This window comes from Tetrao urogallus (assembly GCF_951394365.1).
Source record: "Tetrao urogallus genome assembly, chromosome: 2".
Taxonomy (NCBI): Eukaryota; Metazoa; Chordata; class Aves; order Galliformes; family Phasianidae; genus Tetrao; species Tetrao urogallus.
Window position 1 is genome coordinate 19,085,256 of NC_136814.1, and position 251,503 is coordinate 19,336,758.

At 35.6% G+C, this 251,503-nt stretch overlaps 2 protein-coding genes across 2 annotated transcripts; one reads left to right on the forward strand and one right to left on the reverse strand.

The window, feature by feature from the left end:
- Window positions 1-43,350: 43,350 nt before the first annotated feature.
- SPATA17 (spermatogenesis associated 17) lies at window positions 43,351-132,411 on the reverse strand (the record flags this gene model as incomplete). The annotated part of the gene is made up of 10 exons (XM_079549968.1): window positions 43,351-43,431; window positions 65,609-65,744; window positions 74,694-74,845; window positions 80,427-80,630; window positions 95,649-95,772; window positions 113,262-113,365; window positions 119,624-119,674; window positions 124,853-124,934; window positions 127,292-127,381; window positions 132,344-132,411. The coding sequence occupies 10 exons, from the start codon at window positions 132,409-132,411 to the stop codon at window positions 43,351-43,353; spliced, it is 1,092 nt and encodes a 363-aa protein (XP_079406094.1).
- Window positions 132,412-132,837: 426 nt separating this feature from the next.
- On the forward strand, window positions 132,838-230,026 carry GPATCH2 (G-patch domain containing 2; the record flags this gene model as incomplete). Its single annotated transcript, XM_079550820.1, has 10 exons — window positions 132,838-132,893; window positions 139,691-140,401; window positions 144,325-144,386; window positions 147,366-147,548; window positions 148,546-148,625; window positions 194,983-195,047; window positions 197,192-197,231; window positions 200,470-200,534; window positions 216,647-216,729; window positions 229,857-230,026. 10 exons carry the CDS (start codon window positions 132,838-132,840, stop codon window positions 230,024-230,026), a joined length of 1,515 nt encoding a protein of 504 aa, XP_079406946.1.
- Between the last annotated feature and the right edge of the window lie 21,477 nt (window positions 230,027-251,503).

The following is a 251,503-nucleotide window of genomic DNA, read 5'->3' on the forward strand; positions in this document are numbered from 1 at the left end:
TTCTCCCTTTCCATGGCCACATTTCCAGAGGCTATAGGAGTTAAAGCTTTTCTGACATATCTTGCTTGTAACAACTATAAAAACTATAGTAGTTTAATAACTTATTTCCTAAATATACTTAGTAAAACAAGCAGAAACATAACTGACACACAAAAAAAAATTTAGTTCACTCTTTCAAAAACCAAAATTGCTGCACTTCAACAAAATACTTGGGACTGAAGTCTTTCTACCACATTGAAAATTTGAGGTGACAGTCTTGAATTATGCTGAGCAAGGTTCATTTTCTTTAAATATGCATGGAGTAAACTGAAGCCTGGAACAGCAAATGTGTGTGGCAATGGCTTTATGCAGAGATGGATTACAAGCACTCCACACATCATCTCTTTGAGGGCTGCACATCATGGGAGTCAGAAGGATGTGTTTTTCCTCTCCACAGCACTTGCACATATTATAATGACCATGCTTAAAGTTGCTTCTCATTATAGGATCTATGCTAGATGCAGAAATTGTGGTTTCACTGGTGCAGACCCTTGGCTGCCAAACACCCAGAGAGGTAGCATTGTTGCAGTTAGGAGCTACTCCATACTGAGGAGATGGCACAGTGTCTGAAGAAGGCTTCCAGGACAGGAAACTTGTGGGCAAGAAATCCTCTTGCAGCTCAAGACAATCAATAATACCTAGCAACTGTATTTCACAGAAATTAGAAATGTGTCTTTTTCAATGCACTGGGTTAAATCTTGCCTTGGTGCAGGCTTTGTGAGTGGGACGATCTGTGCACATCAAGTGACTCACCCAAGCTAGACCCTACCGGGTCCACTTGAGTACGATCAGTACATACATTAAGCTGAAGTCTCTGCTTGGGCAAGATCTTCTGTTTTAACACTAGCACAGGGTGTGGGTCCAACATGAGGCTGGTTGGGGTAATAGTATGACCTGTCAATGCCTAGTTTCTTAGCTCACAATATTTAACCTGCATATTATGCTATAATATGATGGAAAACACAGCAATAATGGCAAGATGGCAAAGCCCCAAGATGCAGCCGATGAGGACAAGCCCAAATGCAGCAACCACAGATACAGAAACAAAGGAAGAAAACCTGCTTACCTTTAGAAGGCCTCCAGTAGGCAGAGATCTCCAACAAGCCTCAAACGAGGTCTGGGAAGGGGTGGATCCTGGCTCTACCAGGTGCATCACTCAGGTGCATTGCAATACCCTGGGTTGGCCCTGCCTTCCTACCAGGTACTCAATCACTACTTCAGGCCATAACTTAGCATTTCTGTTACACTGAAATATGCCATTTAGTTTTGAAGAAATGTTCATATAAAACTCATTATTAATTAAAATGCTTAGAAATCAATGTAGCCACAAATAATAATTAAAATATAACTTTTTCCAAGTGTAGAAAATTCCAAAATACAATAATATATCTATATGCACAGTAAGAAGTTGACTTCATGCTTAGAGCATAACTAAATCTACTCAGACAAGTTTTAGTAGTTCCCATGATAACTGTATATTATATAAGAATATGCTAAGTAAAAAAAAAAATTAATTTATATTTGAACACCTGGATTCCTAAATGCCTATTATTTTTCTGATGACACTAAGTGGGAAGGAATATTTCACAGGAAAGTAAAAGGTAGGATTGTAATTTGACTAAAACCAGTAATTTCTAATTTTTTTTTAATTTCATTTTTATGTTGGTGCACTGGTACAGAAGCAGTACACTAACACACAGTGCAACACTCTTCCTCCAAGTCAAAGCTTATACTGCAGCATGGCAAGCCCAAATAGCGTGTTCTTACAAGGAGAAAAAGTGAACTAGCTCAGATTGTACAAATTATCACGTGCAGCTCAGGATTTTACTCTAGGAGTTGACAAGACTACTGCTGCTTTAAGGAAAGATGGTCTCCAAATGGTTTATGAAGTGATAGATCATATATAAATAGGTTGTTTGCTCTCAGTACAGATGCCATCATTACTAACTACTTTCAGGCTCTTTGAGAGCTAAATAATTTCGTAATGCATCATTGAACATTTAGTTGCTTCCATAGCAGATGGTTTCAGGGGTTCATCTGCTCACAGCAATGTTTTCAACAAGCCCCCTTCACCTTCACCAAAAGGTTCAGAAGCATTAGAATATTCATTCCTCACCACAGGTGCCTTTCCTGGAGCCTCCCCATACACAGGCAGAGTGGGATGCACATGCAGAAAGACAGAGACAGCTTCTGAAACGTGTGACTTAATCTATTGTTTATAGATTACTTCTGTCAGCACGTGAGGTGAGCAGTAATGTTAGGAAACACAAAGCATCAGGTTACCTGGAGCACAGCTTTCATTTGTCAGGGACAGGCTTTTAACAGGCTTGCATTTAAACATAAAGAGTTGAATACATTTTAATAGTATTAACAACATTAAATCTGTGTACAGTAACAGTTACATTTAACTCTGTGTACACAGCTAAAATTATTAATACTATTAAAATTTTTTACTTAGATGCACATGCTGTTGAAAGATCAGTGCACAGCATAAATACCTAAGTAACAGCTGCTGATGAGAGAAATCTGATGCGGTGCAACTCTAATATGTCAAATATGTATTGCCTTGTAATTCCAACAAGCACAACAGCCAGTGAATAAGTTATAGTTATCTTTTTGTATATTGTCTGTCCTGTATTAATTCTTGTAGTAGAAATGCAGTGAAGACACTCAAGAATGAGCTTTTAACACTTTGTTGGCCTTTTTACCTTGAAGTGCGTAAAATGCAGACCAAAAATTACAGGAGGCAACAGACTTCATTTTGCAGAAAATATAGATACATTTGACTTGTTAACTAACTGTTAACTTGTGTCATTCTGTTATCCATTTCTCATGTAGCCATGTAATGAAAGCATTGCTGCAGTTTTCTTAAATCTGGTAAAAGGGATCTCAGAAAAGGAGAACGCCATTTCATAAAGACAGATCTACTGAACACAACTGGGACACATGCATCTGAGTTACCAGCTCTGTTTTTCACAGGATCTGCCTAGAGTTGCATGAACTTATTTTCTCAGAATGCATATACTCCTGCACAGATTTTTAGTTTCTTAAAGTATTTGGAAATAGAAATTCATGCAGCATTAATCAAAAGTATCTTGGAGGATCAATGAAGCCGTTTCATCTAAGGAGAAGCTAAGGGATGTGTTTTATCCAAGTAATACCAATTAATAACGATTAGTAAGTAAGAATGCATCACAGCTATGGGGTGTGATTCAGACACTGAAATAAGAGATGCTTCACCTCTTACATCAAGTTGCTTTACAAAAATATAAACACGCAGAATCTGCTGAGATATTCCATGTCTCAAAAACACGAAGTCTTTAATGTACATCTATAATCCCTAGCTTAATCACTGTGCTTCCCTTCATCAGGAAGCCTGAACCTATGTAATAGGAACTCCTTTGCCTGTCTTTAGCTAGAGAAATTGACATCTTTAAGCAATGTAATGAATGTTGCACTTGCATTAAGACAATCCCAGATATGCATACAGACTGCGAGAAGAACACATAGAGAAGGCCCCTGAGAAGGACTTAAGGGTATAGGCAAATGAAAAATTTGCACATGAGCCAGCAGCATGCTCTTGCAGGAAGGCCAACAGTATCCTGGGCTGCATCAAAAGTGGCTGGCAGCAAGGAAAGGATTGTTCCCCTCTACTTTGCCTGCGTGAACCCCACAAGAAGATGTAGAGCTGTTGGAGGAGTTCCAAAGTGGGGCCACAATGACGATCAAAGGGCTGGTGCACATCTCCCATAAAGAAAGGTTGAGGGAACCAGGCTTGTTCACTCTGGAGAAAACTCCAGGGAAACTTCACTGCAGCATTCAAGTACTTGAAGGGAGATTATAACAAGAGGGGAGAGACTGACCTTTTACATGGTTTGATAGTGATAAGACTAGGAGGAATGTCTTTAGGCTGAAAGAGGGGAGATTTAAGTTAGATGTTAGGCAGGAATTCTTTACTCAGAGAGTGGTGAGGCCCGAGCACAGCTGCTCAGAAAAGCTGTGGATGCCCCATCTCGAGGTGCTCAAGACCAAGGGATGAGGCCCTGGGCAGCCTGAGCTGCTTGGGGGCAGCCCTGCCCACAGCATGGAGTTGGGGCTGGATGATTTTTAAGGTCCCTTCCAACAAACCATTCTATGATCTTACAAATATCTGTCATCTAAAATCATGTTATGGAAGGAGAGATTTTATTTGCACTGTAGATGGTACTTCACATGTTTATTGGAAAAAAAAAAAAAAAAAAAAAAAAAAAAGTAGCTTTTCCTTAGTTAAAACAAATAGATTGCACCTGACAGAATAGGGGAAACAAATCAATAGCTTCAATCTATGGATACATGATGACTAAAATAACAGTCTCCAACATTAAAAAAAAAAATAGCAATCAGATGGAAAAATTATTATTTTTAAAATGTAAAAGTTCTTTCTGTAGTTCTTACCAGCAAAAGTTTTGTATATGCTACATGTGTATACAGCCACAAATTAATAAAAGCTGGCATTGTATATGTCCAAAAAAAGAATCGATGGGAAACTCAGTTTTATACCTGGAAGTAAGGGATTGCATTTATTCCGAGGCTGTCATTCCCATCTAAACTGTCTCCTTTGTTTTGTTATAGCATCACATTATTGCTTGAGATGGCTGTGTAACGTTGTGATGCTGCAATCTTTCTCGAGTGCGTAGCATCACTGAGTTTTATGGTACTGCTCATTTTATGAGTTTTTTTTGTTTTTTTTTTGTTTATTTTGCAGCTGCAGAACCTCAGCAGATGACAATTTTTGGTCTGTTATTGCATACTCATCACAATAGAATGTCATGTTCCTGGGGACAAAAATCTGGTAATTACCAAATAATTAGTTCTAACTACTTTTACACATTAAAAATTAGAGGGCCAGGAGGCATGATCTGATAAAACCTTTGCCCTTTACACCCTAAAAATATTATGCCAAAAATCTGTAACCAAAATACTCACAGTGCAAGGAGGAGTTGTAAACTGTCTCAAATTTTGAGGTGCGTGGTTCAGTGCATCATCCAAGTTAACTGAACTCTTCCCAAGAAAAGCAAATTCTGCAGGTAGGCTATTGCGTCTACTTCTCTTATGTGTGACTACAGCTTACCTACCTGCTACTCTAAATGCAAATTTCAGTCTTTGTTCTTGAGTCCTCAGGGGTGGCTCTCATAAATCTAGCTTGAGCCTTGTTTTAAAAAATTGAGAGTATTTCCCTACATACACAGCTTTTCTGAAGTTTTTTGAGTAATTACACTTATGGATACAAGAATAGAAGAGGAAAATACAATGAAAAAATGCAATACATTTTTAACTACAAAGAATAAAACTGAGAACGCTTCATAAAAGTATATCAAATAAAGAAGAGTCTTATATTTGATTCCAGAAACTAAAACAGCCTATATATTACAAGCAATCTGATAGTCTTTCTTTTTTCCTTTTTTTCTCCTCTTTGCCAAACAAGCATTTCTTGCCCCTTCAGATTCATCCCATAGCAAACTTCTCTTAATTAATTTCCTTGCTCCAAATTGTGGGTAATAGTTCACAGGAAGTGACATTACATCACATTCAAGGCACAGGACTGGCTAAAACCAGGGAACAAACAGCTGCAAATAATCGGAATTAAAATTGAGACTGATTACCACAAGATAGGCTCCTAGCAGAAACACACTTCACTTGGTCCTGAGTTTTTACATCAAAAGTCCAAAGAAGCTATTCTGTGAACTGCGATCTTATGAGAATAACTCCCACTGGAAAAAATTTGGCTGCTTCCAGATTGGGAAAAAATAAATTCCTTTTTTATTTGTTTGTTTCCTTTTTGCTTGTGGGCTTTTTTTTCTCTGTCTCTCTCTGTCTCTCTGTCTCTCTTTCTTTCTGTCTCTCTTTCTTTCTGTCTCTCTTTCTCTCTTTCCTTCTGTCTCTTTCCTCTCTCTCTTTCTAAAGGAACAATGTTAAAAGAACTAATGTAATTCCAGACCCTGTTCTTTATGTCTTACTGTAATAAGGACTCCTAAGTCTTTATTTTATCTTCTCGCATATTGGAAAATTGAAGCAAGATGTACAGGAAACTACAGTTAAAAAATAATAAATGCTCAGATTTTTCTGTGTCTAGAACTAACTTGACCTATGGCTCTGATATGTTATCATTGAAAATTTCTCTTGTGTTAACATGTTATCATTTTTATATGGTTATATGCCTGTAGCTAGTGAACCTTAATAGACATTCAAAGCATGGCACTGCTGGTGCTATTTTTCTTATATGTTTTCAATTGCATTTCTCAATGCAATATTGGTGCAAAACAATTGTGATCTAAAATATATTCATTGAAGAAAATTATTTCTGGTATTCATAGAGATTCTGCAGCTGCTGACTAGCTGACCCATGATTTTAAAATGTACTAATTATAGTGATTAAGTTTAAGTCAATTTAAGTATTTCATTTAGGGTCATACTGGTATCTATGTATGTTTCATCTCACCGCTGGCTAAGCTTTCTTACTTTCCTACCTAGCCATAGTATCTGTTATTCCCTTATTTTAGGCGTTCATTAAAAACTTTTCAGTAACTCCACAATACCACACATTCAAAAATGATACTGATAGAAATTATTTTCTTATGGGTTGCCTTTTAAAGGTGTTTAAAAATTAGACTGTAAGTTTATAATCAAGTAAGAATAATATGGGAAAAATAAAGTGCCCAAGTATGAAATCATAAAGGAAGAGTGCTGGAGAATGGAACAAAATAATCATTTCTTTATCTAAACTTATTAATATACACATGCATACATCATATGTATCAGTACATTTTGTATTAATTAGGCCCAAGGAATTTATACATTTTAATTATAGAAACCTTACCACAATACCCTCTGCTATGTTTAAATATGGAGCGTGATGTACATAATGGCTTCTCAGGCTTTACACCTGCTGTACTTCATTTACTTTTAGTGGATGTCCGATAAGCCTTGACTGATAGCTTTTCCCTTCTGTTGCCATCATAATCTTTCCAATGTTCCAGCACAATTTCGTAAGGAATTTGAGTCATTTTCTGCCGTGCCTCTAATGCTAGCCTTGCTTACATGTCTAACAGAACACAGGATTCTTCCTCTCTTTCTGGCCCCTGGGTCTTTCTTTAAAAGAAAAAGCTAACAAACATGCCAAGTGGTATAAAAAAGTGGGATGTCAGTGCTCTGGTGAAATACTGACATTCCATGTCTACAACCCCAATTTTTAAGGCAGTGTACAAGTTGGAAAACCACCAGTGGCAAGAACAGTTGCCATTTTGAATTTCATTCCAGCTCTCACAGTAACACTGTGGAAGAGACTATCAAGCTTTTAATTTCTACTTACAAATGCAGGTAGACAGAGGTCTAAACTGGAATGATGCAAAGTATGCCAAATCAATTACTGTATAAGTTTGGAGGGCCACACATTTTTTATTTGTACAGAGCTATGAAGATAATTCATCAGATATGTTCTTTAAAACATGTAAGTAAAGGAGGGGAAAGATAAATGATGAGTAAATTGTCACTTTTTTTATTTTCAAATTTAAAGGTTATAAGTGTACATGTTACCAAGCATGTGTTTTATGAAATAATTTCCTGACATTTTAGCGTTCATGTTCAGACTTGAGTTAATCAGTACACAGTTAACTTTTTGCTGAAAAATATAATTCATTAAATGATAGAAAGTGAAGTTTCTCCATTATTAAAGTATAAAGAAGTTTCTGATATCATTGCGTGGATGAACACTACCCACAGCCTCAAACGAACATACATTCAATTTGTTTCATGCTATCATAATGCTGAGAATATTAATCTCTTGTTTTTAACCAATTTATCTTTATGTTTTTGCTAGTAGGTGTGGGAAACTGTTTGTGCGTATTTATTTAATTCAAGTGTAAGCTTAGTTTGGCATGTGGATCTACTTTGACGCATGTATCAATGTATCAGCAATCTGAAAAACTGCCTGAATTTTCAAATGTAAATTAAAGCACTAGAACTAAAGTTATTTTAAAATGTGGTTGTAAATCTGCATAGATGACAAAAGAGGGAATATAAAAATGAAACTGAGAACATGCTGTGGTGCAATTACGAGTCTGTAGATACAGAAGTAGAGAATAATCCAATTATGTCATTAGTTGGTTGCTTATGATTAAAAGATAACAAAATAGTTCATAAAAATAATTAATACAAAGAAGAGTAAGTTTTATTATTCTTAGAGGGAATTTGCAGTGGCAATAATTTCCAATTATGTTCTTCTGTTCGGTCTGTTTAGATGCTGAGATTCTATTCTAATGGACCACAGTTTTATTCATGAGTGTACAGAAGCATATATCAACACAGTAAAAAAAAGCAATACAAAACAATCAGCTACTCTAATAATTTTATCTTGATTTCTTTATGATCTTAAATTAAATTGAGTCAATCTCATTTGCAATAAGTGAATCTATATCAAAGTTTTAATCTAAAGATTGATCCATGTGTAAAACTTAGTATCTGGATAATATCATTTAACAGGTTGCAAGGATTTATTTTCAGTAGTAATACTAAGCAGCTTTTCTGAATAATCACTAGGAAAATGTTCTGTTTATAAGATGCAAGATTACAATCTAGTGCTTGGATATTCTCTCAACATGTTATGAAAGCTAATATTCAAGAAAAAAGTTTCGCTCAGACATTTTAATATGTCCGTTCTTGTGTGATTGAAGAGGAAAACAGTACAATGTGCATTAAAAAATCTTACAAGAAAGCAGGGTACGATTAAGTACCAGATTAAGCTTCTTGGACTGACATGTTACTCAGTCTATATCACATTAATTACTTGTAAGAAGTATTATTTATCAAATCATATATTTCAGAGGTGTGCATATTAAGTTGATATTCTGTTTCAATGTAAAACTGCCTGCAGACTCTTCAGTTCACTGACAGCTTTTTAACCCAGCTCAGAACACATATAGTTTGCACTTTTTTTTCCCTGGGGAAAGCGGGAGTTTCTTTCTTTCTTTCTTTCTGGCTTATCTGTGAAAGTCATCTCACCATTAAGAAGCATCACAGTATCTGAAATTTTGCAGCAATCCTGTAAGCTCCATCTTTAATTCATACAGTTTTCCTTCCTTGTCTGCATGACTGATTATTTTCATCCTTTGGAGTTAAGAAAATTCCTAGTGTTGGCCATATAAATGATGTATTAATTCTACATTTTAAGGAAGGGCGTTCAATTCCATCTAGAAAAAAGTAACATCAGGTTGTTGTAGGGTGGAGAAGAATGGAAGGCTCTGGCTATTCAACTATTTAAACTAGTGCCCTGTGCTCATTTTGGAAAAAGGCAGGGGCTCCCTGCACCCATTTCTGCTCCAATTTAATGAAGTTGTTAAAGTAGCAAGACTGACAGGTTAATTATCCTTTATAAAAGGGGGACAAATTGAACTGTGTCTTTCCATCATTTTTTGATATATCAAGAAGCTCCTGAGGTGCTCAGATGCCACTCCGGTGAATAGAACAACTAATCCACTCTGCTATTCTTTGCTGACCCTGGTCCCCCCATCGGGGCCTTGGACTATATTGCAGTTGTTTTTTTGTTTCACATTCAACAGATTCCACTTTATTATAAATTCAGAAGGATTTTTTTCCTCCATATGTTGGCTGACAGCTCCCCTGAAATAACTGATGGCTAAATTTAAACTCTGATGAAAATTAACCCGAGTGTTAAATGCAAACAGGAGCTGCTTGGAAAGAAAAGAGTTATCATGGTAAATGCCAAACAGTGGAAAATGTGTGTAAATTAATGGAGTCTCGCTGGTGACAAGCTGTCAGATGGTTTGATGGCTCTTGCTAGTGCTTCAATCCCACTGAAGTTGGCCAGAGGGCAACATGGACAAGTCCTGCTTTTCAAAAAGACCACGGGATGCTTGACAGTAACGCTAACTAGATCATCTAAAGTTCATGGTCAAATAAGATATGTTTTTTTTCTTTTTGCAAAGCTTTGCACTAAACAGAAATCATGCACAGCTGGGCTATGAATGAGACATCAAATCGCAGCTTCATACAGCGGTCAAAACAGAATGGAGAATTTAGAGACGAAAGAGCGGTGGAAAAAGGAATTAAGTTGAAGTCAATATCAGATGTACAATAAAATTCTGGTATGCTGTATTTGTTGAGCACAAGCAATGCTTGAGAATTTCCTGGATGAAAGTTTCTTTTTTTCAATTGGTATTTTAATCTGCTTTAAAAAAAAAAAAAAGCATTTTAGTCTTTACAGAATCTTCCAGCTGCAGTACCTTTCAACTCTAAAGAAAGCTTTGATGTGTGTGGTAAGATAGACTTTATCACTCCTTACATATACATATGTATACTTCTCTATATTATTTTATTTTTCAGCATTTGCATACTGTGCATTTAAAAAAATAATTTGTTCTTTTCTGCCTTCATGACCGCAGCATTCTTGTTATTGATTTCTGTGGAAGTAGTGCCTAATTTTGATACATCTAAATGCTCCTATATAGCCTGCTGGCAGAGTTTGATTATAGATTAAACTAATTTCATGAGAATTAAGCTGAAACTGGCATAACAGATCTTTACCAACCTAAGAGATTCTGGTTCTGACAGTTTTTTTCCAAAGCTCAGAATGCACAATCTTAAAGGAGCAGTTCTAATCATGAAATCTTTTCTGTTAATTACATTCCCAGTCAAATTAACCAAACTAAATTTTCTGTAGATTGTGCATGGGGTGCAAGATACTGTGAGCAGCCACTCTTGTGGATAATTAATGATTGCCAGTATTTACACAGAACTAGTACAGCAATATGCTTTATGGAAATGACTATCCGCATTGGTTTGGATCATTTCTGTTATGCTCAGAGTCATGCTCAGAGCGACTGTTTTTAAAATCTTTGTAAATGTCATACAGTGTAAAGAGAAACTATATTTGAATAATACCTTGGAGAGGACAAAGGATGAAGTGTGTAGCACTACCCTCCATGAGCCATCCAACTCATGTGACCCCCACTGCTCCATGTCACCGCCTGTGACTGATGTCACCTGTCTGCTGATCTATTTCTCCATGGCCCTTCTCCAGGATTACAAATACTTTTGCCAGTTCAGAAAAGGCGCTGACTTTTTGAAGTTCTCCTTTTCCTTTCACGGAAAGTTGATTCCTTTATGACAATGATCTCTGCCAAAAGATCAGGCCAGATGACTACATCCAGAGTCTCTTTCTTCTATATGAAGGAACTTCAGTCTTGCCTCCTGATATACTGTGTAACAGGAGATCTGGAATTAGGAAGTCTGTATCCCTTGATACATAAAGATTTGATACTACATTTGGAACTCATAATTATTGTAGGTGAAACAAAACTAATGTCACTCGCAACTGGAGGTGCCTGATGTTCCCCATAAGTTTTCTTTCCCTGAGACTTTCCTGCACATGAGGAAGAGTAATAGCTGCATCTCGTTACAAGGTCCTTTCCAACCCAAACCATTGTATAAACCTATAATTTTCATAAACCTCCTGTGACAGTACTATGTGTTGCTGCTTTTGTCTTATATCAATCAGTTTTCAAATCTAAATTACATAGAAGGAAGTCTGATGATTACAAAAATGCTTGCCAAAAGCAAATCACTCCATATTATGTTTCCAATATTGTAACACTCTAGACAAGCTCATAACTGTGAGTTCTTTAACTGGAAATCCTTTTTTCTCTGTTCAGTACAAACTGTGTTGTGGTGTTCATTAATCTCAGCAACCCTTTTGATTGCACACTGCTGTATCAGGGTCTGGAGACAGAGGTGGTTTACAAAATAGCCCGGAGTAATCCTGATTTCCTTAGAGAGAATGGGTTTTGGGTTTTTTTTTTGCTACTTCACGTGGACTATGGGACTTGCTCTGCAAAGCCTGAAATATATGAAATTTGCCTGTGCATATAAAAGCCTTTGAACTCAGTATTTTTCATCAGCTGCATAGATATAATGGGACACAATTTGCTCTCTTGTGCTTTGACCAGTTTTTGTATACCACCAGAAAGGTTTATTTCTAAGCACTGAGTTGTGTAACAAATAGCTGAGTAACATATAATTCATTCAATCCTTACCTTCCAGTTATTATTCAAGTCTTATGACCATTGATAAGTTATGTACTTCTTTTTTGTATATAATGAAGTGCCATCACAAATAAGGACTATTGTTCGTGCATTTCTACAAACACACACATGCTTTGCAGGACAAACACAGCATGCTTAGCACCACGTTTGTCATACATTTTAAGTTATGTGGACCTTGTGTAGAGAAGAAAGTCCACAAGAAACATGATTTGAAATTAAATATCCACAGATCTGTGATTCAAGTGCAGGTCACAGCCAGCACCCTTTATTTCACACACCGTGGTGTATCTTGTTTCTTGAGATGCACATGGGTAGGTGAAATCAGAAGGTGATATGCTATGCAGTCTTGGAGGACTGGAGGAACCAACTCATGCTCAAGTGCAAACTGCAGCGAGCCAAACAGTCTGACTGTGTAGTCAAAAAAGAATACAAGAAAGAGGGAGGGAGCTTAGACAGAAAGAGCTCTGCAGCAGAGATAACCTTAAAAAGGTCTAAAATGTGGAGCCCACAGATCCAAAGCAGTAATGTGAAGCTGTTGCCACGACAGGTGTGCATCTTCAGGGTTTTGCATTGGCAGCAGGTGAATATAAATAAGGTGCCCATTCAGTGTGTAGAGGAGAAGGGGAAATTAATGAATGCTCTAACTGCTGAGCTTGGTAACAAGATGAAAACATGTTGAAGTTGACATGCCTTGTGCTGCTGCCTTTGTAAAAGCTGATGGCTAAACAGAATGCCTCTTTGATGAAGAAAAAAAAAAGCTATGTATCTTAGGGAAATTATGGTAAACATCTTGTTTATTTGCTTAATCATTAAATAGCTAATTGGCTATCAAGTGTGACTTTGGCAATCTTCCTGAACTGGGGCATTTTCAAGAGAAAATATTTTCTAACTCCGGGGTCTTTAAAAAAAAGCACGACTCCTTAGGAACTATAATCTCCAGTCCCCAGTATTATTCTACATCAAAAAACACGGGGCTGTGCAGAGATACAGCTCGTCTGTTAAATTCTCTCCAGAACAGGAGGCAGTAGAGATCTGCCAGCATGGTCCTGTGTGAGTGTTATTTGCACAGCTGGAAATGTAGAGCAGATTAGATTAAAATACTTTTAGTCCTCAGCAAGTGTCTCTTGCATAGGGTTGCGCTGTGCCATTCCTCAGCTTCACTGGGAGACAGAAGAGGAATTGCTAATACAGTTCATTTCTGCTTGGTGCTGACATGACTGTGTCTACCAGAAGGGCTCCTGCAGTGTTTACCACATCATTGATGTTCCTTCCCAAAACTACCTCTCATTTGGGAAGAGCTAAAAATGCTTGCAATGACCCAAGTCTTGTCAGATGCATCCCATGCAGCTACTCATTGAACAGTCTTCAGCAGAAATTCATAACTGATCTTTGAAAGCTGACTCAAAGATGATCATTGTTCAGATGAATATCCGACTCCCTGAGCAGGAAAATCCCTATCCTTTCCCCAGGAAGACTGGCAATTATTTCTTTTGAAAAAGAGGTCAGTAGGATGGATGGAAAATAACCCACCTAGAAGACTGTGCTTCTTCTGATATTTCCCATATCCTTTTATCAATAGGCAGGTGTATGAGCACAATGTCATATTTCTCTGTACTGACTTTTTATTGTTACAGGTGAGAGTTTTTTTAATCTTAACATAGATCATAGCAGCTGGTTTTGCTTTAGAGTTATTCCAGTATATGAAATCACATGGGTAAAAGAAGAGCCTGCTCCACAGTTCTACATAATATCAACACGGGAAGTAGTTGCAAAATGTAGATACAAACAAATGAAAGGGAAATATAACGTAGGAAGTCAAGATCTTTAGCTTGCATGAGAGCTTATAGTATTTCTGCTGTTGATAACATTGCATATATGCCAAAAAAGAAATATAAAGACCGTGAGACATATATGCACAAAGAAAGCTAGCAGTCCAAACTGCATAGGAATCAGTTTTATGCTTATCATGAAATGATGGATAATTTGTGGAGAGCTTCTGTAAGGGCGAGTAAATGATGCAACTCAAGAAATAAGAAGAAGATGTTGCAGGAATCAGGATGCTAGGTTAGAAGATACTGTCTGGGAGTTATCTTTATACAGTCAGATGTGAAAATAGGAATCATGGAAATGGCACACAATAAGTATCTCCAGGGTTTAGATACAGGCTTCTGTGTAGACTATGGTGGAGATAATGACCAAAGCATGCACCAAGACAACTGATAATGGAAAAAGGAGTGAAAAAAGGAAACCTGGGCAGAAAGTCATATGTCTGAAAAAAAAACCAAAGTTTAGGTTTTTTTTTTTTTCTGAGTAAATTTACTGTTTAATTTACATTAAACACAGTTGAAGGGAAGTAATATACTCCAATATTTTATTTTTGAAATTACATGACAGATTTATGTTTCGGTATAAAGGTTGGCAGAATATTTAGAAGGAAAAGCATGTAGAAAAAATGCTATGCTGACCCAGAACCGAAGTAAAACATCTATCAAAGTTAAAAAAGGATAAAAAGAACTCCTATGCAGTACGCTTGGGGAGGTAAGAGGAGAATGTGTCAAAGCTGATGGGCTGAAAGTCATGGCAAGAAGCCAGGCTGATGGACAATGCTGAAGAGGATCAAGTCAGAGAGATGGGATTCAGCACCTAAGAGACCAGAAAGAAACAACAGTTAGTTTAGAACAGGTGAAAGGAGGAGTCATTTTCTTGGAGAGAGTTTAGGAGAGTTGAAAAAGGGTATCAGGACAAATGAAAGATGTCAAGATGGGCACATGCAACTGATGTTCAGCTGACTCTTCATCATATATATGCCAAAGTATCAGATGAAGAAAGATGGTGAGAAGAATAGAGGCCATCAGTGAAACTGAGAGGAAGACTAAGAACTAAATAAAGCATCTCGCCACAGCAAGATTAGATGGGCAGTGAAAAGTAGAGAAACTGAGGTTTTGAATGAAAAAAGACAGCATTGGAAAAATTAGAGGGGAGTGGGAGTAGCCTTAAGTGCATGTGAGATGTAAAATATCCGAGGAAAGAGCCCTTGTGCCGCTCTGCGTGAATAGCCAAAAGGAAGGAGGGATGGAAAGATCTTGAATAACATTTTTATGGAAAAAAGAACAGGAAAAGAAACTGCAAGGAGCAGAGGAGGCACGTTGTCCATAAGATTAAGAAAATTCACAACAGAGAGATGGAAAAGTAATATAAACCCAGTGAATGGAAAACTGGCAAGATTTGTACAGTAGTTGCCAAAGAGTGAGGAAGACAGAGAGAAGAACTGACAGAGTTCCTTAGAAACAATCATCTGCACTCTCTACAAAGTGGGATGTAAAAGATTTGTCTACATATTTCTAAGCTGATGATCACAGGGTATATAGTAGCAGACTAACTGCAGATCTGTAACTGAAAGGTAGTGGAAACCAAATCTCTTAAATGATGTGTTAGTTGTGTTGCCAGAAATTAGTTCTGTTAGCAGAGCATCAGCAATCTCCCCTGAAGTCCATGAATCAACTTTGGTGATAATACTGACCTGCTTGTTTGTTTAATGGGTTGGAAATTAGTTTTCACGCTCTGTCAATATATTATTACAATTATTAACAATTTCTAGCCAGATCATCAGAGTAATTATTAAAATGGGTAAATATAGAGGTATTTTGTGTTTTGTATTTCTTTGTTTGTTTAATACAGGATAGTCGTGAAGCTCTGGTAATTAATTTCCTAAAATTTCTAAGAGGAAAAATCTATGTATTTGTAAGAAATTAGTTTTCTTCCATTTTCCAGATCCTACTTAATTCTTAGAAACAGCTATTCATGTTAACATTTTCAAATCTGCTTTTTTTCTCTCATTCTTTTGCTTAAATGATCTATTTCTACCACCAGTAAGAAGAGTGAGAGATCTGCTCCCTTGAAAGTGCCTACCTCTCCAATTAATGTATTAAAAATTCTACATTTTCTGTTTGCCTGCAGGTATGTCAGATGAAAGAAGATTTCAGACTTCCTGAGAAACAAAAACTTCTCAAAATAAAATAATAATAAAATAGTAATATAAAAACTCCCATCATCTAAGATGCCCCTGGTCTTGTTACCTTTTTAGATGTCAGAAAACATTTCCATGAAATGTGTTCTTACAAGCTAGTCTGAACTGCTCTGAAATGCTCAGTGGTTTGCGTTGAGTGACATTACTCTTCCAGACCTCTTGTAAAAGTGCTTTATTAGATGATGTTTTGACAGATTTTTACAGGTATGATTTTGTTTTCCCTTCTTTCTTACATGAATAATTGGAGAAATTGATTTAAAATCTCTCCCTCTCTTGTGTATTGAGAGGAAAAAATACTTTAAGTCTTTAACTACTCCTGAAAGGCAATTTCAAAAAAAAACTTCCAAAGCTGCTGGAGTTGGAATTACACTGTTATTAGGACTTAGCAGTCCATAGGCCAGCATTAATAGATAACCAAGCTCCTTGCTGGTTTAAAGCAGTATTAGCAGGCTTTCAAGCATCCTGAGTGTAAGGATGCTGTGCGATGCCTAATCAGTGACCAACTTTCTGATCCCCAGCGGATTAGAAATAACAACTCTGCAAAGCGTAGGAGACTGAAAGATGCAGAACTGTCCTGTAGTGCTGTATCAGTCTACAGGTAACTGACACTGTGACTTCCTCTGAATAACTCAAGCCGGTCTTCCTTCTCCATCTTTTTACCTTCCTTGCCATCTGTTCCTGCTGCTCCCGCAGCCTCCCTGCTCTCCTCCCGCCAGGGCCTGTCTAAGCAGAAGGGTATGAGAGCCTCTGATGAGGTAGGCCTCAGGCCCCTCCATCACTCCTAGCCACGAGGAGAGCACCAGCTGTCTGGCTTCATTTGCATTTTCTCTCCAAAATAATGAAATTAGCCATGAGTATCCTGAGGTGATGCGAGACGCAAATTTAGGCTCAATGTGTCAGTGTGCGCCGGGGAGGGAGAGGGAAGGTCATGGAGGCATTCGGAGGATGCTCACAGCATGGAAATTGAGGGCAAGGAAGCTTCTGTCTCCTGCAAGAGGCACAAAAGCACTGTGACTGAGGGAGATGCTCCATGTGCAGCATGCCTTTCCATCGCCCCCACCCACAAGCTCCTGTTCTTAGGTGCAATGGATATGTCTGTATTGCCATAGTAAAAACTTTATCCCAAAGAGGGATAAAATACAGCTTGGTTTATCTTCATGCCGGCCTTACTCTGAGGTCAAAATTATGGCTAGAATTTTAATTTGTAGGTTATGGATGTTTCTGATGAGGCTGCTCTTGCCTGCCACCACATGTTTGCCACCGCGCTAGCATTTTTAATTATTTTAATTAATTTGGTCATTTAGGACTTGCCACAGCTGTTGTACAGCACCACAGCTCCCTGGCTCTGCTGCTTTTTTCTGCTTGCCTGAAGTACAGAAGAAAATGTTTGTGAAGTATTCCTAAAACTATGGCTAGCAGAGATGAATGAGGAGAGCAGGCTGATATTTAAGCCCTATAAGCTCTCTCTGTGCTAGAGATGATCACGGTTTCTTCTGGTTTTGCTTTTATTCTTTGCACATACATGAATAGGATGTATTTATACAATGCACAAAGAAGCTGACTTTTCACAGTCTGCAATTTCTTTGTGTTAATTATTCTCCAGTGATAAACTCAATTAATCTTTGGATGGTCTTTAGGATACACATAGAAGATTTACAATACAGAACTAATCCTGCACCTAGATGAAGACTAAAATATTTAGAAGTATGAATTTTGAAAACAATGCATTTGAAAACAAGGTATTTTTTTTCTTCTGTGCATATTTGTTCACATATGCTTGTGAACTAGTTTATGCATGCAAGCAACTGATTCTGAGAGTATGTTACGAAATACTATCAAAAAGCATAAGTTTCCGTATTTAAAAATTAATGTTCTCACTCACAAGTGGCTCCTATTACTCACTTATTCTCCCAGAGTTAATCAGTGTCCTCAGATTTTACTATCAAATGCTCACATTAAAATTCTCATGGAAACAAAGAATTAGCTATATATCATAAACTTATCCCAAGGGCATTAGTTTATGCAATTAATACATTTAAGAATATGGTAGACTACAGGAAGTTATTATTGATTATTTCTATGCAAATTATTTGCTCTGCTACTTCTAGCTAGGTAGCTACGTGCATATAAATATAAATATAAAATAAATATATGTGTGTCCATAAAGAAACGAAGCCTCTGTTACCAGGATAGGTTTGGCACTCATTGCATGTTCAGTCCATGCAGCCTGCAAGGTTGCACATCCTCGTGTCACTGTGAAATCAGATGTATCACACAGTTTATCATCTTTCATTTTATGTACATATCAACTATATGGGTTTTCCATCCAAGCGGTTTTTACAGAGTCATGGGGTGTTGTGCTGGGCAGCTGAATTTAATTCTAAATATTTATCAAAATGTTTGAGTATAATTTGCCTCGATTTGCACTAATTACAGAATTCTTAAACCTTCAACTCTAGCTCAGTTATCCACTTGCATCTTCAAACATTTTGTACTTCACTAGCTGTTCTCTCCTACCACTGTTCACATGTGTTTAAAGAGTGAATAAAGTTAGAATAAGCCAATATTGTATTGCCATTTTAAAATCTTCCACTATTCTGAAGTGAAAACAGACGCCATAAATTGGCTTGGGAGATTTTGAAATTCGTTAGAGTTTCCAGTGGTTAAAGCCAAACTGCTTCTGCCATTTGTAGTACAGTAGTTTTTGTCATACCCTCGTAAATCTAAGAAGACAGTAGCTGGCATCTGTGACATTCCCGCATCTTATTAAGGAGAACATGGCTACCTTCTGTTGCAGCCATGAAAAGGAGTAGATTCACATGCAAATAATGACTGCCCAAACATAGGAGGCATCTCCTTAGGAGTTTCAAAGTCCTGGTTTTGTTATGTTCGAGTACAACGGCACATGCATATCTGACAATGTAGATATACCCATTTTTCTTAGTTGATTATTCCGTTGTATCTCTCAGACATTTCTATGATTGCTTACAGTTCTATATCATCTATTGTTTCCAGCAGTGAAATAACTTTTCCAACACTAAATCATGAATATATTTGGTTAGTAAAACGTGTAATGCAAATGCATGGAAAAAAAAAAAAAAACAGTCCCAAGGGCCCAAATATACCTATTTTGGGGGGAAAACTTTATATCTCATGAGTATGGGGAGCATGGAAGGTACAAAGTGTGCAGGTTCTCTGAGACAGGGCAAGTTAAGAAGTACTTTGGCATCTACATTTATTCACAGATATACTCAAGATGTCTTTTTTTTACTTACTGACCAGATAGAATTATTTAAATATATAGTAAAGAGAAAATGGGAAGTCTTTATTACAGAAATCTTTAATAATCTAAATCTCAGTAAAATTACATTACTTATATTCTTGCAATCTGGTTCTCATCTCTTCTTTCTATCACATTTTTCCAAACATACAAATGACTCAGACCCCTTAGTGCTTACTCACCACTTACAATGATGCACCTTGCCTGACAGCTCTTCATGTCAATCAAAAGTCTGGGTCAGGCACTTATCAATTGACCCTGTGTTAAAGATAGACCCTCATTTCAGCACCTGTCAATAGCATCTTTTTATGCATTTAGAGTGGAGGAGGTTGTATCAGTAGAGTGATTTGTACAAGAGCATGTGTAGAGTCAGAAGAGAAGGAAATTTTTCTTAAGTTGGTTTCTGGTTTATTTACTTATTTAAAATATATATTAAAAAAAACAACAACAACAACAACAAAAAACATTTTTTTTTTTTGTCTATAGGACAATTTTCGCTGTATTGGTATAACTGGAAAATGTGCTGATAGCGAGCAGCACAGTAAGCCCTAACAATACATACTGTTAAAATCCTTGCTAACTTCCCATTCCTTCTCTAATATACATGAACACAAATAAAATGCTGGTCTCTTGTACTGTGCTAATGTGTAAGGAGAACCTTTTGATTATTAGCTGCAGTTACCATGAGCTCCCAACCTGGGATGGTGTCTGCACTTCTCCTTCTGAGGTGTTAATCACAAATCTGCCAATCCTGTCCCACTTACAAGACAAGAAAAGAAATGTGAACATGTAAAAATTCACAGAGGGGCCCAGGAAAATTTCCCTGACACACTCCCGCTGTGACACCAAAGCAATTGAAGAAGGCCTGTCATTTGGTTGTCAACCTTTGACCTCAACCAGACATATTTTGAAATGATGTGAAAAGAATTGCTGTGCTGTACCGCTGGCTCCTTACAGCTTTGCATGTCTGTCCTTGATGTCAGTCAAAAGTAGTTAACTGGCACCCATGGAGTCTTAAAAAAAAAAAAGCTCCTTTAAAATATCAGTAATGACTTCTGTTAGCAAGACTAGCTCTTGTCAAGTAATGACTTTACGACATAAGGTATTGTTTATCTAGGCATCGTTCTCTTACTTGCATTTTAATGAGTCTAATTAATAATAAGTTAGAAGTCCTCAGCTATTTCTTCACAGCTGGACCATATGCACTAATTACACTGAGTGTGCAAACTTAGACTAATCCCTTCGTCAAAAGAAATATTTTAATTTAAAAAACCTCAATGTACTTTTTTTTCACCTGATTACTTTAAAGACGTAATCTTTCCATTCCAGCAAATTTGCACAGAATCAAAGTAAACCTGGGAGTGGAGAAATTCCATATTTTATAATTTTTTTCCTGGTAGACTTCATTCTTAAAATAATTGAGGGAAAGAGCAGAGTGGTGTCGGGTTCATTTTTGATGTGCGTTAGGTTCCATAAAGATAAGAGATAATAACTTTTAATTTGAAGGATAATCACTAGTTTCTAGGAAAAGATCCTTCCTGAATAGAAATATAAAGGGTAACTAAGCCTTGGTGCAGACAAGCAGGGGTTGTTTCTATTGTCAGAATACAACAGAATGTATAACATCAATCAAACAACTGCCTAAAAGTGATATTATTGGTTCCAGTATAACAATAATAATGTCAATATTGGATCAAGTATTACCATTTGAAATTACCAAGGGTGTTTTCCCATAAATATGCATATTTGTCAATTAATGAAATATTTGCTTTTATAGTAATTCCTTATTTTCATCTCATAAGGCAAGTCGATTGATTGATTGATTAGTGTTTGCTTCTTTTTTTTTCAACAAGAAAAAGGCCCTTCAATATTTTTACTGTTGTTTAATAGTCCGTTTAAGTACATAACTCTCCATAGATTGCAATAGGGCATTTTAGGGGCTACAGATAAGAACAATAGTTAACTTCCCACTGATTCTGTGTCTGTATTAGATAATTAAGAGCATTGATATCAAAATACAAGTGATACAGAAATTCAGTAACTAAGAAGAGGATGTTGAAAAAATTCTGATATCAAAATCCCGCTAGCAGATGTGAAAATGTTTAGTCATCAGATGTTCATACAGTTTTAAACTTCCTGAGTTCAAACTCAAATTTGTCTATCTATCTTCACATCAGAAGCAGAAGTCAAATGAGTCCCATAAAATATGGAGCTCCCCAAGTCTAGCTGACAAGATCACTATTGCTCAATTATGTTGTTTTCAAACAACAAAATCTTGACAGAATTAAAGTTTCATTCAGCTTTTTATGTTAGCCAGTTAAATATGTTAAATTCATACCCTTAAGCAATGAAAATAATTGGATTCTTGTTGTTGGATTGAGAGGTAGATTTTGGCACTTTCAATTTGTGTTCTTCCAATCAATTTCCCATTAACAGCAACCTCAACATATGATTGGCTTAATTCTTAGCAGATATGCTGTGCCTGAGCCCAGGTCCTCTACTCTTTATAAGTTACAGTGCTATATATGGTTAGCTGAAATGTCCATAAGTATCCATCATTAGCATGTGGACTTCTGTGGAAGAAATTAAATGAATAAACTAGAATGAGCAAATGTTGCTAGAGGGAGGAGAAAGTTTGATTATAAAGTAGCATTTCCATATATACACACTGTAAATATATTTTCCACAACAAAACATGATGTTAAGTAGTTAGCTCAGCCTGAGTGCATTTATAGAACTTGTGAGGCCTTTCATCAAAGGAAAAATTGACCTCAGGACACAAAATTTGGGTTACCAGACAGAGACCCAGTTTTATCCGGAAACTGACTGATGTTGAACAGAAAGCAGTTATTTGCAGAATTTCCTATGCTCACAAGCCAGTCAGGGACCACATCTCTAATATTCACATATTGATCTGAGGAATAGGAAAGGTTTATTTTATTTTATTTGTTTCTTTGTTTGTTTGTTTACTGAGAAAAGCACCAAGCTTACGCAAGTATTTTCTTATGTTAAGGTGTTTCCTCTGTGTGTCAAAGGCCAGTGGAATGAAGAGGTGAAACCAGGTGGATGTAAGTTGAGACCTTTTCCTCATCACCCACTCTGGCATTGTTTTTGCCAAAATATTTTACTATATTTTATCTAGAATCATTTTAGCTATTTCTGAGGACTTCAGGAATTCTAACATATCTTCTGGGATGCTGTTAGGATGTCTAAAAAGTTTTGCCAATAACTTTCTTTACTGATGTGCTCAGTTTACATTTTTCATTTCTTATTTTGATTCCATTAGCCCTTGCTGTACTTCACTGTACATTTCTATAATTCTTCATTCCTTCTGGCTCATCCAAGCTACATATCATTGCAAACTAGTAGCTCATTCTCCCCTATTTGTTGTTTAGCAAAGCTTTCAGTATGTATCTTTATACTTTTCAAGCATTGCTTCAATGAAGTGCTATTAACCTTTCAAGTATTGACTCTGGAAACATAATAGTTCTTTCATAATTAATTACTCCATGTGTAATAGTTTGCATGAAAAATTAATAATGATAGTTTATCTTCTTTACAGAAAAACAGTTGAATGAAATTAAGAAGATCTTTTACAAAACTATGACAAGCACTGTTGTCATTTGGAACAGAAGGAACCTTTCCAGAAATACAATTCATTGAGTTTGAGGTTTCTATTCTATGCTGTTCACTTGGAAATATGAATCTATTGATTATTTGTATAATTTGTAACATTTCCCTGGGTCTCAGCAGATGAACAGAGTTATTATTCCAGACAATCTCCCCTCAGTTAAACACTTATGGCCTAATCCTCAGTGCTTCTTTCTATGCATCAAAAGACTCTGCTTTCTTTGGACAGGAAGTTCTCATATGCACAGACTTCACCACTCCAGTGTGATTCTGGCATAGTCTCATCTGTGACCCACATCTGCAAAAGATGCCCAGCGTGAAACAGCGTCTAAGAGATTATTAGCAGAGTAGAGAGGCTTCACCAGAAGCCAAAGGAGTAGTTCTCTTGGCTCTGTGCTCTGTTTTCTGATGGCAATTGCACATTTCATAAAAGGAGTTTTCTCTTCCTCATAGGCTTATGTTCAGCTTTTTTCTTAAGCATGTGAATGTTTTGGTTTAGGTCCTGCCCATCCACAGGCATCCTTGATGTCAAGGTGAACTCTGGAGTCAGTTTGACGGCACCACTGAACCAGACTGCATTGAGGAATAAACAGAGGAAAGGCAGCAGAAAGGATCCTGAGAGGAAATCCCTTTCTTTCCTTTGCTGAAGAACAGCTACCAAGTATGGTAATTTAGGGTTTGATCCAAAGCTCGTGGAAATCAGCCTCCTTTCATTTTTGGTGGTTATTAGCTGCAGCAGCATTGCCTCTGAACACCCTGGACCTCCAGTTGTGAATCACGGCATGAAAGAAAAAGAGGATGACTATACCTAAATTACCTCCTCTATTCTTAATTTATGCTGATGCAAAAGTTTGTTCTCTTAGGACCTTCCAATTATAGACACAAAATTCTGTTTCCTTTGGAAAGCTGAGAATCTCTTCTCTCCAGAATGTTAGAGTTCCATTCTATAACCTTGATATATTGTCCATCCTAACCTTGTTATTTAATTAAATCGGGGCTCAAGAGCAGTGCATTTCTGAGGTGCTAATACTAAGTTTGTTGAAGAAGAGGACATTGGTTTGCCTTTTTAAAGGCAGAGCATTAGTGTAAGATTCACATTTTAAATATAATACTAATTATGAACACAGAAGTTACTTCTAAAAAGTCTTCTACTCTTTGCTTCTCATAAGATAGATCTAGATAATTCAAGTGCAATCACAATTTTCACAATTATTGTTAGCTATGATTAATGTATTAATCTAACCATGTGGAATTAGCATTTTAGTTTCAATATTGCATCTACTGTCATATTACCTTTCTGGCTTAGAACTTTGAAAGTTTTGGAACTGTTCTGGGGAAATGGAGTGTGATTAATTTCCTTTCATTTTCATCTTTTATTTTTTTCAGTACAACCAAAGTACTGTTCCCGGAATACACTGGGAGACTGACCTCATCTCTCAGGTCCACCTGAGATCTCTACTAAGAGCTGTAGCAAGGCATTCACATACATTCTCTCAAGTATTTTTTTCCATTTACAGCTCTTTAAGATGTCACAATATAGGTTAGCTGAAGATTACTGACAAAACTAGCATTTGCTATGGTTAGATAAGGCTGTTTTATCATACTATTATAGAATGCTTTTGGTTGGAAGAAACCTTAAAGGACTAAGTGCCAACTCCCTTGCCATCAGCAGGGGCAACTCCCACTAGACCAGATTGCTCAAAGCCTCATTCAATCTGACCTTGAACACTTCCATGGTTGGGGCACCCACAGCTTCTCTGGGCAACATGTCCCAGTGCCTCATCAGCGTCATCATGAAGAATATCTTCTTTATATCTAGTCTAAATCTACCATCTAGTTTAAAGCCATTACCCTTGATATACTTGCCCAAATTTAATTTTGTCAGGGCTTTAGCTTTCCTAACCCGACCCTTGCTGCTCAGATAATTTCTCTGTATTCCACTCAGGCTACTTGTTCTTGCTTCCACTCTCTGTAAGCCTCCTTTTTGTATATGAGATTGTCCAGGAGCTTCTTGTTCATCCATGCAGGACTCCTGATGTTTTTGCCTGACTTCCTTGTTGTTGGAACACGTTGCTCCTGAGCTTGAAGGAGGCGATCCTTGAATATTAATCAGCTTTCTTGGGCCCCTCTTCCTGCCAGGACTTTATCCCATGTTATTTTACCAAGCAGATCCCTGAACTGGCCTCTGTCTTCTCTCCTGAAGTCCAATTTACTGAGCTTGCTGTGCAACTTCCTTGCTGCCTAAGGATCTTGAACTTCACCATTTCACGGTCACTGTATCCAAGTCTGCCCTTGAGCTTCACATTCCTCTCAAGCCCCTCCTTGTTGGTGAGAATATATAGAGGCAAGTTGTTTTGTGTTTTTTTTTTAAGGGAGCTATTTGATGTTGATCAGATCTTTTAAATGATAGAAGTGTTCCCAGAGGAAATGGATTAGTAAGAAGAGGGTAGATGAGGCAGTCAAAAGCACAAACTGCAATTTACCACATGGTCTGTGTAATTTATCACACAAGCGTCTTTGACACATACGTGCTAAGTGCATATCCTGCAAGTTTGATTGTGCTGCTGTTATCTACTCACTTAAGATTTTACCCAGTCTTCTTCCAATGCTGAAAAAAATGTTAAGTAGCGGAGAGTTTGCAATTGCTTAGTCTATAGAGCACAGTGTACTTATGAAAATATTCAAAGCATCAATTCATTTAGATGCTGAAAATTAGACCCAGACTTAGACATGAAGGCACAAGAAAGAATAGCATTTTAAGAAACTGATGCAGGTTAGTTAGAAAATACTTTGTGCATCTCTACACACTCTACGTGCAGTACTGAACAGAGGTGTCTGTGCTAGTTAACACATAGAGATGTATTTTTTTGCAGTCTGCAGATAACTGCATGGATATTAATGAGATTCAGTCATTCGTGCTAGAGGCAACATTTCTCCTAGATCATCTTATTTGTTCCATATTTTTATCTCCTGCTGCATCAAAAGGGTTTAGTTTGCTGGAGTTTCTTTAAAAGTTACATTGTGAAAACAGAGCAGGCATCATGCTGTGTTCACCCGATAAAGTTTTTGCACCATCAGTAATTCCTACAAGGCTTTGTGCTTTTATGAAAACACTGAAACAGAATCAGTATTTTAATAGAATGAGCTTATTGATTAAATTGTAACACATCTATACTATCAATTCTTTTTCAGCTGTGACTATATATTCAATGTAGGTCCTTCAACAAATGAGTGTTACCAATAAGGAGTGAACAGTCACCATTTCTTAATTACATTTTAAATTAAAGACGGAAAGTGCTGTACATGTTATTAAGACAATAGTGCTAAAATAACAGAATAAATACGAGTTTAAGGGTAAATTTTTACTGGTAATATGATTTAGAAAAAGAGTCATTATATCTTGCTATCAATACCATTAGATAGCATAATATTTTCACTAAGTTTTGATGAAAGGGATATTCAAGACAGATCAAAATAACATAGCTTAAAAACACATGGTTTAAATTTCTTTAAATCCATAGTAAGCACTGTTGACAAACAGAGGATGACTCCCCAAAACAATGGCACACATTATCTCAGCTAAATGAGTGATGAAAATGTAACGAAACACTGGTTTGAGATACGTATGTAGGGAGATAAAGGCCAGCAATGACAGTTTCTGATGAAGTCACCCCTCTTACTACCCCAAATTGTTACTTAAGAAGCCTATTTGAGTTGTCAGAGGAAGCTTGTGACATTCCGCAAGTTTAATCATGTTCAATTCATTAACACAATTAGACCTGTAAACAAATTTATCGACACAGCCAGAATTACTTAGAAACAGAACAAGGTCATAGATTATGGGAACTTTTTCTCCATCTCTATAAGCCAGCCATGATTCCCTGGAAAAATACATCAGCCAGTCATTTGGGAATATATTTTTCATATATTTTCTCTAAATCAGTATTTGCATTTCAGCAGAAAGGCCTAATTGCATCCTATTATTAAAAGCATCCTGCAAACAAAGACCTTAATATGCATTACTGTCACACACTTGAGATTGATTCCTTTGCTAAATTTATTTACCAGTCTATTACCAAGATACAGCTTAGGTCCAGAGTTTGATCAAAATCAGAAATCCCTCAAAATTTCTGGAGAACTTCTCTGAGAGCTGCCATTTTGTTCTGAGCATGTGTACAGGAGTAGTAGGAGTAAATCAGTGAAGTGATTGGCAATTCAAGGAGAAATGTACAGGGGAGATCTCACAGGAGAAAATCCTTCATAGAAATCCTATTCCACATTAACCACAGCACCTCCCTTTTTGTGATCCACTTCCTACACCCGCGAGTCACTAGAAATTTCTGTAAGGTTAAATCATTCTTTGTGAAAGTGTTTTCATGCTATTGTGTTGCTCAACAACCTGACTCCACTAAAGCAGGATTGCCATCAAATACCTGTGATTGTTTTCACAGGCCCACTGCAATAAGGGAGCCAAGCAAATGGAAGGAAATGGTATGAACTGTTTTGGGCAATTTTTCCCCAGTTTGCATTGATTTCTCTACTTTCTCTCTACCTTTACCGTTAGGAGACCTAAGTAAAAGAGATAAAGGGAAAATTATATCTTTACTTTCCTCAGTGCATGAGAAACTTGTGTGAATGGTCCCCTCTAATTACAGGGGCTTAGGAAAAATCTCATTGCAAATTTGTGTAGAACCAGGAGGATCCTAAGGACAGCCAAGCAGTCCTAGTTTTGTAACTGATAGATGTTGTAAGACTAAAGGCTGCATGTATATTGGTCCTTTTCTTTTTCTTTCTTTAATTCAGTTTTATAAGCACAACTCTGTTCCCTTTGTTCACTGGACACAAAAGAGCTCCAGATAAAATAGGAAGTTTCACAGCAATTTACTTTTAATACAGAAATATTGGTCAGCTAAGAACTTGTTAAAATTCATGGCCGTTAGGAAATCTACTGAGAGTGAAGCTCAGAAACTGCTTGATCTATTTTCCAAGGAGGTTTTGTAGTTCTAGGGGCAAAGCAACAAATAAAACCAAGACACTGGAAGAGTCTACACTGTTTGTCACTAATTTACAACAGGCAATAAACGGGATCATCACTGTTCCTTTGTTAGGCTTTATGAACAGTTTGACAGGCCTGGATTCTATCTAACAGAAGGCAGTAGTCCACAGCTCCATGTCATCTGCCTCACAGATTTATTTCCTTGGAAATAAATTTGATTGGAATAGTCAGTTTCCAGTAGATCTCAACACAGATGTCTACAGAACTGCATGTGGCTTTCCATCTCTGTTGCATCCTTCATAGAATGCATAAATTCTGTGTGTGATTTCTTACCACAACTGACTAATAGTCTCTGGCACTAACACAATTTAGCATCACTTTCCAGAGTCTTTAACTCTCATTATTACCTTACAGAATGAGAAGAGTTCTAGGTACTTTTGGGTCAGGACTGGTAAGGTGTAAAAAACACCTGTCTTTAATTAGGCTAAGGTGATCTTATGAATTTTCAGGTATCTGAACATGGGTGAGAGGCAATTTGGAAAACTGACTTGTTTCCTACCTTCTTCTGAATGCATGGAAAATACCAAAATAAAATACACTTACCCTGATAACATTGCAATAGTCAAATGCATATGTAGTTTTTGCTACATTCATAGTATATTAAGTACAGAGATGTTTCTAATAATATGGTTCAACTGTTGGATCTACCCTAACTGTTCTATTAAAAACCATATATACTGTACATTCGCTATTATGCAAGCAATTCATAGAGCATCTAAAGGCCTTTAATAGCTATCATAAAAATTAATAATAAAATACGTAAAGGATAAACTATCATGAAAACGTTAGAGGAAAGTGATGACCTGTATATTTTAGATGATGTACCCTGCATGTATGTTATGGTGCTACTTCCATTCAGTTAATGTTTTGTTGAAAAGATGCACGTAAGCGTTATTTAACCTGATGCATTAGCTTTTCACATTACAGGACTAAAGTTAAATTTGATTTTGGTTCTATATCATTGTGTTTCGGAGGACCCCCCTTCTTAATTAATTTCTCAAACAGCAAAACTACAATAGAGTTTGGTATAATTAATCAGAATTAATCTTCCTACACAGAAAGAATCCAGGAAAAGTATGTTTTTGGCTATAAGAGGGACTGCAACAGAGAAGCTAAAATGTAATTCTGACCTACTGCATCTCTAATGTTATTAAGCAAATAAAGTTAATCAACTAAGTTGATGCTGAGTGTTATTCAGAAGCCAGTAATGAACTGACAATAATAGTGCATAGTTTAATGTTATGTTGGTGATGAGCTGATGGTTGGGCTAGATGATCTTAGTGGCCTTTCCAACACTAAAGATTCTATGATTCTAATAACAGATAGTCTTTTTTTATCATTAACCAAGTGACTAGGAAATGTGATTATCTGTAATAACATACACATGTGACTTCACAGCATCATGAAGAGATACCAGGCCAACTTTGGGCTATTTATGCAGCACTTATGTGTGGACTTGTTTGTCCATTCCAGGAAGCAAAGGTGTACTGCATACAATTTGACACTGGACTGAGCTGTGTCAGACGCACCTGTGTGGTGAAAACCTCTGCAGCAATTTCTTAAACAAGGTTAAATACACCGAGATAAACCAGCATAGTATCCATATGCTTAACTTATTTCTTTAAAACAAAAATGAAAAGCACAGAAAGCTGGAGAAGGTTTACATTCAGAAATAAACAACAGCTTTCAGTCTGCAACTAAGCTTTTCCCTGTCCAACACCAATACTTTCTTTGCATTAGTTTTTGACATCAGTCTTTCAGTGTATTACAGCAGTAAGTCATTGTGGATTTACTATTGCCATAGCAGAAGACTTGATGTATGAGAGACACAAGTTCTGCTCCTGGCTTCCTAAAGCCTCTACTTGCTTACAGGATAAGAAATGTATCAGTGTGGAGTTTAAATCAGCAGAGTGGCTGAGACCAACTCAAACGCACAGAAGCTGATTGATGAAGCATGATGCATCCCTTAATTAAGCAGAAGCTACTAATAAAAATGAACTTACTGGATGATTTGTGTGATTCTTGCAAGGCGGCCATATGTGCTGCACACTGGTAGTGGGAAAGGGTGGTATGCAGCTGATGATGGGAACTACAGAAGAGGAAAGTTGTTAAGAGAGGCAGTTTGGGCACTGTCACTATTTCAGGGCAGTCTGTAATTAATGTCCTTCTCACTTATCCTTGTCTCTGTGAGAAGCTGTCCTCTCCTCCCTCTCTGCATCTTTTCAGCATTAGTGCTTGCCATCACTGCTGCTCCCACACCAGTATCTAGTTTTAGTTCTTTAGCTGTGATTGCAGCATTTGGGGGAGATAAAACTCCTTGAATCTGCACATCTGTTCCCTTTTCTCTGAGCTATAAATGTGCTTGTCTCAGCAAACCTTCACATCAGCCAGAGTCCAGCTCTCCCTGTGCTCATCTCACTGCAGCGTCCTGGGTGGGGAGCTGGAGCAGGAGCATACTGTGAGAATGGGATCAGGAGGAGGCTCCTGGAAGTCACTCTCTGTGCCATGGGCAGGCGACCAGCTGCAGTTGCTTTACCTAAGCATGCAGTTCACCTCTTGAAGACCCAAATTAGTTTGAAGATGATTACACAACCTCATCAGGAGAGCAGAAGTATTACCAACTAAGTAACAGGAAATACGTTAGGATGTTATGAAAGTGTGGGAACATTCTTTTGCTTACTGTGCATCATTCTCAAGATATCCTGCTGTAAACCAATGATATGAGAACACAATGTAAAGGAAGAAGGGATGTGTGATGTTTGTATTCCCAGTGTCTCCGCTCTGTATGTCTGAGAACTGAGACATTACTTCCAGATGTGTATTCTTTCATCTGTCTGAAGAAAATTGATTTTTATCTAATTTGAGGAATATGATGTCTTCATGCAAATAAGCATTTTCTGGTTTTGGTATTTTTTTAATTCAACTTTTTCAGTCAACTTTAATTAAAATCAACCTGAATATGGCTAGGAAAGAGCTCTGTAGGAAAGGAGCATGAATTTAGCTTAAAACAACAAACCTAAACCTTAGAAAATAATCAAGCCTCTCAAAAGTAACATAACAAGAATGCTGCCCATAATGCATGTGATGTAGTCCATTTGTGCTTCTCAGCACAGTTGTAAATATGGGCTACAGTGTTCAGTTGCAGATGCCTTTTTTGAAAGAGATGAAGAGAGAAAACAAATGACTGGAAGTCAAAATGAGAAGAAAATGACAACATTTTGTTTGCTTGGTTGAACAAAAAGAAGAAAATCATACAAACAATCTTCATATTTGTAAAAGGTACCTGGTAAAAAAAGAAAGGAATAAACTTTTCTCCATGCTCTTTGACAGTAGAACAAAATAATAATAATAAAATTGCAAGCTTAAATTGAAGCAATGGTGATTCAGACTTAAACATTTGGAAAAACTTTCAAAGAACAAGGATAGTTAAACACTGGAATGGATTGCCTCGGGATGTTTTGGAATCTCCATGATTGGAGTTTTATAAGAACAGGTTAGACAAACATCTGTCAGGAATGATTTAGGTATAGTTGATCTTGCCTTGGGGTGGTGGGATGAACTAGACGACCTCTAAAGGTTCCTTTCAGCCCTCTTTCTATAAAAAAATGTGTTCAGTGATTACATATCGAATTGAGCTTGGCACCTTTTAGTAAACCTCATTGTTTCTGCTTTTCTGTTGTTCACTTTGCAGCCATGCTGCAGAATCCAAGTTTCAACAAGAATCTTAAAAAACTGTCTGATGCCAAATAGTGCTCTGGTTCTTTTACAGTGTTACATTTAATTAGGGTTCCTAATTAATCTTCTCTGTGTATTACACTATATCCAGCTATCAATGTTAATAAAATCTTTGCTTAGTTTAAAGACTCTGAAAGTTTTCATTTGGAAAGTGAGACCATCTGGCCCCTCTACCTCACCAGGATTAGATTCTGGGTAAAGTGTACTCCATCTGTTTCTGAGATTCATGTACATATTACACAGGAGTGTGTGCTGGGGCAAGGCTAAGCAGGGGTTTCATTGCCAAGATAGCTGAAATACAGTCAGATCTGTCTAGAGAATCTCTTTGATACTCTCAAGGCAAAGAGAAAAACCCTTTTCAAAATGTTCTCAGCATCTTTTCAGAGCAGGAGTGCTTATTGTTTCTCACTGTGTGAGGTGAAGTTTTCCACTGAGGTATATAGTTGAAAATTTTAATGTTTTTAAATGTCGAAATGGTAATCTGTTTCATACTGTGTTTCTCCTAAAGGATTCTTCAGCCCGCCCTGGTATTGCTGAGATGCCTCTGACAAATGTGAAATAAAGGGACTGTGACGCAGATAGTTTGTCAGTGCAGAACAGGCCCACCTATTGAAACAGTCCCTGAGTCCCCAGTACAAGCTCAGTCCTCTCTGCTTGGTTATGCATTCAAATACCCTTAGCACCTCACATATGGTGTTAGGCTCCTCTCTGACACTGTTAGACAAATTGAATGTCTTGATTTACTAAACAAAGCAGTAATTTTGACCGTCGCAATGCTTCCTCAGCTGTGATTATATGGTTACTTCTTAAAATGATCATAAAACCGGATGACTGACATTTCCAGTCTTCTTCCACCATACAGAGCAGCTTATTTGGAGTAGTCCTGTGATTGAAGCACCTGCAGTGTGGTTTGTGTTCCAGCCATAGCCCAAACATCCTTTTAGCCTCACCCTATTACTCACAGAAGATGTAAAGATGTTATGGGAAGGTGGAAGTCCAATCACCTAACTGGCAACAGATATTTGTTTCATCATTTCAGGCCCATCCCCTACATTCTACTTTTACTTGGATTGACTGATGTTAAAAATACCCTATAATTATTATACTTGTTTTATAGTATTATAAAATTACTATTTTACATAGCAATTATATACTATATATATATAGGGAATTACTATAAAATTTGAAATATGAATATGAAATTTTTGGCTCAGGTGCAGATTTCTGGGTGATGATTCAGTCAGAATGGCCTATTTTTTCATATCATTTTGATAAGCTACTTGTAGAGCTTCATAGCTATTGAATTGAAATCCCAATTCTGATTTGACCTTAAATCACAAACTAACTGACATTCAACTGGAATATCATTTTTTCCAGCATATTTTATTTAAAATTGATTGCCATAGTCAATAGACTGCATGGAAAAATGCCGCACCCTGTTTGGTTTTCATTCTTTTTGGATAATATCCATAGAGGAAAAAAATGTGCAAAAAGTCTTCAAACATCAAAACTATTTCACTAAAAATCACTACGGGTATGTAAAATTTCTTGCTCTCTTACAACGTGTCCTATATTTGTTCATGTTTTTTCAAAACAAAAACAAAAGCCCAAAACAACAGCAATAAACAAAACAAAATAAAACAAAGGGGATAGTTTCAAGAGAGAAGAGTGACAATTTTGTCTCTGGATGTAAAGAGCCATTATCTATGACTTAGCTTTCTCAGCTTACCTATTTAGAACTTCAAGTAGATAACAGTGACTTTCATTGATGCTGGCAGATTTATGGGGCCATCATTAAAAAAGAGCGAACTGGCCTTGAGCAATGTTTTCAATGGATGAGGTATGTACTTGCTTTCCATCAATATCAGACATGCATCACTACTTTTCCTGCCTACTCTTCTTCTTCTTCTTCTTTTCTTTTTTTTTAAGAAAAGATATAAATAGTGGTAAAGTGCAGAGTAACTATTTACTTGAGGATCCTGCTCTAGTTTTTGAAGGAACAGACCAATATCTGCACAAAAATTTGTTCAGTTTCACACCTTCCTCTATTTTTTTTTTTTTTATATGTTTGATGTTAGATCCCTAAATGGACATTTGGATTATTTTGCATCATCAGCACCATTTTTGTATTTTGGAAAAAATTAGCAATGATTTCCTTTGACTCATGAAAATCTGGATTATATCTGTCATATAATCCATCACTTGGTAATAAATACAAACGTTTCATTATCTGAAGGGGCATCATTAGGATTACAAGGGTGAATAAATTATTTTCAGCTTTTAATTCCACTTAGTGACATAGAATTAATTTTTTAACATTATTACATGGTTGTTTAAGTATTGTTTAAAGTTAGCTCTGTCAAACAAGTGTAGGAATAACTTGTTTTGCAGACACTGCAAACAACTTATTGAAGCTTTTATGAAGTAGAGTTATAAAACACATACCTCCTACCTCTGACAATCCAAGAGTGGTTTAAAGGAATTGAAAGCAAAAGCTTCTGAACATCCTCAGTAAACCTACGCAGCCAGTTGGGTTAGGCTCACAGCTCGGACCTTGAGTTAACTGCATAGTTCTCTTGCCTTTGCTCCACAGCTGACAACCTGCCTTGCCCTTCAGCTTGGTGCCATATCAGTCTCCTCAGTAAAAAGGAAAGCATAACTTGTGCTTTTCGTTGCTCTGGACTCTTATGTTGGTCACCTCTGATTTAAATTGCATACTGTGCAAAACTGTGTTCTGGTAGGTTAGTTTCTAACAGTTATTGGGCTGTACAACTTATGCTATTCTTCTACGAATTTTAAAGAACAAAACTGAACAGAAAGAGTTTGAGAAGAACAGAAGAGTTACATATATGAAACAAATAACTAGTGAATTGTCACCCCAATTCCAACCATCTCTAACGTTTCCTTTATTGGTGGAAGAATGTTTTTCCTCTATGAAAGTCTATTGGACACTGCACGAAAAACAGATTTTCAGACCTATATTCATGTCTTAGCAGCAACTCTTACACAGCATTTTTGGAGAAGATGACTCAGTTGTTTCTAATCCTATTCAGTTAGAATCTTTGCATAGAGAAGTGCCAAGATCCATCACTCAAGTCCTTGCTTCAAACTTATAGACAGAAATAAAACATTTAATCTTCAATATGTTTTGCTAACTCTATGTGACAATCTGAGTAACAGACGTATCAGCTAAATGTGATCATGCTGTGAAGAGCCAGTTTATCAATATATTTTCAGAAACAGCATGGTCAGATCCCTTTTATCAGTGTAAAAACTGGGGCAACCTAATAGTAATCAAGTTCAACAGAAGGTTAGTAATGACTTGTTCAAGGTGAATCTTCTCTCAACTCTCACTTCAGGCTTTCCGATGAGAGAATTATGGTATTGTCAAAACATTACCACTTCTCTAAGCTATAAACAATCTGGAATTTATGAATAATTTGGATTTGAATGAATATTAGCCAGCTTAACCTATTTCCACATAAAATTACTGAAGAAAATATCTGAGTCCTTCAAATTTTGGCTGTTCAAATGAACTTTTCATATTCACAATAGAATTTGTGATTCCTCCGAAAGAATTCTCAGCAATCGCTGGCACAGATTTTATTTTCTTCTTCTAAATAGACATCAAAATACATTCTCTGTTAAAAAAGTAATAACAAATCATTAGTAATTCTGGCTAGCTGCTGGACTGAGAAAAAACAGAAGAATGACAAAATCAAAGGAGCAAACATTAACAGCTCTCTGAAGCTGCAATTTTTCTATGTTCTTAAATTGTAAGAGCAATTTTTTTTTACCCTTGTTATGACGATCAGCTTTGTAAGAAACTATCTTTATTTTCTTTGACAAATATTTCTGTTCTTAAAAGAAGTTATGATGAAAGAGTGCATTTTTTCCTGCTTTGAACACCTTTAGCTAGAGTGGCTTTGAAAACGGTGTGCATCTGAACATCTTTACAAGTTTGCTTATATCAGTTATATGTGTGAAGAGAGAAAGCAAACACCAGTGAGAGGTGAGCATATCCTATCAGAATCTGCTGATATTTGGAGCAATCATTATCAGAGACAAACCAGAAAAAAGGAAGGAGAAAGGAAAAAAAAAGAGGGGGGGAAATAAAAAGGAGATAGAAATAGAGATACCCTAAAGATCCAGATTTTACAGGATTCACTACTAAAGATCCCTTACAATAATACTGTATGAGAAATTTGCAAAAAATTCTCAGATAAATTGTTATAGGCTCTACAGATCTTTGGACATGCCTGTCCTTGGTCATAGCTTCTAAAACCTTCCCCAAGAATGGTTAGTCTTGTGCATAACATAATGTGCCTCACTGTCTTCTTCAGGTCGAACCTGCTGGAAACCTCTCCTGGCAATGGAGATCCTCTTTTAGTTCTGAGGTGTGAGTCACCAGGTTGCTACTGAGGAGCAAATAACCTGCCACATCCAATCTCTGACAGAACTATGAACTTCTGTGTACATGCATAAGGATTATTTGTGGCACTGGGACATTCTGTGTTGGCCATACAATATACGTACATATTGTATACATATACAATACATACATATACATACGTACATATATGCATATATAATAATGAGAAGGATGTAAGAGGGATAAATACTGATTTAGTAGAAATGCCTTGTCATTTTAGCTATGATTATGCCTGAGGAAGAATCACGCAGTCCTTACTGTAAAAATATTATATTAAAAGAGACTTGCACTTTGAAAATTAAAAGGAACCAGAGCAAATATTCTTGTCTTTTAACTAGAAACATATCTTTTTGTCATAAATGGTCAGATCCCACCACTTGATTATGCACTTGTAAAATATAGTCATCAAAAACCTTTCCTGATTCTTGGTGTTCGGCAACAGCTGTGAGATATATGACCATGAATAGAAATGAATGAGAGCTAAATCATGTGTTAATCATTCCCAGAACTAGGTCAAACATAAGCTCTCTCTTGATGTTTACAGACACAGCTGCCTGTCACGGTCATCCTCTTCAACTGTCATTAGACTACAAATGACAAACTAACAAGTTGTAGGAGCTGTGGCCCCAAATATCTACGTGAAAAGTGGTCTCAGTCAGAATTTCTGCATTCTCAGGGGCAACAGCAACTTGTCAGTTCATTCTTTACTGCAGAGACATCACTTTGAGTCACTCCACTGTAGATTTAGAATGATTGACACAACCATTTTGAACAACAGGGACTGATTCACACCCTTGCCCAGAATAATTCCGCCTCTTCCATTTTCCTCTTTCACATCTGGATAAAATGTTCCCATTACTTTTAATATGTGTCACTGGATAGATTTCATAGGAAAGACTGTTTTCATGTTTCTTCCAGTTCTTACTTTATTTGCTTACTTGGCCTGGTTCTTATGTTTGTTGTGCAGTCTTTTCCCTTTTCAAGTAATTTATCTTTCCTTTAGATTTGTGTGGCAATAGCACGAAGGGTCTCTCTTTTGAATAGGGTACATGAACCCTCTTGTGAAACATGACCAATTGTGATAGTCACAACAGAACCCCCCAGAAATATGATGGGCAGAGACCCTGGCAAGTCTGTAGAGATCTGGAGTTCAGCACTGACCTCTTCCACATCCAGTTTCTATTACTGAAACAAATATGTACATCAGTAGAGAAAGATATAAATGCAGCCATTGTAAATTACTTTTGAAACAGCCTAGCAATTTGGATAGTTTAAATAATCAGCTGCGCTGAAGACTACTTGGGGATGAAATTTAACTTTTTAAAATACAGTTGTCATTAAACACTTTGATATATTCTGTGATTTAGAAATAAGCTGCCCAGTCAACCATTGGTTGCAAAATGTTCATGCCTACGTTACTGCCGTGTGTTCAGGAACTGTGAAGAAACAAGCAAGATCTTTCTGCTTGGGAAAAATGTTTAGATGTGATTCGAAATCCATACTAACTTCTTCAGAATTCTCCATTTCCTATTTTGTTAAAAGTGAAATACTGATGGCAAACCAATTCCTGCTTCATCTGTAGATGACAAAGCTTTGTGGGGAGGAAATCTATCTACTAATATAGCAGTATGTACCCCAGGAGGGAAAGAAACTTTAAGAGACACAAATTTCTTCAATATTTGAGATTTTTATTCCCAACAAATGTTTAAGTACTTTTTTTTTAATGCCATCATTAGTATAAACTATAGATATGCTATGTTGCTCTGAAAATGGAAAAATAAAGAGGATAAAATAAAAGCATGGAAAAATGCAGGAGGGTGAATGATTCCTAGCAGAAACTCAGGAATCTAATGTACCTGGCACACTGCTTTGAAAATTGGGCAAAATGAAATCAGGAAATATCTTCTGAAGTAACAAGAGACCACATCAGTCTGTTTGGCCAGGGTCTGAAACACAACTGGAGGCATAATTTTGCTCAAAACTAGTAGGCATGTGTGAGATAGTTATAGCTGCAAAAATGTAAAGTATGGACAGTCTGTTTCATATTGGTTTTGCATCCTATGCGCAGTGATTCACTTGCCTAGATTTTGGCCAAAATATCAGCAATATCAGAAAGAAAAACTGAGAGCGATCCTGCTCAAGAGAGAGAAGCTACTTTAAGAGTATATAAAAGAAAGTTTAGGACTTGTTTTCCTTATGTGCAAATGATTAAAATCTACAGTTCTTCCTTTATCTACCTCTCCACCAGAGTAGTTTAGACTATAAATCTAATGAAGTGGCAATAAACTGGAAGAACAACTGTTGTTACTAGAAAATGATATGGTGGAATCAAATGAAGCATGTGGATGAGGAATTACCACCACATCATGCCACAAATGTATGGAGAAAAAGTAAAAAGGCAACTAAACCTGTTCTCATCTTCTTTTCACAAGCAGCACGTCTTAATAACTGGCAAACACTGTCCTTTAAAGGTAGTTCTCATGATATGAGAACACACAGCCTGTAATTGCAATGCCCCTTATTTGTACAGTAACCAGTGATACATATGTAGATGGTTAGGTTCTTTTTTATGTTGTTGAACAGTCTCACCCAAAACAAAAGCAATATTAAGATTCATTAAACAGCATAAAGTAGTAAAGAGATACGAGAGTTCAGTTTGGGACAATACTAATCTAGTCTATGTGCATTATTGGCTATCACAGTACTCTCAACTTACATGTGAGAACGCTACCATGCCACACATATAACAGCACCGGTCAGTGCTGTTTTATATTTTTTTTAACCAACCATTATACACATGGAGCATCAAAGCTTTTTTCTTGAAGTGCCTTAATGGTTTATCTCAACAGATTTCCATGCTTAGGAATTTCTTAACCAAAAGATCCTCAAAGGAAGCAGTTTAATGCAAACTCTCAATATGTCACATTTTGGCAGTGATTGCTTAATGCAGCAGTGCACTAATGAATTGCTCCACTGCATCCTCTGATCATGAATATGAATCGGAGTACTATAAACTGAACTCAATGTACTGATAAGTGACTGTATCTGATTGTGCCAGCAGCCAGATGATTTTCTCATTAATGAACTGAACTATTAAAAGATGGAGGAATATGAAGCCAAGCCAGCTTTGCAATGTCTGATATTCTTTGCTGACATTTTTCCAGAGTTGTCAGAAAACTTTGTCAACTAGTAAAAGAAAGCAAATTAAAAAAAATGTATTAAGGAAGCAGTGAAGACAAATTAAGCTCCAAGGTCCAAATTCTGTTTCTGATGACAAGAGTGTGACTCCTTTATGTTTGTAGAATTTCTGCTTCAATATCCAAATTTTATAGTTAAGGAGTTCTGTATTTTCTCTGCTTTTTGGTTTCTGCTTTTCTGAATACAGGATCCTATGGCTGTCCATAAGAGTCAAAGCTTCTCATCCTCCTAACACTACTCTATGCAGCACGTATGGAATTCATTAAATTGAGGACCACTGACTTATCAAGTACATGTTGCAAACACATCTCTTGGAATGCCAGTAATCTCTGGGAAATATTTTTGAAATTTGATTTTTTTTTTTTCTCAGAGCTTTATACAGTGTTAAGCATTGGTATGTCAAACTGTGTTGTTGTTCACAAGCATCATTATTTTACTTTGCAGTTAAAATGTGGTCACAGCTCAGCTGAACACAGCCTTCACTATAAATCCAGAATGAAGGATCTAGATCACTCACAGTGCTCCTAACATCAGACCTCTTTCATACAATTTGAAGTGTGGCTTATTTTAAACAACAACTAACCAACCAAAAAATGCCCTTTTGCTTGAAAGCTTCAGTATCAAGTTTGGACCAGAAAATTGTTTACAGAGTAAATCAAAATGTAGTCAACACTACTATTGTAATTCTGCCTCTAGAGGGCATTACAAGCTAAATGTTTTCTATGAGGAGTGTTGAGAGCATTTTGGAACAGCCCAGAAGACAGCCCTTAGATTGCTTAAATTAAGAGATTTTCTGTGTTAATGACATCATTTATGTAGGACTCAAACAAAATTATTGGGCAGCAACACCAAAAGATCTTTAATCCACAGGATAACAGCAGATAGATTCTTTGAGAAGAAATGTTACCAGACATTTCAAGTATCCCAGAAAATTCTCATGACATGAGATCCTGTGAGCAACTTGTAGCAGAAAAATATTCCATTTTAATGACTTTGCCTGAATCCTTTTTATAAGTGCAGCGATCCCCACTAGTGGTTAAACCCAAAGATTATTAGCATAAATAGTTTGAATCTTCAATACGTGGAATGTAGGCCAGTGTATGTGGTACAGGAATAAATAAAATTATTGTTTGACTCTGTCAAGATCTATGACGTATTTAAGGTGAACAGGTAGCACTGAGTGTCAAAGTATTAAGTTACAATCTTTTTATGCATTAGACAAGTGGCATAGTAACAATCTGCTAGCAAGATGCTATTACAGGTTCTTCCCAGTATCTGCTGCTTCCTGAAGATATTTGATAAGCCTCTTTAGCCATACAATATGAAAATGCCCAACAGTATTTTTCTCTTCTATGCAAGTGGATTCAATCAGTGCAAATGACAACAAAACATTTGTGTTTCCACGTCTGAGAAGCAAGGATGATGCATTTCTAGCTTCATGCTGACGATGAGGCAATTAGAGTTGGTTGGTTTTTTTTTTGTATTTTTTTTCCTTCTTTCCTTCTTTTTTTTTTTTTTTTTTTTTTTTTTTTCCCTTAAGGACTTACAAATTACAGTCATCTACTTCCCTGGCATTGCAGTGATTCTTTTGATTTTTGGATACTGCTGTGAGTAGTCTGTCAATTATCATATCCCACTAGATTTCTAGGGAACTATATATCTTTCGGATTCATGAGTTCACTTCAGATTTTCAGTTCCTTTCCCTGTGCCTCTATCTATAGCCATCCTATGTTTGTAAGACTGAACTGTGAGAAGAGGTTGCAACATCCCCTATAAAACAGAAAAATTTCCTCTAAAGTACACACTATTCAGTAACAGAGGGAGGAAGTTAGGAAGGGAAGGAAGGAGGGAGAAATGCTTATCTATCAATAAAAGTGAGCAGTGTAAAGAGGCTTGTGAGAAGTACCTAGTTAATTAGAAACTAATTTTTTTTTTTTTTTTTTTTGCCTTTTGTGTTGTTTCGCTTTTTCACTTGTTTCATTGTTTGTTGAGAGGAGGCAAATATATTTATTTATGCACCTATACTTCTTGGGTTATATATATATATGCATTAGTCAGACAATTAAAATAAACACAAAGGTTTCAACCTTCATTTGTGCTGCAGACCCTTTGCTATGGAGCACTACTGCTATTCCAGTGCTCATCTGCATGGCAAGCTTTGTTTTGTCCTGGGGTCAGAGATACTGAAAGGAAGAAAGAGAAAGAAAGACTAATCTGATAAAGGCATTGCCATTTCTAATCGAACTGATGGGAAACTGTGGTATGGAGTTAAAAAGGTAACACAGGGTGAATTTCTCTGAAGTGATGAACTACCTTAAAGCTGAAGCAATCAAATAGATAGCTCTCATATCTAAAAATTACTGTAGCATCTTTATTTATCAACAGTTTTGCAAAAATGTGTCATGCTCAATCCCCTCTATAAACGACTAAAGCACTCTGAATACATTTGATGAGATTAAATCTTAATGGGGAGACTCATCCACTGCGGTGTCTCCTTCTCACTTTTCAGAATGAATTTCTCATTTCCATGTAGAACAAGAAACTTTTCAAACCTTGAAAATCACAAATTCCAAAAAGTAGCAACACTACAGCCAATACTTAAACTCATAACCTACTGCAGTGGAACTGAAAGAGCTTTCACTCTTGCGTAACTCTAGAACTTTTCCACAGTGGCAAACAGCTAAAATCTTATGGAAGTGAAATTTGTGAATCCTAGTTCAGAAAGTGCTCAGACATGTTTACATAAACCTACATCCTATAGAGTTTTCCTGAACACTTGGAGAGGACAAGAAAATAATAAAACAAAATTCAGTAATAAAAAGCCTATCACTGACTATCTGATTCAAACACTATAATCAAATACTATCTGATAAAATACTACTTGATTCAAACACATTTAAATGAACTGAAGAGAGTGTGGTAACTGAAAACTCCTGTAAAAACTCAGTTGTGCACTTTGAATTTATGATCTGGTCTTGACAAAATGCTGAACTTCTTGGAGTCTTTAGAAATTAATGAGCTTTGAAGATATTCAACTTTTTGCAGTTGAATTGCATGCTAGAAAACACAGCAGTCTAATTCCAGTTTTGAGATCACATATGTTCTTTGATAAACATCACACAAATACGTTACTATGTAAAATGCTGCTTAACACAGGACATTGACAAAGAAAATTTAGTAGATATAGAAAAAGTGATTTAATAATAAGGTATATATAGAGCTGATAGAACTTTCATTATTCAACAGTAAAGTTATATCACCCACAGAGGACTTAAAATATTTTAAAATAGCATCTTATATTTAAACAGCCTACCTAATTCCACTGTCCCTCTGAAAAGATGGATTTCAAAAAGGATGTAGATTAATAGAGAAAATGATGAAGAACAATGATGAAACGGGTATATCTGTAGTTGAAAGAAAAAAAAATAGACTTAACTTTTTTTTATTTTAACTTTTCTTAATTTTTCTCTTTTTTAGAGCTAGCTTCACTTGCAAACCCCTAATAAGCGTGTTTTGGAGTCTTTTACTTGATTTCTCTAGTTTTGTATCATAAATAATTTGCATTTAAATACAAGCATGTTCAGAAATAGTTTCTAAGTGTCACTCAATTTTCCTAAGATAATACTGACTTCTTTTTCAAAAGCTCACATGAAAAAAACCCCACCTTTGATTAATGTTGAAAGCTGTATTGCTTAAATATCAAGCAAAATCAATTAACAGTATTTGAGACATAGTATACATCACTTTACAAAAAAAGGTAATTTATGGGACATTCAGTCAACATACTGCTGTGCATTTGCTGTATTACATTTATTGATTACTTATCAAGTGTCTTACATTGCATAGTTTACAGAATGATTACACTATTTGTCCAGCTTTTGAGTAAGTTTTTCCAAACTTCTCGAAGAGAACAATCGATGGTAACACAGTTTGAAAGTCCTAAAGAAATAAGAGAGAGACAAAAAGGAATGTTAAATTTAGTTTTCATGTCTATACCTTTTACTTCTCACAGTACTTTAGAATACTAAATATTCTCTTCTACTTAAATTTCTTTACATAAATTAGAATATGAATTACAAAAAATGATTTGCATACAAAATGCACATTTTAATATAACATGTACGTTAGTTTGGAGAAGAAAACAATAATCTGTTGATACAGTTGTGAGAAAATATGTATTTAAAATATAGTTCTGTGTAACAATAGGTATTGCAAAGATTTCCAGGCTCACAAGACAGATTTTACTGTCGTTTACGACTCATGGTTTACAAAATTCTATACTCCTCTGTGGTAAGCAGGTAAGATAAAGAGAGCGGGTTATTTTTTGCCATTTTTAAACTTTCTTATCTTGTTTAAACTTAGAATACGGATATAAAATCAGCTGCCTGAGAGAGAATAAAAAAATGATGTGTATTATACAAATATTAGTGTTATCAAATTAACCAGTAAATTGACTATGGAATTGTGGCAAAGAATACAAGCAGGATGATTTTTGAGCACTTTTTTTTCCAGGAAAATTTTTCATTCTTGCACTGAATTTTATAAAATGCAAATGTTTACAAATCCACATTGAATAAGAGAAGTGAAAGTGAACCTTGCAGTAAAATAAAAACACAACTGACAAAAAAGAAAGCCAAATAAACTAGGTATTCTAAACATTATTCTGATTGAGCTACTTACTAATTAACACCTGTAGCAAGACCACACATTTAGAATCATCAAAACATTTCTAAAAAAGATATCTGAAATACTAAGAATATTATCGGCCATGGCAAATACTTGTTTGTTAAAATCTTTTTTCTTTTCAGGCAGTAACATGCCAAAGAGGAGTTATCAGCTTCCCAGGCTCTAATGGTTAACTTCTAAGAGAAAACTTTTCACTGTAAAAACAATGTTCGTGAAAAGCTTTTATAGAAATGCAATGAGTCTTCACAAACAGTCTGTGGACAAGCCAAAATGTACAGCTTCACAACACATTTTGCAATTGAAAGGTTTGGTTTTCTCTCAAAAACAAAATAATAACGTTTTCTGAAAGGTGATGTGAAGTAGAATTATAATTTCTTGGATAATTTATATTTACTTCACAGCCCACAGTTCAGTTGAATCTCCATAAGCAGGCAAAGCGACTATGACTTCTGGTAAGTTCTATGCTAACTTGGAGCACCTAAGTTTCACCTCCTGCACTTCATACTTCCACACCATGGCCACATCTTTTCTTACATCAGATAATTAAATTTATTTGGTATGATTCCTTCAACACTCTAGAGCATAAATCTTAAAGCAGAAAGGTAGATATGTACATTCAAAATGAAATACTTCCTCTGTGATATCATTTAATGAATTGCAACTCCCAGCTTCTTACCCAACAGAAACTGCCTATTAGCATATTTTCATATTTTCATACATTATAATTAAGAATGGCACAGAATTTCAATTTTCATTGTGTGTTTGGCATCACAAGCACCTTCATAATGCAGGAAAAAATTGTCCATTCAGACAATTCAGAGCAGACTAGACTATCCTTTCTTTTGAAAATGGGAAACATAGTCCTATTTACATTCAGGAGAGTTAAGCTCTGGCTTAACAATTTGGGAAGGAAAAAGAAAGCAGAGAAATTGGGGTGAGACAGGGAAACTGGTGTACACCCCCTACATCAGGATAAAATCAGGAATGGTGACTCTGAGCACTGAAGAAGTCTTCAATTGCTGGAGCAGACGGCTTTTGCTATTAGGATGCCTGGCCAAACAAAAACAATTGGCTGCCAAAATTAGCTCCTTGGGACGATTTAGGAGTCTTTGAAGTGAACAGTTTTTTGAGCTGGAACTAAGCCCAGGTCCAGCCTCAAACTCAAATCAAGATGAAAAAGAGGAAATTTTCTGTGCCACACGCCCCCTCAGTGTAAGATTACTTTGGGTTGGCAGCTGCACTGTTTATCTTGTTATTTAAAGCTATCTCACTAGATACTCACAACTGAGCATTTAAACAACTGGCTCTGATTATGACGACAGCAGTTATGGATTTTTGGGAAACATCACACAGTCTGACGGATAATGGAATCATTACTGGCCTTACAATTTGACTAATTTAAGAAGTTTATAATGAATGCTAGATGAGTGTTGCACAAAATGCACATAAAATATGAATATATTTTGAGGAAAAGACACGCAGTCATTTCTATATTTAAAGAGATAACTTTTAATCAGTTTTTAACAGTGTAAAAAAGGCTTGAAAATATCATTTAGCCTTGCAAGATCTACTTCTTCGCACTGACTTGAGCCTATCCTACTATATGATTGTAGCTGATTCCCACAGAGTACTGAATTTACAGTTACGTAAAAAACAATTTTGAATTATTTTTATTGCTTTGCAAGAACAAAAGTTGGGATTGCAGAAAAACACACTCTCCCAATATTATTTTTATCCTGTCATTGATGGTAGCAGGAATAAATTAGCTTATGAATGCAAACTCCCATGTACTGGTGAAACAGAGTTTTGCTGCTTCAAGATCTTAGAAGACAGATCTGAGTTTTCTTCATTTATTACTTTTTTTCAACAATGCATTTTTACATTGCAATATAATTCCTGGAATCGGAGATCTGTAATTTGCAAGACATGAGATCTATTTTTAAATTCCCAAGCCAAGTTAATATAACACCTCCTTTTTAAACTTGTCAAGCTTCAACTTCTTTCACGCCAGTAAATTTTAAGTGACTCAATCCAAATGGTGGAGCTTAACAAGACCTATGAATTCTTTCAATATATTTGACTACTTAACTGTCCTGCGCACTCATCAGTTCCAAACAATTAAGATAAAAAGGTGACATAAAGCCACCAAATAAAGATTTGTGTCAATTAGCACACACTGATGCCATACATTAGATCTGCCAAATCCTCACATAGTTCATCTTTGGAAAATTATTATTAAAGTAGTTTCTAAAGGAAATTCACATCTGTGTACATAGGCATACATAAATATAAAGACAGCTTACAAACAATGGGCAAACAAGCAAAAGCTTGCAGAGCTACAAGTGGATGTATGTATATCAGCTTAAAGGCCTTCAAAAATGTGTTGCCTCATATTTCTAGTGCTAAATTTGTACTAACAATGTATTTTTCCAAACAATCTTGAGTGCACTGTACAATTTCCTATAAAATAAAAATGCACTTTGGATAGAGCTAGGAAATACATTCAAGCTGGGAAATTTAATGAAGTGGAAAGTCAATCACTTCAGTCCAAAATAGGCAAACAGCAGCAGCATGTCCACTCACAGATTTAAAGGAGAGAAAGTACCATTGCAACAATTTATTCTTAGCTCCTGGATATATACTTCAGGTTACTTCCTACAGCAAATCTATCAAGTCCATAACAATTAAGAAGCTAATAAGCATATGATCAGCTTGGAACAATTCACTTACTTACACTGAACTTTGATTTCTGCTTAACAGCATTCCATAGTCTTTCTCTGCAAAGACAACAATTCATTTTGTTGTCTATTTTGCCATTTTGGGCCTCTCACTACAAGAAAGATATTGAGTTACTTGAGCACTTGCAGAGAAGAAAAACACTTTCCAGTGAAGGTACTGGAAACCTAGACCTATGAGGAGAAGGTGAAGGAACTGTGGTTGTTTAGCTTGGAGAAGAGGAGGTTCAAGGGATACCACATAGCTTTCTACATCTACTTGAAAAGAGGTGATAGAACGTGAGGCAACAGCCTTAAGTTGCAACAGGGAAGGATTAGATCTGATATTTCTAAACAGAAAGGATGGTTATGCATTGGAATGGGCTGTCCAGGGAAGTGGTAGAGTTGACATCCCTTAAAAATAGGGATATGTGGATGTAGTGTTTAGGGATGTCATTTAATGGTGGACTTCACAGAGTTAGGCGATCGTGGGACTAGATGATCTTGAAGATTTTTCCCAATGCAGACGAGTCCACGATTACATAAAAAGAGATTTTGCTACATAAATAAAGTTGTTGAATACAGTTGTATGAATGGAGATTTTCTTTCTGCGTGAGGAGAAGTAGCGTGCAAAACTATTTCAAAGATAAATCAAATATCCTCCCTAATAATCACGTACCCTCTTCCTACAGAGCTGATTCAGAGCTCCAAGTCCTCTTTTGAGCAAGTTTAAAAATGTGAAAGACACAGTATGATTGCATGATGTCAACAAGATTCCATGTGCTATGCAATTTTTAACCAATCAGTGCAAGGTTTGGATGTTAAAATCTTTTTCTTTTTTGTACTAGAATACCTGTTGCTCTTATTGAGACCTATGGCTGCAGGAAATGTCAGTTAGGAGTCAATGGCAGAAGGAATAACTGAAAAGTTGCTAGTTCTGTGTTCATGTGTACTTTGCTACTGCTTAATAAAAACAGAGAACAAATGTCACTTCTCTTTTGCTTGAAATCAGTACCTACAGAAAAACAGCATGATTTTAGAGAATGCAGTGAGAAATTCTGTATAAAAATACATGCCATAATTCCTCAGTACATGGTAAGCACACTGTGCAATCTCTCTTTTTCCACAAAGGTGAGATACATGTGCCTCATTTGAAAATCAGTCAGCACTGCCAAGAGCCACTGTACAGCCATAGTCCACAACCCCTGTCTGTTTAAAAAACTGTGGTCATATTTAAGTATTCCCTATGATCTTAATGCTTGTAATAGTAAAATTAGAGTTTTAAATTGAACAGTCATTGTAAACCTCCTGACCTATTAATCGCCACAGAGGTCTCTAACAAGAAAGAAAACCAGAAATGGCAAGTTGTTACTCAAGTAAAACGTTGATCCAGATAACTTTTATTCTTAGCAAATTTATCAATACTGGTTAACAATACTTCCAACTAGTATGGGGCCTTCTGACATGACAAAATGAGTGTAACAACCCATTCTGTCAATACAACAGAAATGTCATTTCAAGTGCTCAAAACCCACTAAGCTACCCTAAAAAAGATTGATTTATCTGCTCAAGTGTTTCTTTGGGGCAAACTTTTCTCACAACTGAAACCAATTAGTGGGCCTGGCACTTGTAGTGCAGAATGTAGGTCAGCATCAAGTAATAAAAAAGTATTGACTTTTCTCTGTCTGTAAGCAGCATGAAAGGGGTGCCATGGCCTTGTCGTATATGAAAAGAGCTCCATTAATTTCACTTATTTCAACCAGGGCTGTCAAATACTAATGCTTCTATTGCACTTTTCACACAAAGTACATTGACACCAATCCTGGCCTCAGTGAAACAAGTTTACAATATTTCAGACAGTGAAAGGTGTACTATAATTTTTAATTCCCTGTTGTACATTTAGTCTCTTTAAGCAGCATTGGTTAGAAGACCTATGGAGAGATATGAGCCAGGACATTAATAATGGCCGTACTTCTTCCCATGGGCCACAAAGCCTATTTCTTGGGCATAGTTTTAGCAGCTAATTAGCCATAAAGTTCAGGACGCAGTTGTTTGGCAGAACTCTGGTGATGTTTGTTTTGATTGTTTTTTGTGGCTTGTGGGCAGTGGGCACAGACTAACAATTCTGCTTTCCAAAAGTGAGGAATAGGTCTTCTGTGACTTAAGGCTATAAAATTGAAAAGTTAATGTGTTAACCAATTGGGTCAACTAGACCCATCAAATAACAGATAATAACAAAAGCCTGTATCATGCCGTAGGGACTGGAGCTCATTGTCAGTGCAGAGGTATTGACTTAAAGGGAAAAGCCTGCCTAATCGGAGTTCCTCACACTAAAGTGGACAAGTGACCACTGCTATGTAAAAAGGGGTAAAATTATGCCCTGACCTATTCAGCTTGTCAGCACAGTGCAGAGGGGAAAAAGCCATCATCTGCCCCTTGGACTGCCTACTGTTATAACCTATCCTAAACCTTTTTGTGTAAGTGCAATGAGAAAAGCTGCTTCCATGAAAACTTTATGAGCTTCCCCATACTGTGGATCAACACAGTGCTTTACAAACTGACCTAAGATGTTATGAATTCATTTCTCTCTAGTCTCTGCAATGTTCCTCCTAAACTGCCTGTTCTTTTTCTCCCTCCAAATGGAGTTTATGGTTCTTCTTGATAAACTTGAGGGCCCTGAGTGTGATGTCTAACTCATTCCCTAATTACCTCCTGCAAATGCAAATGACATTAACAACAATAAAACTCTTTGATTTAAAAAGACTGGGTGACTATGGAATGCAATTTTATACTTCCTTTAATGACTTTGTAAGAGCAAACCTTACCCTTTGAATCAACTTGCCATTAGATCTTAAAATAAAATGATATTGTATAGACATCATAAAAGGCAATTTAAAACCTTCTGGGTTATACTTACATCAGGGAAATTTTTTACTTGTTAGTTTAAATCTGTTATTGACATTATGATAATATGTTGTAAAAACAAATCAGGAAATTATGCTCACAGTAGGAAATCTAACAACACCATTTTAATATCCTATCTTCCAAACAGAAACAGAAAACATTAATTGCCATTTAATTTATGTAAGAAACATTTCATTATCACTACAGTTAAATTTTCATGGAGCTTTAAAACTACCACTGGCTCTTACACATTTCATCTTTTGGAATTAACACTGATAAAGCCAAATTCAAATAGGGCTTGCCAAAATGAAATGCTATGGTTCACGAATTTGAAAAAAACAGAGCTCTGACAATCACATATATTTTTGATACTTCCTGTATGATGACTCCGGTATGAACAACAGAGCAGTATATGTTCCTCTCTGACAGTCTAATATGGAAATTATAACTCTATTATTCACCTGCTCTAATATTCTGAGAAGTGCTCTACTGTGTTCACCTGTGTTTGCTTTCTTAGAAGCTAAGCTGTGCTAACTGATTTGGTTTGGAGATAACTGTCAAAAACAAGCAAAGCTCTAAAACTTCTCTGCAGGAAAGGAGTTCTAGCCTCTTTCTGCCCCTGTGTGGTTGGAAGCACCTCAGACAAAAGAACAAAAGCAGACCCCACTACCCACTTCTACAGCTGCTCAAATTAAGGCATAGAAAGTAGCGATCCTTTTGAGAATGCAATAGTCTGAGCCACTCTACAGGAAATTACAAGTATTCTGACTGAACAAGATATTTTTTCAATATCACAGAATCATAAAATGGCTTGGGTTGGAAGTGACCTCAAAGATCTTTTAGTTCCAACCACACAGCTATAGGTAGGGTTGCTAACCACAGAACTAGGTACTAGATCGAGCTACCCGGGATCCCATCCAACTTGGCCCTGAACATGCCCTTGGATGGGGCATCCACAACTTCTCTGGGCACCCTGTTCCAGGGCCCCATCTCCCTCTCAGGGAAAAATTCACCTTTGACATCTAATCTAAATCTCCCCTCCTTTAGTTCAATATTTGCATTTATTAAACATTACAACTGTCTCATACCCTACAATGCTTTCTCACAAGAAAAGGCAAATTATCTCATATTTGACAGAAGTTATGTTCAAGAAAGAATAAAGAAAAAAGAGGGAAGAATTTTGTCTAGTGAATAATTTTTCTTGTAAGCTTGCCTGTATAAAATTAACCTGCAATCTGAAAATAGCCTGTCCTTTATGTCATGTGCAATACAACCAGCAATGAAGATTTGTGGTCTGAATTTGCATTTGTTAAATATATTTAGTATCCTGCAGTCACTGTGGTTGCCCAAGGGGAAGGAATTCCCAGCTGTACCCTCTAAATTCATTCAGCCCATTTACTGATGATCTGCAAGCCAGATACTGTTTGGCTCTTCCTCCCAAACATGTACTAGCTTTGCTTTAAAAAGAGCATCCTCCTTTATAATATATATGCAGATAATTAATTTATTTATGTGCATAAAGCTAATCAAATGGGAAGGAATAGATCACCACTATGTAGACACGTTAGGCGCTTTTAGACATATTCAGAGCAAGCATCAATATTACAAGTACAGTTTGACACACAAAGTTATACTGCATGCAGTACTTTGTCAATGTTAAGGAACAGCATCACCCAAACTCTGTTTTGCCTAATGTCTGTACTTGAACCAAAACTGCCAAAGATAATATTCTATTTTTATGACCTAACGTATTTTTTTTTTTTGTATCAAGTAAATTAAATTAAGAAAGGAATGTGAATTTCTCCAGTAACTATTTCATAGTTGGATACCCTTGAACTTTACTGAATCTGGGCTTAAAAACAAATGTGCACTCGAAATAGTTTAATTTTTACTCAGAATCCCAAGAGGTGTTTATTATTTTCATGTAAATCCCTACAACTTGCAGAGTGTTTAAATGTATATAGGTATATTTTTAGGACTAGAGTAAATGTTAATTTAAGATACATAAATAATATTTTGTGGAATATAAAAAGCAGTAATGAGTAATGCATAAACCTTTTATGAAGTTACTAAATCTGAGGTGGAGCTATGCCTAACTACATTCCAATGTAGAAAAAATGTACAGGGTCTTAAAAGTGATGAAAAGTAAAGGATCCATTTTTATCACATTGTTTGTGTTTTTAAACAGGCTCCTTGTCCAGTCCATCACATACACCATCACATACCAACAGGATGTGCATTAGGAAATAATGCATTTAGAATAGGTATCTTGACTTATGCCATTTATATGCTGCTTCTTTCATTGTCTAATCTGTTAAACCATAACATTCTCTTTCCAATAGAAAATAAGCCATTGCCAAGTGCTGACTGCCAAGATAAACTCAGAACCACTTTTAACCTGCTGGACTATAGCCAGAAAATGTTTAACCTGCCAAGATCAAGTTGCATCTATCTCTAACTTGCCAAAATCATGCTTATAGGAGTTATCAAGGAAAAAAATCTGAACTGAAATTCTCATCTGAAAACATTTTCTTCTTATCAGTTTCAGTTGTACCTTTCTGAACAAAAGTTGTAGTCATTTAACATCAATCAAAAATACATTTTGATTCTATCACACTTGGCATATGCAGCAAAAATAATACTCAGCAAGACTGCATCCACTTTGATGTTGTTCTGGATAATACTTTCCAATCCTTATTACCTTTTGTGCTGAAATGATTAAACTTGTAGATGAAAGGAGAGTGGTAGATGCTGTCTGTGTCAAGTTTAGCAAGACTTTCAACACCACATTCTAGAGAATCCTTTTATCCAAGTTGGTAAATTATAGTCAAGAAGTACAGACTAACAGATGTAGTGACTGTCTGGACTATCAGCCACAAATGGTAGCAATTAATGACTGGTAGTCTAACTAGAATCTGGCTACAATTGTATTTCCTCAGGCACTGTCTTGAGACCTATCTTGTTTAATATCTTCATAAGTGACCTGGAGGTGCATCTGGAACGTACGCTCATCAAGTTCACAGACAGCAACAGACTAACGGGTGCAATCGATACACTTGAGGGTAATTATTCAGAGTGATGCAGACAGGCTAGAGGAATGGTCTGTCAAATAAAATTCAGTATGGACAAATGCACCTGGCACAGACTAACCTGAGGAACAATGTTGACAGTTTGGGAAGCAGAAGAGAATCATGGAAGCTGGGTAGACCATTCACTAAATATGAGCTAGGAATGTGCCATGCACTATTGAAAGGTAAAAACTGCCTATATCACAGGAATATAGCCAAAGAAGTAATATTCCACTTTATTTCATGCTTGTTGGACGTATGGAATAGAATATCTACTTTTTGGCTCTCCAATGCAAGACTAGTGTTAATAAGCTTAAAGTTCAGAAAAGATTCACCACACTAATGGTGTCATTTTAATGTGATGAGTTATGAATTTTATTGCTTTCAGTTGGCATTCTGAACTCGTTGGGAATAAGAAGTTAATATTCCTCCATCAGTCACAGAATAAATTTTTGTGTAGTCTTCGTACAGAAGCACACAAGCCAGTAAACAAGAAGAAATATACATTATAACTGTGAAATACTAAAAATTAACTCAAAGACTTAGAAAAAGCCTGATTTTACATTAGTTATAAGAAAAAGTCTGCTTTTAAAACTTTATAATGAACTTGCAAAAAAGAGAAACCTTAGATTTTAGACTTTCCTTACACTAGTGCTGTAGAGTAAATTCTATAATCTCCAATATAGTTTGTGAGTTGTTCCAATATCAACAAGATATTTCTGAGCCACATCAGTATCACATTTTTTTCAGGTTTTTCAGACTCACCAAATTCACATCCAGATGCAATTTTTTTAGATTATCAGCACCCACCTTGGTACTGATAATTACAAGTAGCAAATAAAAGATTAACTTATTGTTATATCACGTCCAGAATCAGAATTTTTATATGGTATGACAGTCCAGCCAAGTATGCAGTACATTTCCTTGCATCTCACTCTCCATAAATTGAGAGGATAAATTGACATAAATTGAGAGGATATCACGTATTATTAAAACAAGTGCTTAAAGCAACATTTCTCTACAGTAACACAGAAGGACAGACTGTCACTAGATCACAGACTGCTACTCAAGTGGCATTTCTTGAGACAACCTCCTCATTTGTACTTCTAATTAAATTTATCTTCAGCTCCTAATCTTCTGACTTCTCTAATTTAAAAAAATGTTGGCATCCACTGGGACCAAAGATAATTATTTCAGTTTCTGGAAAATATATTTGCAAAACTTCCATTTCTTAGGGATTTAGGAGAAATTATTTAAGTACAGGCAAAATCTTTATAAAGTGATAAGTGACAGAGAAAAGCAAATGTTTTTCACATGTTGTTCAAAACTGGTTTTCATGTTTCTGATATTCTCTATAGTATAGTATAGTACTGTTTCCTGGGTTGCAGTACTGTCTTTTTGCTGAATACTTATATTAGCTTTCTATGTTCCACAAGGAAAAACAGTTTTACAGAGATTTTAACCAACTTTGTTTTTAAGGAAAAAACATATTTAAAAAATGCATTATCTAATAAAGTTACATTTCAGATCCTATGTACAACTTAGAAGATTACTGATTGATTATAACCACCTAGTGTGAATAAGAAAGCAGTTTTATTTTTTACATTGCTTTCTTATAGACTTTGTATATAATTTTTTAAGAAAACACTTTTTTAGCTTAAACAGAAGAAATAACTGCAAACAATCTTGTCTACCATCTCTATCAAGAAAAGCATATACTGTACTAATTCTCACTTTGGTGCCATTGAAATTACTTTTACAAAAGCAAAGTCCACTCTACTACAAACCACTGCCTTCCCAGCTTATTTTCTCATGACTCTTCACAGAGCATAATTTAACCTGATCAAAAGCTACATGTGCATAGGATGTGCTAAATACCGTGCTATTTTTCACACATTTTTTTTTATTTTGAAAGCTAATAGAAATATATTCTTACATTATAGAGAAAAGTAATGAAGTATGTACCAGTACTTCAGGGATAAGGGAGTGCACAGGACTTTATGGGCCTAATTCTGAGTATATGTTTCCTTGCAAAGACTCTTTGCTTCTGGATGTCAGAATGCTTGAGCAGGTGATGTCTTCATGACTGGTGGAGCTTTGATGACATCCAGAGCTAAATGAAAGATGTGTTCCCTGTCATGTTCCATGCAGGGGAACATTTTTTGGAAGACATATAAAAGAACTTGACTTGAAGAGAATTTATGTCATGTCAGAAAGAAGAGTACAGATGAGTACAGATGTCAAAGAGGAATACTCACAGTGAGGAAGAAGTCCTCCTCCCTATCCTCACAATCTCATTCCAAAAGTGAAAGCATACAAGTAGGCAAAGGGAGTCTACAGTAAAATAAACACTTTATTCTTCCAACAAATTACTTTCCTTTGGCACACTGAGAGAAACTCATATTTTGTAAATATAAGCTACCTTCAGAAGAGACTGAAATAATGGAACAGGAATGAGGAGGGCTTTCTCACTTTGTGTGCAAATACTCTAGAGATCAGCTAAAGATAGGAAAATTAGTCATATCATACCCAGTGTTCACAAACACTCTAACTAATTAACAACATTGGAAAACAGCTCTTAGACTAATATCTTTTTTATTTCCCTGCTTGTTATTTACGTATAAAAACATATCTTTGTGTATCCTTTTTTACTTCATTTCTCAGTGTTGTTTACTGTTCCATTCCTGTTGTTTTATACAGCTCAAGGAGAAGCGTTGGCATCAATGATTATTCACTTGTGCCACAGATTTGTTTCAGCATTGACACAAAGCTAGTTCTTGTCAAATTTCAGATGATTAAGAAATTTCAGGGAGAGGAACATCTGAAATTTATAGCCAATCATTATTTCATATTCAAGTGTTTAGAAAAATGAAATTGATGATATGTATTAGCACAAATTCAATAAATAGATTGCTCACAACACTTGAACTAAGATCATGCTGTTGTGGTTCTGATATGAATACATGTTACACATAACAAATGTGACAAGTTGTACAAACATATTCTATGGTCATACAGAAGAGAAAGTTTATTTCATTTTTTTGCTGGCTAACTTCCAAAGTAAATTCTACACCCCACTGTTTGTGTTGAGGAAAGAATTTAGCCTTATACTTCAACACCTGTGCCTTTGATGCCCATGCAGAACTTACAGTGTACAGCTGAATACTATTATATCTTATAAATGATAAAGAGAAACTCAATGTTTTGTATGCTAATTTATTCATTGACAGTGTAGCAGCAATATAAGTTATACTGTAAAGTTTCCAATACTTTAAGGACTTTGGATTTGACCTGAAGTGAAAAAATACTTAAAATAGCAACACATTTTGGTCTTCCTGCCACCAAAGGCTTGGGTATCTGCAAAAACTACAAATCATGCCAAACTCTTTGAGTGATATATGGAGGATCACAATCCACAAGGAAATAAGCTAAGACCAATTCATTCATTTCATTTAGGTCCTTCAGTAGGATTTGAACCATCCAGTTCCACAAGCCATGTCTCATGAGATTGCAGTATACACCCAGCCCACTGTAATAATGATTCATATACATATATGTGTATATGCTTTATTGCTACCTTTAGCTGGATTAAAAGCAATACATCAATTTTTATATTTCTGCCTCTTTTGTTAGCTTTCTAGCACTTGATCAGCTGATAGAGGCAATAATGAAATGTTTTTTTATAAACCAGAGTTTGTAAGTCCTGTCCTAAGAATGTAATATTTCAAAAAATCGCCTAAGCTTTGGGGAAAAAACCAATTACAGAAACAGCATTAAAAATGCCAAGCACTGAGCAGAAGCAATTCTGGATCAGTTTAAAAAAGTGATTGATGAAACTCTAATCTGAGCTGAAGGAACAGTTTCACGACAAGCTGTGACCATTCCACACACTTCATTAGCTGCCATAATTAGCCTGGTGTTTCAATTTGTTAGAACTGGTGGGGACAATTTTACTGAGAATGCAAACATCAAAAAACAGGGTGCCTCAGACTTCAGAAGGGACTGATGAGAAGCTCTTCTAGTCTCTGTTAACTAAAAGATTAATTACAGCTGATGGGAGGCTGTACTCTGATTGTCACTCTGTCTATGTGCATTACTTTTAGCATTAGAAGAAAGATATGGTTGACACTGCACTGCTCAATCAAGCAGCTTCGCATTAGTGTACAAAGTCTGTTAATATGCAGTTTTTCTATTGTTTCTCTTTTGTTTTCTCATATCCAACAAGTTATACTGTAAAAGAGCAGTGCATTCAATTCCTAATGATCAGTGTTTGTCACACTGTCGTTCCTGCATAAAACTGCAAGTGAAAGATCCTAACATATCAGAAAGCTGTGGGCTGGGAATATTGTTAGTTCCTATTATCACAGCCAAAATGTAAATTCGTACTCAGAGAGACTCATTATGGAAAACAAAAGCAGTCAGATACTGCGTTCATCACAGTCTTTATCTTGTTCCATATACCATATCTACTATTATCCCTGTACATTAACTCATCAAAGCTTGTAAGGTTATTTAAATGAAAATGAAGATGGAAATGAAAAGGTTATTCTTGAATAATTATGTAACTCTCATTCTTGAATATTAACACACAGTAATACAACTGTTCATAAATAACTACTGATGTGGCTATGCATTTCAGTTTCTACATATATTTTATGCTGAGATCAACAGAGAAAAAAGTATGGGAGAGAACAGAGTTCATAATTTTGATCATGGTGAAAGATCCATTTAAGTTACATTTGTAAAGGGTATTTTGCAAACAGTTTTTCACTGGCATGAAATGAATAAATATACAGAAGTGCGCCACATCACTGCTTGAAATGGAGCAAACAAGTTCAGAGTTTATTCATGATCTAAATTTTAAAGAAGCAGTAGCTGCCTATGTTAAACCACTAGGACAACAAGCAGCCTCTGTTACTTGTAGTTTCTCATTCACTCCAACACAAGCGCACAAAACTTGCACTACAATTTTTTCCTATTCAGGAAATGCTGATTACGAAAACCTAGACTACATTTTACTGCACTGAAGTCTATTGCTCTGAGAATAATCTACACTAGCTTTCTGTCATCAGAGCAACAAACATGTAGCCTTTCACACAGGTTGGACATATATCCAGCATAATCTTTTAGAATTCGTTCAAAGCAGATATATCTGCTAATAGCGTTATAAATTACAGCTATTCAATCGTAATGTATCAGTACAATAAAATATTTCTTTCAGCCAATGTTTTCAGATGTGACATTCAGATGTGAGATCCTAACTGCATATGTTGCAGGAAGCCACCAGAACATGCTTGTTAGACTGCGATTTGTAAATCCACCAGCAACATGCAATTAAAGATGAGATTCAAAGTGTCTGTTTTTTTGTGAAGATGAGTAACAACACTGTTCTTAGAGTATTCTTCCCAACAGGAAATGATAGAATTCTTCTGCGTATCAATTATAGTCATCACTGGTTATCGCATGTAACTATAGTAAGCACTGAGAATTAGTCTTAATATCCCAGGCATTTTTTAATAGCAGCATGGGCTGTGTTAATCTTACAGAGCTGTGGAAGTCTTTATTACTACCATTTCAAGTATATTTAATCATCACAATCAAGCTAAAGTTGAGTAACCAAATAATAAGTAGCACGTTTTTGCAGATATGCTCCACCAAGGATTGCTACTGACTTCAAAATCTAGACTTTCACTTTAATATTGTGACAAATTGGTTTGGTTGAAATACATTGTTTGGTGGATGTATGAACAAATCTTAATTCCATGAATACTGAACAGCCCCTGCAAAGCCATCATCAAAAGGTAAGGCCAAACACATCCCAGTTTAGTGAGAGGACTTTCAATTCCAGTAAAATCACATCAATTCCAGTCAGTTCTAAAACTAACAACAATTAAATATTTTGTAAACAAACACTAATGTTTCCAGATCAACTTGCAGGCAGGTTGTTTTTTTTTTTTGTTTTTGAACTAAAAACTTTGCCCCAAGTTGCTATAATGTCCTCTGAGTGTGCACTGACATAATTAGGCAAGATACTCCGTTAGTGAAGTTTTTTTTTTTTTCCTCATTAAATGAGAGCTTTTAAAATGCTTAAGTAATGTATAGAATGGGAAGTTAAATATGCATATCTATCTCCCTCAGAAAATATTGGTTAAAGTTAACTTACTAAAAAGCAAGCTTTTTTTTCTATGCTACAAACATGCAAGTTGCATTATTAAATGAGGAAGGTAGGCAAAGCAAGACATTTATCATTCTACAGACAAATGACACTGAATTGCTAGTTAGACAGTATAATAAGTACCATCTAATTTTCTCTTTCGAATCAATTTATTCTTCAAAGCCTTGGATCATCATCAAGGGACTGCATTTTCCCGTTGAGAAATCACAGGACTAAAAATCAGGTTTTATAAAATATTTAACTAGTTGCCGACAAATAACTACTAGAATGGATTTGATTGGAAGAGCAGTGACAGTATCTTTTCTCATGCAAATAACCAACTGAATGGTTTGACTCATCCCAATCACTACTTTGTACTACTCCTTCAAAATCATACCCTGTAAGTCATCAGTAACATTTGCTAGAAAGCTTTTCCAGCTTTTCTTTCCAGCCTTCCAGCTACCCAGCCATTCCTTTCTATATTTTATATATATATATAATATTTTCTATATTTTAATTTGCTTCACAATTTTAGCCTTCCTTCCACTTAGTTACACAAGTTAAGAGGTGGCTGATACTTAATAATCATTTGCATTACACAATGAGTAGTGCTTTTTAAGAGCAGCACAGTAGCGGTGACCTGAAGAATTTTTCTCAAAATGAGAAAAACCACCACACAGGAACTTTTACAGTAGGAATTCCAAAAGGGATCTTTATAATAAGATGCATTTCTGTAAATATACATTGGACAAGGAATCTGGAAAAATTGTATGTTGAAAAGTTGAAATTCTGACTGTCTTTCCTACAAGATTGAACAGATGCATCTTATGAGATTTCATTCTACTCCTGTAAATCAGAGATAATGACTGCTGTTCTCACTGTTGTTTTTTACATTTCCTGGCTTTTTGCATGTTTGCTTTTCTTTATAGTACTGTCTATCCAAGATTATAGCCAAATGCTGAGCTCCAAGGTGCTCAAAGTTCTGAACATTGATGCTGTTGCGGGAATCACCCTATGTGGAGTCAAGGAGTACCTCAAGCCAATTATGAAATGAGGATACAGTAGTGCTCTGACTCACAATGATTGTTCTGAGAACAGCAGACAGAATCCAAGAGAATAACTTTTCATGAATTCTGCAGGATATATATTAGTAGGATGCATTCGAAGGATCAGATTCTTGGATTTTGATTATTCAATTTGGTTTAGACATATGGTAAGAAGCAAAGTGCTGGAAAGCGGCCTTAACTTGGAACAAGATAATCATAGAATCATAAAATCATAGATTTATAGACCTCAAAGATCATCAGCCTCCAACTGCCCTGCTGCAGGCAGGGCCACCAATATCCATATCTAATACTATCCCGGGCTGCCCAGGGACCCTCTGATCATATCTGTGGACCTCCCCTGGACCCTCTCCAACAGCTCTCTGTCTTTCTTGTATTGGGGGCCCCAGACCTGGTCTCCAGATGCGACCTCACAAGAGCAGAATAGAGAGGGACAATCACCTTCCTGTCCCTGCTGGCCACCCCTCTTCTAATGGAGCCCAGGATACCGTTTGCTTTCCTAGCTGCAAGAGCACACAGGTGGCTCATGTAAAGCTTTTCATCCACCAGGATAACTCAAGCTAAGGGTTCAGGTGAAGCATCTGAATAGATCCATGAGGTTACAGTAGCAGTAATAATTACACAGGAGCCATGTCATTGGCCAGAGACTGCTAGAGTGCAACACAGTTTTCCAACAACCCTTATCCCTGACATGGCTCATGTAGAAATCACTAGTGTAAAACGCAAACTCTTACAGATCACCTAATAATTCTCCTACAATAGAGCCAATTCTAGCTGCCACATTATGTTGGCTTTACATTGCTTAGGGAAATATCCTACCTCATGTATATTAGAAACTTCTCTTACAAAGCATACTAGTAACTATGGTGTTTAAATTTTTTTAAACATTTAATAAGGCTGATAGAACAGGTCCCTGTTCCACAAGGATACTATTCTGTGTTAGAAAATATGCTTGTGTACTTTCTTTTTTACTCTAATCAAAAAGAAAAAAATAACAAGCAAATTCCTTTCAAAATTGTTACAGTCTAAAGAAAAGTTTAAAAAACCACACATACATTATCTCAAATATAATTGCTGCCAGATTAAGTTGAGTTAAAGTGAAATTCAAATAAATTTCAGTGTAGGAAGGGATGGAAAAACACAAAGAGTGTACTTTTGCAGTATTACAAAGACAGTTTTTCTGTGAAACTACAGGACACACTGGCCTCAGAAGAATGTGAAAGGAAATGGGTTGACTTCACAGAAAAGTCACGTGTGTAGAAAAGTCTTGCTCACTTTCTAAGGGTCTGAGATTTTCAGGCCATCTCTTCCTTATGGTAGAAAGCAAGTTAGACTTTTTTCTGTGGTCTGTTACCTCTGTTGTCCCAAATAGGTCACTTCTGCCAGTTCTTGAACAAAGAGGAAGAATTTACATCTACTGTAAATCAATGAAAAACCTAGCATTATACTAATGCTCCAACATTTATTTTATAAACTTGAGCTTGAAGTGCATCTACACGTCATTATATGACTGAATGAAATACTTCTGCAACTTCACCTAATCTTAGCTGATGGCAATCACTATCCAGCAAAATTTACTGAAACTGTTGGTTGTGCTTTGTGCTTTTATCCACACTGCCTGAATTAAGCTTTTAGCCTAATTCATTTAGCTCTGCTTCTGGTGACAGAGGTGGAAGCTATACAATTTATATAACCAACAACTATGGTCTGCTCTAATGGTTACACAATACAGCGTGAAAATGTAAGTGATGTTGACTACAGCCCAGTTTCTACCACTCCAACATAACTAAAATTGTGGTGTAATACAAGTGCTGTTTTTCCTAGGCTAGGCAAGGCCATCACAATCAGAAATATTTCAGCTTGATATTTGATTAATGCTGGCAGTACTCTATGAGTGATTTCCACTCAACATCTAATTATTTAATTATTTCCCATTATTAATGGAAGGAAACAATTCAAAACAAACAGCCAGAATGACTGTTTTTGCAGGAAGCTCATAATCATCAATTCATACATGTAGAAGTCTTCCTAAAATTATATTACTCTGGCCTGTTGAACTTGAAAGGCATATTTTATCCCAATCAATGCATAAAAGTAAAATTATCCATAACTAAGGCATGTTTCTCTGCTGTACAGTTCAGCTGTAATGATCCCCACACACAGCACTTGCACATCAATTATGATAATCATAATCACGGTCGTTAAGCTGAATGTTCATTATTATCAGGATGCTGGTGACAGCAGATTCAATCATGAGGTGCAATGGGCAGGCAGTCACAGTCCCACCCAAGTTTCTGCAGACAGCGTTGTGCCACATTAAATCTATGATGTGTTCCACATCCCACTCCATTCCAAAAGCTGTAGACGGTAAAGGTCAACTTTATGTTCTGTGCAATATGCTTAGGTTCTCTAAATTAATTCCTTGCAGTACTGGATATTTTTATGCTTTGTAGATAATAAAATTCTGTTTAGGGCCAAAATGCCTCTGCAAATAATGAAACAACGATGCAGTTGTACTGTAATTCACCTCTAATAAGGCATGAGAGGAAAGAATATTTCAGCAAAGAATGTCTTCAAACATCACGTCCCGAATTTTCCAAATAACAAAACATTTAATGCTGTCATTTAAGCCAGTTTTCTAAAATGCATACACAAACCTAACTCCAATACCAATTAAAAGCTGTAAGCTATCATTTCTGCTTCAGTAAATATGAACATATGTGAGTGTTTTGACAACTGAAAGATTATAGTTAGTGTATTTGATCCCCTGACTGTCCAGCTATTTTGGGACCTATCACTGTAGATTAAACTCACAGTGACTGGTAGTATTTTTTTTTATATATTGGTATTTCTCACACATAAATCAAAAGTGTTCCAAGGTATTTAGACATATATTGTTTCAACTTAAAAAGTATGCATGCATTTTTATTTTATAGTAGTATACAACTGGATAAGAACATACTCATCCCCCACTAGAAGTACATTATTATTTACACTTCTTAGCTTTTTTGTTTTTTTATTGGAGAACAGAACTAGTTTTCCCTTAACATAGTAAGTTTTTTGAAAGCTACGTGGAAGTATTCCAGATGAAGTATTACAAGGCACTATTTTTCATTGTTGCTCATTTTGCTTCTGTAGTAATTACATAATTTGCATACTAATTCCGTAACTTGAATTAAAATGCTTATATATACGTGAAAATCTAAAGGAAATACAACCAGGACATGCACATGGACACAGAGAAAAGCTTTTTAACATATACTTTTTAAAAAGGCAGTTAGTATCAAATAATACTGCAGCAGATCACAGGGGTTATTGACCCACTAACCACAGAACTGCCTTCCTGGAAGAAATTACACCATAGTTTTTCTCATCAGCAATGATAAGTAAGATTTATCTAGGATACTACTATAAAAAGTGGAATACACATCCTGGCAGTTATCAGTTATTCAGGCTGTAATAATGCATTAACATAAATATCATCTCATGGAAACCCCCCAAAATGGCTGTATTAAACAGATGAATTGTTAAGCAAAACTCTGAAATGAAGATTAATTTTGATTTACAATTAGAGTCGGAAGGCTGTTTGTCATGTTGAGTTAATGCATACAGCTATACATCTCCAGAGATTTAGGTTGAAATATACCCAAGATCAAAAGTCAGTTTAGTGATATCAGATAAGTTCAATCATTTATATAATACAAATTATATACATATATATATATCTTATAGGATATACAATATAGCAACTTTCACATTTTTTGATACTGTCATTTCAGTCTGCTGAACTGACTAAGACTGCTGGTCTAAGAACTGCTAAGGACTGGAAGAGGGAGAATCCTTACACTGTAAGATAAGTATGACCAACAAATCTTTATACTGTTTTACATATATATATCATGCTCATGAAGTTGGACTCCAATCAAGTCCATCCTCCACTAATTGCTTTTGAAAGATAAATTAATCTTTTTACTTGAATGTTGATTTTCATGTTTTTATTTGCAATGCAGTTTAGCTATTTCTGTATAGTAAAGTATCAAAATGTTACCATGATCTTTTTTTAAAAACTTAACACTTTGAGAAAAAATATGATTAAAAATATTACTTCTCAAACTAAATTTAATTGAAACTTATTACATATATATATATATACAAGATAAGTTAGTTCCAAGGAAGTAAGTAATCACATCTTAAAAACTCTCAAAACTACTTAGGTTGAAAGTGACCTCTTCAGATCACCTATTCCATCCCCTTGCTCAAACAATACCTGCTAGAGCTGGTGGCCCAGGACTGTATCCTTTAGGGTTTTGAATATCTTCCATGAAATGAAGGAAATTTCAAAACCTCCAATGGGCAACGTTTTCTAGTGTTTGACCACCCTCACAGCACAGACTCACTAGACAGGAATTTGGTTCCATCTTCCTCATTCCTTCCCACTAGGTATTTAAGTAAGTGAGACACCCCTGATAATCTCCAAACTGAAGAGTTCCAGCTCTCTTAGACTCTTGTTGTATAAAAGATATTCCACTTCCTTTATCATCTTTGAGGTCTTACGCTAGAACTGCTCTGCCAAATCCATATCTTTCTCATACTGGGATATTATAATTTGATTATGATATCTATGAAAAAATAGTAATACAAACACAACTACAAATTCATGTTAGAACACTGTTTTGGCTCACTTACATCCTTTTTCATTAATTCTACACTATTGTAATATTATAACAGTGTATTCCTTTTTCATATAGTTTCAGAGAGTGTGCTTGGTTTTGCAGAAGTTGACACGATTAAAAAAAAATAAATCCTTTCTTAGTTTTTGTACAAACCTACTGTGAAGACTCAGAAGTTCTGAACCTTTGGTTTCCTAATGCTGCTAAGAATCTGAAAAACGCTAAGAAGAAATTGTTCTGTTTTCCTTTTTCTGTATCGTGCTTGGTGAATGATGGAACTTTGCAGACTTTTGAAATCTCATAGTGTATTAGGTTTCAACCACTGAAAATAGTTTACGTAACATTGAAAGTTCTGAGGATACTATTTCCTACAGCACAAAACTGGAAATATATGAGATGTTTCTGACTAAGAAGCCAGTTTAATGAAAACATCTTAAAAACAATTTTTCATTCACTTGTACTATTTTTTGAAGAATATATGCAACAAAATAGTTTTGGTCTATTTCTTTCCATAATTTTCTGAAGGTTTGTCTTCACATATAAGAGTAAATAAATGCAATATATCTTAAATGAGGAAAGACAGAAACAGCAAAACTTTACAAAACTGATATAATTGGATATGTACTTAAGCATGCTCCTAAATCCTCATGTAGTTGATGTGAGACGTTTTGAATTTCCTCAAATTTAACTTTCCAGAGTGTTGAGAAAGCTTGATATCACAATAGCTCAGTGTGATTTTATAACATGCTTGTTATAATAAGAAAGATTGGATTTGATTATCTCAGGATTAGGTCCCATCACATAAAATAACTTTCTAAAAAAAATCAGCCTTTCTTTAACTTTTGCAGTGACTTACCTTGCCTGCTATCCACTTTTTAGGCTGTACCTCTCGGAAATGCTTAATTCCGTAAGTTTCTTTGCCAATTTTTTCTGATGCATGAATTGACAGGTCATACTTCTCATTTTCATGATATGAAGAAAATGGCAAAAATCTGAAATTTAAGAATATTTAAGAATTACTACGTAGTACTCTGAATGCCACAGGATTTATGTAAATCAAATATCAGCAAATCAGGATATTGACATGCATTCCTAATATTTCCCACTCTACTTTCTTGATGCAGCACTTTCTCCCCTCCACAAGTAATGTGAAAAAGATTACTAAAGTATTTCTTATAACTACTTTTTAAAACCGAAATTGGAGCAAAGAGCTAAAGAGCTTCAACAGCATATGACTAGTATTACTAGATTCTTACTTTGTTACTTTGGCTGTATCTGTCCTATTAAAGGATGTGGACAAGGAGGAAATGAACAAGGTTCAATTTGCAGTGATTTGCTTGTTGATACAGGCAATGCAGTCCATGCCACAAGCCAGTGGAAGGCACAAACCATGCACAAGTTGAGGGTTCATTTTTAGAGAACCTTGCATTTGTCTTACAAGTAGTCCAAAAGACTCACAACACAACTTCAATCTGATCATTCCATCAGGATGGAAATACTTCAAGATGTCAGCAATTTAAGTATAAACCAAATCTAAATTGCACCAGAAAGAACCCCTTCTATGTATCAAAACAGAAAATGAATCCTTTGGCAGCTGTTAAACAAAGTAAAATAGACTGCAGTCTAGTTTATCAGAATGAAAAGTAAAGATAATACTACTGATATTCACATGTTGGCAGAACACAAAGTAAATCACTGGTTTCTCTTAAATTTGCAAATTGTGTGGTTTACTCTGAAGTGATCAGTATTTCCTGATTAGTGATCTCTTGGAGCTTGATTCTGTCATCTCTGATCATACTAAGGGTGAACTCCCTTCTTGCATGCTGCCACCATAGACTGAAACTTCAGCTACCCGCCTGGACATATAAGAGGTTTGCAGATATCCCTAATCCCACAGACAAGTGTTCAGGGTTGGACCCACAGTAAACTCTGTGAAGGAAGGTAAAGGACCCTTCATTTCTAAAAGATCTGAAAGAGATCCTACAGATATATTTTAGTTTCACCTCTCTATTTTAGTTTGCAAGAAAGAAAGCAAACAGGTACATTTTCATAGAAAGGAAAATCTCATGAAGGAAGTTCTTCATTACTGGTATTGCAAAAAAAGCAAGGAGTGTCCTTCACAAGTGCAGAAGAATTATTATAAAGTTAGAAATACCTGTTTCAGGAGCTTAAAACATTGCTTTAACTGCCACATGTGTAGTTAATTAAAACCTTTTCAGTAATTGAAAGCATTTCAGATCTAGAGTCCCTAAGAGAGTTAGATATTCTATTTATTTATTTGTTTGTTTATGAAGAAAGGGATAATAAAAACTTTATTTCTGTCTCTTAGCTGATACAAACTCAGAAAATTATTTCATTTCACTAAATAATCCATCAGCAACTGTTTGGGTGGGCTTGTTTTTTTTGTTGTTGTTGTAGTTGTTTTAAATTCCACTTCATAAAAAATAAACTATTTTGCAATTTTACCAGTTATAGCAATTTACTCTATCAAGTACCACATGTAAAGTTAGCATGAGAAAAACACTGAGTTAGCAGACTTCTAAATTATACAAATCTGTAGTAGCATGTGTATACTCATGGGAAAGGACACTCTCACATAAGACAGATTATGGTACTTGTAATGCTAATTTGCACATGGGATGGACATCACAAGCACACAAAAATTAATGTGGCCCCAATGTCCCAGAGAATACATCGAAGGTGCTGTGAGCCGGCTGCTCCACTTGCAGTTTTTATCACTTCTGAATTGCATTTTAATAGTACATTTTTCTTTTGTTCAGACATGAAAGAAAATTGGCTTTCTCAGGGGATTGGATAGCTGAGAAGACAAGGCTAGCAGTTCAGGGATTTGCCTATATATGCATAGAATTTAGTTGAGCCATAACATTCATAATTCAACATGAATACTGCATCTGTAAAATTTATACACAAAATGGAAAAAAAAAATGGAGAAGAGTAGAAGATAAAGTAAAGAAAAGCAATGATTCTAGCTTTCCCTGTAACATTTCCAATCTGGACGGCTTGACTGCACTTTGAACTTTTTTTTTTTTTTTGTGTGTCAGACCAGTACTCAGGGTACACCACTAGGGTTGCTCTGAAAATAATGTCTCCTATGATCTTGGTCCACAATGTCAGAGACAGATATTGATGGTATGACAGTATAAGTTGAACCTTCCCACCAACATTCCATTACATTTTGTTTCCATGTGACAGATGGCAGCAGAGGAGCAATCCGACAAAATGGCATCTGACCTGCAAGTGCATATCAAACAAAGGGGTATGACTGAATTCCTCCACATGGAAGAAATGGCACCCATTGACATTCATCAATGCTTGCTGGATTTTTATGGAGACCAAACAGTGGATGTGAGCTCAATGAGGTGATGGGTGGTGTGCTTCAGCAGTGGAAACAGTAACATGAAAGACAAGCTGTGTTCCAGATGGCCATGCACAGCTGCCACATCATGAAATGAAGAGTGCCTTGATCAGCTCATCCACACGAATCAGGAGATGACATAGGAACTATGTGCAGAGCTGAATATCAGCTTCAAAGCATTGGAAACGATGGTCGCATCATTGGAATATCACAAAATATAGGAGGCATTCTTTTCAGATCAAACTCTGTATGCCGTGATTCCAAACAAATATCTATACAGACATTTTAACATTTCAGGACTGTGAGTACACAACTAACTGTATACTCTACATGCAACTTAGTACAAATATAATCTTCCATATTCTACTGCATATCTTCTCTAAGATCATTGATTGGGGTAAGTGCCACACAGCCCAGAATGTATGTCTGTGGTTGAGACAAAACTTAAAGCAACTATGAATTTTTTAACACTGAACAATAAAAGAACACTAAAATTGAAATGAAAGAACATTAAAAATATAATGGGATATGATGGCATGAAGCAGTAATTTTATTTATTTATTTTTTTGCTATATAATCACTTCTTGCTCATTAATAAGCAATGTTTAGAGTCTAAATGTCACTTACATATCATTCTTTCATAAATAGCAGCCTGAATATAAATATAATAATATATATAAATATAAATAATAGCCTGAATGGAGATTACCACTGTTTCATCTTTGAATGTGGTAGAAACAAAGTTGCAATGTTTGACTGTAAAAATTTCAGGTCAGAGCTATGTGAGCTGATGCTGACAGGAACAAGGATCTAGCTACAAGAAAAGATGTTTGCAAATTCAGTGCCTGTTTAAATCAAGCAAAAATCATTCTATGTGAATAAGTAAATAAAATAACATTAAAACATTTTTGTATATGTGTTTAGTAGATAACCAAATTAATGAGTCATATGGAAGTCATTATAGCCCTGCAACCAATAATAATAGTAAAATAGCAATAGCTCTGTCATAAAATTCAGTAATGGCATTCTGATCTACAGCTCTACATATACACCTAACACAGCTATTCCCCAACTTTGTGCTTTGAATGTGATAGAAGAGAGCGATGGAAGGAGAAGAAAATTAAATCCAGACAGTGGTATAATAACATTATGACCTGCCCAGGTTAAGACCACAGTAGTTTATACCATAAAAAGTTCACTCGAGTAGGATTCTCATATCTGGATTTCAGCTTTTGTTACTTCAGTGCAAATTCAGAAGTTCTTGAAGGGTAAAAATGACAGGAATAGAAGTAGCAGGATGAAAGAAGAATTCAATTTCACGTTGATTTCATATTATGCCACAAGGCATAGTCAGCATAAGCTGAGCCTTTCTAAAACTTCATGATTTAACAAGAGGTGAGTTTTCTCCGAAGAAGCAAATAAAAAAAGGAAAAATGATTTCATTTTGTCCATTGCAAAAGCTTAAATGAGATGTACCAATAAATACAGTCAAGACAGGGTGAAAAAAGGGGAACCAAAAGGAGAAACTACTCAGGTTTTACAAATAGCAGTATTATATAAACAAAAACTGGGAGAGGACCAGGACCACAGCTGGCACTGTCAGTGGTATCAAAGGCCAGTTACAAATTTTCCAGGACCACAATCTGTTGGACTGAATTAGCAAGAAAAAAGACATAGAAGACATAGAAGCCTTCAAAGAGTAGATAGTCCTAGACTTGACAGTAGTTAGTGAGATATATTTACATTTCAAAAGATAGCTTAAATATCTGTTAATAAAACTTGCATTTTCCGTCTCTTCATTCATTCTATTCTGTATCACTAGGCTGCCACTAATTTAATCTTTCTAATTCTTCTTTTCCATATATTTTGCTCCCTAATTCTCTTCCTGCATCTCTTCACCTATTATTTCCTCTGTCCACTCTGTCTCCTCTACCAATGTCTCTATTTTGACAGGAAAGATAAGAGGACTCTTAAATATCGAAGGCTGTCCAGTTAGTCTGACCAAGTTGAGAGAAGCAGCAGCAGATATGGACTCTGCTGCCTATGGCAATCCAAGAGAGAAAGCTTTCTGCGCAGCAGTGCAAACAACAGGGAGGATTTGTCAGAGAATGCTGTCACAGGACAAGAAGTAGCAGTTTTAAACTAGAGGGTAGGTGTGGATCAGAAATTAGGGACAAAATCTTCACTTGGAGAACTTGAGAACTTGGAACAGGCTGCTCAGAGAAGCTGCCTCATATTGCCTTGACCTAACTCAAATGAAAAGAAGCTTCCTCTGACTGTAATGGCCATGAACAATTAGCTCCAAACAAACCCTCCCCCCCCTACACCTCTTTTGTTTGCTTTTTTAAATGAAACATGTAATGAATTTCAAGCTTTCAGATTCAGCTTCTACCTGAAGCCAACACTCTTCATCTTTACATTTGGTGTACAAAGCAAAAAAAAAATGGTTTTCCACAGCAAAACAACGGCAGTGGAGCTGCCATTATGTAGTTCATAATGAGTGTGCATTAAAAATCAAAGTCTTTATGCAGCATATTTTACTTAGTGCATCTAAGATCAGCACAGTATTTTTGCAAGACAAGCCTATTTTGGATGCATTCTTACAAATCTTGTCTGTAGTTATGTGCTACATACATATGGATAATTTTTCAATAAACTATCTGCCATTTTTATCCTAACAGGAGAAAATCTAAGAGTCTTTTGTCTCTTTCTTTATTTAACCCGTGTCTGCAATACCGTACATGATGAAGTGACGAAGAAAAGCACTGTCTAGTTCCTGTAGGAAGAAAAAGAGATCTCTTCTGTAGCAAATTCCAGAACTTCTTAATTATACAGACTTATTAATCTGCATCCCCAGTGTTATAAAGTACTAGAACTTCATTAGAAAAATTAAGATGGAAAAATGAAGGCGCTACTTTGTAAATTTCCAGTGGAAATTAGCTGGAAGAAGCAGAGGAATACTGGATCAAAAGAGGGTAATCATGCTTAACTGTGCCCTAGAGCACCCGCATGTATAATACGATTTGCACAGTAACTACCTCTCCTATTACTGCTTGTTTGGAGTATTCTGTGTTAATGGGGTTAGCTAATTTAGTAGTTTAACTTAAAAAGACTCTGCTGATTAATAAATGTTGCACACTGTGCTAGTAATTAAAATAAATGGAAGAGTTACAAATAGAAGTTGAATTGTTAAGAAAACATTATCTGAAAATATATGATAATCCCTGTTTATCATAATACAATAACAGTCCGGAAAATATGCAGATTGCTGAAGTTGCAAAGCATGTGAAAAACAAAGCTTAATTTGAACAAAGTTTTCAAACGTGTTATATCTGCATGACACAAAACATAGTGGCCATTTTCACTCCAGCTATGTCAGAAAGACAGTAAAAGATCTTAAAAATATACAAATGAGAAGATTTTTTTTAAATCTTAAAATTTTATCAAACAAGAGCAACTTGCTTTCTTATATTTTATTACCTTTACTGCTGTGCACATTTTGAAACAGACGCCTTCAAGTACATCTTTTGAGCATATCACTGTAGCACGGAAGCACCTATGCTGGTTTTAAAAGAAAGCACCTTGCTAAAAACAAGTGCGAGCCACAATGTGCAAACATTGCACTCTGCTGCACACAAGTGAATCCATGTGTTCAGGATTGACGTGGCTGCCTCTAGTACAGCGCTGAGCACAGAGAGCCAGCAGCGAGGTGACTTGCCTGATGTCACACCAGCAGCCAACAATAAATCAGGAAGCCCCAGCCTTGGTTATCACTGGCTTATCCTTATTCTATCGCTACACTGCAATTCATTCTACTGTATGTGGACTTCATAAAGATATTTAATAGTATACTTTGGATCATGAGGCATATTATGAGAGACAGCTTTTGGCAAAATTAATGAAAATAATTTACGTTTTTGTTCTCTGGAAAATTAGGCCTGTGTACTGCTGCATATGACTGAGTAAAGAACTTTTCATGCTCAGTGATCTAAATATGCTGGATCCGGCAGTTGATGTCTCAAACTAGACACCAGTTTATTAAGTGGTCATCCCAAAGGAGTCCAATTGTCATTCCTATCCAAGTGGAGGGGGAAATCACTTCATTTGTATGAAAAATAGCACAATAAGGCAGTAACAGCTTCAATTACGCAAGAAAAAGGAATCGTCCTTATTAGGTTAGATTGCCCAGTTGCTCTTTCAGTACAAAATTGTAAAATCCAGCAGTTGCTATAAGCATTCACAAAATTTACTCATTTATTTTGCATTTGCACTGCTGCTGCCTACCTGAACCTCTCCCATAGCTTTCTCAATTATTTCTGCATTTATCAGAAGCAAGAAGTTTCTCAGAGCTTGAAACATTTAGAGACAAATGTATAAGCTGATTTCAGAGCTTGTTGTTTTGTTTTTTTTTTAAACAAAACATGGTGGGAATTCTGTATTGTCTGATATAAAACCTATAAAACACTAATATTCATTCTTGAAAAATACAGATCAAGGACTCTGTTTCTCCTTACATGCAAGCACAAACTTTCCCCACAGATGCCACACACTTCCTCTGCTCTTTCTCTCATTTTCTAAAATAGAAGAATGATAAACATAGGAAGCACTACCAGGAAGAAACACAGTCCCAAAGTACACAATTACATAGAAAGAGACAAGAAATTTGTCAATTCATAATAGACACTGCTGAGAAAAAGATTACTGTAGAATCTGAGTAACCCTTTGTTGACTCCTCCCTGGAGACCACCATACCACACAGCAGCTGCGGCATTACTAGTGAGTGTTAGGCCTGATGATGACCTGCAGCTCTGTCATCACCTTTTCAAGGTTACAGATGTGACCCTTGCATGGTTGGTTGAATCTGAAGCACAAACGGAACAATCACAGCCTGAAAATGTATAATCCACTATACATTTAGTGTGCATAAAGCTGAGAATTACTGCTTCTGTGCATTCAGGATGACACTAAATGCTTCTCTACCCATAAGGTAAATAAAGACCGCCGATCGATTCATATCTGTCAAAGTTGGCACATCCAGATTTGAACTGTACAAGTCTAAAGTCTTAATGATTCACTTAGCAAAAGGAACGAGAAAAATAAATATTTCAAGATAAGACTTGAAACTGGCCACATAATGACCACATAAAGTCATTATGTGAATCTTATCAAATAAAGACTGGAGACAATGTATTCATTCCCATAAGTGAAGGACTTAATTCCTCCTCATTTGGAATGCATAATCAAAATCTTCTCAGTGAAAAGAACATCTTAATTGAGAGAAAATCATTACTCAGTGTTTTCTGGATTTCAGTAAGATAAGTTAAAAAGAAAAATAAGTTTTAAAAAACTTAGTTCAAATCTAAACTGAGATTTGAAAATTAAGCTGCTTTTTCTCATTCTGAATAACAACAAACACAGGAAAGAACAGAAAACTGAGGTACACTTTTAGTTTTAAAGTTTTCCTATTGCGTTTTGTATAAAAGGAATGAAAACAACTATTTTTGTTGGCAAATAGAAAAAATAAAACAGAACAAAGAGATTTCTTTTTTAAGCTCCATCTCCTTTTAATATCACTATTAAAATATTCAATTAGGGAAAATATGAGAAAACATTTAACACTCAAAATTAAAAAGTGCAAACACATTTGATTCTAGCATACTAAAGTTCCTGTCCTTAAGCTAACATGTGCAATGTGAAGCTGAGAGCAAAGTATCACATCCTAGTGAATCAGTGGATCATATGCTGCTCACAAGAAAAACAAATTCCTTTCTGTCCAGAATTCTGGTATTCAAATATCAAAGGATTGCTAAGAGCAGGAATTCAACAGAAAAGCTGACAAAACATCATTTGTTTCTAGTTAACTATAAAGTCAGAACAGGTGAATTAATAGGTTTTATTATGATTGGACAAAAGTGTTCCATCACAAGAAGAAAGGAGCTGGAACTATTTTAGCAATAACCTTTAATCTTTTTGGATAGATGACGTCTGTATTTGGGATTGTATGGAAAACAAGCTGGTTTCCCTGGTGCTATTACAAATGCTATGGCTCAGAAAGCCAAACTGCTTCAAAAGTTATTACAGTATTTGAAAATCATGTTTAACACATGCAACATATGCTCCGTTTCCTTCCAAGTGAGTTTTGATAGTCTACTTGAAGAGAAAGCAAGTTTCATCGGCATGCAACAACATTTCTCTTCCCATAGTCCAGAAAATTCCTGAATGAGGACTGAAACAGTATGTGTTCCTTGGCAAAGTATGTACGGCAAAAAGGAATTTGCATTTGTTTGCTTATTCCCCATCTGTTGCATTCCGTAGTACTATTACAGCAAGATCTTCTATTGATTCATAGAGATGGAAGGCACATGTCACACAATTACAAGATAAGGTCTCTGCCCTGAAGAGTTTATAATCTAAGGACAAAGATTTAGAAGTACGTACAGAGAATATTTGCTAGTAAGCTGTCAGGTTTGACGTTTCATTTTGTCAGGCATGAAAGGCTTCCAAAAGCAACAGAACAAAGAAAACATTCTCATAACACTATAAGAAAAAAAACCAAAGAACTTACTCATTGTCATGTATACATTTTCTCCATTCCTCCCTTTTCATTTCCTCTCTGGCCTTCTCTAGTGGTGAACTGATTGATGCTGCCACTCGCAGTGTTGGTTCCAAAGGCTTGTAGCGTTGCCGCAATACTTCAGCAGTATCACGGAAAGGCCCCTGAAAGGTACAGGATAATGTAAGTGTTTTATTGTGGGGCTATAGTTCTTTTATTTCCTTCTTTTATTCGTGACACATCACTGATGAAAGAGGGCATAGAGTGCCTGGGAAGTGTAGCAAGACTTTTCTTCCAAAATAATTAAAGCAGTTCATTTTGATAGAGAGTTACAAATAACACAAAGGTTGATAACATGCTTTAAAGCCCCACAGAGAGAATGAGAAATGTGCAGCCTAGGTTTATTTAGCTTCTAATAAATATTTATTATTTTAAAATAATACATTAGAACTGATTAGGAGAGCTTATTTTTTTTCTTGGAAAAAATACTGGTGAAATAAAATCTGATATACAAGTTTTATTTTCATCTAGATTCTGCTTAAGCAGAAAGTCTTTTCCTTTTCATAGGATAAAGCACGTTTCACCTTAAAGAACATGCTATTTTCAATTTTTACTACAAAGCTATGTGGAAAGGAACTTAATACATAACTTAAAACATAATTCTTCTAATACAATTCAAACTAATGACCACCATAATGTAACTGTATAGTCAATTTTTTAAGTGTAATTCCACATTCATCTCACTAGTCTCAAAAAGAATAATAATCCTAAAAGCTCCAACTTATTTCATAAACGTGTGTGTATACATCTATAATATATACACATACATACACACACACATAGTCTAGAGAGAGAGAGTTTTTTTCCTCAGGTTACATTGCTTAATAAGTGATCATACCAGCATCTACCATTTAGCAGCAGAGATAAACAGCAGGAGAAAGTCCTTTCCTGCACTGTCAAAGTGACGTACACCATGCATTCCTTTCAGTACTAACCATTGTGAACTCACCTAGAGTACAATTAGTGCCATATTATGCTCAGAACAATTTAGTAGCATCTCTGGATTTAGAAGTGTTACTAATTATTTTTTATTTTATTTTCACCATTGCTGATCCTGCCAGGAACTAGCAAAACCTTTAGAAACTATGAGCAGACAAAGAATCCTAATCACAGTCTTTATTCTTTAAGATATTCTTCTTTAAATAGGTTATCACTAACAAGTCACAGCTGGAGTTACTGCAAGCACTGAGTGAAGACTGTGGGGCTAATAAAAAGAAATGATTCACGCCTCATTTATGTTCACTTATGTTTTACATTAATAGAAACCAATAATAGGAACCAGTTACCATAAAAGTCATGGACCGTAAATAACACAAATGGCAAATAAGTATCATCTAGTACTTTTCACAGCTGGACAGGAGGATTGCTATATTTGAAAGTACTTAATGGATTTTTACTGGAACTTTACTCTTTAAAGACACAGCATCGTGATTTGGAGATCTTTTTAAAGATCCTAGTAAGTAAGCAAGCATATTGCTTAAACTTATTGCAGATGTTCTCTTGATTTCATTTCTTTCAGAATATTCTATTTCTTCTTCATAATAAAATAAATACTCATATTTCACAAGTGTAAGGGCCAATTCAGATTCCAAGGGAGCTTTTTTCCCTCTCTTCAGTTTCTAAGAACTTTTAACTCTTTCTCAATTCACAGTTCAAATGAAATTAGTAGAAAACAGCAAATACTAATGAAAGGAAGATAAAAAGAGTTTAACTATGCAAAAGGTCCCTCCAATAAGGCTGTGTCATCTCTAATGAAACAGAGGCATATTGCAAAATATTAAGTTTACTCTAATCTTTCCCTTTAAATTTTTCCATTTCTCTGAGTCACGTATTTGTAGAAACTTATCTAGCAATAAGCAACTAATGTATTCATTTAAGATGACAAGACCTCTAAAAAATCCATTTGCCTATTCCATTTCACAAGATGAACTTCAAAATTTGTTGTAATCTGTGAAAAAAATGTTGCTTAAAAATATTTTCACATCTGCAATGCCTACAAGCATTTCAGCCATTCTGCTTCAAAAGGGAACCAGCAATTTTCACCCTGAAAGACACTTACACCGTATGTTATGTTTTTGAATCTCTACTGAATAGCATAAATATTATTGCTACAGATTTGTCTACAGCAGATAGGCATTCCTACTACTTAATCATAAAGTCAAAAACTTGTGATAAAATCTACACAAACTCTTATGTTCTTTACTGTCTCCGTGCCAGGACAGTCACCAGCATGGAAAAAAGGAAAAAAGGAAAAAAGTGCCCTACAAATGGGAATGTGCTTTCTGTTATAAATGCCTCTGAATGAGCACTGGACTGATTTTAGAATTATCTGAGCTTCCATCAAGCTGTAATTCTAGTTAACTTAGTAACAAAAATGTTAGATCTGTTATAACTAACATACAAGCATCATTAAAATGCTAAAATACACTATCAGAGAGCTTACACATAAAATGCTAAATGTCAATTACTCCAAGAGAATGCTAGTAGATATCTAAGTTTTGTTCTTTCAAGCACCTATAATTCTTATATAATACATCCAACCCTATCAGCAACACAATTGCTAGACATCTGAATGAACAGTGGAGTAACAAGTGGCTCACCCTGGATGTGACATGCATATGTACAGGAAAAAGAAGCACGGTGCCAGAAGGTGTTATCACGGAGAACTAGGACACAAGTATAGCTAGTAATTAAATTCCTTACTGTAACACTGGACAACTTTCAGGATGATGCATTCTGATGGGTTTTCATTTCCAGCTGTTTCATCAGCTCAAAACAGCGTCCTTTCCTTAGACAATACAACCCTAAATTGTCAAAGTGTTGTGCAGGGATTTAGCCGTGTGACTCCCATTAACATCAATAAGAGTCGCACAGCTAAATCCACGCACTGTGCTTTGAAAATTTGCCCCACAGTGTACATCCCAGGGTGCTGAAAGGATTAAAGTATTATATAGTAAATTCCCTCTTTGAGGTGCAGAAAATAAACAGGACTCTTCTGGTTTGTTCTGGAAGGCTGTCTGTGCACTACTGCTGTGTACATCTGAACTTAGAAACATCTATAAAATATTCCACACCCAAACTGAAGCTTGTAAGATACATACAGTAAAGTGGTTTTGCAAGAACAACTTAGCAATGTAAAAACTATGATTTCTCTCTTTATTTAAAAAGTATGACTCCCGTGTCATTACTACCCACACAAAATCTTCCTTTCTGCCCTGAGAGACCATGCATTTAGTCACATCCCGCTCAAGCAGGATAGTCATAGTCATAGCCCCTTTGGTCCCAGAAGATAAGGCTATAATGTCATTTATATCCGGTTTTCAATACACAGTCAATTTCAAACTCCCTGATCACTAAACAGTTGGGTCACGCTTTGACTTGGGTCTAACGTGAGTCAATGAGCTCATTATACAAAGAAGCTTAAACAGCTAAAGTGTGGGGATGAATGGAGGGAAGAACAAAGGTGGAGAATTTATTTGAAGTTGATCCTTATTATTACAAGCAGTGTGGACCTTGTGGGACTCACCTCTATTTCTGGCAGATCTGCATCTGTTCCTTGTGCTCTAACCCAATTACCTCTGCTTTCACATCCCGTCACAGATAGTGACTTGTCCTCTTATGGACAAGTCAGATGTGATACAAAGGTGAGAAAAACCTCTTGAGTGTGTGTTGGCCTGTGCGATCATGGCAAATTCAACCAATATACCACATGTAAATTGTGACAGATGGCATGTCTAAACTAAGCTTGAACCTAGCAGTAGCTCAAACTTAAGACTGTATTTGGAAATAGCCATATCAATTCAGAGGAGTTAAATATCAACGAAGGTGTATTATATATTGATAATTGCTCATTGCTGTTACTTAATTTCTTCCACTAAATGATAGCTTCAGTGAAAGTTACTGATAAAGTCTTATTTAGAATCACTGTCCTTCTGAAAAAAACATGGGCTTCTGAAGACTCCATTTTAGGGCCAGTTCTTTTTAATGTTTTCATCAATTACTTGGTTGCAGAACTTAAATTCATTCTAAGTTTGTGGATGACACTAAAATGAGAGGAGCTGTTGAATTCCTTGAGGGTAGAGAGGTTGTGCGAAGAGATCAAATTGGAGAGCTGGGCAACCACTAACAGAATAAAGCAAGTGCCAGATTCTACACCTGGGATGGGGCAGATCTACATATGTGTATAGACTTGGGGATAAGAGGCTGGAAAGTAATCCCACAGAAGGATAGCTGAGGATTCTGGTTGACAGCAAGTTGAACCTGAGCCAGCAGTGAGAACTGAAGTCCAAAGGGCCAACTGTACTCCTAGGGTGCTCTAGATCCAGCACTGCTGTCAGGTGAGGGGAAGGATTGTCCTGCTCTGCTTTGCGTTGTGCAGCCTCAACTCTATCACTAGGTGCAGGTCTGAGTGCCATGATACAAGAAAGACATAAAACTATTAGAGAGGATCCAAAGGGGGGCTATGAAGATGGTGAAGGATCCAGAGTGCAAAATATGTGAGGTTTGTTCATCTCAGAGCAGAGGAGCTGAGGGGAGGCTTCATGGCAGCTGCAGCTCCTCACAGGGAGCAGAGGGACAGAGCTGAGATCTGCTGTGACAGAGACAAGGCCTGAGGGAACAGCATGAAGCTGTGTCAGAGGAATGGCAGCCCCAGACAGCGGCAGGACTCTGCCCCAGAGGGCAGTGGGCATGTAACAGGTTGCCCAGGATAGTGGGCACAGCCCCAGTTCTGGAGTTCAAGGAGTGCTGGATAGCATTCTCAGACACAGGGTTTGGATTTCAGGTGGTGCTGTGTGGAGCCACGAGATGGACTCAGTGGTCCTTGTGAGTCTGTTCCAACTTGGATTCTATCATCCAAAACATGCACGAGATGTTCTGAAGATATTACAGTCCTTCAAAATGAAGTTGGCAATAAAGTTTATGTGTGAGATACATAAAAAAGAAAGTCAGCTGACTGGGCAAACTGAAACATTCTTCAGAATGGAGGACAAAATCCACTGTCTCAAAAGTAACTGTATCAGGCATGTATTGGCAAAAGCTATATGTTCAAAAAAATATCCACTTGTCATCAAGTGAAGCACATAAAGGTCTCAAAGGTTTATCTACTGTGTATATTGGACATATTTCCAGCAGGTTTAGCTAAGGTTGTAAAAACTGTTTTGCCATTTTGCCATCATACGTTTACTCTGATGCATTATCTTGGAGATCTCCATTACTTAAAAGAGAGGAAAAAAGAACAATCTGCGATACATGTTGACATGAACAGAAAATGAAATTGAGAACATGACAGTTAAGGAAGGGAGCAGAGCAACATGATGACTGATGCAGAACGATGTGTAGAAACTTTCGTAATTAAAGGTGACACACAGCTAGTGGACACAAAAGAGCAGGAACTACTCCATACTGAGAGAGTAACTTTTAGCCTCCACATGGAAAATAATGTCAAAAAAAGTTAGCAGTTATTTCAACTGCAAATTTGTCCTATTACCCTTAATTTACCCTAACTGTTTGGAATCTGAAAATTTTACAGCTGATGAATCAAGATGATACTCAGTCATATCAGATCTCTTTGACTCTCAGAAATGACATTTTTTTCTCCAAAGCAAAGACTAGAGAATCACATTTCCTTGTTTTTACATAACATGTACTTTTCTTTAAGACAGATTTGATACTGAAAAATGTTACCTGAGGTTTCTGTCTGCCAATGGGCGGCAGGGCCTCTCCTGTGGGGAAAGTTGGAGGTCTTTTACAAGTTGGCCAGTCATAGAGATCATATGTGAAGGGACTCTTCACTCGCTGCTGCTTGTGGCTCAATGGCTTTGACTGCCGGAGCAGTAGTTCCATCGGATCTGGGGATTTTCTGAATGGTGAATTGTATATGCCTGCAATCTGAACAGAAGATGAGGTTACTTTTGACTTCAACTAACTTACAGTTCACTTCAACAAAATGTTTAAATAGGATAACATAATGTATTATCTGTGTTTCCGCTCTTTTAATGCATGTAACTTTCATTTTATGCAGGGAAGCAAGAATTACGCAGATGATCTTCATGTACCCGAAATTGTACCCTATGTACAATAGAATACTTGCAATGTTCCTAATGCTCTTAAGGTAGTTTTAAAGCTTAGTTGTTGTTTTTTTTTTGTTTTTTTGTTTTTTTTTTTTCTTTTATTGTATTTATTTGCTAAGAAGTACTGAATAAACAGAATAAGAAAGACATCATTTTAGAGATGCAGGGAAAGGTAAGTAAGAAAGTATATATGTTCCTGACCTTGCTTTTCTCCAGCCTCCTCCTAAAGTGCAAACATCTTTGAGCTAAAAGGACAATCCCCAATTAGCTCTACTGCATTTTTCATTAGCATATCCTACTGGGAAATCACAATTTCTTGTCTCAAAAAAGTTAAATAAGGCTCATTTCAACCTTATTTAATGGACAAAAACAATCAAAGATGGTAGCTTATTCAAAATATTTTTAGCAAATTCTAAGGGCCATAAGCTCAAATTCTATAAGTGTTCTGGACCCAACAATATATTTTTGTCCATGTTATACATTCTCTTCTTTGTGTAAACTATATTGTTATATTATCAGTGTAACTGTGTGATGGTAAAAAGGACATGAATAGAGATTAGTGGCAGAAACATACTCATTCCAAACAACTACTGGTTGTTCCTTCAGCTCATCAGCATATCAAACTAAATTACAGAGATCCATGCTTCAAATACCTGGCAAGCAGGATTAGTCTGTGTGATTATGAGTGACTGCAAAATAAAAGTCCATGTGCTATTCTGGGCTGTAAGAAATGGCACTGCTTCTCTAGTTCATATTTAGAGAGGTATTAATAGCCATATGAGTTTAATCGTCTTCTGAAACTGCATTTTGTAATCTATATTGTGATACTATGCATGTTCTTGACATTTCTTTGTTCAAACGTTTGGCAGTAATGCGTATTTCATACAGTGTTCAAACAGTGAAATGCAGCTGTCTCAAGGTGCACAAATTGGATTGACTTTTAGCACTTTTAATGACACCCAAATTAGCCATAATAGGTTTGGGAACCCGCTGATTCCAGTGATTCAGTGTCATTTGGATTACTATTGCTGAAAAGTTGCCGTAAGTAAGAGTAATGTTTCATTGCTCCATTTTCACATATTATCAGGTTAAAAATACAAATGGTATAACAAATACGAAAACAGATTTGGATTTTTAGTGAGGCACATTTGTGAAGCCAGCTGGACACTTTACAAGATGTTGTGCCTTCTACTGTTGAAACTCTGCTTAAGATCTGGGTCGAAATTAATTATGAAGTGCATTTTAACTAATGATTTTTCAAGCAATCCTGTTAATTACTTTACATTTTAATTATATGTGTTCAAGTATTCAAACAGACAGATAGCAGAGCAATCAGTAGAGTTCGTATCTGGATAGATAAAATTAATACTAATTTACTCTAAAATCCCCAAGGTTTGTGGGTAGGTTTTAAGCCTAGATTTAAAATTAGGAAAGTTTGGTAGGGGATGAGTTTGATTCTATTTTCCAGTTCAGATCAATCTCTGCTAAAATTGCTTCCATTAATTTTAAAATATCTCTGCAAATCAGAGTCATTTTTGCAATTCATTGTGTATGTGCTGTGTACTGATGAATGAATGCCTTATTCACTCTACCCTCTGCAGAGAGATGGCAGTATGCAGAAATGTAAGAACCTGCATGATCAAAGCCATTGGCATTTAATAGATTTTCATATCTTCTTGAAACAATTACTATAAGTTAAAAGCTTTAACTTCATCGTTTCCCTGCTTTAATATAATATCCTCTCTACTACAAAACTACTGTAGTTAGGACCGCTCTTTTAATATAAAAAAAAACATGAAATACTAATTCATACTTTGATTTCAATATTTTCTCCATCTTTAGTTCACAAGATTATATTTCACCCTCCCAAATATTATGATAGGTTACAGAAAGTATCTCTTCTGTAGGGAGTATGACATTTTTCTGTACTCGTGTTCTTCACAACTCAGAAAGTCCTCTGTCAAAGCCAGATTTCTGGGACTTCATTTCTAGGAACAATTTTCCAAAGTGACAAACACTATGGGGAAATCTATGCTACTTTTAAAAAACCTGCAGCTGAGTTATTTGCAGTACTGTCATGCTAACTTCCAACTCAATAAGACCAAGGTAATCTCAGGAGGCAACTCTGCTAATAGCTTCTTGCTGACCTCCTTGCATCAGCCTCTTCTGCTGAATGGTGGCCCAGTGGTGAATATGGCAAATGAGGTGTGAAAGCACAGATTTATTTTTTTATTTATTTTTATAAGACTATGGTTCTCACCCGTCAGAGGAGAAAAAAAAAAAAAGAAAAAAGAAAAAAAGAAAAAGGAGGGAGAGAAATGAGTTATAGAATAGATATATTTTTCCCCTAGAATTTTCGGCCTCAGACCTTCCATCATGGAAACCCAAGCATGACCTGGAATATTAATTGTGTCAGGTCAAGCATACTGGCAAATGTACCATTTGTTACCCAGTCATCCTTAGCATTACATTAATATTTTGAATGATTTTGCATTTCTAACACTCTATCATCTAGTTTCTCCCAAATATTTTCTTACATTTGTAATTAATGATGGCATACTAAAAACAAACAAACAAATAAATAAATAAATAAGAAAAAAAAATTTAATGTGTATGTTTTTAAAATATTCTGTATCACTTCCACCTCTAATTGTAAACTTAATGTATGCTGCAGAATGGCCTTTTTTTTTTGTTTGTTTGTCTCTATCTCCTTTTTATTTCCAGAAACAGAGAAAAATGTAATTGATATCTTTTCCCAGAATTTAACAAATAAATTATTTAGAAGCTTGCCTTGAAAATAAAACTATGCAGCAAAAGAAACAAAGTGTGAGGAGGAAAGTGGAGAAAAAGAGAAGGCACAAGTAGAAAGGAAAAGACACAACAGTGTTGATTATGTTAGATATTTCCTCAGAAAAGATCAGTGATCATGAGTGGTATAATAAAATGGGAACAATGATGTTGCAATTTTACTTATGAATTAAAACATATCTTATTCCTTGACTTTAAGTAATTAAACCTACACCCACTATTCCAAATAAGAAATGCCCTAGTAGATACAATATAGCAACTGCTTTGTGAATTATTACGTGCATGCAAAATTAAAAATCAACAGGATGAGTTGAAGAGAAACTGCAAGTATGAAGTCAATAGAAAATGTATCCTCACACATTAAAAATACAATTTCCTGTAATTAAACAGAACTATAATAAAGATAAGTTTTAATTTCCTTTTCATATCAACTCCAAAATTCTAAAATAATACATATAGTGAATATAAATGCTTCTATTAACAGTCAATTAATTTTGAAAAAAATACCTTAGACGGAAGTGGTCTTTGCAAGAAATTGTCGCAATAAGACCATGAATGAGGCTCTGCTTTCTAACACTGCTCTCTTAATAATGTCTTAAATAAATCCTTCTTCAAAATGCACGTAAGGAGTAAAGACTTCAGCAAAATAGGGACTGAACTCAAAAATCTTTTTTTTCTCCACTGTAATTTGTAAAAAAACTAAGCAAGCTGAGAGAAGAGGTAAGAGATCTCTAAAAGCCATAAAAGTAAAAGCATGAAGGAGAGCTGTGAATGAAATATTTGCTAGAGAAGGGATTGCTGAATCAACACTGACCAGTGCACTTCATCATAATTATCAGGACATACTACTGCCAGGGGATTTATAAAAATCCCACTCAGCAAATAATTGCCCTGCTGTTAGGAGATAGTCGGAGTGTTAACACACTGTCACAGTCCAGCGTTTAGTAAGATATTCAACATTCAATTACTCTTGCTGAGAACTAAAAGGAAACATGATCGTTTCTCAGCTACTGCACTTATGCTTCCACATGAATTCCAGTGAACAATCTTGTTAATCCCCAGATATAGTTTCTCTGGGAGGTAAAAGAAATACCTTAAAACATTAATGATTCACAAGAAAAACCCTTGTTTAAATGGTGCTGCAGCCACATCTGCAAGAAAAAATAAATTTAAAACTTCCAAATACGTAGCTTATTACAGCCTGTCAAAACATTCCATGCATTATGAAAACAGGATATCTGTAATGTGACATTTATTGGGTTAATATTCATCTATTAAAATTCTGTATAAAAATAATCTAGCAACAAGTACAATGAAATGATGTCCACTAAATCAAATTTGAAACTACAAAATATTTAAGACACATTACAGTAGCTTAACAGGAATAATCTGTTACTTTTAACTAATATGAACATATATTTTTATGAATAATCAATAAATATAGTGTGAATTTTATTGATATATTGGAAAAATACCACAGCCTGGTTCACCATTTGAATTCAAAATAAAATTTTCTTATAATGGCTGACAATAGAAAAACTGTCACCCAATTTTATAAATGACAGTTCAGTGCTCAACCAAATAATGCTACTTTTTAGGCCTGATCCTGTAAACTTTAATTTAAAAAAATAACAAATAATAAAAATATAAGAAATCGCTTCTAAAAGAATTAGAGGACCTTGCTTGTGATTGTAGTTAAGGTATTTTAACTTTGAGATAGCACTTTTATTCAAAGACAGAAGAATTCATAAATGAGTGATGAGGAGTGTATATTCTTTCAAGAGGGATTAATTACCTGTCTTCTGCTTAATATAAATACTGTTTAAACAGAGTAATAGAAGCATTAATTATTGTTATTCTGTCTTCAGATTTTAAAGCTTGGTTCAGTCCTTTTCATCTGTGAAATGTTTGTTTGACATCAAAACAATAATGCAATCATGTTTTAAATGCACGGTTAGGAGTAAACTAGGCTGCAATTTTACAGACTGTACAAAGAGGTGTCAATGTAACATTCAAGCCTGGTACCCTGCTCACAGATCATAAAATCAACCACGAACCCTGCAGAGACACTAAGCTCAACTGCAGGAAATCAGAATGTTTTTTGAGTCTCCAAGCAGGTAACTGCTCGGGTATTTACACTGAATGACAAAAGAGGAACAAAATCTTAGCTTAATGCATGGATCAATATGACACAATATCCAAAACACAGCAGCACAGCAAATGCTGAGGAATCCAAAAATCTGTCATTCACTGTTTAACTCTCTGACTGAGGCTTATTTCATCAGATCTCTTTCTTGTGCAGGCTGTTCATGACTTGACCAGATCAGGAATAATGATGTGAATGAGTGAGTGATGGCATAGGAAACAACACTTGTTATAAGACACAGAATAGTGACAGAACGTTCAAAGTTTTGTTATTGACTTCTAATTTGACTTATAACTGACTTCAAAACAAGCAGAAAATAGGTTTTAGCTTGATTAATGTCTTTATTTTAAAAATAGGAATGGAAAATTCCATTAGAGTTATCATTTCTTCTTTAAGAGCTATTGTGAGCATGGGATCGTATATGAATTCTAGGAACCTCTAAAATAAGCCTGCTTCTACAAGCACCCTGTGAAAATGGGAATTTAAGAGATTAGTCTGAAGAATAATCCCTGAAGGTGGTTGCACATTCTATCAACTGCATGTGAAAACACAGTGTGTGTTTCCTCTCCACCCAGGAATATATTGTAAGCTAACATTATTTACACTTTGAGAAGTTTTCCAGAACCCTAAAACACTTATTTAAATGTGTGATACTATTCATGTCTTTAAAATTAAAATTTCATCTGCTCTCATTTTGATAATGGAAAAAGTTACCTTTGTTAAAAATAAAAATCAACTTGAAAATCACTGCTTTTCTCACTGAGTAAAGAGAAATCCTTGTAAGTACACCATTTACAATATATCAGAAGACTGGAGAACAAACTCTTAACAGAGAGCCATGGAAACCACGTGTAAATTTATTTTGCTTAAGAAAAAAATACTAGAGACTTCATTCACTTCACCAAAAAATACAGAACAAAATCATGTAACATTTAATTGTTTTTCACTGTTCCCTGTGTCTGTTGCATTGCACTTACATGTGAATGTTCTCTCACTGATATATATTCTGACAGATTTATTATGCAATTTGTTGTATTAAACCTATAGGATTAGACAATAACTAAAAACTCAGAGAGTTTAAGGAAGCAGTCCTCAATGACACCAGTAAAGTATTAAGTGAAGATTTAATGAATGTTCATTGTATCATATATAGGAAAGAATAAAGAGGGAACCAAGCCACAGTACTTAGATTAGCATAGGTAGAAAAGCGTGATGTAATAACAAACAAACAAATAAACAAACAAAAACCTCACGAGATTTTCTTAAAAGACAGTTGAAATAGAAAAATTAAAAGCAAATAAAACATTCAAAATAAAGGCAAAAACAATACCAGGAAAGATATACAGTTCTCCTGATGCCCATTGCAGGATGGACAGACTTCCCAGATTAACAGTATATATTATATACTAAATATAAGTATTGAATATTTAGTAAACTGAGCAAGTTAATGAAATAACTTTACTTCTATACTATTAACTTGCCTAAGAGCTGAAAAACAAAAGAATTGGTGCATCACTCATCTTGAAGTCTCATTAAAGCAAGGATACCATCAGTGCTACTTCTTAATCAACAAGAAGGTTTGCTGTTGAGAAATGTACAGCATTTTATCTTCATGACTTCTCCCATGCCATTCCTGACCTTCCCTCTTTTCATGCACTCATCTCTAATTCAGCATATATTTCTCATATCACAATTTCAAAAATTACCTCACTAACATCACACATCACATCAAACTTGTATAAACACCAGCTGGGCTACTATGTATCAGGCAAATTTACCCCAGTAACTACTTCAGAAACATCAGTGGAGCTCCACTCTATGCAAGTGTGTGTGAATGTGGCTCCATGTGTGAGTGACTTAGTTCACCATGTACTATGTTTTAATTTCTCTGCAATATAGATTCTTTCTCAAAAGCATGTAGCACATCATACACAAAGCCCACATTCAGTATGGAACTCCCTGAGTTTTCTGACCCTGCAGCAATTCCACCCTTTTGCCATCTCAATTGAGAATAAAACACAAAATGTGGTCATGTTTTTTCTAAGATCTCAGCATGTACACTTTTGATAGATCACACAGCTTGTCCTTTAAACTCTGCCATTAATCCACAGGAGTAGAGGAAGAATTTTGTTGTCTAGAAAAACCATAGAAACACAGGCTATGCAATTCAGATTCTGAAAAAGATGTCTCTATATGGACAAATCTTTAAACTGACTTGCAGGACTTGGCATAGGATCAATCCCCAAAAACCTCCATCTTCACATCTTATTGTAAGATCCTCCTAGCAACAGATGATTAGTTAGTGTAAAATCTATCTCACTTCTTTGGACAGAAAATAACAGACAAATGTTCTTGCTGGCATTAAATGCAAGGTATCAAACCAAAATGATTTTATAAGAAGCAGCCTCTAGAAAATTAGTGTGCAATACTGTTGTGCAACATGGTTAAAATGAATTATTTTTCCCAATTTTAAGTTCACCCTTCCACCTTTAAGAATATAATGAAAATGTCTCATTTTTAGGGAGCATGAGAAACAGAGAAATTCTTTTGGAAACACTTGAAAAAGACATACTTCCCCTCTCTAGTGAGATGATCACCACTTCTGGGAGAAAAGAAAAGGTTGATTGAAAAGGATATAAGCAAAAATGAAAAATACACAGAAGTTGGGTTGTACACTGCCACTAAACGGCTGTGTAGAGTGAATACAGGGGAAATCCTGGAGATACCCTTTGGCTTCCAGCCCTTTTCTTCTTTCTACATCACCATTGTGTTGAGAAGCAAAACTATGGTCCTAAGTGTTTCCAGGATGAGTAATCCAAAAGAGCAAGAGCTGTGCTCAAATTCCAAGCAAACTAAACATTTTTTATTGTCTGCAGAAATAATTTCAACTTCATTTTTGGAGTTCAGAATCAGCAGAATTAACCCTTTAGATGAATATATGTCTTTGTTCAGGTACAGTCTTCCAGAACCACAAACAGCCTGATTGCTGGCCACTTCTAGTTTACCCTACTTTGTCCTTTGACAGAAACATTAAACAGCATTAACTGAGATTCTTTCCAAGCAAAGTGAGATTGTAGGTGAGTATAGTTTCCCTTGAATTACTTTCCTTTACTCAATATCTGTGAATAAAGAGAAATATCTGGCTTCCCAAATAAGTGAATATGTGAAGAAGGCTTTCTGATCAAACATACTTGTCACAAATACTATAAGAAGAGTTTTTTGTAAATTGAGAATCTTTTAGAAATAATATTTTACAATAACAGAACACTGTAGCATAAAATGCTTTATAGAGTAATGCTATTAAAATGTAGCTGCAAGCCAGTCTGAGAGCTAGGAAATCTCACTTCTTCCTCTTTAATTTAAATGGGATTTTTTTTATGGTATAAGCTTTGGAAAGTAGTAAGAAGCATCTGACTTCTTGGCAGAGGAGCAATAAGTGGATATTAATCATATATGGATAGGTGAAGATGTTCAGTGATTGGGGCACCTACGTTAAAAAAATAAGTAAACATTTATTTTATCTTCAGGATGTATTAGTGCTTATAATTAATGGTAATTTCATTCTCTGAATCTTTTAGAGACAGGATAATAAAATTACAACGGTAAAGAGAAAAGAAATAAAATGTAAAAGGTAAGAGCTAATTCATTCTTCATGCTAGCTCAGTCCTTGGCCTTTCCTGAACAGACACTGCCAGTAGTAACAAATTATGTATAATAATTTTTTGATGTTGACTGCTCACTCAGGACTAAGCTAAAATGACCAAACTTGCAGCCTTGTCTCTTAAACTGTGCATCTGAAGATCAAAGGGCAGCGCTATATCTGAATCCTTATCTTAGGATAAGGATTATAAGAACAAGAACAAAACTGCCAGGTGTCCAGAGACAGTTTCATTTTAAATAACCTTTATCCTGTTCTTGATAGTTAATAAATGAAATTTCATAGTTTTTTTAACTGCTTAACAATAACAGTCTATGATGTGAAATTAGCATGCTGCAAAACAATACTGCAGAGAGAATGAGTCAATTTGGTCTTCAAAGCAAGCACAATACAAGGTCTAGTTAATGTTGTGGGCTTACATTCTTTCTGTTCAAGCTATTTCTTCTCTTACTATTTATGAGAGGCAGGAACTGGAGGAATACTGAGGCAAAACCTGAACACTTTAATAATCCAAAAATTGAAAGCCTACACGTGAAATTGAATTACAATTACAATTGAAAGACTACAAGTCTTTTAAATACAGATTGAAGGAAACTGCAAGATTATTCTTGGCTTATCATTATATTGCCCCATGCCCCATTTTTTTACTCTTCCATAAGCACATTCTGTTGGTCACTGTCAGAGACAGCACTGTGGGCCACAAGAGCCTTCAGTTTGATTCAGTTAGGACCTCAAATTGATCAGGGCCCAAGAGAAAGAAGATCCCAGACTAGAAGATTTTAGACTAGATATTAGGAAGAAATTCTTTACTGTGAAGGTGATGAGACACTGAACAGTTTGCCCAGAGGCTGTGGATGCCCCCTCTCTGGAAGCAATCAAGGTCAGGCTAGATGGGGTTGTGAGCAACCTGGTATAGAGGGAGGTGTCCCTGCCTATAGCAGAGAGTTGGAACTAGGTGGTCTTAAAGGTTCCTTCCAACACAAACCATTCTATGACTCTATGATTTTGATGTTTATAAGTCAAGAGTCTGAGTAGGCATAGATACAGAACTGCACAATTCATTTTTTTTCCCAAGGTCTCAGGAGTAAACACATTCAGATTGAAGATCCCACTGAAAAGAGGACAAATATTAATTCATCTAATCTCAGCAGGACTTATCAAAGAACATGAAGTTCAGTTTTGGAAGCCGGGCTGAGATTGACTCCACAAGCCAGGGCAATGAGAAGACGAAGTGAGGCCATGTATAACACCACATTGTCAATAATATGAAAACAAGTTTTACAATTACGTGGCTAAGCCCCCAAGATTTTGTAGACAGTATATTGTGAGGAAGTTTTGCTTTCTGGACTAGCTTCAGATCACTTTTTCTTAAAAAATTTAAGTGTAGTATATGAATTCTTTGAAAATGTTAACCAGATAAATTTATCTGCTCAAAAGTAGAGGAATGTTGAAGACAAGAGCACTAAATTTTCACTTACTTCACCCAGTACAGTTGCCTCCTAAAACTAAAGTGTAAGGGGGTAGATACAGTAGTGCTAGCAGCAGTTGACACGCTTGCTCTCACCCAGGATCAGACTCACTTCAGCACTGCTTCTTGCTCCACCAAGAAACATTTAAACAATCCACCTCAGTATTCTAGCTTGACACTGCTTATTTGGATTTAGTCTATCATACATTCTAATCATCATTGTAAGGCAAAGACCAAAGTTTGCAAAATTTGTTGGAAGGTTGAAAATACCAATGATAGGAATTGCTCCACCACACTTCGACAAATATGGACTCTTCATACTCACTTTTACAAAGTGTCATCAATGTATTCAGTAATTCTAGTCCATCTTTCATTGACTTTACACTTTTTCAGCCCTTTGCAAAGGACAGTCCTTCCTACAAATGTCCACCTTGCTAGTATGACAAAGAGCAGGAACTATTCAATTACATAGATAGAAATCAAAGGGCTAGAGATGTATTATACATATAGATAAACATATTTATAATAGATATTAAATATTAACTTAAAGATCTTTTTCATTTATTACTGACAACTGAAAAACCAGATCATGACCTCTGTATCAGAAATATTACACTGTGATTATGGACCAGTAAAATATTTCAAGTTCCACATCTCAAAAAGAACTTCTAATTCATTCATAGTATGACTAATAAAATTAATGAAAAAAATAGACATAAATCTGCATTGTTATTTCTACACTACTTCCAGTAACAAATGGCAAGAAATACTCTGAACAAAGGCAAAATCTTGTTAAATATGTACTGCAATTTTTATTATATTCATGAAGTCAGAATTTATCCCATTGTTAAGTTAAAAACAAAAAAGGATAACGTTAACGTAATGTAAAAATTAAAATTTGAAATAGAGGATGTTATTTTGTAAATGGAATTTTACTTGGAAGCCTTATAGTTGCTATCTCACAGATTTATTTTTTGCTGTATTTTTACACTAGAGTCTCTTACAAAAAGCAACCAGTAGGTGGAGTAGACAACATGATTTAACACCTGCAAACTGGTTTGTTTTTTTTCCATAATTATGGCAATCACACAGGAGAAATTTTCTTCAAAGGAAGCTAATGTGTGTTAGATATTACTTGACTGGTTATTGAAACTACTGACATAGGTTAAAAGCTCAGGCATTTCATAACCATGAAGCTTTAGAGCTCAAATTTTATTTTTCCAGACATTACTTGGCAACTAACCTAGCTTAAATCAAACAAAATTTGCTTTCTTTTTTCAAGCCAACTCTTACCTGTAAAGAGCATTAAATTTGTATTGCATAGATACTTCTGGTACTATAGATAGAAAAGAAAGAAAGAAAAAGTTGCTGTTTTTCAGAAAAGCCAAAAAACATTTTTCTGTGATGAAGTTGGCAGGATATATATATACATTTTTTCCTTTGTTCATCTTCCTTAAACTTCTTTGCTAAAACAATTCTTTAATCCAAATAAATGGCTTATGTCTATTAAAATGTTTGTGTCAATGTATTTGTACACGTAGCAATGGGAAAGAGTTGTGTTTTGTTAGATTTTCATGTCAAAATACACTCCATTAATTGTTTGCAAAACATAAAGTGTAAAACATAGTATAATAGCAAACAGGTTTTACAATCCAACTATTTCCCTGAATGTCACTGTTTCATGGTAATGAAAATCAGTATGCCAAAGGAAAAAAAGAAAAAAAAAGACGTAATGCAGATTAAAATGTAGGCATGCCTTTTCAATATTTTTAGGTAGATCAAACTTCCTGCCTGAGACTGAAGTGTTCACACACTTATTCTGCTCATATTTTGAGCTCACTAGAAGCTGTGTAATTGTATTAATTCTACAGCTAATATACCATGGCTCTCAACAAGGCTAATTAGTTTAGGTTCAGCCCCATATTATAACTCTGGATTGGCTTGGAAGGCAACCAAAGCAAGCTGAGAGCTGTCTATATAAGGCTATGTGTATATACCTGCTCCCAACAAAAACAAATAATGTATAGTAATTCAGAATTTAATCTCCATTTCTTTCCCTTTTTTTTTTCCTTTATAAAGGAAACAGTTTTTATGAAAGAAATAAATGCTTGAATAGAAAGTTAACACCAGAAAAAAAAAGAGTTTACTTTATCAAAAGCCATGATTTTATAAAAACATACTAGAAAACCCTATATATTTACAATACCAGCGTTTGTAAGATTTACTTTTTGAAATGTGAAATAATGCTACCAATTAAAAATTGGCACAGCCTTGTATACATGTATATCTTTTTAATCAGTGCGATAAGATTATATCTGTGAAATGCAAATTCTGAATTCAATACAAGATTAACAGTCTTTAAAGGCACAAGGGATTACTGTACTATCTGCTACACTGTGTAGCTACATGCTTGGTTATTTCCCTGTTTAACCTGTAACATATTTCTGAGTTAGTTTTGTGGGCTTTGGCTTGTAGAAAGAGGAACTTGACATCTCTTTCTTTCTGACAATTCCTTTTTGACAGTAAGTAAGCACACCTTTTTCCATGCTTGCAATAAAACAAAAAGATTCACAATATATAGGATATATTAGACACTATTATTGCAGGTACAGATTTTGTAATGCTGTCCATATAACTCACTTGAGTATCTGCAGCCTTGATCCCTCATGTGGCTTAGCTCCACCACTACAAAAACTTTAGCAGATCATCTGTACTCACTGGGCTTTAGTTAACACACGACTTTAAAAGAAATCCGTTTTATTAGCCTCCTCTTTTCATTTGCTATGTCCCCAGATTACAAAAGATATCATTTCCTTCACTCACTCAAAAGTGTTGATTTTTTGCTGCCTGGTTATACTAAGACAATGAACAGACCTTACTCAGAGTTAACTATCCTTTGAAGATAGCAAGCAGCACTTGTAGTCAGGTCAGAAGAGCAAGGATATTCAGAGCAAATTGCCAGGCACAAAGCATAAAAACAGTAAATTTTGAAGCAAAATCATTTGCTCTGTATCTTATGAAGATATTAAGTTTTATGATTACGAGGAATACACAGCTTGATGACAATAAATTGATGGTTGCTGTTTTCATTCATATTTCAAAACACTACCTTAGAAAGACAGTTCTTGAAGCAAAGTTCCGTGATAAAGGAAAAATTCTGTAGACTGAGTCACTGCATACACAAGTTATCTTTGCAAGCAAAATCAAGTATATTTTTGTTCTGAAAGATTCTGAAAATGAATTCTATGTAGTTCTGTAAAATCATAACCCAAATTCAGTGGATCATAATAATTACTGCAGCCCACTACCAGAAGTCCTCCAGGTGCATGGTTGAAATTAGGCCCCTCTTGCCATTCCTTAAATAAGTGTCAATAAGTTTGCTAAGACAGAATTATCAGAAGTGAACTAAGTTTACTAAAATCTTTTTAGACAGCAAGCCTCTTAATTCTCAATAAAAATCCAATTTTTTGCTCCAGGTAAATGCATTAATGTCTATCTATTTGTTTTACATAGTTTCTCCAACACAAACATAGTATAAAGCAAAAGAAAAACAATGCACAGCTAATTGTTAATATTCTAGTTTTACATCTGGAGAAACTGATTACTGTGAATTAATTTTAGTTACTAACTCCCTCAGAAACAAAGTCATTCAGAATTTTTCTGCTGTTACTAAACAGCATTTTTATCTGGCTATTTTTTTTTTGCAATAAAGATACTCATGTTTTATTGGAAGATTGATCTTTTTTTTTATAACTGATATCCAGTCAATGCACATATATTTTAAGTAACGTTTAGATTACAAATGATTCCCAAGCAGAAGAAAATATTAATTTTCTGCCACTAAGTGGCATGGTATTTTTCTTGCTTTCCTTAGGATTTGCACTCCTTCCACACAGATAATCTATATAGATTAATAACCAGTCAGATACATAAAGTAAGAAATGAGTAAGAATCAAGAAAAAGAAGCATTTAGTTCATGTCAACATATCCTAACTGTCTGTTATTCCTTATTCATATGAAGTAAAACCAATCACTAGGCATTTATGGTTTATGTGAAAGTTTAAAAAAGGGCACTAACAAAAGGCAAAAGCACAAGCATTACCAATCATATTCATTTTGTCTAAGATACATGAATGGCTATGCTGTCTGCAAAGCAGCATACATAAGGATGCTTGAAAAATATATCACTTTTATCAATACAAAACAAATTAATCAGTAAATATTTAAAATTTATGAGGCATTTCTATGTAAAAACAATTATGCTAAATAAGCTGATTCAGGCAGTTCTAGGAAAAGCTTTTACAGAAAAACTGCATTTACAATCTGTCTTAAAAAACAAAGAGAAGATAGAACCAGTCCCAGCATTAGCTCAATTTAAAAAAGGGGAAAAAATGAAATCCCTCCTCAGCTTAATAACTTGTTAGTTCTTGACAAGTGCAACAACACAACAATAAGCCAGTCAAAATGAGTTTTTAAAGCGAGGTTATGCCCTTCGTGTTGTGTTATCACAGTGGCAGATCAAACTGCTGACTTGGACTCTTTCTGCCAGCAGTGCTGATGCTGCCTCTATGAAGCTGCTGTCGTGGAATAGTCATGGTACCTGCTCTTGCCTATAGAAAAGCACTAAATTGAACTCGAAGTAGTGTCTTTGTGATATCTTTTCAACAAGTCATGTCCCATTCAGCCTGCTAGTTTATCTCTGTCAGGCTGGGGGCCCAAGTGGTTTGCATGAGCTGTCAGGGACAGGTATACCAACCTGCTCAGTGCTAAGGAGGTAATGCATCTTTCGGGCTTTGTATTTCTTTTCCTTTTCTTTCTTTTCTAGGTCTTTCTTCTTCTTTTCCTTTTCATTCATTTCTGCATACTCTTGGAGTTCATTCCTGTAATAAAATAAATTTATCAATCATGTGGTGATAATAAAGAACCTGGACATGTTTTATTTTACTTTAACCCTTTTATAGCCTCATGGTGTTTTGCTATTAACTATTAGCAATGTACTGCAACAGTAGCATGGAAAATTACAGTTCATCGAGTTCCACAGCAGCAGGATCTACATGGAGATATCTGTGAAGAAATAGGATTAAAATGCCAAAACCAGTATATTAGTTCATATTGTTTAGTTATTACTTTGAAGAAGATGTCAGTGCTCATTTTAATAGTTTGATAAAATAAAATTTATAGATATTTTGCTTTCAGAATAATTCTCATTTGACTTTTATTTATAACTAGAATTTATTTTAATTTAGAAATGTTCCTTCAGTCTCAAAACTGAAGCTGTCCACTTAAGTTTCGATTAGTGCTTTGTGACATCTCCTTCTGATCTGCAAACTTATGACATGAAAAAGCATAGTAAACAGAGGATAAGAGTTGCTATTTTATCCTAGACCTTTGAGCCTTTTGTAAAATTGAGTACTAATGCACAGAGAACTGGATATAACCTTCTTATGCAGCAGTGTCTTTAAAAAGAGGATTTTCCATAGCATTAAGTTTCTTGCACAGGTCACTTTATACTCTAGTCTGATAGCAATGGTACAGGCCACAAGAAAAAAATATAACTGTCTCATGAGACAGTGTATGAAAGAAGTTTGCAAACATAGTGTCAACTAAAGGACATAGTCAATAGGTTATAGGACATTGTTTCATTGTAAAAGAACTAAAGAACTGTACCTAATACCAACTGGCAGAGAATGGAGAGAACTCATGATTCCAAATGAACATTTAGAAAAGAAAATGGCCATTGATTCCACCGCCATGGCTTCTTTCATAGAATGAAGTTTCTCACAAATTATGCAAACGGTGAAGAGAATCAGTGCTCTCTAAGAAACAAAATTTTGTGCTACTGTGCACAGTACACAAGTATGGATTTTTGACCCAGGTAAAAAAGGTTAGTTTGATTAACATTTGTTACATTTGTTATTAAGAAATAGCTAGTTCAAATTAATTGGCATGCCAAAGACACCAAATATATTCAGTCAACCATTTAGATTGTTTTAAAGTTAATTAGGTGAGTAAATTCTATTTGTTGGTTCTTTTTTAAGCATTTGAGTACATGGTAAAAAAAAGAAAGAAAAGAAAAAAAAGAAAAATACACCATCAATATTTATCCATTATTTATAATATTTAACCAGATACTAATGTACCTGGATTATTCAAATGTTCCAGCAAAACATATTTAGAGAAGCCCACATTAATGGTCTCACTTGTGTAAGTGGATACTAAATAAGATACAACAGGACAAAATCCAAATCCTGTCACATGCGAATAAGTTTGCTACTATGAACAATTCTTCTGGAACATCATATTACTTCTGAAAGTATGTTTAAGATTGTGCATCCGATCTATTCTTAATATTTGAACTATCATAACATTAAAAAGGTTCATCAACATATGTGAATGAGTGAATTATTAAAAAGAAATTGCAGCATAGAATTGTTATTTATTTCATGCTATCTTTCAAATTTTTATCAACTACAGTAAGTAAAAAATTAACTATTTACACATTTTATTTCAAATGTAACAGAAAAAATAAAATGGAAAGGAAATAAATTAAAGATCAGAAAAGATGTATAGGTCTCTTTCAAACTCTGGAAATATTTTTTGTTGCAGTTTACTGTTAAAGGCTTCTAATACAATATTTCATACAAGGTTACTTATGAAGCACACTGACGTTTAAAAATCACCATGCTATGCTTTTTCAGCAGTGTAATTTTTTTCCAACATAAGATTAAATTGCAAAATAAATGAATTACTTAGAGTGGCATGGCCCCCATTTTGCCACCCTTCTCTTGAAAATTGCTTATTAATATGAAAAAAGAAGTTGGAAAATAGCCTGTTTTACTTTATGCATAGTGTTTCGGGGCCTCAAAGCCTGCAAAGCCAGACTAGCTGCACATTTTAGATTGTGTTGGCAAGCGGGTACAATGACCTTTCTGACCTGCATCTCAAGGCTATTATTAATCGCTAAGTAACCTGGTAAAGCCAAACAAATTTGTTTCCATTGAAAGGATCTCTATCTGTGTCTGAGAATTTGTGCTGTACCAAACAAACCTCATTAACTGTGTCCATTTTTGACAAAGAACTAGGAGTTGGAGAGATTGGCGACCTTTCTTTGTCCTTAAGGTGCAGATTTCAGAGTCACTGCCTATAGGTACATAAGCATTTTTACTTGGATACTCTTTGTTCTATATCAATCAATCGAAATAAATGGATTAATAAAAAATGCATATAGTATCACTTAAAAAAAAATTGCCATTTTACTTTCAGTATCAGACCATATAATCTGTTTTACTTATTTAATACTATTTCTTTTTTTTTTTTATTACAGTCAACCATTCAGCATCAACACATTACTGGTGCTATTCATGTTCTTAGATACTTATGTACTTATTTCAAAAGAAGCCCTGTTATTTAGAATGTGTGCTACAGATGTAGTAATAATGGGATGTAAAATGTTTTCCATTGTCATTAAAATAAATTTACCAGAGTATTTTCAGGGAATATTTAATAGTCAGCATGTGATGAAATTAAAAAGAAATCAAAAATAAAAAAATAATACTAATTTGAAATTTAAAAAAAAATTAAAAAATAATTGTAGAAATTCAACAAAATTCATGATCTTTTTAGATAGTACTATAATTCAAAGTATTAAGATACTTTCAGGATAATCATGTCTTCATTAACACGGTGCCAGAAATCTTCACAAAGTTTGCTTGTTTTTAACTTATAGTTACAAATAATCTTCAGTATACATTTGCAGCCTACACATCTTGTTAGCTGTGCTATAATATTTCTATCACCCATAATACTGCTGTGTACGGTTGTACAGAATATACAGACAATAGTGACTGGAGGATGGGAGCTCCCAGGATGATTCTCTTCTAAGGGGCAACAGAAAATAACACTGTATTTTCAAAGAATTTGAATAGGAGCAACAAAATCAAGAAAACAGAAAGTGATAAGATATGAATATACTATTTCATATGTGAGCAGTTCAAGAACAACACATTATTCACTGTGCAGTGGGTTTCACTGTTACCATACAGAAAAAGGTATATAAGCATAAGTGATACTAAAGACATAAATCTAGACTTCCAAACAGAGTTAGAGTTAAATCTTAAAGGTTCAAAGAGAATAAATTCAAACTCCATTACAGTCAATAGAAAATTCCATGAAATTAGATGATCTTTGGATTAAACCGATCTTTCTCTTTGTTCATATATAACTCCAGTTCAATCAGTGATAATAAACAATGCTTTCTTGGGACTATCTGATATTAGGGATACTAGCTACCATGCATCAATAACTTTATCCTTTATCCTTTCAGACTCTGGATGCAATTTGTTTCAGGATAAACCTTTCATGGTTCAAGGAGGAGAACTGAATATGCAAAAATACTTTGGCTTGCATCAAATTTGTTGAGAGAAAAAGGGTTCTGTAAATGTATAACATGTTCTAGGTTAATTAGTAATCTTGTTTTGTTTTTGCAAATAATCTGTCTTTTACATGGTTCATAGTTGGAATAATTAAACTAACTTATAAGTAAAAAAATTGGTAATTTTTTAACATAATTTTCTCATTGTCTTAAAGCATATCTAAGTTTTTTAACGTCATCTACTGTATCTTCCTACAAACCTGGCTTCTCCTGTCTGCCTATTTTAACTATCAGTTTCTATCAAACTGATTTTTATATAATATCATTTTAAAGAAAATATGTATAAGTTTTGACAAATATAGTGCTTTCTCATTACTTGAAAACTGTTCAAGTCCAAAGAATATCAGTGTTAATTAGCACAACCTTACCATGCATTTTTTTGCTTAAAAAGTGGATATGTAGGTAATATGAAGTACATTTTCTTTGTAATACAGAATATTCCAAGTAATTGAAATCAAGCATAGCATTATCAATGTAGGTGCGCAAAGAAAACAAATAAAAATGATCTCATGTAAGAAATCTGTGAAGTAGCTATTGATTTGTTAATGACAAAATTATTTGCTTTATATTGTTTGACAATAAAACATTTTCATATGACAAGGTAACTTATTGTTATTCTGATACTTCATTATGCAGTAGGCAGCAGTGCTGGTTCCAGCTATGAGATGCAAATTTGGTTGACAGTACTCCTGCTGTCTGTATAAAGGTTAAAAATACACACATAATATTGTTCCCGGCACTTTTGGAAAGGTCTTGAAGTGATGATTTCAGCAGTATACAGATTTTCATAATTCTGCAGAGAACTGCAACATTTTACAAATTCACGCTGACCTACATTTATTAACTTCATCAAACAATTGCATTCCGTTTGCACTTCCACTTAAATTCTGTGATCCTTTGATGAGATAGACATAATAAAATTGTAATATTTATTAAACAAAAGAGAATCCAGGAAAATCAATAGTTGATCAATAGTACTCAGAGTATAAAGTTGTTGTGAATTTAAATAGTTCAGACTCCGAATCATAAAATTCCAGGAAAATAGCAGTAGGCAATCTTAGCATAAAAGGAGAAAAACTAAATCAATTTTACTTTCCTGACTATCTATCATCCTCCCTCCTCAAACAGAGAGTATGGAACTGAAAATGAAATTAGTGGGACAACACTTCTGGTACACAACTGCATGCCACTTGATTTCACATTACACTGGTGTATATGAGAATACAGTGTGACTTGTTGTGATAATATGATTTTACTTTTACCTATTATACTTGGGTAAAAAATGAGGCCTATATAGAGAGAGCAGTCCAGGATGTACAAGTAGTTTATAGAGAGGGCTATAGTTTAAAGACAGAACTTTAACAGAACATACACACTACTCTTGCGTTAGCTGTGTCAGACAGCTTCATCATCCTCAGCCTAGTTCAGAATACCTGAATGAATCTGTTCAGATTTACTGAGCAAACAGAAAGGCTTTGTAACACCCTGTTCCTCTCCGCTATGATGTGTACTGCCATGTCATGTGACACGTTTGCAACTGTGCGGTCTTGCCCAGTGAAATCTGGGATTAACCAATTCTTGAAAGTATATTATTTGTTCTCAAATATGTACCAGATAGTTTTACTCACACAGCTGAAATTTAAACCACTCACTGGTAATGCAATCATATACACTGTTCCTTCTGCTGGGAATCACAGAGGATTTCAGAGTGTATTTGCTCGAAATATAACAAAACATAAAGTGATTAAAGGTCCAGAAAGTGCTTCTGCAGTTCATCATTACTTTGCTAGGTAGACTTCAGCTAGTATAAAATTCAAATGTTTATAGCAGATCGGTTGCAGATATATGCATTAGTTTATACATGCACTGTGGCTTTTTTTTTTAAATAGAAGGGTAGGTGTTTGCTTCTTTGTAATGATGAAATCCCATTGTTTTCAGAAAGAGAAAACTCATTCTTCGGAGTAATTCTGGCATATGATCATTTTGTTGAAAACAAGAATCAACTCAGCTCTGTTTTACATAACATTCAATGCTGAGACCCATGAATCCTGCAAAAATAATGTATATATATATCCTGTTGAGTATTTTAAAGGTGTGATTTGCTACAACATAAGTAGTATGTATACATATGTAGTATGTACTTATAAGTAATATATATATAAGTATATACTATATATATAAGTACATATATAAGTATATATATTGTATAAGCATATGTAAGTATATATATATAAGTATATATATATATATACTTGTAAGTAGTACTTATAAGTAGTATGTATACATTTGTGTACTACTTTCTAAAGTTTTCAACATCTTATAAGTTTGAAATAAAGGCCAAAAAAAAAAAGCTTAAATAATAGCTTTAACAGCTCTCAAACATCAGGAAACTGATGGATTATGCAAAAGATTCAGACAAGAAGTAATACTTGTAAGTATTTAAAGGTATTATATTCATATAGCACTGAAGAGTTCTCATTTAATAATGGGTGCTTATATTACTGTAATGCATGTGCTGCCTCTATGTATTACTGCCTCGTGCATTTGTTCATGTGGCCTTATGCTCAAAAGCATAACACTCAGCAATATAACCTGTGTTCACACATGCAGCCTGAATGTCCTCATGACCATTCTGTAAACATAAAAGATGAGAAAGGAACAATTGTCATTCCACTTGTTTTTGTTTTTAGAGGATCAAGGAAAAGGAGAAATCTACACTAATAGTATTCCTGGAGATCTAGTGACAGTACACAAATGGCTGAAGGTTATTGAAGAGTGCTGAATGGAGATGTAAAGAGAAAGTCAGATGTCCATTGGATAAGTGGGTATTTTCTCACAAGTGATTATGCTTGTAATGGAAATTACCAACCTCATACAAACAGTTCACAAACAATGTGGGCTGGTGACAATCAGATTATGATACTGATAGTCAACTATCTGGTGAGCCTTTAGACCAAAACACTTTCCAGGCTACCTGCAATTGCTCCAAAGAGGTTGAAGCAGGTTGCATTGTTACACGTTGTTATATGCAAACAAAGCAATATAGCTCTAAAGGCACCCAAAGTTTGCAGCTTAGCATGCATTTTACATGTCTAAAATGTAATTCAAGAAGAAAATATCAGCAAATAAGCTATCTAGTTAAAATAAAAATAAGATATGCCTTTTGAAAGAAGACTTGAAAAAGGAACATACTTTCCAAATTCTTAGCATTGGTGGAATTGCCATGAACTGACTACGGATAGAGACTAATGCAAGAGACAGCAAACTGTAGGATATTCAATTTTTGATTCTGTTATGTATGTTGTATTCACAGTGCTGTCTTATGAAGACAAGTGCTGTATAGCTGAGAAAATTCTCAGCTCCCTGAGAAGGGAGAATTTTAATAATGTAGATATGTTTTTAAGAAAGCATGTGGGTCAGGAAGAAACGGAGGAAAGAGTTTACTTATAGGAATAACAAGTGTGTTCATCTAGAATTAAAATATAATGCTGAACTTGTAACGATTTCAGTCTAGAAGAGCTAAAGATACTGATGTTCAAAACAGATTTTAAGTTCAAAGGATACATTAACCTGGCAGAGTGGATTCGTTTTCTGAAATTCTAATTGGGATTTAGAAATTCTACAGATTCAGAGAGCAGGGTCAATGTCAATTCTGAGGAGGTATTAGGACAGCTATTATGGCTATGAAGTTAAATTAAACACCTATCACAAAACTAATTATATAAACATAACAATGACGTGTCTCTTCAAAATTTGGAGGACTGTAACTGGTTTGTCATTGCAGTGTAGTGAACAGGAAACTAATAATAACAAGCAAAAGCAAAAACATCCATTGGATTCTGTAATTATTAATTTTAAAGAAAAAAAATTGTTACACCTTAAAATCCCATTATCATTTGTGCACAGCAGAACACATTCTGCCCACCTTTCTTTAATCACACAGTGTACCAGTGGAATTAAGCGACATACCAGTTCAACTGTCAAAGTCCACCATCTGATCAATATGCTATGTAGGAAATGTGATGAACACAGCAGTGAAGGGCATACAGTGAATGAACACCTTGTGCAGATCAGGAGATCAGGACACAGCATGTATCAGCTGATAGGAAAGAACAGACTGATGTACCCTTCTTATCCTTCCAATTTCAACTGCTGCACAGTTACTCAACAGAGTGCAATGGCTTTTGAAGTCATTGGTAACATAGCCACTTTATAAATAAAAAGGGAATGTTTTCCTTAATTCGTTACACAGAATTTTCTAAGTAAGGTTTCAACTCATATAGGGTTTTTCCATACACATATTTAAAAGCCACTAAAATATTTAACTTTCTGGAAATACGTAAAATTAACATACTGGTCTAAATATTTTTCCTTGTGTATACAAATCCTTAGGCCGATTCTAACTCCTACTCATTAGCAGCTTAAAATGTCATGTAGTTGAAAAACATTTCTTGTAAAAGGCATGATTTAAACACTGAAGTTTTGTTAGCTTAACTGTTTTGATTTAAAGTTATAAACTCACCCGTTATGGATGTGGCATAAGAATATCGACAGTACTGAAGTTTCCACTGGTTGAGGAACTGTATCCAAGTATCCTGTTTCAACTTTATTTCTGCTCAGTTTTATGCTAATACAGCTAACTCTAACAGGTAGAAGCAAGCTATGGGCAGGCTTTTTTCAAGTGGGTGCTTGTCACGATAAATCAGCCTGATTAGTCTAAATAGTGAAATTAGTAATTAGGGGTAACAAAGCTGATTTGGTCCTGAATGGATTACACAGCCCTGACACACAAATTATTCTAATGGCAGTGCAGCAGAAGTGGCCATTTCTAGCACAGTGTCAGGGCTAAGCTGCTAAGAGAGTTGTCAAGTTCTTAATTTTTCCTGCAACACACGAATGAAGATGTCTAAAGATAGCCAGCTACCAATGAAAGTTCTCAGTGAGTATAATGTGAAAGTATCTGTTATTTTTTGGCACTGCAATTTCCAGCAGACTGTGCACGCTACCATCTGCACAGTAATACCAACAGGAAAGCACGCTGCTATTCTATGCAGTTGTAGTAAGTTGTTCCTGATACAAGAATACACCCTTTTAAGCTGTTACCTTTCTGCTGCAGTGCAGGACAATATATACAGGTATATATTTGTTTTACCTTAATATATGATACCTGGCAACATATAGGTTGATTTTAAATCACTAGGTGATGACTAAAAGTCATCAGCTAAGTTGATTTTCCTTCTCAAAGTTTTAAGCAACAATTAGACTTAAAAGCTTACTGACTGACTCACATTTTTTACTTACTTTGATATTTAAAGTCTGCATATGTTTGGTATACATTTCTCACATTAAATAGGTCTTACAATGGCAAGGCAGAGAGAGCTTTTATATACTAACCCATTATGTAGAGCACAGCACTAATGCCAAATCTCACAACACTCTAATGATTTTCACTGTACCTGATGGCTTTCTCAAATTCCCAAATAAATTTGTGTACAGAGTTTGTGTGGCCACCTGAGCATCTGTGATGTCACAAACACTATGAAAAATAACACAGAGAACTATATCTTTTAAATAAAAAATGCAGCCCTTTTAGGAGAGATCTAATATTTTGAAGTACTGCAGTACTACTCATATGCAGTACAATTCAATGCAGTGGCTAATTGGCAATATGAAATTATCAGCTAGATCTCAATTATTCAGAAATGCTAGAATATATTGAAAATGTTATGTAATCAAGATTTCAAAAATCAGACATTTTTTAGGTTATGAGACACTCAAAATTAAAGTCTATTATCTGAAATTTTGTTTCTTCTATATAAAACAGTACAGTCCATTAGAGATTTAGGCATCTAATTATTCATGCCTAAGTAGTACAGCTGATGTTTAGATTTTATTGTCTATACTTAAGCATATAATTTGTTACTTGGAGTACTACATCCTTCCTTGAGTAAATAAATCCAAAGGTGCAGAATGGTGGTGAGGCCTCCAACCACTAAGTACAAGCAGGCTAATGAGTACTGGATCACTTTGGGCGCCATGCACCTGGAAGATCAGATTAGTCTGACAGAAGAAGCTGTGAATGTTTCCAATAAGCCAGTAAATTGGACAATAAAAGAAAAGCCTAATTGGAGAAATAAAGGTTGAAAATCTTGTTTTTCTTAAACTCTCTTGTGCTGCTTTGTTTTGAAGACAGCAGGAACTGTGAAGTTCAAGGTAAAAGAACTGGGATTTAGCTTCACTGTCAAGGATAAACAGCTTAATGGATTCATGTAATTATCCCTACAAGGTGAAGAGTATGAAGAATTTAAAAGGAGGATAACAATAGGGAAATGGTTTACACAGCTTAAAAAAAATCATGCTCACAGTATGATGAAGTATACTATGTCTTGTAGAGGGGTATTACGAATAGGACTCACAGAACTGAAGCTTTTCTATGATCCTGTGATGAAAAGGTATATAAATTAATATACAAACTGACAATCCATCAGAATAAAAATGTTGGATATTTTTATTTCTTTATCAAACAGAAATCAAAAAAGTGGCTATATTAATGTATGAATTTTGGATATTAAATGAGTTTTCAGTCTATCAAAGGAGGATATAAAAAGAAGCAATGGTTTGAAGAAGAAATTAAAGCAATTCAGCAGAGAAATATGGGACATAAGAAAATCAACTTCTGCAGTAGAATACAAATGGTATTTTCCATTTTTTGGAGATATCAAATCAAACTAGACTGTTGGTGTTTAACCAAAGGTTACTGAACTAAAATAAGTATTGTTATAAAAGTGTTGTTGATGGATATGAAGTTGATGGATCTGAATTTAGACTAGACCATGTGATTCAGAGTAGAAGAGTGTTCTGAGCATCATTAGAAGAAAAAAAAAAAAACTTGACCATCAGTAGAACAAAATGGACTACTTGGACAATGTAGAACAAGATTAGTTACTTAGCCATTTGCATACAGATTGCTTTAGTAAACAAAATATGTGATTTTCTAAGGTACCAAATTCACACATTTAAATTTTATGCTTCATTATTAAGCTGAAAGTTGCAAACCAAAAGAACCACCTTTTTTTTAGTGACAAATGTATTGCCTTACATAAGTTCAGTAAATGGCATATAAAATGTCATTTTTCTAGTTTCATAAACGTATGACATTTCTAGTTCTCCAAAATGTGCATGAAAAAATATCGATATACTTTCTCAACAGTCCTTAGTCTTCAAGTGGTAGAGCTCTTCCCTGATAACTGAGTATAGCCTGTATATAGATGGCCTGTCATGTCTCTACAATTAGATAAAACCAGAACTGCTATAATTTAATCAGTTACAAACTGAAAATTGTATTTTGAAAATCAAGTTTATTAATATGTAATCTTTAGGTAATCATATTTATGCTCCTAATTTACACAATATTTATAGTATTCTACATGTCCTTGAAATAGGGAACAGGGACACTAGACTATGAAAAAGTGGCCTAGCTGCTGGAGTTCATAAATTTTGTTCAGCTTTGGATGAGTTCAAAGAATTGCCATGTAAGAAAAGCCTTACAGAGGGAATTTATCTGATTATGGCAGTAATAATTACCCAGCTGTTTATTGCAGATAGAGAAATAATTCATGTAGGCAATAGGCCGTGGTGGCAATGACACTCCGCATTTAGTAAATATGCAAACTGTTCACTTCTAATTAACCAAGCTAGAGGATGCCCTTATTAAATGTATAAACTAAAAGTGCCTTCCTGACAAGTGATGAATTGTTACATTGCACAAACTCTTGCCACAGAATTACTGGAGTGAACTTGGGGCTTAACTTCATTAAGAGATCTTGTGGGATAGTTAAATGAGGATGGACAGCATAACAAGACCTACCTGACAGTCAATGATATGTTAGAGCTTAATGAAACTGTGCCTCTTCCCCTTTTCTACTTATTTTACAGCAAAGATACTGCTTCAGCCAAAACATAAAACCATGAAGCCTCTCTTTGTAGGACAATATGAAATTCTAGGATTAGTCAGTCTATATAGAAAATGTTTTATAAGATCTCAGTAATTTTAAGACACCTAGTTCAAAATAAATGCAGTTCAATGACTGAATGTCAGGACCTAAAATTTCTTTCTACAAACTCTAATTAAAAACTTTGCTTTGGATATAGGTGAAATAAAGCTTAATATTTAACCTCTTAATCCAAATGGTGAGCTTACTGCTATACAAAAATACATAAGAAAAAACAGCCTTCATATTTTAAAGAGTACAGTTAAACCAATTACTTACATTACCTAGGTTATTCAGGTTTATCTGAAGAAGTTGTTCTATATTACACAGAACTGGCTAACATATCACTTGCTCGAGAGAGACTTATATAGAATAAGACACGCCTGAGGTGTACGTAGCTGAATCTGCACTGGAAATTTAGCTATTTAGCTTTCTGTGTAATCATACTGGTTCCTATCTTATTCTCAGTGCAATCAGAAATTATTTTCCTATGCAGATAAAACAAGATATTGCTTGTTTTATAGCTTTAGCCAGTTCATTTCAATTTCACGACCAAACTAAAAAGAAAAAACTTCATCTAAAAAGTCTTGGTTTGCAAAATGTATTATTGAAAGCCTATAGGAATACAAGCACATATGCTGTATAAAATCATATGTGTATGTGCAACTGTGTTAATATCTATAAAGGTAGGGAAAGGGAAGACCTGAAAATGGGCTAACTTCTCATGGATTTTTTTAATGCTCTGAAACCATGCTGAAAGATAGACTTACAGACAACACATTTAAGAAGGAACAGCAATAACAATATACATGACTCTAGATAATCTAACTAGATTTAAGACTTTAAAATGATTCTCTTAAAGCTTTTCTTCGATCTAATTCCCACTTACGTTAGTGCACACATTTGATATCGTTCACAGTAAACTAGATCAAATCGCAAAGAACAACTTCAGTGATTCTAGTTCCGTGTTTCTTGCCACATCTAGCAGTTACAGCTAAAATTCTCTAGAAAAGGCATAGATAGCTCAAGTTACAGAAACTATCACTCAAGATTAATATTCAAATGAAAGAAAGCATATTTGGCACTTATCTCTGTTTCTATGGCTCCCAGAGAAAGCTGACAGGATATGTTTACATTCAGAAAATTCTAATTACAGGCAAATAACTTAAAAACTCTAATCTGTTTCCTTTAGACATCTTTGAAGACAAGAAAAGGAAGATGGGTTAAAGATAAATTAGATAATTAAGCATAAAGTGAAAGACAACATTACAAAAATGAGTTTTTTATTGTTTTAAGAACTCCAAGGAGCTGTCTGAAAGGCTTTGGCACTAATTGAAAATAGAATATAGAATCAATTGCTTCTGCAGTCAATGAGGAGGAACGTTTTAATTGAATTATAAGAAAATATATGCATTCTTCAAAATACTTTGACACTTGAGAAAATAGCCAGCACCTGGACTTATCTTTATCAGAAAGAATCAGACAGATGGACGCTGAACAAGTTCTCCTCATATTAGTATGACAACAGATGATTTATTTCAAACCCTCTTGTAGAAAACAGCAATACCTCAAAAGTTTTAAGAAGCAAAGTGCTTCTCATGTTAAAAGTAAATGAAACTCAGAAATGCTCCAACAAGCAATCAAGAATAAAGCCAATACTCTTACTTTTTCTCCACGCTACAAGATCAAGCATATTTGCAGAAAAGCCAAACACTGGATTAGATAACCAGCAACATACAACAGTACCATATTTCACTGTTCAATAAGATTATAAAATAATTAGACTGCATAAAGGATTTGTAAATATATGTATTACCAAGTAAGTGATTTTTATCATTTAGCATTATCTGTTTCCTTGGCATTATCTGAAGAAGATTTAATGATGACTGTGATTATAAATCTGCTGATAGAACATCTAGTCTAACTTCGATGAAAGTCAAACACAAGGGCCACACTCAAGACCCTTTTATTACAAGAGCCAACAAGAAAAGAGAAAAAAATTGGTGTGAATCTTCTCAGTGTGTGAAATTCATGAGTTAACAGTGTTTACATACACTATAATACGTGCTAAAACTAGACTTGGTCTTAGTCTGCTATGTGTAAGTCGGTGTTTATTCAATAGCAAAGACTAAACTACCTGCCTTGATTATAAAGGAATCCCCTACACCAGCACTCGGCCAACGCTTTGCTAGTTTTCTGATAGTGCTATCTTATTGAGTTGTATACCTAGGAAAAACTAAATGGTGCCATTCATCAGCAAAAGGAGCACTACATCCCAAAATCTTATCTCCAGTTGCACACCTGACATACAGCAAAGTTGCTTTACGGTAGTTTAAAGGCCAGTGTGCAGATAACCTTAGACAGAGAAGTCTAAGTTAATCACACAGTTGGACAACTGACGTTATCCATAAGTTATTTTGATACAATGGCACTAGCATGCTAATTTATGTGATGTCCATTTTCTTATCATGGATTGGAAACAGCTTCACAGAAAACAAAATTCTAACATATCATATGGACTTAGCATATAGTCTATGCTAATTGCTTTTGGCATATTTCCCTTTGTAACAATTTTGCCAAGTCTCAGAGATGCTAAATGTAGCTTTGAGAATGTTTCAAAACAAAGTATTTTTCCTCAACATGAAATATAGTAATTTTAATGAGAAATAATCAAATTAATTTTAATACATTTATGTATGCAATCATTCAATTAATCTAGATTCAGGCAGAATACAGTCTGCATCGGCATTTATTCAAATACAAATGGTTGCAACATATGAAGAATTATTACAAAAATCTAGCACAAATTGCACAAATTTCAGAATTTAGGACTAAGAAACTCATTACAAAGTTATGCTGAAGCTAAACAATACAAATTCAAAGAAAAAATTTGAGTATGCCCTTATGAAGATAGAACTCAGTGTACAAATTCATTCTTTTGCCGTCTCTCAAGGGATTCTTTGAATCACTTCTCAACTAAGGACTGTATGAAGACTTTACAGCCTTTCAACTTATTGGTTCTGCCCTTTATTCTTCAGCCAGTCTGGGAGCTAAAACAGACAGCTATCTCCAGTTCTTACAAAAACAGCATCTTAGGTTAGGATAAGCAGTCTATTAAGGTGCGCAAACTCACATATAATATGACTATTATTATTTAATTATATTTTAGGTCAATTTCTGTTAAATCAATTTCTGTTAAACTTAATTACATCCCTCTATGGCTTTAAACTGGGGCAGCTTCTATTAAGTTTACTTTCTCCTGGGACTTGCACAGTAAAGACAAATGATAAAGGTCCAGTTACTAAATGAGGGCAGCTATTAAATAAGGCCGGCTTGTATTAAAGCTGGAAGGTAAAGATGTAGATACCAGATGAGATTACCCCCTGGTAAAAGAAATGCCTTGTATGGGAAAAAAAAAAACAACTGGGGAAAGATGAGAGAGAAGGCAACAAACTTCGGTCAGCAATTCCTTTAAGATACCAGGCTGCAATCTAACAGAACGTCCAAAATTCTATAGTAACTTCCTGTGAAGTGGGTACAGGCTTCTCCCTAATGAAAGGAGAGAAAACAAAGCACAACCTCTGGTTTCGGTGACCACGAGGTACCTTGAAAGAACCTGCAATCTAATTCCAGGTAGTTGTTGATAAATAAAAAATCTATTAGCATTTTTATAGAAGACTAAGAAACATATTGCAGTACAGTTTAGGACTACAGCATACCTTGAGCTTAAACAAATTTTTGAAATGACAAACTTAGAGTGTGTGGTTTTTGGTTAGTTGATTGTTTTTTTATACTATGGAACTTCTAAAAATCAGTTTATTTTTTTTACTGTGGTTGTAGTACTATTTGTGGAGTAACTCAGTTCTTTACTTTCACGTTCACAGCACTAATGCATATAGTCTGATGAATGTGGCTGTAAGAAATGATAAAATAATTGCATTGCCTCAATTACCATGGTTCTGTTGTTTCTTGGTGTTCTTGAGGTGTGAAACACTCAAAGGCAGTTTAATCTGAATGCACAAGTATAACAAGGGGCTCTGTCCATAAACACATACATTTCTATAATGCTGAAGCTGAAATAAAACTCAGCCAATTCATAAATGCGCTCCTTTCAAACAATGTAAATTGCTGTATTTGATATATACAGAGATACCTATTAGCAATGAAGTTGTTCTCTCCCTTTTGATGTACTAGGGGATGGAAATATGCAGAGAATCCCTCCTCCACCTTGTTCAGTATTCCTAGTAGGAAACACACCATGCCACCTTGGGGCCAAAGCAGTTGGCAGCAACTTAGCCCAATGACAGGAATAATCTGTTTGGCTGAGGGCCTACACCTGATCTTCACTAAGCATCTGTTAGATTTAATCAAAATAATGTTGAAGATAATATACATATTAGTTTCAAATATACCTGAGCAAAAGATTACTGCAGCAATTCTTGGTTGGACTTGAGAAGTGAAGAATTTTTAAAACTGAGAGGATATGGTCTATTTGACCAAATTTTCCAGAAAACTCATTTTTATTTTTTTTGTTTTTTTTTTAATCTGAAAGACAGATTTGATTTTATTTTTTAATCTGATAGTTAGAAATTATTCTCTGAATTTCAGAAGGCAGAATTCAAATTAGCAGAATATCAATATACCAATAGCCAAGCAAGAGCTCATACACACCAACTTTGACACAGTTTCAAGTACCTAACATTGCACCATTCATCTTACCTGTTAAAGACAAGAAACATATTGATTAAAATATCTATACAATTATAGGCACTGTTGTGTGGTTTGTTTTTTTTTTAATGAACTGAAAGAAATATTAGGGAATTCTGAACAAGAAAATACGACAGATGTTTTGAAGATACACTTGAAAAGATTTTTTAAATTTAGTTTTGCAGAGTTGTAATCTAACATTCTGTGCAAAAATACATTTAAATACACCATGGATAGGCAGTTATCAGTACATTTCACTACATCTAACAAAGTAATGCAAGAGTTATTTCAGTGCTATGACAAAGAGGACACCAACAATACCAACAATAATTGGGGAAAAATAATATAAATTAATATGTAGCATTTAAGAAAGTTGGATAATTTGTGTTTTACACATAGAAACTGCATATGCTGTTTTCTGTAACAGAATTCTGATGTCATGTCTCTGTCATGTATCTTACATGAGACTTCCAGAATATGAATTCTAAAGACCTAGTGTGTTTCTTAAGGCCTGAGGTCTGCCCACACATCCACAGTTGAGAGTCTTTAGGCCTAATGAGGTTCTGATGTACTGTGAATGTTCTGGTACTTAAACCAATGTTACAGAATCCATGTGAGCCTTTGTTTTACAGGCCTGCTCTTCTCAACACAAGTTTCTTTGTTTTCTTAAATAGACTTTGATCTTCCTTCTATAGTGTACAGTCACCAATGAACCCGAATGAGAAGCTGGGATACCGGTACACCAAGGCTTTAATTTTTTTCCCAAATGATTATAAGAACTTGAGTATAGGTAAATAACAATTAAAGTCAATTAATATCCACACAATGGCTCATGAACGTAACTTAGACTCAAACATACGCTTTCATACTTTGTCAATAATCAATTTTCAAAACAAAATAACAACAAAAAAATCCAGTTCAACAGATCACATTTATAGCATAATGATCTATTAGTTTTTGAATATAGGTGAAGAGGCAAATCCTCTTTTATTAACCTGGTACAAGCAGGAATTTCCAGTTAATTCAAAGAAATGAGAATTCATAACGGTCAAAATGAGAAGAGAACGTAGCACAACATGCATAGGACTAGAATTAAAGAGAACAATGACTGAAACATACACATATATTTGATAATGGAAGGGATCCTACACTTAAATAAATAGTTGAATTAGCAACATCATTTTTTCCAAGTAAAAGAAAAGGAAATTAAGGTTCTATCACATGAAGTTTTTATCTTTACCTGACAATCTCATTATTCAGAGAAATGGCTCCCAGGTACTTCTTCAGTGCATAGTAATTATGGGTATATTTTCGGACATAATACCCTCTCCATCTCTTCTGAATCTACAAGAAATAAAGACTTGTTTAGTACAATTTAAATTGAAAGTTTTTGTGTGTATGAAATAACTGTTATATTTCCCAAAGAATAGGATGTCCTTAAAAGCAATATCAAGAAGAGGCACCACTACCTTTAAGTGAAGAAAATGCAGGTAAGATGTAACATATTGTAGTTAAATGGTGATATGAATTTACTATTAAATGCCAACATTATCAACTAACATCAAATTTTAAGTAACTATTTATGTTGCATCTGTTTATGTTGTTAAGAAACATCTGCTATTATTAACAATGCTGCTAGTGTCATTGCTTCTTGTCAGAATGGTAAAAAGAAGAGGTGCCTTTTTTTGAAATCACAGGATCTATACACTCTTTTGTGCTCTGGATATGTTATAAACTGAAAGAAAGACTGCCAGTAACTCAGTGAATGAGGATTTCTGAAAATATCATTTACAAACTGTTAAGTCTTTCCCATATAAGATGATGCATGTCTGTTTGTTACACATTAATTACAATCTTCTAACAAAACACTATTCCTTCTGCCTAACAGATGAAGCTTAAACCAGAAAAGGAAACCTCTTTATCTGTAGTTAATTCTGACATTGTGGTAAGAACAGAAATTATGTAGTGTCCTTCATGAGAAAGGATTCAGCTTGATGCATTTTAAAATGCATCAGTTTCAAAAAAAGACAGTTCAGTCTCTCCCCAAGTATTGGCTCTCCCCAAGTATTTAGTTTAACAAAACAGTTTAAACATTCCCTCAATATGTGAAAATACTAACTATGACGTTTCTGAAATGATTACAGGTTTACTGGCTATATATTTTGTGGAAAGGGAAGGGAAGCATTAATTATCACAACCACCATTTGCTAGTCATATCTATCCCTCTGTACTGCATCACATATACTGATGCTGCTGGAAAACACAACTTCTTTTCAGTCATGTTGAGGGCTGTTTTCAGACTTCATTATCTACATTGTAACAGAACAGTGTACTTTGTATCAGTAAATCTCAAAAATAGATTCACAAACTTCTTGTCCTCAGTGTCTGAATTTCTCTTTATTTACATTCTTCCACCCTTGAATTTATCCACCTAAATTATTATTTAGTTTCTTCTTTGTATTGTTTCTCTTGCTTCCAAATGTATTTCAAAATTAATTTCTCAATTTCCATCTTTAGTTCTGCCTTACTTTATTTCTGCTCCAGTTCACACCTCATGATCTTTGCAGCTTTGAAATCTTATGAGATATAAGAGCAGAACAACAAAATCTACTAAATAAATTAAAAAAAAAAAAAAAGTCTGAGGTCTTGCTATCAAGGAGCAACTTCATGGTTAGAAGCTATCCATCTTCACGAGATGTATTGAAAAAAAGAAGATTCAGATTTGCCAAGAGCTCTCCTTTTCCTGTAGGCCTCTGGCCTCTAAATGTTATAAGAAATGCAACTCTTCACTGTGTCTACAAAGAACGTTTTTCTTGTTTTCCTTCTGCATCAACTCTTCTCCTTCCAGAACCTCAGAAGCAAGCTACAACTTTTTAAGTGGAGTGAATCCTTTTTTTGCTACTTTGTTATTGCTGCTGTTGACTGTTTTCTTTCCCTAACTTTTATTCCGAAGTTGCATAACGCAGAAGAGGCAGAAAGGGAATCACAAACTGTGCTTGATTTGGGAACGAAAGCAAGGGGGAAAAAGGCTGCCACTTGCTCAAATCACAGATCAGATTCTGCTCAGAGTGACTTCAAGTTTGGGCAGAGCTCTTAGGAAACAGGCAGAACTGTCTCTACTCGTTCCAGTTCCTTTGCAGTCGAACTGTGTATCACTAACTGTGGTAACAAAAGTTACTGTAATTTAGCAACTGCCACCACTTTCTGTGTGAAAATAATAACGTACCGGAACCATCTATATGAAGATTAATTAACAACTGCATAATTTTAAACATTGCCTCTGGTATCATTCTTCAAGCACTAAACTACCGTTTAAGGTAAAAACAGGCATTTAATCTAACCTGATAACACCTAGTGGTACAGTTATTATTATCTCTTTATGTAAGATATAGTAAGTATGATAAGAAAGCTTGCGCTAAGTCTGTGAGTGATATGTCACAAAAAAGTAAAATGATTCACTAAAGCTATGAGGAATAATATTTACTTTTAGAGTTAGCATTCCCTTTGTGCACCACCATGCTTTTCCTCTCTTCTTAAATGAGACTCAAAACTAATATAAGAAGCTGGTGTTTTCTTTTACCTATGTGTTGTTTCTTTGTTTTTAATAAATAAATAATAAGAGTTCAATCTCTAGACATTGATAGAAATAAATGTCATGTAATCAGCTGAACACAGGAGCAAGAAAGGTTCACACTAAACATGTTTTCCTTGCACAAAATTGTAGTAAATTTCATAGTCTTTACAACTCCCTTTCTCATACACAAGTGCATCAGGTTAAAAAGGGATATAGGAAGAGGAAAGCATGAGCATGCCTTCAGAGATGTGGGATTAAGCAAAATCCTTTGCATGTGAATAAGGATCTTAGCTTTGTTTCTCTGTTTGGCTTCAATATTTCTCAACAAGAGTAACTTGGCTCCCATATAGCTGTGTGCTCATTAATGCAGGATTATGGTCCCTTTGAAACTATTTCTGACAGTCTTCACCTTCCAGCTATAAATGCAGAACTAGATATTTGTTGGTTAAAGGATCAAAACCCAAAAAGAGTAAAATTGCATAAACCTATAATTAACTCCAATAGGCTCAGTGTACCAATTAAACATCACGTTCTAACTTTATTTACACCACTTCCTGTCTAGAATGGCCTCACTGAATGAATCATAGGAAAGAAACACTGCATTATATCACAGATTATTTTATGCTGCATAAATTGCTCCGAAAATTATGCCTCCTATCTATTGCCATGGAAACTACAACAGTTACAAAAAGCACAATAAAACTATTTGATAGAGCAAATTCACAGCTACAAAACACATTTTTTCAACATAATCACTATCATTAACTAAGTGTTTTCAACAGTAATGAACAAGAGCCTGCGTGCTGTGCTTGTTAATATTTGCTTGGCCATTTGGTAAGCAGCTTGTGTGTCACATCACTATCACCACTGCTGAGACTCACTATCCACCAATTCACTGTGCTCACAGCCACTGCTGTTTGGTCTCCATAAATGTTTGGCAAGCATTGATGAATGTCAATGGATGCCATTTTTTCCACATGGAGTAATTCAATTCCACTTATTGGGCTTCATATGCACTTCCATGTCAGACGCCATTTTGTCAGGCTGCCCCTTGGCTGCCATCTTGCGGCAACAAAACGTAATGAAATAGTGGTAGGAAAGCTCAACTGCTACTGCCATACCACCAACATTCACCTCTGCCGTCGTGGGCTAACATAATAAAATTACTTTAGGAGTAGCACTTGTTGATTTCTACTTCACTAATTATATGTGTCAGAAATCAGAAGACTGAAGCCTAATCTCTTTGGAAAAGAACACTTTACACAGCTATGTTAATGAGGCTCTTGTAACGTGAACATTCTAAATGTATGCTTAATAAATGCTAAATAATGGGCAAGTGTTATTTTGATAGTAATGTGACATCATAATTTGGTGCCTTTGTCTTGCACCTTTTTGGTCTGATGAAACACGGGCAGTGTGGGCAACATGTTCCAAACAATGACGCCATCATAGCAGCTTTGAAACAGTGGGTCACCTCATCCAGTGCAGATTTTTATGAGCATGGGGTGCAGGCTCTTGTTCATCACTAGCAAATATACAAAGCTAATGGTGGTAACTGTTGAAAAATAGTTTTGTAGCCAAGAATTTGCGCTATCAAACTGTGTTACTGTGCTATTTGTACCTGTTGTCATTTCCAGGGAAATAAACAAGAGGCATTATTTTCGGAGTGACTTATAATGCATTACAACTATATTTCTTTATAATTCCAAGGTGAATGTTTGAAAATTTCTTGGAAAAAAAGAGGCAAGTGTGTATGCCCTTCAAAGTAATTAGCAAGTTTCAACAGTGATTGGTACAAAACAATTATTGTCATTGATCAGTGCTGAACAGATAATTTTAAACAAAGTCATTGTGTGCTCAGCAGATTACAGCTTGTTAACGGGCAAGTTCTAAATGACCTCTTAAGCTAGTCAAATCAATGATGCATATTCCTCATTAAGTAACATCAAAATGTAAGTGGTCTTATAAATAACGTTTATTTTAAGCACTAAAACAAATGGCAAAACCCTGATATATCAAAAGCCATCTGCTCATGAAAATATTTTTTTTTCCCAGGGATTATTTTTGCAGCTGAAAATTTATAGCATCTTAAATCTTTTAGGAGGGAGAATCATGTTGCAAAGTAGTGCTCAAAAGTAAAATTAATTAAAACAAGTTCTTTCTTTTAACTCACAAGGATGAAACTGACAGTTCTGGTTACAAGTAAATGCAATACAGGGAGACAGAGATGTAACTGACTTCAAAACTGTGAGCATGTGTAATAATTCTAATATCAAAATCAAAAATGTCTTTTCGACCAGTGACTGGAAACCAAAATAAATCATTTAATAATATTACGAAGCAAAAGTTAATCATCTAATACAAAAAATATACACAGTTAATACTATATTTTCAAAACACTGAGGCATTTTAATTGTGAATCCAGTCCATTATGTGTGAACGCAAGGCACTGTTGGCTTAGGAAATTCGAATTCTGGCCATACAATTTCCTTGATCAAACTCAACAGGCCTTTGTTGTTGTTGTTCTGTATTTCTGTTAGCTTTTCAGTAACCAGATAATGGCAAAAAAACACATTCAGTGTTTCAGAATTGTAGCATTTTAAATCTGCTCTGTAGATATAGCTGCAAAAGATAAAGAGAGGTGAGAACTGGATTCTGATATTTGCAATGAAATAATGGTCTGTTCTCTTGTTTTCTACTGATTTAAATTTCCATTAAAGAAAAGGACGACTGAAAAAATGCTACTTTGAAGATTTATATCACCTAATGATTCAACATTATATTTCCATTACAAATGAATGAGAACACATTCAATTTCAAAAATGAAAGACCAAATGCAAAACACTAGTTGACTAGAATATGTAATTACCTTTGAAATTTGGTCTTCAAGTGCCTTCCAAAAGTACACAGCTAACTTTTGAGAGAGGACTTACACCATATTTTTTCCCACTGATTTTAACTGCATGAATACATAGCATTTACCCTCTATAGAATAATTGCAAGCCAGCTAACTAAAGAATAAACTAAAGCAAATTACTGCATTTTTGAACAATTAGATTGCTGTAAAACATCTTTAGCTTTCTAAAATACACTAAATGAAAGATTCTTGTGCTTTTGGAAGAAACACCACCAACTCAAAAACCTAATGGGAATCTAATGACACAGCTTTTGATTCTGACTTATCTGGGAGTCTTTCTACTTCATAAGAATCTCCCTGGCTTACTCTCCAAACCCACGATATCCCTTCGTTTGGTAGAATCCAAAATGTAATATGCCTTGCCTGGTCTTGCCTAGGCCTTTAAAGTAAAGCACATGTTGTTGTTTTTTCCCCCAGTATAAAAGAAGTAAAGGAGGCAAAAAGATTTCATCTCAAGGATTATCTCATGTCCTTACTCCTTACCTTGTTTGCTTTATTTGTTCAAATACAGTTCCAGAGTCCAGGAAAAAAAAAATGCTAATTTTAGTTTAATATATTTTGCAGCTTTCCCATGACAACTGTATATTTATTAAACTTCAAGGACTGTTTACTCACTTCTTCATCAATCACAGATCACTCAAAATATCATCAATGAGATCAGAGCAGCTCTAACCTATGCCTGGCAGTGAACTCATCCAGTACAAAGTAACTCTTCTGACATTCAATGCATCATTTGTAAAATAGTAATGAAAGAATAAGCACAGCTACTTTAATGAACATTAAACTTCTATTGTTTGTCAGAATTTTAAGTAAATGTCTACATTTGTAATAATACTCCCAAACAGAGTGTTTGTTTTATCATCATATATGGTAAGGTACAATGAACATTTAAATGGGGCAAGGCACACACAAATACCTTCAATTCAGCTACAGTTTTCAAATATAACTCAGGCTACTGAGAGTAACTTTAATTTTTAACTACGTACTATTTCCCACTGTTGCCATCAGCATATCAATCAAGTGTATATTATTCTGGTTTGCTCATTTTATTAAAAGCAAATTCGGAGCACAATTGACTTTTCATTTGTTTAACAAGTGAAGAAATATTTACCCTGACAGCCATTTCATTGTAGAAATTCATCTTCATAATAAAATATGCTGTCTGTGAATCAAGGAAAAAAAAGATGGCATATATTTCAGTTAACACAAAGACAGTGCTCCTATTTTTACATATAAAAGATAAGAATCTTTATACATAATACATAATAAGAGTCCTAGGCTTAGAGAGAATAAAATCAAACTTTGTATTGAAGAGATAGGCTTCCTAATACATAATGCAGGCTTAACCAGAAAAATCTATGGTAGTCAAACTAGGAGCTAATGGAGATATATGATCATAAAATGCTCTCCGCTGAGTTTGATAATCAATGGTGCTCTACTGAGAGTAGAATAACAAAGCAGAAATATTCACAAGTGCTGGTGACACATAGTATTGTATGATTTATTCACTGGGGTTCTTTTAGCCAAAACTCACAGAAACATAAAAGGAATTCATATTTCAAGACGTCTGGTTTAATGAAAAATTCAAAGAAATGCTGTCTTCAGTCGAAATCGTTCAAGGATACGGATGCAGTGATGGAGCAAAATTGTACCTTCCAACCATCTGTACTAAATGTTATGTACTTAGCTGTCTCCCGAGTAATCCTTGGGAATTTTGTTTCATTTAATATTCATTTTAACATCATAAAATCATAAATACAATGATACCATGTTACAGTGAATCCCCTGATATAGAAAACATTTCCTGAAGTCCTGGTTTCCTTCCAATAAAGTAGAATTCCTTTCATAGTGAACGAATCCCCTATTATACTAAGCAATCACTTGGCAGCATAGGTTATTTTAATGGATACATCACTTTAAACTAAGCTTTCACATCTGTTCCGCCCTCTAATTACAAATGCAAAATGAACATAATTCACAATTGTATCATAAAAAGTAAAATATAAGTACTTTGAATGCAAGAGTATGTCCTTTATTTAGCACAACATGCAGCTTTTATGTTTTTCTCATGTTTTAGACACAAATCAAAGGCAAAAGTGCTTTCCCCTGATATTGTGATTTTCTCCCCCATGGCAAACAGGAATTCACTATAAAAGGGTTTCACCGTAATTAGTGTTATTTGAATTGCCTAGTCTGATCCAAAGCAAATTGTCTGTGGAGAGCAGCAGGGCTGGATTATTTATCAACAGTCTGGGCAATTAAGAAACAGTTGGCTGCAATATGTTATTTACAAATGAACACAATGATGCTACTTCATTTTAAATTCTCTTTCTTCATTACATTAAGCAAGGCATAATTCCTGCAGTTTAATTAAGGTGCATTTTAAATGCTTGCTTTAATATCATACCAATCTACTAGTAATAGATACAGGAGTAAATATATTTCCTAAATGAAAGAAAAATGCAAAACTGCTAAATCTCAAAAAAAAACATTTCCCTTATACATGTATAAGCATATACACAAGTACGTTGATGTATATTTTATATATTTGAGGGATTCACATTTCCAAATGTATGAATTAGAATAAATAGCAGGCCCTATCTTCACTTTTGTCTATATAACTACTTTCTAAGTGCTGCTAACTGTAGATATCTAAGCATGTTCTTAAACTCTTCAATTAAATTGGTATAAGTTTGCTTTTCAGCTCATCTTTTCTTTCTTTGGAAGAGAATATAAGAGTTGCAGTACCATCAAATAGCTTAAATATGATAAAGGGTTTCTCTCCATCAGTGATTAAATTAACCAATCTCACACTTTTTTGTTTTCCTCACACTTGAAGGCCTTGAGCGCTTTGGTTTGAATGATTCCAATTCACTGCAGAACCTAACTTATCATCAGTGTGCTCTTTATGTCACTGGTAGTGAAAGAAAGTGGGATCACTTTCCCTTTCCCCCTGAACTTAGAGAAGTACTGAAGAGCTTTGCAAAAGCACCTCCCTATGACAGTCTATTTACAGTCAGCTAGACTGCAAATACACACTTCACACAGACATGACAAATCTGTACCTTATGCTACCACTACTCAACAAAATCAGTCATAACAGGACGCGAATTACACATTCCTGCTTTTACTCAGCGCAGCTCTAAATCACAAGTCAGTCAAATGGAGAAGTGCTCATATCACTTCGTTTCACAGTTTGCTTCTCTTGTGAATTCTGATCTAATCTTGATTAGAATACGACACAGTAAACTCTGCTTTTACAAGTGACAGATAATGTGTTCATCCCTTTTCACAAAAACATAAGCATTATTTCGTGCTTCAATTCAAGTCTGTATTTACATTCTTTCTAGTAAACAAAATATTATCTTTGAATCCAAGGTCCTCTCTTATCCAGAAGACACCTGCTTATGTCTACTTTTCTCATGCTTAAGTGCAATTTCCTGCATTTCTGTTTGTGATCATTGCCTCTCGTCATATCATTGGACACCAATTCCAAGGCTACATTTTCATGCTGACTCTCTGAGAAAAACTATCTCGCTATCCCATCCACATGAACCACCACCACCATTTCCACTACGTAGTCTTTGTATCCTTGAGGTTTATGAACAGATCTCCCTAATAGTTTACTGTAAAGGCTATGATTCCAAAATTGAATCCTTTTGTGTGTAAACTGCTGTGCTACGCTTAATCTTTCTCCTTTTTTACTATTTAAAAACACGCTGATCACTTACAAATATTTTCTGATTAGTGATTAGTGTTTTCATTGCATTTATACAGATAATGCGAGGTGACAATTTCAAAGAACCAGAATTGTGGTTGCAAACAGACATAGAGAAGGAAAAATCATTTGGTCTGAGTAAATATACTTTTTAATAGAAGAAATAAGCGTTTGACTAATTCCTGTTGATCTGGGAATTCAAAACTGGCTACTGAGTTGAAGCTAGACTATTTAAGATGGTTTCAAACTATGTACCATAAAAAACTTTTTACATATACATATTCTTCCAAAGGGAGCTGAAAACAAGCCCATCATGCATACCAACTTCATTTAATAATGAAATGTTAGAATTCCATTTGCCTCAATAGGCGATTTCTTGTCTTTGGGAAGTACCATAAAATGGAGCACAGAGATATAGACTGATTCTTGTTTTGGTGTTTGCCTCGTTTGAAAACTCATCCTTTCCTGCAGGTACTTAAAGACTTTCAAAACCTAATACTACCAATCTAACAAAGGCATTAAGAAACTTCTAGTAGCTCAGTTCTTAATCTAAACTTTTTAAGAAAGAAACATTTTTACCAAAGCTGCTATAATTAGAATATAGAAAGCTCCATAGCTTTGGTCACATAAACTAAAATAAACATAAATAGATTTTTTTTTTATTAAGTTAATGAATGTTAAAAATCAACAGAAGAGGCACTAGAGGAATAACAAATGAAATACTAGTAGTGATGCACATATGGACAGCCAATCTGATGAGCCTCAGCCTTTGTTATTTTCCGCATCAGTACCACTCACATTTCACAATTTTGAATATAATCATTAAAATGATTTACTATCTATGAATCATGGGTACTTTGTGCATATGGTTTGCCTTGTTTGCTGGCAGCAGATACCAATACAATCATTATCAGCAGAGAAATTTTGAAGTGACCAAATTTTTTTGTGTTTAAGAAACAATCACGTCAAACATATTACCACACATTTCATTATCTTGAGTCATTACAACTACTGTTAGCAAGAGTTCAGAGTGAACATCAAGTGATCTTTTAACTGAAAAATTGCATTTAACTGCTGATAAGATTTTTGTTTCATTTTAAAATTTTCCAAATTCCCCCAGTCACTGAGTGTGCAAAAATAAGGGTGAATACAGGGAATGAACTTGAACTTTGTGCCTAAATACAGTTTGAGAACAGACAACATAGAATATAGCAGACTAAAGGGACAAAATTATCTGCTACTTGTGTAGTTTTCAGGTTGGCTTCCAATCAGGTTGGGCTATTCAGTCCTCTCCAAAAAGTCAGGAAGCACAAATTGAAGCATTTGAGGGAAATTATGGTTTTCTTTGCTGATTGCTCTATATCGCTCACTGTCGTGATTCTGTTTCTCTAAATTTCTGGCTAATATTGGACAAATGCCAGAAACTGGATGGATTTGTTGTATAATTTTGAATATGTTTTAAGTGGGTGTGCTTAAGGCTTTATCATAGATTACAGCACAGAAACCAAACTTCCCTAAATTCAAGGACAACATTCAGTGAAGTTTTTTTATTATTATTATTATTTTTTAATTTATTTTAAAGCAGAATCCAGTCCAACTACACAGCTATCTAGCCTTAAATTAATTAAATTAGCCTTTACTTAATTCAATTAGCAATAATAGAAGTGTTTTGGAAGATGGACTGAGAATCACAGCCTGGAAGGATGATATAATTAAGTTAAGCCAGGTAAGCTGGCTTAAATTTTACCGGAAGAGTAAAATTTTAATTAAATGACTGATAATTGTAGGGGAGGAATAGAGAAGTTCTAGGCATACAAGTCTGCAAGCATAAAAGCATAGTTTAGTAGGAGGCATGGACATTAGCCTTTAAGATATGAGTTATAATGCCTCAGCTTTTTCCTTCTGCTTTACTTGTCAGTTTTGACTAAATACAACTATTAAAAATATCCATCAATAGTAAATGACTAACAAGCCAAAATTACTGTAAAATATTCACACAAATTGACAAATTACAGAAGTTAACTACACATTAAAAACTTTACTATTTTAAGTTAAAGATAAATTAGCTCCTTCTTAATCTCCTAAACCTGCTAAAAAGGTTTCAGCTTGTATGCTGTCATATATTTTTGCCGTCTTCCGCTCTTTCAAGGGAATTAGATTGACTGTGATCCGCTGTGTGCCTTAAGGCAGAACCTCAAATACTTCAAGGTTCATTAAGTAAGAAATTTCAGCCACTAAAATATAGAACAGTGCTATGTAGAGATATGAGTTGATATTATTTTCAGAATTAGAGTTTCTACCAGCAAGAACAAACAAACAAAAATCATCTTGAAACACTCCAGTCCTGCCATTAGCATCATGCAGGCAGGCTTCCACATGAGCAGATCTCATTGCTAGATTGGGAATTGATACTCCAGAGCTGCAAACACTTTAGAACTAACTTGACTATCATGAACAGGCTTACAAAAATGTATGGTGTTTTTCATTATAGTAACTGTTAAGTACATAACTGTGTGCATCAAGAATCAAAGTTTCAGCTCCTAAATTTCAAGGCAAGGAAATGAATTACTCTGTACTTTTTCCATAAACATGCAAACAAGATTTATAAACTCGGTTTTCTACCTTAATCATTTTTCTGAAGTATCTTCTGCTTTGATAACCTCTCCACCATTTCTGTATAGAAATCGCCATTTTGGTCAGATATCTAAAATTAAACATATTTAACAATATGTTATTTTGAAAGATTACAACTGCAAATGCATTAATTCCTAATATTAAAAATAATGCATAGTGCTTTACCTATACATACTTCAAACTGAAGGCCACTGCAGACCTACTTCATACATATTTGTGCATGACTGCAGGCAAACATATATATATGTGCACACACATGCTTTACATACTTTTCAACTTATATACATACATTCACATGCATTCACTTTACTTTTGGAAAAAATCTGTTACTGCAATCTTCCATATGTATAAACACACATACTACTTCCATTATCATTACAAAAGATTTATGAACTGGTTGTAAGAATGTAATTTGCAAGACAGCTGGTTCCGTGAGCTTTTTTAACCAACATATCTAACCACTTCAGAACCTGTACTGGGGACCTTTTGTACTACTTACCTATGAACATCTAACACAGAAACCACTCAGTACAGCTACAGTCACTTATTGGAGGTAGGCCTTCCCAGTATATGATTCAAAGCATGGGGGTAATTCAGGAGGGTTAATCAAAACGCTCACAACTGAATATATTGAAATTGTGCTCCTAAGTCCATCCATCTTCAGAAAGAGGGCATTCACTGAGCAGGATCACTCTGTACACAGAGGCAGAGTAAATCCTCTTCTCCACTTACTGATTTACTTTTACTTACATGCTCATAACAATTACGCTGCTTTTTCTTATGTTACAAAAGCCATATGTGCCATTAGGTAGTACAGATGTGTGTTTAGAAGAGCATTTTCCTATAGAATACATCGGTAGAGACACCTGAGTTTTCACTTTCTTCTGCACCACGCTGTTGCCACTCATCTTAGAAAGAGAGGGGCACCAACTACTCTTGTCTGTCTTTGGAGGGGCTTTTGACACGGATGGTACAGCTGATATTCTGTGAAGGGCCAAAATACCTTGTTTCCCTGCTAAATACATGCATATGATGGCTGCATCCTGTGACAACACACATGACAACGGACAACAGATTACTAGTGGTTTGTTGTTGTTTTTTTTTTTAAATAAGTGCAAATAATGGCTGTTCTTGGGAAAAATATTTGTCTTTAAGTGATTAATGCTATTCAGCCTAACAGTAATTTAGGATTGACATAATATGTCTGGGTGATACATAATAATTTGTGATAAGTAAGTGGTCGAACTGAAATATCTAATAACCCCTACCCCTCACAGTCTTAAGCTTTATAAGGATAGTGAAATTCAAGTAAATGAGTTGGACCAATTGGGCTTACATCCATGAAAAATGAAGGAGTCTCCTGGGAGAGGAATCAACAACACTTCCAAAAAACTTATCTAAATGTCATATATGGCATTTTACAGACCAAAGTAATTGTTTATGATATCTGTTTTACAAATGGAGAAAAATATGCAATGAAACAATTCAAAAAATGACTTGGCCAAATTGAGCAGTGGAATTTAATTTTCTACAATATGAATTCAGTCACCAAATGCTCAGTAGGCAATTTTTTTAAGGTCCACAGTAACTGAGACATGAAAAGTCACTGCAAAAAGCATATCTGAGGAACATCCTCATCTCCCCAGTCACACCGAGATCTCATAATTAATACTTCCTATCTATTAGGACCTATTAGTATAGTGTTGGTGGGACTGCTAATTCTATTCTAAAAGTTTGATTATTAATTGGTATCAAAACAAATTGAAGTTAGTCACAGATAACGGGAAAGACTGGCAAATGCGTCCTGATGTGTAGTCATCACAGATGGGTCTCTGTAGCATGTATATCCAAAACAATTATTACAACCTTTTCAATATGTGAGGTTGAGAAGTGAGTACTACTTGGAGTGGTGGGGCAGGTGACAGAAATAGGACCCAAGGCAATGGCATGGAGACGTGTCCAGGCAGCGCCAGGTTGGGGATTAATTAGGAAATGGTTCTTCACCAGAAGGTGATGAGCATGGATCAGGCTGCCCAGTGGTCATGGCCCTGAGCTTCCAGAGATCAAGGATCATTTGGACAATGCCCTCAGACATAGGGTTAGAATTTCAGGCGGTGCTATGTGGAACCAGGAGTTGGACTTGATGATCCTTGTGAATCCCTTCCAACTTGGAGCATTCTATGATTCTATTTCTGAAGATGGACTGTTTCTGTGCTACTTATTAGCTGCATATGAGAATCTTGACATTTTAATCACATTTGTTCTGAAAATCAAAAAATTTTTAGAGTAGAGCATACGTTTTATTCATTTGATAGATTTTTTACTTTTAAAAACATTCTCATTTTATTAAAATCAAGAAATACCATGAGAAATTTTAGAAAGAAATTCAGAAATGAAACACAGATTAAAATATGTCTAGCACACTACCTCAGATAGGCTCGGACTCTGCATCCTCGAAACCAGCTCTGAATTTTGACAGCAGCTTTGTACACTGTTTTTCTGTCTTCATCCACAGATCTGATAATATAAGAAGGAGTAGTTAGTTATAGTAATCATAGAAAATATAAGAAGTAGTAATACTTGTTAACATAACAATTCACTACCAAAACAGAAAATTCTTTCTAATTATTCCTTACTGTAGCTTGTGATCTTTTTCACTGGATTTTTGCATCCACAACTACAATTATATTTCCACATACTTCAATATTACTGCAGAAAAAAATAATTTAGTTTAGCCGTATAACATCAAGATAACAGAGTTAAGTCTCGGGAAGAGAATTAGTGACTCAGTGATAGGCTGTACCCAATTTTAAAGATTTTAAAATCAGTACAGAAAGAAGACTAAATAAAATTGACATATAAAAAGAAAGAACTTTATTAGGATTGGAATATAATGGAAAAACAGAAGAAACTGCGTTAGATCAATGCATGAATGAGCTCAAATTATGCTACGACTTAGTACAGAATTAAAATGATTTTAAAAGGATATAAAAACTAAACATCACTGTATGCTACTGCAATCTTAAAGCATTAGAACATCTAGATGACATAAGATTTGCAAGAGTGCAAACCTTATTCTCATACAGTACTGAATACCCATGTTATATTATGGGCCTCCTCAGTTGTAGCTGAAAAATACAGATAATTCTTTATTAATAATTAGGCCTGAATTATTACAAAGCCCCCACAGCTGTGTATGAAATTGGGTAGCTACAGAGATATTAAATAAATTAACTACAGTCAATGTCATCATTGTAAATACTGAATGTTTATTAAGGATAAAAATTTCATTAAGGAGATCTAATTTTAATACATTTTTTTATGAACAATACTAGAAGTTTTATTTGTATATTGCCTGAACAATGATAGAATCCGTGGTGACAGATATCTTGTCACAGACTTTTTTAATGAATATGAGCTTATATTACAGTACAAATGCAGAAGATTTAGACCTTTTAGCTGCTATCTTAGGAAGGAATTAAAAAAAGAGAAATACTGAAAAGAGGAATAAATGACTAAGAAAAGGTGAGAGACTAATATAAGAGAAAAATATTCACAGGAAAGAAATTAGATGCAGAAATTTCCAAATTTTGGAAGGCTTGTAATATCAGGATATGAAATCTGAATGTAGCCTAATAGGAAAAGGAAGGCAGGAGTTAGAAACAAATCGTGTAAGTAATTTGGACAGATTCCAAAGAGATGATCATGGGGATCTTTTTACACAGAATTATAGTATTCAATGCAACAGCTTATTGAGTCTCGACAGGACTTTGCACAATGGGAATTCAAAGATGTGGATTTTGGAGATAATGTAAAAATGAAATTGGTGTGTGCTGCAGGCCAGAAAGGAGGGAGCAAAAGGAAACGAAGTAGAAAACATGCTGGGACAGCATTGACTAGCGTAGATGCTAAAGGAACTGATGATGAAGTGAGGATATAGAGAAAGAATTTGTTTTTAAGTTACTTGAGAAGATAGGTGATCTACAGAGATACTGGTCAGGCAGATGAAAATGCAAGATAGACTTGGGTGGAGAACTGATGACCTCGAAGTGATCTTCAAGAACTATTACCTGTCGAAGACTTATGTTAAATTAGGTAGTGCAAGCGAAAAGCACGTGCAGAAATGGGGCGAGAAATACAAGCAAAAGGGCCTCATCATAAAGTTACTAAGTAATCCCAAGAGATAGTCGCTGCTTGTCTTCTTCCTGTGACTTGCTCTATTAGGAGAATAGTGATTGTGACAAAGCAAAAAGGCACATAAGGAAACTTAGGAATCTATAAGAGATTAAAGATGAGAGTTTTCAGAGAGTTTATTACAAGTTCCAGTGCTGAAGGGCTGAATCATTTTTATTTAAGCAGGTCCAGAACAGAGTTTTTCTTGCAGTTTAGTTTCCACTTTCAACTGGCCTTGTCAGCAAATAAGTGGTTTGGAGCATAAGTTGTGCAATATTATATCTGCCGTCCTGATCAGATTTTGTTGCAAGACATTCAACTAGCCTTGAAGAGTCAAAAATGCTTTTCAAATACTTTTTTTTTTTTTTAAAGATATATTAATGGTCAAAATCTGACATATAGATATTACAGGACATAAAGTAAGTCGTTGACAAAATAAGTGTGCTCACTTGTATATTCTAATGTTTATCGTGACAAAGTGCAGGCCTAATGCCTCTGTGCATTGTGTTATAATTGGACAAGACCTTCCCTAGGAAGGTACTTTCCCTAAGAAGACAGACAGTTTAGGAGACCCCATACTCTGACACAAAATGAAGTTCTGCATAAAGAATGACAGGAATATGATTAAGATCAGAAGAACAGCCAGGTTAAATCGATTGCTGGTCTAACCACAATCAACAGGTGGGACATTACAGCCATCGGCCTGCCCTGATCTTTAATGGAACAGCTGTAGAGTCCTCAAAGAGGAAATGCATTCTGAAAGATAAAGTTTTTCTAATTTGGGGTTTACTTTCAGGCACTTCAATTACTGCACTCTGCCTGCAGCAGCAATTTCTAGCAAGAATACTTAGTTTTCACCAGGGTCCCATTAAGTCAAGTTGCTCTGGAGTTTCTACATGTTCTACAAAGTTCTGCCTTTAGGTTTTGACAGATAAGTAAAGAAAGACATGTATATTTATTTGGTTTTGTTGTTTTTTTTTTAATCTGTTTGGTACACGTAGACCTAAGCCATTTAAGCTTTACTCCTGGAGGTACTTGGAAACAGCATAGTTAATACAAAAAAAAACCCAAAAACCAAAAAAAAAAAAACAAAACAAAACACAACCCCAAAAAAACAAACACCCAAAAAATAACAAAACCAAGTACTTTGCAATCTCTACTCTTCTGCACTTTCTGATGCTTCAGAGAAAGTTAAGTCTTTGGGAAACCTGATATTTCATGGCAGAATACTTCAAAACTGACTTCGAAAAGTGCTTTTTAAAAATACCACTGATTTCTGTATGAATACCATTCAACCATGTGGCTAATGAATGAACACACAGATTACCCACACTGGTACTCAGAGCTTCCCAGATTTGGCAATTTTAACATATCCATTACTGTAAGTAGAATAGGTCTGCAGCAGAAATGAAAGCTGTGGTCTCACTTTGAACAAAATACTTCAGACTACTGCAAAACTGACACACTTCAATGCCCACAGCTTACTTGTTAAATTTAAAAGTTAAGCAAAAGATCTTCACATTTATGTAGCATTCACATCTTTATGTCCTTCATTCATTGTGCTCAGCTGAACAACCATTTTCAACTGTGTTTATGTATAATGAAGCAAAATGCTGAGAGGAACATTTAAAAATATGTCATAAATAATTTCATCATCATTTTTATTCCGAAAATGCAGAGTATGTCCAATGATTTAATGGGGCTGTGCTGTCTATAGAAGAATGCACCTCTGACTTTGTCTCATCATTGCCTAAACATTCCAAGGGGTTTTACAATTTCTGCCACTTCACAAAAGCAATGAATATGGAACTGGACTATTAATACTTTAAACAGACATGAAATCAGATGCAGCATTTTAGGGACATGGTTTAGTGGGCATGGTGGTGATGGGTTGGCAGTTTGACAAGGTGATCTTAGCGATCTTTACCAAACTTAATGATTCTGTGATTCTATCAAAATCTCTGAACAAATTCTTCTGATTTCTTTCAAGGTTTTACTGACAGCCTTGTTGAAGAAGTTCAAGATTTGCACACTAAAGAACAGAGATCAGATCACTGGTCAACCCTTTAGCTCAGCAGGAGTGTTTGAAGCCTCTCATTTAAATTCTCAGATGAAAATGTCTGAGTTTTAGGAAGCTGATGGATTATAGCCCATTCTTAAAAGCTTATTCTCAAGAAGATGTGCCAAAAACAAACACCAAAAACAAACAAACAAAAACCACCAGACATCAAGCATGCTGCCCGCTAATGGATTTCCATGTCTGGCTCAGCCTACTCCTTCTAACCTGAAATGTATGAAATCCAAGAGAAGTCTGGAGATGCTCAAGGCCAGGTCCTGGGATGAGGTCCTGGGCAGCCTGATTTAGTGGTTGGCAACTCTGCCCATGGTAGGGGGACTGGACCTTGGTCTGTAAGATCCCATCCAACCCAAACCATTCTGATTCCATGATAAGAGAAGGTTATATAGCCAACTGCTGTACTGCTGCAACACTATGAACTGGGGTTCAGCAAAAGAACAAGTAACAGAACACTTCATATATTAACTTCAACTCTTAACTTTTAGTAATGTTACAGTTGTGTTATTGATGCTATTGGTGCTGTAATTCATTTCTGAAAGAAAAGCTGCATTAAATAGTGAAGAAAAACAACTATCCTAAATATGTGAGTTTTAGTGTTAACCGTGCACTAATAAGTACAGTGCATTTGGCTTTACAGTACAAATTCACATAAGTAATAAAGTAGGTTTTAAATAAAATAGGTCTTAAAACACCTCATTTCCTAAAACATTTCCTAAAATGTGACATGTTACAAGTTGTCTGCTGCCTTTGCTGTCATAAAACCCCTTAGAATCCCTGCGCCAAGGAAATGGCAACAGGTGGCCTGGGCAGACGGTGCTGCCCAGAACAGGTGTCTCTCTCCTTTGATGGAGAAACATCAAACCTGTCATGGGTGCTGCAGAGGACCGACGTCCAGAACCAAAAGAACAAGGGCCAAAGTCAAACTCCATGATCTGACATAGCAGCAAGGCAAAATTTCAAACACTTAAGCATCTGTGGATCTTAAGCATCAGCTCTCTCAACGACTTTCAGACGCTTAAAGTGAGTAAATAAATAGATAGGTAAACAAATAACCGGACCCTTCAGGGAACCTGCTGCTCTCTTCCTTCGGACCGGCCGGCAGCACTGAGGGGGACGGTAACGCCAGCCGCTTTGGGCAGGAACAGCCGCCATCTCACAGCCGGGGCTGGCAACGGTACAGGCGGCCCCAACCCAGCGCCAGGATGCGCGTCCCATCCCGCTGGTGTTACCTGTTCTTGAGGAAATACTCCTCCCGCAGCCGCGAGAGCCTCGCCTCCAGCCGAACCAGCGAGGCCATGCTCCCCCCGCCCTTCCGACGCCACAGCCGCCATGGCAACGGGACCACACCACTCTGCAAGCCCGCGGGGAGGAGCGACATATCCCGCGGCTCTGCCGGCCAAGAGCGGAGGACGCAAGGACGGCGAGAGCGTCGCGACGCGGGAGCCGTGAGGGACCGTAAGCACGGCGCGGGCTGTGGGAGGGCGCGTGCGGCGGTGCGGATGGAGAGGGGGAGAGACGAGATGGTCGCGGCCGCCTTCCTGCCGCAGCCGCGGCCGCTTCCGGGCTCTCATCATGGGGGACTGAGGAGCAGCGCCGGTCGCCCGCGTCCTCCCCGTCCGGCCCTTGCCGCCAGCCCCCGATCCCCGTGGCGGCTCCCCTCGGCTCAGTCTCTGCGAAGCGGCGCCAGCCTCCCTGGGGAGCGGCCGGGGCAGGCGCCGGGTTCATGTTCCGGGTCGCCGAGCCCAACCCGACCCGAGCTCCGGCAGCGAGGAAGAGCTGGTGAGGCCGGGCCGCGGGCGGCGGGGTCGCCGCTTGGGTGGGAGGGGAAGCGCCGAGGGAGAGCCGTCGCAGTGCCGGGTATGGGGCTCAGCGCCGGGACTGGGGTGCCCCGGGCTCGGCCTGTGTCCAGCCTCAGCGGGGATTTGTTTTTCACCGTGGCACGCCTGCCGAACGCCTCACCTTTCAGTGTAGGCTGCCGGGACGTCCAACGAGGTGTGGATGCTCTTCTGGGGCCGTCTTGATTCAAACCGAGAATCAACAAGTGTGGCTTTGGCCAATGGCCAACCACAGCAGGTGAAGCTACGGTGTGGTTCACGGGTTGTTTGTTTCCAGATGCTAGGGCAGCACAGGGCAACAAAAGGCAACAAAGCTGTGAAGGGTTTAGAGCACAAATCTTTCGAGGAGTGACTGAAGAAACTGCAACTGTTCAGTCTGGGGAAGGCTATTATTGCTATCTACAACTGCCTGAAAGGAGGTTGTGGTGAGGTACGTGTTGGCCTTTCCTGCTGGGTAGCAGCTACTGGATGAGAGGAAATGGCCTCAGGTTGCACCAGGGGAGGATCAGGTTGAATATTAGGAAATATTTCTTCTCAAAAAAGAGTGATAAAGTACTGACGCAGCTGCCCAGGAGGTGGTGGAGTCACCGTCCCTGGAGGTGTTGAAGAAATTTAGCACTGAGGGAAATGAAGAAATTTAGCACTGAGGGACATGGTTAGTGGGCATGGTCGGGATGGTTGGAGTAGGTGACCTTAGTGATCTTTCCAGCTTAATGATTCTCTGAATCTTTATTAGCGCAGTGACTCCATCTCTATTATTACATCTCTAGTCTGTAGCAGAAGATGGAAGAGTGAGTTTTGTTAACAGGCGATGGAAATTAAAAGGCTGTTTGAGGGGAGCCTTGATGAAGGATCACAGTTTTGCAAACCAGGTTCCGTTTCCTTCACAACCAGCTTGTTTTAATCTCTTGCACAGTATTTTTAGTGTTTTATGTACAACTCATGGGGAACTTACAGTTGATTTCATTTTCACTAATGGGAGTGGAGAGGTGTGTGATGAGTTTTGGTTTTGTTATTTGGTTTGTTAGTTTTGTTTTTCTTGAATGTTGATGATGACTCCAGGCCTGGCTTGAGTCTTGGCTGCTTTTTCTAGAGAGAGTTTCTGTATACAAACATCTGCAGTTAGAGTTCCCAGAGCTTCAACAAATTTGCCCTTATCATTGTCTTTGTTTCTTATATGGGCATGGGGAAGAAAGGAGAGATTGGTTTAGCACTTAATTTTTTTAATGTAGCAAACTCCACCACTTCATGTGATAACATCACTTTTTTTTCCTGGGAGTATTTTCATGCCTCTCACATTTTTATAGGAGAGAAGGCTTTCTAATTAGGATTGTACTTGCCTGGATAGCATATAGTTCTAGAAAACTTAAGACTAGTGATATTAGTATATGTATTTGCCTACTCTAACTTCTGTTGATATAATGTGTAACACTTCAGAAAATGGGGTGTGTTTTTCTGGCAAAACTATATTTATTCTATACTAAAGCTGTATGTAGCAGAAACATGGCTTAAGACCTTCCTAACTTGTATCTTTCCTATGAAAAAGTTTTCATTATAAAGTCAACCTGTCATTTGTCTTTAAGTTTTATTCTTTTCTGTCCATGTACAGTAATTTAGTTCCTGAGGCTTTAAAATCAATGTTCAGCAAAACAGGCTATGGGATTTCGACATATACTCCTGTAGTTATCCTCAGACAGCAATGACTTTGCTTGTCCAAATACACTGCCCAGAGAAATTCAGTACTGAGAGAGTTATTGATGCCTTGTAATTTATAGGACTGTTAGTTTAGTAGTTCTGAAGGGAGATCCATTTAAAAATTCTATCAGTCCCTCAGAGTTGCACTTTTCTTATCCTTGTTCTGTAAGCTGTCATTTAAAAGAAGCCTGTTTGATTGAAATGTAGCGAGGTATTTTTCAACGCATAATACTTAATGTAGAAAATAAAGAACTTGATCTTAGTAAAAATGTTAAGGCACTAAAAAAGCTGACAATTTCTGAACTGCTGTAGAGTAGAATTGTTCATATCTACTTTGAAGCCAAAGGTTTTTCATTTTTTCCTACAAGCACCTATGACAACTCAGGAATAGTTTGCAGTTTGGATACTTACTGGGCACTCTGATTCTTCCAGCAATGACTTTGATGGTACAGTGTATTATCACCATTTGACAGTTCATGTGATTCTCCACCTTGACAATTAATTAATGAAGTCATACATCTGAAAAGGGCAAGCATATCAGTAAATGGCAGCAATAGTATTGCAAGAATTGCTACCTCTCATGATAAATTGCCCCAAATCTCATTTCTGGCTGACCAATTCATTTGTGTTAGAGTGTTATTAAATGTCAGCATCTTTCTGACTGTATACCATTGCCCAGTACTGAATACTTCTTCACTGTTAGATATGAGTGGAGAATGTTGTTAAAAAGGCTTGAGAGTATTTGTTGTTGCTCTTTCTTAGGTAAGTAGCAATTGTACGAAAGCCAGAGGAACTAGATACAGGTTTGTCTGGCCTTAATTTTTAGGGGGACCAGCGGCATAATCAGCTGATGAAATTCCATCATTACTCATATGCTAATAACTTTCTCTTGTGTAGGTCAAATGTAGGGGAATTCCTAAACCACATCTAAAGTATTTTCTCAAATGCAAAGTCAGGACTGAGAATTGACTTTTAATGTGCAACTTCGGGAATACAATGTTGTTTGTACAGATAACCATCTAGAAGCCATGTATTTGATATCAAAACTAGTTCACTGAAAATTCCAGCGAGTGTAGTAAGTGTGCAGCTGTAAATGTAGAACTATGACTTAACTAAAATTTCATTTTTTTGAGGCCCTTCTGCACTTCTGATTGTTTGTGAAACTGATTTATATAATGCACACGCATCTTCCTATAGAAAGAGAGTTTCTGTACCTCAAAGATGAACTGTAGCCAGGGATTTGGGGCTTGTTTTTCTTTTTTTAGACATAGGTGTACATCAGCGCAGTGTCCTGACTTGTCTCAAGCATTCTTGATTTTGTACCTGTTCACAATTTCTTATGCGAAACTCAGAATAATTGTTTTCTGAGGCATAATTTTTGTAAGTTTGTTTTGACATTTTCAGATTTTATAAAATTTATTAAAATGAAAGTTACATTTGAGTTTCTTTGGTCTGCATGTCAATTTTACTCTGAATTTCCTGGCTCTTAGTCTTTGCAGGAAGCACTGGGCCAGATTCTTAGTAGTGGAGGAGTACAGGATTCTCTGTTGCTTGACTGCTAGCTGCTCTGACTGTGATGGTTGTTGCTACAAGAGTGGGGTGCATTTGGGTCATTGTGTAACTTTTGCAAACCTGTGTGTGCTGTGGAGAGCGCATAAAGACGTAGCTAGACGCAGATATGGACTGTATGCTCTGGGTCCTCCTCTTGGGGATGGCCACTTGGTGGCTGGTGGGTTTAAATAATGGAAGCCTGACTTCTGTTTCTTCTATATACAGCAAGTGTATTTACCATAATATATTTAAAAAAAAAAAAAAAAGTCAGTTATTTCCTTGCCTGCTACAGTATCTTATTAGCTGTTTACTATTTTAAACTTAGTTATGTTGCTCTGATATGATTTCTGCTTCATGCTTATCCCTAGAACAGTGATAGTTCTTCAGAATCAGTAAATTCTCTTGACAGGGCAGTGAGATTTTTCATTTACAGCATCCTCCCAAGTGCTTACATCTGTTCACTTCAAATTTCAGCTTTATGCAGCATTGAAATATCAGAGAATGGTCTGGGTTGGAAGGGACCTCAAGGATCATGAATCTCCAACCCCCCTGCCACATACAGGGCCACCAGTCTCCCCGTTTAACACTAGACCAGGCTGCCCAGGGCCCCGTACAACCTGGCCTTGAACACCTCTGGGAATGGACGGGGCATTCACAACCTCTCTGGGCAGCCTGTTCCAGCACCTCACCACTCTCTCCATAAAGAATTTCCCCCGTCAACCAACCTAATCTCCCCTCCCTCAACTTAAAGCCATTTCCCCTTGTCGTGCAGTTATCTACCCTTTCTAAGAGTTGACTTCCCTCCTGTTTGTAGGCTCCCTTTAGGTATTGAAAGGCTGCAATGAGGTCACCCCGCAGCCTTTTTCTCCAGGCTGAACAAGCCCAGCTTGTTGAAATAGTGGAGGTCTTAAAACTATTGTTTTTAGAAAATAAATTCTGAGGTGAAAAAAGGCTTGAATTGATACCTGTTTGCAGATAAAGGAGCAGTGTGGGTACAACCGTGTTACAAGACATCAAGGAATCCATATGAGACAAGATTATATAAGTCTGGTTTTATAATCCCAGTGTGCAAGGGAGCACTTGATTTTCATGTTCATTTAGCTTGTGATCAAGGTTGATTGTGAAGGAAGGATAAATCATGGATCTGAGGAAACTGCTTTTCTTTGGATTTGTTATCAATGGTTACTTTTCACACTTGATGAGACAGATATGGCATAACTTCTGCTGCAAGGAACACTTTGTCTATTTAACAGGAAAATCTATAGAACTAGAAGGTAAATGTAAATACAGCTGTCAGTAGAAGATATTACCTCTTCTTAAGAATTGTGAAACTGTATTAGCTCTCTTGTCAGTGTGTTAAATGTTTGTTACATGTTCCATGATCAGCCAGAGCTCTACGTTGTATGTGTTAGGTGGGAAGTGAACAGAAAGTATAGTTGATTTGCAGTACAAAAACAAGTGCCTAAGTAGTAGTGCTAATAGGGATTAATGCTACTACTTAGTACTTAATGGAATCACTACTACTTCGGTTGGTAGTTTCTATACTGAATGTTAATGCTATAGGTGATCTGTGCTAACTGGTTTGGAGTAGGTAAAAACTGTTACGTTGTTTCCTGCAACCAGAACTTTTATGGTCTGTTCTGATAAGAGTAGAGAAGAAACGGGTCAGCCTTGAGTGAACTATGAGGAAATTGCTTCAGATAATTGTAAAGGTCAGTGTAGGCAAGGTATATTTTCTTATAGTGAAATAGAATCTTCTCCTAGTGAGGACATCACTGTTTATTGCTAGCTATGGGCTGTTGCTGTAACAGCATTTTTATAGCCTGCTGTGAGTCATGCTAAACTACAGCTCAACTTAATATTTTATCTATCACAGTATGTTGTTCTGTGTTCCTTATTGCAGTCTTTGAAATGTCTTGTCTTAGAGAATGCAGTTGCAACTCACGGGTAATGTCTTTAATACTTTTTTTGTCTGATTCCCATTATCATAGTTGTTTCTCAACTTATTTCAAACACAAATATTTTTGTTACAGCAATGATTAAAGTTTACTGCGTGGGGTTGGAATGCAGCCTTGACAGCTGGTTGTGATCAATGCAGAAAGCTGCAAAACTTGGTTTGCCTGATAAATAGTACAGAAGTAGCCATATGCTCTTTAATTTTAGAGCAGTTGAACAAAAAATCTGTTTCCAGACAAACATCTGATTGCCAAGGAAGATCATAGCAAGAGAAAGGGGAGCTCCAGTAAAATTAGAGAGATTTCTTGTTTTCTTCAGAAATAAAGTTTTAATGTGAGCCACTGTCACATTGAAAGTGCAGTGAGGTTAAGAAGCTTAAGTACAATGCATTGTGGTAAGGACTCCTGCTACAAAAGAAAAAAGCAAACCCACCCCAAGCAGTAAGAGAGAAGCTTCAGGAACCAAAAGCAAGAATTAGTATAAAATCAATGTAATGCTGCATACCTGCAAGTCAATTCTAGATTGACTTTCATTTCTCTCCCTGAATCTTGATAATTATTGCTTCATTTGAAACACTTTTTCTGCTATGTTGGTGTTTCTCTTGTTTTTGAGAGTGTTTCTGTATGATTACGGAGATTTTGATTCTTGGGAACCAAGTGGGTTAAGAACAGTTGTAGAGAGTTTGATTCTTGGGAACACAAGGATTAAAAACAGTTGTAGCAGTCTTCCAGAGCTTTTTCATTTCTTACAAGATAAAGCAAAGATTCTCTTGTACTAAGAGACAAAGAAAATGTTAGGTTAAGTGAGAATAATGGGACTAGAGATTATAGCAGGTTAGAAAAAGATACAAAGAATAAAAACAATTGACAGAGTAGTTTCAGGAGTTCAAAAGGACTTTGTGTTTTTAGCACAGCTTTTGGTCAGCTTGCTAGTGAATTTTTAAGTATATGTGAAAACTGTGTAAAAGGAAAATGTATCGTTTCTTTAGGTAAATACTTTCATTACTGACTTGGATTTGTTTTTAAGTGTACTCATCAGTCCCTCTGTTAATATTTAGCGTTTGTATGCTTTTGTGTTCCTAACTATTCACTATTACTGTCTAAGCACCTTTAACTTTGGAGTTTGGGGTGAATGAGGGAACTTATATGCTACGCATACAGTGTTTCTCAATATCTACAACTCTGTTGATGTGCATAGATAACTACTTATTAATTCTGTCATTAAGTTGCATTTCAAAACCAAGAATCTTGCTTTTAAACATCCTGTATAAAACTTACAGGCAGTCCTCCATGTTAATCCATTGCCATCCTACTGGTGTCTTTCCAAAGGAGAGCCTACTGATGGAAGTTCTGTAGGGCGGACTGGGAAGGATTTGGATCTCAGCAGAAATACAACAGCATTTGTAGAATAGACAATCAGAGTACATTGCCTAAATGACTTAAATGATCTTACGTAAGATTGTTAATAGTTCTTTTTTTTTTTTAAAGATTCATTTGTTGTTGTTTTTGTTTTGTTTTTTTTTCCTCTTGGAAAATATAGGCATTTCAGTAGGACTATGGAGGAGCTGGTTCACGACTTAGTCTCAGCACTGGAAGAAAGTTCAGAGCAAGCCAGAGGAGGTTTTGCTGATACTGGAGATCATTCTCGAAGTGTCTCTTGTCTTCTGAAGCGGCAGGCAAGAAAAAGGAGGGGACGAAAAAGGCGTTCATTTACCACCCATCATCCCTGGGAGACTGGTCACTGTTTAAGTGAAGGTTCAGATTCCAGTTTAGAAGAATCAAGCAAAGATTACAGGGAGAATCATACTAACAAGAAAGACCACAGTGACTCTGATGACCAGTTGTTGATTGCTAAACGCAGGCCTTCCTCAAACTTAAATAACATTAGAGGCAAAAGACCTCTATGGCATGAGCCAGATCTGGCTGTGGACAATTTAGGAAACAGAACTTTGCGCAGGAGGAGAAAAGTGAAACGGATGGCAATTGATCTGCCATCAGAAGTTTCTAATGCACTGACAATAACTCAACAGCAGGATAACAGAGATCAGGAAATGGACAATGACAATAAATCACACCAACATCAGGAGTTTTCGAAGAGCAAAGTGAAAAAGAGAAAAGTAGCTGCAGTTCGACAAGGACCTGAAATCTTGGATGAAGGAGTAGTAATAGAAAATGAAGAAATGAACCAAGCAAATAAGGACAAAATGGAGTATGAGGAGCAAAAGGGCTCAGATGAGAACATGAGTGACAGGTTATTTTTTTTCTTTTTACGGAAACTTTAGATAATATTTGTTTGCTTATGTTTCTATCACTAATATTGGAAATATTTGTGCTTTTTTCCTTTCATTTCAGAGTTAAATTGCTAGTACAAGTGGCATCTGTTTAACAATCTTCTAGGATTGCTGATGTTTTTTGTTTTCTTGTTTTTTTGACATAAGTTTGCAGTCCTTTAATACAAACTAAGCTGAATTGATCAGGTAAATGGAATCCAGCATAAAATAGTCAGGTAGCAGAGGAGTAACAAAGTAATAGTACGTCATAATTGTTTCAAGGGTAAGAATGACAGAATATAGAAACAATCCTGTTTGTTGTGGGTTTTTTTTCCTGAGTGTTTCAACTGGAAACAGTTCTCATACACTCTCACAGGCAAAAATTAAGATTTTCCTAATTTCTAGACACTTATGCTTTGGCTATCTCTTCTTCAGAAAGGCTGTCAGTATTTAGGTTTATCTTTTAGACAGTATGTTCTTCTGTGTCACGGGCATAAAAAGTCTGCAGCTTGCTAAGGATATACATCATTTATGAAATGCATAAACCAATTTACAGTTCAGAAACACCTGAGCTTGCCATTAGAAAAATGGGGGAATGATGACCCTTTGACAGTACTCCTCATCCATCCATTCCAGACAGCAGGCATACTACAATGGTAATTGTTTTGGAAGTACTATTTTGACAACACAGTAAGGTGTGAGTCATTTTTCCACCTTACACAAGGGACTTTACCTGCAGGGCCTGATAAGCCTGATTATGTTCATCCTGTGTGTCTGCTTCTCAGTACAGAACTGTCAACAAGAAAGACTCCTATTAGAACGCATAACTTTAATCTAATGTGTGACAGAACTACTGTCTCTGGTTGTGTTTTTGTTGCTTGTTTTTTGTTTGTTTTTTCCCTCTGGGCATTTTGTCTACAAAATGTTGAACAGATTGGTTACAGTATAATGGCAGTATTGATAAGTGTCTAATTCCAATTATTGTCTGAAAAGTTATTTGAATTGCTTATACATGCTGGCATTGTCTCACACCAGCAGATCATAAGCAGTTGAAAAAGTAATGTGAATCTTTACTTCTAGATAGTGTTCCTTATGTCTCAGTTATTAGAACAGAAGCAGTACTACTTGGCAGCCAGTTCAGCTTCAGACATCTCACTTCTACATTGAAGTCAGAGGTATTGCCTCATCAGGGAGCCTTTAGAACACTTCCCTCTCTGATACAGGGAATTTGCCTCCCTCAGGGTCAGTACCTGAAGACCAATGATTAGAAACCTTCCTAGGAGCTGGGAACCGTTGCATGTTTCATCCTGTGTGCATATGTCACATCTTTTAAGTTTTATTTTTAAAGTATTTTCTTACTGTTGATTCCTACTTCTTTTTCTTTGAAGTTCAGGGCTCAGTTTTCTGGCTCTCAATGCCGGTATCTAAGTGATTCTGGAGATGAATCCTGTGCAGTTGGTTCTGAGCACTAGGAATGAAATTTGTGATCAGAGCCTGTCTTCCTTTTCCCTTTATCGTTAATGTCAATTTCAGACAAATTTGGTGATATATGGAGTTCTGGAAGATATTTTAATTCTAATTAAGCTTTTGTTGGTTTTGTTTTTTGGTTGTTTTGTTTTTGTTTCTGGGTTTTTTTTGCTATTTAAGTTACTGAAAAGAGAAGAAGTCTGAATGTTGCTTTTGAAAATGAGAGCAGTTCAACTGAGTCCTTTAATGCAGGAGATGCTTACCCAGCAGCATGCCAGTTGGTGCCCAGTGACTGCTCAGTTTTGGGGGCAGGATTAATTAGTAACCACTAGGCAAGGGGACAGTTTGCTATTAAGAAAATTGTTTCCTTTTCTTTATTTCCACAAATGTGTAGATAAAGCTGTGAAAGCTTCTTCAGTATCAAAAGTGTTCCTGCAAAGTTTTTGCTTGCTATTTTTCATTGCTGAAGGGAATCTGTAACTTTTTGTTTATTGACTGCCATGTTGCAATTTTCTCAGGTGGAGTTCCTGCCCTATCTAACTGTGGCATGAGAATAATGAACACTGTTTGCTGTTGGATATGTTAGTGTTGTATTGTTTGTGATTTGATGGTTTTTGTTTCTATTTATTTTTAAATAAATGAGAGGGGAAAAGTAAACCGGCTGGTCCTTCAGTAAGAATAATTGCACAATGAAAATGTTGTATTAAAATGAACGAACGAACTGTTCCCAGAGCAGGGAATAACAGGAAAATTTGGTGGGGAAAAATGAAAGAAATACTGAGGCTGCAAGGATTTCCTACCTTTCATTGTAACTGTAGTAAGTGGACTGGAAGGATCCGTGTAAAGGAAGTCTTTTTTCTTTAGAGAGATGTGTGATGTAAAACTGTACACACTAAGTGTAAGGCTAGTCAAGCTGTCTGTGCAGTGATTAAATTGGTTGTGATTGTTAGAGAAAAGTTACTAGCACTCACAGCATCAGAAGGCTTAAGTCTTGGTCTCCTTCATGAAAGATAGTTACAATATCTACACTTGTAATGTCACCTTTCTTCTGCTTAGGACAACTGTGCAAATTAAGCACTTGAGTCTCTTTTGTGTATATTATATAAAAGATGTATGTGTAAGTTTTGCTAATGTAGTAAGAATATATGTAAGCAGAACATGCAGCAATGATTAGGAGAACTTCCATCTTCAAAGTTACGTACATGAGAACAGAACAAGAAACTTCATATTGCTTATTGGCTCCTTATACCATATTGTTTCACATTGTTGGAATGTTTTCTGGTGAGTAGAGGTGTAAAAGGAACTTGTGCTTTGTTTACACACATAGCTTGTGTGTAGTGTTGAGAGTAACTGCAGTATTTGCAGCTTTAATTGGAATATATGGTGAATTGATTATTTGTTTTGCCCAAATTGCTTTATGTTTCACTGTAAGTAAAACATCATTAACTTTTGCTGAGATTACTTCCTGCTCTAGTCAACAGAAAGTAAATAAGTGATTTAGAGAAATCCCTTGTAGGTGAAACTCAACAAATCGTAATCCGCATTATTAAAAGGAAAGAGAATATTCTAAGTTTTTAGAGATGTATGGAGTATTTTTTTTTTTTTTTTTATTTTTTTTTTTATTTTTTTTTGCAATATGTGTACAGTAAAGTATGAAGTACATTGCTTCTGTTGGTTTTGGTGTTGGTTTTTTTTTTTTTTTTTTTGAGAGAGAGAGAGAACTTGCATGCGTGTTGTATGCAGGCATTCTGATTTTAATGTTCTGACAGAAATTGTGGAGGAGTCATCTGTACCTTGTTTTCTTTTGTGTTTTTTTCTTGTGAACATTTGGTGGTGTTACAACCATTGACCGTACTTTCTCAAGATAACTTTTATTTTTATATATTTTGCTACTGGTGCTGTCAATTTTTTTTCTTTCTCAGTGACACCATAATATATTGTGAATCCCTAAGCAATGCATTTTTCAGATGATTTGCCAGTGATATTTAGAAAGATAATTTGTATTTTTTCAGATTCCTGCAGTTCACATGCTGAAGGAAGGCTTAGGTTGCTTTTGATTGAGATTTTTCCTATTTTATTGAGCAGCGGTTTTCCAGAATCAAGCTGAATTGCGTAGCATAAGAAAGGAGCAGTGAACATTTGATGGAAGCACATAATAAAATGCATCAATTGTGTCAGCACCTCGTAGCAGTCACATCTGGCCTACTGTCAGGGTACCATTAGATTCCTGTGGTTTTATGTGCCAAAAATAATACTCTGTAGTTAATGGAACTAGGATATTTGCAGTTTGATTAAAAATAATAATAATAAAATCCTATTTTCTTTCTGATCTTTGTTGTGCTTAATTTCCATCTGAGCACAGCCTTGTCTCCTTAATATTTTACGACTGAAGGATCAATTGTTCTTTTGATCTTTTTCTTTCTTTCTCTTATTACAGTGAATCCAGCAGTCTGAGCAGCAGTGATGCTGGTTTGTTTACCAATGATGAGGGAAGACAAGGTATTGAAACAATCTTTCCTTTCACCCCTCAAACAACCTCAGTTGAAATTCCATTAAGTGTTACAAGTTATTTCATGAGTTAATTACTGTTTGAATTGCTATTACTATTTTAATGAGCTGAAATAGAGCTTTCGTTCAGGGATTTTGAAATGTTATGAGAGGGCATCCCAAACCCTTGACTTAATTTAAAAAAATTGAAATATCAAAAATATAGATAACATAAAAATATTTTGAAGATATTCTAATTATCTAAACTATTTTTTAATTCTTTCAGTGCTCCACTTTTCTGACAAGACAATGTGATCATAATACTGCCTTTCAGGCTGTTTTTGATGTGGCTTATTCTTTTTTTCCCCATGTTCGTGTTTGTGTTTTGTTCTAGAGATGACAATTACTAAACCACCACTCAATTTTATCAGTCTGACTGACAGCAGATGTACCCTGTTTTAAGCCTCTCCTCTCTGAAGAACTTGCATTTAAATTAAAATGCAGTAAAGATTTAAAATTTCTTTTAATATACGTGATCACATTATTATCTGATATAACTATTGAGGATAATGGTCTAATATTTTGTTTTTTCTTCAAGTTTTCAAGTTCAGTTTTCCCTGTGCTATTCTAAGTGCGACTCATTTAACCTTCACAGTGCTAGCATATTTGCCAAACTCACAGTTTAGGAGCTTGCAGTTTTTGACAATATAAAAAGATAAAGCAAAAAGAGTCGCTCAGGTAACGAAGACTTGCTGTGTTATTGATTCTAAGTGGATGGTATTGGAATCTACTGGGTCTGCTCCTAAAGTAATGCCTCTTGTTTTGTTACATTAGCCCACAATGCCAGAGGTGGATGTTGGTGGTGTGGCAATAGAATTTGAACCTTCCCACCAGTATCCCATTATATGTTGTTGCCGTGAGACGGATGGCAGTAGAGGGGCAATCTGACAAAATGGTGTCTGACATGGAAGTGCAAATGAAGCAAAGAGGTGGAATTGAATTCTTCCATGCAGAAAATATTGCATCCATTGACATTCATCAATATTTGCTGAATGAAGACCGAACAGTGAATGTGAGCACAGTGAGGCAGTGGGTGGTGCATCTGAGCAGTGGTGACAGCGACATGAAATATAAGCTATGTTCTGGATGGTCATGCAGATTTTTACAAGCACAGCATGCAGGCTGGTGGTGGTGTCTGTGCCGAAAAACGGTGTTTTGTAGCTCTATCAAGTAGTGTTATTGTGTTCTTCATATCTGTTGTAGTTTCCATGGAAATAAATAGGAAGCATTACTTCTGGAGTGACCTATATTTTTCTTCTGTTCTTCTGCAGACTGCTTGATTTTGTGCAAGAAAATAAAAGCTGGCATATTCTGTAGTAGTGCTTTGTAGTAGCTTCCCATCCATTGGTACTCCCAGGTCTTTTTTGGCAGCGCTGTGCTCAGTCCTTTCATCCCCCAGTTTGTATTGGTAATAGGGGTTGCTTTGACCAGGTGCAAGATTTTGCATTTGGATTTGTTCCTCAGGGCCTACTGCTCAAACCTGTCTAGGTCCCTCCAGATGACATCCTATTTTTCTGGTGTGTCGACCACACCCCACAGCTTGGTGTCATCAAAATAGATACTCTGAATAACCTGAATTCTGCCTGAAAAGACTTCAAACATAACTACTATTTGGTCCTGTGAATCCCTTTCCATCTCTTTTTTTCCCTTCCTCCATCTAAAAACTTCTGTTCTCTAGCCTTTACTAATTTTACTGCTAGTAGAGATCATTACATTTACTGCTAGAAGAGATCATAGGTCATCTGCAAGATACCAGTAAAGGACTTAATTATTCTGTTTTCTTGATATGCTTGTCCTGACAATCATTTGCATGCATTTTCTTCTGTGTTTGGAGAAGGATTCTTTTCCATTCAACAAATTCTTATTTAGAGAAAGTGTGTTGAATTTTTTTTTTCCCCACTTATGTTCTCATTACTTGTATTTTCCTATTATAGGAAGGAGTGGTAATGTCATTTCACACGATTGCTTTTTGTTCTTAAATTTGTGGATAAAATCTTGCCTTTGTGCCTTATCTCTTTCATAGTCCTGCCTAATAAAAAAAAAAAAAATTGAAAAACGATATGCAGAAAGTTTGGTACTTCATGGAAGAGTTAAAATACGTAGCACACCCTTCAAAATCTAACTTTGGGATATACGGCAAGTTTTTTTTCTTGTCTTTGAAGATATTTTCTGGTGTTCCGTCAGCTACCCAGTTTAATAGAACATGTTTTAAAAACAAACAGCAATTTATTTTAATTGCTGGTATTGTATATGAGGTATATGTAAGATCAGGTTTTCAGTCATCTTGCTTTTGCCTTTGACTCCACGTGTTTAAATACTACATCTAAATACATTTAAATAGTAAAGTGACCAGCTTTGTACTAGAATGCAGTGTAATGCTCAATCATGTGGTATTGTCAGTTTTCATTTAAAATCAACTTTTTCAAAACTTATTTCTAAATGAACTTAATCAGATTAACTTCATTTAGTCACATCTGTTCATGATTGTTTTCCCCTCTTACTAGCCATACAAATCATGAAATTAAGCTAATTATATACCATTATCAGCTGCAAAGAACTAGTTTCACAGTTTTATACCTTTTAATTCCCTGCAGGAGATTAAAGCTTGTTTTTTGTTAATATGTAAAGTGCAGTAACTTAAATGGATTTCCCTGCAGTTATTGCCAAAGGATTAACTAGTTTATTATTGTTTTTCACTATTGTAAATTGGTTTTAAAACATTACATTTTATGTGCTTTCATTGATGGCAGCACTTGTCATGCTATTGAAAAACATTTTCCAAATAGAATTGCCATACACAAGTAATTGTTGTACAGCTATAAAGCAAAAGAAAGAATTGTCCTGTCAGTGTTTATGGATTATAACATCTGATTTTTATCTTCTCTGCTCCTCCCTGTTTTTTGGGGGGCTTGGGTGTATGTCCCTACACAGGTGATGATGAGCAGAGTGATTGGTTTCATGAAAATGAATCTGGTGGAGCATGTGGAATAACAGGAGTCATTCCTTGGTGGGAACAAGAAGACTCTACAGAACTGGACAGAGAATTGCCCGACCCAGTCTTTGAAAGTATCTTAACTGGTACTTTCCCCCTCATGTCCCATTCAGGGAGGAGAGGTAAGTGACAATCATATGCAAACTGTAGAATCGTTTGGATGCAATAGAAAAATGTCTGTAAAGGGAGTATGTTAAATATTGAGAACATTTTGGAGATGCCAGTTTGCTTTTTGAATTACGTCACTTTTGAGATCTCAGAAATAATCAGAAAACAGTCAATGGTTAGAAAAGTCATTGTAGAACTTGGCTCATTTTCATAGCCTTTTTGTTGTTGTCTTGATGTTTGCATTGAGAATTAGTAAATATTGCTTAAAGGAATCTTTAGTAGAGTTCTTTGACCATTTGCTTTGCTTTATGGAAGGCTTTGTTGTTTGTAAAGAAAAATTAAGTGTTCACTTAGAGCAAGGATTGAGATCTATATACTTATTTAATTTTTACTTTAAAATATCTTAAACTACTGTGGATCTATTGTGTCTCATGGCCACATTGTTGCAGCGCTTGATTACCTTTGCATATAGATCCACTCTTTCAGGACTGAAGTTGTCAGACCTCACTTTGCTGCCACAATTTTATCTTACCTTACCTTCTTTCACACCCAAATATAGATCTTTCGTATGAATGGTGGTCAAATTACCTTCAAACTCCTTATCCACACATTGAACAAACTGAATTCTTATGAGATTTATTTTCCTGATGCTTGCAATTTTTTCAGTGGTCTTGGTCTCTGCGTATTCACAGGATTTAATGCTTTTTAGTACTAACAGTGTTGTAAGCAATGCAAAATTGGTTTCCTGTAGTTTGATATGTTCTGCTTATTTAGTCAGTTGGGCATAGAACCAGGATAGCACCTACAGAAAGACTTCATTTTCATTACAGCTTAGCCTTTTTTAACCGCTTCCTCTTCTGTGTTCTTTTTTTTCCTGTTAATACTCTGGCTGTATTAAATGTATTTTTGTTTAACTAAAGGTAAATCAATAGATTGTTATGTAAAGGTAAATATTCTTCATTATAATGTATAGGAAATATGCATAAATGAATCTCTACTTTTTATTTGAAGGTTTCCAGAGCAGGTTTAGTCATCTTCATGGAATGCCAGCAAGAAACACAAAAAAGGCTCCAGGAAACCAAAATGCATTGGTATGTCCTTTCATTGATACTAACATTTCTACAAGCCATTCTTATTGCCTTTTTGTTTGTAAGAGCATACTCCTCTCATTCTTGTTTCCTATTGTTGTGAATAGGTAATGGAAAGGTAAGACTTCTGTGTCACTGCTGTTTCTGTGCTTTAGACCCTCTCTACTACAGTTCTATTTTGATATAATATATCTGAGTGCTAAAATGGCAAAAACAATCCAAGATTGTCCCTCAGTGCTTATTTTGCGCTTTGTGTAGGAGAAGGTATTTTGGTTTTCTTATAATTAACAAAATTTTCAGTATATATCTTATGTGTGTATGAAAACATGTTTCTCTCCTCTAAGAAAATCAAACCCAATTCATTTCAATTTTATCTAATACTGATGGCGTTCTGGGATGGGTATGTGGTAGTAGCAGAAATGTTAAGTCACAGCTTGAATCAGTGGTTGAGCACCTGTTGGGAGGCAGGGCCAACCCAGGGGAGCTCAGGTGCATACAGTACACCTGAGTGACAGGAAGAGATGGAGCCAGAAACCCCTTCATTTAAGGGTTGGCAGTAGAGGCAAGAGTATCTTGCTGGAGGTCCCTGTGTACCTGAGATCTTGTGAAGGTGAGCAGATTCTTTCCTTTGTGTCTCTACTCATGACAGTTGCCTTTGAGCAAGTCCTCACTTGCTGATGCATAGTACTATTAGCTTTTTTGTAAACTAAGATTCTAATGAGTATTTTACAATTTCTTTCTTTGGTGGAAGTCATGAAGAGAAGGAGTTGACTTCTTAACTTAATGTTAAAGTATATTTACTGTAGCACAGTCTACTCCTTTCTTATCAGAAAAGTGATTGGAAGACAGGGAGAGATGTGAAAGGCTATCGTATTGGGCTATGTTTATTATTCACTGGTAAATACTGTAGCATTGACTTTCTTTGTTATTTGGAAACAGTACATGTTTTCAAATTCTAATTTGTCTTAACGAAAAAAGATAGTTCTGGGAAATGTAAGTTCCATTGCATGTGCAAAGAATAAGATGGAACTGTTAGAAATGTAACTTTTTAAAAGAGAAGGTTTTTATAGCCATTGAAACCTCTATCCAATAATTGCCATTTGAAGCAGAATAAGATGCCTTAAAACCTTGGCCTGTGATCTCTGCTGTTAGTGGTCATGAATTAGATGAATGTTATCTAGTTCTTGGTTTCCTATCTACCTATTTTTATTTTTGGTTCAGTGCTTGCTTGAGCATATCTAGGATTTGTAGCCCATTTTCTAAGCTTATTTCAATTTCACTCTGATACTTTATAGGAGCTATTATAACTGATAGGTTAGCTTCATGGTATTGATGATACATGGCTTAACTACCCTAAAAACTGCCTTTTCCTGTAAATTGTAAAAAGGTGATTAAGTTTCAATTGAAGATATACTGTGAATGTATATATATGATAAAAGCCCCTAATGTTTATTTTCTTCTATGCTTTCTAGGTTATCCTTAGCCCATTTTGTCTTCCTGCCATGATATCTCATATATAAAGATAGTATCATAGTCTGCTTTATAACAAATTCAAAAGCTGATCTACTAAAGACTGATAATTCAGTTTCAGTTATTAAATATGTCATTTACATAGTGTTGTGAAACAAGGTTGACATCTGAATGTACATTCTAAACCACTATGTTTAGACAGGATAGCATATATAGAATGGATGTGCAGTTGCCTCTTCAGATGCAGAGTTTTCTGACCTCCCTAGCAACTATTTATGTTTGTGGGCACATCTGCTGCATCTGTCTTTGCAAGAGCTCATGTACTTCCTTTTAGGCAGTGATTGCTTCTTAAAGAAAATATTTTTAGATACTTCAATGACAAAACGTAATTTAATACCTGTGACATGTGATAAAACAGAACAAGAAGTAATTACTGCTATTAGATGGTAACAGTGAAGAAGAGCAGCAATGCTTTTAGAGAGATTAATATCCTGAGGAGAGAACACTGCATACTCAACTCATTGAACAGAGTTGTGATGTGACTTCTTTCATTTTTTTTTTTTTAATAATGGTATCCCTTTTTGTAATCTCATGTCTCTATTGCTGCTTTTACACAGACTTTAAGGGACACACAGAAGAAAATGTATTTTCCTGCGAAGATATGTTTCCTAAAGTACACAGTTTATATTCAGTCTAAAGATGTGTTGTCTGTATCTGTGGAATGTGAGCATAGAGTTAGTGCTTTGTGAGGCAGTATGTGTTTAGAACTTTTTTTTTTTTTGCATGATTTAGTTAAAGGTTTGTGCATGTCGCAGCTTGAAAAGATTACTGGCTTTGAGAATGCAAAATGCAGAGGTAAGATAATACTTTGACAGATCGTCACCCTCTAGGAAAGATTTTAAATGCTCAACTGTTTACATGCTGTGAGAGAAACATCAGGCTAACTGTCTTCATGACGATTCTTTATGTCCCAAGGAAGATGACAACTTAAGTAATTTTCTCACCCTGATTTCTAGAAGTAGCAGGAATAGGGAGCCAGAGGAAATTACCTCTTTGTAGGTCAGTTAGTGATCTTTAATATGAAGTATCCACATCTGATGTTCAGATTCTGTCCAGATATTTTTCCTGCATTTCATTCAATGGCTAGTTCTTTAAGCACACTCATAGAACTTTCTATCATCAGTTTACTGCCTTTGAATCAAAACACTTTTTTAATAACTGTGCAGCACTGCACAAACATCGGAAGTAAAACACAGAACAGTGTAACCAGGACAAATACTGTAGAAATCTCTACTTAATGTAATGTGCAGGTTGAGCGAGCAGGTAGCAGGCAGGTAAAAACACGAGCACAAAAATTTAAAATCTATATATTCATAAGAAATACTTATTTCTCTTGGATTGTTCATTGTACTTACCAAAGAAAGGTACAATTCTTAATGGAATCCATAAATTAAATAATTTGTCAGGCATATATTTTGGCATGTATTTATAATACTGAGATTTCACATCTCTATTGCTTTGCATTATGGCAGCCTCGTTTTTAACAGAACTTTCTTTGAAAAGAAAAAGGAAAAGTTTTACTTATGTAATGCACTATACTTTTGATCCTGCCTGTGTCATATTTCTTGTAGCAGCTTTATAGTTCTAATCAGAAGCATGGTTGTTGCAGTTGGAAAGATTAGGGTAATGGGAAGGTGATACAAGAGTGAAATGGAAAAAAGGACAAATGAAAAGAATGCTTGCTTGTCTCTGAAGATCTAGGCTTGCAGGGAAAAACTCCACAAGGGATGGATTTCCAGTCAGAGATCCTTCCCCTGTGGCAATCAGCTCTAAAATGGGTTCTAGGAGAGGTGCAGCCAATTCCACCCCTTTTGGTCACACAGCTGAATTGCCTTCACCTGTGCTCCGAGGGCTGACCCAGTCCTTTCCCCAAGTGCTCAATCAGTGATTCAGGCTGTGATTCAACTGTTCCCTTACAGTGGTAAGAGTACTTTTATGCCATACTAATATTTAACAAACTCTTAACAACATTGTATTGTTTGAAATTACATTGTTTGCTTGAATTCTGCAGTTGTATATGATCTGGTTTATGCAGTTCCTTTACCAAAAATGGGCAAAGATGTTGCAGGGCTTTGTTTAAGGTCTCTTACATGTTTCTTTTTTGCAGCTTTGATTCTTTATCTAGGCAAAAACCTGGGAAGTGATTTCTGTGGGTTACAGTGTAAAAAGCATAATCAATAAAAATACTTTCTCTCAACTGCACAAATTTTTCCATCTATTACTTACTATGAGTTTTGATTTTCATGGTTCATAAGAAAACCTCCTCTTGAGTCTTTTGTTCTTAGGGATGTCTCTTTTTCTTTTAGCACAGTTGTACTATTGAGCTTAACTAAATGTAGTTGCAATTATTAAAAATTACATATGGCATGAAAGCTATCATCTATAGACCTGTTATCCAAGGTCTGGTTTTTGGGCTATTTCTGTCAAATCCTGCAACTTTGTTTTTCGCTCACACACGTGCTTCACATACAGAATTCAGGTAACTACTACTATCTTAATTTGAAGAGAAGATGTATGGAGAATTCTTCCTGCTTTCAAGATTAGAAATTCAATTTCTAAGTACTCAATAATTGAAGAAACAGCTAGATGTATTCAGGTGCTTTTTCTTAACATATTATTTTGGAAATTGAGTGAAGTGGTGTTATATGACAAAAATTTTTTTTTACAGATACCTTCTTTAAAGAGGGAACTGAGCACTGTTGTTACAGTATTAGTCATAAGCCTCTTCATGAATGCTGTGCTGCAGCTCAGCTCTTGTCTCCTTCAAAGCTCCTGCAGTTCATTAACCAAACATGAGTTCAAATACCAGATGTATAGATTTCAACCAAACAATGGAGAGTCAGTTTTGTTGTTATTTCTGTTGCTCAAGCATGTACCCCCTTCTACCATAATTAAGATAAACAGAAATCCTCAGCTAGCTTGAAATAGTTCGAAGGGCGCCAACTGGTGATGGTGAGCATCTGTTTCTTTTCATCTTTTCTTAGATTTCTTTCAGACTGTTAGTTGGAATGACATTTTTTTAATCAATAATTAGATTTCTCAACACGCGTGGAAAAAGTGTGCTTCTTAATCTTTAACTATAAGCCATCCTTGATGCTTACAATCTGTCTTCTAAGGCTTCATAAGTAAGAAGGAGCTGAAGCAACTGGTAGCCTAGCTACTGGTTCTTTTTTCTCTCTTCCTGAATCAGTACAGAAGCAAATATTTAGAAAACCCAAAAATCTCTAGTTGAAAACTAAAAATACAAGTAAACTGTAATGGCTTGTTCCAACAGTCTGTGAAAGACAAACTCTTTTAAAAAAAAAAAAAAAAAAAAAAAAAAAAAAAATCATGTTCCTTAGCAGATGTCTTTCTTGCCTTTACTACTAATGCTGTTCCTATGTCCTTTATATGTCTAAAATTTCCAGCACTCCATTTTTTTCTGTTTTATCTCAAACTGTGGTTGAACTATGATTTTGCAATGAGTTGTAAAATAAAATGTGATTGTAACTCATAATGAAAGGATAATACATGAAAAGAGATATGGTATATCATTTAAATTGTTAATGAAAGTTTAGGTAGCCTTGAAACTTGTTTTAGTTTCATTCTTAAACTCTCCGATCCTACAAAGTAAAAGTATTTTTAATATGTCATGCAATCAACAGTTTGAGGTAACTTCATTTTGTTGGTAAAGGAAAAGTGTTATTTCTTCAGTACAGCTACTGAAACAGATGTTTTGTTTATATAGTGAAGAACTTACAGTGGTGTAGTTTTCCACTTGCTATGAAAATCAGAGTGTACTTTGATATTTAAAGATTAGCCTCTAACTAATGTAATTGTACTGACTTGATCCTTGGACTCTCACTTCTAATACAGTGTTGATAATGCATCCCATTTCTGTGAAAGTTTCCCTCCAGTAGGAGGGAAACAGGAGGATAATAAATGGAAAACACTTATTGATGTTGTAGGCTTGCAATATTCTCCACGAGGAGCAATCTCCAGGAAGAAATCCTTCCCCACTGGCGGTCAGCTCTTAAGTGGGAGTCTAGGAGAGGTGAAGCCAGGCTCCACCCCTTCCAGCAGCACAGATGAATTACCTTCACCTGTGCTCCCGTGGCTGACTCATTGCTCTCCTCAGGTCAATCAGAGGTTCTGGCCATGATTCAGCAGTTCCCGTACACTAGATTAATAACACAAGCAAAAATACAAACTGCAACTTTATATATATATTTGTTTTCTACATTGTAAGTACGTATGCCTTGTACCCTGTTTGAAAACAGTGAATTAAACTGGATCTCTCAAATCCTCTCTAGCAGTTTGTCATATCTAATATCTTCAAAATACAGCCTGAAAAATAAAGCAGCAAACATGTGATGCATTGTACTGAAATTGAATCCCCCAGGAATGTCATTCTGTTGCTTTTGTAAAGTGAGATAAAATGCAGAAGTGAGGAGGTATTTCTCTACCGTTGTTTTGTTACCGTGGCTCTAGTTAGTCAGTTGTAAGGAAAATTTTGCATAACCTGTTAAAAATAACAATGGAGATGAGGAGACAACCACAGTTCTGGTAGATGTGACTTCACTGAACTCTCTCCAGTCTAGAAACTAGAAGAGGAATGGATTGTTGTTAGGGGTAGTTCTTTATAATTTTGCAAAGAAATGCTTAGTTCTAGAATTAAAAAGCCTAACAAGAATGTAATGTGAAATTTTGAGAATGGTCTGCAAAAAGTTTGCTACCATTGTGTTTCTTGAAATAAGAAAATCAAATGGGTATATCTGAGCACGGTTTCAAGGAGGAAGTGAAGCTATAAATTTCTCGGAACTGACTGCTGGTAGTTGGTATCTCGTGATGTTTACAGTAAGAGTCTTGTTTTTACAGCAAGTGTACATGTATCTGAAGACAGAATGGATCCTCTTCTAAATGAAGCTGTAGGATTTATTTTGTATGTTTTTCTAAGATCTTCAGAAAGAAGAGCTTTGGTCTCTGCAAACATTCAGTACGCATCAGTAAATGTTGTGGGTGCCTTTTCTTCTTGCATGGAAGAATTCAGTAATGCTCTTTTGCTTCGTGTATTCTTCTGCGTGAGACACCTTTTTGTTGGACTGCTCATACAACACCATATAATGGAATATTGATGGGAAGGTTCAACCTTCCCACCTCCGACATTGTGGACCAATATAGTAAGATAAAATTAGGAGCCAATATTTTTGGAGCAGATCTTGAATATATAAGCAGTAAACTGGATTAGGTTTACCACCAGGACAATAAGAAGGGTTGCTGGCGTATATTACATCCAAATGAATTGGAGTGGTTCAGTATTTATTGGTCCTTGCAGTTAAGTTACTGTCCCTTTGCTTAGGGCACAGTAGCTGTGTTGTGTTTTGTTGTTGGTTTTTTTTAGTTTATTTCTAAGTGAATCAAGAGATCCCTGTAAACCGTTACAACTGATCGCTTCATCCATTTCACTTCTGATAACTGCTGAAAATATGTTCCTGTCGGTCCCTTGCAATTTCATTTAGCAAATTCCAACTTCAACTTCTTTTCTTTGTATTAACTGCAGTGCCTAATTTGACAGATGCTTTTAAAACCTGCATGCTTAAGTATTAAAATAACTTTTGTGTTTTGTTGTTTCTCAACTTCAACTTAGCAGTCCTACAGATAGTAGTTTTAAAGGTCAGGAAATTTTATCCTCAGTTCTAAGAACTAAAAATTGTCTTATTTATGTGGTCATATTTACTGCCAGCTGATGAGGAAACTATTTTAACTGATTTGTTTTAAATGTGTATTTTTAAACACACCTAAAATTCACTTTATTGAATGTTAGACAAAATCTGTCCCATTTTCCTTTCTCCTTTGATGCACTCCTGTTACATTGCTGAGTTCTAAAAGAATTAGTATGCAAAGACTTAAAAAGAAAAAAAAAAGGATATAGTGGATTTACTGTAATTTTGTTTTTTTTTTAATCTCTGTGAAAGAGTCCAGCTAGAGAAAGGAGATCTTTTTTTCTTTTTTTGTTCCATACTGTTACTTTTTGAAAATGCATGCATACAGTGATTGACATTTTGTTGTCGAACTTCTGTCTTTTCTTTTTATAAATCTGGGATCAAATCACTGATGTAAATCTAAGGCAATTTAAGACAACTTACAGTCCCTAGAGTGAGAGCGTTGCCTGTTGAAAGTTACCATAAGGCAGCTTTCCTGTGCACAGCAATGTAGCATGTAAGCAAAAGATTAAAAAGAAAAAGAAAAAAAAAAAAAGAAAAAAAAAAAAAACTTGCAGAAAAGCTGAACTTTCTGAAAAGCCAGTATTTCATTGCTAAGGTGGTCGTAAACATTTTAAAACTTATTGTTATCTCTTGCTCAGAAGAACAGTATGCCTATCTGCATTTGGCCAGATTGTCAAAAAAGCATGTAATAGGCACAGCATATTTAATACTTAATAATTGTGAAGGCTTCATTAGGGCTTCTTTTGTACACAAACTGATATCTTTATTAAGTTAATTCCCTTATATCAGTGACGTATATGCATATTTTCTTAAAGCTTTAATTTGATTTTTTTTTTTTGTAGGAAGACAAATTCAACTTCATTTGCATAGTGTTTTACTGAGTCTTGTATTAAATATTACTAGAATGTGGAAAATGTTCTAAAAATATTTGGAGGTTGATGGATTAGTACTCTTCAAAGGGAAACAAAACACTAAATATTTCTAATCCTGCATTATTTACCGCATGGGTGGTTAAATGCTACTTTAAGCCCCATAAAATTAAAAGGGAGAAATCTGCCAACTGTAGCAGGAATTGGATTTAGGAAGAGTGGTACAGAGCCAAAATATTGCTACAGAATTAGATGTCAAAAATCTTCTTTAATAGTAGATATATAGTTCACAGTGCTTGGTTATGATTAATACATTTAATCTAAATCACTGAAAGTTGCTCTCTCCTTTTCCATAAAATACAATAGGACACAAATCAGTTTTACTGTAGGTGGATAACAATTGGAAAATAATGCATCTTCCCGCCCAATAAATTGTCAGTTATACCTTTTAACTAAAATCGATTCATCTTCCCAAAATTTATTACAATTTCTAATAATAAATCTTTTCAAATGTTTATTCATTTGCTTTCTGATACATTTGTGCCACTTTTGCTATGGTCTAATGTTTTTTCTTTTGATTCATTGTAAATTAGAAAATCTATTTTGAGTCAATTTTCTAGTTAAGAAGTTAAAATCTATAACCTAGCCATTTTTTCATAGTCTCCTTTGCACATTTTAATACCCTTGAACTTACAATCCAGTAAATTCTGATCAGAAGGTGATTAAAAGACTTTTTCACTGCAACTTCTTGACTGAGGGCCAGATTCATAAAACAAGTACTTAGGAGATTGTTCACTGCTTTTCTCCTGTGCTTCTTCCTGTTTCAAAGAGGAGGGCGGAAAGAATTGTATCAGATGAACAGATGCATAAGATTTAGCATAAGATTTTTAGTACAGGTGATCAGAATTGCTACCTGGAATTAAAAGCCAGCTGTAACAGTGAAGAGTATGATATAAGCCTCCTTTTGTTGTCTCTTTATAGCAGCAAGACAGTGATACTTCTGGAAATAATTAAAGCACTATGCATTGTTTCTGTAATTATCCAGTATTAACCTCTGAAGGTATGGTCATCTTGTTCTTAAAAATGTTCTTAGGCATAACTTTTTTTTTTTTTTTTTTTTTTAAGAAGAAAATATTTCGGAATAAACTTCTTTTTGCTTTCCCTAATGATTGATCTGCCAATCTCATCAGTGCAATTGTGTTCACTGTTCAGTAGTTTCCTGCTCTCTATATAATGTGTCAGAGAGGAATACTCTTAATTTTTTTCTAACTCTTCTAATAGGCGTATTTCCTGTTCTCACTCAGTAAAGTAGTGTGATCTTTTACTTACTTTTCTGTCAAGAATTTGGTATGAGAAGCTTGATCTAATGTGTAGGCACATCAAATAAGGTTGATATAGTATGTAAGCACATCAAGTTACTTAATCTACAAGTTTGTTTTGTTTTGTAATATAAATGCTGGCAGAAAGGGGGGAGAGGGCAAGGAAGTGTTTCAAGTGTTACGTGTGGGAAGATTACATTGATAATTTGAACTTGATCTGTAGCATCATTTAATAGTAAATTTGCTTAGGTGAAAGCATCTTGGATCTTGAAGTGATTGATTCCAAAGTTGTTTAAAAAAAAAAAAAAAAATTATTTGTGTGGATGAATTGGAATTCATTAATTTTACTAATTGCTCAGTGAAGAAAACAGATGTTTTCGTAGGCAAAGATCAGGCTTTAATTACAGGTCTTAGCTACTCATCTAAAAATAGTGTCAATATGTTAATGTCTCTCAAAGTTAATTTTTTATATTTCTGTGGGAATGCCATTCTGTTACACGTTTGTTAGACCTTACTTTAATGAAGTTTAATTGTATGCAAACATAAATCTGATACAAAAAGTATTTATGACAGTATTTATATGTCATAATGTATCTATTTAGAAAACTCTTTAAGAGCATGTTGGTTAGGTATTACTTATATAAAATGTCAAAATTGATACTATCCAGTTAATCTATTTCTTGTTATAAAATACGTTACAAAAATACTCAAAACAACTGAGACTTTCAATTTATGATTCTGGAAAGGATGAGTTTCTAGCAATTATGTGAATCTATATGAATGCAGAGTCTCCTTAGGGCTCTTATTCAAAGATACGTACTCTGTAGAAACTACCATAGAATTGTGAGCTTGGTTTTGACCTTTAGCAAACTGTTTTAAATGTTGTTGGTTCTGAATGCTTTAAATATGTATTTTTCACTACCATGGGGTGGCGGAGATCACCTAACTAGTACTGGTAATTAAAACGATCTAGTGAGAAATTACCTTTTGAAAGCAGCATTGGTGAGCAGCAGCCTTATAATGCATATGCAGAAAGACTGATGGACACATGCTTGGTAAAAGCACCAAATGGAAGGAAACTAACAAAGCATCATTAAACATAGTTGGTAAAATAAATATTTAATGGAGTACACCAATACTGAGCTACAAATGAACTGTGAGATCCAATAATTGTGATACTAGAAAAACATGATTATAATTTAAACATCTTTAAATTCATCATTTCAAATTCATTCAAAACATTATATTCTCAACATTTTTTTTTTTGTTCAGATCGCACTGTTTTCCAGCAGTGTGGGTTTTTGTTTTTTTTTTTTTCAGAAAATGCATATCTTGCATGGAAGAAATTTCTTGCAACTTCTCAGTGCGTATGTGTTTCCTTCAAATTAAGGAGCTTGTCTCATGGTGATCCTGATAATCATCGATTATTTTGCTCTCATTTCAGTAAAAGCTAAGATTATCACATACAATTGATGTGCTGCTTGTTACTGATTCTTTGAGAAGGATGTTAGTCTTCCAGTTAGTGTTGTTGTGTTTCAGTTAGTGTTGTGCAGTAAGGTAAAGAAATGAAGCCTCAAAATAGTTTAAGTGACACACAAATCTGTGAAGAACGTGTTTGAATTAATGGCTCTCGGTGTTCGTTGTGGTTATCTTGCTAGGATAGTAAATGTTACAATTATTTTCAGTCAGCTTTCAGTTGCTATGATGATTTACTGTGGAAGTACTATTTTTGAAAGAAGGTTAACGTTGCCTCCTCTGCATAGAAGTATTAAGGGAAGAGGTTGATGTTTAAACAGTTTGCTGTGAAAGGAAAATATTATCCTTGAGGCATTGTCCACGATGCTGTCTGTAGCTTTCAAAGCATGTTCCTAATTGTAGTTATTTCTTATGCCTTCAAAAGAAAGTAAACAGGCTCTCTTGTCTACCTTAACCTAAAGGGAGAAATAAAACTGCCTGGAGATTCAGGTACATCTGGCATTCCCTTTATTTTACTCTGCCTTGCTGGAGGAGCTGTAAGTGGCCAGCCATGCTGTCAGCATACATGTAGCCCAGAGGTCTCAAATGGCACTGACTTGCACAAAATAGATTATTCCAGTAGGATGACAGAGCTGGTCGGCTGTTAAGAGAACTAATCAAAGCAGACACAAGCCTAAGTATAATGCTGGTTACTAGAAACTCTGCTGGCATCAGACTAATTAAACATAAACACCTAAAGCATTCATTTATTTCTTTATCAAAATTATCAAACTGATGAAGTGCCCACAGCTGGGGAGAGGTGGGACTTTTTGACCTCACTTAACCTTTCCAGTATAGCTAAGAGGATTTGTCTTGGCAGCCCCCTCTCCAAGGGGAGATCACTGAAACCATTAATGATCTATTCCTTGGCAGAACGCCTGACAAATTCTTTCAGAACAGACTTTTTTAAAGCTTTACATGCATTCCTTAACTCACATTGTTTAAGTTTCAGCATTCTGAGGAAGTTGAAGGTTCTCATGTAGGTTTGTAGGTAATTCTACGACTTTGAAAGGCTGTGTGCTTTGTATAGATAACTCCTTTGGATCCATGTGCACAGTGTTGCTTAGCATCAACCAGATTTGTGTGGCCTGACAAAACAGAATTGCTTACTGTTATTTCTTTGAGCTGCAGCACCTTTGTGCCTAAGAGCTCTTCTCTGAAGAACAATTTGGGGAAGGCAGGGAAATTTCAAGCACTCAAAGTGGTAATCCAGAGCAGGATTGCTCTTGCATGGGTTTCCTCACCAGCCATGGACCTCTGGAGTAATACCTCCTTCTCAGTCTCTTTTCCAGTCCTTCCTCGGGTAGTTTATTTGCTTCAGCACTTCTCCTGCTCTGCTATGTCTTCTGCACTGCTTGTTGTCACTTAGCTTGTTGTCACTTGCTCTTTCTTATGTATTATTCCCATCCTGCTGTCATCTCTTGTCTCCTCAGTTCTTAAGCATTTTGGAAAGCTAATGGGAACACATCTAACTCCATCTTGGTGCATGATGGGTCTGTTGTTGAGCCGATTAATACCAACTGCCGGAGATCAGTCCCTGGATGTGTCCTATACAGGTCTCACCTGCAGCTTCTTTCATTGTCAAAACCCTGCCACCTATGCCCAAGGCAAGTTAGATAGCTTTGGCTGGGTTTGGATGTGTAGATGTTTACAGCAATATGAAGGGAAACTTGAGGAGAATAGAATTCAGGGGAAAGTTATTTTCAGAAGTGTTATTTTTTCATTTGTCTATCAGTAAGGTTACTTATGCAAACAATTTGCTTCAGTTACAAGAAATTTAGGACTAAAAACTTGAGTACGTAGCCATGGCAAAAAATGTTCTCCTATGTGCCTGGATATCCATTTGTATATAGCTTATTAATGCCAACCATATTTCAAAAAAGTAGTCCAAATTAATTCTATAGTACCAGCTTGCTGCTTAGCAAGTAGAAATAAATACACATAACACAGTGGTTAACTTCTCAAGAAGCCAATATTTCCCTGTAACTATGTTCACCACACCTGATATGATCATATTAATATGATCCCGGCTTTGATAATGATGTAAAATATAATCTCATGCTTTGCAGAGGAAAGAATAATTCTCTTTGGTTCTGCAATCTCAATTCATGGAGACTAAATTCCAATCATTTCATCCAGTCCTAACTTGGTATTTTCAACTAGTTTAGTATTTCTGAGCACTTAAATTTAACAAATTCTGAGGAACAGAGACTTGGGTGGAATTTAGACTCTGTAAATCTGAGTTTCCATTTATGTGGGTTTTCATCTCTCTCTAATAGCTGGTAATACCTTCACTTCTATTTAATAGGAATGGAAGAATACATATCAAGTAATAGGGGAGGGAGACTATGGATTATGAACATATAACTATTTATATTTGTTAATTTCTGTAATTGCACTATAGGACCAACTTCTCAGTTCTGATTGAATGTATAGCAATAAAGCCTAATTTAGTTTTTTGATTAAATGCATCCACTTCTAAGCTATTGATTTGTAGTAGTTTGTGAATGTACTGAAAAGGATTCAGATTGCATCTTGGAGGGAAGAAAAAAAAAAAGCCACAGTGGTTCTGGAATACTGTCAGAAGAACCTTGAAATTGAATTACAGCTTTAATATTCAAACTGGGGCATGTATTGTTATTTGTGATATATGTAAAATGACTTTTATAGATGAAATTTAAAATCGGTGACGCAGAATAGGGTTTATAGTGCATGGGCTTTAAGAAGAGCAAGGAAAGATGTTTGATGTAAAGCATGTGGCAGAAGGATGCATATTTATTAAATAAAGTAATTTTAAAATGGGTGTATGATTAAAAAAAAATTTTCTTGCTGACAAATTATTAAGATGATATTCTGTTGCTAGAAAGAGATTGAAACTGTTTTAAGAGTTTTATTAAATATGTTCATATTTACTAGAAACAATTAAAATAATGAAATACTTACCTTGTGAAACAGTATAAATCAGCCATGTCAAATCTTAGTGTTTGAGGCTTTCATTTCCAGAAGTCTGATGCTTTGTACTGTTGTATCAGCATCACCTACATTTCTAATAAACTGCTATGGCTTCTCACATAATTTCACTTCAGTTTTTATAAATGTATATATCACTCTAAGCCTAATGCAAAGCTGAGTATGCTTTGCCATTAAAGAGTAGCAACAGCAGAGATGAAAAGCAGCAGCAACCCCCACTTGGCAATGCATTAGCCGGAACCTACGGAGAAGCCCACTACAATCATTTCTGAGTTTTTGTTTTGATGGTAGCTTTAAATACGGCTTAGCTGTTAGGAATGAAAACATTTATGCTCTCTAGAAATGGATAGAAAGTACAGAGAGGAATGTCTCTCTAAGAACCCAACTGCAGAATTCCATTTGGAGTTATTTAATCCAGTCTCTCCATTCAAATGGTCTATTGCAGAACTTACAAGTAAGATTATAATCAGTCTCTATCATTCATTGCAAATTTAGCATAGCATCATGGTGAATGAACAGTTGGCCTTATTAACACTAATTCGTTATGATCAAAATTGTAGTCCAATTTGAAATTACTATAAACTTGATGAATTCATTTGCAGAAACAGCATATATTTGATGATATGCTAGGGAGTAGCTAAAAGAGCAGTAGTGTTGCTGCGAAAAATATTTCTCTATAAAAGTGGTATGTAAAGGTGACATAATTGCTTACCTTATAAACAATTATAACTATAAAGTTAGGACTAGAAATTTCATTGGTGAAGTATATTCTAAAGATTTTTCTTCCTTTATGAATGAATTATCTCTCTGTATCCTTCAGTCCGTCAGTGATGAAGAATACAAATTGAGAGTCACAAAAAGTAACTTTATAGCATATGTTAATTAAAACTTCCTTAACTTGAGATTCTTTTGAGTTTGTCCCAGCTTGCCTGCTGCTGCTTCTCAAATAATTAATGTTTATGTGCACGGTTAAGGAATCTCCCACTCTCCCTTTTATTAATAGTTTCATACCAACATTTTGTTTCTGAATTTGCTGAGTGCCTTGTACTGACAGAAGGAGACTTTTTAAAAACATATTATGGGTAAAACTTTTTTTTTTTTTCTTCTGTGTGGCATCTATGACTTTATGGCCATATCATTTGTGAAATTGAAAACGGATTTTAAATTTGTACTGACAAATTTGTATGTGCATTAGTAGTTTCAAGTGGAGAATGTTTATTTACCCTTAGCGCTTTGAGAGATAGGTTTCCTCTTCTTTTTCTGATATCCATTTTACTGATATTTACCTGAGTTTGAACTTCTTGACAACAACAAATAGTTGGACCAGACTGAGAAATAAACGTTGAGCATTTCAATCTTTTTCTTTTTGTATGCAGTGTGCATGGTGGTTGTTTTTTTAATAAAAAAAAACTTCATTAGGTAAATAGACTAATACTAAATAGAGTTAATTTCAATGTGTTTTTATTTTTAGTACTGTTTTTATTTCAAAAGTTTTTTTTTTGTTATTCCTTGCTTGCACCTAAGTGTTTTAAAGCATTTTATTTTGTCAGGAATACCCAGGAAGAAAACTCTTGATTTGTATGTGCTAAGAGCGTCTGCAGTTTGAACGCTTTTAAATTAAAATATATCACTTGTTCCAAATGTATTGATTTATACATCTCTTGTCAATATTAAGTAGAGCAACTTTTCCAATACGTTAAAAAAGACGTGGCAAGGCAGATTGCATTTAGTGGGTTGGTTTAAGTTTACCTTTCTACATTACCTGTTTGCGTACTTTTTGCTCTTTTGCCCTTTATTCTCAATCACTGTTACAGATATTTGAAATGTCCGCTGGCGATGCAGACGATTGCGCTCTGAATTAATACAAAGTTGAGGCAATTCGAATCTGACCCAACTTAAGCTTTCTGAGCTTTAAACTCTGAACAAATGGTTAAAGGGCAATTATACTTATTATACTTATTATTATTAGTCAGCATTTTAATTTATGTATTTGTATTTGGTGGTGGTTCAACACTTAAAAAACCTTGAAATGAGCTTTACAAATCCTAACCTTAAAGGTGATAAAATTAATTATAAATTCTCAAAATGACCAATTGTACTGTGTTATTGAGTAAAATTTTAGTGCTGTGTGTTTTTTTTTTTTACCATTGCAAATACTTTTTTCTCTCACTTCTATTCTTTCGTACCTGAAGGTTAAACTGTTTCATTTATTCCAAGTAATCATATGACCAATTACATAGTACTTGTTGGACTGTAGGTGCATCCTCTTACATGTTCTTTTAAAACATCCTTGTCCATATCTGTGTCTGTTCAACCTGCTCTGCTGATTGCTGAGCTGGAATACAGGTGAAATGTAAAACTGCACATAACACATACTAAACCTAGCAAATGTATCTGGTGTGAATCAAATATTGTGAATGTGAGCCTTTTTGTTTGTAAACATAGTGTTAGTAATCACGCTTAGTAAGCCCACGTGAATATTTACAAATGCAAAGCAAGTCCACTCTGGGACAGATGAACTCCTGTTGTTCACTGTCATTCCAACTGCTTAAAATCTAGGGTATGACAGGCATTCTGCAAACTGGGTACATAGTTTCCATGTGCAGTGGTATCACATGAATACCCTGCGTGCAAGAGACTTACAACCATTGGGTCATCCAAGAATGCTGTTGAATTCAGTGATATCTTTTCTGTACATGTGAGAGAAAAATTGTTTTTTTACCAGAATTTCATACCTGTATACACTGTAACTTAGGAGAAAAAAAAAAAAAAAAAAGTTCTGCAGTTTACTTTGTCTCCCCAACTTACATCAAGCTTCATGGTATCTTATCATAGGCATCTTAATGACAATTAATTGCAATACATAACTAGAATTGTACAACCTCCTTTGTGAAAGTATATTTCAGTGATGTTGGTACCTCTTTCTTCTAGCACAATAAATCTGTTTTGGTAGGGTGTGAGGGCGGGTAGGTTGTTTTTCCCATTATCATTCTCTGGATGGAAATTCAGTTATCTTGCTGCTTTTAACAGGATATTCTATGGGAATTAGGCAAGCTATCATCGGTTTTCCTCTGCATTCCTGCCTTATTCTAATAATTTCAGAAAATCCCAGAAAATTTGACAGTCCTTCAGAAATAAATGATTACTAGATACCTTATATTTCTTGAGGAAAAAGTTGCCAGCCTGTGGTGACAACCCTAGATTTAATAATTCCCCAGATGAAAGGCTGTGGCGTAAACTCAGTTGTTAGCATGAGAGAAACCCATGTGGGAATGACCTTATAAATGCTTCAACATTTGATCAGTGTTTGCTCTTCTGTTAGACCTCAAAGTCAGTTAAATGTCGTATGTAAAGCCATAAGGAGCTAGGTGGAGTTGCTTGTTCTCCTTCCAGTTAATAGTATTTGTATCCAAAATGAATCATGAATAAGTAGAGATAACTAGTATAAATCTTTCAGAAACAGTGAAGTTTAGTAACATCTAGTAACGCTATCTTCATTCACCCTTAATAATATTTTTTTTTTAATTATAGAAGCTGTACTGAATTCTTTGTGATGTGTCTAGATCTGTGGCTGTGGTGGCCTATGATTCTTACTTCAACTTTTGTCTGAGTATTCTAAAAATATAGTGTTTTCCTGTTTTATTAGTGTATAAGGTTAAATTTCCCTAAGGTACTGATAAAGAAGATTCTTGGCAAATTTTTAAGAAGGTTCAGTCCCTTGAGTTTCAGGAATGATGGGTCAAGGAGGAAACAAATATGCTTCCTGATAGCACAGAATAAGAATTAGGTTTTAGCTAGTTATAGTCAGCTGAAGCATATAATGGGAAAGGTAATAGTGGAATTCATAAGAATTCTTTGAATTTGGACTGAATACAAAGTATGTTTATTTCGATCAATCCTGTTAAGTATCGAGTAAAACAAGGTAACTGTTTTACATGTATCTTCATACTTTCTTTTTTCATCCTTCACACGGAATTTTAATTTCCATTCAAATTCAACAATTTCTTCTAATTTCTCATCACATTTTATTGTATCAACTTCAATCAGGGTTCTTTATTAGGACCAAATAGGCAAACTGAAAATGATCCAGTAAATTCCTTGAATATAACAAATTCTTCTTCAGTTTGTGTAGACACACAATTTGTGGCTCAGTACTGCTGATCATGGATGAAAACTCATACCATAGCTGTGTAATTCTGTAGACATTCAATACTTTTGCTGGAAATAAATATTTAGTATTATTGAAAAATAATAACATTCAGGAGAGAATTTTACTCAGTCTGTCTCCTGGTTTTGCCATGTTTGCTGGTAGTATTGGCATCTTTGTTAGCTAATACAGGCAAAACATACATACTTCATCACAGCTTCATGATTAGCTTTATTATTATGTTGATTTTGTCCCTTATAATAAAGGAAGTTGTATATCAGTAAATCTAGACCATAAGAGAAAATTGTTTGCTAAGATTTTTTTTATATAGTTGCTCCATAGCGACATAACTCTCACAGATTTAGTGTTTAACAAGGAGTTAAGGAATTATGATAGTAGCTTCAGATAATGCCTGGTTGTGGTTTGATAATTATTATGTAACAATAAATGATGGGTAAGAATTCCTACTCTGCCCTTTCTCGCCATAGTCTGCGATATTTAAAAAGATGTAGAAATATAAGTTAAATCCTAAATGTCTAAAGTCTGCTGACTTTGTGGGGATTGCTATATTTAACTGAGAATTTTTTAAGGTTTTATTTATTTAATTAAATTTCTCAAGAACTAAGAAAAATACCTCCAACATAAGTTAGTTATATTACTTTGTGGCATATAGATAATTGAAATGAGTTCTCAGTTTAATCTCATGTCATGTACTCTTGCCTTAGTGTACTCCAATACTCTAGGTTTTCACCTGGTTTTGTGATTGTCTTGAACAATAATGTATATACTACATAGATATAACTGCTACTTTCGAGACACTATAGAGTTAAAAATTATATTCTGTATGAAAATATTTCTTATCTGAGTATCTTTCAGGCTTTTTTAGTAAAAAAAAAAAAAAAAAAAAAAAAAGAACAGCAGTGCTAGCTGTATACTCAGTCATCTGCTTAATCCTTATCCCCTTTGCATTGTCAATACCCATCTAATTCCACTTTAACAACAGTAATTGGCTGATGGAGTAGCAGATATAGATTTGTTTTCCTGATGACTCCTTGACTTTTTTCCTCTGGTAATACTAATAGAATTCCAAATCCTTACTGGTGTGATCATGTCATGAGTAGGTCAACAGTCATGTCAAGGTCCTATTGGAAACTTCATAGCCAACATCTTAATTTAGACTTAGCTATCTTTTTTCTTGTATGTGCAATTGTAAGCAATTCTTTCAAGTATCAAACTCATTCCATTATAACACAATTCATTTGATGCAAAGGGAGATGGTTCTGCATGTGAATTGTTTACTGAATGTTGTCCAAGTACAAATTCAGTAAGTTTCTTCCAGGTGTAATGCATTATCTGAATTATGTCAGAAGCTTGAAAGAAAAATATTGCTTATTTGTTATGATTTTCAGTTATTTCAGTCTTTCATTTAATGGGAATTGAAGCAGGCGTTTTTGGGTTTCTAATGTTTAAGAAGAGCATGTCTTCTAAGAAAAACATGGATGTGGAAGGTTTCTTGTGACTGAGTTTATACAGTGGCTTCCTGCAACCAGAAGGAAAAATCTTATTTCTTTCCCTCAATATTTTTTCTTTTTTAAGCTCAATTCTAGTTTTTACGCTCTTCTCATACCTTTTCCATACTGTGTTGGTTCTTCCTCTTGCAACAGTTCTGGGTCGCAAAGCCCATTTTCTGAGTTGTGTCAATTTTGCAGAATGGGGGGGAAGGAGGAAAATCAGACTTTTCTCTCTAGATTAGATTTCTGTGATAGGAAAATGAAGTTGACAGAAGAATGGAAAGGGGGAGAAAGTAGGGCAGCTCCTTTCAGCTGTAGAGAGTCATGTAGGACAGGCTGTATTTCTTGGTGGGATTTTTCCTTTAGGTTTTGTTTATGTAACTTAGAATTGAGAAATGAAACCAATGTTCATGGAACTTTAAGACCAGTCTGGGTTTGATGGGCTAATGACAGTCTTTCTCGTTCCCATACGCTTTGTCTTTTCCATTACTTGAAGCTTCGTACTTATTTTTGGCACCAATATATATCCACTGTGGGAATGGAAAGTGTGTCTGCTGTTGCCTTTAGTGGACTTGAAGTAGCATTGCACAAGTTCTGTTATTAACTTGGGTAAGAACAGAGTAAACTCCATATACTCACATTGTCCCTCTCCCCTCCTTCCCCACCCTCCCCCCCTCCCCCCCCCCCAAAAAAAAAAAAAGCCTGCAACAACCGATTAAGCACTTTTGTTTCTTAAAATGTGTCAGATTTAATTGAGTGGTTAAGGGCCAATTTTGGCAGAGACTTCATCTCACTTAGTCTTTTGGCTAACTTAATAGTATTCAACATTGAAAGGGTGCATGCAGCCTCTTGATTTATGCTCTTGACCAGGTGCTTAAATTTTACAGGGAAACATTTAAATTCAAGTGCTTTGGTAGTCCTATATCAGAAGCAATGCTTATCTTGGGAATTACCACTGTTAAATCAGCAAAGAATATTAACCAGCCAGAGTCTACAGCTAGCTTACTGCCTTTTCCTAGTTCTCTCTTATTATCATCTGTCTAAAACCTTCACTTTGTGAAGATGTTGACCAGTTATAGTGAAGTGAGCCATTGGTGACAGTTCTGTCTAATACGTTATAGCTCCTTGTCTTAAAGTTTCAGTGTGAGTAATAGTTCTAAAGGAGAAAGGAGAGGGGAAAAACAAACCCCTCGGAATAGAAAACTTGGTTTTTGGCAGGGAAGTTATCTTCTTTATTGGGTTTCTTGGGCAAAGCCATCCGAAGGTGGGTCTTTAACTTTCACTTTAAAATATGGGTAGGTCTCAAAGTGATTCTACCAAATATCTTAAATGTGCTTACCAAAATATTATTTGTATTTAAAAAACAACAATGCCTGCTTGAGGTAAAAATTCATACTGTGTGTTTCTGCTTTAATTGATAGGAGATCATCCATGACTTCTAACATGATTACAGCTTGGGATTTTCATTACTAGCAGACTTATGTTTTACATGCTTGTACTTATTTTTGTTCTCACAAATTAGTAGGTACTTTCAGATGTAAAAATCTCTATCCCTGCCACAAGGAGGTGAAAACAGATTTGCTGAAGAATAAGCTGTTATTTTGTTAATAATTAAAAAATAAAAAATAAAAATTGTCAGTATAAATCAGCTGGTTTTCCCATGGGCAGCATTGCAGATGAGGATCTTCCAAAGGGAATTAACTGGAGGAAGGGTGAAAGCTGTATAGATGAGTTCATGCAGAATGTTCTGTGCACAAGAGACTTGGAGAAATCAAAGAACTAGTAATGCTGGAAGAATTTTAAAAAATAAAAAATTAAAAAAAAAAAAAAAAAAAAATTGCAGTAACTTCTCTGTGCCAAGGGAGAGGGAGATGACAAAACAAAAGAGGAGAAAAATGTGTGCAGGATATGAAAAAAGTGACAAAAAGCTTGAATTAGATTTCGTGCTGTTGGTGGTAGAATTCAAATAATCCCTGTAATCTGTGAGTCTGAAACCTGAACCTTTGCTTCAATTGAGTATAACTAAGGAGGAGGAAGCCTGAGACAGTAGTATTACTGCTAGTCATACTTCTGTAGGATTGTTAAAAGATTTTGGAAATAGGAACAGGTTTTATAGTCCTTTCAATTGGAGGTATAGATTTTTTTTTTTTTAGTTTGATTTTATTGTTGTTTAGGACTGAACTGAACTTGAGACATCATTTTCAGGTAAGGAGTTCAGCTAACAAATGAAATGGAAGGGAAGCACTCTTGAGAGCCTGTTCTGTGCTGCAGGATCTCAGCTGCCTCCTGTTTTTTTTTTTTCAGGGTGCACAGCTAAGCGTGTGAGGAGCTGGCAGGTGCTGTAGTATTTTGAGACTCTCTGTTTGAAATTAGCTGAAACTGTTTAGTTGGAATGTATTGCTGAAAGTAGTTTCCTATTCCAGTCAAGCAGACCCTGGCTCCAGTATATTGAGCGCAGTGGGAAATCTAACATTTGTCCAAGGATGTCTACAAAGAAGAAAGTTCAGGGAGAATGAGTCTTAAGAATTCTGTCTTAGTGAAGTGCAGACTCACACAGCCAGGTTTTATTAATTATATCGGAGGTGATCAACAACAGCGGTTGAAGAGCTGGTTTCATGGAAGTATTTCCATAGGATTAAGTCAGAGTTTACTTTTGGAGCTTCAGCTTTTAACTTAAGCACTTGTGTAGACAGTGGGACTTGTAAAGAATGATGCAGTGTAAAGAATGATGCAGAACACTAATGTTAGCTGTATGTTTCATAAATTTCCTTTCTTTTGCCATTCTACTCCTAACAGACATTTCTATTGGTAGAGTTTCCACATAGCATATAGAAAGAAGAATTTTGGGTAATGGTGCAAAATAGAACATTTGCTAATTTAAAATGGTAACACTTGTTCTATTTACTATTTACCAGTTATCTAACTGTATTTAAGGAAAAAAAAAAAAAAAAAAAAAGCACAAAAACGTGAAGTTCTGTTATTGGCTGAATTAAGGAGTTTACTTATTTGCTTGCCTGAGCCTGAATTCAGAAAGTTTTCTCTTCTTTCATATTGTCACAATGTTATTCTGTTTCCAAGACTAATTTTTGTGGTGGTATAATTAGCAGACAGAGGAGGTTGATATTAAAAAAAAAAAAGACATTACTGGTTTTGACACTGAGAATTAATTATGAAATAAAAGACAGATTTGTGCTCAGGCTAGAATTAGCCTAGCAGTTCAAAATATAAGCAGTCACCTTGGAATCGTGTAACAAAAAGTGACACCCTTTCTTTTATTATGGGCTAAATATATCTTGTGAACTTTAGTTGGATAAATCATCTGTGTGTCAGTTCTATCTGTTATTCTGTTTAATTAATTTGGAAAATAGTTGTTGCTTTCCTTTGACAAGCACAGAGTTCATGTTTGTTAAATGCTTCAAAAACGTAACCATTTCTTTTAAGTGGTTTAGATTATTATCAGAGAGGTTGTTCATTCTCACTACAAAAAGGTGACATTCAGCACATCGTTGGTAGTTGATTTTAAATGAAGTAAAGTTTCAAAAGAGTATCTATAATGCTGTTTTTCAAACTCTTTAATTAGCTTTTGCATGGAATACCTTACACAAAATTGCTGGCATAGTATTTTGCTCTTGTTCCTTGCAAGGGAACACAATTTGAATGCCATTAATGCAACTTTCCTTATTTTATGGCAACAAAGACTCCTCCAAATATCTTGTGCTGGTTAATACAGAATAAAAACATTGTGATAGTGTGTTAATCTTGAGCACACAAAGAACCACTGGAGGGTAAGAAGAGGACATCTGTTGGATAAGCTTTCAATATGATGAGAATGATAAGAGACCTACAACTGGTGCAAAAAATGGCTGATCTTTAACAGCATGTGATTAAAACCAATACGTATCTTTTCAAAATTTGTTTATTTGTGCAGAGAGTAATAGCTATGTATTTCATAAATAGGCAAAGAGAGAACTTGCATTTAATAAAACTGGCCAGTCAGCCTGCCTCAGTTCATACTAGCTACACTGGTAACTTTAAGTTTTCAGGCCTACATGTTCTGAGTGGATTATTTTTATGATGGATTGTCACTGTGATGGACGATCCTCTACTACCTCTTCTATGCTTTTGTCAGCACAATAGTAGTTGTCGTACTTCTATAGTAGGAATTTGTAGGAAAAGTTGTATTTTGTAGAAATAATTCTTCAGAAGTTCAAGAAATTGTGAATCATCTTAGAGTTTTGCATAACATTTTAAAGTGTTGTTACAATAAACAGTTGGCTATGAAGAATAGAATGAAGATGCTAGAAATTAGCTTTTGAAAACAGATAAGTCATTTCATCTGTACCTGCCACATAACAGGGTAGAATCATTGTGCATTTTCTAGTTCAAGTGCAATTAGAATTCCAGTGAAGAAGAGAGGGAATTTAAAGACTTAGGAGGCTTCAAACTATTGATATCTTTAGAAAAGGGTTTAACAATTGTGTACATTGTAAAGATGACTAGTAGTTACAATATATACAAAACTGTATATAATAGAATGCAAGCATTTCCTAGGTCACAAAACAGTAATTTTTGATCATTTCTGGTAATTTCTGCTTAAATGCAATAAAGCCACCAAGATATGACTGTTCATTATTCTTCAAAAATGAAAAACTAAAGGTGAGCTAGTTAATTGCTGCTAATAAGGATATTATGAAGCTTTGTATGTGAATGTTCAGTGCATGCACTAAGGGTCTCTCAGAGCTTTATTCAAATGCTGTTGCTGTGAGAAAGGCAAGCTTTAAGATAATACTGGGGCTTTTAACCTAGAGTGCATCCACCTTTGAGAGAAGGCAGCTCTTGCCGAGGGTCTCTTATTTAGTGTTTGTTTTTGTTTGTTTGTTCTTATTTTTAAGAAGTTGTATGCATCTTTTCTAAGTGTAAGCCCAGGTTGTTAAATCTGCCTTTTCATAAAATCTTTGCATATCATCACTACCCACAAACTTGTTCTATTTAATAATGTTTCCATTGAGCAGTGTGTATTGTGTCACTTCCTAACAGTAGTGAAGCTTTGTTTGGACTCAAACTGATATAAGTGTATTCATATATTTTTTCTGAAAGTGAAGGGTGTAGAGGCTTTTGATGCCAACTAAATAAATGAAATAAACGTAGAATGGAATCAGTTCTTAGCTCATTAAATCAAATCCAGAAGTACCTGCCATATTATATTTGGCCGTAAACCAAAAAAGGAATGCTTTAGCTAAAACTAGGGAAGAAGGAGGGGGAATCACTTAATCAAATTTATACAGCTTTCTGAAAGTTACTGGAACTAAAGTAGTTGGTGATGTAATGTATGAAGTTGAAGAGTATTTTGCTGTGATGGAGAAAACTAATGGAAACATTCACTTGGGGTAAGACAAATGGTATTAAATGAGAAAACACACCATGAATTGCAAATGGAGCTGAGTTAATTTGTTGCTACAGTAGTGTTGCCCTACTGTTAAATGAAGGCTGTGTAATTATCTTGCTGGCAGAGATAATGTCAAAACCTCATTTCTCCTTACATGCCTCATTTTTACATGAGGGCTAATTGAGCTGCAAGGTGACAACTGATTATATATGGCTATCATCAGGTCCTCTTGCTCAATTTGCAAATAATGTTATCGTTTTTAAGTGATGATTTTTATCACGTCAGATTAAGGCATTAAAAAAAACTTTCTAAAGCTGTTTTAGTAATCTGTAACATTGCACTTCTGTCTCTATTTTATTTATGCTTTTCAGTATCAATTAATTTTTTCTCAAAGATTCTTGATATCCGTTTTCTTTCCGTCCCTTTATTTGGAGCGTATAAAGACATGTATTAGTAGCCAGTTTGCTTTATGTCTTTTGATTGTCATGAATTAAAAGACCCTTTGTAGTCCAAATTATATGAAGTTTTCTTTAACTTTTTTGTTAGCATTCTTGTTGGTATTATCCTTTCTAGTTTTCACTTCAACTAGAAAAAATGTCTTGGAAGGAGGTTAAGAAACTTTTCTCTAGTTTAAGAAATGCAAAGATCAGTAAGTCATCGCTCTTGAGCTACAGTGTACACACACAGTGGTACATGTAACTGGTGTGGAGGCACAAGAACAGAGAATGTGTAAGGCACAAGCATATGCTTGAGGACAGTGAAAGTGCTGGGTGCAAGAATGCTGCTTTTAATACTTTATATAAAACACCATTCCATATTTTTAGCAAAGAGCTTCTTAAATGCCAACCATTTGGTGTGATGCTTTCTCTTGCCCTCTTCAGTCTCTTCTTTCCCAGTACAGTCACTTCTAAAAACCCCTAAGTTTTGTTTTGTTTTAAATCCAGGTATAATCACAAAACTGATTTTTTTGTTTGTTTGTTTGTTTGTTATATATTTTTTTAAATTCTAGTACTGGAATGTAGCAGTCAGAATTTACTTATTCTTGCCCCAGAGCTGTGAGCTACAGAAGCAACACGTGAAAGAAGCCTTAAAAGCATGTTGGGAGATAAAGAAATCTCATTTTGAAAACCTGGCACTAATCCTGAGGTGCAGGAGACAGTTTTAATAAATATACTTAATCTTATTTTAGTTGGGAAAACTGTTCATAAAGTATATACAATGTATTTGCCAGAGAATAAGTTCCAAAATGATTTAATGTTCTCAGTTCCTTGACTGCTCTGTCTCCTTGCACATACAGCTTGCTCTTAAGCGGAACCTTGAAAGTTTGTAACTTTGAAATGATTATTTTGTTTTAGAGGACTCAGATACTTTCCAAACTCTTAACTTAGTAATAAGCAAGGATTTTCTTGTAGCCTAAATGATATTTTATTATGTTTAAAATAGGAAAATAATTTTAATTGTAAAGTTCCAGATTAGACTGAGATAGTTTATGTGGTATTACATACATATCAAAAATAAAAATTTTTCTAGCTGACTAGAGTTTAACAACATGAGACCTTCATGTTTGCTAAACCCCTATACTTACTTAGGATTCAAAGCAACTATACATTTTGATTCTCAGATGTTTTTGGCAGACTTCAATATGTATTTAATAAATATGTAGATTTTTGTCTTGATTGTTTTATGATAAAGTTCTGCCCTTATTACTCTTTCAAACTAGTGAAATGCTGATGTGAAACTATCTAAATTAAGTCTTCTATTTTACCTTATACTAGGGAACAACAGACTGAAGCTTTGCTTTGGTGTGGAATACTTGAGTAATACTTCTGTATCTTCTTATACTGACAGCCTTTTTCAGACTTTTTGTGTCTTGTAGTGTCTTTCTTAGATGGTCACCTTTACTAGAAATGCCATGACTGAGTGACTGAGACCTTAAAGCATTTTTGCTGTACTAGATAGTTCTGTCGTTGGAAATTAAATAAGACTACTTTAGCAAAAAAATAAATAAATTCTCCAAGAGAATTCTGTACGTCGCTTGCTTCTGTGATGTCGGGGAAAAGGAAAAAAAATACGGAATTTTTCCTGAATGAAAGGAGTTACTTGAAAGTGAAATGTGCAAATCCATCAGTGATATTTTAATAATGTTAGGTCATGTTGAGTTATGAATAATTTAATAATTTCATGTATGTTTGCACTTCTGTATGAGACTCTGTTGGAAAATACCTTTTTAATGACTGACTTAAAGCCTAAGCTACTTTTTTTTTTTTTTTTTTTAATAACACCATTCTTTATAAGATGTTTCTGTCCGTATACAGAAGATACAAGAACTGGGAGAATACTGATCTAACAGTACCATAAAACTTAAGAGCTTTGTGAAGGGACTTAATTGGGCATGCATGACCATGACCCAGAACAGGCTTGTTTTTATTTTTCTAAAATAGCACCTTTAATAATAATTTTTAGGTAAAAGTATTTCTACCACGTACTGGGGGATTCTAGTTAACCCTCCTCACTGGCCTAGCTTTCCTGAACAGAGTTTCAGTTCTTTTCCTTCATGGTTTCCCTATATTGTGTTTTAGCATTAGTAGAATACTGTGGACAATAGAGAAATCAGTAGGTTGTCCCCATCTCCCAGCGGTGGTGGAAGACTGAGTTACCAGTGCAGATTTTTACAGGCACAGCATGCAGGATCTTGTTTATCGCTGGTGGAAAAAGGTAGCTCATGTGGTGACTGTGTTGAAAAGTAATGCTTTGTAGCTGAGTATTTGCTCCATCGAATAGTGTTGTGCTCTTTGCATGTTGTGTTTTCTGTGGAAATAGATAGGAGACATTATTGTCAAAGCTACCTTATGACAGCTAGTACAAGATAAATCTGTACTTCACAAGATTTTTGCTTTAGATAACATTAATTGTTCTAAAAATGAAAAAAAAAGTGAAGTGAGAAGTATTATACTAGAAACAGAACATATTTTGTTCTAGGAATGGAAGATTTGATCTTCCAGTATTCTGTCAAGACAGCATTTCCTTTTTTTGCAAGGAAAATAAAATTCATACACTTCAGTACGTACCAATTTTGGCAAAAACTGAACTATTGAGTAACCAATTCAATTTTTAAAGTAATTCATAATAAAAGTACATGATTCTTCCAGTGAAATATTTTTCTTAATTATTTTTGATTTATTTAAACTTCACAAATTGTGCATCATCTTATTTTGTAGTCTTAAGAAATCTTGTCTGAAAAGTGCGCTGCCATCGTACTTCCTCATAGTTACATAAAATATGTATTTTTTTATTTTTAAAATTATAAAATTTTATTATGCTGCTAAAGAATTAGAACTTCAGAGACATTCTGAAGCATATATGTACCATAAATGTAGGTGAAGACTGGCACTCTGAAATGTCCGAGATAATGGTTCCTAATGTAGAAGAGTAACATCAGTGGTATTTTCTGTGAATGCCCCTCAGGTCTTGCTGAGCTCTATGGATGTTGGGCTGCCCTAGCAAGTGACCTCATAATTTCCAGAAGCAGGTGGAGGTGGCAATTATAGCTATGGCCACTATCTTGAACCTTCTGTAGAAAGTGATGAATTGTAAATGGCTAGATCCAGTGCACAACAATAAAATCAAATAAATCTTCAGCGTGTAATAATGACAACACTGAAAGACTGGCAGTTATAACAAGGCTGCTGTTGTCACCCACTTTACTGTAGCCTTGATATCCATCATTATCAGCTGGAGCTAGCTCAAGAGTCGGACAAGAAGGTCTGAAGAAGGATGAGTTGTTTGCGCTGAAGCGTCCAGTAGGTCCCATCTGGCTGAGAGTAAATGGGATTTTTTTGCCTGTTCACTGGACCAGAGCTGTCCATCATTTCGGGCAGATATCTGATCACTTCATGCTGTGGGACAATATGGCTTTGTGCTGTTTGGCACAGCAATGGCAATTAAAATAACTAAACTTTTCATTTACTTCAAGCTTCTGTTTTACCTTAGCCAAAGGTGATCTAAGAAGGAACTTTTACATTAATGGAGCTTTTCATTTCTTTGAGACAGGAAATCAACTTAGACAGATCAGTGGCAAGTTACTGAACACATTAAGGTGGTAATGGAAAAAGATTCTGAAATGCAAGGAATTCTTGTGTTTTCCCTGTAGCATGCTTTAAATTACCTGAAAGTATCTAAACACAACAGAAATTGGCAAAAATTTGAAGACATAACTTCTGCTGTAGAAATAGTAGAGTTGCTAGCCCCCAGCAAGTTTCTTGTAATTACTATTAATCCTAATTGCCTTAATGCATGTTAACTCAATGCTTTTTTCTGCTAAATGCAACTCTTCTGGGTTAACAGTGCATGCATAACTTTCAAGTGTATCAATCAGGCAAGCATGAAAGATTATTCAAATAATTGCTGTACACCAGAAATAAGAATTTGAAAAGTGAATACTATTTAGTTTAACATGGCAGCTTATCTAATGTTCATTTGATCTTTAGACTTTTCAATAAGATCATAGGATTAATCAACATAACGTGTTAATCAGTGAATCCCAGATTGATTTCCCCCTCCTTCCCCCTTAGGTGTACCAGTTCTTCAACAGAAAACAATTGAGCTTATTGAATATTAATTTATGAAGTCAATGTAATTGCTCTCTTTTAAATTTGTTTTGTTCTTGTGTTTTAAAAAACCTAGTGGCATGAAAGAAGAATCCTGTCAGATGTCATCATTTTAAAGTGAAGGTGATTTTATTAGAGGCTAGAATTTTATAGTATCTGGATTGCAGGCGGCTTAACAGCAGTTTCTTCTGTAAAGCTGTCTTGTTTTACATTCATGGTAGGTTCTTACATGGCTTAATCCCAGCTTTAAAAGATTCAAAGTTGTGAATTGATGCATTACAGATATGCAGAGTCAGGTGTTCTTTTAATTTTTAGAGTATTAAATGCAATGGGAGAATAATATTCTGGTTTGTATGTTCTTTTGTTTGTATTTCAAAAGTGTTACATCATATACGTGCCTTAGCTGTCTGACAGTAGTTGTTGAACAAACATTTTATTGTGTATGACGATTAAAAGAAGTCTTCTGAGATTTCAGTCCTTCCATATCAGCAGTTTCGGTAGCTAGTGTCCAGGCAAACTGACATACAATCACTTTTTTTTTTTCTTCCTTATTTTATGATAAATCTTTGAACCTAGAGGCTTCAGACACATATGATTTCTCTGCATTTTAGAGTCTTGATGGAATAACAACTTCCAAATTTAAAGTACTGGCACATTGTATTCTATCTCAATGGGCTTATCTCAAAACAGCAGTAGCCACATGAAAATATATGTCAAGAACTCTGTTTTCTCATATTGGAATTTAGGCAATTTGTTTTCAGTCAGAGAGCTGTTTCTAACCTATTTTTGGAGCCCCTTTGTGGCCTGACCATACGTTCTAACATAATTTATGGTGGCACTGTAACATATGGACTTTTTATCATTGTCCAGCTGAAATCCTCTGTTGGACGTAGATGCTACCCATATACACAAGGTCCCAAAGCAGGTATTTTAGAGTGCAGTTTAGCTTTGTGTAATCTGAATTCATCGCTGTGTTTAGCGTAGAGCTGGGGTTGTTCCATGGTTTTTTTTTTAGCAGTAGTAAGATATTTTTTGTGCATTCTACATGCAAATTAAACTTGATATTTTTAAAGAACTATGCTAAATAAATACCAGTTCATCATGAAACCACCTAACAAGCCGCAAAGCTTCAAATTCTTGTTAGAGTGAGTAATACAAAAGTAGAAGGGCTTTTTTTTTTCTTCCTGCAACAACAAATGTGAAAAATGATATGTGAGTGATATTAAGTACTTTGTAGCAGTAACTGGCAGCTGAAGTCATGAGTATATGACAGTAGACAGCATTAATTACCAGTATCTTTTAAAGCAAAATGGTTATAAAAATCTTTCACCATATACCTTCTCAAAATCTATGTCCTACTGAACTGATGCACATTATTTATTTGTTATTGAAGAAAGACGATTCTCTTCGTTCCTGGATTTATATATTTTTCTCTTTGATGTCTTCATTTTCTATACCAGCTAGATGTTATTTACTCCATATATAGAAGATAAAGGAATTTTAATGGCAATTTTCCCAGAAGATGGCTGTATTTTTTTCTGTTGATTAATATATTACTCATTTAATACTAAAAGGATAAGCAAGTCTCAAAAGATATAAGCAACTACAGACTACACTTCAATAATTCAATAAGTATCTTCAGTTGACTTCTGATTCTCATGGTTAATTTGGAATCTTAATCTAAACTGTAGGATGTATTGTTTATTGGATCAGAGGATCACTGAATGCACGTGGTTTGTGATACAGTTATCTCAGGAATACGGTGGGATTGGCAGTGGTGTATTCTTTTTAAAACCTTTGTGTAAAGTGTCAAATAGTCTGACAGTCAGACCACAGTCTCTCAATCAGCTGTTACACCAGGGTGTTTGTCACCTATTGCACACTAATATTTTTCTCTTCTACAACATTGTACCTCTCTAATTTGTTTAGTTGCTTTCACACAACAGCTCTTTTAGTATATAAACAATTAGCATACAAATGTATGTAAATTCACAATTCTATTCGAACAAACATGTTGTTTAACAAAAATTATGGTGTATACGGTTTTTGACAGGAGTCTTTTTAGTCTTTTCTAAGTAGTACAAGATATGTTGTAATTCAGTACAGCCAGTACAATTCTGAACAATCTCTAACTTCAACATGAAACAACCATTTCCATTTTTTATAACTCTCTTCTACTTGATATTTATATTGTAAAAAAAAAAAAAAAAGCAGCTCACAGTTTCAAAATGTGAAACCAATGCAAGAACATTTTTATTCTTTTTTTTTTTTTTTGTTTTGCTCAGTAGTGCTTATATTTAGAAACAATTATAAAAAATGGTTATTGTTATGATGCCTCATTAGACCCATTTTGTACTTATGTATTGCATTTCAACTTATTTTTTCTTTAATATGGTAAGCTTACATACCTTTATAATATGAGCATCTGTATATCAGGAAGTACCTAGAAAATGAAGATTTTTTTTTCACAAAAAAGTTTGGAATCTTTAAACAAGGTATATATTGTTACTGATATTTTCAATTATTTGGCTACTCTACTGTCTGCTGTTTACTTTTGAAAGCAATTGTATTGTGGAGAAAAAACATTCCATTGTTTAAACATGCTGTATGATCTAGTTATTTGGATATAGTCCTCAAGATAAGTTGTGAAAGTCTGTGGAATCTCTTAAAATAGTCTTCTGTTATGTCAAGGTAAGTTTTTGGAAATTGTACATGATAGTTGTGTAATTGCACATTCAAATTATTATATTTCTTACTTAGCAAGTTATATGTATTCGTACTAATTATACTACCAAAATGTTTAATTACTAAATTAGTTGCATATTGGAGGGGGGGCTTTAATGTGACAGCTGAAAGCAAGTTTGTAGCTAGCATTCTGTAATCAGTTTTGTTTAAAGTAAATATTTAGTATTAAAGTAATAGTATAGTATCATCTTGGTCCCTGTTTGAACAGAAATTCTGTTCTGAGCAAACAGCTGGGAAATATTTGTGATGGTGTTGCTGAAAACAGGATAGGAATATACTAGAAGATGAAGCAGTAGAAAAAAATTCAATACGCTACACAATATTGCTTTTAATTATTATTGCAAAGCACAAATAAGACCATTTTTTTGTAACAGCAAATTGATCGTAACTAGTTTTCATCCCCACCTCACTCAGTCCTTTCTTTCTAAATTGTTTTATTTGACTGTCTTATTAAGAAACAGCCTTTCTTTTATGGTCTTTCTACACGGTTTCAATCTTCTGCTCAGGCTCCCATCTCTCTGTATTTTCAGTTACAGTTTCTTGTTTAATCTTGGCAAAATCATTTTGCCTGTTCATATCCTTTTGGAACGTGGTTAAAAAGATTGCTCAGTATCTTTAGCATATGATCCTTCCACTGCCTTCCCTTCCTTCCTTCTCCCCCACCTTTTTTTTTTTTTTTTTTTTTTTTTTTTACTACGTTTTTCCTTCTCTTATGATTCTTCTAAATTTGTTTTTTTTTTGTTTTTTTTTTTGTTTTTTTTTGCCAAAAATCAAGTGCAGCCACTTACCTGGGTTAAAACTGCAGTTTAAGATTTACACTTCTGGAGAATCTTGTGTGGGTTATTGTTCTCAATCATGTAGCACAATATGTGAGGTACATGGATTGTGGTTTGATATTGCTGTCTGTTATTTGTTCAAGTACCTCTAAAAGTAGTTCTTTGAATGTGGTGATGTGGTGTTCAGTCTTTATTACTTACTTCTTTTCGTCACCCACCTTCCAATTTAAAAATGCTACATTTGTCTGTCTTCAATTTTCTATAAAGCTGGAAAAATCTGTCTTTGGTGCCTCCTTATGCATTTCAATCCAGAAGTCCATGGTCTTTACCAGTAAGATGGAGTTGTTTGGTGTTTTTAACCAATTTAATCAAAGCTACTTTTTTTTTTTTTTTTTGGCAATCATAAGCTTTTAACTCCAGTAATCAGAGATGGCAACGCATCTACTTTCCTCTAATAGTAACTTCATGTGTTTGAAACCTTGTATGCCAAGCTTTCTCTCTTCATACAAAGCAAACACTATACTGTATTAGTGAGTTAAGATGTGAGAAACTAGTGGCCCATCCCCACTGTTAGTGTGTTCCTAGAATGTGTTTTGCTCATGAGAATGTGAGCTGTTTTGTATCGTACATCTTTGATGTTTGCTTGTTTGTTTTTTACAAGAAACAAGAGCAAAAGACTGGATCTCACTCTATGCCCTTGACCGGTATTTTAGAAAACTAGTATCTTATGAGAAGGGCCGGTGAGAGTTTTAATCCATAATCATCAAAACACATCAGTCTTTTTCTACTCAAGTGTCAAAGCTGTTTTGATGACAAAATGATGACAAAACTGATTTGTGCATACTTGCCCCAGTATCAACTGTTACATTGCACAGTATGTGCTGTGACTTCTTTCCCAGTTTTGCACTTTCTCATTTTTTCTATCCTTATCAAACTCCTATGGAATGCTATAAGGAATGTCTATTGAAATAAGATTTTCCCCATATGCAATTATTTCTGAAGATGCTCAGCCATGATTTTATTGCATTCTATGTACACTAGCTGATGTATTGATTTTTGATTAATGATAACTTTTAATGGGTCTGTCATGCAGTGTTAACTCATTCTTAGGAGAATTCTTAGGGCTCGCTTGCACTTCATCACCCTTACATGATGTAGCATGTGCATTCATCTTAAAACAGTAACGTTATTTTGGCTGACGAGACTTCACACATTTTGCCAGGTATGCCAAGTGGATCACACTCAAGTATTCTGTTTATTATGAAAGAGATAGTGTCCTGCACCAAAACTAAGTGATACGCATTACTTACTTTTTGTAAACACTCATCTGTGATGCTTTGTTTATCTAGCTTGTATAATTAACACACAGAGTGCACTAGGAGTGAGATAAAGAACAGTTTTACTAAAGAGAAGTTTGTATGTTTCATGAAAATAGGAGACTTTTGAATAAGAAAACTTATACAAGTAATCAATTTTTGTCTCTCAGCTTCACTAAATAGATGCTGGCTAAGTGATATGCCCTGGTGACAGGTACTTGGTTTGCAATTTCTATGGATGTACTCCTGGTCCTTCCTTTGCTAACAAGTTCTTAGTTGTTGCTAACAGTTGCTTAGGTTTAGTTTTCCTAGGAAAGTGTTCTTTTTGCTGTTTCTAAATTATAGCCTTTATTCTCTCCTGCATAATTGAGTGTTTGTGGAAGGTGTTCTGATACCAATTCTTAAATATCTCGTTTCCTGCGTGATTATTGGAAAAAGAAGATATTTTTAGAGGTTTATAGACCAATTCGTTAGTTATCAAATGATAGGCAAGATAACTGTGAAATCAAGGGTTTATTTTAAAGTAGTATTTTCCAACTTTTGTTTTCTTTATCTTAAAATTATCTTTCCTCATGTGATTCCGGATGTTCAGTGTACTTCTAGGATTGTACCTTCCAGTTATCAGTTGAGGTACCTTTTACCTAACAGTCAGCTTTGCATTCATAGGAGATGTGGTGTTCTGTATTTCTAAATACATGCTTTCAGTAAAAGGAATCTTCCTATTTTAGAAAGGCTGTGAGATAAACACACACACTGATTTAAACATTTGCTTTCTTTAAAATTTGCTGAATTAACATACTAGCGTGTGAACTAATAAAATTCTCAGTATGTGAGATCCTTTTTAAATTTAGGAGTTTTTATCAAGATTATATTTTTAGAGGGTACAAATCATAAGTTGAATATTATAAAAAACATCGAGACTCTTCAGAAACATCGCACTTTAATTTATAATGTATAATCTATACATACTGTATAAACAATCAAGCAATCATGTCTTTCAGTGTTATCTATTGCCATCATTCCCCATGCATTGAGGCTCTCACTACAGCTACTACTATAAAACGTTCCCTAAGTACATAAAGGCTCTAATCGTTAAGATTTTTATTACCAGCCACACATACAGAGCTGCAAATTGCCTTGTTTCAGATTTATTATGTATTACTCCAGAAATTCTATAAAGATCAAAAGAACTGATTACAATGTTGACCTTTGCATTAACTCATCTGAATTTAAATTCAAGTGTTTGATTTGGGAAAATAAGTCCATTTATCATAGGTCTGCTACTGAGGGGATTGTGCAGCCCTGATTGGGAGTGCTGAGACCAAATTTATTTATTGAGCGTGGGCTTGAAAATTGTTTGTAGGACAAGAGGAACAAAAGTTTGACCTGCCATTGTGTTGCACCCAGGGAACAATGTGGCAGCTGCCCTTTTCAAAAAGCTAGCAGTCTGTTCTTGCTGAAGAGCTGAAGGATATTTATAGTTTAAATATATAGAACTATTTTGAAAATGCAAACCAGTGAGCTTTTTTACACTGTGGGATAATTAGCTTCTAAATATAAATATTACAGTATAGCGTTATGGAAGATGATGTGATACTCTGGATCTTAACATTTGCTCTTTCAAACCTATTTGAAGTTTATTGTCCGAGAACCATAAATATTTGAGTGTACATTTTGGAACTGGCTTCTCAGCTAATACAGAGATTATAGTTTTATCAATTAAATGTAGCTCATCTAATGTGTGTATTTATACTAACTGAAAGCCTACTTCCTTTAAAAAATAAAGGGTAAGAAAAATCAGAATTTAGAGAGCTGAAAGTAACATGCAGACCAGTATCTTTGTAGTACTGTTCCTTTTCTTGTGCAATGCTAGAAGGGAGAGTTTTGTCAAGTGCAACTTATTTGCACTATTGAAAAGAGCCTGTAATATTTGATATTGCATATTCAAAATATAGTTCATTTTATTCTTGAATTAATCCATAGCACCAAATGTTGTTTGCTTATGGTGCCTTCCACTAGAAATGCATTTGCATGTGATAAACTAATATCTTACCTAAAGATGAATTGAGTCAATTCAAAGAATTCGGATGGTGTGGAAGAGTCCCACAATAGGAACGAGGAATCTTTCATCAGGATTCGAGGATGTTGTAACAGTGTCTAATAGAACATTGTAAAAAGAAACTTCAGGAACTTTAAGCTGAAATACATTGTTGTCCTTTGTAACAATGAAATCTGGCTGTAAGTAGTTTCACGTGGGATTTTTTGCAGCTAGTACACTTTCACCTTGGATGAGAGCTAAGTCTTTCACCCCTACGGTTCTTTCCTCCTCTGAAGCTAGTTTAGTCAAAGATCGGAATAAGCTAGGGGAAACTAGTAGGGCAAGTGGGTCTGCATCACTTAGTTCATTCAGAGTTTTGTAAAGATTAGGACTCAAATCATGCCTATTGGAGCTATCTTGATTGGTGCAATTAGTACTTCTTTATGATTGGGCAGATGACCTCTGGTTTAATAGTAAGCTGAATCATTCTTTTTGAATATGAAATGTTGTGCCAGCTTCCCGGAATTATATGTAAGTTTTCTTTTCAATTGATTACCTTCCTTAAGATACTTAGATGCAGGAAGAACTTAAAAATGTTCCCAAATGTTTGATGGCGCTTATGTCACCTTTTTATTGAACATTTAATTCTTGCCAACAGCATCTCTTCTAATAAATCTCACTACATAGTTAGAATTTTTAAATTACAAAAATAAGTTCAAAATGTATTTTGTTTTGAGTTGGTTAAATACCTTGGGTTGCCACTAGATGTTACTGATGTGTACAAGTTATTTCCTGGAGAAAAGTTTCAAAACTGGTTGCCAGGCTGGGATATTTTATTATTTGATTTTAAGAATGTATTTAACAAAAAAAAAAGATAATAAAATCCAAAGTTTAATTTTGAGTAAATTGACTTAATTAAAATCACAGACTATTTAAAAAAAAAAAAAAACAAAAAAACAAAAAAAAAACCACGCCTAAATCAATGCAAGTGTTGCCAATACTTTATTTAAAAAAAAATGAGTCTCTCTGTTTGTTTTGACTGTCTTTAGTCCTAATTTCTGACTAGTTTTACACTGTTCTTTCTACGTATATATTCAGTACCCCCTTTGTCATCTCTGCAGTTTTATCCACTGTGCTTATTAATACACATAATACACTCATATCCTTGCTTTGTTTGCATATAACATAGGTCCATGTCAGTATAGTGTCTTAAATTCTTTTTTTGTAACATCTTTTTAAACCTGTTTCTAATATCTGACACCTATAGAATTTAAACCTGTTAGGAGGTATATGTACAGCAGTGCTACTGCTGAAACTTAAGTAAGCAAATACCAGAGATGGGAATTAGCAGCAACTGAAATGCAAATTTAATAACTCACTTGGTAAGCTGTGCCTGGAATCATACCACAACCAACTTGAAGGACAAGCACTGTATTGAGCAAGTTGTGTTATTTACACAACCACTAGGATGTCTTTGAGCATCAAACAAAGCAGAGAATACAAAAAATCCATTGTTCTGACAAAACACCTTGGAACTACAAAGCAGATACATGTTGTGTGCCATGAAAACCATGAGATATTCATTTTGATAATCAGAAATCGCCGAACAAAACAGCAGTGATATGTCATCTTGCTAGATTAATGGGTAGCAGGCACAAGCAACATTCTATTTCTAGAAGACAGGTTTTGCCATTTTTATGAATTAGCTTTTTTGTTAATTAATATCTCAGAATCACAGAATTGTAAGGGTTGGAAGGGAGCTCTAGAGATTGAGTCCAACCCCCCTAAGATAAAGGTCTGTTAGATCTTATAAGAGTCTACTCTGGTTTTCCATTATGTAGGGTTTAATGTCATACAAAGAGAACCTTGAAAGATTCATACTGATAAAGAGAGATTTGACAGTAAGATAAGTACAGTTTATTCTTTAAATCTAAGTGGTTGATGACTTAGCACAATACATTCATGAGCTTTTGGTATGATACATCTTTGGTACCTGCATTATCTTCAAAATGCTGAAGTGCAACACTACTTTTTCTTAGTGTTGATATCCTGATATGGGACCACTATTAAATCTAACATGCTTGACCGTCTCTTTTAAAATGTATGAGTAGAATTCCCACTTCTGATTTCTCACACACCCCTATTAGAACCTACTTGTTTCCATTTTTTCTATAATGGAACTCATGAATTATTTACATTTGATATTTGAAGACAAGACGATGGAAAAGCCATGAGGGTATCTTACTAAGAAAATGTATGTTTATTGTGATATACTTTAAATTCATTTTATTTCTACATCGTTTTGCTTAGGGGGAAATATAGAAAACATATTTTAAGCCTGGATTTAGCTTGACCTTAAAGGTGCCCAATGAAATGTTGATTTCTGAGCTTCCCATTTGCTTCTCCTGTTATCTGGCATTAACTATTGGAGACAACAGTTAAAGTTATATGTTACAAGTTCAGACAGCAGAAAAAGTGGCTAATACAGAGAAATTTATAAAACTGGCCAATCATACATGCTTGCAGGCTAGAACGGTTAGATACAGACAGGCAAGCTCAAAAAAGCCCTGTCATCCACGTACAGAAGTCAACAATGAAACTAGCCAAGTTTGTGTCTGAGGCTCTTCTAAAACCTTTTCTCCACAGTTTTATTATTTGTGGGAGCAACTTTCACTTAAAATAGGAATTCGTTTGTGGGCGCTCGTTCTTCCATTGCTACGTAATCTAAAATATGAATGTTCAAATGTGTAAATTTCGTAACTGTTGTGGTTTATCTATCTGTATACATTTTAAATGTTATTTTATTCCGGTCTTATCAAAATATAAATCATAATTTTCCGATACCTGGATTTTTTTCTTCATGTATGCAACTCTTAAGTATGCTGCAGTCAACATTCTTTACTACCCAATTTTCCTGTTAGCTTGTTGTCCTGAAAACTGATCAGTTTTTTTGGCTTTTGTAATCTGAAATATAACTCATTGAACCACATTAAAAAATAATAATTGTGCAAATGAAGCTTGACTGGATCAAAGACTGTGTAGGACTGAGGTACTAAAATAGGAAACCCTTCTGCAGGAGAAAGATGAAGGTGAGTTATCCCTGCAGTTCAGTTTGATCTACATCTGTGACTGCTAGTCTTAATGACTTTCTCAGCTATTGGAAGTACAGTGATGTAGAAACTATACAAAAGGAAGAAAGAGACTGGATTATTTTACTCTAAGATAACACTGTGGGCTATGGGCAGTGGTGCTTTCTGTTCAGTTCCAGTAGTAGGCCGTTTGTTTTTCATTTAGTTGTAATAAATTTCACTAAAATCTGTTTCTCTTCTGAAACAGAGATGATGTTACTTGCTGTTTGTATACTAGTCAGAATGTTTTAATCTACTTTTTGATAATATCTGAAATCTTACATTAGCATGTCTAAATATATTCATTGCTGTGTAGGTTAATGGAACTGATGACAGAATTGAGTTTTAATGAACAAGTAAACTGAAAAGACCTTAAAACAAATTATTTAGCTAGAAGTTCCATTTGTATGGTTTGTGTTTCAGGCTAATCATTAGGGCTTACTGTAGGTCAGCATGTCATATCCCAGTGGTGTCTGGTGAGATGGGGGGTTATCTCATATGTCAGCCAGATATCCCTGTGAACCATTTTGAGCAGTCAAGATAATAGGACTGAATTCTGAAATGAGGTAGAATTCTGAAATGGGGTACAGTTCGGAATGAGAGCTGGAAATATACAATGCCACATGTGAGCAGTGCTGTTGCTTATAAAGGCAGTCACCTTTTGGCATGAATGGTGACTTATGTTTGACAATAGTCCCTCAAGGCTGGGTGCAGTGAAAATGGGGAAAGATGGCAAATCAAGTACATATTCCTGCACAGAAGAAAGATGAAGAAAGAAACTGACTTCCTTATCAAGGTTCTATTTTTTTGTGTGTTTGTATTTTAAATCAAATTACGTACTAGTTTTTCCTTGGAATACTGATATTGATTGATAGCCTAGTGAATGTTTTTTACCATTGTTTTTGACTGCCTTTACTCTTTCCTGTTGTGTTGGCCACAGTTGTTATTTTGTTTCTGGTCAAAACAGCAACCAGAAAAAATTCAAATTTCTTTTTCTTAATGATAGTAAAATTTTTACGTTGCTGATGAAGTTTTGTGACTGTGCTGTGTGAGAATAGATGCACTTTCATACTTCTAGGGTTGTTGGGGTGTTGTTTCTTTGTTTTTTATGTTACATTTTAAGTTTATAAATAAGGAAAAGGCCAGATCTATTGCGTATTTCTGAAAGGAGGCGTTTTGTAGTCCCTGCTTTCCTGTCACCTCAGGTGGTATAACCTGATTTCTAATTGCACATCTAAATCAAATTAGTGATATCATAATTGGAGTAGTTAATCATCTTTTATATAAGGAAAATAAATTATAAATGACTTCATTTTTGTGTTTATTTTCAACTTTATAGCAGACAGTATATTCTGCTCAATTCCATTATCAGTGTTGGGAAAACAAACTTTTGCATGCCTATATTTACAGTACTTAATTTGAAAAATCGTAAGAGCACCAAGACTGAATGTATTTTTTTTTCCTGCTGCCTATCTATGCATGACTTTTATTTTTAGTCGTTTAGGTGAATGTAAGTCAGTTATCTGGCACTGATGAGCAAATTCTGCTCGCATTTCTTCACGCACTTGATACCATGGCTGTAACTGATAGCAAAAGCTTAGTGACTTATGTAGTTTTGGTCAGCCAGTAGAGGCCACTCATAGCTTGCTCCTGAAGCTGGACGGTGATTTGAAAATAGGGTGTTGTTGTGTGCTTGAGTTTTCTAATTCGTTCCGAGTAAGCTTACACTGCCATGAGCTGTCGTGACATGACTTGTACCTGAAAAGGGTTCTGCTTATGAGTAGTTCTGCTTGTGTGTGTTTAATTTTAACTTTTTTGTTTCCTCTAATAAGTCTTAGCATATTAAGAATAAAAATCACCTTCAGTAGTGTACTTGAAGCAGTCTTAAAGCAAATGCATTTTTTAATAGCTTTTGTTGATACAATTTTCACTGTCACTGTATTACATTACTCTCATGAAGTAAGGAGAAACTACACAATATAGATTTCTGGGGGGGAGGAAGGTCTTGTTTGTATGTTTTTGTTGTTTCTTCCAAATGAGGAACTGAGCTGAAGTAAAAACTAACCAAAGGTCAAAACAGCAAGTGTGTAGCAGATGGAAGAATTGAATCCAATCTCACAGGCTGAGGCAACTGTCCTAATTGCTGTGCTCTGCTCTTTTCTTCTGTCTGTATCACCATACAGGTAACTTCACTTACTGATAATAGTTTTACATAAAACGCGTTGTTTCAGCATTTTAGCACATTCGTAACTAATAAGGATCAAGTCCTTGCACTACTGAAGTCAAAATCCTGCTGGCTTAGTGAAGCTGACTTCACCCTAGAATAAGTTTTATCTACAGATAGCTAAAATGTAATAAAGATTTTTTCATACACAGTATGAACCTCATTTTACTGGTAGCTTTTTCTATTAAGGGAAGTTTGTTTTAATTTAAATATAATTAGTTGAATTCTAAATGTTTTTCCAAAAAATTTTGGCAATGTTTTGTTGTCATACTTAATACTTTTCAGGTGGCTATCCTGAAAATTTTTCTTTGCCCACTGTATAAAAATGACATTGTGATACTGTATGGTGTTTATGCAGTCTTGAAGCTTATATGTGTCTCATACCACGAGCTGGTTTAAATTAAAGAAAAAAGTGAATTTTATGTTTTCTTCTGAAGTCTATTCTTAATCCTTGATAGTGTCAGTCTCCTTTTTGCTGTGCTCCGAGCGGCTGTTGGGGCAAAGATATCATAGTACTATTTTATATTACATATCAGACATCTTGAAAGATGATCTCATAGTGACTCATTTTTAAACTCTTTCCAAAAGTCACTTGTTTTAATTTTTATAATCAGTTAATTTCAAATGCAAGGGATTTTACGGTTTGTTTTTTTTTTTGTTGTTGTTTTGTTTTGTTTTGTTTTTAAGATAAAAAACAGCTGAGAAATTCTGTGTGAAAGAATAGGTTTACAGTGAAGTGCTCTCTATAGCTTTTGTAGGTGATTTAAATTTCCTTTCTTTGAAGAAATGATGTTGAATATTGGACTTGTTTTTTAAATCTCTGCTTTCTTTTTGTTTTTCCATTAATCATTCAATTGAAAACCAAGTGTGAAGAGGGAGATGTATTTTATTAGTTGTGTAAAAAAGAAATGTAGAGTGTGAAACTCACTCAAGAGATAGGTGAACTTGCACGTTTTCTTTGACTCATAGAAACATTCTGATTCTCATTTTATCTAGGATGCATGGAGGCTTATTTGTTTGTTTTATGAAGAGAAAATGGTAAGACATGTACAGGGAGAAAAGTGTTAGCTCTAGTGTTAAATTCCAAGTCTTCTGACCTATTTTTCTTGAGATTTTTCTTTCCGATCGTTTGCTTATGTTTCACAAGCATAATGGCAATGATCCATTGAGTTTTGCAATGCTTTGTTAGTAGGAGTTTGATTTTAAATAATTATAGAGTAGCAAGAAACTGGCACAGATGTAGGTGTTCTGCTAATGGACTGTGTCTTCATGAAGGCTTAATAGAACCACTAAGTCAGCCCTACTTTCCCTTTACTCGTCATATTTTGCTGCTTTCTGCATCTGAGCTACAATGCAGGTTGCAACACAATTGAGCTGTGTGAAGACCCGTGATGTTTCTTCTGTATTTTTGAAAATCAGTTTTGTTCTTCATTCTTTAAGACATTATTCCTAGTCATTTGTTACGTCTTTTTTAAAAGCTACTATTCTTATTTGGGGGGGAATAATTAGAAATAGTTCTTCTTTTTGTATTAGTTATAGCTACCTAATTTCCTTTGAGTGTGCTCAGTTACAATAGGGCTTGGAGAAATGCAGGCCATTAAATACACTGGTTAAAAGCTTGAGAGAGGTTATTGTGCATCAGCTCTGCGATACTCTATACTTACTGCTAATTTAACATATGAGTGTTTAAAAGCTAAAAGTCTTGTGCATGGAATGAAGACCTTTAATATTGTATAAGAGTTGACCAGAAGCATGCTGTTAGTGAATGAACTTCATTTTAAGTTTAAATGACACTCTGGTCAATCTACTTACTCCCATCACAGTAATTATGATTCCTTGATATGTGTGTGTACATTCAGGCCCTACCCCCTTGAATGCACTCCATAGCAAAAAATAAAGTTGTAGAATCATAGAATGGTTTGGGTTGGAAGGGACCTTGAAATCCATCCTGTTCCAACCCCCTGCTGTGGGCAGGGTTGCCATCCACCAGATCAGGCTGTCCAGGCAATTTTGTGAGCGGGGGAAAAAAAATAAGAAATCTTTTGCCTTCAGTTCTGTTTATTTTTCGTTTACTAGTGGAACCCTGGTACTTAATTCAGCTCCTTTTTGTGCACTAAGACTTCTAAACCAACTCTAGAAAACCATGCAATTTTTCTAGATGAATAAAGAATGTGAACAGTTGAGTGGCTGTTTGTTTCTCTGTGCATAAACATTGCAATTGATTTTGCTAATAGTGATTTAGCAGATTAAGATGAGCCACAGCTCTTTTTTTTTGTCCTAGATGGCAGTTTTGCAAAGATAAATTTCTTTGCATTACCCATTATGAATATTATAGTCATCACCATTCAGTTTTATATAAAGATCTGTAATTATGCATTGTGATTTTAATTTTATGAATGTTGTGTGTCTGCTCAGTGAAATTGAAGGTTTCTAGGTTATGTAAGAAAAACTTGAGTGATGTACTCTGGTTGTATCTGTTCATGTAGTTCATATTCTCATATAAATTAATGGAAAAATGTATTTGTCTTTTATATATTATTTTAGAACTGAAAATCCGTCAAGTGCTTTTTCTTGGATTTTCAATGCTTATTAAATTCCAGATTATGTATTTTGAGTAAGCTGGAAACTTAAACTTGTTTCCATAAGTATGGCTGTGGGTAAACAACCAATTTTAGTCCAGAAAATAGCTTTTGCTTCTGTCAACATGTTGTTTATTTTCTCCCTGAGATAAAAAGTTCAGTTTTCTGATATTTGTACCAAGATAAAGTCTATAAACAAGATTAATATAGTGTGGAAAAGGTTGTCAGCAGCCCTGGCAAAGGAAATAAGTTGCCTGTACACAGAACATACTGTAAACTGAATAAAAGTGTCAGGTCCACCATGAGATAATGTGATCATGAACCTCTAACAAAGCATGACATAGGCACAGTCGGCTTTTCTTATAGCCATAGTGTAGAAAATGGATTACTATATTCCAGGGGTACCCACTGGAATAGCATGAAAACTTCATTTTGAGATTAATGCAGGATGTAACTCTTGAGAGCCGAGCAACATGTTTACCTATTTTGTTAAAGCAACAGCTTAGTTATTAACCTTAACATTTAGAAATTATATATTTAAGTATTTTATCGTACTTTTAGTTCTGTCTTTGTGAACTGGTGTTTCTTGCTCTCAATTAATAGATGAATAACAGTGTGAAAGTTGTCTGAACTTTGGTCACTGATTTAGTGCTGTCATGTGGTTATAGTAAAACAGTAAACTGCGAAAGCCGATAAAGGACTGGGCGTGCTGTTCTCCATGTGTGTTCTGTGCTGAAGAGAATCCTTGAGATAGTAAAATTATGTAGTCACCCTCATTTTCTCTGAGGATTTTAATGCATGCGAAGATTTTTTTTTGCGGTACTTTCTTCTCAGCACCAGCAGCCAGAAGACTGACAAATTTTAGGGGTCCCTTTTTTAGGCCCCTTGTTCCTGTTAAGGTCAAAGAAACAGAGTAGTGTCAAGTACTTAAATCTTGGGGCTTTCAAATCACTTTGTAAGTGTTCTTTCAAAGTTTTCTAGATTTTGGAGCTCCAACTGCTGTGGTTTTTCTCTATCATAAGATGAGATGTTTTTCTTTGAAAGTTGAACACGTTATTCTTTAAATGAATCATAGGCTGTTTTTATTTGTGAATCTTATGCTTATTTTCTTTTGGCAAGTCTTAGCCAGATAAGCATATTATTGGTGAATTTTGTTGCCTCCTTTCAAAACTGACAATGTCTGACTTCTTTCCCACTTCTGACTGCAGAGCTAACTCCAATGAACTGAAAGTCAGTTCCTGCATTCCCTCCAGCAGGAATTGTTTGCCTTCTGCTTTGTTTTTTCCAAGCATCAGTTTCATTGGGTGGTCCCTAATTCTTCTTTTGCCTGTCTACACGTGCAGACAAATTAGTTCTATTAAGGAGATTATAAAAATAAAGCTGATTGCATATTTGAACAGTACCAGAATATTATCATCTGCACATTACAGGAAAATTCTACGTGTGCTGTCATGAATTCTTATGATTACTCTTAATTTAAGTCTGTTAAGTCATTTTTATTTCAGTGAATGTAAAGGGCTAGACAAAAACAATGCAACATAGTATGGTAAAAAAAAAAAAAAAAATCATTTTCTTTGCTTTTTTTCTTGCATCAACTTGAGTTTCAAGATTTGTGTGTCAGGATTTCAGAGGCTGAATAGATTTTTTTTTTGTCTGTTGAATGTGATTTTCAAACCATCTAACTATCTAACTTTCAGTTTTTCAGAGTAAGCATTTCACAGGCTTTCAAAAAGTAATGTGGGCCCCAGATATCTATAAATGTCTAACATCCAATCAGAATTAGGCCCAAAGGATTTTAGTAAACCCTGTACAGTACCTTTCTGCACTCAGTTTTTAATTTAAAAATGCAGATATTGCTAATTGCATTTTCAACATTGAGACAGTATACTAGATACAGCATTCAGTACATGCAATATGCTTCCTTGATAAACAGTCTCTGTGTTCATATTCTGCTCCATAATTCAAATAATGTTTTTTCCCACTTTTCTACCATAGATAACTCCAGGACCAGGTGGTAGCAGAAAGACAATTCACCTGTCCCAGGATTCTCTTCACCATGAGTGAGTATCAGTACTGGACTTAGAAATATTTTTACTTTTGTGTTACAGTAGTACCTCTTTCTTAAAGCTACGTTTTGCAACTGTACAAATGTGATAAGGGAAGCTCAGCTCAGCTACATAATGTTATTTATTTAATAGTAACATTTATAATCCTTTATAATTTATGTTTCTTAATGAAACATGCAGTTCAATATTTTGTAAATGTAATTTTATTAACCTGCTAAGTATATGCTCTTGTAAAAAGCAACACTTTTTAGTGTTCTAAAATAGGATAGATATCAAATGGAACAGGATGTTTAAAAAGACGCGCTGTGGTTTGGTTTTTTTTTCAAAAGTAAACAATTTCAGAAATGCCTCATTTGAATAATTGAAAATAAAGCATCACTTTCTTGAATCTTAAACGTTAGTGTCAGGTGAGGAAAAAAGATTATCATGATATTTATGAAAATACATTAATTGTTTGGACATACACAAATAAGGAATGTCATTCAGCTTATTAAGCTACTCCAGTGTGCAACTAATGTGAACTGTTGTTCTGTCCAGCTGAAAACATTAGTTGTATTCTTTCTTGATCTCTTTTGAGTGATTACAACAATAAGGTAACTTTCCTGTAACTTCCAAATCATGCATTTGAAAGTTGAACTGTTCAGTGCAGTTGTTTAACACTTTTCCTGTCCAGTTTATAGTAATGTCTACTAATTTGTATGTCAAAGTATACTTGTAACTTTCTTTCTGTCATTTCATTTTTTATAAATTTCACACTTATCCTTTAATTATCTGGAAAGTAGAAAAAGAATTTAGCAGTACATAGGTTTCAGGTACAACTGGTGTTGTATGATAATTCCTTATAATATGGGAATGAGAAGATGGACTGATCATCAGCAAAGAGCTTTCAGATTTGGGACTTAATAATTTACATATGTTGCTCTGAAAGTAATACCTCCTATTAATTTCCATAGACATAACAGATTCAGAGAGCACACTAGCACAGTAATGCTATGTGGTAGTACAAATTCATAGCTACAGTACCATGGTGTTCGACGTTTTCACTGCCATTAGCTTTTCATATTTACCAGTAATAAAACCCTGCATGCTGCACTCATCAATACCTGCACCAGTGGAGGTTGACCTACTGTTGCTGTCACCACTACTGAAACATACCACTCACTGAGCTCACATGCACTATTTGGTCTCCATCATTGTTGAGGAAGAATTGATGAATGTCAGTGGGTGCCTTTTTTTCCAGATGGAGGAACTTAGCAATGCACCTTTATTTCATATGCACTTGCATGTCAACAGCCGTTGTATCAGAGTGCCCCTCTGCTGCCATCAGTCACGTGGCAATGAAAATATTTGTGGGATGGCTCAACCTCTACTGCAGTACCTCCACCATCTGTATCTCATGTTGTGATACAACATAATAAAATCGAGGGCATTACTTTTGGAGCAGCCTTCATTGGTCAGACTTTGCTTCCTCTCAAAGTATGCTAATTAAACTTAACATTTTAGCATCATTATGTAGGTGCTCCAGTGTGCTGTGCAGAAAAAGTGGAAATAAACTGTTATATTTAATAACTTCAGCAAAAGTGCAACAGTTATAATTGCAAATAATTGCAGTAACTCCTTGGAATAAGGCTGCCAATAGTCAAAATTGTGTAATTGTGTGTAGATGAGTCCACTAATTCTGCTGACTTTGAATTACACTTTATATTCAAACTCAGACCTCAGTTTGTGAGGTAGTACAGTAACAATTACCAAATAGTCCACAGTACTTAAAAATCTTTCCAGCTATAATCATTAAAAAAATAACGCTTCAGCATTAAATATCACATTGCTTTTATTTATAGTATGTGCATTATAGTTTATTAAAATATTATCATTTTTATATTATTTTGCCTTCTCTGACAAAATATAATTACCTATAAATCCAGCAGCTACTGAGAAGTGAAATTTGTAGTGTATTCTTTCAGAACTGTAGCAGACCGAAAGTTCAATAAAAATATCCCATTAAAATAAAGCGTAGCCAACGGCTGTATTTTCCTGGCAGATAATAAAATACCCAAAAGCACGCCCAGGCTGGTCATATGACAGCATGTGCTTTGTTAGTTATATTGTTAAACCTGTCTTTTCTTCTTCTCCCACAGCCATTGGTTTAGCCCTGGGGCTAGGAAGGAACATAGCCAGGTAAGAACTGTTTTGATCAAAAGCAGTTTACTTGAGATGTGTTAAGGAATTTAACTACCTCTGTGCCAGAGGCAGCAGGCTAATATTTAAAGAAATGATTGACAAAGCACGTATAATTTCATATTTCCTTGCAAGAAAATTTATGAACAGCAACTCCTTTCAAAAAAAATCCTTCCCTTAATTAAAAATTGTGAGTTAATAATTTAATTTCAGTTAATTTTCCTTGAGTGTTGGCAGGTTAAAGGAAAAAGTCTCTTGTTGCATTTTTGTTTTAGTGAGGAAAGATTTTGTTAACCGTAAAATCTCTAAATGTTATTTTTCTTAAAATGCAGTAAAACAAAATTTATTTCCTGATTTTTGTGAACAAAGCATAACAGTGACAAGAGTGGGCAGGCTTCTGCAGGATGATTTTCATTCCGATTTTTCTTACTTTCACTTTTTAAAAAGACCACAGCAGTAGCAGAGAGCTGTTAAATTTCCTTTGTATCCAGCCAAGCAAAAAATGCCACAATACAGATATTTGGTTAGGATAAACTGTAAGTGTATGTACTACCTCTATGGTATAGTTCCTAAGGTTCCTTGCTCAAGCCTAGAAATGTGCTCAAGGGAATGTGAAGGCCTGTTTATTTTTGGTTAGAGACATAACACTTACTACTTTAGCTTGTTTTCAGACATGGAGGAATACTTTTCCTTATGGACTGTTATAAAATGCAAAGAGAACATGCTGTCCCAAGAACTTTTAACTAGGAAAATATATCTGGTTTTATATACTTAATATGAAATATTAAGTAAAAAAAATAAATCAGTGATGCATCAACGTTTAAGACAACCGTTCCACAGTTCACTTTCAGTTAGTAAAAATTGTTATAACTCAGTAGATGTGATTAGATCTGTGAGTAGATCTGTCGCTTGTGTGCTTACAAATTTAACTAAATTTGAGACATTAGAAAGAAATAAGGTGCGTAGAATCTTATGAAAGGTTCGTCATAGGGTGATCCATCATGACCACTTGTAACTCTAGAAAGTCAAAGTTTAAATCCGCATGTTCCTTTTCCTGTGCCCCCCACTTCTTTTGAACTCCATAGCAAAACCGAGTCTCTCTATTTTACCTGCTTAAAACTGTTGGAGTGAAAAAAAGTACATATTACAGTTTTAACTATCAATTGAGAACTTCTGACATCTCACACTAAGCTGACTGACTATTGACATCTAAATAGGCAGCTTTATATGATTCACTTTTAACTCATATCATTTCAAAATGTGTTTCTTAGTAGAAGAATCACAATAGAACAGCATGTTAAAAATGAGCGTGATTAGTCTAGAGAATCATAGAATTGTAAGGTTGGAAACAACCTGCGAGATCATCTGGTCCAACCGTGCTCCCATTACCATTGCTACCACAAGCAGTAAACCATATCTTGCAGCTCCTCATCCAGACTTAATCATGATAAAAGATTCCCTTGGGGTATCATTGTCCTATTCCTGAAATTTTTATGCTGTATGTAGCAAAATTTACTAGATTAAAATGAATTTGTGTAATTATTTTTGAGTGTTTTTTTTTTTTTAATATATTGTTTGTCTCAGAGTATAATTTTTTTTCGGATAACAGTAGCTATGAATTAAATTCTACATGTTTATTTTGCATTTCCTAGGGGCTGTAGTTTCAGAGATTATCTTAAATTCACTCTGTTTTTAACTTAGACTGTTAATGAATTCTGAAGTTAGTGTCAAATAATACATGTGCTTCTGGGGTATCATGTTTGTTTTTTGTTGGCTTTTGTTGTTGTTGTTGTTAGACCAATATAAGAAATGAGAGAGTCTATAGAATTCTCGCTGAAGTTGTGAAGATCCATACTGTATAACTGTAGGTTATGCAGGCTAAATACCTTCTAGTTCATTCCTGAAATTAAAATTGTTACACTAGAAAATAAGCAATTGAAATCTGTCTGGTGATCTGGTATTTTCATAAGATATGATTTCAGTTTACTTTTCAGCCAGAGTATTGATAATGATAGAAATGTTGTCTTTATCTCAGCATGAGATAAATACGCGGTATTTAATAATTATACTAGTAAGAATTGTGGCCATATTTAAATGCAATTTGCAAGTGATTTGCTGACCATAAGAAAATGGAAAAAAACTAACTTGCAATAATGTGTCAGAATAAGATGTCTTTACACATCCTTTGATTGCCTTTTAAAATCACGCTTATTCACTGCATGTGAAAATTTAATAACTGAAATGATAAGGAGCAGTCTTCATGCAAGAAGCAAGCAATAAAAATTCAGGGAAAAATTAAGCATAATTTTTAGATAGGTGTAATTTTTTTGAATTCATGCTCATGCACAGGATGAAGGTATAGTTGACCAAGTCATAATATTCAAGGATTTCCAGGGACTTTTAAGTTCATTTTATGCTTTATCAATATATGAATAGCTCTAAAAAATGTTTCTATTTTTTACATACTGTTGAGTTTTGGTATCGCTACTACAACTTTTTAGAAGCATTTCTTTGCTATTAACTTTTAACCCATCTATTAACTTTACCCATCTTGACAAATACCAAAATGCTGGAAATATAATTCTGAACTTTGGAGATAATCCTAACGAAAAGTCTTCTGTTGTTTGTCTAAAAAGGAGCTAATCAAAGCTTGTTCTAGAACTTGAGACATTACTATTGTTAAGTAGCTCCTTTATTATCCCTGCTTCACCACTATTGTGGGAAGCTTTAATAATGTGTTTTTGTTGCTTCTGCAGTTTTCAAATTATTTAAATAAAAAAAAAAAAAAAAAAAAAAAAAACTCCTGGGGCTTAGAGAAATTTATAACTGCTTCATACTTGCTTAGCTACAAGCACCAACCTGATTATATTTTTATCATAATTTAAGTCTCCCCAACACTTTTGATTTTAAAATTTAAAAATTTGAGTATGAAAATTGTGGAAACGTCTAAAGATAATTAAAATGTAACATTGTGAATGGCTTTGTAATGTGCCTTTAAAATGCTTATGTTTTCATTTTCAATTAACTGGGCATTTATAATAAGGTGTGTGTTTGTGAATGTATCTTGCACTCCTAGTTATTACCATAAAATGTTATTAGGCATCCGTCAGTTTTAGACTCCAGGGTGAAAACATTATTGAAGGATTACTCAAAAGTCAGGAAAGAATAACATTTCTAAAAGACAAATAGATGCATTGCATGTGAAACCATTCTGAGCAATTTTTTTGAATATCTTCAGCTCTTGCGAGACAACCGGTCGGACAGAGGACACAAGAAGAACAGCTCTGTAAAAACAGCTAGCAGGTAAGTTTGGGTTAGCAGCCATCTTTACAGCTGTTCTTGCAGTTGTTGATTCATTATTTTTTTTAATATAAATTTCATATATATCTCGGGGTATTTTCAGTGTTTTTCCATGCTTGTGATTTACTTTAAACAGTCTCTTTTGTATAACCTAATCTTTGCTGGCACAGACTTTATCGGTGTCTGTATCCAACTACACTTAATAAACTTAATCTCTTTAATAAACATGAGAATTAAATGGATACTGGAGCAAGGTTTATGCTTCTGGCATCTAAGTTAATTGTTGAAAATGTATGAAATTACCATTATGCATGCTAACTTTTGAAATCAAAAAGTCAACATAAATACCTTAACACTTCAATTGTTCTTAAGTCATGTTTCAACAACAAGAGTCTCAATGTGAAAACTAATCATACACATCTAATTCTATCCTCCAGCTTGTTTCCTCCCCCTCAAAATAACACGTTAAATACTGAACTGATGGGCATTAGTCTAGAAGTCTGTTCCTGGAGGGGTTTCTTTGTACATTACCTGCTGAATCAATCTGGTCTGATAAAGGAATTCTTATAACTAGTATTTTTTCAAAACTGACAAACTGTGGGAAAAGTACGCAGAATTGTAATGTTGCTGTGTAAACATCATGTCCTGAAATTATTTTGAAAAGTTATCATAGATTTGTGTCATTGTAAAATACTTTGGGTTTGTGTGAGACACTACAGCTGTCTTTCAAGCATTTACATTGTAGTACATACGTGATCATCCTGAAACAAGTTTTTCACATTATTAAATAATTGCTTTGATGAATAACTGGAAAGTGGGATCAATACTTCTTCAAAAATATCATACTAAATATGAATCCATGTCATTGTATTCAAACTTTGCTTAGATAGTATTTAAAATGCTTCTCGAGCAAATGCTGGTCATTCATCTTCAGAAATGGTGGGTTTGCCTATTTCACCTTTTATTTTTTTAAGCAAAGATATCTAAAAAGTTTTGCATACATTTTCTAGCAAATATTTTTATCACATTGTATTTTTGCTTAGAGTATTGGTTTGAATCCACATTAGATACAAATTTTCACTGTAAGTACACACTATCAAGCTATTTACTTGAAACTGAGAGCAAGTGGATGTTAAGAAGCAGATTATATTTGAAGTCCTTTAAGGACCATTTTTATGCCCTAGCACACTGGAACAGTGTCAGAGGAATTCAGAATCATAACTTTCATGTTCATTTTTTCTGGCCAGTGAAGTTCTCTCAAAATGATTGATCTCTTCTAACTTCTTTTGTAGGTTATTTATTTATTTATTTATTTATTTTAACTTTTTTTAAATGACATTAAATACAAGGAGTGGTCTTCAACCTCTCTTCACATCCAATTCAGCAGTAGGCTGGTAGACTGTATTTCCAAAAAAATTCTTGGCAGGATTGCATAAAAGCAGTGCAGGTCTGAAGACTGTTATTTTCTCTAAAATATGTGTAGTATTATTGAACTAAGACTTACATAAACTATTATTGCAAATAGACATGGTACCAGGGTATGTTATCATACCCTAGTATGTTTAAAAATAGCAAGATCGTGTGCTGGGTTGTCATTGGGTTATTTCACAATAATTACTTGTGGTTTTGCAAAAAAATAGGAAGTTTTCTCTGCCTGCTGTAGAACCTTCATTGTCAGTTCTTGAGAATGAATGGAAAACAAGTTCTCAGACTTCTATGGTGATTATTATTATTATTTTTTACAATGTGACAACTTTTAGAGTATCAAGTAAGTATTTGTAAGCTCTTTCTGTTAGGCCAATAACAGTCCTGGGGACTACTTTCTTCCTACAAATGTTAGTGTTCTTTATTGTAACATTTCACTTTTTTATCAAAAGCAGTTCTCATCAAAATAGATTTTTCTTCACATATATAGGAACAGCATGTGGCAAATACATATTTGATGTCATCAGATCTTCATAGTATCTACCTTCATTCAATTCATGACTGTTTGTCTGGTCTTCTATTACAAATTAAATTCATAGTGTCGTGTGATGTGGGTGGTAACCCTGCCCATGGCTGAGAGTTGGAAATAGACAATCTTTAAGGTTCATTCTAACTCAAGGCATTCTATGATTCCAAGAAATGTGAGATTTATTTAAGGTTAATATTGAAGATTGCCTGTGTTAAAACTTATAAATCGTTGTTTCTACTGTAAGGGTTAAACTTACTTTCATCACTCAATACAGAGAAAACATTTTTACTTAACAAAGTACTTATAAAAATTACTGTTTTAATGGCATATATTATGTACAGTTATTAAAATGGTGATCTCAGCCTTATTATAAATATGCAATTTCATTATGTGGAATATTAAAGTAGAAATCTGTCATTTGTGTATGCACAGATGCTTTAGAACAGAAAGCAAAAGAAAAAAAACAAAGACAACAGCAATGAAAATAACAAAAAAAAAAAACACCACTCTAAGATACCAGTGCCAAGAGATAATACCAGAACAAATTTTAGATCCTTTCAGAATCAAGTCTTCAATCAATTCAATCAGAATCAATCCTTGAAGTGAATATTTCTCAATTGTACTTTCTCTGTTCATATGCAGTTATCTGCGTTCTTTTGCTAAACAGGTGTTTACTCACACCTGAGAATGTGAAGCATTTTAAAACTGACACATAAGTAGTTTGTATTTTAGACTATTTAAACTAATTGATGCATTGAATGTAATTTGGATGAGTACACAACAAGTAAGTATTCTAACTTTACACCGTATTCCTATTCAGCTATTGAATGTGGTGGTGAAATAAGGATTGGAAATTCTTTAGAATTATAGTACTTACCTAGAAAATAGTTCAGTTTGATTCTCTTACTACAAGATTTAATTTCTCCATCTATTTCTTTGTATAGTTTTCACACGACTGTCTTTTTAGTGGTGAACTTTATCTTTTTATTTCTGTTCTTGAAAACATTTACTCTTTTTTTATATGCACATAAGATAGTTGTATACATGCATGTTTTTTATGCTTGGATTGTTCCTTACCTCTTTTTGGTGATGCTTCTTGTCTTGGCAAGTAGACAAACGTAACGACCTGCATTATGTTAGATTGGTGACTTGTGGAGTAATTTACTGGGTGAATACATCAAAAAGGTGTGGAGTTCTAAAACGCTGCAGTGGATTAAAACTTTCTATCCATAGTGGACTATTGCTTATACTTTATGGGTAAGATTTACCATACCAGATTGCTTGTGTTAGTTTTTTCTCAAACTCAATAATTATAAGCTAATCTTATGTGAATTAATAGCAAGCTTTATTACTGGAAGGATCTTTTGATTGATGGGAACTGTTAATAATGCTACTGAGAAACAAAACGTTAGGAAGGGATGGTCCTGCACGACAAAACATAGAAACTGGATAAGTCAAACAATTCTGATACAATTCAACATGTGATCTTCTGTGTTTGTGTATTTGTAATACACATTTATTTATGTTACCTTTACAAGTAAACTCTTCTGTCACTGATTACTGAAATTGTATCAACAGTGCTACCTATTTCTGGTTTAAAGCTGTGTATTTATTCCTCCTGCATAGCCTTGAAAAAATTATATTTTTATATAAGTTTATATTATCTCTTTGCATTAGGACAGGAACTGTTTGCTCCCAAATCCCACTACACTGTTTGAAGGTGTTAATTTTCCCAGCCACTTGTTTTATGCTATAGTCTTTTGCCAGTAAAGTAGGCTTTTTGTTTTGTTTTTTTTTTTTAGTACGCTTTGGGCAAAACCAGCCTGGTTAGCTCAACTCACCTATTTAAATTAAATTGGCTGGGTTTGTACTAGGGAGTGCTCACATGACTTCTTCCCCCAGCAGAGCTGTGGAGATGATAATCTCTAGCAGATGTGTGATAACAAATAGCTTGGGATAGTAATGTCTTCATCTGGTGCAGTTGTTAGCAGACCAAATGTCTGTCTGTAGCCTGAGGCTGCGGGCAAACAACTGAACATGATTGAGTTATGGCAAGTTAACAAGTTGTTGCTTGGCAGCTGAGCTGCCATAGCTGAGCATGTGCTCTTTGTTTGCATGCTCCCAGCATGAGGTGACATGCATTTTCGTAAGTCACCTTTGTAAAATTTTAGAAAAAGGAGTTGTACCTAAGGAAGATTGCACAGTGTGAAGAACATTCGTTTGGTTGGCTGTTGAAACAGAGTACAACCATATTTGGCTGATCTACTACTACAGTATTATTGTTCTCAACAAGTAATGTATTGCTAAGTATTTAGGGCACCTCTGTCACATAACCATCTTCATGTCTTAATTTTTTTTTTTTAAGTATTTGTCTGCACAATATTCTGTAAAGCTGGGACATGCTGCTTTATTCTCATTTGACAGAATAACCAGAATGCTTAAGTAAGTTAAAGTTTTGGTTATACAGTCAACACTATAACTAGTTATTTAGGCTGTAATCTAGAAACAACATTTCAGGTTGGGAAACCACTACAACTAAATAAGTTAAGCTCATAATTGTTTCCATTACTATGCATAGTGGTCTTGTGCATAATTTCTTTTTACAATGTGCCCATGTTAAATATATATTTTTATTTTATCTACATATTTATTTTTTCTTATTGTACTGTAAGAATTTATGGCACACGCATGGGTGGAGAAACTGAAAAGAGCGTCCAAACTGCTGCTGTATGCAGGTTCTTTGGTTGGTCTTGACGACTCCGTGTTGGCTTTCCACACTCAAATGAGAAGAAAAAAAAAAACAAAAACAAAAAAAAAAAAAAAAAAAAACCTGTTTGTAGTTCTTATACAGTTCAGTCCTGGCTTGAACAAAGTCTTACAAAAGTGATTTCAAAGCAGTATAGAATTATTCAAGTTAGGATTAAATGAGGTAGCTGATGTAGTGCTAACAATCTTGTCAATGTAGCTTAGGATGAACTAGTTATCCACTTCTTGTGGCTGCAAAGTAGATCATAACTTGAGGTAGAACCGTGATATTTACTTAAAAATCAGCAGGGGCATCTGTTTAGCCATTACTGTAATGAGGAAGAAAGACTGCGCCATTCTTCCAATGGCCACTTGTTGCTGTTCTCTTCTGAATTGTCAAGAAGGCTTTAAAGCATGCTCGTGCAGTGGCAAACAACATAGGCTGAAATACAGGTTTCTCCACATGAGAGACCTTCGTGGAAGATGGCTATGGAAATAGTTCAAGTGTTATGTGAAGGAGATGTCAGATCATACTAAACAACGATGAGTGTCCCTGGGTTTTCTGCAACTTCTTCGCTTTTTTGCCTTAGTTGTTCTCTATCCAGATTAAATTTATGCGCTGTGTTAGTAAAAGATGTCATCTCAAGTATGTATGTTTGTGACTTATTTATTTCTTTATTATGACTAACAGTATTCTCTTAAAAAAAAAAAAAAAAAAAAAAAAAAAGTTTCTAGAAGAAAAGTAGCACCAAAGCTGATGAGAGCTTTTCAAAAGTGTGTTTTTCCTCTGAATAGCAACATGAATTTCAGCCTTTCCCAGTTTGGAAGGGAGACCCCTATTTGTATGTTTGTATAGTACTTGTTCAGTTTCATCTGATTACAGATCTGATACAAAGACATTATGTTCTTTTTCACAGATGTGACAAATAGAATTACAACCGCTCTTTATTTGATCTTCTGAAGAAATAAAGATGCAAGTGCAAGTATTCTGTCTGCTCCCTTTTTCCCACCGTGTCATCTGTTGTTTGGGAAAGAGTCCTAATTTGCAGCAGATACAAAACTATTTGTCGTCTTGCAGGTTTGCCAGAAATAAATGAAACCATTAATTACTACATTTTTTGAGCAGCTGTTAATAGATTGGGATAAGAAAACTGTACATTAGACTACTGGTTAATTACAAGTACTGTAATTGTTTAATGTGGCTTTTGTGGAATGAAATTACAGTATACCAGAGGAGGTAAATTCAGCCAGTTTTTAGAAAATTATACAAGAAAATGTGCATACAGATGCATTGCAGTAAAACTAAGGATCGCATAACTGGTTTACTGCCTGGTTCATTTTTGCCATCACATAAAGAAATGCTCCTAACAAAAATATTTTAAAAGGTAATGTTTAAACATTTTAGTTTAAGTGTACAACTATTAAAGGTAATAAGTTAATACAGTATAACCCCAGAGCTAATCAATCATGCAGGAGATTCAGATAAAATATTAAAATCCAAATGTGTTTACATCATTAGAAATTAACAACTAAGCAGTTTTATCTCGTCTTTGGAGTGCCATGAAGCACTAACTCTACGCTTATGATTGGTGCTTAATAATATTTGCAGTTCCAGATTAAATTATGTGAATGTTTGAGGACACATTGCTTTCTTCCCTTGTCATCACCCTCAGGGACAATGTTATTTCATCAGTTTGCAATTTTTCCTCTTTGAGAAGAGATGGTGCCATTTTGAAAGAAGGCAATTCCTGATCTAGTTTTCTATACAATGACCTTATTTTTAAGGTCATAAGAAGCCTTGCGTATGCGGAAAGAGGGGAGTGCAGTTTGGTTGTTATTTCTAAGGATAGCTAGTATGTTCTGCTTTGGAAAAAAAAAAAATATTATTTAAGATTCCATATTAATTCTTGGATAGATTAAAGTATCCATTGACAAAATTAATTGTAGTCACTATCTTTAAAGAGTAATATCGTTTTTAACTCAACTCCTCCAACTTTCTTTTGAAAAATACATTCTTTCATTGTATCTGCAATGTAAAGCTAAGTTTTAACTAAAAAACCACAAACAGAATTTCATTATTGTACTAAAAGCTAATATAGTTAACGATATTGTACATAAATAAGCTACTAAATAATGGTGGAAAAAAAAACTTTAAAATTCCAGCAATACATGAGTGTACTGTCAAGTTAATAATAAATTAATTAGTCCTTATTTTTAAAAAATATATAAATAAACAGGATGACAGAGAACCTCCAGAACTGGTGTACTTCTGGATCTTCCTCATATATGCAGTCTAGATTGAATCTTACCCTGTATGAATTGACAGCAAGTTTTTCGGTTTCATATAACTGAATTTCAGCATGATATGCTTGTTTCTCGCACCTGTTTTTAGCTATGCTTTTTTTGTAGTTGCCGGATTGAAGCTTACTCCAGTTTGTGATCCAGAACTTGAGCTGGAGTTCCCTTAATTTTTTTGGTCTGTTGTTAAACAACATTGCAATCACAACAGGCCTTTTTGCTTTCTGTTTTTTCAGCACTTGTTTGTCCCAGCATGAGTTTTTGTGTAGTCATAAAATTACATGTACTGGGGACGTGATTTGTACTAGGGTGATCTAAAAATTGAGATCCTCTCTGTCTTTACACCATACAGGGACATGAAAGCTGTTCTCCTTGAACATAAGGATGAATAGTTACGTATGGAGGAAAGGTGGGATTACATTTTTCTGTTCTTTTAGAAAATGTGAATAGCTTGTTTTATATTATGTAGAATTTTCTTTATTTTCTTTGATGTTTCAAAATCATGGTCATTTACTGTAACAACACATTTCAGCCTATGTGGAAAAATGTTATTCAAGAACTGTCCTAGCCAAAAGAAAGAAGAGGACAGTAATCAGTGTACTGGTTTTGGATTTGGGACTTTGTGTTGTCAAGGCTTTTTGAAGTGTTAGTATCATCAGTTAATAGAGAAGAGAGGACATCAGTCAGTGCCTTTTTAGCTGCTGCTTATCTGCACTTCTTTGATATCAGAAATTCAAATTTTGCATTAACTCCTACACGTGCAGATACCTTGTACTTAGTGAGGTTTCATAACAGCATAATGTTCAGTCTCGGCTTTGGTGAATTTTTTCCCTCTCTCTTTCTTCATACATGTGGTTGTATCTAATTTTCTTGGAACATTATTCTTATTTGAATTATAGCTATCTTGACCAGAAAATGAGGTTGTTTCAAGAATTGTTCATCAAGCACACTGTTAAAAATGTGGAAGTGAAATGTGGAAGTGGCTGTGCTTTCTCATTTTCTCATAGTAGAGTAGGGAACCAATATCAAAGTTTACCAACCTTATCAAAGTCCAACCTTATAAGCATTTCTCTTGTTCAGTTATTAAACTATGTTAGATATTTATGATATATATTTTTGCGCTGTTGCTTCTTGTTTTCAGCCTGCACAGAAAGAAAATTTTGGAAGTGGGACTAATTTTTGCAATGATTTTAACCTGTCCCAACATGAGTATAATCTAAAAGTATCTAAGTGTGAGTATAACCCAGTACTGAACTTGCAAGGCTTTTCAACAAGTTGCATTTGTCCTGTGCTGACTATATTTAGTGAATGTCATGCTCAGTAAACAAATATGTATTCACAAATACCTGTAATGAACAGTGTGGCTGACTAAGCTATCCAGCCCAGTGGAAATAGCTGCTCAAGGCCATGGTTATTGCTCAAGTCAAAAATATGCTTTTGAAATCGTTTCAGACTAGATGAGGACCCATATATTGTGGATATTAATGATGTTGTCAAAAGATGAAAAAGGAACAAAAGAATGTTTGTTTGTTTGTTTTAGAATTTGTGAAACAACATTATCCTACAAGAGAATGGTATTATTCATGGAACCTCTTTTCTGTCTATATTACATAATCACACAAAGATGAGCATTACCTATTTTTATCAGGTGTTTTGTGATTAAAAAAACATAATGGGAAATATGTATTTGAAACTATTTTGAAATATTCTGCTACAAATACTCATTTTTAAAAACATGAAATTATGTCATCTGTGAAAATAAGCTGTAATTTTAGCAATTTAATTTTTAACAGAAGTAGATTTTTTAGTTCTGTTCCATCACTGTTCCTTGGTGACTTGTTTGTACACTAAGATATTGGTTTAGATTTGCCTTTGTGTAATTCATATACTTTTGATCAATTCCAACTCATGCCCAATTATATTACACTAAATTAACATAATTCAACAGATGTTGATATTTAAATGTTTTCTGGCATTCACATCTTGGACAGCTGTCTTAGAGCTTGGGGAAAAGGCAAACATTTAGAGTTAAATGCTGAACATATGCTTAAATTACTAATTAGAAACAAGAAAAAACAATGCATTATCCTTTCTGAGGGCAGTAGGCCTCTAATACAGAAAAAAAATTAGAGACTCTTGATTTGCAAATGTAGTATGAGTGACTTGAGATTAGGTGCCTCTGTAGCAGCACAAAATTTTATTTTTCATAGTATTTGTTTTACCTGTATAGACTTTCAGACCTTGCACTATTTCTATTTTTGAATGACCCTTAGAAATGCTGAACAGGTAACACAAAGGAAGGTATTAGGATACAGTATTTGGATGAGATAAGCTGACGTGGGTAGGAGGAAAACTGTATTTTTCTTATTAATGATAGTATTTTCATAGGACTTTCAATAAAACAGGTATGTCATCCTTATGTTGAAAATTATGTTGTGAACAGATTGGCTTCATATGAAAGGAGTTAGACATGCACTGTTTTATCACAGCTGTTTAAAATTTTGTGAAAGGACAAAGTGCATAGCTTTTGTGGTTAATACAATATTTTTTCACACTTGTGGAAGCAGATGCTGCAATCTTTTGTATGGATGATGTCATTCTTTAAACAAGTTTAAAGAAAAGCTTCAATGTTTGCAAAGGAAGTAGAGGAATCAAATGTGGAACTGATTTCACGTGAACGGTGTCTGAGAAAAATGATACCAAGAAGAAATCCATATTCATTTTCAAAACCATTAAAAATAATGTTTATGCTACATATGAATTATATTTCCATATTATTTTGTCAGTTCTTTAGCACTGAATGAAGAGTTACTGTAAAAACTTTTAGCATATTTTGTAGGCAACATTAATTAGCAGCAGTCTTCATTTAGCACTCATAGCCAAGAAGGAAATCCATTTAATACTGTCAACGCTGTATTGTTCAGAAGGTATGGAGAGGGGCAGTATTCTTTCTACAATCTCCAGAATGTTAACTTGAGGGAACATGTATAAATTTGTGAATGATTTCACCTATTAAAAACAAAATCAGGCATACTAGAGATTTTTAAGTTTTTAATTTCCAGGAGTCAGTCTGCTAGTGCTAAATATTGTCACTTTCTATGAAGTCCATGAAATCCTTTTAATTTACTGAGTATGATAGAAGTAGTGGTAGACCCTCATGTCTACCTTGAGTATATGATCTCAGCATCACATTATTGAAGGGTTTTGGTTTTTTTCTGCATGGAAAATTTAAGTGAAGAATTGCTCACCAACAGTGCAGCTATCACAGTAGCTTTGGTAGACAGTGGGAGCTGCTCTAATACTTAATACAGTGCTCAGATTGTCACTAGGCACACACACACGATGTTTCTGTGGAAAAAATAACAAAATAGGTTGTAGACATTGATTTGACTTGAAGTAAGGTAAATTTGCACTGAGTGACATTTATCTCAAATTCTCTTACCAAGATGTTACTGGATTGTTTTTCCAAGATTACTGTATTACATTATACTGAGATCTGGGGTCTTGATCTTCATTGTTAAATCCATTATTCTGTTCATTCTTATTTGGTGTCATCTAGTCCACACACCGAGATGACCTCGGAGTAGTGTCCTGCTCATCTGCTTGAGCTGCACATGCGTTGTGCATATTTAGAGAGTGAGAGGGTGTAGAAACCTTCTTCAGAATGGGCAGAAAGCCATCCATGTGTGTAATTGTTTATAGATGTTACCACAGGTTTACAGTTCTCTGGCCATTTGCATGGAAACCAGAGGCTGTGCCCATGTTTGGACACTCAGTCAAAAGAAATTGTAGAAGTTTGTGTTCATCATAATGTGATTGGAAGTTTAGTAAGACATACATTGTAGTTTTTCATTCTGTTTAAAGTGATCATAAACTGTTCTGTGGACTCAGATGGTCTTGAAGCCATTGCTACTCACTTGTGCAGAGTTAGAGGGGTACAATAGGAGTTAAAAATGCATCCAGGCTTTCTATTTAAGCAGTGCTAATGAATGTGCTTCCGTTGGCTACTGCATACAACACTGCATTTTGTGCCATGTAATAAATAAGAATCTTAAGTACAGGTCCAGTATGTGTATGAATTTGAGAACTTTTTCTGCAGTATTGTCATCATCACTCAGATTATGCTTTGATTTTATAAAGTTGAGTTACACAATGCACTTCATTTTATTGACTTTCTTCTGTTACGCAATTTTGAATTCTATTGCTTTTTTTAATCTTTATGATAATGTGAATGTTATTTCACATACCATCTACTTAATTTCAGCTTGTAAGGAATTGTCAAAGCATTTGAAGCGTAATGTGAATCATGGTCCTCACTACATTCTGTCTTCAATTATATCTATATTCATATCTATTGCTTATCTATATTTTAAGACTGAGAAATGGCAATTACATTTCCACTTGAAAATAATTCTTTGAAGTCTCTTCTAGACTGCAAACCCGTCAACTCTTGCTTTATTTTAATCTCTTCTTAAAGAATTTTGCTTATAAACTTTTGTCAAGCTTCTACAGTAGCTAAGGCATTCTGATGATAAAATTGAAGAGTTCTACAGCCATCTGCAGGAATTCATTGATACTGTGGCAGAATGATGTGGCACTGTTTACAGTGGATTTGTTCCTCAGGTGAGAGAGAGATGTTGGTTGGAATGTAATGGATATACAACTATTGATCATTACAGGTTCACCTAATTACAGTATAGAAATCAGGCTTCTTCAAAACATTATTCTGTTGTAATAGCCTCCAGCATAGGATTTTCCAAATCAAGAGTATAGATATTAAAAATATGTTCTTAAATAAAAAATGCACACTCTCCCACATCTGACTTTGTTGGTCATCAGTACTTTTATGCATTTTTAACATGGAACATAAAACCGTAATCTCCATTACTTACAAGTTATCTTAGCAATGTTGCAGTGTAGTAAGGTAAATGGTTTGACAGTAAATATACTGAATGTCAATGAACTTAACTGCATTAATAACAGCCTTCATTGCTTCTTTCTGAAGATACTATAGAGTAATTATGGGAGGAGTTGGTTTTTGTGCTTTTTTATTTGTTTGGTTTTTTTTTTAATTGGGGGGGGCATTGAGTTTGGGATTGTTGCTGTAGTTGTTTGTTTTAGGGGTGTGGGGGTTTTGTTTGTTTTTTGTTTGTTTTTCACTCCTGGAATGGCTGTGACTATAGTAACATGTAATAAATCAGTGAGTGAAAAGTCATTTGGGAGAGTATCAACTAAGCAGTTCATCATATTACCCTTCTCAATGATTGAGCTAGTGAATTTTTAACTCCAGTAGAAGCAGAGCTGTGTGTTCAGGTGCTCTCAGTGTGAGTCACCGTGTAAGCCATGCAGCTGTAGGTTCCATCACACAATGGTTTGTTTGGGGGATGTTCCCAAATGACCCATTGTCTACAGAGGGATTTTGCAGATATAAATCTGATGTAACCTCTAACAAATGTCTTGAACACCTAACGGTGTTCAAGGCCATACTGTATGTAGCCTTGGACAACCTGATCTGATGTGTAGCAACCCTGCCGTGGTATGCAGGTTGACACTAGATGATCATTAAGGTCCCTTCCAACCCCAAACATTCTGCTATTTTATGATTGTATGATGACATGAGTAACAGAAAAGGCACTCATGAAAATCACTTACTTACTCAACTTTGATAATTATGGGGGAAAAAAAGGAAACTGTTCTGTAGGTATAGATATAATTGTTTGGGGAGTTTGAAAATGCCAAAAATTGTATGTTATGATAACAAGGGCAAGTCTCTTGAGGAAAAAAACTGATATGAAAACTGCCACTATTTAAGAAGATAACAGAATTTGTCTGAATGTTTGTCACAATGTCTACATGCTTCTAAATAGTCTTGTGTGATGTTACTTCTGTACAGAAGATAAACATATTTCTGTATCAAAACAGCTTTTCATTGTTGTTATTTCCACAGATTTTTGTAGATTGTTTTGCTGTTCCTGCTTTCTATAGTCTGTATTCAGTTTTGAGGCTCTTATTTACTGTGTCTAATGAAGCACCCAAGATTTTTTTAATAAATAAGTAAAAGTTGGCAGTAGTTTATCCAGTGTTTTTGTTTAATATATTGAGGCATGCCACAACAACAACAATTCCTGGCATGCTAGTGTAAGTTCACACCAGCCTGGCTTTTGCAGCCCTCTGATTTCCCCCCTGCACAACTTTGCCGCGGCTGTGACACTTGCAGGCCTGCTCTGCCATGGTGCAGCTGATGCCCTGTCCATGCTCATATTTTTCTTATTGACAGTGAGTGTTCTTGCCAAACGCCAGGGACCATAGTCACATCTGTTTGTCTCCCAAGCTTGTCTGAGGCTGCTTGGGAACACTTTTTATCCAGAGGGCAGTTTTAACTAAGCCTAATACTCTGGAAAGCCTCTATTTGTAAATGCATACAATGAGGCGACAAGTTCCTGTTGTCTTTCCTTAAAAATTATTCCGTTTGACACTGCTTGCTCTAGTCCCTGTCACCAGCTCATCAAAAGCCAAGTTTTCAGGCAAGGTGGTCTTAACAAGTTTTATTTTTTTCCCTAATAAAATGCCTGGCTTCCCTGCAGAGCACTATTTATAAATGATAGCTAGAAGCAAGCTAGGGATAAGTAGAGAGTAGTCAGGCAAATAGCTATCTTCCTTTCTGTAATCCTCACTCTTCTGATTTAATGCTAAGGAACATAATGCTGAACTTAGCCTGATTGAGGGTCAGAGTTCTCCCTACTTTCTAATACCCCCATTACAAGCATTTCAAAATGTAGTGTTCTGCTGAAGTACGATGCTTCATTTCATCTAACTGCTCGTTCCAGAACTGTGATGGTTCTTGTCCATTCCTCTTAAAACCCTTAGCTTTATGTTTCGCTGTGATCTGAATGGCAGTGCATATCAGATGGTAAGACCTGGTGAAAGTGAACTCCACTTCTGCATTGAGAGCCAGAGACTTGGTGTGAGTGGCCATAAAACCAGATTTGACAAAGCTTAATTGGGACTCTAGCATATTGCTATTTATTTGTGGCACACAGAGTTCTCAACAAGAAAGAAATACCCAAACTCACCTTGGCTGGTGATCAGATTGTTGTGCCTTGCAAAGACAAATGATTCATTTATGCTGAAGGAAAGGACTGCCTTTCAGATGTTCATTGATTTTAAATTAAAAAGTAACTGCTGTGTTCTACATGAAGGGTGACAACAATAACAAACTAGTCCTTACTTAGTGTTATTTGTTGCAACTCCATTCCTGTGCCTGGAGGAAAAGTGGGGAGACCCAAGTACCATAATCTTACAGATCAATAATCTGGATATCTCAATGTAGTATAACAGATAATCAATTCTGGGTAAAATAACTCAAGCACTGCTAGCTGTTACTGCTCTAGCTTGTGTCTTCAGGTTCAATTGCCTGACTTTATTAATTTTTATCTTTCATCTTGCTTGTATTCCTGGAGACTTTCTCCATTTTTCATTCTGAAAGTGCAGAATTGCACACTGTTTGGCATATAAATTGCCACACAACTTACTCTACACGTTTAATATCAATGTTATATGCATATCTTAAATATTTATTTTCCCATATTATGTTTAAGTATTCATTTTCTGTATTGTACAGTTGGTTATGTGTTACATTCCTTGATATCTGTCTGAATTTGGACTGAAATATAGCACTGTTAGTATACTGGTTCTACTGCAGTTTCTGGATGTTAAATAGGGTGGTATTTCAACTTGGAACTGCAAGGAAGAAAAAAACTGAAAATAAGAGAGAAACATGTTGAAATAGGGACTCTTTAAGTGAAGCTGGAATACATTTCTGCATGAAAGTTATTTATTGGAATATTTTACTATTTAAATAAAAGCACTGAAGTACTTTCTTTGTACTTTCTTAGTTTACTGTATCTTTTTTTTTTTAAGTATATAGAATACTGTACATTGCCATTTTTTAAATCATTATACTCGTTTCACTCTTTGCGTTATTGAAAAGATCTGAAGTCTGTCGACATAAACGATCGTTTGTTGTTCATTTAGGAGCATCTCAGCTTAAAAAAAAATTATACATGCAGTAAAGTCTAGGTCATATATCTATGATGAAACCAGATTCCCTAAGTAACAGAGTATTACTATGCTGCAGTAGACTATCAGATGCAGTTCTCAGCTTGTACTTTTATCAAAATTCACCACAATACTGTGGTAAGAGGTTCACAGTTCTGAATAACATATTTGGAAACAATAAAATTGTGGCATTTGTAAATTATTCCATTTATCCCCCATTTGGTTTCATTTCTTTACCAAAAAAAAAAAAAAAAAAAGCTAAGTATGTATGTTCCTTTCTGCAGGGATTGCACATTACTTTGAGAAAAACAATATCTCCTTTAGATTATATTGCAAAATTCATTATTTGGAAATTCCAAGTTTACCCCTTTCTGTGGTACCTCATTGTTAGGTAGATGGCTTTATGGCTTTAATGCAGTAAGTTTGGCTTGTCTACTGTCCTAAGCAGCTCCAATAGTTTACCAGTCTTAAGCTTATGATTGTTTAATGAGAGACTGGACATTGTGCTCTGTTATATTGTTATCACACCGTGCCTTTGAATTAGTAAAGGGCAATTGGCTGTGCTGCAGGATGATTTCATGTACCTTTGAAGAGTTGGCTGTTTCATGTTTTCTCATTTGTTCTTCATCTTACTTTAAAAAGAAATTGACAATGGTTTTCCTGCAGTAAATGTTGTTCTGACAGTTAGGCATTGCTAGCCAATTGATATTGTACCAACAATATTGTGATTTCTTTAGATAATTAATCTTAGCTATTTTCCTGTCAGAAGCAACAGTGTTTTTGTTTTTTGTTTTATGTTGCGCTAGAAAGATCACCAGTTTCGAAAATTAAAAAGCATCCCTTTTATATTATTCATTCCAAGAACAATTTATGGTGCTATGTTTAGATACTGAGCACTTGTCAACAAACATAATTATGCTTCGATATAAACAAGATTGGTGGCTTCACAGCACAGCTTCATCTCAGTTGAATGTTTTGATATAGGTTCGGATTATACAAGCTTTGTGTTTGTGGCATTTTTCTTCTTTTGTTAATAGTTTCCTCCTGTAATTACTTGCAGGCAAACCAGTGTGCATTTAGGATCATTGTGCATGGGAGACATCAAACGGAGAAGGAAAGCTGCTCCCCTGCCAGGACCCACAGGTAACCAATTTCAGTGGGACAGAACACAAAACACAAGATGTTAAGTCTGTAAATATGAAGCAGTAGGTCAGTGACCCAGATAAATGCTGGGTAAATTCAGTAACTTACATTGTAACTTCAGGGTTTTGTTTTGTTTTTTTTTTTTTTTTGGTCCTTATTTGTTAGTAGAATTAAAAGAGTATATCTTTTTTTTTTTTTTTTTTTTTTTCCAAACGTTCTCAATTTCTAGATCTTTGTAAGAGCATTTATTTAAAGAGACTGTATCTTTTTTAATATTCTAAGAATCACAGACAGTAAAGATTATGGCTCGTATCTACTCAGGCATTACAAGATAGAAACTTAAGTTGTCTTTTATTTTTCTGTGAGGAGTGCATATGAATATAGTAAATATCCTGCAAACAACTGAAAAGTTGGTGATAAGCTTTAAAATTAATGCTGTGGATTAAATAGGAAGCAATTTCCAAGCACATTTCTGAAAGATTTTGACAGATGCGAGGTCACAACCATTGTGTGCATTTTGCTGATGTCACTGCTGTGAAATGACTTTTTCAATACCTAGAAGTGATTTATAGGACACTTGTCAGTTTGTTTGTATTAATTATATATGTGCATACTGGAAACAATAGGTGGTGTACATGTGCGTGTCAGCATAAGACGTTTTATGTATTGGTAATATGTAAATCTGGATTGTACGTGGTACTCATATGTAATTATACATAACACGTTTTTTCATATATATTCTAGATGTCTGTCTTTGGAGAAGGCTAATATTTGTATTCCAGCTGAATTCTCTCTTCTGAAATTTCATTGTTTTAAACCTCAGTGGCAGTAACAGACTAAGAATAATATTGAAAATGTTATTAAAGCACCTCAGTGGCAGTAGTATGGAAAAAGAGAATGTGTGGGTCAGGTTCGAAGACTCTGAACATATGTGAAGTGAGAAAGAAAAATTCTTAATGGTTGAAGAGAGAATAATATAATTATTTCTAGAAGGTGATTTTCGCTTGATAACTTTCAAGTACTAAAGGATGTCATTTTGTACTAAGAGGGTATGAAATATCATGAAATTCATTTTATTGTTCATTTTACCTTGGGCTTTCAGTGTTCAGTGTTTTATTTTACAATCTGGTTCCTCTGCGCAACTTTGCAAAGCCAATATTTTGATATTAAAGCAAATGTATTATATTCAACATTGTGTCTATATTTACAGTTTTAGAGACTCTGAGTTCCCAGGACTTTCTTTTATTTGATGGATAACAGAGTAATGATGAGTAGATGTATCATATGGGATACTTTTAAAGTAATTTGAGGAGTTATTTTCTTTTTTAAATTCAAGGTAATCTTCTCAATTTTCTTCTTTAAGAACGAGGTAGGATTTTTTTCTGTGCTTTCAAGTTTTTTCTGCATTTTGTACATTTTTAAGCAACTTTGTACATTGTCTGTTGTAAATTTTTAAGCAATTTTTGTAAACTTCACATACACGTAGATGATATGTAACATTTTATAAATTATTACTAATTCCTTCACTGCATTTCTTCCTACAACTAAGTTATAGCTCATCTGTTATGAGGCTTGATAACATATGTTAATATTTTAAACCATTTCATGAAAGGTGTATGGTATCCTTTAAGAATGAAAATACATCTGGAAATCTGAATTAAAATGGTCATTTTTAATATTGTATTATTTTCCTTTCAATTGTTTCAGATAAGATATAGGAACAGAAGGACTAAATTTTATGCAGAAGAGTTTGTGAATAAATATTTTCTTGAAAGAAAAATATATATGTGTGTACTTACTTGAATGGAAGTTGGAAGATAGAAGTAGAATTCTGCTAATAATCTTCCTTATTTAACAGTGAAGTCTGAAATGCTGTCTGTAAATGAGTGATTAACTGCAAATATTTTCCTGAGACTCATGTGCTGCAATGTTTTGCCTAATAGAAGTCGGTCCTCTGAAAAAAAACCAAAGGTACATTCGTTGCTCTGAAAGCAATGCCTCCTATTTATTTTCATAGAAACTGCAACATATACAGAGAGCATAATAACACTATTTGGTGATGTTTTGTAGCTGAAAATTTGCTCTAATTTTCAACATACCACCTTACTGTGCTCACATCCACTTTTTGGTCTCCATAAACATTCAGCAAACATCAATGAATGTCATTGCGTACCATTTTTTCCATGTGGAAAAATTCAGTGACACCCCTTTGCTTGATATGCACTTCCATGTCAGATGGTATTCTGTCAGACTGCCCCTCTGCTGCCATCTGTCATATGGCAACAATCTTCAATGGAATACTGGCAGGAAGGTTCCACCTCTGCTTCCATACCACCAACATCTATCTCTAATGTTGTGGGCCAGCATAATAAAGTGGGAGGCATTACTTCTGGAGCAGCCCTTGTAGATCAGGCAGTTCCATAGACTTTGCTTCTTAAAGTATACTACTTAAACTGAACATTCTAGTATGCTGTGAGGAAAAAGTGGAAATAAACTACTAAATTTAATAGCATCACAAAAAGCATGACCTGCTTAAGCTTATAGTCTCTGGAAACGTCTTAAAAATAATCTGTGTTTTTCAAAAAAAAAATTAGTGATAAAGAAATTGCTAAATTGCTGAAGTAGTGCTATGCACAGCCTTGAAAGTTATCATTTAAATGTTTAGATTCAGTAGTAGTGGAGAGAATAACTGGCAATACCAGTGAAGTATTGAAATATGTTCTCTGTTTTGAGTCTCACAAGAGAAGCACCTGCTATTTTCAGACTTCTGAAAAGCTATAGACTTCTGTAGCAAGCAGTGTTATTGGTTAAACGTTTATTAATTGTGACAAGAACACCCAATTTATTTCAGTACTCCAACTTATTTACTGCTCTTTCACCTTTGTATTTTGTATTGAAAAAATAAAATGAATATTGATAGAGTTAGATATTGATTTCTAAATTTATAACCTGTTTTCAACCTGGAGTCAAAGTCACATACCAATAGGTTTGTGTATATTAGTAGCAAAGGATGTAGATTTACTTGTACAGCAATGAGAAACTATTGAAGCAAGAAAGTTTGAGCAACACAGTGCATTATATAGTTTGAAGAAAGCAGGAAATAATGTTAGGTATGGATTGTTAAAACCTGGTAGTGAAGTCCTAATCTGTTGGTTTTTTTGTTTTTTTTTTTAATTTTCTGGATTTTGGATGCTTGATATAGCCCCATCTGTGTATTAATTGAGCTTAGGCAGGTAATTGGTTTATCAACTGAAAAAAAGATGGAAAAAAAAAATTGTTTACTTTCTACAATTGCTTGTAAGAATCAAGTGTACATTAGGAATATCTGGTTTTGCGCACCTTCTTCTGTGGAATCAGTATTATTTCAGTGATTCAGAAGTAAAATTTGGCGCCAGGTCATTTTTAATATCTTTATGCCCTCTTTGTCTACTTGAGCAGTAGAGCTATTTCAGGTGACATACTGACGTATTTCACTGCAGCAATACAATGTCCTCAAGTTTGTATAAAAGCTCTTAGGCAAGCCAATATATCATCTTGGAAATAACCCTACCAAAACTGCGTTCTGATATCAATGAAAATAATAACAAAACAAACAACAACAAAAATTGTATGGAAGAGAAAGGATATTCTCTGTGAAGTGTTTATAGTTGAAATGTGTACATTGGAGATGCTTCTAGTAAACAACTGAGATTACCGATTTAAAGTCTCTAGCAGATGCTACAGAATTTCAGATGCCATGATATATTTACTCCAGTTTCTCTCCTAGTGACTTTGTCACCTTCTGTAAAGATTTTATTTTTCAATCAGCTATTTTTTTCTTTTTTTTTGTTTGTCTTTATATGAGATGCTTCTAAACCTTGCTTCCTGAAAGAAATTGGTTTTTTTGGTGAGCAAATTCTGCTTGAAGTCTGAAGGATGTTAATAACTTAATTTAAAGAGTGTAGAAAATTGGATCCAGAATAACAAAAATGTTAAGTTTTATTTGTATGCGTTATAAATAACCATTTATTTATATTTGAAAATGTTCTTCTATATCTGGTGTTTATTATTGTGCTTTGTAGTGTGGATTTGCAAAATCTAAGTTTAAAAAGAAAGGTATCTTGTAGTTGAAATACAAAGAATTTACGTATTAGATATGTTATTGTGCATCCTATAGACAACTTAATATTGATAATTTTTATGAAAAGCAAACTTCAAATATTATGTCTTTATCTATTTGGAGTGTTGCATGCTATGTTACAGGCTGATACAGACTGAAATAACAAAGTTAAGACTCATTAAAAAAAAAAAAGCTTTTCAATGAAAAATATGACATTCTTAATTACAGTAGAAACATTGAGCACTCCTATAATGCCATCATGACTCACTTTAACAAGGTAATCAAAAGGGTACATGTTTTCATTCCTTTTTAAAAATTACCAACAGAATAGCTAAGCAAACTATTTTGCTGATGCTTAATATGTCATTGATTAAAAATCAGACCTGAATATTTGCAGTACCAAAAATGATGATTTGAAAAAGATTGTGATTACACCGTGATAACACAGGTTTCTGAGGGTGAGTTTGTGGTGAAGGTCAAGTTACTGAATAGTTGCTAAGACAGGGAAGGCTTTTGCTGACTTGAATGAACTGTCAGTAGATTTCCAAAACTCTAGACAAACTATTTTATGCCTACTTTCTTCTTAGCTTGATTCATGGCTTTTCTACCTACTAAATGTACAACTCTATCAACAGAAATCTCTTTTCATAGAGCAGTTACAACACTGGCATGTTGTGAATACTCTCTCTTATCGCAGTACACCAATTCTTATAATCTTTTATGGGTTACAAAGCTTATCTACCTGAGCATCCAGCCTATAGATATATATATATTTTTTATGTAATTTATTTCTCCATGAGATGGAATTTTAGAGGCCTTTTTTCATTTTTTCACTAAGTCAGTTAAAAAGTGAGAGATCTGGGTGTACCATGCATTAGAAACAACACTAGGTACTGTAAAGAAACAGTCCTCACAGAGGAGCCACCTCCATTTTAAATGCTTTAGGGAGAGCTTTTTTTTTTTGCTTTTTTTTTTTTTAATTTTGTTTTGATTTTTGCTTGATTGTTTTGTCAACCACTCAGATGCATTGATAGTTTGAGCTCCTGATCTTGGAGAATAAGGGCCTGGCAAAGAGCAAAGTCAGGACTCTGAACTTCATGAGAGCGGACATCCATCTTAGAAATTACTGGATGGAATCCCCTAGAATACTGGCCACGGGGGGACATAGGAATGGAACAGAGCTGCAGCGCTTTATGGATGCTTTTCTGAGAGCAAGAGCTTGCAGGAAAGGCAGGAATCCAGCATGGCTGAGCAAGAACCTGATGCTCAGATTGAGAGAAAATAAGAAAAAGTACAAGCAGTGGAAACAGGGAAACTTGGCCTGGAAAGAATACAGAGGGTAGCCATTTGGTCACGCAGAGATTGGATCAGGAAAGCCAAAGCACAGATGGAACTGAACTTGCATCATAAATTGTTCTTGGAATGAATAACTTAAATGTGAAAAATAACAAGAAGGGGTTCTGCAGGTCAGAAGAGACGAGCAAAGGAGAGTGTACCCTCTCTGGTAAATGAGAAGGGAGAACTGGCTTCAAAAGACATGGAGAAGGCTGAGGTATTCAAGTTATTTGCCTTCCCTGGCAATTGGGCTTCCCATACTTCTCACAACCCTGAACCTCTAGATGAAGCTGGGGGAACAATATCCCTCCCAGTGTAAAAGTGGAGCAAATGAGAGACCACCTCGTGAGGCTGTACAAGTTTATAGGGCAACAACATGCATCTCAGGGTCCTGAAGAAACTGCCTGATGTGGTTGCCAAGCCATGCTCCATGATATTTGAAACGTTGTAACTGTCAGGCAAAATCCCTGGTGGCCACTAAAGGGGACCAAAAAGATCTGGAGAGGCTTGAAAAGTGGGCTCACATGAATCTAATGAGGTTCAACAAGGCCAAGTGCAAGGTGTAGAGGCAATCCCTGGCATGTGCACAGAAAGAAAAACTCATTGGGAGCAGCCCTGCAAAGAATGAATTAGGGGTCCTGGAGGACAAGAAGCTGGATGTGACCCAACAGTGTACATTTGCAGCCTAGAATGCCAACAGCATCCTGGGCTGCATCAAAAGAGAAATGGCAACAGGGAAAGGGAAGTGGTTGTCCTCCACTCTGCTCATATGAGGCCCCATCTGGAGTACTGCATCCAGGCCTGGGGCCCCCAACGCAAATTCAGTGCAGAGCTACTGGAGTGGGTCCAGAGGGGGGCCATGAAGAGAACAGCTGAGGAAATTTTTTTTTTTTTTTTTTTTTTTTTTTTATTGTCAACCTATAGCTTGACATTATCACTGCTAAGGCCACATCTGATAATTGCATTCTGAGGTCTTCCTTACCAACACAAGGATTGCAGTTGGCTTGTATAAGTGACACGATAACATTTTAAAGAGAAAAAGCGCTGCTGATTGTGGTTATTTTTATATCTTTCAAATGGAAATGGAGAGTTCAGCATCTTCCCAGGCCTTTATTTTATTAGAAAGCTCTCCAAAACAAAAGTCATCTAAGTCGTATTATCATCTATGTATTCTAGCCAGAAATCTTAGTAATGTTCCAGTTTTTGTTCTTCATGTTTATTATTGTATACTTCTTAGTAAAGTAGCCTCTAGCAGCAGTGTAGGTGTGGGCCCTGAAAAATAGGCAAATGTTTATTTAACCCATAGTAAATACATATATGTGTGGATATATTTGACTAGTTTCAATAAATTAAGCTTCATCTTTAAATTTAATGTGGCAGAAGATAATACTCTAACTACGTAGGCACAGCATCGGTGATAGAAGTAATTATTACCCATTACCAATGGTATCCTGGTATTCCATCCAAATTTGGTTTAAGGTTATTCAGAGCATTAGAGGCATAGTCCTAACATCCATTTAATCCTCAATCTCTCTGCTGGAATTAATAATAGGGCTATCCATTTGGAGAACATTTTTTGTGGTTTAAGTTCTTTCTCAGCAGGACTCAGTGCAAGGTTACAATTATTTTCATACAAGTTAGAGAAAACTTATCAGAAGAGGGCAATTTTGGCAAGTGTTGAGGGTGCTGTGCAGAACTTTAGAATTTTCCCTGGTGGAAGCACTTCTGAAATACTGTCCAGTGACTGTCAGCATAGATGGGAATAAAGCTGGCCTCATTTGGACCCCAGTGAAAATACAAATATGAAAATACAAATATCAAGAGATTCTCCCCTACCAAGGAATAAGCAGAATTCTACTAATTCTGGCTTTTTCCGACCAAAGATAGTAGAGCTTGAATAGGCAAAAGAGTACACTTCACCCACAGTGTGGCCCAGTCGAGCAAGAAAGGGGAAGAGCGCTTGGGAGTCCAAGTGATCTGCAATAATGGAAGACCAGTTAAACCAGTGCAGTGTCCAACTTTCCGTCAATGTGTGGATTTATAATTGGGAAGGTTGGAAATTAATATAAAATCTAGGGTTTATACTACAGGATGCATCTACCCCTGCTGCAATTATGCAACAATTACTTTTAATGCACCTAGCAGTGAGATGATAGGAGTGAAACTGTAGCAGCACAGACACTGAGTTCTGCTGTGGATGCTGGGTAGGTATGAAGGCTTCCAGCAGCTGAGGTTCTGACTGCCTTCTCTGCTGGTTTCATCTCTATAGTGGCTAGAGTACAATGCAATGCAAGCAGACTTACCTAGACGTAATTCTTCTTAGGCTATTATTGAGGCATAGTCCTTACTACCTCATTTTGAGGCATATATGACAGTTTAGTCTAACAATTCAATCTCAAATACTTGTATAAATAATGCAGTATTTTCATATCTGGTTTTCTTTGTTTGCTTGTTTTTGTTATATTGCCACAGCATAGTGAATTGTGAAAACCACTAGAGGTACTGATTTTAAAAAAAATCACAGTATGTCTGACAGACTCTGTACAATTATCCAAAACAGCTTTAAGAATATAAATATCTGGGTAGTCTGATTCCCCTTTTTTTAGTTAGAGTGAACATAGCAAAGATGCACTGCAGTAGCATGTTATTTTGATTACATTCCTTCTAAAATGTATTGTGTATCAAGATCAGCCCCTACTGTTCTGAGCTCATCTGTCTAGTCAGAAATCAGAAGAGAAAAAGAAGAGATGGAATATTAAACGCTTTCAGAAAATGAGGGGGAAAGTGCACTAGCTTTTAAAGTGAAGCAGCATGTATCGTTTCGCCTTCCATTGGCTGTTTATCCAACATCAATACAACACTTTAGGAGCCAAATTACTAAACAAGCTGCCAATTAGGCTTGCAGTCAGCTGGATAGATTAGTGGCTAAGAGAGGCAGATACAAGATTTTCATCTCTTGAGCCAATTACGCAAGTGAATTACCATCCACAATGCACCTTGGAAGATTTGAGGTAGAAAGACTGACTCTGCTGTGATAGACGTGAGATCTAGGGTAGGGGGTAAGGGTTAGCAGGCCATGTATTGCAAAAATTACCCAAGCAAAAAGAGATCCTTCTAGGAAAGGATTTAAAGGATTTAAGGCTGCTGAGACCGATAGAAAAGGAAATAATAGTTGTGGAATGCTCTGCTAAGGCATTGCTGTTCTACTCCCAGGTCTTAATCATATAAAAGAAAGATGAAAGGCCAGTACTATATTTCTGTACAGTGTCATTTTCTCAGAACTGTTTAAAAAAAAAAAAAAATTTCTTAACATCACAGAAGTTCAATGGCCAGAGATGAAATTACTTCAGTATGCCTTAATTTGCTTCTTACAGCTTAAAAATAAAAACAGTAGTGCTTTTTAAAATAAGAGTTATTTCAGAGATTGAACCTAGCTGAATTCCAATTTCATTGACACATATTTAAACCAAACATGCTTGATATTAGTCTTACCCAGAAATTGGATCATACAAATAAATACTGTCACAATTATGGTTGATAGGGTCACAGTTCCTTTATTATTCTATAACGCATGATAACTTAATTGGTGAGCTTTTAAGTATTTTAGAAGAAGCTTTTAGCAAATAAAATGTATCTGTCTGATCAAAACTACGCATAGGCTCATTTGTTTCCTGCAGAGGAGCATTGTTTCTTAAATATGAAGCAAATTTAAAACCTGAACTTTTGCAAGCTGTTGTATCCAAAAATGATTAAACAGATGTGGAGCCTGCAGCAGCATTAGACCTCTGATCTGATTTTAGCTTACAGATGGAATTAAATTAATTCATGGCAATCACTGTAAAATCAAGGGTATGGCACTGAATGCTAGTGTACTGTTTAACCAGGACATACCTGTCTCAACAGCTGTTAAGAAAAAATTGCATACCTTTATTTTTCATTGAAACTTGCCTTTAATAACATCATAAATATCATATCAAAAATTACATAAATGTGGTGAGTTTTTTTTTTCTCTTCCTAGATTTGTTTCTTTCTTGTCATATTCCATGTATGTAAGGTCATATGCATAATAAATGTAGACCTTGAAGTGTGTCTGTTCATGTGCACAAATGTTTGAGGGTAGGGCTTTTTAAAATTATTATTCTGGCTACTAGCATTGCTGAGTGAAGGGATGCAAGTGGAGGAATTTTTAAGTACTAGTCTCTCAAGCAAGCTACTGTTCTTCAGTATTAGGTCCTCACTTGTGTGATGGTTACTATTCCTGCATGTAGGCTTCTCATCTGAAAGTTCAGGAACCAAATATATATAATATATATAACTGAGACATTTTCAGGCTGTAAAAAGAAAAGACTCTACATTGGGGATTCCAGCAAATTATTAATACAGGAACTTCCTCATAACTCATGCAACCCCACAATGCCCCATACAGCAATAAACTTTGAAAAATGCATCCCCTTCTCTTTTGCTTAATCTGATTTTGCATAGTTATGTTTTGTGGGATGGCACAACGCGTTGATTTTATTCTTGCTCCTGGGTGGGTCAAGACTGAACACATCCCAGAGGTACCACAGCCCTTTTCAAGGCCAGTGTGCTTGGACCATTCTCTCTAAAAGGCCCTACTGGCTAGTCCAAGAAGTGCCCTAGGCTTGAATTAAAAACTGAACTTGAAGATGAATATTACAAGGACAATTACCGATTTTAATTAGAAAATTAATGCCCAGAGCATATGAATTGGGGGTCAGGGAAATAACAAACAGTGTAGTGTGATTTTTTTTTTTTTTTTTAAGAGTTCTTTTCGATCATGCAGCGGGTCAAAGATGCAGAGATGGTTTTATTTTGTTTTTATTTCTGATTGACCATGAGGTGGAGGAAAAATGCAGTTATGAATACAACTACTCATGTTCTTCTGATTCAGAAAAAAATTTACATTATAAATTCATATCCCCGCAATTCCTATTCATCATTTGAGAAATGTAAGGCAGACATAGAAATGTTTATATAAAAACTGACTATACTGCAAATGATTTGCATGTATTAAACTTTTTCAAAATTGAAATAAAAGCTATTCATATTTACATTATTTACATGCGAGTAATTACTCAATGTACATGCCTATAACATAGGCAAGTTGTGTGGCTTTTTACTTTTGCTTTATTACTGCTGCTATATAAAGCCTCCAAGCACTTTACCCTTTGGACAGTGCGTGCTGCTTGATTGTTTGCCCAAAAGGGAGCGTGGAAGCCAAGTTTATGGTAGTTTCTGCTCTCTCTTTTTGTTGTAACTTGGCAAAGTGTAAGAATGAAACAGAAGGCTTGAGGGCAGGCCTTTGTGTTCTAATAGGAAATAGAAGTATATTCAGTGGGGAAAAAAACAATTTTTATATGCATTTCTGATGTATGTATGTCTGTTGAAACAAAAAGAATTCTAATTTTCCTGTCAGTTGCAGAAAGAAAACAATGTCACAACGAGCAACGTTAAGAAAAAAAATTGCAAAATAGTAACATCCAATTATTTAACTATATCATGATACAGATTGTTTCTTTGTGCATTTTTTGGTGAAATTGCTCTGGATTTCATGAGAATTAATGTTCAGGTACAATGGTATGCATTTTACAGGAAAAATTATGTGGATTTCCCCCCAAATGGACTAACAAAAAGCTGTATATTTTGACTCAAACTGTGCCTTGCATGCCAGCCCAGCAACATTTGTCTTTGTCTAAGCAATATTACGAATGGTTTAGTATTTCCAATACTTATATGTTATGAAATATACTCTTACTTTTGTTCTTTCTTGTTTGACGGATCTCTTGGATCTTTCTTTCTTTGGAGTTCACTTAATTGTTCTGTGGCTACTGAAACCACACGCCATTTCTTACCATGAGTTGCTGTGAAGATTGAACCAAAACAGGCTTCCAGGATTTTACCTGTGAGGTTTACCTTTGCTTTTGTTGAACCATTGCCTTTCTTCTTTCTGTTTTTTTGACCTAGAAAGTATAACTAAGAAGGTTGCAAAGCCTGTGTTGTGTATGCCAGGCAATGTCAGGGACTTGACTGTATGAAAATTGCCTCTGCCTGTGGGGGCCTGAAAAGAAAGGAAGTCTTGGTCATTGAATTCTGTGCTGGTCAGTTCAAGGGAAACCCTCTCGGGGATGAGAGTCTGCTGACTTAAAAGCCTTTTTTAAGTCTAGCATTAAGCATAGCTTCAAACTAGTATTAAAGAATGCCTTCTCTCAGTGCATTTCCCTTTTACTTTGACTCGAAGACTGAGATACTTGGAAGCTGCCTACCTTTCATGTAGCCACTGTTTTGCTGAATCTAAACGGATCTGTAGTGAACTGTGTTTGAGTACCATAAATTCATCAACTCAGTCACCATAATGCACCTCTTCTTTTGAACCTCTATCTCCCTGTGGGCTTTCTCCCCGTTCAGCTTTGCTTTTGTTTTGTGGGTGTTAAATGAGGCTTTTCAGAAGTGCTTGTTCAACTTTTGTTTTGTTCCTGTTTAGTAAGCCAGCTACTTGTCTGGTAAATTCTTGGCTGAAGACAACATAGCCTTCAAAACCAAAACACCATGGACTCCTCCTAAAATATTTTTTCAGAAAGTAGCAGGCTAGAATGAGCATGTAAAAAGTTAAGCAGAGAATGTCTGGTGTTGGGCATGTGGTGGGTTTTGTTGTTCTTTTGTCAGGGGGAAGGAGCATGCTGTACAAAGATAAAAACAAAAACCAACCACCTACATGCAATGGCTGGTGCTAGCTTAAAAGTTCATTCTTAAAATTTTGCCTTTTGTGATGTCATAAGAATCACTGCAAGTTCTTGAAACTAATATAATTTGTATTCCTGATGCAAGATAGGCACATAAGGGAAGGTTACCCATGTGTCATTTCCAGAAGTCTATCTTGAGGAGCTTGGAAGCCTGGAGAAAAGAAAAAAATGCTTTGTCATTTGACATTCACATTTCTTTTTGCTATTTTCATAAGAAAATGAATGTTAAATTACACTTTGCAATCTTGATGGTCTTTTCTGTAGTGTATGTGAAACTTTCTACAGTTGTCTAGGAAGAAGCCTGTAAACATAATTAAATGTTGTTGAAAATACCAGAAAGTGAACTGGACAATATCAAAACTCTTGCAATTTTAGTAAAACAGAAAGTGAGTAAGGATATACCTGTATTTCAGAATATTGGACCTCTTGTCTATATTATAATCTCTGTAGAAGCTGCAAGTGTTTAATCAGAAAACATTTGTAGTGTTTATTGAAAGTTATCTTGTTGAGCATTGATAATATTGCTGAGGATGGATAGGTGGCCATGATAGTATGGTGTGTCTCGGCTTAATAATTGTGTAGGACAAGACATTTGTGTAATCTAGCCCTTTTATTGGTAGACTTGAGCATATGATGCATATTCTTCAAGACTGATGTAAAATCCACTGTATTGGAGTAAAAAGGATCCACAACAGTGTTTGTCACACTTAAATAATGAGGGAGTCAGAAATATTGAAAATAAAGTGAAGCCTTACGTTGCATTATTTGGACTCATGCAGTCAGGAGGTCAACATATGCAAAGACAGCCTGTTCTAGCAACCTATTAGATGAATTAGGAGAATAGAAAGGTTTAAAGCTTTAGAGGAGATTATCCTCCTTTTCTCCACATGGCAGGCAGTGCTGATTAATGCTGTGTGTTTCTTTAATCTCAGGGTTTGTAGGTGAAAACACCCAACCAATCCCAGAAAACAACATTGGAAACCGAATGCTTCAGAGCATGGGCTGGACTCCTGGCACTGGCCTTGGACCAGACGGGAAAGGGATTGCAGAGCCGATACGAGCCATCCAGAGACCAAAAGGACTCGGCCTCGGATTCAGCTGACAGAAATGCACTTTGGCTGTCAAGTGAAAGTAAAGATTGAAAATAATTTAAAAAGACAAGAATTGCAAACTTGTATTATTTGTTATGATCAGCAAGTCCAGTTGTTCTTCTCTCAAAGATCACTGAAGCCTGTGTGCTTCACATCAGCTACTCCAGCTGCAAGGTACAGCCACAGTGACAGAACCGGCATTTGGATCTAATTTTACAATGGTGCTAAAATTTACAAACACTTGTACTTTTTTATTTCCTCTGGTCTTAAAGTTTGTATTAAGTAAAAAACTCAGTGTATTTGCTTCTTTTCATAGAATCTTCTGACACAGCAGATTTTAGTATATAAGCAATTTTTTTTGTAAGTATAATTTCATCTCAAGAGCCTTGATAAGGTTTGTCAAGGAAAATTGAAGTTTATATAGTAATTGTGTTTTCCCCCTTTTCAGGCCAAGTTTCCAAACCTGATATTTCTAGTGTTTAACAGTGTTTGAGGATAAGCTGTCATTTTGCCTGTAAGATATACATGTTTTCTGCTGGAAGGTGATATGTTATACAATTTTGTATAAGAGCATGAAAAATGGTTTTGTCATCATAGGAATGCCATTTCAACATCATTATCTGGCAATGTATCACTGTCTTCCACGTTCAAGCTCAAAAGTAAAGCCTTTATACTTGTTTTTACATTTGCAAGATTATCTTTTATCAGCAGATATTTTAAAATTTTAGAGTTTATTCTGAGTGTGGATATCTCTTTATATGAATAATCCTTAATGTGTCTATACTTAAGGATATATTTCAACTTTGAACCAGAAAATTGTGTTTTAAAGATGCCCCCGTCAGTGTTAATATGCTGGGATTTGGTATTTTAAACAATGTAGTGTTCAGCGTTTGTTTTGTGATTGTGCTGGTACCAGTGAGCCACAGTGTTTAAGGAACATAAAGTAACTGAAAAAGGAGAAGAAGTGAGATTAGGATGGAGGAAAGGAAAAAAGATACTTTGATAGCTTCTTAAACATCCAAGCTAGCAATTTAAAATCAAGAGGAGTCATTAAGTGTTTTAATCAGTATCCTAATGTATCTAATATCAGCAGAGGTAATTTCATTAAGCGGCAACCAATCAAGCTCCCAGGACACTATTGGTCTGTAGTATAAAACAAATTCCACTTTAAAATTGAATGATAGGGCTGAAGAAAACAGTTGTGCAGATGGTCTAAGGAGAAAATATTGCACCTGCTGTAGTAGCTAGAAATATTTACTTTGATTGTAGAGGGAACGGGATTTGGTTCTTCAGTTTCTTTTTCTTCCCTGTCCTTGCTACCAAACTGCTTAGAAAAATATCTTAAAGATTATTGCAAAGATAATTGCTGAGAGTAACAGGAGTGCAGCTTCCTTCATGTAACTGAAATAGTGATGAATTTTAAGAACTGTTTTTTCACTGATTTTTTTCTTTCAGATTCACCTTTCTTTTTTTTTTCTTCCAGAAAGGCAATGCTAGGAAATGTAGCAACATTATAACATGAAATTTTCTTTAAAATTTTGTTGATTCTTTCCAGGGTGAGTACTGTCAATTCGGAAACTTTCTTTCACAACTTATATAGTGTAGACTAAAAGGTTAGTACCTGTTCTTGTTCTTGATGATAGCTGAGTGCAGATGTTCTATGAGTTTCAGAAGAGCCATTTATTGTTCTTTGCATCCTTGATATCATTGTGAGGTTTTGCCTTTTAACATTACAAGAATTTTTAAACAGACTTGGCATTTATAATCAGTGCAAACTTTTTATGGAAAGTTTTGGAGCATAGGATAATGCATGTTGGACACTTCTAATATCTCTTGCATACCAAACCAAGTTAAATACATTCCATACCCAAAGAGTTCCAGGGCCATGTAATTGCAAAGAACCTGGAATTCTGCAGGCAGCAAAGGTGCTCGCTTCTGTATTTGTTATTTATAGTAATAGATTTATATGACACACTCCCATTCTTTCAGTGCAATGCCTGCAATTCTCTTAGTGCGACCATCTAGCCAGTTCCTTATCTTGTGAGTGATCCATCCACCAAATCCATTTTTCTCCAGTTTGGCAGTCAGGATGTCGTGCACAAGTCCAGGTAGATGACATCAGTTGTTCTTGCTTTGTACACTGATGCTGTAATTCTATCATAAAAGGCCACCAAGTTTTTCAGACGTGACTTATCCTTGGTGAAGCCATGTTGGTACTACCAATCACCTCAGCTTTGTTTTCCACGTGCCTTAGCAGGACCTTCAGGAGGATCTGCTCCATGGTCTTGCCAGGTGCAGAAGTGACACTGACTGGCCTGTAGTTCCCTGATCTTCTTTTTTTTCCTTTATTGAAAATGGGGGTTATGGTTCCCCTTTTCTAGTCAGCCAGAACTTCACCAGTTTGCCATGACCTTTCAGATACGATGGATAGTGGTTGGCAGCTTCATCTGCCAGTTCCCTCAGAACCCACGGGTGGGTCTCATCAAGTCCCGTGTTTTTTGTTTTATATCAGTCTGCTAGAAATTATTAGACACTAAAACCGGTCAAATTGATTTTCATATGGAGATAAGTACACCTTGACTGTTTTCCAGCAGATATTTTTAGATGCCACAGCTAACAATCAGGTGTAGAAGAAATTGATTTATTAGAATATTTTAATCTCATTTTTTGAGGTAATTTAATGCAGTAAAATTCCCACTCAAAATCACATCATTTTATCACTTCTCACAGGTGTGATTTATGATATTCTGGTAGTGTAACTTTGCACAATTAAGGCTAGCATTAGGAGGAAAATAAAAAACAAAATCATTCTGGTTTGTTTTGTTTTGTCTTTTTTAAGTCACTGCAATGTTTGTTGGCTTTAAAACAAGTTGAAGTACCTGGTTATTTTTCTTCACGATTTTCCCATGCATAACTTAAAATCATCTTCTATTTAACTTACAATCATACTTGCTATAAAACTGGTTCACATTATTTTACAGTACATGTAAAACTATTTCCAATAAGAATTCGTACTGACTATGATACTGGAGGTTTTTATGCCTGCATAAATATTGGTTCATCTTGTATCTAAAAGTTACTATCACTCACCAAATTTTTTCCATTTAGGTGTTTGATTAATTGGTAGTTAAGCTGTTAACATAATATTCTGCCCATGCAGAATGTTTAGTAAAAAGAAGACACATCCAGTATTATCAACATCACATTTTGCTACATTCCATTGTGTTTCAGAGTTCTGTGAATTAAGCCATTAACTGTTAATAAAAGAAACACATGAGCAGTTGCTGGCAGAATACTGTTTTTAAGTAAATATTTGTTGAAGTCAGAGAAGCGTTATCGATATGCTTATTTTAACAAGTTTGTCCCTGCATTTGTCTTTCTTCAATTAGGGCAATAATGGGTGTAGAATGGCAGTAAATAGCTAAATAATATGTATTGAACGCTTTGCTTTAACAGCACAAATGCAAGATGAAATAAAATAATTAGACTCCACGGGTTTTGTATGTTCTTTTCTTTAAGTTGCCCTTTTCAATGACGGTGTTACTGCTCAGGTGAGTGCAAAAGCATTGTTTCTGAAAATGTAATTAGGATTGCTAATATCTTGTAGCAAGCACATGTATATTGTGCTAACACTGTTTTAGTAAAAGTATTGTACCTCCTTACCAGCACTGTTCTACGTGGTTATTAACCAGAAAACATGAACCGCATCACAAAATGCCACATATAAAATATCTGCATTACTTTTGATATCATATTCTTCTGGGATGTTTAAATACAAGTCCTCTTCATTCTTTAAGTATGTGTATGCTCTGATAGCTGTGACATGGTTGTGCTTTCTCTTCAAGCAGGACTCCAAAACTGTTGCTCCAAGAAGAAATCACGCCATTTTTTTCATCTTTCTGCTCCCTGTGCTGGGCAGTAAAGGCATATCAGAAATGGGGATCCCTTCCCTCTCTTACGCTGTGCAGTGAGGAGGCTTTTTAATTATGCTTTAATTGATAGCAAAGTTTTTGGGAGCAGGGGCATAGCTAGTACACAGCATCTGCCAACGTGCCCACAACAGAGTCCCATACCTAAAGGCAGTATGTTCAGCCTGCAGTGTGCAGCGTAGTGAAAACCAGAATTATTTCACTGTCCATTTGTTCAGCTCTAGAGCTAATCTAGCATGTTAAAAGAACACCTTGTTTTTGGTTTGAATTCTTCCTGGAAAGGTTTTGATGCAGCTACATTTGTCTGTTTATTTACAGGCAGTAACATACAGTACTTATGGTTGTGCGTGTGTGTGTGTATGTTTGTTTGCTTAATGATATTTCTGTTCTGGAAAAAGTCTTGGACAATGTACAGCAATTTCAGTATCGATATTCTTAAGTGGTGGGTGGTTTTTTGCTATAGAAACTGTGAGCTTTACCAGCATTGATTGTTTATGCTATAGCATAGATACAGAGTTTGGTAAGACTATCAACAAACTTTTTAATATGTCTGCTTTGAGTTGTTGTGGAAAACTTAACTAAAGCAATGAAAATTTCATGGTTAACCTGCCAGTAAGATAATTCTAGTGGAAATGCATAGGCTTCCTGTGGGTCCTGGGTGTCCTTCAACAAAGCAGATGCTGGAGGTATTTTGGCCAATGGATTGCTTGTTTTGAATAGTCAGTCTTTAAGTAAAAAGCTGAGAATGAAAATTAGATTATCATTCAGAATATTTGATTATAGGTATCTTCAGCTTAGTGTGCCTTAAGTCTTCAGTGTTGTTCTTCCTTTCCTTTTTTCTGAAAAAGTATAACTATATATGTGTTAAGTGATAATTCCCCATGGTTTCTGTCTCAAAATATTATCTCATGTCTATATTAAGTGGCAGGGCTCCAGATTTTCTGTCATTTGTACCAGACTAGTGAAGTTGCTTTTCATACCTCACCCGGCCAATTTTATGACTGGCCTACTCCTGCTCTTGTGAGTTATTTTTTGACGCTTTGACACTTCGAACTTGAATTTTCTTCAGCCCCATCAGCCACAAACTGATGAAGACTGGAAGACACGTAACTTTTTCTGAACTTGAGTATCTCCGTTGACTTCTAGATGTGAAGCTCCTCAAAGGTGTAAAAATAAGCGTGCATAAAAGTGTTAGCAGACTGAGGTCTTAACTTCCTTCCCTGTTATAGATATGGATCCTCAATTTTCCGTGGCAACAGAGTTCCCACAAAACCCTAGAGTCAGCTGGATCATACTGGACTATCTTTAGCATAGAGTTTCTTCAGAGCACCTGTTTGGCTGCTGTACCTAGTATTGGGTACAGTAACTAACTGATTCTGTATGTGCTATGTAGTCTTTCATTCCAGCCAAGTAACAAGAATAAGGGAAGAAAAAAAAAGTTTTTGATTCAATAAGGAAATAGCAGAAAGGTATCAGTTTTAGCAATTTGAAATTGCTCAAATTTCAATGAAAATAAGCAAGGGAGAACATGCATTAGAACTATGCAGAAGGAGCATGTCCCAAATATTTTCTCCAGTGAACAAAAAAAAAGGAAGCCAGCAAGAAATATATCATTTCAATGTACATTAGTTTCCACTTAAGAGTATTATTATTAGTGATTAAAAAACACATGATACAGGAAACTCAGTTCCACAAGATGTACTGGCTCATTTAATAATTGAGGTAAGTTCTCATGAACTTACCACCATTAATTCTTCAGTCTTTCTCACTGAGTCAGCCTAGCTTATTCTGCCCTTGTCCACCGTAAAACTCCATCTTCTTCTCAGGCGTCTCTTATTGCTCCCTTGTTGTCTGTGTCAATGAGTTTTGTTATTGAACTGTGATTTTTTTTTTTTTTTTCATTTTACTTCCTTGGAAATTTCATGTAACACAATTTCAATATATTTTCTTATAACCTAGATTGCAGTGATGGAAAAAGGTTCTTTGAAGAATTAGGATTAATGGTCTTCAATTTTTTCTTCCATAAAATGTTTCTCCATTTGAATCCTTGATTTCACTTAAGATTCACCATCCTCCCATTTGTTTCTCTTTCGAAAAAACTTGGCTGTTTTCTTAGAGAGTATTGTGGTGAAAGAGGCAGAAATTTCTTCTGTTGCATTTGCAGGTACCAAGTTGCAAAATTTCTTCTCTGTAGTTTTGATTTCAAGAGTTAAGTATTAAATTTGGATCCCATAAGTGTTGCCTTATAGTTTTTCCAAATGTTCTAGCTTACTACAAGCATTTGAATGTTGTACAATTTGTAGAATAAAACAAGTAGAACATTTATCTAAAGTTTTCTAAATGCCAAACTTTTGGTGTATATGGTGGTGGGCTTCATATTTCTCGTAGTAATAGATGTATTCTACAACATAAAGTGTACATACACACAACTAATGCTAAATGTACAATTCTCTTGACCATGGGCAGCAATAATAGTATGTTAACCTGGATTAAAGACTTCCTTAGTTCTGGTGTAGTTCAATGATGAAAGCTGCCATGGCAGCAGTTTCCACATTTTCAGCTGGTGAGGACTCTTGCTGATAGCCAGTAAGACAGGTGCTCCATGATTTCTTTAGAAATTGTTGAAATGACATGTGAAGGACAGTGTTTAGGGCATCTTCGTTTAGACCCAGTGGTAATTATGTTACTTGCTACTGTACGTGAGGAATGTGAGTGGTCTTTACCATGAAAAGCTTGGTTTCTGGTTCTTCCTGATCGCCCTGGTTGCTGCTCTACAGTGTGAAGGCTCTGAAGGCTCACCCAATAGCCCAGAGACACATTGACTCTTATGGAATAATTGCTTCAGGTGCAAAGGTGAGCATGTGGAACACCAGTGGCTGAGACCAATAATATTACCAATAATAGTATTACTAATAATGTCTTCCTTAAGTGAACGCTTGGACTTCCGACATGGGTAGGAAGTCACAATATGCTGCTCATAGTGTTTGATAGCCACTAACATGGATTTTTTTTCTTCCTGGCACAGGCTGCCAGGAGGTGGAGAAAGAGCATCTGGATGATGTTTAAGGTTCATATATTTGGCAGGATCAGTTCATTATAGATGCACATTTTTAGGCAAAGGTTTGAGATAGGAATTGTTTCTAGTGAACTACTACATGACTGATTGTATGGGACCATAAAAAAAGGGTTACAATGGCCATGGCGAGGGAAGCTTGGAATTTTGCCACAGTCTCGAATAGTGGCTGCATGAAGAATTTTGGCCAGAACCACATTCCTGTGCTTTCTTTGGACCTGGCGAGTCAAAAAATACAAAATTAATTAAAAATAATAGTAATTTTAAAAAGCATTGTTTTAATGTGTGGTAGAGCAGGTGAAGCCATTTGCCTGTTTATCTAACAAATAAACACCCATACATTTTATAGATGTAGATCCCTGTAGAGAATAATACATAAAATTAGGAAAGGAAAATTTAAATATTGGACATTTTGTTAAGCTATCAGCCATGTACTTCACCAAAGTGTCACAAGACGTTTGGTTCTGGTAACCTGCAGTACATAGAAGAGGTGAGGTGTTTCTACACAAGTCAATAAATCTGCAATGTATTGTTTAATATTCCACCTTTATGTAAACGTAGCCAGGTTTTTTTGTTGTCTTCTTCCTAATCAGTGTTAAAGTGCATTTAATAGCTCACTTAAGGTTGTCATCCATTACTATGAGTTACTGTTGGATCTAATTAATAGAGCTGAAATTATTTTGTAATGAGAATTTGAAGTATTGCAGTGTTAAAAAAAGAAGAAAAAAATTGCCATTCACAGCTAATTAATGTTTAACAATACAAATAAGCTGATAATTATTTTTCAAGCCATAGAAAAATTCTGTGACACTTCATATACCACCTTTGTGATCCCAATTGTTTCCAAATAATGCTTTTACAGAGAAATATTTGGAAGAGATTTCTCTGGAAAAAAAGGCAGATTTTCAGCACGCAAGGAATAAGAGCTGTCCTTTTGTTCACTGGGAGCCAGGATCAGCAGCTGTTTCTTACAGTAAATACTGATGGAGGGAAGGAAAAAAGTGAGGGTTTGAATGTAGTTGGAAGAAGAAAATCATGTGAGATCCTGGCCAAAATTTCCTGTCTGCTCCAAGTCAGCTGCTCTTCGGTCAGTGCAGGTCTTACAAATGCAGCCCAGGTAAGCTGGGATCTCCTGGAACCATTATGATAAAGATGCTAACAGCAATGTGACACTGTCATTATACTGAAGTAAAATGCATTTTTGTCGTATACACGGTAAATCAGAAAGGAGGAATGCTGGCAGTCTGGCTGTGTAAGTGAATGTGGACCCATTTCTCATCACTGTTAACTTTGGCAAATGAAGTATGCTATTAGTCTTTTGATTTTTAACTCAATTTAATAATATTTATTGCCTATTCAGATGTCAATTTAATATCACAAAAAAATTTATATATCGAAATTTATCCTGAAAGTGTTATTATCTTTTTTTTTTTTTTTTTTTTTTTTTTTTTTTTTTTTTGAGTCAACCAGTAATAAATACTATTTTATTTAGCAGGATTATGTAATATATAATCAACTGACAAGTAAATCACGCAGACTAGCTGCTGGCATACCACTCAGCACAGGCGCATCACTTTGTACCCCTGACATTTTAAGTAGGCCCAGATTTCTCTACAGCAAGACGATGCCATTAGCTGCCAAGGGTGTGATCTACTATTACCACTTTGGGTTTTATCTACACATTAGAGTTGTCTTCTATCTTTGAGTTGTCAGACAGCATAAATCATCCTCCAATTTGCAGATGCCACTTGCTCTGTTGCAGAAGTGTCCTTCAGTGTTACTTCACTTTTCCTGCAGGTGAGGTGTTCCTTGTGGCCACGCTGCCAGTAGACCACATGCCCCCCCCCACGCCTTTACTCCAGGACTGATGGCTGCTGACATAATGATCCACAAGCTGGGATCAGCACCTCTTCCTTAAAAATTGATTTATTTTTGTGGGTTTACAGTTTATATGAAGCTTTTTGATCATGGCCCGTATGTTCTTCTGAGAGTCTTCTACAGTAATTAATGCTTGTTCTGCTGAAAGTCACTACTTCCATTTGTGCACTATCTTGCAGCATTCTGCTTGGAAAACGCAAATTAATTGTATATTATGTTCATTGCCACAGGGAAGGAAGAAGAACCATGGAGGTAATATTTTTTTCACTTAATAATTTTAAGTTGAATTCATTAATTTGTGGAAGAAGGGATCTGACTTAAGACTTCTGAAAGTTTGGGGTTGGCAGAGCAGGCCTGGAACATGGAGCAACTCTTCATTGGGCACAACTGCGCTGTAAGCTGTAAAGGAGGGAGGAAGGTCTGCAGGCCAGCAGAGGGCTGTGCTCAAATCTTTCTGCCCTCGAGAAGGGTGGGTTGTGGATTTGCTGTTGTTACTCTGACTTAATAATATAAATATTGAAACCTGTTCTCTACAGATATTTCATACAGATTTACTCTAACGGTGTAATGACCGGTATGCCGATCATGGTCACAGATTGGGATTTTTGTGGATTCTTCTGCCATCTTTGCTATCTGCTAGGAGGCTCTACCTGGTTGCTTTTTATGTGCCCTGACATGTTCCACATCCTGCTACCTATGTTTTGCCTGCCCTGCTCAGGTCAGAGCAATAACTAATGATTGCTGCAGCAGCTATCAGGTTAAATTTGTAATTACAACTAAGCATTTTTTTATATTAATAGGTTTTTAAGAAAGGTCATGAAATGTAACACTTCGATCAGACTTACTCCTTTCGGTTTTGCTTTTGTATTTTTTTTTGTTGGAGTTTTTGATTTGTTGGAGTTTTGTGTTTTTTTTCTTGTTTGCAATTATACTGTTTGAAAACCTTACCCATGTCTGCTGCGAAGCAATGCAGCACTTCAAAAAGGATTTTAAGGACAGTAATATATGCAACTTACATCACTAATCAGCTATAGAATGTCAGATGGCCTAATGCACAGTTTTAATTGTAGCAGTTGATGCACTCTGGACGCTATGGAGAGCATTGATGTTTTGATTACAAAATAGAACTTCACAAGCCAAGGAGGAGCATGGAGTTGCCTTCCTGCAGCCTCTCTCACGCTCTTGTGTTCTTCCATCACGCCCGTTAACAACTACACTAGAAACAAGCAGCAGATTTTTTTCCACTCGGTGAGTAATTGTCTGCACAGCAGTGACAGATGTGCAATATAGCAGCTTCTTCAGGAAAAAATTAACAGTTTGTCCAGCATGTCAGCTTGCTCTTTTTAGTGCTTCGGAGGTCTTGGCCCCATTATGGATGATTTAGAAATTGAAGCAAGCTAAGACCAGCTGCCTGGGTTGAAAGCCTTAGTTAGTAGCCCTCATCTGCATTCCAGTATTCGCTTACATCTAGAAATTGGTAGGGCCCCTCTGGCCACAAGATGAGTATGGGCTGACAATGCCTTGATTTGTTGAGAGAGAGAATAAATGGGTTTTTCAGAAGATGAGGAAATATCACCATTACTGGCCAATTTACAGCATTTTATCTGTTCTTCAAACATGTCACTTTTGTTATTGTTGCATGGTAATTACATAGTGAAACGGAAAGAAAACAAATTCTGGTTACATATTCAGATGGATTGCAAAATCATATAATCCTGATAAATGCCCATTTATGATACACACGGATGAAAGGTTCATTTTAATTTTGAATAGCTAGCACAGCCATAAATAGGATATAGGATTAGATCCCACAGAATCCGATTACCTAAAAGCAAATAGTATTTTTCTTCACTTTTTTTCATAACCAGGAAATTTAGTGTGTGCAGGGTATTTAAATAAGCAGGCTTTCCATAAAAGAATATGAAGCAAATATAATTCAATAGTTTCTATATTTTAAATATAATCATTTAGGACTATTCAGCTAAGTCTTTTCTGAAGCACTCATTTGTAAATAGACATCAACCCATCAATATTGCTGAAAAAAATATCACACAGATATGGCCTTTAAAAGATATACATTCGTAGCAAATAGAAGAAGCTCTGCTAGTTGGAAATGTAGTCCAACAATAACAGCAGATAGTATTATTTATATATTATAATTGCAACTGTTCTTACCACCTTTCAAGAATGTTTTAAGGCAAATATTGCATTAGCTGAGAAGCAAATGATGATACCATCCCAGGTAACTGCAATTCCGGCAGCAGCTTTCATGCCAGAAGCATTCTGTGAAATTCTGGAAGCTCCATTTCCTTTAGTGGAAGGCACTGGAAGAGACCTGTATGACAACACCGGTGTATCGCAGCAGAAGGCAGATGATTCCTGTACAGAGATGAAGAAAGAAAAAAAAAGCCTGCTTTGTGCATAAAGCCATCTCCTTCACAATCCTTGGCATCCAAATTATCTTCTCAAGACCTTAAGGGAGAGTTGGCTGTTGCATTAAAAAGAGCAGGGATGGTAGAGAGGTAAGCATGCTCAGCCCCCTCATCACCCTTCCCAAGAGGGGACAAGACACCTCCGTCTCAAGGGGAAGTTGAGCATGGAGGATTCATGACACATCCAGGTCTGCATCCAAGGCACTGGGCAAGCACAGTGACAGAGATGGCCACCTACATGAGCTGTCAAGCTTCTGTGAAAGCTTCCAAATACATTTAGTACATCCACTGCATACATTCAAGGTGGTGCTGCACTGTTCTTGGGCAGACTTTGTGTTGGACACTATGTTCTGGAATGGAGAGTTAAGATGACTAATCAAAATTCTCTCACCAAGGAGTAAAATTAGGCTCTTACTAAACATTCACATGCAGTGAAGTCTTGCCTGACTTTCTTCAGCTGTTTTATTCAATTGCATCAAAACCATGAGTAGGTACCAGCAGCCAGCCTTGATTGGATCTGCTTTCAGGTGATTGAACTGTATCTGCCTGCATTTATCCACCATGTCGTCTTTTAAAGAATTTGCAGTTTTGGGTCAGTTATTACAGTTCAGGTTATGGCTACAATAAGCTTGATGTTATTGCAGGAAAACATAACCTAAAAGACTGGTATCGTTCTCTTCCTCAATCCTACACTGTACCTTAGTTTTACCTTTTTTTTTTTTTTTTTTTTTTTCCTTTGGAAGTCCTGAATACTTATAGCTATTGGCAAGATCAGTGGAAGATTTCACAATGCAACTTCATAGCTAGTTGGACTTACTGGTGGCAGAGAGAGAGAGGGAATAGGTAGAAAAGGCAAACTGGGGGATCGTAACAGGGTCTCTCCTGCCTGGGCCTTCTGAGAACAGACTGTCAGCATCAGTTCCCTGGGAATGGTGACCAGTGCACTGCATAGTGACTGAAGGCAGGGATTGGGGTGGAGGAGTCCTGGTTCAGGGTTTCAGAAGAAATCAATTGACCTGACCTGAATTACGTTCTTTTGTGTTTCTAAAGAAGGTCTATTGGGGATGAGTCTGAAATGCGCTTTCCATGGTATTGTCTCTTCCATAGTTCTCTGCTCCTAACTGAGCTTTGTTATCAGTTTAACATTGATTAACTTTTTTTTCCAGAAAAGATTTTTCATGTGCTGAAGGGTAAAGTAACAGAAAATTTGCAGAATGGCCACAAGAATCATACATATCCTGGGAGACATATCTGTTAGAGAAATTACTGGATGAAGACATTCACACACAGTAAGTGTATCTGCCATGGTTTTGTATGCTCTGTTTTATCTTGGAGCATTAACAACATTTTGATTTTTGATAACTGACCTGTCAAATCCCTTATGAGGATTGTGATATAGTGTCCCTCCTCAGCAAACTTCTCAGCGTGACTCAGCAATAAAACTGTTGTCCCAGGTGTTGCCTTGAAATTATTTGGGAGATTTTCCAGTAATGAACTTGCAGTGTTTTCTGATGAAATGTGTGTCTGCATGCCAAGAAAGCAGCACTTTAATTCGAATAACATTTGGAAGGGTTTTTAATTTTGGTTTATCAGTATGTTGATACATGGACACTTGGAAAAAGACTAGTATATAACAGAGATTATTTCAGCTTCTGTGAATCATTGCTTTGCTTTTCCTCTCCCTTTCAGACTGAAGATTTCCTGCTGCTTCACGTAAACAGTGTTGAGTTAGCAATGTGCTACTCTAGCCTGATTTTAAAGAAACACCCAAAGGGGCTGTTGAAATCTGGATACTTGTTGATAACCTTTAAAAAGACAGTAGTTATGTCATGAGAGAACTTATGAAGAAGTCCTTTAACTATTATGATCATCCTGATTATTTTACTGGCAGGGAACTTTCCATAACATGCAGCTATTGGGTAGGATTGCTTCCAAAATACACTTCTATTTGACCATAGGTCCTGGAATGTCAGCCTGTATGTGTGCAGGAGCTACTAGAGCATCTCCCCTTGGTCTCTGACAGTGCACGTGTGCTATGTTGCAGCTGACTTAAAAGCCCTCATTTATTGTTCTAGATATACCCATCATCAAGGATAGTGGGTAGGAGTAGCCCAGGAGAGCAAAGAGGGAAGCTGCAGCAAGGTCTAATAAGGCTGAAATCGTAGCAGGGATGTGGATGTACTTCAGATATAATTAGGATGAAGTGCAGTTATCTCAAGGGTCCTTAAAATCACTTGTTGGTTAACAGAAAATACTTTTACACTGAGAACTGGGAACTGGCGTAAGGTCACTTAAGCAGACCTCAGCAACAGGAACTGAAACTATGCTGTCCTCATGTGAATAACCAAGAAGGCAGCAGGCAGCTTCCCCACCAATTCCAGCCCCAGAAAAGGGACAGGGCTGTCAGGAAGCTTAGTCTCTGTGACTCAGTTCTTCCAGAGATTGTTCCTCAGCTTTAGTTGTCTGCATATCCCTTTGTGTCCTGTTTTCTGTGACAGTTTCAAGTTGCCTTTAATTAATTAATTAACATTAATTAAGTTGATATAACGTTAACTAATTAACATTAATTTGACCCAAAAACAAGAGCAGAGAATAGTTTTAGGTCAGTCCTGGTTATCACTCTACTCTCGATACTTTTCTTTATGTTTGCTGGCATCCAGTTGCTTAGAAATGGCAGGTGCCATTGTAGAAGTGAACGGAGACAGGAGCATGGTAGTCTGAAGTAATTGGACACATTGATCCTAGCAGAAAGCTCAACCAATTCAATTACTGATCTAGAAGTTGCTGCTCATTTTGTTTCTAGCTTGTGTCTTCAGTTTGCAAATCCATTCACCATGTCCAGAGGTATTTTATTTATGGGGTTAGTGAATATGGCAGAGTTAAGGCAAAGCCATTTCCACGGGCTATGTGGCTAGTCCAGGACATAATATCTACATAGGTTGCCCTGGATATAATGCATCCTCTTCATTTCCACGAAAACTGCAATAGATACAAAGAGCACAGTAACATTATTTGATAGAACAAATTCTTAGCTACAAAGCACTATATTTCAATATAGTCAGCACCATTAGCTGCTCATCTTTGCCAGCAATGAACAAGAGCCTGCATGCCATGCTCGTAAACCTCTGAATAAGCAGAGGTTACCCCCTGTCACTGCTGCTGAGACACACCACCCACCTCTTCACTGCGCTGATGTCTGCTGTTGAGTCTCCACAGATGTTCAGCAAGTATCAATGAATGTCAATGGGTGCCATTTTTTCCACATGGAGGAGTTCAATGACATGCCTTTGCTTCATACAAATTTCTATGTCAGGCACCATTCTGCCAGAGTGCCCCTCTGCTGCCATCTGTCACATGGCAACAAAATGTAATAGGATGTTGGTGAAAGGTTCAACCTACTGCCATACCATCAACATCTGTCTCTGATGTTGTGGGCTGGCATCATAAAACAGGAGGCATTTCTTTTGGTGAAACCCTAAGATACAGGACAAACCAAAGGAAAAACAATCTTGTTACAGTACATTCATATCCCGAGCCCTGTGTACTGATTGGCACAAATTGGTGGCAAACACCGAACCACTCTCTTGGGCTTTGTAGACTGGTGTGAGGATTTCCATCCCCGTTGCTGTGCGCCCTGGGGGCTGGAGCTCCTCTTCCCGTAGATGACAGATCACAGCAAAACAGAATAAAAGCAATCGCTATTTTTCACTCTGTCCTCTGCCATTCCTTCCCGTAAGCAGCAGATTGTTGTATGTTAATGTTTCTATTGTTTTAATATTCTTGTTTTCCTCATTCATATTCTGAGGTATTATTGTTAGTGCCAACCCATTTGATTTATTATTTAGAGAAAGCACTTGTTCAAAAAGTCAGCACTGGATATTAAATGGTGATTGCTTGCAATGAATTTCTTTTTAACATCTGCAAAGACAATTTTGTCTTTTCTTCTTCCACTTAACTCTAAATGAGAGATCTTAAGCATAGTTAAATAGGATTCATAATATCTCGCTGACTGAAAATCATCTTGAAATGTGGAATGTGAGGGCAGAAATAGTTATCACATACAAAACCCTCTTCCCTCTGAATTTCTAAGGGAGTGCAGGGGAGGACGCTGTCCCTGGGTGTGCATTAGTATTCCTGGTTGTGTGCGTGGTAAAGAGACCACTGCGGGGCCAGAGCCACAGGGCTGCTGCAGGTACAGATCTGACTGTTCTCTTCCTCTCCCTTTCCCCACATTTTAAGCCATTGACATTAGTACTACGTATGCATGTATGTGTGTGTGTATATATATATAGACTAATGCAAGCATTTTTTTTTGTATATTTAACTATGACACCCAAAAATACCCCTCAAAGCCCATTCAATTTGAGAGAGATTTTCCGCTACCTTGAGTAACCGTCATATCAGCTTCATGTTGACTTAAAATATTTTGTCGTTGTTTTTTAGCCAGAAAAATTGCATCTCAGTGACTGTGTCATTAGTATCAGTGTCATGGTAAAGAAATAGCATAATACCTCCATGTTAATTACCAGTTTTACACAGCTATCTTAAAACCTTGTGCAAGTAGGGCTGCTCAAGGATCCTTAACTCTATCCTTAAAAACCAAACATGGAAGGAGCTGTAAATTAAAGTACAACTCAGTCGCTCATTTTCCCTAGCCAGGTTACCAAGATAGACCAAAGAGCAAAAAGAGGATTCAATCACAGATTTAATTAAAGATAATCATCAGAAAGACTGGCAAGACAAACACATCTGTTATTTCATACATTTCCTAACATGAACTGTATGAAGGGACTGAGCTTTTTAGTTTAATGATTTTTTTCTGTAATACAGTGATACCATGAGTTGCATCTAAGTATGTGAATGTTTAAAATAGTTGGCTTCCTTAAAAAGTACAGCCATAGTGAAACACTGGAACAGAAGATAGTTCCTGGTATAGAATGTGATATATTTCTAAATATATTATTATTTATAATGAAGCTAATGGTGACAGAATTTTGTTTGAATTTGTAGTGCATCCTAACAACAGTGATGTGAGCTGCAGAGTGGGCACTGCTCTCATAAACATTTTGCCTCCTTTCCCCAGTAGATTGTGGCAAACAGTGGCAGTGACTCTGGCTGCAGAAAACACAGTGACCATGCTCCTCCTCTCAGCCTTGCAGGCTGCATACCTCTGCTGGATCTCATGCATCTGTTGAAAGGAGAAACACCGTGACACAGACTGATGTCATACAGACTGATGGGATGCTTGGTAATTGCAACAGAATCACCAAATACCCCAGTAATAGGTTTTTTAACTTTTTAGCTTTTTTTTTTTTCCCTCCTTTTATTCATAAAGTCTGCCTGTTATATCACTTGTAAGCATGTGACCTAAAGTTCTCTGCAGCGTTCATTAGATGTGGTTTTCATACTAAGAATAGAATTCAGCTGTGGCTGTGTATTTGTGACCCATTTGGGCACTGTTAATTGGCCCAAAGTAGGCAGCACTGGAGTGGCAGTGGTGCAGGGAAAGCACAGCCAGCTGCACCTGCCACCTAATTCTTTTCCTTAGGGAGGACTGGAGGCTGAAGCAAAACATGAGGACTTGTGTGGCTGCACAATGACCTTGGAACAAGAGCGACACCCCAGGTGACACCCCAACCACCTGCATGGAGCACAAGAGAAACCGTGATGAGGATTGACCCAACAGAGTGTAGTGGCTCCCTTGGATCTTACAGAGGCCTATTGAGATCTATGGATATGTATTCAGGGACTCCTGAATAGATCTCATGACTGGCCTGACAAACCACGGCTGCTACAAAGGAGACACTGCCAGACGCTGTAAATCTGTTGCAGACCTCATGTAGCTGAGCGTCGCCTTGCAGGCTGCCCCATGTGCAACGCCACACTCAGGAGCTGAAAGGTTGGTGTTCATGCTTGGATTTGTTGTTTCCTTCGCTCAATTTGTAATGGTTCTCAGGTCTAAAACCACTTTGATGTGGTCATACAATAGCAAACAAATTAATTGGGTGGAGAAAAGTGGAAAAGGCTCCCAAAATCAGTAAGCTCTTTGTGTCCCCTAATGTAGTATTTCTGCACAAATTACTGTGGGTTTTTTTTTTTTCCTTTCCTGTTTTACCCTTTTTTTTTTTTCCCTGAAGTGCTCCTGAGTAGTGTCTTTGCATGTAAAATTTCAGCCTACAGCAAGTTGTTGCTGCTGATGAATTACAAACTGCTTAAAGACAGGGCTGTAAGGGAAATTCTGACACAAGCTTCAGTACAGCAGCACAAACTTGTTTCCCAGACACCAAAATAAACCAATATTTTCCTTTTGAAATAGTTCTATTAAGTCATCCCCAGCTTTCAAATCCTTCTCCATTTCTTTCCTGATTCCTGTTCTGAGTTATCTCTGTTGTTTTGAAAAGGAGAGTCTCCAGCCTAAGCCTGTGCTCCCAAGTCCTGCTGTTTGTTGCCTAAGGAGCACACAAAGGTTTAGATTGCATCTTTTCAATGCATTATGGCACCGCAGCCTAAAGCCAATACTTGTTTTTTAACTGGCAACCTGCCTGTACGAATGGAGGAAGCAGATTGCCTCTTTGCTGAACACTTAGACAAGGTACTGATTTAACAACAGTGGACAAGCAGCTGGGAGCTGGGCTGTCAGCCTGTCACACACTGACAAATCTGTTGTTCATATTCAGGCAGGATGTTCCAGTTAGATTGCCATCAGTATCATCCATCTACCACAGGCATGCAAGGCGTACCCGCATCGCCTGCATACCCATGGACGAAATGCTGTTGATACAGCTTTCCGAGGAAATCTTAAGAAAACAGCTAATGTGCAGCTTTTTTTTTTTTCCTTGTGGTCTTCTGCAATGAGATCAGCAAGAAACCAGATTTAATTTTTGTCTCTTCCTTTGTTTTCCATTCTGTATGCTGGAATTATGCGTGCAAATTGGTGGTTACTCCAATTTCATGTCTCGAGCATGAAAAGAAACCTCTGAGTGGAGCCTTACCAATTTTTGTCAAGCTAGATTTTTTCAAAATTGGACTCAATAAAATACAAACTAAAACAAATTATAAAAGCAAAAAAAAAAAAAGCAGATTAATAAACGCACATGGAAATTATGTTGTTCTGGCTTCCAGACTGATTTTCAACATATTTTCATATAACCGTTGTGTTTGTAACACTGAAATAGTGCACTCCTGAATTATTTCATCTGCATGGAGAGCTCAGTCTGTGAGGGAACGCTCAGATGAAACCTGTCTGCCCGCGTTCATGTTCATCAGCTGCCATCAGTCTGCACTGGGCTGTGCAGGAGCGGGTGCAGGGAGGGTGCATGTGTCAAAGCTGTAGAACACGTGCTGTAAATATTTTAACACAGCCACACTCTTACCTATTCCTTTCATCTTCTGTTTTTTCTTTTTTATTTGAAAAAGCTGCTTTTGAATACTCTGACTGTACATTCAGCAGATTATAGTTTTAAATTATCTGTCCTTATGTCATAGTTATCTAATTTGCAGACCTGTGTGCCCTTTATCTTTTCCTGTTTCAGCCTCAGATCTATAATCCCAAAGCCCATGAAATGAACTCCTAAATTTAGCTAGGGAAGAAAAAAAAAAAAAAGAAAAAGTCTATCTGTATAATTTCGTCTGAATTTACCATCTGATTTGCTGCTGCCTGTTCATCACCTCTGAGTGATAGAAATAACCTGCAGTTCTCTCAAGGAGGTGACGGAGGAAAGAGTCTGGTTAACTTTCTACTAATTCTCAGGGTGTTATATATCTTTTTACATTCACAGACAGACACCAGTGTAATTTAGAACAGTAATGACTCTGAAAAGTGGTAAGCTAGTCAGATTCTTAGTATTAATCTATATCCTTTCACATTTTAACCTAATACTGCAAAAATCATAATGCGACATACGTTTACGTAGTGTATAATTTAATCAGCTAATATCTTCGAGTCCTCTCTGTAGCCTCTTCAATATAATACCATTTCTGGTCAAGAAAGCCACTTAACTTCACTATATTTTTCACAGTAAGGTTCAAGATCTTCTGGAAAACACCGAGTTCATGTAGGTTAGTTACATTTCCTGTCTAAAAGGAAAAGAAGAACCTTGCAATTTTAAGCTTTTTTTTTTTTTTTTTCCAGTAAACCCATGGAGTGCTGGAAACCATATAAACGATTGGTAACACATGCATAAAGAAGGCAGGCTGATGATCTATGCGATTTTCTTTGTTGAAGCAACCACAGCCCGAAGCCTGGTCTGTTAAAACAACCCTGCAGGTTTGTCAGTCTTCAAATGCAGGCTGTAGGCACAGCAGATAAGGGGATTTCTGTGTTCTTGTTAGATATATAAATGAAGTCTTAGAGAATCAGACTGGTTCTGTGGTTGAATATGAATAGAAGTAAACACACTTTAAAGTATTTTATACCTGGTTGCATGTCAAGGCTAAGCTCCAACTTTTTGTACAGAATGGCAACAACATCGGTTCTCTATCATTATAAGATCTCTGTGCGTTCTGTTCTCTTCTCTGAAACCTCAGTCATTTTTGATTGACAGGAAGATTACCTAATAAACCTTCCCCACAAACTAATTAATCACTGTGAATACAACACTAAATTGGCAAGCATAAAAAAGCAAATGAGATGGGTGTTGAAGACCGTTTTCAAATGACCTTAGTTGAAAGCCAAGTACAGAGTGCTAAAAGCATCAGTAACATAAGGCTGCTGGTAAACTTCTTCACTGGGGTAGGTGGCTTCACCCACTGTGAGGGTGGGCTGTGATGTCAGGACATGATCAGACAGGAGCCCATCCAATTGATGGGACTGAGACACCACCTCTCCCAATAGAGCTTGGGAGGTGGACCTCCTTTATAGCTCTTCTGCCCTTTTTTTGCAGCTATTGATAGCAAATACTTCTCACAAATTGAGTATTGTTACAGCCATTATTATTGTAATGCAGAAATCCCAGTGTGCCCATAAGCTTTATTTCACAACCAGAGGGCTCCTCAGCACACGGCCTTGCGAGCGCCTCCTCCCCAGACACAGGTTTCATCAAGATAAAGTCATCACAGTGTGATATTCCTGACAAGTTTATCAAAGTCTGAGACTTACGTCAACATGAGATCTTAGTTCTCCACTTTCTTCTTTCTTTTCTGATGATTAAATACCATGCATTGCCTTATTTATGGCTCAGGTATAGGGCACACTAGCATCACGGCAGGAAATGCAGTTGCCAACTCTTTCAGCCAGGAGAAAGCTCTCCTGGGTTTGTTCTACTGGGGCTGCTCAGAGAGGCCAACACTAGGCTTTGCTTGGGCAGCAGAGCAGGACATGTGGCCTCTGCCATGTGGGGAGCAGAGCTTAGAAATTCAGAAGGAAATGAAAACAAAACCACGACAGTGAACAAAACCAGTGTGAAGGGTATGGCGTTTTTGGTGGGTTTTTTTTTTTTTCAGCAGATGTAGGAATCAAGAGTTGTGTTTCTATCTGTAATTACTGACTGCTGAAGCCTGTTTTGGTATGCTTTCAGCTTAACACCAGCACCATGTTTCAGTAACGCATTACTTTATCCATTCATTCTGCGAGTGGAGCAACACAGGCTCTCTCCCCTGCAGTTCCCAAATGGGTATCCACAAACCATCTTAGGGGCTGGCTAACTTTTTGTTCCTGATCTTTTTCTTCTTTTACTTCTCCTGCACAAACCAATGGCAGTTGCTACCCTGTGCCTATGGGCAGATAGGAACAGTGAATAACTGGAATCCAGCTGGTGCTTCTGCTTTTCACTTAACGTTTGAATAGCACTTAAAATAATAATCTAAAATGTGCGGCCTTTGAACTGCCTTCCCCTCCAGCTTTGTGGGGCTGTACATGATCTCAAAGGGAGCCAAGCACAATGGGCATTTACCGGGCAAGAAATCTTCAGTGGGGCTCAAAACAAACTCAGCCTGAGCCAGATGGCTGGTTTTCTCCATAGCATTTGCATCTTATTCCCTTCTCCATCCCACAGGTTCATGTGCACACTTGGTCCCATGGCGCACTCCTCTGCACAAGCTAAATCTCATCACCAACCACAACCATTGCCCTGCTCAACAAGGGATGGCAATGGCATGGCTGCTGCTCTCCAGCCGCTGCTCAGCCTCCCACAGCCCCCCCTTCTCTTCCCCTGCCAGCCCCTTCCCCTCCCCGCTTCC